This window comes from Anarhichas minor, unplaced genomic scaffold (assembly GCF_050575085.1).
Source record: "Anarhichas minor isolate MPS153535 unplaced genomic scaffold, ASM5057508v1 ptg000028l, whole genome shotgun sequence".
NCBI classification, from domain to species: domain Eukaryota; kingdom Metazoa; phylum Chordata; class Actinopteri; order Perciformes; family Anarhichadidae; genus Anarhichas; species Anarhichas minor.
In genome coordinates, this window is record NW_027466474.1 from 341782 (window position 1) to 591710 (window position 249929).

Sequence of the window (249929 nt, forward strand, 5' to 3'; positions counted from 1 at the left end):
TCAGGGGGTGGTTTTACTGTCGGACACAGATTACAGCAGCGTTTCCTCTCTAATTTCATGCAGCCGCTGTGCTTTGGGTATTTTATGTTGTTTCTGTTCCACATCCTTCCCCGTGTCAGTCACAGTTATCTTTATAATGCAGGCGACGGCAGTGAGAATTTTCCTTTTTTTCTTCAGATGCTTTATCTCAATGAAAACATGATTTGTCATTGTTAGGGCTGTGCCTTCATTTGTTTTAAGGGGAGATTTAAATATATAAAACTGTTTTAGTGTCACTTTTTTTCTTGCAGTGTTGACACCTTGTGAATAATGAGAAATCAAGGCTGCGCAGACCATTACAATAAAGTCCCATGTTTCTGACTGCATGTAAGAAACCTAAAATAAATGGGTAGTTTGCTGTTGTATGAAAATATATTTTACAAAAAATGTCCAGAGATCACTATAACTGTTCACAGAACATTTGGTCTCCTTTCCCTCTCGGAAGAGACAAAAGGCACACTTAAGCAACATGTGTTTTCTTCTACAGGGTCTGTAACACAAACAATAAGAGCTTTGGTAAAAACGGCAAACCAAATGGACACACTTTTATAGTCCCATGAGGTAAACGCTGCTGCAGAGGTCTCTCCTCTTCCCCTTGAAATGAATAACATGCGAGGGGCAGCAGCCCTTTGGCTGTTCTTGTCATGGACGCATTTCCAAAGATACTGAATTTTAGCACACATTTCCAGCACCTTCTATCCCAAAAATATTCTTATCTCCCAAATCCTCCCGTGCTTCTCTCTCTCCGTGTGTAGTGAGAGACTGAGAATAGATACAGAAATAGAGCAAGAGACAGTGAAACAGAGATTGTTCCCTTATATTTACCAGGCTGAAAGTTTGTGTGTGTGTGTGTGTGGGCAGCTCCCGATTTCTCATGGTCAGTGTGTATCTTTTTTTTTTTGGGAAAGTGTGACAAATTTGGTCCCTCGGCTCTGTGATAGAGGCGACCCGGACCTTGCATTATTCATGAGGAGTGAGAGCGCTGATACGGTGTCTGCTACCATAACAAAGCTCCAGAATGTCAAACTGTACGAGCGAACACATTTACCATCTCCTCCCACACTGATGAACAAAGGCATTATGGCGACAACTAATGACAAAAGTAACAGTTTGGATTAAGATTTTGTTCCTCTTTTAGAGAGAGTGGCTTTACAATGAGTTCACTCACCTTATTTTTCTTTTTTCTTTTAAATGAAAAGGACATGATCATTTTTGAGTTTGGGAAGAGCAATTACAGATCAATAAACACAATGTGTTTTAATTATAATTGAAGTATTTTCAAAACTATGAAATATACTGTAAAAGTCATTGAGGTAGTTCAACGGTTGGTTATTATCTGCAGTGAAACAGCGCCCTCTTGTGGTCTGAAAGCACACTTGTTTTTTTGCAAAGCATAATAAAGGCAATTCATCATTTTATTATCTCAATCTGCCTTGTTTTGTTGCCAGGGGTGACTCTTGTCAATTTGAAATATTATTTTTCTTATCCAATGGTATAAGTTGATATTTTTCTTCATTGTGTTTTATTCATAGCATATTAATCTTCGTTTAAGTCATTAGAAATATGAACTTAATCTTAGCAACTACAGTAAAAAAATAAGAAAAATGGGCACAAATGAAAAGTCTTTCTTGCAGGATAAATAACAATAAGAGCATGTATCCCCCAAACACCAATGACAACCAAGGTAATCAATTGTGTTATTATGGGTATGTGGTGCACAGCGAGTTGGATATATTGAATTGTATTATTAAATGAAACCGCTAATGTGAGAAACAAAATGAATCAGGAAAAAAGTGAGTGTTGGGACTTGCGCTAGTTTCAAAGTTCTAGAAGGAGACAACACAAAACAAGTAAATAAAAGCAAGGAGACTTTAATATCTCTTTTTTATTAATTCTGACACACTGCGGTCAGATAGAAAAGTATGAGAGTTACACTTTTCAAGTTGCTTCCATGACTTGTGCAAACACTAGACGGTATCTGGGGAAAAATCCTGAAGGGAAAAAAAGAAAGACATCGAAATGCAGAAGAAATGAATAAGTGCATTTAAACCTATGTGTTGATTCTTTATGCAGTATTTATTGATTCCCAGCTTCATATAAACTGGATGTTGAGGCATAAACATAGTACATTTGAACAAAAATATAACCAATATTTACAATTATTGTATTAAAAATACAAAAACAACTGATACATACTCCACCAATTGTCTTTTTGAAAGACATACAGGTCGTAGTAGTACAAGAAAGAATGAAGAAAAGAAGGTCATCACCAGCTAAATGTACATTTCTCACTGACATCACACATCAAACGGAGTAGCAGTTCTACCTACTACACTTACCTTTACGCTTGTACATTTTTGTGCAACTTTTTGTTTATCGAAATAGGACTCGGCCCGCTAATATGCACATTATCTTCAGAGTTGAATGAAAGTGAATGATGCACCACTGTATTACAAACAAATCATCAACAATCTATCTGCAGCCATTACAAAAAAAAAAAATCACAATAACAAAAAGAAACCCAGGAATTCATTAGTGTATAGTCACAGACCACAGTGGAAAACTCTGCACTCATTCATCTTTTTCTCAGTCTGTAGTTTCCAAGACTGATCAATGTGATCAGTGCGACTCAGTGATAGAAGAAAACAAAAAGGTACTTTTCACAATTGGATTTCTAAATCGTTCTGATTGGCAGCCTCAGGAAAAAAAAAAAAAAAAGTTTTTCTTCATACGTCAACTTCCCCACCGGAGTCAAACAAAAACAAAAAATATATATAAATCTTCAGTCTTCCATTGATGGCAAGATATAGTGGAAAACCGGATGCAGGCGTTCGCGATATGCATACAGCATCCACTGAGCTGATGTCTGTAACAGGTGAGAAGAGTCTCTGAGGATGAATCTGTGAGCACAAACAGCCGAAGGGGAGGAGAGGTGCAGCGTCGCTCTGTGCAGTGCAGACCAAAAGATCTGCGCCGTGGTGGTCACAGCGAGACTGACGATGCGGCCTCGAAGCCACGCGAAAAAAACAGAGAAAAAGCTCGGCTTCATCTTGTACTGAGTCTTAAAATATTTTAAAAAGCGTCTCGGGGGGGGGAGTATCTTGAATAAGGCATTTCACTCCACTATTGCTTGATTCAAGACTTGTGCTCTTGAAACAAGGTTATTCGTGATGGGAACAGCCATGCAAAGAAATGTATGCAATCATGGCATCGTAAGGCGCTTTGGACATTCAAAAAAAGAAATAAAAGAAGCCAAATCTGAATTAGTTTCATCTTGAAGGGGAATACGTGTGTTATAAGACTCTGTACAAGATCATTTGTAAAGGTAGTTAAGAGGTACACTCACGATTTACACGTTGGCAGCTTTTGAAGTAAGCTGATGTTTGTCTGTGATCCCTTCGCACCGAAATAAAAGGGACGAGGCAACTTCTCTAGTGTCAGCGGACGCTCGCTCACTGCTTGTACTTTACCCGACATTAGCTTTAAATTTGGGCAAAAAAAGCCTCGAGGGTTCAATTTTTCTCAACTGCAACTGCAGCTTAGCTTTAGTTAGCTCGTGTACCTCTGATGCACTGCAGAGACCAACACGATGGGAGTCCAACAGGTGTCAGCGGGCGGTCAATCACCTCTGTGCTTTTTGATATCACCTACAGGCCAGTAACAAAATATTAGTCTCCCGTCGTAACAGCAAGCAACAGAATGAAGAAAAGACTTCGATATAACCAGGCGAGCTCCGAGGTGGGATGACAGTAAGATATGGTTCACTCATACCCTGGTATCCAGGCCAAATGTCTGGTAACATCTAGGATTGTGCTGAAAGTGCTATTTTTCAGAAATGAATTGTGTTTTTGAGTGTATGTACTGGTACATAAAATGTACTTTTTGTGTGTGTGTGTGTGTGTGTGTGCATGTAGGTATGTCAGTACACTGTGCATGTTGGTTCTCCCTACCAGGCTCTCCTCCTCGCTTTGATTTGAACCAACACTTGAAAAGCTCTCACATGTGAAACATGAGATAATACTGGATTCAGAGTTCGTAACACTCGACGACAGATGGGTTTGTTTCAGTCCAGGCAGAGAAATGGGCTGACTTGGTTTCTGTCTTTCGGCCCACAGAGTGCAATCAGTCAGAGAACAACAACACAAAAAAAAAAAATAATAATAAAAGAAATGAAATCTAGTGGGAAGTTGAAAATGTAAGAGTCAAGTCGACCGTTATTTCTCTCCGTCTTCAAACGATAGTCTGTTTTGATTTGTTCCGTTTAGTTTTTTTCAGAAAGTAGAAAATGAGAAAGTGCAGATGGAGCTCAACACGTCATGATGCTGTTGGGGGTTTGGGGTTTTTAAATCAGTGGGTGGGGGCCGCTCCCATCTCTAACAGCAACATCTATGTGGTTCTGTGTGTATGTGGCCAGGTCGACCCCCCCCAGCACCAGTTAGGTTTCTGTAGTCTTTTTATCCCCAAAGTGCCAGGCATTTTGTCACTGTCTTTTACCTTCTCTCCATCTCTTCTTCACAGTATTGTTTTGCATGCAGGGTCATTCAACCCCCTATGATGCTTTAAGGCAGGGGAGGGAGACGAGCAGAGGAATCCACCAATCAGGAAGGAGAGCCAAGTGGAGGAGGCAGGCACGTACGTAACTGATGATGAGTCCATTGGTCAGTATCTTTAATCCTGCACACCCCAAAAGCAGGGGGACTTCAAGTTACTGCAAAAGGACGTCCACTGTTGTCCCTCAGACCGCTGACACCTGTTCATCCTCTGTGGAAAGACGAGACAGTGAGAGGTTACATTGAAGGTGGACGTGCAGAGTTCTCGAGACTAAATTCAGAACGAAGCGAAAAGTGTTCAGTGGAAGTTTAAAGCTAAAAAGAGCAAAGCATCAGTGTTTAGTGAGAAGGAAAACCCGCCTGCCAAGTCAAGAACCATGACTCGTGTATACTTTACTGACAAATGTTTTCCTAGAGCATGTTTTGAACGTCCCCTTGTTTCATATAAAGATGCACCATCATCATATATATTTCCCTGGATGTCCACTGGATGCGGAGGAGTTGCATTTCAGGTGTGCAACCCCGTTGTCACAGTTCTGATGTCCATTATAAAGGGCCAGTGTGTAGGATGTGGTGCCATCTAGTGGTGAGGTTGTAGATTGCAACCAACTGAAACTTATAAGTGTGGTAAAAAGCGAAAATTGTGTCTCATCCATGTCAATAGAGCCCCCTAAATGCTACACACTGGCCCTTTAAGTACACTGGATGTATTCCATAGCGGCCAAATTTGCAATATAGTTTTGAGTTAAATGGTAGTTTTGTGGCTGTTTATTTTCTCAGTTTAATTACTGTGGACTACGGCATGTTTAAAAAGTGCTGCTACAAACACACAGAGTCATCCAGAGTCACTGTAGGAGAGTCGGGTGCGTGCTGGTGCAGGAGGATGGAGGTGCATGTTTTCAGGCATTGAGTTTGATTGCATGGGTGAGAGAGGATCTAACAGCACTGTGCCTGCTGGTGGATGCTACTCGACACAGTGGGTGAGACGGTGAGAGAGAAGAGTGGAATGTGTGGTGGCAGAGAAGTGGTGAGTTTCTGGTCCAACCAGGATGACTCATGCATGGTGACATATTGTGGGTTAAAGGTGAGGGTCCCGCTCCAAATGAACAATCCCAGATCATAAATACAAAATGTCTGGATTTCTCTTTTGGATTTGGAACATTGAATTGTAATTTGAAGTGGGACCGAAGGAATGATCAGTCTCAGTCCAAAGTGTGTGTCCCTGTTCACATGCAGGTTCATTGGAGTGGAGGAGGGGGGGGGGGGGGGGGGGGGGCAACCTGATAAATTAGTTTTTACCTGCCTTGGGGAGAGGGGCCCTGCCTGTTAACCACACTCTCATGGTCTGGGAGTCTCAGGTGTATGCTGTGCCACTGGCTTTGGCTTCCTCAGAGCGATTATTTTGGAAGACAAGGACTCACCCTCCTCTTCCTCCTCGGCCTCTTGCTCCTCGGCCGGTGAGCGCGTGCGGTGGAGGCCGCCCGCCCGCTGTTTGGCCGCCTGCTGGGCCTGGTGGGAGTCGGGCGACTGGGTGACCATGCGCGAGCGCTGCAGAGCCGTGGTGTAGTCTGGCGGCCGGCGGCCTGTGTGGCCGGCCACGGTCGTGGGAACAGGCGGGGCCGGGTGCTGCCCTTCAGCGAGGTCGGAGATGGTCAGGGCAGTGTAGCCGGGGGGAGTCGGGGGAGGCTCGCGGTAGCGGCTTTCTTTCCGCGCTGAAGGGACACAAAAGAAGTGAACTATCCATTCGCTGGGAATTCTGCGATTTCATTGTCCGCATTATAAAACCGAAGAATACCAGAAGTACATTTTTATCTTGCTTTTTCATTAAAAAAAAAAAATCACAATATAATTAATGACAACAATTTGCCTGATGCAGGATGTTTTTTGTTTTTTTTAAAAGTACTTCAACATTTTGGGAAATGTTATCTCAATGATAGTCGGATCAGAAGATTGATCCTTCTCAAATGATACTGGAATGAAGCCATTTATCTTAGCATAAAGAATGGAAACTGGTGGAAACAGCAAGTCTGGCTCTGTCCAAAGGTAACAAATCCGCCTACCAACAGGCTCTAAAGCCTACTAATTAACAAGTTATATCTTGTTTGTTTGATCTATACAAAAACTAAAGTGTAATTATGAAATGTTGGGGATTTATGGGCGATTATACGCCTTCATGTTGTTTTTACACTCAGGTTTTTATACAGTTTTTGCTGCCAGATGTCTCTTGCGATAACAACATTTTCCCTTAACAACTATAAATTCACTATATAAACTTCATCAATCATCAAATAACGCAGCAGGACTTTGAGGTGCAGTCACTCACAAAGGATGCCTTTTCCCCCAGTGGTGATGGGAGATGGGGAGGGTCGGCCGAGGTGCTTGGCCTCCTCTGACCCGGTGGATGTGATGCTACTTGTTTCTGGGTCGGCGTTGACGTCCTTCCCTCCTCTCCTCTTGATGGTGCCGGTGTCTCCCTCGGAGTCCTCTCCCCAGTACGCAGCCGAGGATGAGGAGGAGCTGGCCGACGCCCAGCTGCCCCTGGCCTGGGCTGCCCACAGTGCAGCGTGTCCCCCCAATAAGGCCTCCTGTCCGCTGGGCGGGAGCCCCCCGACGCCACCTCCCCCTCCACCAAAAGCCAGAGTCTCCCAGCTGCGCCCCTGCTGCATGGTCTGGATGTTGTCGTGGGAACCAGAGGAGCAGGAAGTCCAGGAGCCGCGGCCGCTGTCTGCAGCATCGAGGGAAACACGATCGCCCTGATCATGAGTCAGCTCCTCTGAACTGGGCGAGGAGAGCACTGTAGGGCAGCCGGTGTAGATGCCCCGACAGTCCTGCATCGATGAATATGACCTATGATCCGACACAAATAAAGGTTTACTCAAGTTTTAAGGTCACATAAATAACGGAGCTTCACTCCAAATTAAACTACTCCGTTTCCTACCCGAGGCTGTACTGGTCGGGGTCAGTGTTGGCTCTTCGCTCCAGCCGCTGTCCCCCGATGTGCGATTCCCCGACTCCCCCAGAGTGACGGAGCCTCCTCTCGTCCTGGGCCATGTCGAAAGAGGAGTTACTGACGAGGCTGGAGCGGGAGGAGATCTCACTGTGACCGGAGTCCGAGTAGGCGTCTCCCATCCTGTTGTAACCTGGAGGAGAGAGGAAGAAATGTTAAACTATCGAGGAAAGGAAGTGTTCAAACCTCAGTCCCATTGCTGTGCTTCTGTTGCAAAAAAGTAAACTTGAATTCAAATCCTTCAAGTCTTGTGGCATAAAAGGTTGACCCGACAAGGATGAGCAAGCTCTTAACACGGCCCCCTACATGCTGACTGGCTCCACACATCAAAATAACTTATGGTTGGTCAACGTCTTTTGACTCTCTTCATAAATCCTCTGTAATTCCCAAATCTTATCTCAGTCAGTGTCTATAAACGAGGCATCGCACACAGACTGCAGGGATAATTGTAGAGTGCCATTTCCAAGTAAGCCAACCAGCTCTTTAGGGATCAGTGCATCGGATTCCTACTGAAACAGCAGTTTGCTTCAGCGCGGCGCTGACGAGTGTGGAAACGTTTAGATAATGAGAGCGAAGGGAGTTGAAATTACACAACAAAGTAAGTTAGAATATAGAGAAACCACTGGTGAAGATTGCTGACACATGTCAGTACATACTTTCTAGTTATAGGCGAATGTCATCGTGGCATTTGCTGAAGCTCAGTTATAGAGTTGAATAGTGGTCGTATCAACATAAATCACCTCAATAAACTCCTCAATCTTGTCCATAATTTTGAGTCTGAAAATAATATTTTTTTAGAAAGCTTTGACTATAAAGATGTGGGGAAAAAAAGATGCCGCTGGTAAGGGAACATAATAATTAAACGCATTAACTCAAATTAAGACACATACAAATACAGTGGGTCTTATTTTGGAGGAGAACTACTCGTACCCAACACGCTCATCTGAAACATAATGCAATGCATGCTGGCAGCCACCAGGTGGCATTTGTGCCACACTGTGAAAGAAGGAAGGAGCCTGAAGATGGTGTGGGAGGGAGGGAGGGAGGATTATTGGCTTACCCTTCTTGGGTGAGCTCTGTGGGGAGGTGGGAGGGGAGGAGAGCTGGGAGGAGGCGTTGGACACAGTGTCCTCTGGCTGCCGGCGGTGCCTTTCGTTCCCCTCCTCTGACAGAGACAGGATCTTCTTCAGAGAATGAGGGGAACTGGTGCCTGTGAACATTTACAAGACGATGAGCAGAATTAGCATGAGGACCACTGCCAAGGGGGCTGGGATGCTAAACTGCTTGTCTGGGATTTTTTCTTTTTGTGATTTTTGCATTTGTTTGTTGTCAGACAGCCTCTAGGTGGCAGCACTGTCATAAAGAAGCTGGCTCTCCTATTGTCTGCAAATAACAGGATGAGGAAGAGAAAAACAGTAATGGTGGCACGTAGAAGGACAAGTGAAGAGGGGCCTATTTCCACTCAATCCCTAACAACACTGTTATACATATTATGTATATCTTATTATTGGGACAATTGTAGCCACTATTATTAAAAATAAGAAGATTTTAGCTTAGATATGACGTGATGTCTCTCACAATAAAAAGTAGAGCAGAAACTCTTGTGGACTGTACAGTTCAGCTGCAGATAAGAAATTGCTGGAGATGCTTTACTAGAAACATTTATACAAATTCCTCAATACAAATACCTTTCTGGAATATACCAATACATAAAAAATGTACCTAAAAATAAGGGTTGTAGGTATACAATTGAATAAAATCTCATTATTCCATCATCTTAATCTTACCAAAAGGTGGCAGATCCTTGACTGGCACTTTCTTTCGGGATGGGTAAAGGGCCACAGCGGGGACCTGGAGGGCCTGGTTTCCTTTGGCCAACTGGCCCCTCTGTTGGCTGGCCGCTCTGGACACGACTGGGGAGGTGTCTGGTCGTTTCCCACCGGAATTCTTGGGCACTGAGTAGGGTGAGAAAGACAAATTGTAGTACGAGCATTCTTATTCACTGCCAAGGAGTCTGTAAGCAAGACTGAGTGGCTTGTTACTCCATTGGTCCCACCCAGTCTGTGTCTGCTGGGATTCTTGAAAACGTGTATGGTGACTCAAGAGAAATACGCAGTTAAACAAAATCAAGAGCGTTTAACGAATGCCTACATCTTTTATTTATTCGTGTGTGTGCTAACTCGTGTCACAAACTCACATGTGCTGATGGAGGGTTCACACTGCATCGAGAGCGTCTGCAGACTCTCCTCGTTCGTTTCCAGGATGAGGTTGGACAGGTACTGTTTGACCTTCCTGGCCATCTGGGCGTCCTCGTAAAGCTTTTTGGCGTTAAGGAAGGAGCTGCGCCGCACCCTCTTCTTGTGCCCGCCTGTCTGCGTGACGTCGAGCACTGCCGCATTGGCACTACCCTGGCTGAGGGACCTGGTTGCGCACATGGACACAGAGAGGAAGGCAGACATGCAGACACGAACGCAGACGAAGACGCACACAAACACAAGGAAAGAATAGAGGAAGAACTTATTAACAGATAGCTTTAGTGTGCGCATGAGCCTTTATCCAAGTATAAATGTACATGTGAAGCTACTGGGCTACACAGGGAGCCTGGAGTTTAAACTTGGACATGCAGAGAGCAGCTTTAGGAATTTATCTCAACTCCAAAAACATTCCAGTCATTCCAGACAGCAGAGGGGGGTGATGGATGATGGCTGTAGTCAAACAACAGGCGAGTAGAAAAGGGCGAGTTCTAACAGTGTAGCACGGTCATAGTTTACATTGCTGTGGCTTGAGTCAGAGCTCGTAGTAGTAGTGGTAGTAAAAGCGGTACTTGCACATGGTCTCAGTCAAACAGTTCACCAAACAGTGTCAATGAGAAGTCATGTTTGTCAGTGGAAAGACATTTATTGACTTTCATTTCCAGTATGGATGGTTGAAAATGTTGATTCCGAGAGACACCGACTATCGAAATATACAATTTGTGTTATGCATGTATGGCTGCTCATTTTGTTCATGTAAGTACTACGTTCGTATGTTGTAATTATGATTTAGCACCTCGTATTCCCGAGATTAAGATCTCATAATTACGAGATACAGATCTTGTAATTGCAAGACGGCTCTTTCATAATTACAACACGCCCGAGTCATAATTATGAGATACAGAATTTCTCACGACCAGAAAACTTTTCTTGACTGAAGTGAATTCAATGTGCTTCCATACGTTCTCCATTGAATGTCCCAGTAAATGTTTTATGCACAATGATCTCCCATTCGACCACAAGAACGTAAACCATGAGGGAAAAAAAACAACTTTGTATCCCGAATATTTGGCTGTTTTGAGGTTTGATATAAAGATAAGTCCTCAAAGAGAGGTAAAACTGAAGCTGCATGCATATTGTTAGGTACATGTCAACATGTCAAAAAAAGGTCACATTTACTAATGTAAAGCTGTAATCCAACAGCAATAATATTCATTTGTTGTATGTTTAGGATATATGTATTAGTCTAATTCACGCTGTCAGCACAACAGCTTTCATGTAAAATAGTCCAGTGTGTTAGCAGAAGTGACCTTTGTTCCATTCAAAGCCCTTTGGTTAGGGGCAGGCAGTGTTAGTCGGAGGATTCAACTCAAACTGGTTAATGGGAACAAGATTTCAGAAAAGAATGAAAAGAAGCACACAAATTGGCGTAAAAAAAGGGCCGAGGTGCAGGGAGGGCAAAAGGTTGTCGGGTCACCGGACTTACCCTAAACTTCTCCATTTCTTCTTCCTAGAGGGTGGGTGCCATGAACAGAGAAGCACGGAGGGCAAAAGGATGGATGAGTAGAGGGAGAAAGAGACAAAGCTTAGGACAGGAAAGACCACCAAGATCACCAAAAGAGAAGCAAATTTCACCCACGTGAAAGTCAGAGAGGAAATCAAATGGTAACACCACTAAGAAGTGACATCATTAGACAAAGACACACTTTCACAGGAGCGCTGTGCACATCTTATGCCAACAATGTGTATAGGGAAACAGTTGCCAGAGGAAACGGTTGCCAGAGGGAACAGCTGCTCGAAAGAAAAGCGTGATGCGGAAATCTTCACTGAATCTATGTGAACCGGCTAACCCCGGCGGACCGGTCCTACAGAGAGAGCAAAAAAGGATCCTTCTTAATCTGAAGTCTGGCGTCTTACCGGGTCCGGAACATGAGGGCCGGGTCCATGTTGACGGAGGCCATGCGGCCAACGTGGCGAATTTCTTTGGCAATCATCCTCAGCTTCTCAAAGTTCACCAGGCCGTCCACTTTAGAGTCATTGCCTGAGGAATAAGGGAAGAAGGAAAGTGAACATAGATGACTCTCACATTACACAGCTGAAAAAACTAACTGGAGGAATAAACACCCGATACTACCCTTCAAAGCCACTACTACGAATGTGGTTCAAATGAAGTGAGGACCATGATCTGACATTTATGTTTGATATACCATATAAAGGTTATTATGGCAGAAGAATGTTACATTTTTCAAGGAAACCGCATGTAAAGTTTGCAGTAACTACAAAAGTCAGCGAACAACAATGCAAGAAATGTATAATAATGACAAAGCTAGCTGGTGATAGCATTAGCTAAATCTACATGTATCCAACTTTATCATGTACAAAATACTATCATATTAGAGGTGGGATGTTTGTAAATCATCATCTACCTTCATGGAGGAAGGTGAGGTCCTTCTTGATGACGGGGAACAGCGGGATGATCGGTGGCTGGAGGTTCTGATTGTTGAGGACATTCCTGTACTTGGCCATATTTCTGGAGGGGTCGAAGAGGTCCTGCAGGTCCCCGAACAGCTTCTCGTACTTGCTGGGTAGCTTCTCCCATGTTCCCCTCAGTCTGGATACTGGAGCCAGGTTCAGACCGCTGTGAGAGGGAGGAGACGTATTAAACATGGGCACGTGAAAACAGTCCCAATGTATGCTTTCTAAACACAATGGCACAATTTGCTACACATATATATCCATTTTCCCCCGTCTCACCTGATGATGGCGAACATGGAGTTAAAGTTCTTGCACTCGCGGCAGTGCAGGGCGATCTTGATGAAGTGCTTGACGGTCTTCATGCGTTTGATCTGGTTGGGCTCCTGCGTCACCTCCGACGCCACCCAGAAGGTCTCGTGGTTGATGGCCTCCTCGAAGCGCTTCAGGCTGGCCGAGCCCGTCTTGGAGCGCAGCTTGTACAGGTCGTCGATGTATTCGGTGGGCTCGATGGCGCAGAAAAGTTCGAAGGCCCGCATGGAGAGCTGAGTGGCAACCTCCACTGTGCTGAGCGGTATCAAAGAGATCTGGCCCTCTCGCAGGAGGTCCTGAGCGTCGTCATCCGAACACAACGTCTCCGTCTCCATGTTGCTCTTTAGGTAGTACCTGAAGAAATGGGAGAATGTGTTTGTTTCACTTAAATGAAGCACAAATGGCGATGCTTTAATCTTTTCTCATAAGAGCATTTACTTATTTACTCTATTTGACATTATGTGCACTCAGCACATCTAATTGAAGATGTAATTACCTGCCGCTCAGTTGAATCCTGTCGGCTAGTTTGGACAGCTGGTCTGGTAACCGCCTCTGCTTGATGACGCCCTCCGGAGTGACGGATACCTCACACAGAGAATAAGCCTCTGGTGCTGCAGTCAGGGCAAACTCCCTGATAGCCTGGGCCACCACCTCCTTAGCCGTTGTGTCCTTCCCGATCATGATGTACCGAGACTGCTGGTCTGCCTTGAAGACTCGTAATACCTGGTCCGACATATCTGGGGATGAACAGAACACATAGTGAGCATTCATGTTTACTTATCGGTTCATGTAAATAAAATGCCAAGGATTTTGTTTCCCACGATTTATAAAGAACCATCTCCACCAAAGCATTTTGTTGTCGTCACCCTCAGAGTTAATTTCCCATCATTCATTAGTTTGATCAGAAACACAACCCCACCAATCATTTGACCCTCCATAATAAAAAATAATAAAATAAATCAATACCCCTTAGCCCTCAGAAAACATAAAGTTCAACAGTCAGTGCAGTGCAATGCTGTTAGCTTTACTTAGCGTTCACAAGCATGAATGCAGATTAATTAACTGAGAGTAAGTTATGTGAACAAACTAAAGTACAGCAGCTGATTAATGTCTGTAAGTCCGACATAGAGGCCGGCAGCATTGACAAAGACGTGACTGTGCCGGGAGAAGCAGGATCACATGAACGAGAACATACTCACTCGGTATGACCGGGACTGGAAGAACACAAACATGTGATGCACAGGAGTTAATGGAGATAGATACCATATTTCTATCATTGGCTAGTTCATTTTGTCATACTGTTGAAGTAGCCATCCCTTCAATATTACTGGTTGTATTCTCCCATTGAGGCCAGTGAGTCTTTACAGCAAAGGATTTTCAGAATGGTGGATCAATAAGATACCTCGATCCGTATGGTGTAAAAAAAAAAAAAACTTATATTCATATTTTAAATACAAGAACATAATCTTTATTGTTAGATTGTATTTGCCAATGATGACGTGAAAAAGCGGAAATAGTAATGATTTGTTACTACAAACTTCCCAGAGTCACATTCTATCCAAACAGCAGCTGAATACGCACCAGGCTGGTTGTTGAAGTCGAGGATGCGGTGGTGAGACTGCAGAAGGTCTGGGTTTGACGACGAGAGGTTTCCGCTGACGGGCAGCGCTGGAACGATCTGTTTGGACTGCTTCATCCCCACGATGCTGTCGTCCTGCGATTGGCCCACGCAAACGTCACTATGGAGACAAGAGGGTAGCGCATGGGAGGGGTGAGACAGCAGTTCTGTCAACAAAAGGCAGGGGGCGATATCGGTGTTGGCAGGAGTTGGAAGCTGTGAACGCCTCTGGGCCATAGACTATAGTCTGCAATAAAGAAACCCACATTGTACACCTAATATTGTGTGATTGGAGCAATGTCAGGCTCACACTTGGGTTGGGGAACAGAAATCTCAATCTGAAAGCTGTGTGCTGCAATGGCAATGGAATATCCAATCTCTATTGTAATAAATTGTAAAATATGCACTGTCCTAATCAACCCCTTTTACAGGTTTTCCCTGCAGTATTTCATAGTATTTCTTTATCAGGAAGGTGATTTTTTAAAATCTTAATCTCGTAGCTACACTGATAAAATAAGATGCATCAAAATCTGTCTGATTCAGCTCAGCAGCTGATTGATTATTTGATTGCATCGTATGTTTGTTTTGGGAAACAATCCGCCCAATCAGTCTCAATCAGACGAGGATGTGTGGATCACTGCTTCCTCTCTGCACACAGCACAAGCTTTATCAAAACTTGTTACAAGGGAAACATAAACTGCACTTGACTCATTTGTCATCACATGTTTCTCTCTCTCTCTCTCATGCTTTCAGCATCCTTTAGATATAAAACAAACACTGACCCGCTATACTTCGGCAAATAAGCAGCTGTGTGCAGTTTACTGGCACCATCAAACATAATAACAGGGTACTAAAATCTGAAATCTAACATTTACCTCTCAGTGCCATTTACAAATGTCAACATGAAAAGCTATCTTGCACCGCCTAACAATAAGGTAGAGTTATTTCCTGATAAAAGTGACAATCCACACGTTATTAGGTCTTATTACTTGTATGGTTTAGGCGGCAGGATGCTGGTGAGTGTCTTGTCGAAGATCTTCTTCAGCTTGTTGCGTCCTCCCACCGAGTTGCTCTTTGCTTTCTTGCTGACCTTCTCCAGGCCCATCACCTGCTCCACGTCCACCGCCAGGTCGGGGATGGAGTAGCGGCTCGCCTTCTTGATGTCTCCGATCTTTGGAAGGTGGGGCGCACCGTTCTTCCTGTCATGCTCCTCCTCGCCATCCACATCGTGGTCATGCTCTGGCCTGGTTAGCAGCTCTTTAAACACTAGGAAAAAAAGGGAAATGTTATTAGTATTATAACCTGGTTCAAATAATCGAGTCTGGCTATGAATTCTGACATGGTTGGTCTGATAAATATGATGAAACTTTACCTAAAAGGTTTGTTTTCACAGTTATGGACAAGTGGGTGTTGTTCTTCAGAATCTCGTTGGCTTTGATGAGCTGGACATTCTCAAAGTTCTGCCCATTGACCTCCAAGATCTGCAGAAAGAAGACAGAAGAAATATATCAGGTGCATTTTTACCCAACAGTCCAAAATACAGAACTCATAACTCTCAAATAAAAATAAACCAAATCTAAAGTTATGCACGTGGATTAAGAGTCTAATTGCTGCACTGGTGAGCAGCAAACGTCAAGTCAAACTGCATGCCTTATTGGATCTGTGCAGTTAAGTGTAGCGCCTTGAACTAATGTAAATGTCACAGGTGATAATCTCAATCATCTGGCATGTTACACATCATGACATTTAGTCCAACACAGTTTGGACACCGACGAGGTCCGTGTCACATTCAAATTGTCTAAACAGCTTGACCTCTGTGTCTGCGCCGGGTATTTGCATTTTAACGCAATCTGCTAACCGACCTTTGCCGCTTCCTCTTTAGTGGAAGAGGAAGTCATCTTTGACTGCAGCGTAAGTACAGGCCATCCTCTGCTGCTGCGAAGCCCAAATGCTGCTGCGAAGCCCAAATGTCTGTTTTGGGATCAGCAGTGATTAGTGAGACGTTGCGTGGAGTTTACTACTTCGGGGCTACCGCTAATGGCTCGATGACAAAACAAATGGGACTAATACTACAGCTCTGAAATGATAGCTCCTGAGTGAATGCTGGTCATAACTGAAGCTGTTAAAAAAATTTGGAAGGTGTGAGTAAGGCTATGAGAGAGTGAATGCTTCCAAGGATGCCAGCTTCTCCGCTTCCTTTTCGGGAAACAGCTGCAGGGGATGTTTGGAGTCAAGAGGGCTTAACTGGCATCCAGACACTCTCGAGATGGTTTCAAGGATTAAAGGACTTTGCTTAAAACCCGGAGGACTGCAGAGTGTGAAAACGGTTGAGAAGTCAAGTTGTGAGAAGAAAGCCAACACAGGGTGCCCGCAGCTACTGGCAAGTTCAATTTAAGACCTTTAATGCTATTAAGAGCAAAATGTAAAACCAATTTCACAACAAGAACGAACTTCCAACAAAAGAAAAAAAGATCAATTGTGCTAGTCTGTGTGACAAAAGCGATTCTTACTCACAGTTGTAGCCTACAGGCAAAAAAAACTTGTATAACTTGAAGGCCATGTGCAGCTGACTTTACAGTTTCCCTCCCTGCAGTTCAAGTTTAACACTTTCTTACACCGGAAGCAATGCGTGCTGTCTGACAAATGAAATGGAAGTCATCTCACCTGATCTCCACGCTTAAGGCCGACTTCTGCTGCCTTGCTCCCAGGCTCCACGGCATCAAGAAAGATGCGGAAACCTTTCTCCTGCCCTCCGAGGAGGCTGAAGGCCAGTGGGGAGTCCCTGGACGGCTTGGTCAGCGTCACCAGCCGCGGCTTGGCTTTAGCAGCACACGCTATGTTTAACAGTCTGAGGTGCCCACACATTTTCTGAAAAAAAAAAAAAAAATGTGAGGAAAGTGCAATAAGTGGCATACACAAAATATATTTTTGCATGAGATTAATCCCTGTGCGGGTTGCTTGACTTACTTCTTTTTCCAGATTGTTTTCAAACTCTTCCAGAAAGTGAGTCATGGCAGTGTCGCCTTCAAAGTCGTTGAAGTGATTGTTTACCCACAGCAAGACTACCCGTGTAACCTGCAGCAATCACATGATCAGCAGGGGTCAACATACAGTTAGCAGGTTGACTAGTAGTGCATGTAGTTGGACATATTTATGGGTTAATAGAAAACGTCTGCTTGGGTGTGTCTGAGTGCATAACTGAGTGTAACTGCAGTATAAAGTCTCTGTTTGAATTAGATACAGAAGTCCTATGTACACCCGTACCTTGTCCCTGAGACTGGGGTCGTGGAACCACTCCAGGAGCTTCTTGCCCACGACCATGGGGCTGGAGAGGAAGGTCCTGTAGGTCAACAGGAAGTCCTCGATGTAGGTGGGATCCACCACTGAGTGTTCCTCCACCAGGTGCATGGTGAGGCGCTCCGGTGTGCCCTGGAGTTCAACATCATGGTGTTACTTGTTTGAAATAACCCTTAATGCAACATGATGGCTTTCAAAGATCGCTTTCAATATGTAGCGGGGATTATTTGTGAATCAAGTCTCTTTTGAGCCCTCGGAATTCTGTTTAGGGGTTTTAGGAAAATGTAAATTGACTTGTCACCTTGATGACGATGTGTCCTTTCCTGGTGCCGGTGCGATCCAGTTCGCGGTGTTCCTTCACCATAACGATCTCGCCTTCCTCCTCGACCTTCTGCATGTTCTTCTCCACCTGGTTGAGGATGCAGCAGTAGTCCTGCTGGGCTATGCACACAAACTGGACAAGACGGAAAGAAAGAATTAGCAGCATTTTGACACAATATATTTATCCAACACGCTCAACAGCGTTGCAGTTATGGTATTTTAACATACATAAGACGTCATATTTCTGTTACTAGATCACCCTAAGTCTCGACCTGTTGGAGAGATCATAGCAGATTGAATATGAAATCAATAAACTAATAACAGCTGATTAGAAATAAACTCTGCATAGCAACTAAACTACCATCCTCACATCGTATATTATGAAAAAACAGCTTTCCCTAATTAGGAGCCAAGTTTTACTCATTGCAGACACTGAGCTCAGCTCTTGACGATTAAAGGAGTAAAACCATTTCAGTGTCTTCACTGTTTAGTACTTTAGTCCCATTAAACACATCATGCTATTAATGTGATCTTGCTCTTTACACGCTCTGGCCTATTCTCTTTCAAAATGGCCGTTTCCCACATTTAATTGGACGCTATCGCCCGAAAGCAACTTAGAACTTACTGTCTGCGTGGACTCGTGGAGTGGGTCACAGAGGATGTTAATATAATAGAATGCTAGGGTTTGAGTCCTGCTTTGACCCACACTGAGATGCAGATGCAATGGACCTGCTAACCCTAACCCAGTGACACTATGCAGGAACATTTCCGACCAAGATCCTACCTGACAGTCGTCCACCTTAGTCTTCATCACGCCCTTCATGTATTCCTTCTCCATGGTTGGTGACACCCCAAAACTGTTCCCCATGCACAGGATCTCTGCCCGGCCCTCAGGGTACGTCACCTCCACCGAACCGTTCAGGATCACCGACCACGAGTCCAGCTGGATCACAAAACACGCGGAAATATAAGTTAAGATGTTGGAAGAAAAGAAACAAAACGTTGTGAAAAAGAAACAACAACAACAATAAAAACTTTTAAAAATCAGATTGAGTTCAGTCTCGTAATATTCCCAACAGCTGGTGTCCCTTAATGAGTCAAAGTTATTTATCAAAAAGAAGCTACAAGGGGACTGCTGCACTAACAGATGGGTTTGTACTGTCCTCAGAGGGATACAGCAACAGGGCATGATTATAAGAGCTGCAAAGCAAAACCAGAATATGAAGATGCAGTACAGTCAAAGTGCTACATGCTTAACTGAAAAGGAAAAATAAAAATCTGATTTCTTATGCTTTTTGAGGAATTACATGAAAATAAGGATGTTTTCAAGAATTTCTGAAAAGCAGAGATTCACATCTTTTACCCCGACAGCAACAATATGCTCATTGAACCCTGAATTATCTGTGACCGGACATTTACTAAAGTGACCGCGCCTTCAAAGCAAGGTCTGCTCTCTATTATTTGAGTGCATCAGAGAGAAAAAAACAACCAAATTGTCTTCATTGAAACCAGAGAGAATAAGTGATTCCTTCTCCAGCTGCCTAAGGGATCTTAGATAAGGCCTGGCAATACAGGTTATTCAGACTTAGTAGAGCAGAAAAAAACATTAAATGGAAGACGAACGATTCACTGGTGTGAAGGGCTGAGACTATGGTTCAGTTCCTCGAGAGACACAGGCAAGATAAGGTCACAAGGCCGGGCTTGTGTATGCATGAATTTGCACCAACACACACCTCCTCTCCATCGTTGAGAACGATGGTGCCGGCGCGTTCGACCACAGCGAAAACCATGACGGCGCAGAGTTCCCTCCTCACTGACATGGTCATGTTGGCAAACGCTGGCAGTTGATGCATGAACTCCAGTAATTGCTCTGTGAGAGAGACAGAGGAGAGACAGCGGAGGAAGTGCAGGAGGTTGAGAAAAAAAAAAGAAAAGAAGCAAAGAAGCAAAACCCGGAGCAGAGAAGGAGGACATGCAGCGCTCTTGGCACGCCTGCGTCGCCCTGGAGGCTGGAGCATCAAAATGGATCATCAACACAGCGAACAGCCAACAGAGGAATCATTATCCGGACAACATAAAGCCAAATATCAATTCCATCGATATGAACCTTTGAGGCGAGCCCAGAATAATTGCTGACACTTCACTCAATGACCTCTGAGTGAGTTTTTGCAGACGCTGAAACTCTGATCAAGTTTAAAAATGACCAATAAACTTTATGACTCATTGAGACGTAACTGAAGATTCAAATAGATAATCAGGCTATTGCTAAATTACCACTTTTTTCTATTGAATCAGAAATAAAAGCCCAAATCACTTGTGTTTTTCAACTGACAAACACAAATATATTCAATTCAGGACAAAGACAAGCGACAAATCAGCACATTCTCAAAGCTGGAACTATCAGACGTTTGCTATTTCTGCTGACTAACGCAATGAATCAATTATTAAAATACCCATGACTCAGGATAATCCACAGATCTCACTGTGGGCACTTTTTTATTGAGACAACTTCTTCAGTACAAAGTCGTCTGAGTGAGAAACTGTCACAGTGAGGTCTGAGGATCATGCAGAGCTACCAGGCATTGGTTGCTGTTGCTTTTTATTTTTCAAATGTTCATTTTCATTGTTTTACACTAAATTATTTTCACCTCCTTTTTACTGGGGTGGTGGCAGAGATTTAAAGCAGGATCTTTTAAAAATAGGGCACACCGAAACTACTGCATGTGCATAGCTAGTAAGTAACAATACATGTTTTGTTATTTCGGCGAATGGCTTTAATATTGGGTGTATTTGACTGGGTGTGTCAGGAAATGCTATACACATATAATCCAGGGTGCAAGACATTCTGCAGCACCCTTCACTGAGGTCCAAAGTGGGAAAATACCCCCCTCCCTCCCCCTCCCCCCTTCTACCAACCAGCCTTCTCCCCTCCTCCTGGCTGGCCAGCAGCAGTCTGGCGGTTCTGGCTGACCTGTGCTTGGCATGGCAACAGCGTCGTGTGTGAAGCTGCAGAAGCACTGAAAGTTTAATGTGCAGGGAGAGGTGAGGCGAGAGGATGTGCCGAAGTGACCTAGAAAAGCCTGCCGGCAGAGGGAGGGGTGTACCGCGGGGGGGGAGGGGTGGCTGGCACTCACTCTCTACATCCAGTGCATCATCCTCCCCCAGTCCACATCTGTAGCTAAGCTCTGAGAGTGTGTACTCGTACTTTTTTTGCCTATCATTATCATTGGAGTTGAGTCATAGCTTTAAGGGATATGATACTGCAAACCTGATGTGGCTTTTGGGAATTACTCGAAAGCCGACATTAATTGTGACCGATTCAAGTAAGAAAGGAAGGCGTGGCTTTTATACCGCACTGAATTCATCTAGAACTGGGACAAGGAGTACTGTCCCAGCCGGGAACAACACTGCTTGTGCTTGTTATGGATATCTTTGAAAAACACACCCTTCTCCAAACTCTGAGGATTGCACAGAAAATATAGATATTTTTAAAGTAAACACTGCGCTGCAATATCACTATTCGCAAGCTGCACAAAGAAACAAACTCTGTTTGACACGGTTTGTTGTGGGGGCTCACCTATGTCATCGTCGGTTCTGTCCATGGGGTCCTTCTCCAGGCAGTCCCGCACGATGTCCCGGCTCATGAGGGGGTCGGACGCTCGCTCGATGTCCTCCTCATCGTCGTCCTCCTCGGAGTCGACGGCGGTCTCTGGCAAGCCGCTCAGGTCCATGTCACTTGGTTCGTTTTCTGTGGCCTGCAAAGAGGAAACAGACGAAGAGATGAGTCAGTTACCTGCGATCAAAGCTCAACAAGGTGTGTGTGTGTGGGGGTGGGGTGGGGGGGGGGGGGGGGGGGGGGTTTGGTTTCTCCATCCAACACCAGAAGCTGGAGAACGACAGCACAAAACGTCAAAGTTCAGATCTGCAGCAAAGTCTTTGAGCGAGACTCTGCACCACCTACCTGAATGCTCATTACAAACAATGCTTTAGATTGTCAGCTAGATGTCTGAAAAGCGGATAAAATGATGGCAGCTGCTGACCAAGCCAGCCAGGGTAAAGAATCAGCATAATATGGATACAGAGGCGCACACACACACACACACACACACTGCTGAAATCATTTTACAGTACAAACATCAGCTGGGACACATTTCCAACCAAAAGCAAAATAGAACAAGAGCCTCTGTGAAACCGTTGTGCAGATCTGACACTTTTAATGAAATGGATTAGAAGTATTCAGTGTCGTATGAGTAAGAAAGGCGTCAACAACACTGCACACCAAACACTCTGCTGTGCATAGTAACAAGCTAATTAACTCCCAACTTTCCTCTCCCCCTCAGCAAACTCCACCGCCTGCCTCGAAGCCAGATCCTGTTCTTTGAAAGCATAAGATGAAATATGTGCGGGGATGAGGAAAATTAAGCGAGATGGGGAGCGAAAGTAATGCAATTACTTGTGCAGGAGCGAGTTCCTCTGCCATCGTCAAAGGAAACATTTCTATAGATGACAGAAGGGCCATATTGCCTGGTTCACGCTCACACAACATGAAACCCTCGCTCGGAATAAACCAAAGCAGTGTGGGAAAAAAAAAAGGACTCCAAAGCATCATCCTGCTACATCACCAGTGTGAAAAACAACCCTTCTTACCGCAACCTGGTGCTCAGCCTCGAGCTTCTTAATGGAAAGAGAAGAAAAAGTTGCCTTCGCAAACTGTCCACAAAGTCCCAGAGCCAGACGCATCTTCACCTCCCAGACTGTCAGTCTGCTTTAAATTTTTCACAAAGCTCAGAGTCCCCGTGCCCAGGTCTCTCACAGAAACCCTATGTCCTTTCCCCTCAAACGCCATGTGCAAAGGGCTCATCAATGATGTATGCCAGTGTCTGAGTGGCCATTTGGGGCGTCACAGGCGCACACGCCCTGGTGGGCGGGGTCGAGGATCTGGTTGTACGAGTGAGGCCTTCACAGATTGAGTCAGGAGCAGTATACAATACAACCGCTGCAGTATATGTTCTCTCAAAACATAACAAATCAATAACATGAGTCAGTGCACTAAAATAACTCTGGTGGTAAAAGTGGCTGTGAAAAACACCGTCTTTACAGAGCACAATAGGGAAGGACTTCTTACATACATTTGAACAGTATTCCCTGAGCACTCTTTGTCCTGAAACCTCAGACAGTTGCATATTCACTGCCCATTTTCTACAGATGGACAGAGGACACGCTAGACAGGTTCACCGCACTTTTTATCTGCAGCAAACAGAATAAATCAGCAGAAGAGAAGTGAGGATGCATATTCCTTCGTAGCTGCCACAGTGACTTGATTCTATTTCACACTTAGACACGTCACATGGACATAACCTGTTAAAACCAGAGAGCCAGCACGCTGCATTTAAATACAGGTTGCCGGTGTGCCTTTGTTTATGTGCAAGGGCTCGTTCCCGTGTCATCCATGCATCAAACATCCATTAATGTGCAGTAAGCATTACAAGTCAGCGGGGCAAGTCAGGTGTTGTTAATATTTCATCAGGGCTATTCTTGGATCAATGCTTTCAAAGTCCTTCTGAAGAACCAATGTCATGATTTATTCAGACACAAAACAGTGCGCCATGTTGCCGGTGACGTGAGAGTGATGTGGAAGCCGTGGTTAAACTGTTCGATGCTTCTCATCAACAAGCTGTGGCCCTTTAATGGTAAAATCTACCCCCATATTTCTTTGTACCATCAACTCCCTGTGGTCTCAGGTGTAAAGAACCAGGCCTCCCCTGACCCATTTATTCAGAAAACACCACCAGTGAAGACCACAAACATGGGCCGTGATCTACTACCACATTATTCATTCTGAAACCTGCAGGGTGCAACGTACGCTAACAAAGTAATCGTGCATGAAACAAACAGTCTGGGGAGTCATGTCAGGTACCGTCGGGCAATAAAGCTGTAATCCTTTACATCATCTTCAATGCTGATGTAGAGCAGAGTGGTCTAAAAGTCTAAAAAGAGCAGAAGCAGTTCAACCCTGAAGACTGGCTGATGAAAGTAAGAGACAAACTATCTCCTTTAGTTAAGTTCTGCTACTAGCAGAAGCCCCAAGCAGTCTTTAGATCAATCAGAGAGGTTAGGAGACGATTAAGTAAAATAAAATTACAATATTTCTTTTTCTTCTTCAGGTCCCTAAAATGTGTTCAAAAACATATTTTCTTAATTTGAAGTAATCACAACCTAAAGACATATTTATGCAACCAGTGAAAAGCGGTCACAAGTAGAAACAAGCTGCATGGTTGTAGTTGATCAGAAGCTGTTGGAGCTTTCTCCAGGTAAGTTAACTATAGTTGAATAAAGCCAAAACTGAGATCTTTTAACTGCTTGTTCGGTTCAACAGTCCAAACCCCCCAAAATATTCAATTCACTTACATAAAAGAGAAAGAAAAACAGCAAATGCTTGGGCATTTTTGATCAACAAAAGGACAAAATAAGTTATTCAGTTACGTGGGACTGTGGAGGAAAGTGTGCAGACAAAAGAGCTCCCGTACTAATCGTCCGAAAGGTAAAACAGATGTAGCACACATGTAAGTAGATCACCACCAGAGAGCTGAGCAGAGAAGTTTGATCACATGTGACGTGAGAGAACGATTTAACGTGTCCGAGTATACATGTGTATATATAGTGCTTAGAGACAGAGCAGCTGTTGCTACAGATAGATTAAAAGATGTTAGAGTTCCAGCAGAGGATTGAGAGCCCGAAGAAAGAAGAAGAGACAGGACAGTGTGTTTCAGAGAGGGAGAGACAGAGCCAGCAGATGGCTGTGAGAGCACGATCACAGACAGGAGAACCTGTTCAACCTGCTCCAGCCAGACACAGCTTGGCCAAACACACACACACACACACGCATCTTTACGATAACACACGCTCACACGCAATTACAAATCTGCATTCAAACAATATGATCTAATGCCTCTTGCACGCACACAAGCCAAGAAGAGGTCCAAACAACACAAATTGATTCTGACTGATGCCCCCTGAGCGCAGTCACAAGCCCACTTACAAACACAAATAGGCTCACAGCAGGTGACGGTACAGGGAGCCAATAGGGTGGGTGCTCTGTGTTAAGAGGATTAGTTGCCGGGTTTGGGGCCCGTCCACAGTCACGAGATTCTGTGTGTGTGTTCTTTTTCAGCTGAATCTTGTTGTATTTACCGCTGGCGGGGGTTAAAGTCGCTGGAGGATATTTAAATTTCCTTTCGTCAGTGTTACTTATTTAGTCGCACTCTGATGAATAAAAAAAGATCTGAGTCTACAGTTGCTCTCTGTAATATTGTAGCTCGTAAAGCTCCTTATCACACGAGGTTGTACGTCACGGCTCCCTGGGAGTTCTGTACTCGTGCTTTGAGGTGATGAGCGGCGGAGCTGGAGTCAGGATGTAGGCTGGCCCACCTGCTCGCAGCCACCCGCCCGCCTGCTCGTCTCCCGTTGAGCAGGGACAGTGTCCTATTAGTGTCTCACGGCCACTCTGTCTGCCAAGCGCTTACATTCACTCCCAAACGTTCTTGTACTGCTTAATGAGAGCAACCCGCGGTCCCGGAGGTGGATTTGTCATTTCACCAAGGAGGGTCTCACCGACTCAATATGAGCTGGGCTTCAGTTCTCTTACTTAATTTATCTGCACAGATTAAGTTAGAAACATTAACTGACAGTTTTCATTATACGATAGACTAGTTAACATGTCGTGTTACTTTAAACTAGAAAGTAAGCTTTCAAAAAACACATCCTAGCGGAAGAACGACAACCCAAGCTAGACCGTGTGAGGTTTAATCTCACATGACCGACCTCACGACCCCGTTCACAGTTAGATAGATAGTTAACTTCATTAATCCCGCAAGGGGACATTTCACGTCCAGCTCACAAACTACCACACCTACTGAACTATCCGGGGGAGTCCAAACTGGGGATCCAGCGCCAACGGGTGGCGTCCTTACCTGATAAATGTCTGACAGGCTGCTGCTTCCAGAGTCGCTGGTGATACTACATCCTGAGTGGCTGGAGGAGACGTGGGTCACCTGTGGGTGCAAGCCGTCGGCCAGGTGAAGTCTGCTGAAGTCTGCGGGGAGCTGCACGTACACACACACACACAACATACACACAGATGGTCAGTATCAGCCAGCTCCGCCCGCCACCATTGGTCACTCGCGCTAACACTCATGCTGGCTGCCAGCCAAGTGGCGACACACTTAACGGCTTGCTGTCCTTCAGGTTGATTGAAGATGTCGCGTAAAGGCTTCTCCACTTGGAAGTTACTGCATTTCTTTCTTTTCCTTTTGTTTGTTTCCTATTTTATCATTTCAAAGTGGACGCACGAGTCGTTTCCATGAAATGAACAGTGGCTGTTGTAGGAAAACATTTTGCATGTGATTTATGTGCAGACTACAAATGATCGCCCACGTTAATGTTAATTGGAAAGTAGCCTAAAACACTCTTCTCTTCATGAATACTACGAGGCTTATCTTTGTCTTTATTCCACAACTGTGATTATACAACGTTAACAGAACAAAACATATTAATTAGTCCCACTGCAAGAGCTCCACTTTACACATAATTTATTATCAAAGCAAAGAGAAAAAGGGAGAAAAAAAGGGAGTTGTTAATTATATCATCCGCCTCCATAGAATCAGTTAAAAACATTTATCGAGTTTAACACACAATATAGTATAATTGTACAAAAAAGTACTCTAGTCCTCACCCTCCTATGTGTCAGTTTAAGAGCACATTGTCCAAGTGAGACAGTTCAACTGACTGCATCTGAGAAGTGCTATAACACTTATGCAGCTGCTGATATCAGCAGTTAGACGTTAGCTGCTCTGGAACTTCTTTATTTTAGCAGAGTTAACCAATAAAAAGTGCTGCATAGTTGAAGGAAATACCCTCATTAAAGCACGCAACTCACATAACCTAAATGAACACCAGCCAGTGATGGGGGGGGGGGGGGAAACCCCTCTGAGTTATTCATAGTGTGTAAAGTAACAGAAAGAAACGCTGTAATTAACCATATTGTAAATGAGCTAACCCACTTCTCTATGGAGATGACCCTGAAATGTAAAATACACGAGGAACGCCCTGCTGACGGTTGAAGACGCGGATGATTAAAACAAACACAGCGGCAGTGTTTGTGGTGTATTTGAAGAGCATGCTGTGCTGTATCTATACGAGGCTATTAGAGCTGTTTTCTGACATTTTATAAACAAAACAATCATCAATAAACTGAGAAAATAATCAGCGCGTTGATCAATCAGTACTGTACTTTGCATCAACGCTTTGCTTTCAATGGTGTCTACAGTTGGAAAACTGATATTGAATCCCTCATTGGGTACAGTAAATCTCTTTAACTAGCTATCTAAAGTCCTTTACTTATTAACATGACGTTGATTTATAAACTGTAAATATATTAGTTTACATAATATATAAAATGTCAGTTTGAATAACATTTTAAATGTGCACAATATATAGTGTTTTCAATGAAACCCATCATATCGGACTAGAGAGCTACAGGGTTAAATATGAATTTAATCAAACTGCGTGAACTGGTTCATGGAGTCTATAGATAAATATTTCATGACCAAATGTTTTATTTACCAACATCTATCTGATACTCAGCAGGGAGACTGCTCCGAGCCGCTTTAAACTCCACTTCTGGCTGCGGCAGATCATCAATATTAATCTTTTACACCTAAAATTCAAATATGGCCGATATAAGCTAGGTTGCTTCATGTGACATCAGAGCTACATCTAAACATCTACAGAGAGAGAGTTTAACAGTGTTTTTACATGCTGGATGATTTCAGATGTTGATAGTAAACAAGATTTGGGATTTTATTTATGCGTTTTTAAATGTTTCTTCTTGACCGTAAAAACTTTTAACCGAGCTTTCATGAAAGGCAAGACTATGAACTTACATTTCAACTTTGCTCCAGTAAATCCTGACTGTGGGTGTGACACTGGACAGACGGTGCAGGCACTAGCCAGGCTTTTAGCTCTTCTTCTCTGATGTGCAAAAGGTAAAATGGTCTCAGAGGAACAGCCTGGGAGTCATCTGCCTGAAAATGCACTTTTGGGCTGTAAACAACAACACTGCCTGGGATAGTTTTTTTTTTAAATCTGCCTCAATGGCAGCAACAATATGAGGCCTCACTTGGAGGACAAATGGAAGAGATTGGACAGAAATGCGTATCGGGAGGTTCATTTGCAAGTAAATGGGTTTGAGCCGTCATCTGCTCTTGAACGTACTCTGAGAAAACGTCACCGCTTCTGAAGCACTCACCGGTTAATTAGTTTTGGAAACACGAGGAAAGTGACAGAATTATCACTGTGGAATATTGGAAACTAGTTTTCGACTAAAGGGCTTCTCAATATTCATGATCTGCTCTGTGGGACAGAGACACACTAAAAATCGAAGAGCTTGGTGGTGTTGTGGCACTGAATTGATTAAGCAGAAGGTGTGGCAAGATCTTTGGAGACCTTTCTGAGCTGTTTGTGAGAGTAAAATGAGAAAATAAGACGTATCCATCCACAAGGCGCCTTTATGTGTCATGTGACAAGAGACAGAGCCAGACAGTGCAGCTCCTGTGGCACCGAGGTGTGATTCGACTACACTGTGTCAAAGATTGCCATCACGTTTAATTATCTGGCTGGCTGCACTAACCAAAGTGGTCGACCGGAGGGCCAAGTCAGTCACAAACCCCCCCCCCCCCCCCCAGACTAATATTTCCCTTCTCCTCGTCTGGTCGACTTCACTCGCAACGCCTCCAGCTGACTTCCACATTGTTATTATTACTGGCTGGGCATTATTGTGTGGTGTGACGAATCCCTTTGTCTGTTTGTAGCTGCAGTGATGAAGCATCATCCCATTTCCTCCTGATGACTTTTCGGGAGCAAAACAGATTATGGAGCAGAATGTCACTCTGATGCAATACAAACCCCAGAAGTGGAGTTATGTTGGAGCTACGACCATGACCATTTATATCTATTACCCGACATCTGTCACAAGAGTGTTGTGGCTTTGAGGCTTCCATTTTTTTCATTCTTGAGTTTAGTGACAATTACAAAAATATAGACCATCACCAACCTTATCGTTTAAGAATATCGAAGAATAGCCTTTAAAAGAAAGAAATACTGTAGATAAAACCACTACTGCCCTATAGGAATCAAATAAAAACTAAATTCCTAAATTATTAACATTTTCTTAACAGTTTTGTTGCGCATTCAATGAATGGAAATTAATTAAATATTCTCAATATTGAGAGTACAGGACCGGTCATGTGGAGTTTGTCGATATGGCCTTCTAACCAGCCACTGGAGTGGTTTATATGTCAATAATAATAATAATATACCCACTGCTTTCCACAACCAGCTAGAAAGGTCCCACCCCCTCCCAACAAGCCCCCCATAAACTACAAGCCCCGCCCCCAGGACAGAGGGAGAGATAAAGGGAAGGCAGGACAGCAGGATAAAGGGAGCGGATAATAAACACTTAATCCATTCTCTCCACTCATTTAGGTCATCTGTCTGTCGGCCAATAAGCCAGCGTCCATTCAGTCTACAAGCATGTGGTCCATTGACCACTTCGGCCCAATGGCATTGCAAGAGACTGGGCCAAGATGGATGCCAGCACAACAATACTGACACACGTCCTCATTACGCTTTTACAATCAGTGGCACGGCAAACAGCAATACATGCACAGTGCGTCGTTAACCCCGATCGATCTGCAGAGTGTGTACGGACACGCTATTATTTAAATCCAACAGTGATCTGCTCACGCAATCAGCCACAGCATGAAATCGTGATTATTCTCCTACCTTAACTCGGCCTCTCTCTGCACTCCTTTGCTCGGAATTCAGTGCCCTCTCGCGAACAAATGAAGTGAGCTCTGCAAAACCACGAGCCGAAAATACGTACAATCAGCGGTCACAGGAGGATTAAGCATCGCTCTAATGCTCGACCCACAACACTCAGCTCTGCCTACATGTGAGCAGATGTGGCGTTCCTTAAATTAAACTGTAGACCTAATGACCTAGATTGCTGGGTGGAAGCGCTGGCCAGATCTCAATCTCTTTAGCGCCTTTACATGCAGGGGGTGAATCTGTGCCACTACACCAGGTGTCCAGTATTGTGGTTGGCCAGGCTCAGAAATACAGCCCCTGTATGCTGCGCAAAGCATTAAGTGGTCTCAAAAAACACCCTCATATTTCTTATGAAAGGAGCTAAATTGAAGTTGTTGGTTTAATAGGCTTAAATTATGGAGCAAAAACACAACAACATGATTTTTCTTTCTGACTTCAAACCGCTAAAAGGCGCCTGAAGCGGCGCTGCGCTCCTTTCAACATTTCACATGTGGTTTTAACTTTGTCTACTTGTTAAGAAATGGAGAGCTGCCAATGTTTTGAAGGCTAAAAGACAGCATGCACATCCCAGAGTTTCCCCTGGCCACTTCTCGCTTTCCTGAGCCTCGCGGATCAAGAGATTAAAACCCTTTCGGCGGGGTGTCCGATTAAATGGGCCCGATATGTTCTCTGGGCTTTCCCCTCCCTAGTTACAGCTCCACCAGTCAGCACCACACGAGACAGCGTTAAGACAAGGGGTGAGGACCACCTACAACGAGGAATACAGTCCAGTCCACTATATTGCTATTACAATCATTATTGTTCCAGGTGTCAATTATTGTAAAAAGTAGGCTTCTCCTGCCATATTACTGCCAGTTGTTAATGAGGTTATAAGGACTATGGGTGACAAAATGTCAAGTAAATTAAAAAAAACACATCATTATCCAGGCCCAGCAAGCCTAAACCATATGGGCCCCATGTCTTTAGCACATAGGCATTATTTCAATGAACTGTTCAAAGATAAGGAGACAGCATTCATGGTCAAGTAATCACCAAAAGATAAAACCATAAACATCCATAAAAAAAGCCATAAATCAACATGAATTGTACCGTGACGGTGTGAGTCAATGTGTGCCTTGTTGCAGTAAAGATAAAATGCAGCTATGAGAGTGGAAATCACAGGTCTCCAGAGGAAAGACAAGCAAACGGGGAATTACACAGAGTGGCAGCCAATGGTCATGAAGCTACGATGGTGATGTCATTACTGTAATAAGATCTGGTGGCTGTTATTGACTCTACCCATGCTGGGTTTCCTGCTGGGCTAAATTAATATTTACACTAGCCTCCATCTATATGCTGAGAACATAAGAAAACTAAAATGTAATGAAGGAGGAGGAGCTAAAGAGAGAAAAGGTAAACAATCTAGAGATCTTCCCAAAGAATGAACACAACACATGTTTACTCCTTTCTACACTGACTTCAGACGACGTAGCCAAACTTACACAAGGAAGACAATCATAAAACAAGCCAAACTCATGTTTCTCTATGTTTCATCTAATTGCCATTTGTGTTAACTTGCTGGCATGTCTGCTCGGTATTTCTAACTTGAGGTGTGTACGTATGCGTTGGGCTTTCATCATGTTTTGGCTGTTGAAACTATTCCATCCTGCCAATAACAATTGCTGAATTAGAATGACATGCTAATTGACAGAACTTGCCATTCCTTGTTAAAAGTCGTAACTTCAAAACAAACATTTGAAGGGTATTTTAAGTGCGCAGAGAGAAGCTACTATACTCACTTGGCCGAGTGCTTTTGTTAGATTCCTGGAAAACCAGTCAATTCAATGTTGAAAGATCTATTTCAATGTGGGTATTACTCAAATGGCACAGCACATCATGAAGACTATAGATTATTACAGTCATACTATACCAAAATACTGAGAGTGCTCATATCAACGTATATCCGGCATCAACATACAATGGGGCACTAAATCACAGAGTTGGAGGAGGGTTGGCTTTGGCTACATATGGCACATAAAACACATCATAGAGGTTATAAAATACATTGCATTGTTTTGTACAAATAAAAATAAAAGAGAAAGAGAGAGAGATATTCTTGGTGTCATGTACGGTTCCCCTGCTGCACAAACTATGAGGAAGGAGGATGAGATATGTCATCAACAATGACACGTCCGTGACTATTAGAGCAATATTAAGGTGATTTTTTTTCTTCCTCGGCATCCGAGCTCTGCGATCCAGGAGCCGTCCATCAGTTTGATTTACAGCCCTGCCTCTGTGTGTCTATGCATGTGTGTGTGGCCCCGACGTGTGAGTGATGCCAGCGGCGCTGACAGCCGATCTATCCGTCTACCGTTCAAGTGCAGATCAGCTCAGGCCTCCGAGTGTCTGCTGGAGCTGCCGGCTGCATCCAGCACCACGGACAGCACCACCAGCTGCAGCGCTAAATGAACCAGGAGGGTCAAACTAGTACTTCAGCTGGTGAGGCAAACAAATAAATAAATAACACTTAGGCTACTACGCCCCAAAATATCAAGTGTATTCTTCTAATCACGTTCTGCTTTGAAGTATCTCTTTTTTTTAGCATCGCGTATGATAACGTTACCAGGGTTTAAGCAGCTCCTATGAGGTTCAGAGGTGGGGTAACTGGATTTAGGGCAGCTTCCTCTCTGCACACATGACATCACCTCGCATCAAACCACTCGGATTTATTTCTTCTTCTTCTTCTTCTTCTCCTCTCCAATGCAAAAGACACCTGGCGTGATTCATTTTATGGGCACATCTTAGGGACCTACAATCAAATATTGTCATGTCAGTGCGTCGTAAAACATAACGAGGGCAGAGACGTCGGTCGTTAAACACGCACACACGTGGATGTGTGTGCGCCTCAAACCAAAGAAAAAAAAATCACTATATCTGTACAGGTATCAATAAGTCTATAATGTGTATTTAAATGATTATTAACGACATATTGACCTGGAAGTTTCACTTCGTATGAACTATTTTATAACCCGTTATTTTACGAGAACGGTCCAGGCCTATAAGATCAACATGGTCCTTAAAATGCAGGGCGCGTGTGTCTGCGCGCGTGAGTGACAGCAAGCACATGGCGGCCGTTTCTAGTACAACACACCGACACACATCGGAGGCTCGACACGGCAACGATCAGCCTTCATGGTGAGCCCGGTTTCTTCTCGTGGAGGCTCGATAGAAATCCGATGCACACCCATTATATGGCCGGTAATCATATCTAGCGGGTCATAAACGAGGGAGAGAGAGAGAGAGAGAGAGAGAGAGAGAGAGAGAGAGAGAGAGAGAGAGAGAGAGAAAGAAGAAATATGGAGAGAAGACGTTGCAACGTTGCACGTCGATATGCTACTTACCGGGGTTTTCTCTTGCTGGCTCGGGACTCCATTGCTCTCTGATGCTGCTAATGGTTTCATAATGAAAAAATGTTCACCGGGCTAAAATCTAACATCCCCGGACCTGCTCTATGCTACAGCACAGACCCCCATCCTCTCTCTCCCCTCCCTTCGGCTGCACCGTCTCTCTGGCAGCAGGCGGCGGCTTGACAGTTTGGGGAGTATCCGCTGTCTCCTGGCCTGATTAGACTCTCCAACAACCAACACCAGCTTCTGCGTTTATTGCAGCCTCCCCGCTGCTTGCCACAGAAATATCTTAAAACCACAGAGGGAGAGGAGGAAGAAGAGAGAGGGGGGGGAATATCCTTTTATCCAAGCGAAGTCGAGCCTCTCGCTCGCTCTCTCTCTCTCCGGTCTCTAGTCGGAGACCAGCAGCGCGCCGATAATAAAGCAGAAAACAGGAAAAAAGAAAAAAAAAAAATATGAGAAAAATGGCTGACAACACTTTCACTCACGTTTGCGCCCTCCGCCTTCCCTCTCTCTCTCCCGCTCCCGAAAGCAAAATCTACACACACACAGAAAAGCACGCGCGCACCCAGACGCCTTTATGCACCATTACATTATTTTGAAGACAGAGACACCTGCAGCCTCCGCCGAGGTACTGTACGTTAAAGCCAGCGGTTTGTTTGTAACGGGAGCAGGGGGATGTGTGTATGTGTGTCATGGGTGGAGGAGGGGAGTGGTGGTGGCGCTGGAGGGGGGTGGGGAGTAAAGACCTCCTCCCTGCCAGACAGTGATGCTGTAACAGCAGCCTTTATGGCTGTGCCCCTGTGGAGGGCTCACAACACCCCAAGATAGAAAGCTGGAGAGAGGGTGGACGAGTAAAATGAAAGTGAGGAGGAGAGATGATGCGAGGCGACACCAAGAACAAAACCGTCGGGTGAGGAGGGAGCCAATGCACGGACGAGAGGTGGGAGGAAGAAAATAGAATTCAAGAAGGTGTATAGATAGGTAGATGGATGGCTGACAGAGGGATGAAGAGAACGGAGGGAGGAGAGGAGCACAGTGCGCGTAATGCCATTATCACGCTCACTTCGGCACAAGAGCCGGTTGGCATAGTAACGGAATGAAGGAAAGCAATTTCCTGGGCAGGGAGACAGAGAGGGAGACAGAGAGAGAGAGACAGATACAGAGACAGAGAGAGAGAGACAGACAGAGACAGAGAGAGAGAGAGACAGACAGAGACAGAGAGACAGAGAGACAGAGAGAGAGAGAGAGAGAGAGTAAAAGAGGCAGACACAGACAGAGGGAGGACAGGAGCATCGTTTCATTGGAAAATAAAGGAGTAAAAGAGCTGAAAGATACATAAAAGTATTCCAAGTGAAACACATGAGGCTGGCAGCGATGATGTCACTGTCACTCAGCTGGAATAGCCATGGCAACTGAGGACCAACCCCCCCCCCCCCCCCCTTCACCCCCTCTAGGGCTTTCAGTTGCTGTGGCGACGGCAGCAGCGAGACAAGGCGAAATGGAGGAAGGAGGGTAGACGAGAGTGTGTGTGTGAGTGTGTGTGTAAAAGAGAAGAGACAGTAGAAGTGGCAATAGACTTCCACTTCACCTTCTCTCAGCTGTAGTACAATGAGCAGCAGCGTCACCGACCAACAAACAACACGCAACCACACCACTGCTTTGTGGGAGCAGGGGGAAAAAATATGTGTGTGTGTGTGTGTGTGTGTGCTCAGGTGGCTGGCCGTGCCTCTAGAGACTCTGGATATTGGATCCATACATATATATGAAGGTCTCCTGACAGACTGAGATATGAGGACGGCACTTTAAATGACTGAAGGACATCACAGGGAACAATGGAGGGGTTTAGAGGCCAACCAAGACAATAAAAATGAGACGTGCTGCAGTTCATATCCACATTGCAAAAAAAAAAAAAAAATATTAATTCAGTTCACAACCAAGACACAAAGGACGTAATATTACCAACCAGAGCTGCCAAAATGTACACATTATAGCACGCTTCATCAAGAAGCGTCGCGCCTTGTTTTCACGCTGTTTTTCTGACATGTTGATGCTGTCGATCATTTCCTGCTGTCTTGTTTTATTGGTGTTATTTTGTTTGAAAAATAAAAGACAGAACAAGTCAATTTATTTTAGTACAATATAACTGTACCAAGCTGCAATACTTTGCTTATTAAGAAACATGAGTGACTAAACCATCATTTTAGCACTGAAACTACTACAACTATGATTGATGAATTGTTGTTATTCATTGAGCAAAAATGCCAACAATGCACTGATCTATGCTGTTGTTCTCTATTTTATTTTATTGTATATGTCTAAGCTTTGGACTGTTGTTTGGACAAAAAAGATAACTTGAGTTCTGGGACTTTGATAGGAAATTTTATAGATTAACTATCTACACTAATCATCAACAAGAGCCATGATGCTGAATGTGAACCAAACCGGGTCAAAATTTTGCACAAAATTGTATCAACTCCCACAAATAACAATATATATAATAAACAGCTAATCCAATAACCAATAAAGCATGTGACTCATTGTTTTTGCTGTACGCAGACCACAGAGGCTGGAGCTGTTTGTTATGCTAGGACAGACAATGCCTAGAAAGCAGCGTACCGCTTGTTGGTTTTGGAGCTGCTCCAGTCAGAGTAACGGGGAGCTGAGTGGGAGGAGGTGAGGGGGGAGGGAAGCTGAAGACCCGGTATGACATCACCTCTCTTGCCCCGAGCCATGATGTAATGTATCACAACAAAAAAAAAAAGCTCAGGTGCTTTGCTGTGCAGCCCGGTCATTAGCATCTCCAACAATCACGGGGGGGGGGGGGGGGGAGATCGTGTCTGGGGAATATCAGACCTTCCTGCCCAACCCCCCCTCCTCTTACAGCGTTCTAGGAACAAACAAGCCCATTAATCATTTTTGTACTGACTAATCACAAGCTACATGTAAAAGGGAGAGAGGCAGCGGAGCATCGATCTTACAGGGTCGTGACAGTGACGTGAAAAACGCCACTTGAGAATAACATTAATGCACTCGTGCTCAATAGCAGTGTGTGCTAAATGCATGAGGCGGAAGAGGGTGGGCGGGGCTTCGTCTACCATTTGTAAACAGTCTGTGAACCCTGGCTACTGCTGTTCAATGCATTTATGGGGTCGGCATTGTGATGGTGTGTTGCCTGCTGATGCGCAGCATTAGAGCCATAAAAACCTCATTACGCTGCTGGATGACAGAGTCACTATCTCCACACACACACACACACACACACGCAAGTGTTTCATCATACATGGCAAAATCTGCCATCTATCTCCTTTCCTTCCTTAATTCAACAGTATCAGGCAGCAGCTCACATTTAAAGCATTCTGCTGATGATTTTCAGTCAATATGACGTACAACCAGCACAAGATAAGATGCTTCTGCATTCAACTCATGACACAGCTGAGATAAAAACAGCCCTTCAGCATGATTTTATTGTTCACTTACAGTGATTAAACTTACAGTCAGATAGATACTCCCAAACAGCACCCTAAAAATAAAAACCATAAACAAGCCAACAAACTCATCTCACATCTGGACCACACCCAAAAGCCTGTGTACTGGAACTTTAATGTGCCTTTAACCCATACACATCTATCTCCAGAGAAAGAGACTAGAGACGGGGTTAAATTATGCACTGGCGGAACTGGAAACATGCTTCTAAAGTAAAAATAACTAAATCATATCTCACCACCAAAAAAAGAGACGTCTTAGATCTCACTTGACTTGCAATGGGTGAGCAGGTCGTTTTGCTTAAGAAAACTCTCACACTCATAGACACACACGGGCTATTATAGGATCAAAGTCAACATACTCTGATTCATTGACCTGTGTCCATCCTTATTGACTGAATTTGTTTGTAAGCCGACAGCAGAGGAAACACAGCGCGCCTGAGTGCCAGCTCTGTGCATTAATCCTTGAAGTCGCTCCCATTACGACGGCTCTAAATAGCATTGTTAGGACGAGAAAGATGATCGAATAAAAGGGACGACGATTTCATAGCTGCGGCAGCCCGAGGGATTATTTCATTTATCAAGCCGTTGTCACCTGCACGCTGCTCTGAAAATAATTTGGCAGAAAGAAAACAGGCAGCCAGACACGTTCAAGAGATTACACATGCAGGCTCACAGAGGTTAAACTTCTGTCATGCCCGCCGCAAAAAAGTGTATAAATCAGAAAAAACAGCAAATGAAAAGAGAAGCTCTTGGAGAATAAGTGGCAAAGTAACATTGTTAGCAAGTGAGTGAGAAGTTGATCAGAAACTAGAGGTTTCCGGTTCAGGTTATAGACTCACTGTGGAAGGTAATGAACTGGAAGTCTAACTGTGGAATAATGTGCGGGGGCGTGAAGGAGTCACCTTTGTGTTTCTTGCCCAATGTTCCCGTTTCTCTCCTTTCCACATCCGAAAGAAATGGAGAGACAGGAAATCTGAGCTAAATGTTAACATCGCCAAAGACAACACTCACATGCTGATGTTTAAGCAGGTACTATTTTCACCTTGTTCTTCACTTCAGCGTGTTAGCAACAACAATTAGCGCTAACATAAAGTGCAGCTGAGGCTGATGGGAATGCCATTAGGTTTAAAGTAATTTGGTCATAAAAGTAAGTATCGGAAAAGCAACGTGTTTTATCTGGTGATGGCCCAGCGTGGACAATGAAGAGAGCATCATTATTAGGATCTATCATGAAGGAGGCATGAATATATGAAGCAGATTTCAATCAATTGGCAAAAAATAACTTGATGATATTCACAAAAAGTTAATGTGTGAAAGGGAATAGTGAAGACTGTGAATATTTCCTTCCACTAAGTCAAGATTTAAAGCTGGTTTTATAGTGTCATTTCATGGAAGGTGCTTCAAGTCGGATAAAAATGCATCTGTGGGCAATAATGACTCTTTTTATATATATATCTGTAAGTTAGACTGCTGTGTCAAACTGAACTAAAAACAGTCATATTCTCGTTTATCTCAACATTAGGAGACAGTGCACCCAACAAAGCAAGACAGTTCTACTAATTCTATTTTCAGACTCATACAAAACAGATTTTAACACTTACTTAACCAAACCAGCAGAATAAGAACCTTATGTATATCTCTTGCAGCATCCAGCGTTGTCTAACATGCTCAACACTGAGCAGCTCAAACTGATCTGCTTATGAGAGATTTTGATCTTATTTACGTGACACAAACATACAAAAAGTACTTTGTTATCCTCGCCACATGCAGGCTCATTACCGTAGAAATAAATGTCATCTGTCAAAGCCTTTTGAAAACACTCGACTTTAAAAAAGGTCTTTTGAATGTCAAAAGTGACATGAAAAGCAAATCAAATGTCAGTAAGCGTGTTTTCTATATCAGCGGCTGAGAAATGAACCGCAGCCAGTTGTAAATGAGAAGCTCGTTTTACTCATTTGCACGAGGCACGATTTCACTGTGTCGTTATCGAGTACGAACACGCCCGAAAATATCTGTTCCATTTCTGTCAAGGTCTGATATTTGGCTATTAATAACTCTAAACACAGATTTAGCTTTTGGTGTCCGTGCTGGAACCGAGACGCTCAATTCAACAAAGAAAGACGCACTACAACTGAAAATAAAAATGTATGTTCATTAGATAATAAAGAAAATACTTGACCTACACGTTTGACAATCGAGTCATCTTTACTGTATTTACAGATTCAACAATATTAAGATCTCGAGCTGAAACAATTAATCAATTTGTTGATGGACAGAAAGTTACGTATGTCAATCATTGATTTGTGGTTTGAGTCATTTTTTAAGCAAAATTCCAGCTGCTCAAATCAGAGTAAAGTGAATATCTTTGGGTTGTGGTCTGTTTGTCAGACAAATCAAACAATTTGGATAATATCAGCTTGGATTTGAGAAACTTTGATTCTACCAAATGATCGATAGATTATTGTGACGGATTAATGAATAAAGAAATAATAGCTGCAGCCCTAAAAATCTCCCCTGAATAACCTTAAACAAAACACACAAAGAAAAAAAACAAATAAATAAAAGTGTACAATGAACCGTTTCTTCTTTCACTGCTGCGGTTGCTACACAATGTCTTTTCACAGCTGAGGCTTTTGTATCTCCGCACAGCTGAAGCAGAGCAGGTTGTCACAAAGGACAGCTCTAAAAATAGGAGCTCGGCTTTTCTGCGGCCGAGAGTGGCAGGTTTGTTCTCTCTGCAACCGCCATTTCTCAGCAGGTCTGAACTGCTCGACACCCTGAGCTCCGATCTTTGCAACCTCTTCCTCGGAACACGGCAGGACTCCGTGATGAACTACCGAGATACGACGTGAACTGGGATTCTATGTTTGCGTGCAGCAGAAATGGTCGATTCATCTTCAAACAGCTGTGTTATGCTCGGGTAAATGTCTTTCAAAGCCATCATAATCAAACACTTAGCACATTAACGGCACCATCAGTACATCATCTCCACATTGAATGCAAGACCCAGCAGAACCGCACCCACACAGCAGGGATGGTAATAATCCAGAGCGCCGAAAGACATTCGATACCATTATCAAGCACATCAGCAGAGAGGCACAGCGTTGGAGAAATGATGCCCCTCAATCAGCCTGATTGTTGCCATTATCTCGGTTTACAGGCCCATAAGCTGTACCAGAGAGATGTTTATCACGTTGTTCTGTCATCAACCGGCGACGCGATGAAGTCCATTCTCAGCTAAGCATGTTCATTCTTCAGATCAAAAACAGGATAATGTGTATGGAAGGAGAGGAGAGGAAAGAGCGGTTTTTTGAATCACGCTTGATTTTAAAAAGAATTCATTTCATGTTGCCGTGGGTGTCGTGGTAACACAATTGCCTTCTCTCTTCGACTTCTTCAGCCTCGAAGCCAGCAAATGGAAGGTATTTATTAAGGGAGTCTACCAGAAGCTACAGATACGACGACAAATGAGAAACAGACGCAGATAAAACCACCAGCAGGAACACAAACACAGACAGCTAGAACACACACACACAGACACACACACGTATAGAAAACACCAAACAACATTGTCAATAGATACGGTACCTGAGGTTTATTGCATTCCTGGGAGCCAGGTTAAAGGAGAAAGCCATGGAAAGAAGCAGAGGAGATGAAAGTTATCAAACATTCCACTTGTCAGTCGAGGATGTGAGGAACAGCAGGTGAAAGCTTCACCGCCTTGTTAAAAAATGCAGCGTTTTGCACCACACAGAGAAAAGTGTCCATGTTAGACAGAAGCCTAAAACGTCCTTTATGCCCAATACCAATAAAACACTTTAATTAATCCCTTCCTATGGCAGACATTCAACTTATTTCAATGTTGAACAAGCATCTTGAAACACGTTTCTTTCATTCTGACAACAATTATTCTGGCAACGCTTTTTCACTGTTCTGGGACTCGGCACATAAATGGGATTCCAAGGTGAAAATTCAACTTTCTCAGTGCTCTTATAGCCAAGGACAGGTAGGGAACATGCAGACACTTGCATTATTATTCTGGCTCGCCCACACATCCCTCCATTGAGCGTGCCTGCAGATTACAGAACAGATCAGTTTAACTTCCGGACCTCCTCATTACCACTGCAGGACATGTTTGACCTCTAAGCAGACAATAAGACTCCATTTATAAAGGTGCTATGTGTAATGGTTTTCAAAATCACTTTAACTTCTCTAAATTAACATTGAAACCTTTGGCACGTCACCTCAAACACACGCCATCGTGGTGCAGGAAGCTCTGAGCCTCCATCTCATTCCTCTACCAGTTAGAACGTTAGTCCACATGAAAAGAATCACATGAAATGATGTTTGATTAAACGATCCTACGAGAGATTCTTCAAATCAATCATCCAAAGAAAACGCAACTTCAAAGTAAGGAAAATATTTGAATGAAAGCTCACACATAGCAAGCAATATTTAGCTGCTTGTGCTCACGCTAGCTTCAAAGGCGGGATGAGCGACCTCAATACAAAATATTATCAAATGAATAGCTCGATACTTTGAGAGATACACTTCTGCGATTGCTTGCCGACGGTTAGAAGAGGCGATCAATACCATGTTCAACTGGAGCCAGCAGCAGGGTAGCTTAGCGTAGCGCAAAGACTGGAATGAGAGGAAAGAGGTAGTCTGGCTCATCCTGCCTTTGAAGCTAGCAAGCAGCTAAATATTGCTTGCTATATGCTATATGTGTAGCCTACATATTGAACAAACTCACATGAGAGTGGTATACAGTTTCTAACTCTTGCCAAATGCTGAAACTATTCTTTTAAAGTGCACCATTTTAAATTGCAAATTACAAGCAAAATAAACCCATTAGCCCTAATAACAGGTAAGTTAAGATAGAGCGGGTGTGAAGTTAATGTTAAGTGAAGATGTGCTATAAACCACATACAGGAGCATACATCTTTGAGGAGACCACCAACATATCCATTCATTTTTCATGATAACGTTGTTGTCTCAGGGTCTCTGATGCAAGCACTAAACTTTTTATATTCAAAAACTCTCAAACATAAATACTTGTCAGAGAAACTGACATCACTCATCCTTATCTGGAATAACTCCACCTCCATATAGACCTGAAGGCAATTAAAAAGTAGTCAGAAGAAGAGTGAGCAATGTCAGTGTCAAGGACACTCCAGCAGAGCGCACGGTTGCTGATGGACGCGTCGGCTGCTGCAGGGATTAAACCTGTGACCTTCTGATTACAGGGCGGCCTCGCTAACCACCAGGCCGCCCGGGTGGAGGAAAAGAGTAAAAGGAGTATTGATTGGCCGACTCCTGCTGCTTTTGTAATTACAGAACAGCTGTTTGGAGCCTTTGACGCCCTACTGGCCACCGAGTAAACCCAGAGGAGGAATACTTCTCATCTGCTCAGAGAGTTTGGGGCGTCTGGGGCCGAGGAGGAGAAGGCAGAGGAGAGGAGAAATGGAGGACAAAGGGTAGAGGAGATATTGGAAATTATCATAATTTGTTGTAGATAAAATCTGGAGTGTAGTGTTCAGTAAACATGAGGCCCCGATAGCGGCCGCATCAACATTTCATTTGAAACCGAGTGACGGCACAAAGACATTAAGTGACTGAGTGAGAGATCAGGGAGAAAATGTGTGTGTGTGTGTGTGTGTGTGTGTGTGTGTACACGACAGACTGAAGAGAGAAGAGCGACAGAAAGAGTGATGCTAGAAATAACTGGTGTCCATTCTGAAGAAGGCACCCGAGTGTTAACCCACTGCTGTGAGCACACAGGAGACATGTGTTGAATCATAAACACTGTCCTCTTTCACTGCTCGGATTTATCCAGGACACATCTGCGGAAACAGAAATGTATTTTCAAACAGCCAAATCCAGATGCAAACCCTTTTAGATGCCTGGGTCTTTGCTTCTAGTGGTGGCAAACTACAAATGTAAGCTCAGAGTGACAGCTGTGTTCCCTTTCAGACATTTTAGATGTGAGCCGTCAGTTAGATCTCTCAAGTGAAATGTGGCACAATATCTCCCATAACAAGAAGAAGAGCCTGAGAAGGTAGCTATGGGGATAAAACTGGACTGCTTATCAGAGACAGGAGGTAAAAAACAAACAAAATAAAAGAGCACTATCTTACATCATACCTTAAATCAAAAGATTTCAATGTTTAAAGGTAGGTGAGGTCTTTGACAATAAATCTGACAGGTGCATTAGAAGTGAAGCCCAAACTGCCATCTTTTACCTTAGAAGTATTGCAAAGGTCAGTCTATTCCTGTCTTTGGAAGAAGCTGAAAAACAAGAGGCCTGCGTTACCTTAATGCACTAGTAAAAAGACAAGGGTTCAGGCACAACTTCTGCATTTGATCGCTGCCAACTTTGAGATCCACACAGGTTTGGTGTTTGATGTAGCTTTGCAGGCGGGTATTAAGAACGGAGACGCCATCTTCCTTCGCCAGAGTTACAAAGATGGCGACAGAAAAATGGTCATAAAGCTGGTAAAAACTAATAGAGTAGTCTACATCATTGATTCACCTCAGACTTCACATCTTTCCATCTCAGAACTACAACAAAAGCGTATGTTGAGGCTCTTCTGACTCTGAATCAGCCTCACAAGGGACCAATAACCTGAGGGTGCATCAGACTATTGGCACAAAAGATTACAAAAACATTTAATTGTGTTGCCCTCTCATGCTGGTTGACTCTCCGTCACTATGTTGTTGGATTGTGAAGCATGTAGAATTGAATTTTCCAAAAATATCAAGACTGATAGATTGTAAACTTAACCAGCCAATTAAACTATCTAACAAATACTATTCTACGCTTTGTCTATCTCAAGTAATAGTAAAACAGATCCAAATGAAACTACTAATTAGCATGAATATTATACTTTAGGCCAGACTTGCATTATGTTTGAACCCCAAATAATCCTCACTTCATACAGATCATAGCGAGTAAGGGCCCGGGGGGGGGGGGGGGGGGTAACTGTGTGTGTGTGTGTGTGTGTGTGTGTCAGCACTCTCAGAGGGAGTTCCACTGCTGGGTTACAATTACATTTATATTTCAGGGTATTACGCTGGCACTCTTTCAGAGCAACTCTCAATGACTGAGCATGTCCAGTTCAGCGTGTTGCTCAGGGACACTCAGCCCACTGCGGGGATCGAACCTGTGCCCTCGGAGTTACAGAACAATCTCTCACAAACGATGAAGGCCGCGCTGCTACTGGCGAGGCATTGGCTATTTCAGGATTCAATGCAACACTGAGGACGGAGGCTGACATTGGCCCGTCACATCTCATCTCATCGCGCTCACAAAAGCAGAACATAGCCGCCAATTAATGAAAGGTTTCAACAATAATGACATAAACTAATCTTTTAAACAGCTAACAATATTGTTTCCTTAATGTCTTTTATCTTCATTGCAGCATTGTTTAAGCAAAGAAAAGCAGCTAGTAGTGTACCTTGTACAATATGTTGCATTTTTATGGAATAAACTAGCCAACAATATAGTTAAAAACGGACTCGAAGACCATTAAAATGCTACTTAAATACATCAGTAATAACAATCAAATATATAGTTATAAAGTTCTGACAGGGGCCGTAATGAGACTTTTAATTTGGACACATTTTGCAGATAGTACGGTCTGCCAGCATCTTCCTGTCAGTAACATGAATTAAGGTCAAATCCAATGTTTGAGATATGGCTTAAAACAACAAGAGCTGAAACAATTGATTGGTTAATCAATCAGCCGAAACTAAACACCCACGTTGATAACGGATCATCAGTTTAAGTCACTCATCAATCACTAATGTGAGGATGTGCCGCTTCTTCTCTCTCTCACTTTCTCAGTCATTTTGTAGCGAAACAATAATCTTTAACAGCATGATCAACAATGAAAAGAATCATCTCGGACCTAAATAAAACAGACTTGTCTACAGTATTTCTCACATTTGAAACCTTCAGATCAGCAGCTCCTCTGATGTTTTCCTACCTCGCCTCACATTCGCCTTCATAGGAGTGACTAAGCTGAATAAAAACCTTGCCTGCCAGAGAGATTTCCTTTCTTCAATCCCAAGTTTCTCCTCGGTGCATTTCTCCCCTCCTAAATACGCCTCGGGGTAGGAGGGAGGAAAATCGGAGCACTGCCTGGCATTCTAAATGCCGGAGATTAGCTTGCTATGTCAGCTTAGCTTCCGCCCAGATTCAGCTTCTCTGTCGCTCTGCTCCCCTCCACCCCTCTGTCAGCAGCAGCAGCAGCAGCAGCGTACTGCACTCTTGTTAAGTTAGCTCCCTTCCCTACTGTACTTCTGAGTGCACTCGACCAGAGCCCATTTGGGACTGCTGGTTGCCATGGCACCCGCTCCATCCTTCCCACAGGAGCGGCGAAGAGTTGAGTGTGTGACGGGAGACGTCGGGCCATGTGAAAGTTCAGTGCGGTCTTTTGAAACAAAAACACAGCGAGTCTAAATTTAGGAAAGCAGGGTGGGGCTGGAGGGACGCTTGGGGGGGGGGGGGGGGGGGGGGGGTTGATGCTTGCCGCATTTTCCCTTTTTTAAGCGTGATTGTTTCACAGTGTTCCAGGAAGAACAGGGTGCACCGACAGAACCCCCGCGGGAACGCCAGGAATGAAGGGAATGCAGTGAAATTGTGCAGAACAGGAAACGCCGTGTGTAAGAACTGCATGCTGGGTATTTGCGTCAGTGTGAAAATGCTTTGCTTCCTATTCCCAGGCAAAGAAAGCACAGAAGGGAGAGGACCTGGTGCAAATGCAACAGGCAGCTAACTCTTCCTCTGCTGGAGTCGAATCCCTTCACATGGTTGGAGTGAATGCTCTTCCACAAAGATGGTGCACTCTGATTGGATGAGGCTTTGCACTGTCAGGGCACCAAACCACACTTCTGCTTTCATTTTTCATCGAAACAATCCCCCCCCAAAAATACAAAGTTTGCCGACGTGTCCGGCCTCTAACATGCTGAAACAGGATGAAATTAGGAGAAGTACTGCATGAGAACGGTTTCATACACACATTAGCACCGGTGGATTTGGAAAACGAATGTCTTTCAACACCAGCCCAACTGTTGAGTATGTAAATGAGGGTTTGTAAGAATAGAACAGCTGCGAGGCTCATGAAAGTAGGCACCATCTGACTCAGAACGTTTTCCTTCTCCCAAACTCTCTTCCTCCTCCATTTCTCTCTCCGTGTGGATCTCATGGCAATCACAAAATCACAAAATACTCCATTCTCATCGGCAACTGTCCTAAAACTGCCTGTCATTTCCAAACCAATCAAGGCTGTGTTGAATCTCAGAATCTCCATAAATGAAACTTGAGATGGTGAGATAATGCAAATCCATTTGTTTCACAGATATCCTTTTTGTAAATGACATCTTCAAAGGGATTTGGAGGGACACAACTTCTTCTAAACAGTGTCCATTTTCCCACGTTAACCTCTGAAACAGGGCTGAAAATGACACCACTGATAGATGTTTTTCACATCTTTCATTGAAATGCTTGACAGTCAACAGAGAGGCACCAGGAGATTGTGCTGTGCGGTTCTTTAAAACAGTGGTTGTCAATCTGTTTTTGCTTGTGACCCCATAATATGAACCAGCAGTACAATTAAAGTGATTCTCCTTTTTAACATGCACTTTAATTTGAATATATTTAGAGGACAGAGAACGTAAAGCTGTGCACTTGTTTGCAACACAAGTTCCCAGGTTGAGAAACACCGTTTTAAAAACGTTCAAACTAAACTACTTTCTTTTCCCCTGGTTCAATGATCAAACACTAATTTCAAAGGTTGAATTCTCCAGGACACACTTTCTGTAAATCCAAAGAACTGTAGGATGATATGCACCTTGAATTTGCTTTGCAATATGCTGACATTTGTATCATTCAAGTGCAGAGACAACTTCAGAACAAGAAATGCATTGGTGGGGAGTGTGCTAAAAACCTGAAAAAAACATCAGAAGTCTTTTCTGACAACAATAAACACCACAAACAAGAAGAGGCAGGTATAGCACAGATAAACTACAGTATAAAGGATGCTCAACGAACTACAACACATTTATTACAGAGAGGGTGTAACGACACACCAAAGCCAGCAGCTACAAACATCACACAAGTGTATAGCAACTTTAATCTATCAAGGACGGGTAAAACAACATTTGAACACTACAGGGAGGAGAGCCCAGCCCTCCCTAAGGAGACATGGGGGCCCTCTCCTCGGGAGACATCAAAACACAAGAACCTACAACCGAGGGAAAGCCGAGGCCAGCAAACAGAGAGAAAAACACAGATGTGGTGTAACAGGGAACAGACATGTTCAGCTACCATCTGAAACAAGACTGCACAACAGGTCCTGAAGAAGGAGCGAGACAGGCAATCAAGAGCAACACGTAGCACACACACAGCGATCCAGCGCAGCGAGGGTGAGCACAAAACTGCAGCGCAGGGTGCAACTCACCGTGTGGTATCCCCGGTCTATGGGCGGCTTCCCGGTGGGGTACGGATCCACGGTGTCGATGATCGTCTGTCTCTCCCCTTTCTGGTTGATCTTCCGAAAGCGGCGACGGGACTGTCTGTGAGAGGCTTGCCGCTGAAAGTACTCCTCATTTTCATCCATATAGTCCACCTGGAAACGATAGTGAGGGAGGGAGACGGAGAGAGGGGGGAGTGACTGTCTTCATCTTCATTCACGCCCAAAAGCACACAAAAAACCCCACCCTCCTATACTCCAGCTCCGATTCCTCCTCCGCCTCCCTGCCTCCCGCCCCTCTCTTTGCGTAAAAATAGAAGTGTGTGTGGGCTGCGCGATGCACACCTACGTCAAAGGGTGCTCACAGCGCAAAAAAAACAAGAGAGACCAAGGGAGAAAGGAGAGCGAGGAGAGGAGATGGAGAGCGGTGGGGCGCAGATTGATTGACAAGACTGATAAACAAGAGATGGCGTCAGACGGAGTAAAAGACAAGCAGATGGAACAGACGCACTCTCGACTCTCTCTCCGCGTCTGTTAAACGTATTAACCACAATGAAATTGCGTGTTAAAACAAGATAAATCATGTTCCCATTTTTAATGAAATTCGAAGGAGAAAAAAAAAAAAAAGACTTTCCAAGTGGAAAATCACACAGGATGCCAGTTCGACATTTGTGCAGTGAAGTCATATTCTACAGTATTTTGGGGTTGCACTCTGTTGCCTGGCGGCTTTGGTTTAATGCTGGAGTGACATATTTAAGTTTCTTTCTTCTTTGGACCCCCTTCCTCGCGCTCACTCGCCACTTTCACTGCAGCTTCACGTTTTCTTAAAGCGCTCAGCTTCTGAGATTACAACACTGATCTCTCTCTCTCTATCCCTCTCTCTCTCTCCCTCTCTCTCTCTGCCGTACCAACTGCTGCCATGACGACGGCGTGTGAGCGAGAGCGTAAGTGTGATCGCGTGTCTAATTGCAAATCTCAAAGAGCAACGTGTGCATGCATGTACGTGTGTGTGTGTGTGTGTGTGGGCATGTACAGTAACTAGCACGTGAGCGGCTTATTTCTTTTCTTTTCATCTGACGTGTTGGTCTCTTTGCTCATGTTTGTAACTGTGTGCATCTCATACTTATGGGGGGGGGGGGGGGGGGGGGGGGTTATCCAAATGTAGCTATATTTCAGCAGCACAAATCCCTCCTCGGTAATTGCAGGGCGGGTTGGCACCCATTATAGAAAAAAAAAAAAAAAGGGGGTAAGGCCAGAAAGTGTCTGCAGCTAGCAGAGCAGAGGGTGTTATTACCGAGGGGGTTGTGAGAAGCTGCTGATACAGGATCAGTTACAAGAAGGCCCCCCCCCCCCCCTCTCATCTACAACAGCACACTCATGGAGACACAGCAACTACAACATGTGATGTGCCGTGGCTGCAGAGCAGTGCCAACCAGTCCTTATTATATACCGGCAAGACGTGGGTTGTGTGTCATGTCTTAAAAAAAAAAAAAAAAAAAAAAAAAGATGCAGGCGGAGGGGAGGATTTGCATGTGCTAGAAATGGTGGAGAGTGAGTGTGTGAGTTTGAGGAACGCGCTAGAAACCAAAATCAAACGTTAACACCTTAGCAGTGGACAAATGGCCGGCAGGCACTCACACTGGTGTTGTGTTTTGGCTTCATATGCCACAGTGTGCACAGTTTTGCTGGCTATTTGAACAGCTTTGTTCACTGCCCCTCAACACTCTGTTGCCTGCAACTGGCAAAGAAAATATGAATTATGTTTTCGAGTCTGTGTTCCTCTTTAAATGTGAATCTGTTTGAGGATGGATTTGTGGAGGTTATGATGATAGGAAATGTACACTTACAACCGTGAAAATAAACTACAAACGCTTTCTTTCTACTTATCTACTTTTGTTCATCTCAATCATTCAGTTGATACAAAAGTCACAACTGAGGAAGGCTTTCTGATTAAAGAGAAAAACATCCAGTCCAGTTTAGATCCAACTCTCCGGGCCTCCTATTCTTTCATATCTCAACCTACAATTGTCTGATGTAGTGTGTCAACAAATGAGCAGACGTGAAGCCGCAGCGAGCATACTGTGCGTACGTTTTCTTGCAGCACTGTAAACGACAGCTGACAACATCGGTTTTGTCTCTCGTACACTGCCGCCATTTAGCACAAACTTATAAGCAAAATAATGCATCTGTTCTGATATCTGCAGGCTTCAGAGAGCTTCTGGTGAACAGATGATTTGAGACGGGAATGATTTGTTCGGAACAACTGCTTTTGTGAGCCAACATTTGATTTGCCATAAAACTGGGTCAGAGCCTCTCCCAGTCGTGGACTCGAGCAACTCCACGCACGCTGGACTCCATTAAAGACAATAAAATACTGGGATGAAATGTCAATAGGAGGCACTTATAACAGATTAGTAGGGACACCGCTGTAAGACGGTTTGGTGATCCACAGGATAGAGTTCACTCTTAACACATCGAGGAACTCCAAAATCAATCAATCATTATCCACGACGCTGACATCAGAGAAAACTGAAGCCCAAAGCACTGCTGGGTTACACTTAAACCAGAATCAGGTTTTATTTTAGATCAGGTGAATGTAATGTTCTTGTTAGCATAGAAAAGAACCAGAGTTTGACACTGTAAACGGTGAAGAGCACAATGGTTTACAAAAACACAAGATAGGTGTTTGGATTTGGGTTATACGTAATTGAAAATTAACATTTGGGTGGGAAAAGCTTCGTCAAAAATAACAAAAATGACATTTAAAAAATAATACCCGTGTGCTAAAAGTCTGATAAAATGGGACTCACCACAATCATCTCTGAGGGTTCCAGGACGATGCACTCACATCCACGCCGCAGGCTGCCTGCTGATCGCTTCCCAAAACTGGACAGAAAAAAAGAAAAGAAGAAATTAATGAAATTATGAGAAAAACAAGAATTTGGACGTCAACATTTACCTAATAAAAGCAAAGCAGTTTATGTTTCCCTGTAAAATCTGTAATGGCATATTAAGTTAAGAGCTTTTACTCCCACACTGACAGCCAAGACGTCTGTGTAGGTCAATCGGTAAGTCTGTGCCCGACATGTTAAATATGCAGTATGGAATTTCTGTATAAAATATTGAACAGAGCAGCATTGAATGGACAAGTTCCTCCTTTCAGCTGGGACCACACCCACCTGAAGGGAAACACCCGCCTCTGGAAAAGTCCACTTTCACGACGTCACAGTTTGTACAGTATGCCTCGGGCCTAATGAGCGGGGGAACCGGGGAGTATTAAAAAAGAAGCAGAGACCAAAATGTCTTAAAGGAGGGCAGCAGCCATGGAAACTTTGAGCAAGAGGAGATCCAACTTGTGGGCTTGATGAAGAATGCAGCCTTTATCCAGCAGCCGACCTCGATGCAAGGACTTCCTTGTTTGTTTACTTTTTTGCATCTTTCGATACAGAACGCGACCTACATCCGGTTGGTTTGCCGATTGTTTTGTAGGATAAACTCAAGTGACTCCAAGAGGACGGAGGGCTGTCGAGTTTGAGCGCCTCGTGCTGTGCAGCGTTGCATTATTCAGATTCACTAGTCGGGATTTTAGACCTGCAGGTTTAACATTTACATGGAGTCAATATGTGTGGATGCTGAAATAATTATAACATACAACATTTTTAAGCATTTGTAAGCAAAAATGCAGAAATATGATTATTTGCTTCTTTTTCTTGTCCTATGATATCTTTTGGACTGTTGGTTGAGCAAAACAAGAAATTTATGGGCGTCTTTTTGAGCCCTGGGATGTTGTGATGGCCACTTTTCACTAGTTTTTGACATTTGAGACTAAACGATGACCGTTTTCGATCAATCCCTAATGCAAATGATCTTAAATTACAGACCTATATCCTCATTTCTTGCAGTAACTCGCTGTTCTTTCTCAATTCCTAAACTGGGTCTGTTGAGGACTTTTCTTCTTGAACTTCAGCATGTAATTGATACAAAGTGAGTAACTGCGGGTGAAGAAAGTTCTTCGCGGTGCTCACGGTGAAGTGAGCAGTGCTGTGTGGCTACCTGTGTTGAGGCTGTGGAGGTGTCAGCTTTCATCAATCCCACCGACAGGTGCAGACCTCAGGCACAGCATGGTCTAAATGCTTTCAGGCCCCGGGCTTGTGGCTACATGTTGTGGGTATGGCTCGGTCAGGCTGGAAAATAAATACCAGCAAACTGCAAAGAGCCGGCGATATTCCACCTGACACTTTGGCAAAGAGCAAATAATGATTTTTGTGGCGTCTTTTATTTTCTAAAAGTCAATTCCGCTTGCTTTGCTTTTCTCTTTCTGCCTCCTTTCACAGTCGAGCCTTTGTTGTGTTTTTTCCTCTTTTGTCAGCCGTCCTGTTGTTTTTCTCTGCCAGGGCTGCAATTTTACTCGACTAACTTGTTTCTTACTTTCTGATGCCTCTTGAACTAGAGTTTGTCATATAAGTCCACATGATTACAGTTAACTTCTGCTGAGAAGCACAAAGTGAAATCAAAGACAACTTGAGTGGCTGGATCGGATGAAGGCAGTGCGGGGGTTAATGCTGATGGTTGCCGTTTGCTTTGCCTGAGCTTCAGTTTAATGCGTTTTAACTCGGCTTGTATCCCCGACATACACAAGCCGGAATTCCACCACAGGGCCAAACAGAGCTACAGTATGGAGAGCTTACTCTGTGTTTTCTCTCACAAGAAGACAAACGTTGTAATTCTTTTGCAACTTATTTCCAGCAAAGATGATTTGTCAGCTGGGCAGCAGCTTCAGAGGAGCGAGTGCTTCTGATCCGGTTTTGCAGACGTTTGGAGTCGGTACCGGCTCTGATCCTGTTGAGCCTCCCTAGGCCGGCTCTACTTTTGGGGAAAGCGAGCGGTGAATCCAGCCATTACGCATCACGAAACACGTTGGGCCACCAGATGTTAAACAACAACAAAAGGGACATGTTCAATCATGTTCCTCCATTACGCTCCCGACATGAGTAATCCAATCCTCCATTTTGCGGGAGGCAAATGCCACTGGCAATGTGAGATATTAGAGAAGGGATTATGGAAGTGGAGAGTGAGAGTGAGGGGGTGGGAGGGTTTTTCAAACACAAACGTGTCTTGTTTGGAAGATTAAAGCCTCCACTGCTCTACGACTAGTCCTAAGCATATATTAGAGTACCAGATCTGCTGTGTGGGTGAATGTATATCAGGCAACAGATAGAATACGTCTAAATGTGTGATTCTCCCAGTGGATGCTTGGTTGGGTTGGGGTTTGGGCATCTTTGCAGCAATCAACACCGTCACACTGCAAAGTTTGACAAATGCAAATATTTTAATTTCTATTAGCTCCACCGACGATGTGTGCACGATCTATTTGCTATTAATAATGCTGCACTGAGGAATTCAGGTCAAGATGACGTGAGGTTTGTGCTTTCTATCCTGGGAATTAAAGTGTGTGCTGACTGACAAACATATAAAACCAGATAAGAAAAAGATAAGAAATGTGCCAGATGGTTGAGCAGCTTTGTAAGTCAGTTATAACAGAGCACAACACTGAGCAAAGATTATCGGCGTCATACTCTCCACACAAATAATGCTGTTATACGTGTTGCGTTCAACAGCACAATTTTGTGCCGTTAAAAAGATCATTATCCTCACTCCACTTCACTTTGTCCCTTCAAGGGGGAATTCACCGTGCAAAGGCCATTACAAATACAACAGACAACACGCGGTGCATGAATACATAAAGATGCAGCACATACAGACAGAAAAGCCCTCATCAAAAAAAGAATCAAGTCAGAAATGTTCAATGAACAACTTTGCACTTTGAGAAACATATTTGTTTGTGCAGCAGATTCATGACGCATTCACGTCATATCGGATCTTCCTTAATTACCAGTTTCTGACTTCCAGGTGGTTATTATGACTGGGAAACTGGGATGTTTCTAAAGAACTTGATGTATTCAAATTGCCACTTTGTAATATGGATGTGCCACAAATCCAAACAAACATGGACGCCTCATGTCAGCCAATGTCTGTTCAAGGTAATAAAACCCACATTAAATGAATATAGTGTCAAATCACAGTATTTTAAAACCCTCACAAGGCAGATCTACAATCACAACAACTATAATCACAACCGTCTTGATCTAAAAGGTAAAAGCTGCACCAACAACAGCACCTGTTGCATGAAGATGACATGCAGATGAAGGTGTTGCGTCACTTACGTCTCAGCCTGTTTCATAATGCTTTATAACCTCTGACGAGAAGATTTGAGCAAAGATTCAATGAAAGTTTTCAAATGAAACCCTGAAGCTCTTGCTCTCCCAGTTCCCCTCCCGTTACACAACAAGCCCGGGCGTCTGGAATGTCATTCCGCATGCATCACCAGCCTTTCACTCTGCGAGCCCGGCAGTCCCACCGCCAAAGCCTCAGATCCATTCTGCCGTCTGACTGAACCGGTGCAATCCCTAATCTGCACCCCTGGTCTGAGCTGGAGGAGGAGGGTGGGGGGGGGGGCTCCTCACTCTGTTAATCCGTTTAACTGAGTAAATGGTGAGAGGGCACAACAGCTTTTTTAACCCAACGGACCCTTTAAAAAGGGACAAAAGATTAAACTGGTTATGCAAGAGTTCAGACCCAGCTCAGAGAAGGAGGGAAGTGGAGGTCAGAGGAGGGAGAGGACGTCTCTGAAGTGACGCTCAATGAAAACAGCATCCAGGCTTGGGGGAGTTTACCAACATCCCCTCTGAGCTGCAGCGGTCCATCAGACCACCTCTCAACCTTGCGAACAGAAACAGAATTCTGCGGAGTGACGGCTGGAGTGACACTTCTGAAATAGACACCGATGCCAAGAATGTGCGAATGGCACGTGACTTTAGCTCTTCCCAAAATACAACACACAAGAAAAGGGCACTGAAGTAGAGTTTTAGAGAGAGAGAGAGAGAGAGCGACTAAGCTAGCTGCCCAAAACCTTTCCAAGATGTATCAATCAATCATCGCTGCATCTATAAACCATTTCCAACACATTCTCCCCACAGCAGGAGCTCTATCTTTGTTTTGGTTTCAAAGTCTTGTGTAACCCCCCCCCCCCCCCCCCCCACCCCCAACCCAAACATGAAGAACACACACCCCTTTTTTTTTTTTTTTCTGGCAGTACTGGCACTGCACACTGACAGATCCAAAATAAAATCAAAGACGTGTTTCACATTCCAGACTTGAAGGTTATACTGCAACCAGCTCGGCGACTAGTCAGATTTTGAAATCACAACAAAAAACGCAGGAGTTTCCGGGCAGAGCTTCCTGTGAGCCATAATACAGGAGTTAAGTGCCGCTGTAAGTCTGGACACTCACCCCCGACTCTGCAAACCGCTCCCAGAGTGACACCACCAGCAGATAAGATAAGAAGATCCCCGCCGTTAGTCCACAGTCGGTCCAACAAGCACGTTCCAAGTCCCGACACTTTGGTGCGACTGCGGCATATCGTACTGCGCACACCCGAGTGTTGCCGTCTGAGAATGGGAGTGCGTGGCTCTGAAAGTGTGTGTGTGCGGATCAGCCTCTGCCCAATGGCTCTGCCCCCTTTCTCTCTCTCTCTCTCTCTCTCGCTCTCTCCCTCTCTCTGTGTAATGTGGTGCGCTGACTACAGCCAGCATTCCAGCATACGACTCACTTCCTGGCACAGAGACACAATAGAGTGACAGGACGGGGTGTGTGTTCATGTCAGAGTGTGTAGGCGTGGACAGCTTCTGATCTCCCCGTTCGGTAAAAGTTACTCATCAACATCCTTTATCATGAATTCTGTAGAATGTAATACTTTTCCAGTTTTGAGTCGACTGAAATTTCTTTATAATAATGACTTAATAATTGTTACTCATTGGTAGAATACATTTTCCAGGAACATTTGTCCCAGCATGCATAGTTAAATGCTCCATAAACTTTATTTTTCTCTACTTTGATGAAAGTTAAATCATGGAAGCTTGTTAGGGGTGTTTTTTTTTACACATGTGACTCAAATCAGTCACATAAGTCATTTATCTGATCAAAATTCAAACCATGATAAAACAAACCTAACCACTATAGCTCTCTAAACACATTACATTTTCCATGACATTTGGTTCTAGCTTGTACCACTTCCCCCCCCCCCCCCGTACTTTTTAACTTCAGCCACAGATTCCGTGCTTATTTTGATCCTAGTCTGGATGTAAAAGCTAACAACACAGCTCAAGATTTAATGAGTAGGCAGCATGGCAGACGAAGGATTAGACTTTAAACTGCTTTACTGGTGAAAAATAAACATAATTGGAAACTAGCAACTCTTGTCAGTATTTAACCCTAACTTAAGAGCTGTTGATTGAACTTAATTTCCTAAGTTTGTCAACAGGGACTTGCAAGAGACAACAGATCAATAGGATGGTCAACATTGGTACAAAAATGCTGCATCCGACTTTTCCCACAAAGCAATTTGGTCGTGTCCATTTATTAAACCTCCTCACCAGGAACTGTAAATACTTACGCCTTTCAAACTTCATGACCCCAATTTATACCACAGGCTTTTTATTCAAAATGGTAAGTGTCCTTAATATGACAGGTTGTGTAAAAATGAGTAGAGTGCCCCTTTAAATTATGATACAGCTCTTGAACAAAGTGATCTATTCAACAGTAGTTCAGTTCAACTTCACAATTTAAGGAGCCGAGTCACTCATAATTTCATGTCAAAACAATCAATGTATATTTGACAGTGTAGCCAGGTATATTGGTCATTATGAGTCACTGCTGGCAACAACCTGACAAAGTTAGTTATAAATGTTTTTCTCTAAAAAAAAAAAAAAAAGAGGAAAACTATTATTATCGCTTGCACAATCAGTTTTGAAATATGTAATTGTAGACACATTTCAACAATCAGAGGGATACGAAAGTCACCACAGGAGCCACCACATTAAATTCAATCCAAGAAGCAAACACATGAAGTTGGCAGTCACAGTTAGTGTCGTTTTCCTCCATGTGAGGAGTAAAAATCACCTTTTAAGCCTACCACTCTCTGTCAACCTCCGCAGAACATAGAGTATATGAGCAACAGTGACGTCTGCGTTTGCGCGGCACACAGAATAAATTATCGCTGGATCAGTTTGTCATCTGCATTCACAGATGAGTCTGCCTGAGCTGCTGCTGGCTGTCAGAAAAATGATTTGATGCCTTACTGACCTTTTCATCAAGCAGTTCACACAAACAAAAGCGACGAGGTTGACGTTGCTCCGCTAACTCGGACCCCGGCTGCTGATGTGCGCTGATTCAGTTAAGAGTTGTGGTTTTTGGTTAGCTAATATGAGGCGGATTATCAGGAAACTGTTCAGTGAATGACCGGAGGTGAAGTCCTGACAGCAGTCAACTGATAGTGATAATAAAGGCAGGCGGCAGCACGGAGGAGGGGAAGTACAAACCAGCGGGGGGTTAACAAAGTGTATATCATGGTGGAAGTTAAAAGTTCCATACAGTGGGACGTGTTTGAAACTGGAACTAAAAATGTTCATTACTCAACATTTGAAAATGAGATCAACACTCATAAATGTTGCTGATTTAAGGGAAAAAAAAGCTGTTAAGACAGCTATTACTTTGCCAAATTATGGTTCTGACCATTGCTGGAAAAAAAAAAAAAAAGTTGTAGAGTTGCAGAAAACAGAGTTGCAGCATCAACACATCTAATTTCAGAAAAATTCGTTTTATAAATAACTTCTAACTTGCTCATACATTTCCAACTTTTCTGAAGAAAAATTCAACCCCCCCCCCCCGCCACCAACAACTGTTAAAGGTTAGTGGATTTTAAATGCGGAAAATCACACTCTTTTACATAAACTTAACCCATAACGCCAAGATCAGACTACACGATGTCAGCCTGATAATGGCCCGGCCGACAGATGTGGGGCATCTGGAAAGAAAACGAATGTCAGGTGCAACAATTGCCCGTGTAGTGTTGTGTGTTTTAGTGGAATACAACTGATGATAAACAGAAATAAGTCTAGCTTATGTCCAAGTGTTTTTTATGCCTCGTCTCACCTAGTTTGACAATTTCTACAACATGTTCCGTGACGCTCCTTCAACTGTAAAACTTACAACTGACTGAGTACAACTGTGCGAAATGGATCGGCAAAAGTCAAGAGCCTTCCTTCAACAATAAGTGATGATGAATGTTTCCAGATTCAGCTCCATTCATAAAACCGGTATTACAAACATAAGCATTTGCTGTTGGTGCTGCCGGTTGGAAGAGTCAATTGCTTGATGTCACCAAAGATGGCGGGCTGCGATTGGTCCGAGTCCAACCAGTAGTCTCCCGTGTCTCTCCGCCAAGTCACTGCGAAAATGAATCACCCTGCGACGGCCTAATCTGACAAAAATCATTACCATGCAGCCCCATTTACTGACTTCTTTTAATTACATGTTTTACACAGCACGTGTTTCTAAACGCTGTAAATCTGCGTCACCCGCTTGCTCAGATTTATTTATTTGGGTTGTATTCGATTTCACGCTGGCCTCTGGGTTAAATAAGGCACAGAGCGTCAGCCTCTTCACACAGTGACTGAGTCATTCCTCTTCCCCCTGGTTCACATCTCACCACAGCGAGGGGAGGGGAGGGGGAGCAAAGAGAGACGGAAGAACCGAGTGACTGAGTGATGGAAGCATATCAGGTTTTCAACCTTGCTGCCAGAGGAGATATGAGCAGCCATTTCTGGGCAAGGTCTGTCTGAAACCCAATTCCACCACATATGTAAAAGCTTCAGGAAGTCCTGCTGGACTCCATTCAGTTCCTTGTGGCACAACCAATTTCCCCTACCAGCCATTTTGCCCCACGCCATTTCTACGCCTTTTTTCACTATGGCCATTAAAAAAATAAAAAATAAAATGAATGACAGAGAATAAATTCTGAAGAAATGCAAACCGAAAGTTTACTGTGTCTGAAATGCTACAACGGTTGAAACATTAAGAGGTTGTTAAAGTGGAAATGCCTGGCTGCGTGAACAACCAGTCATTAGTCATGTGACGTACATGTCACTCATGTGAAAACACTGAAACACATGTTGAAGCGGGAAGTGTGTCACGACGTCGGGTGGCTTCCATTTAAATCGACAGCATTGATTATACTTTCTTCGGCATCGTTAATGGGAAAACAGCAATACGACGCTGTCGTGACAGAATGGGTGATACATCCTCTATTCCTGCTTCATTCGTAAATGTACACTGTGATTCGAGTTGTGAGTGAGTTTCATCGACCCGGAAGTCCTTGAAAACTTCTAAACCACAATGTGTCACTTTGAATGTGTCATTTCAAAAATGTCTTCTTGTCACCCCACTTCATTTCCCCTCCATGAATGATGCTTTTACAGCAGCACCCAGCGCTGTGCTAGAGGCTAAGACTATAATAGAGTGCTCTATCTTTATACAAATGTGCTCATTTATCACGCAATGGAGTCATCAGGTCATAACACTAAGCCGTATTTAAAAATGTGTTTGCTGCATTATTAGGCCTCTAAAACATGTATTACAGTCAAGGTGGAAAGGAACTTACATTAAAAGCTGGAGGGATATGGGATGCAAACTTTGTACGCCCGACCACCCGAAAGATTTTGTAGCGCCATAACTACATCGTGTTACTTCCACCTTTGCTTCCGAGAGAGGACGATCAATACTCTCATGATCACAGGAGGTCAAGAAAATGTCAGACGCTGCCATTGCTCTCATCTGACGTATGAGTGAGTTAATACAGATGGATGTAAACAGGCTACTGACGGATACATCCATGTCTAATGTACATTGGTGCCAGTTTTATCTAGCTGTTGTTCTCAAGACAAACTATTCAGCTTTATATTGGGATTAAAGTGACACTGTGCTCGATGTGCAGTTTGTGTTTAATTCGGTGCAGTTGAAAAAACAAGACATGTCTTGTGCAATGCAGTTGGCATCACTCTAAGAAAAAGTGAGCTAATTATCAACCATATACAGTCTTGTCTCATGCAGCAGAGTGGACCCCTACTCAGGCTTCCTTGCAACATATGCTTAGTAAACATTTTCAGAGGCCTCTTCCCCAGTGACTGCGGTCGGGCATTAACTTTAATCTGCCAATACCTGCAAATCCTCCTCCGGCGTCCCACGTACACACTTTCACCTTGGCAAAACTGGAAAGGTTATATTCAAGAGGGGTGCAGCACATTTTGGCACATTTCCGATCGAGTCTTCCGTTTTAAAATGCTTCCCACGTTCCTGTGAATCCGGAGAATGACCGGAGCCGACCCCCGCAGCACTGCCGGGGACGGCTCCGCGCTGCGATTAAAGCGCCGGCCCAAGTGCTCAGAGTGGCCTGTCTGTAGGTGTGTGTTACGCAAGCCTAATGGATGAAAAGATCATTGTTTTCAGGACGCCCACAGAGCTGGTTCATGTAACAGAACCACTTGCGAAATCGCAGCTTTTTAACATTTGGATCTTGGCTTCAGAGGTGGTGATCAGTGCTGTGAGCCGATGGAATCTGAAGTCCTCTGAGGGTGTTGTAGTTAATTATTACACATAATTGAGGTGGGCTCTGATGACAAACTGGCTTTCTACCACTCGTCTTTCCTCAAAGACTTCAATATTTGTTTCTTGGAACAACCTACCTTATTAGTAAAGAAGGGATGGGATTATATGTCAATCATGAGACATTTAGAGTGACTTCACACTAATTATATTTTCCGTTCAATGTGGCCGACAGTACAAACAAAAAGTGGCTGGCTGCTGCTCAGGATATTATAAAGTCCTGGCTAACACTTGACTTTAAGTTCCCTGGTTAAGTATTAAATGGGTTATATTAGCACACTATGTAGTTATATGCAGCTAAAATTCTACCCAAGTGTTTATTATGTACACTTTTAACAGCAATTACTTGCATTTTGTTTGTTTACTTTCTGGGTTCTAGCTGTGCATGTGAAGCTGAGTTGCTTTAAACAAGTGGAAAGGGAATGTAGTGATGTTTTTACATGTTGGAGCTGAAGTCTTACTTATTTAATTTGTAGAAATCTGCTCATAGAAGAGTTGTTTGTCGAGTGGACTAGATCGAGTGTTTTGCTTATCTACAATTGCAGGTATGTGGATTTATGCGTGCGGCTATTTTTCGGTTGTAACATTTTTCAGAAAGACAGAATTTTATAGCTCTTTTTCTAACATCAATGTGCATTTTATGCCGTCTTCCTTTATTTCCTCTTGTTCGGTACTTATTCTTGGGGACGCACAGAGAGAATTTATGCAAGAGAGAATGCTTCGTTTCTCTAGAATTGCAGAAAAGTTATGCTGATGCCATCTGTGGAGCCTTGCAATAAAATGCAGGACAACAGCCCAGCATCCTTCTCTGAGCTGAGTGAAGGAACTACACACAGTGTATGGGAAGCACTGGAATATCGGGCTTTTTTGGAATACACCAGCAAGAAGTGAAAATTGAAATCATGTGTGCAAATTTTCTGCCCGATATTGAGATGTCAACACAGATAAAATAAATATATAAATGAAACTTTTTGGAAACAAAAGGGAGCTTGCAGTTGGCAGCAGCGGCCACTTTCTCTTCTTCTTACTTAAATAACATAAATTTTTAATGATAGAAAAAGCAATTATCAGATTTAAACTTTCCCTTTTGAGAAATAAACAACAAGCTGGGGTGTCCTTTGTAACCTTAAGTCTGCAAACGATGTTTTAAAAAAAAGCCAATTTGGTGAAAAGAAGACATCCTTATTTACTCCTCTGGATGAGAGTAAGTTGATAAGAGTGAAACTAACTTTTTTTTGAGATAGTATAAATTAAAATAGTTTCTCTCTTGCTCGTCTAGGATTAGCTTTTTATCTCCTGATGTGAATGTTCTAAATAGGTTTCGAAGAGCAGAAGTTGCTCGCATGTTAGTGCCGAGATCAGGCCTTCAAACAGAACCAACATGGCCGCTGATCCTACCTGCTTCTGGGCAGGAACATGGACTCCTTGATGAAGACGGAGCCGGACAACAGGATGTACCAGCAGCTTCCGATGTCGTCAGGGCTGGAAGACAGAAAGAAAAGACACATTGAGCACAAATTATCGCAGAACGCAACGGCCCAAATATAATGACTCTGAATAGTGACTAAGGAGTTGTGTAAAACTGGCGAGATACAAGCCTTTAAGTTTAATTTAAATTGAGCAATTTTAAGGCAATATCTACTCTTTCACTGGTATATATAATTTCAAATAAAAATTTTATAATCCAGTATCTGCTAGCTTGAAAGCTGTGAGTACTAACAATAGCCATGTTCGTTGTTTATGTTCATTATAATAATTTTGGGAGAGGCTTTGGAGGGAGGCCTGAGGTTAGATTCAGCAACGTTTGCAGCTCGTGCTGCTAGCTACACTGTACTGGGTTTTTCATGAGATCATATTTTTGAATCCAACATACTCTTGCTAGTATCTCAAGATTACCAACCCGAGCTTCAATGCTGATATGTTTGCTATTCCGTTTGCTTGATCTACATGGTGACGCACTGGTGCTGCGATTTAATGCCAACAGCAATGTAAGCGTGCTCACTGGGCCAAATCAGATCCCTGCTTTAAAAAAATAAATGTTAAAAAGGACAAAACATGAGACAGAGAGTGTGCTACAGAGAGAGAACTATGAATGAACTGAGGAATCATCACTCATCCTCCCACACAGTTGAGGAAATTGGGCATCGCAGGCGAAGTAAACTCAGACCGACCTCTGGGTGACGTAGCTGGCTGTCAGGTTCTTACAACATGACTGGTAAACAAACAAACACACAGTACACACACGGATACATGCTTCCACCACGCTCGAGGCAATTTAATGTAAATTATGAACATCCAAAGATTCCACTGGGGGAGTTTGCCTGAAGATAAACAACTCACTAAATATGAAATTCAGAAATGAAATGCACCGTCAGTATTAATAAAGCATGCTGGTAATTATAAAGGATGACATTTTTTAGGTTTTTTTTATGCATCAGCTGTTTGTTTTGCTCCTCTACTTTACCTCGTGACGTCCGTGGCTACCAGAGGGATCGCAAAAAGATAATCTCACAAGGCTGAGATACACAGGACCTTGTGCATGCAGGATTATCAAAGAGCCTGCGTACGCCAACCTACCGAGAATGTAAACAAGCGCTATGAACACGGATAATGACGTTAAAGCTTGCTTTTATTCATATGCAACCGGCCAGACGGATCGAAGGCCAAACATAACATATGACCTCTTTATGAGGTCTGCTCACATTTCTGAGAAAACTGCGGTTTTCATTTTTATCTGGATTTTGGTAAAAATAGGATTGTGTGTGTTTTTACTTTCAGCTTGATTCTTAGTTTTTCAGTTCTGCATCAAACATGTCACCTGACAGTGATTGACAGTGAAGAGGAAGTAGAAACCCAGAGAGGGAAGTATTCTCATGACACGCAACACTGATACCATGTTTTTCTAGCGCTGGGAATTTGAGCACTTAAGTTTCGGCATTGGTAGACAAAAATAGGTCAGTAAACTGCTTTCTTTTTGCCCTAATGATCATTAAGAACGAAAGCTGCACTATGCCTGCACAAATTAGGACTATTTAGCTAGATTTTATGATTTACTTTCTCGGTTTGTCTCGGCATCCTGACTATTTTCAAACAAAACAGATATTCAAAGTGTGTGAATTTGACTTACTTTCACAACATTTGTTTCTTCTTTTTATTTATTACTAAAACTGTGAAATAGAACATTGCATGACGAATCAATAAAGTTGTGTTTAATGCATGTCCTATGTAGTATAAAAAAACATATTCACAATTATTAGCATTATTCCATTTTGTGAAATACGTTTACCTGTACGGTGAATATAAAGCTACAGCAAGCAGCCAGTTAGCTTAGCATCAGCCTGGAAACAGCTAGCCTTCACATTAATCATACAGACGTGAGAGTGGTATCAAACTTTGAACATGATAGACAGTTATTTTTGAAAATGTTAAAAAGAAATACACATTTGCTACTTCATTATCAGTCTACATCAGTTCAGGTGTTACTTAAGCATCACCTGAGGGTGTGAAAACCTGTAATTATATTTGCTATGAAAGCACAGCTTCAATTCAAGCCTCCACTCGTCGGTTTGTTAACCAGCTGGCACTTAAATGAAAACGTCACCTCGTCACAGAAAAAGAACGTCAAGCCGAAAGCAAACCTTTGTGCTTGAAGGTGCTCTGGTGTTAATAAGGCAGCAGCCTGTGTGATCATGGCTGAACATTTTCTGCTGGTCTGAGGGAGACTTTTTAATTAAAACCAGAGGGGAAAATAACAAATCAATGACCAGTCAGACGTCAGCAATGTGACTGGTTTTTGCTTACAGAAAGGTAAAGGACGGGTGAACTTATTAAACCCCCGCGCCCACACAGACGCATACATTCACACCCAGCATCAGTGTGCCGACAGAGTTGTTTTCTCTCCTTAATCACTGAGAACAAAGTCTCACCCCTCCTTCTCTCTACACTTTTTCTTGCAGAACTAATGAGGCTGTAGACAGCACACCCTACTGACACAGTGCAAAATCCTCCAACAGCATCTTCTCCTTCTCCCTCTGCCGATCTCCACCTGCCTCCCTCCAGCCTTTCATGGTTCCTCCCGGCATTCGGAGATGACACGAATGAGATGCTCAATTATTAATTGCTGGCACGCAGATGCACGGAGCGAGGGGAGCGCCTCACATCGCTGAGGAGGAGGAGGAAGAGGAGGAGGAGGAGGAGGAGATACAATGCTTAAAAAGTAGGAGATCGGAGACTCTTATGAGCCGCGACAGCTTGACTGAACTGGGTCACGAATACTGGAAGTGATTGTCAAACAGTAAACATGATCCACAAAACCCCCCTTGGGAAGCCTTTAGCAGCGGGGAATCGGGGTTATACGGGTACCGTGGAGGCGGTGGAAGGGGGTAAAATGACGCGATGGGGGGGGATCATAGCGTCGAGACCTTTGTGAAATAAGAATTCAGTTTATGACGAAATCAAGAGTTTTATTCCAGAATGAAATGCCCCTTCTGAAAATGCGGAGGTCAACTTTCCAACGCTATGAATCTCAGCCAGGGGCTAAAATATTACATTGTGCGAACTGTTCTTCTTTAGAATTATCATGATAGGTTATTACCAATGCTATTTTATTTAAATAGTAAAAACAAGGAAATACCATCAAGTTAAGTCAAGGAACAACTGGTGTATTTAAAGAAGATGTGTTGTGACACCTAACTGATTCACTGATGAAGTGTTTTTGTTTATCTCTCTCTCCTGGCAACAGCTTGTTGGACTTGGACTGATGCCGCCTACTGACAAGAGACTAATTATTCTTCCTCTTTTAATCATTTAAATCAAAACATATACAGACTGCGAGGGTGAAATGGGATCTCAGCGTGACATGTGTAGCAGGTAAATTCCTGTTTTCATGGCAACTCTACAACCAAATGTAATTAACCGTTAATGTTTCTATAACAATTTAAAATGAGAAGACATCATACAATTAGTTGATCAAGCTGCTTGGTCACAACTTTAAAGACAAGCAGGCTTGACTTTTAATTTCCTCATAACAAAAAAATAAATAAACGGACTATTAAATGTAAGGCTGCAACTAACAATTACGTTCACTATTAATTAACCTGCCAATTAATCTAACCGTTGCCAACACTATAACAATTGCAATTGTCTTCAAATGTCTCGTTCAAAACAGTCTACTATCTTAGAGGAAACAATTATGGCAATTAATTTTGTGTTGATGGACAAAATAATTATGGAAAACTCTAATTAAATGCTAAACTTACAGTATTCGACTCCAATGCCCGTAGTTTGATGCTCACGACAATATAAGACTCCCGAACAAGCTGATTCCACTAGTCCAACAGAAAATAGCAAAACGCCATTGCACTGCACATCTAAAGGCATTTTCAGTGTAACCACACGGATTAGTGAGGGTCAAAGGTCCGGGGTTACACTGAAAGAGCTGACATGGAAGAGGTTAAAGGCAGACCAGGAGGTACTAACCCTCTCCACCAGCCTCTGTTAAATGTGCCAGGTCAGCCTCCATCTCAGGAGGGCTTTAGCACTATAATCTCTGGATGCTCGCACAACATGGGACGTTTTCATGATATATTGAGAGTGTGTGTGCGTGTGTGTGGACAAGCATGCTTGTAGTGTTTGCACTCCAGCAATCTAGAGCCCCAGGCAGGAAAAACTAGCACTTTTATAACTATTACCCTTATCCTCCGATCATTGCTCCAGGACTGCCAACTGTCAGGGATAGTTAGAGAGAGATTGTGAGTGTGCGGGTCATTAACTGGGGCACTTGTATGAATCAGAGTGCTTTTCTTCAACATTATGGAAGAGAAAAAAACAAAGATGTTGTGTATGTAGCCAGGATTTAGTTCTGTGTAAAAGCTTCTTCTGGATGCCGTCTTCCCTAACTCAAAAGGAGGAATATCCAGAAGAAAAAATGGCTGCCAAACATTGACATTTTGCTCAAGCAAAGGAAGTAATAACTAAAGCAAAGAAAAATTATGTATTTTCCTCGTCTTCAAGGCTGCATAACAGATTGCTATACTGCTATACATTTGGATTTTGGATTGTTGGTTGGACAAAAAAATGGAGTCACCACCTTAGGCTTCTGAAAATTGTGATGAATACCAAAGGATTGTTTTTGATCAGCACAGTTGGTGGGGCCAGAGGTGGGTACAGGCTTAATATTACGGGGGCAGTAGTCCCTCAAGTCTAATTTTGGCACGTTTAGTGAAGCGTAACTTTCATAGACAGCTATTTAAATCACAAATATCCCGCTGTATTTGTGTTTTGAACTCATCCACCGTATCGCCTTTGATTGATCGAGGTTCCCAGTCAGAGCTCGTCCGTTTCCCTACAGGCAGATTCCCTTCACACGCTACGGTGGGCATGAAAATAAAATCAATGAATCAATACACGCTACTGTTGATTCCTTCATTTAGGGAAGACTGAGTCAGTGTGGAGCAATCTACACACGTCTTGCTTACTGGAGACTGCAGTAAAGTCCTGCCGGTGTAGTGAGGAAAAATGACTGTGGGGCGACATTACTTTGTCATTTGGTGAATATCTCGATGGCATCTGTGAGAAGGAAACGCCAGGCTGCAGCACAGGAAAAATGAACTTGCTTGACACGATTATGTAAGAAAACCGCCAATCAGATTTATTGACCTATTAGTCGAAGGTGCCAGAATGGTTCCTGTCCACTTTAACGTCTGAGTGAATCCAACAATTCACCCCTACACATAGGTCAGACACCGTAGTTGTACTATGTAAGGGACAAATACAACTGTACATTTAAGTGTTTAGGTAAACTTTCTGAATAGTCTCCATTCCGGCAATTTATGATTACCGAAACCTGACCAGTAATCGCTGGTTTCAATAGAACCCGGGTTTTTCCTTTAAGGAAATGAACTCTCTTACATATGAGTCAATACGGGCCTTACAATTTCTTTTACTATCACAATTAAATTCCCCATTGACTTTTAGAGCCCTCGTTTCCCAGCAGATTATTGCCGTTGTTATAAATAGACGAGGAACTGAAGACAGGCTGTTAAAAGCTTGTATTTTCACAAGACAAGGTTGATTAGGATCTTGCACAGGAGGAAAGACAATCTCATCTGCTGCTGTTTAACACCCTGCTCTTATCAGGAAGAGCCCTGACAGACTTGTTATAGGTTCACACATGCATGCACGCATACACTTGTACACATAAACAGTTGTGCACAGACGCAACTAGTAACTACGGCACTCGTGCTAATTAAATGAACCAATAAACCGAAAGGACAATAACCTGATGTGTTTTATATGGTTTTGCCTGGAGGTAAACTTAGAAAAGTAGTTTCATTCTACTCTACCGTTATTCCTCTTTTATATAAGACGCACATATGACTGATAAATTGAATTGCTATTATTATTTATTTTGGTCAAATTTTGATTATTAGTGCAGCCCTGATTATGGCGCAGGTCTAGTGAACTCAAGTGCATTCATGCGAGAGACAGCGGTCACAGGTTTATCTGTGGTTGTCTCCGTTAGCAGAGACTCCGGTCTGAAACGCAGATCAATACAATTAACTAATAAACCGCAGAATTGCACAAAATCGACATCACATCATTACCAGATCAAATCAAAGTGTCAGAATAACCACCGTCTGTTCATAAACACACTCTTATTTCATGATTTATATCACTCTCATTCTGGGAGGTAGGTTTAATGATGTTTATATGTAAATAATAGTAAATTAATAAATAAATGAATGCCACAGTCCACCGGAGTCCAACCTGAGCCGTGTCGCTGTGTTGGTCCTAATGAGGTATTAGACTACGTCCACACTAAGCCGTGTAGATACAAAAACAAAAAGTTTAAATAATGTGCGTCCACTTTAGTGTTTTTATTTGCATATTTACATTTTTGAGAGGAATTTTACAAGACCATCCAAGAATGCTCTTTACTAATGATACCACTAAAAATGCAAAGAGACTCTGTGTGTGTGTGTGTGTGTGTGTGTGTGTGTGTGTGTGTGTGTGTGTGTGTGTGTGTGTGCGTGTGTGTATTGGCTGGTGTGGGGGACCTGAGGGAAGCTTGGAGTCTATTATGCGACCACTGCCTAATCTGCATTCCTATTGTTTAATCAGCTCCCACACCACCGATGGGCTTCTAATGAAGTGTTGACTCTTCCCCATCATCCCCCAACACACACACACACACATACATATAGACCTCCATTAAAACACACACACACACACACACACACACACAGGGGATCAGGGGGCAGGAAAGGGACAATCCGTCCTCTGTCGCCCCTCGAGAGGCTGATAAAGTTAATCAACGGTCTTAATTCTCACCGTGGGTGTTCGGACGACGTCGACATGTGACAGCAGTCGTACGCTGCGTGTGCACTCTTCTTACTACAGTTGTTACAGCCTTTCAAAAAAGGGTCCAAACACAATCAGAAGCTGTCAGGAAAATGTCAATACAGCTTTACGATCTTGTTAACCCTCCACAGCACCCGGCGGAAAGGAGGAAGCCCATCAGCGTTACTACTAGTGGCTAGCTAGCATCGAAGGAAATGCTTTTAGGAGCTATAACGGTCTTGATTCAGTACACACTGCCTTATCTTGTTCTTCAGCGGTAGAGTGGTCTGGTGTGACACTGACACACACACCTTCATAAAGGCCTCAACTAACTGCCTCTGTGCTTTATGCTCACCCGGGTCGCTCCGTTGCGTTGCGTTGACCCCGCATGTCTCAACTCATCCATAACTCTGAGTAACGGGCCGAGCTGTGCTTTGATCACACAGAATGTAAATATTGTTACATCGGCTGCCCCCTGTTTTGTTTTTTATTTCATGTGTTCATACACTGGTAGATATGAAAGTATTTGACATCATCAATGTCCATTTACACACAGACAGCCACACCCATGCAGCTCCAGACATCGTGGTACTTACTAGTACAGCACTTCATTGGCCTCATGTCTCTCATAACGCACCATCTCGCACATTATCCTGCAGGGGCAGAGGAGAGAGGGAGGGGAGAGGCAGAAACAGTCATTTTGGTTGGTTAGCAATGTTACAAAACAGGAAAAAAAATGAACAGATCCAGACATTGTTCTAATAAGGGTGTAGCTTCCAATACTAAACCCGACCACAATCAGCCACAACCAGTGACAGGCAGTGAACATCAATATTGTATCTTATCGATATGAATATGTGATGGTTTTATCATCACAATGTAGGTTGATGAGGAGAATAGCATCTTCACATTACCAGCACAGTATGACAGCCTTGTGGCTGCATTGCATGATGGTCTGTTGAAGCGACTGTCTTCTACAATGCATTTCTGTGGTGGTGAGTGAAGTTTGTTATGAAGACGCCTTTAATCCTTTATTGCAATGACACGTACTGCTTTAGTTTCAGATGTTTTAGATCAGCTGTAGCTATGCTGTTAATACCCTTATATGACGTATAATCTGTTTCATGTTCAAATATCATGTTTCTTTATGTTGTCATATTTTCCACTGACTTTCTTTCAGATGTTCCTCATGAAATCTGGTGAGGCTGCTTTATGGTTTCATGGCTCTAAACTGTAGAAACTCAACGGCACTTGTAATGTTTTTAATGAGCCTTTTATTTTGCCATACATCATTCTTCCTTTGTGTTGTATCGTCTTTGATTGGAATGTGTCATGGTGTTGTTGCCAAACATTTTATCATCCTTTTTATTGATTTTATTTATCCTTTCATTGTCCGTTGTTGATGACAGCACTGATGAAAGGCTAAGAGACCATTACTCCATCACCGCACCATGATAGAGTTTATTTTGGGGATTTTAACAATGAACCACAGAGTTACGCGACTATTTATGCCTCTGCTCCCACAAACGAGTGTCATTTATCCAGGTCAGAGGAGCTTACCCTGTGCAGCACTTTCTCTTCCTCAATTAAGCACAGACTCACTTTGTGCTCCCACTGCCCTCATTAGTGAAATGTTGTTTTGTTTTCCTTAGTGTAAGAGTGCTAAACATTAAGGATGTAAAATAATAACAACATGAAAGTACTATCATTATTCAACCAAAGATGTAACCCTCATTCTTTCTCATTCAGTTATTTTTTGAGGGTAAATGATGGTTCACATTTTAAAAATGGCAGATCTCTGATTTTGGAATCAAACCTGTCCCCCCCCCCCACAACATGAAGCGAGAGAAAGAGTCATCCACATCAGGCTTTTCCAACACGCCTCCAGAGGAGACAACTGTGCCACAACTGTACAGACAGGCAGCTATAGTAAACAGAAGCTGATCAAAACACAAAAGGCTTCAAAAAATAGCTGGGGGCGGCCGTCGTGTTGCAAAAAAAAAAACACAATCCCGGCTCTAAACAGAGCTACACGGGGAAAACAACACATTCCTCTCAGACGAAAAGTGGAGAAAAAAAGATCTATAACATAATCCCATAGTTAGTGGGATGGCTGGGAATTGTGTTCTTTTTTTTTTTTTAAGGATGGGAAAATCAAAGTTGGCAGGAGTGGAGGACTTGTCTGTGGGACCACGGGGACATTCCTCAGGATCCGAACGGGGGAGGAGGGAGAGGGGTTACTGTCGGGTGGGAGGCCTCTGAGGGGGGGGGGGGGGGGTCACAGAGTGGAATGTTCCAGCTCGCGGGTCATGTACCGCTACATTGTTCCGTCGCCAGTATAATCCACATGTATGCACACAAGGCATGCTGGGAACAGACTTCTGACATGCAGTGTTTGGAAAGTCTGCGCCAGACAGAAAAGACTGGGAGGCGAACGTGATGACAGCGGAACAGAGCGCCGTGTTCACGTCAGGGAAGTTTTAATCAAATTTCAGATTCTTTTTGTTTTTTTGTTAAGAGAAGCTCGACTTTTTAGTCTCGATCAAAAAAAAAAAAATCTGCTTCAATAGAGACAGCGGCTCAATACGGACGCCATAAATGTGCCTTTTATTGTCTGAATGAAAGTCTAATGTCAGATATGAACTCTGATTCCAACAGAAAGTGAAAACAAAAACAGCTTGAGAGAGAAGTCAGTGCCATGTCTACTTTCACACCTCTGACCTCTGACCTACAAGAAACAATAGATCGTATCACTTAGTTACCTAGAAAAGAGATAAACCCCAACCGGTACTAACTACACATTAATCAAGCTTAAAATACCTTCATACCAATCAGGAAAAAGTACTTTTACACGTGCCAGTCACAGTAAAAGATGGACTGCAAGTCATTGTGCCTTTTTTTAGCAGCAGATTTGCTTTTTAGAGAGTAGAATAATTCCAGCTGTGGTTGGAGGGGCAGAGTGGCAGCTGGATTACAAAACCAGACGAATCTCACCACCATTTGTCCGACGGCTCCGCGTTCATTTTTCCACCCCCAACTACAACCCTTTATGGAGCAGACACTGAGGAGTTGTCGGTGTTCAAATTTGCATTTGAAATTCATGCGATTGGAATATCAAGCTCCGGGTTATGCGCATCGAGTAGCTTGTGCAGACACTGACCTCAGCTGGTGCTCCCGCAGGTTGGACAAGGCCTCCATCCCGTGGAGATACGAGTAGACGATCTCCAGGTCCTGAGGAACAGAGGAGAAGCGTGGTTAGACACAGGAGCTGAGAGCGAGAGCTTTAAAGCTGCTATACAATCAATATTGTCACATGAAAAATGGATGGGTGTGTGTGTGTAACGGTTTTGATTCACTCGAACCACTCTGATCGACCTCTTTCCAGCCGCAGCTGGCAAACGTGTTCACTTGTGAACATAGTGAAGCATTTAGCTGCTGAAGAGCAGATATGTAAATAGGCAACTGTTTGCTAACAATATCAACTATATCAGGTTATCATATACAAATACACAAAGTGGTAAAGCTGAGACATGTGTCATATTTAGTTCACACGTGATTTAAAGATCAATCGTTTCAATCAACTACCTGCTTAACGCTGCTACTCGATCCCAACGAGCAAAACGCGTCGACAAAAATCGCACTCAAAAGGTAGCCGAGTAATGATCACGCCGTCGCTCTGACACTTAAAACTACCGATTATCCATTCAGCGGTGGACAAACTGGCAACCCGCACAACAGAAATCCTTTCACGCAGACAGCGACATTGATTTATGCGTCTGAGCATCGGATTAGAAAGCAATAAAGCACCTCGCAGAGGAAAATAAAATAAAATAAAAGGAACTACGCTGCACAACTATAAACTCCCCATTCAATTACTTCATCAAGTGACCCAGTGAGCGACTCTCGGATTGTTTGGCGTGAATCCAAGTCAGAGGTGAAACAAAGTGGCTCTCTCTGAGCGCTGGCAGCCAGTACAGCGACTCCACTGTCTGCTGGTACCCACTGGCTCTGTGTGTGTGTGTGTTTGTGTGCGTTGTGATGCTGGTTGCAGCTACTGGGATGTCTTTGTCGGTGGCAACTGGAGGTAGAGTGAAGAGACTCTGTGTTCAGATCCCCTCCAGACACAAACGGACGCATGAAATCACACAGAATGGCTACCTTGTCTCTGGGTTGTGTTTCTGACCGCCGCAATCATAAGCTTATTAAAAATGGGATGAAATGTTGACCACAGAAGCTGAATGACACTCTTGTTTGTGCCGGTTTGGTTTCCCAAAGTCTGTGTCAGTCAGTAGAGGAGAAAGTGCCAGAATCACACCAATGTTAGACGCTTTGGTACGTTTAAAGGGTTGGACTACGGTAGAAAGAAAAGAGTTCCTACATGTGACCGCTCACAACAAGGTCTGTGGATCATCTCCAGTAACCGGGTCGTGATTTCAAATGTGTTTTTTTTGGCACTTTATGTGCCATATTCCCACTATATTCAAGAGAAGATAGTCATCTCTACGGACAATATCTACAAAACTAGGCGACTCACAACAAAAAAATGATAAATAGCAAAACAGGTAAGAGGAAAAATATGTAGTTTTGATTTTGGGGTGAACTTTCCCTTTAAAGTTGATTTAAGAAATAGAAAAAAAAAGAAAGAAAAAAAAGATAGAAACTTCTGCAACAAAACAAAATCTTTTTTTCAGTCCAACAACTGCAAGAAAATGCTGATGTGATGTTCAATGTAAGACAACTCGTATATGATATACTGCATGTATAAAATACAAACTGTAGCATCTGACTAAGATCCTGGCGAGTCAAAGTCTGATAAAAATCATCATTAGAAATAGTTTTATAAATATCACACTCTACAAAAGGATGCATGAAACTCAGCTGCACATGACCTTGGATTAACAGAATAAACAACCATTAAGCAAACAAGTAACACGCCCAGAACGTCTGTTTGCTGTTGAAAGTGAATTCAAAAGGTTGAATTCAGAGGTTCCCATTAGAAACAACCGAGTGGAAAAACACTCAGTAGCTGGAATAAGTGCACCATGTAATTACAATAGTCAAACATGTGACGCAGAACTAGACTGGTATCCAAACTGGGTTATGAAACCACTCGCCTGGGTCTCGGTCCCTTGACGTCAGCACAGACTCTTTTTGTTGCTTGGGTTTGTTCTTTATGAAGCGGACCTCGTGGGCTGCCCGTTACATCACAGTGATATCCTCACTAACCAGACCCTGATGTTCAAAGTGTCTGTGGTCAGTGGAACAAGCACCGCACAGGAGCAGCTGTTCAACAGAGCCAATGTTCAGACACACGCTGCCACCTACTGGGGGGCCAGGGAACCGCAGCCTCCAGTCACTGGGCACATTTGGGGATATTGAGCGACAGTAAATGCCAAAGCACGAGATGCTACAATGAAAATGTCAAAATCATTTATAGAACGTTAAGAAACGGATGCAAACTATAGGTCAGCAAGCAATTACTTCAGTATGAAGGTGACCATTTGGGTTAATAGCATGTGTTTTACTTTGACCAAATGATTCATCGACTAATCATCGCACATGAAAGGACAGTTCATTTAGAAGAAGGGCCCCGATTCACAAGTCTTTTTGGGTTCTACATATTTAAGAAACAAGTTGCCTTATTCCTTCTTTAGATTAAAAACGTTGACACAATAAAAGTATCTTGAGGTAGGGATGGGACGGTATAGGATTTTTATAGTGGATCAAGATTTTTTTAAATTGAAAACACAGTAAGCTGATTGTGGAGAATTTGTAGTATTGGGATAATCGTGAAAAAATCATTACATGAGTGACTTGAAAAAGCCGTCTAGCTCTGTATTATGGTGGAGAAGTGAAAAATAGAGCGGACCTACAACAATAATCAGACTCTTCACCAAAAAAAAGTGTTTCCAGTATGTTGTAGTGCCATTTTAAGAGTTTTAAACACATATTGATGATTATTGGGATTTCATAAATTGTAATTGTTTTTGCCAGGGTAATCGTTGAACCTCATTGAAACTTTAAAAACCTAGAACTTAATGTTTAGCTGAGAAGGAAACAACAGTATACATACATTAAGTATATATACATATAAAAAGTGATTACTCGTCTCTCAATCGAGTGGAGAAGATGGAAAGAAACAACTCACAGATGGACTTTGACTGTGGAAAGAAGGAATTCACTTCTTCAGCAGCCAGTATGTAATAATGCAGGCACAAGGTCACCACTAGGAGGCAGTGCTGCAGGTTCCTTTTCTCCTCCACGGTGACGTCACAGTGAACAGCGCCACTCAAACGCAGCCTCACAGGGAGAAACATGCAAAACCAGCAATTGTGGCTTCAGTCTCAAATATTTCAGATTGAGTGTCTGGAAAGAATGCGAAGGACCCCATCTTTCCCCACTCACTCACTCACTCACTGGGCCCTACAGTTTCTGGTCGGGTTTTCTTCTTTTCTTTTTCTGGTCTCCTTTCAGATGGCGCCAAACACAATCACCACAAAGTGCACAGGAGAGGATACGTGATGGTTTTAGGACATGGAGAGGATCAAATCAAAACCGCCACTATTTCAATGAAGGTTTCTGTGCTTTTTCAAGCAATTCATTTGTTTATTTCAAACAATTTAACGCTCAAAAAAACAAAACACCGAACATGGACTTTAATTATTCTCACAGCCGATTTAGATGCTTTTGTTTCTTAGTAGAGAGATCAAAAGCAGAGGGTGTTTGATCTACGCTTTCATCATCACCACATCTTTGGCTGAAGGCAGCAGGCTACCAACAGAATCTCACAGAACAGAAAACAGATCAAGAGCAGTGGGCAGCTGAAACTAGGCCATGCTGATGAAGCTACATTTAGCCAAAACTGCTCATTGTGTGAGCTGAGTAAAGACAAAGCATGTTCATTTAAAAATAAAAACTCCCCGGCTACACCAGCAACACCGGCTAATCCCTCCTCCTTCCTTCTCTGAACTAATCCTTCCAGGAACACAGGTGGCCCCCGCGGAGGGAAAAACATACCAAGATGCTGTTCTGGATAAAACCTCGCAGACACAAGGAATGACATTCCTCGCATGCCAGCTACATGCCGTCAACAGAAGCTCTCTGTAAACTTCCCCATCTTATTCCAGGCATCGCTTTGCACCTTTATTTGTGAGACGGATGGTAGCAGTGCAATGCAGCCAAACCAGTGGAGGCATTTCCTCTCCTGGACACAGATTAAACAATAGCGGGCCTTGTGTTCCCCGCTCGGGGCACGAAATCACACACGTACGACCGGCTAAGGCGTCCTCCATTATGTTTCGGCTCCAAGGGGCAGAGAGTGCATGGCCGGGCCCCGTGCCAGCCTGTTGAGTGGCAAAGCATTCAGTGGGCAGAGGAAGTTGTGATGTTTTTTTTCCCCCGCATTGTGTTCATTGACACTTATAACAGGAGATGTTGCTGCGATTGTGAATACGGTTTCACACGGAAAGATATCCGAGCAAAAAGAAAAGCTCAGTGATCAGAGTCCCTAAGAAAGGATATTGTTTTCCCACATTTGTTAAAATGTTCAAAACTGTGCATGGGACCAGAGATGCTTATGCTTATGGATTAGCCTGGCGTGGATCTAAATAGGGCTGCAAGTAATGACTGCTATTAATTAATATGACTGGTATTTTCCTGATTAATCGGTTAGTCTATGAAATGGAAGAAAAATGTGATAAACATGACATTCACGATTCCTTAGAAGCAAGGCTCTATCTGACTGTCAATCTAAAACGATCAATCATGGACATATATGACCAAAAAAAAAACCTGGAACAAAAAAAAGTGTTTTTAATTTTACTTGACTGATTAATCAACTAAGTGTTGCAGCCCTAAAATAAAGAATGACTATATTGCAGTCTTTTCTGACATGACATGATTTGCAAACCTGTGATTGCAGGAATACCTTGAGTACAGGTTGCTGCCTGACAGCTTTACCTCTAAGATAGGGCTGCAAAAAACAATCAGTTCCATTATGTTCTCATCGTTTGATGGGTTTGTCTATGAAACGTCAGAGTAGTGACGTCTTTATATGATTCGTTTTGCCCGACCAATAGCCAAAAAATGATGTAAAAAAGAAGCAAATTGACAAAACTTTTCACATTTACTGACCTCATTTGCTTGATAAAAGACCTAAAATGACTATTGGATTATAAAGAAGGCAGTTGCGACTGTAATTCAGTATTTGTTTCTATTAATTCAACGTAAATTCAACAGCCCTGGGTGACCCTTAAGTGTGGTTAAGAAGTGCCTCTGCTTTCCTTATCTCTTAACACCACGGTGTCTGTTGGCCAGATAGGAAGCTTTCCTCTGGTCGGGCTCTTTCACTGTCGCACAAATGGTCAATCCTTTTATTCATTTAGCTCTGGCTGAGTGCAGATAGCAGACCTCTGCATGCATCCATCACCCACTGTAGAGACACATCAAAGAGCTGGGCTGCAACCTTTCAAAGACAATGGGACGCTGTGGGGGGGGGGGGGGGGGTTAAATTAAAGTCTCAGGCAGGGAGGTGAAGGACATTACTGATGACCCGAGCAGATTGATGGTCAGATCCCAATATTTCAAGACATCCGTGAGTAGTTTGAATCAACAATCCCGTTTAAACTACAAATCGTAATGACGTAAACTACTGTAAAAAATAAAATAAACTGCCTTTGATAGAGCAGTAACTCGTACAGTAGAAAGGATGATGTGTTATGGTGTGTCTAAGGACTGATGCATCATGAGGTTATGTTTGAATATATTATAGGAATGACCAATTAAGTGTTATAACCCCATAAAACCAGACACACAGAGGCTGTTACAGTAGAGCGCTGCCCTCACCGAGTCACCCAGCAGAGTAAATCAATGATCGTGTCTCCTTCGTTGACAACATTAACATCCCCGGCCGTCTGCAGTCGCGTATAGAAGCCCTGCGCTCATCTGACTACCGTCGAGGAAATCCTTCCATCCGGTGAGCCCGATTACATGTTTGTTACTTTCTGACCCGAGCCGCAAAACATGTCGTAGTTTCACCTGAAAGATCGAGAATCAGTGGTGTTTTAATCTGCATTACAAGGGCACACAACAGAGAGAAGCAGCAAATCCTCACGTTTGAGAAGCTGAAACCAGCAGATACCTGACATCATTGCTTGATAAAACAAAGTGTTTTGCCGACTGACCAATTGTTTCACGTCTAGTTGTCGTCTAAGAGTGAGAGTACAAATTGGTATAAATCAAAATCACAATCACAACCAGTATCAGGCCGATACTGACTCAAATAACTGGATCGGTATCGGTATCAATGGTGCCGATTTATTCAATTAAATTCTATCTTTATATACTATCTACGTTATAGATGTTAGACGTTTTGACCAATTTGTGGCTGCATTAAAAATGTTCACACTTGAAGAATATAATTCCTTTTCATTGTGAAGATTTATTAAGCAAGTTCCTGGTGTAATATATAATATTTGAATAATACAAAACTATTCAGCACAGTTATAACTATTTATTTGTTGCGTGATGTTTTATTAAGTCAGGAAAGCAATGTTTAAGTGAAGCCTGATGTTGCCTCACACGTAAAATAATGATCCCCGTCACTTTCACACAGTGAGGCAGACAGCGTATTAATCAAACACTGGTGTTGGATCGGCACCGCTATCAGGACTGAAATCGTTTGCGTCGGTGCGTCCCTATCAATCTTCAGTCTCTAAAAGAAGTGAAAAACACCATTCATGCATTATTTCTCTCCCTATACACTTGGCCGTCTGCCAACTCTACTGCTATTCACATTAAGCCAACGGCGAGATGAACAGAGGAGGCGAGAGAGGAACCAGCCCGGCCGCCTACTGTGAGGCATATGCATGTCTGTCAGCACTGTCAGGCGACTTGTAAAGAACTCCTCTGACCGAGTATTCACGCCGAGCAACATCTCACTGGCAAATTGTGATCCTTCCTTTTCTGTCCGTGGTGGCGGTCGGAGCAGAGCGGCGGGCCTGCGCTCTGACGTTTGTTGGTGCAAATATAACAAACTGTGGAGCATCAACACGACACACTTTCCATCCCCAGATTAGTTTTGGATCCTTGTGAGCTAAAAACCTAAATGAAAACAGGACGGTGGAACAGGGGAAAGTGCTGATGAAGTGCACAAAACTCTCGACTTGTGAGTGAAAATAATGCAATTAAACATGCAGCACAATAAAACTGCAGTACTGACCATACTGGGAAACAAGCGGCAACCTTCTAGCAGTGGGCTCATTACAGCATCGCTGTCTAAGATGCTTACGACCGTGATCCCCGGCCGGTCTAATCACGGCACTTTGTACGGGGAGGATTTGTTGTCGTTCTGTTTCGGAAAATAGCTGGGAAAAGCACAAATTAATCCCCCGCGACTTGGGAGCGAGGCCGACCTAGTTCTATAACAATTGCTCACTTGTCACTGCGGGGTGAGCTCTTTTCACTGCGTACCTTCACCCTCCGAACTTTACTGTGGCCGCTCCAAGGTTAGAATCAGACAATGAGGATGTGGTTACGGTGACGTAACCATGACTAAAATGTCCAAAGATAATTTCTGTAAAACGTGTGGATTTTCTATATTTACCTTCTCATTCAGTCATTAGCTAAAACAGAGGTCCAATACCTCAGAATTTGACATATTAAAGCAAATCAAATGTATTTCTATTCAATCAAATGTAGCCTCCTGTAATTGGGAAAAAAAGATGTATTCATTAACTCAGTCATTCATTGGTTTTTGTGCAGCCCGACACCAGGCCATGATCCGGAACATTCCTTTTGGACGTTTTGACCTTTTCAAAGGTTTGCCTTTCTACACCAGCGACCCCTCGCTCAGTTATGCGTCGGTTTTCCTGGATCTTGTTACCGAGACAGCGGAGGGGCCCGTCTTGTGTGTCGGGCCGGGGTGAGGCGTGCATTCCTCAGACGACACTGGCTAGATAATGTCACACACACACACACACACGAGGCCTAAAGAGGCCACCTCTGCCGTGCCTGCCACCTCCTGCTGCTCGCTAACCTTTGTGAGGTACGATATAGCATACCAAGTGTGGAGGAGCCATCTGGGTCAACTATTAGGGCCGTGCATCTGGGGGGGCCTGCTGGGACACTAGCAGTCCTAAAATACACTAGGGCTGCAACTAACAGCTATTGATCATCAACTCATCTGCTAATTGTTTGGTCTATAAAAGAAATGTCTATAAAAATGTTCTTCAATATTCCTTATAGAAGTGGAAATATGGAGACATTGGTATTTCAGCAGTTGCCTACAAAAAAAAGATAAAGTTCAAGCTTAAACATGATGACATAAACATGCAATGTGCTTGGCCTGCCACAAAAGTAAGTTATATTTGAAGTCTTTAAATATAAATCACCCCTCGTGGTTTTAAAGATTAAATGAATTTACTTGAAATCAGAGCTGAAATGATTCGTCAATTATTTGATCAGTCGAGAGAAACTTCGTTTTACAAATGTCGATTAAATCGAATAGTTGATGAGTCCACAAAATCCTGTAAGTGTTAGTCATGAAGAAGGTCTGTGGAGGAGGACAGGTCTTGTTTTGGGGTGTTGGCTGGATGAAAAATGACATCTGAAGAGGTCACCTTGGGGTTTAGGAAATCTCAACAATCACTATCTTCTGACACGTCATATGTCAAAAGATTAAACCATAAGGAATATAATTGTCAGTTACAGCCATACTTTACATATGACAGTACATCAAAGCACACTGCCCCTCAGGTCTTCTAGGGGTTCATTAGCTAAACAGCTAAATGTCATTTCCATTACAAAAAAAAAAAAAAAAAGCTAACACAATCCTTCTGTTCTAGATCGTCCACGCTGGACTTTAATGCGGCTTTGCATCAAATGAAATGTCAGTCCCATCAATGTCTGGCTGTCTAATAAAGAGCATATGGCTGAATAACAACGTGAAGTGTGTGTCGGGGCTTAGCGACGAGGGCAGAGCTACGAGGAGGTAAACAGCCTGTAGCCGCGTAACGAGGTAAACAGACCGCTGGGAGTCAGACAGCCCGTGTTGAAGGTTGGAAGGTCACGTTGCTTACAGTGCAGTATCCGCTAATGGCAATATATTGCATTATTTTGTCTGTTCAGCACAAACTGCCGCGGCGTGTCTGTATCCGTGTGCCAAGTGGGACTGAGGAAGACCGCCCCCCCTGAAGCAGACAAAAACAGCAGCGACTGCAGTTTATTCCAAATGTGCACAACACTCATCATCATACACCTCGGGGGGGGGGGGGGGGGGGGGGGGGGGGGGGGCAGCGGTATGATGTGCCACTGTGTGCATGTCTGTCTCTGTTTGTGTTAATATACGTGTGTGTGTGTCTGTGTGTGCATTCCCTTGCCTTTGTTGGTACATTCCCCGTGTTAACAGGGTGGCCCGGCAGCTGTCCTTGAATCTCTATTGACAGAGAGTGTGGGATCTGCCGGGTATTTTTATCCATTAGCCCGTGTGAGAGAGCAGGTGGAGGCTTTGTGGGCTACAACAAGGTCACACGGTGACGAGCGAGCCACTACGCCGCTATCTGCGACCGTCGAGGTCTGAGCGACTGTTTTACAAAGACACAGCGATAGACATGATAGCAAAGGCCTTCACCGGCTCATTTATAAAACACTACATTCATTCCTTTGGGAAAAAAAAAAAAAAAAAAGCTGAAGTTTATCCTTCAAAAGAGTTCAAAAATAAAAAGGATCCAGACAGAATACAACTAGTATCATTAAACCTGTATAAATGTTGCTCGCTGCAATTTAAAGTTGTATATTGATATGATAAAGACAGAGTAAGACATGTTTTGCCACTCCGTTAAAACCATGTGCCACCTGAATGAAGTTGGCACCTACTACACAAAGCTAATTAGCCGTCTAATTAACAGTAAGCCCTTGGTGTTAACTCAACAGGTTAAGCTAGCGGCGCACATGGCCCTCTCTCCTGAATAACGCTGAATTAAGCGCCGCACAAACAATCGCACTTCGACCGCCACCTGTTCAGGAGTGTTTAAGACGAAGATGGGACTCTTCTTTGCCTCATACATCCAGCCATCCTCCACTTTCACTCCTACACCAGTTTGATGGAATTTATCGAGTTAGGATTACACCCCTGAATGGCGGCGAGCGGATGAAGTGCCCCGGTGGAGCCGAAAACAACTTCGCAGTCACAGGCAAAATTTAAAAAGCACTCGGAGAGCCGCTGTTTATTTCCCACCGCGGTCAGGCAGCTGGTGGACACGGTGGCTGGCTGGAACAGGACACAGGGAGCCATGTGAATGAGCTTAGCAGCACCTACTTGAGCCGCCTGCCAGTGAAAAACCCTGAAGAACTAAAATGCACTCGGCCTCTTGAGGCATGCAAATTAGATGCAGCAGTAGCAGCAGATAGTTAGTTTTATTAAGTCTTTTAAAAGAAATATGCAGCAATTCAAGAGGGGCGTTTGTAAGAAAGCTGACAAATTTGTCTCAGCAGTAACTCATATCAAAATGAAGGCTACGGGTTAGCTGACCTCTTCAACCCATCTGCTTTGATCAGTGCAGGCAGCTAACACAGATGTTGGTTTGGAAGTGTGTGTGTGTGTGTGTGTGTCTTTAGTCCAACAGAAAATAGAGTGGTGCATTCAAACCTCCAGCAACCTCTTGGAAAGATAAAGATCATGTTATATAAAGAGTCCGCTTGAGTATCATCGTGGCATGTCAAAATATATCTCACAGTGAAGACTGTGTGGAGGATAACTACTATCTCACTCTGATGGCGGCATGATAGCAAACCAGCACAAGACAAACATCCCTCTCGGGTGAGAAAGTGGAAGAGTTGCTTTAAGTTATGCAGTAAGAGAGGAAATAATTTATGAGGGGAATGAGGAAGGAGCTTCTGGTCAGCAATAAGGAAGAGCTGCATTGTTCGCAGCCCAAGTGCAGAACATTTTATTATTTCGCTTAATAAAGAAGTGCACAAGGTAAGACAAGCTCATTTCTTGCTTTGAGCACGTGTATCCATTACCAATTCAGAATGTGCCGTGTAAGGACACGATGCTGCACCGTCATCCTCGAGGGTGAAAACAAGTCAAGTTGTCCAAAGAGTAAGAATGAACTTTCCTGCATCCATCTGGTGCCATTTTAATATTATCCACATAGCATTAGTCAAGCCACACTGATACAGGATCTCACAGCAATCTAATTAGCACTGAATGATATTTGCCAACTCAGTCACACCCCATAATACCAGAGTGCTGCCACACAGGGCAAGAAGTCAACGCCATCAACAGCATCACAAGAATACATTAAAGATCTCAAATCGTCTTGATTGAGCATGCTGTCGTACTTTTGAATGTTTGGATCTCAAAATTTAGCAGTTCCTCCCAACATTTATTAAGCCGCCACTCATATTTCATGAAGCAGAGCAGGGATGTGACATTTTTTATGACTGATTTTGGCCATTTACAAAAAGATTATTCATTTTGCAGCCGTGTTTCTGTCCAATATTCGCGCTCTTTCAGCTCCGTTTTCGGTATCCACCAACTCCTCTGGGAAAATGTGTCTCTTTAGCTGATAATGCTCCACTATGTTATGGTCTCTAACTGCGTTTGTCTCCGGTTCGGTGCCCAAGCAGTATCAAGCAGATAGTGCAATGTGGGTTTGTTGAGCTCTTTCTCTGAAAACAGCTGCCTGCTGTGAGAGTGTATCAAAACAGTAAAGTTGAGGCCTGGACAGCTGAAACTTGCTATAAAGCTACGCTAAGTAATGGGGAGCTGCAGATTTGGGTGTTAATCCTCTGAAAGTTCATCACAGCGAGTGACCCATTGTCACTGGACACATATTGATTATAGACGTTTAACGTTTGAAATAGTTGCAGCTACCTTGATAAAGTCCTGAGGTTTGTCTTTGGAGTTTATTTTCTTGACATCTTATCTTTCCTCCGTCTGGGCGGAACACAAGTCACGATTTCACACCAAAAGCAGGACCATTATTTGTCCCTGAAGCCGACTCCATACAAGTAAACAGCCTCTTGACGCAGTCTGTGACCACAGCGCTGCACCACGACAACCGCTGCCCTGACCGCAGACTTGTTCAGAGTCAACCACTGTACCCAACGATAAACAGCCTCAGCTCACATACTGCATCTGCGATAGGTCTCTACACCGCTGATAATAACAATAAATCCTGTGTTGGAATCTCAGTTTAGAGAGTGACGCAATGATGCAGCTAGGAAAGATAGTTTATGTGCTTTCCTGTGGTAAGAAGAGTTGCATCAATTGCCAATTATTTAACTTTAAGGAAATTTTTCAGGCAACATGCCAAACATTTGATGTTTTGGTCTTAAATGTGAAAAGTCACTGCTCTTCCTTGTCATTACATTGTAGTAAACGTAATATTTTTGAGGAAAAAGCAATATAAATCTTATATTTTTGTTTTAATGACTACTAATCATCAGATCATCTTGGGTAAAAACCACCACAGTCACTTTGTCCATAAACATACAGCCTTTACCACAACAATGGCTCAATGTGAATTCAACGGTGGACTCTGACCAATACTGGACAGGCACAAAGAGATCTCTCAGCTCTGTCATTGAACCTCATCGTAGCAGGTCCGTACCCGGGAACAAAGCCAACTGTCCGGCCAAATGAAACCCGCTCCAACTCGCTCAAACAAAGGCCTCAAAGAGGTGCCGCGCAATCATCACAAAGTTACGCAACATCGTGTAAAAAAGATCAATTCATGAGAGCTCAAAGCGAAAACAAGGAGCAACGGGTAGGAGTGGACAAAACGGGACGGGGATGTGCTGTAATCTTCCCGGGGAAAGTGGCTTGCTTGGTGTCCTAAATGATCCAAAAAAGCTTGGTTCCAGCTCCCCCCTTTCTTCTGTCCAATTAAGTTGACACAAATAGAAGCCAAAGGCCGGAGGAGGGTAACTAAAAATCCCCCAGAGTTCCACAATGGGAGAAAAACAACACCGATTCCTGACCCCGCCGGGGTTCAATACTTTGACTGCATCTGTTTGACTGTGCAGCCATTAATCTCATTGAAATACTTATGGAATTCAATAATCTTTAAACAAATCTGTGCCGCTTTCTCTCGTGGCCTTCTGCATAAAGTAATCCCGGCATTACAATGCCGCGCTGGCTGCTGGTTGCTAGGGAACAACCGGAGAAACTCTTTCAACACGAGAGCTGCTTTCACACAAGATTTCTCTTTTAGGGTCTCAGGGCCCCAAAAAATCCCTGATCCCCAGAGGGACATTGGAGTTTGAAATCTCAACTTAAATGTCCTGTACAGTTGTTCAGGAGCATGTCTGGTTGATGTCGTTGTGGCAGCACTAAAGGATCCATTTTAATAGCTATCACTTTAAAGCGAAACCCATGTAAGGGAAAGGACATTTTTGAGAATGTTAATAGATGTTATCTCGACTGAATACATTTGCATAATTTGTCATTTCACCATTCATGTAATCATGCATTTAATCAGATGCCCTTTTTAAGTTTTTCCCCTGATAGTGGATGAGATACTTCGGCTGTCTTCTTATTTTCTTACCAAAACACATGGACGTCTCGTTCTTTGTGCACAAGGGCTGAACCAAATAATGGAAAGTTAGCCAACATTGCCGATAACGTTAGATAAGATTACCAACATGTCAATACATGGATACTGCAGTACACATGCAATAAGTACCTGCAGTGCTAAGTGGCACAAAACAAACACTGCCAGATTTAACAGACAAGAGAGACAGCGGCTCAAAAACAATCAACTTAAATCTATATGAGACATAATTTGCCACATGAAAGCATGTGCACGACTGATACTGAATATAAATGTATTACTTATATAAATTTGGCTTATTGTTTGGCACACTAAATCCCTAAATTAGTTTTAAAAAAGCAAGCTTGGCAGTGCCAACGGTCTCGTGTTTGGAGTGTTTCCAAAAGGGTCGGTGGGCTGCAGGACGATCTGCACATGAACAGCGTGTTCCCTGTGAGCTGGGAGCCAGCCAGCGGCTTGTTGGTATGTAGACGACATCGTCATCTATGCTCTTTCATGGTTTTGGCATCACAATGGAGCGGGGTCTGTGTTAGGTGTGACTCCTCACCTTTTTATCTCAAAGGCTGCGATTGTCACACTGTAGACCTTCCATCCAAAAAGGAGACAAGGACAGTGTTGTTTGCAAAAGCAAGTGATGAAAAAACAACCCACTTTGGTTAATGCGAGTGGATGTATCTGGTGAGCTGCCAGTTCAGGTCACAACCGCTACAAGGAGATAGCGGTGCTGCGAGTGCCACTTAAGCATATAGCCAGCTATGCCTGTACATGAAAGTAACGGATAATAACTCAAAGCACAATTTGGAACCTTCCGTTATTGTCCGTTGTTGAAAGGAGTTCAAGGCATCGCAATCCTGAAGGCCTGCAGATTCTGGGAGATGCACTCCTGGTTCTTTTTATGCGTCGGGTATCTGTACCACAGTGGTGCGCCCAGCTCGCCGAGTCTTGAATGGAAGCTTCCTGTTTACACAAGTTGCCTTATGATCCCACCCAAGGCCTTTCACTTCACGCAGACTAAAATAGGCCTCCGCTCCAGACGGATGGGGATTTCAGCCGATATCCTGAGGATGTTTTACAAAAGAAACATGGTCGGACCATTGTGATCTTTTGGGGTTTTCCCTTTCCTTGGCATTACATAAGCTAGTCAGAGTCAGCTAGACTACATAAGCTAGTCAGAGTCAGAGTCTTGTGTTGCATGGATATGGTTTATTTCCTTAGAAATACATGATTACCAAGCTGAGGGCTCTTATGCTTAGCCAGTAAAAAGTTAATTTTTCCCCAATAAAATCCCATATGAGAGCAAGAAAACTTCAAATTCTCCAATGTATGGAATCAATTATTCTGTGATTATTCTGTATCTTTCCTTTTAAAAGTTGTTCGTTCTCTCGCAATTATGAACCTTTTTTCATATGCTGCTCTGTAAAATGAAGATGTTAGACTGTAACTCATGGGTTATTGGGCAATAATAAAAGTCTTTGTTTAGGTCTGCTTGGCATGAGTACAGCTGCAGTGGGTACAATTTAGCTTAAACGGCTATTCCCAGTGCAGCGACAAAATAATTGGTGTGATTTTAAGCGTTTTTGACAAGCAGGAGCTGCTTGTAACAGGGCGTCATTGTGTTGGGTCCGCACCACACTTGCCGGCGGATTCAAAGCAGCAGAGCCTAAAGGCAAGCACGCATGAACGGACCGCATCTTTCCCTCCAATTATAGTCAAATACAGTCTTCATAGCGCCCAATAATAACACAGCCGCAGGCAGTCAGGCCTACGCAGGTGGACAGTGCAACAAAGGCATCACATGAGAAGGCTGTCCCCAGTGTGAGTCACGTACTTCATGTGACTTAATCAAACATTAGGTTCAAGCTTCAAGGATCAGTCATTGTCATTCTGCAACACAGGGTTGCCCAACTAAATGTGGTTGTAGCCGAGCACAGCAAAGTTTAGTCTCCTCTAGGACATGGCCCGACGGAAATGTTCACATGGTAACTGTTGAAATGTGTTTGAACAATCACATTAATCTTTCATATTTGTCAATGCCGTCAAGCTCACTGGTGATATTCCACAAATGATTGAGCGGCAAAACTATTATCTTTCACTACAAATACATACCAAGAACAACAAAACCTACTGAACACTTTTCAAATCACTGAAGCTGCAACAATTTAAAAATGTTGCAAGAAAAGAAATGTGAATTAGCCGCGTTATCAGCTGGTTTGGAGCGAATAAACTTTGACTCTCCCATGAAGCCAATTCAAATGTTAATAAAGTAAGTATGTAGAAAAGTCAACTTATTACCCATTACACTTTATAATTAAGCGTTCTTCACGAAATATAAATTATTGCAAACAATAATATCAAGAATGTGTGAATTTTGGAACTCTAGTCAGTCACAGTGGACTCATTTCCACTCGCGCCACACTGAATATGTAAATGTTATTTTCAAGTGGGAGAAATATCTTTCCGGCATCGGCCATTGTTCTCCGTCCAATCGTGTCTCATCATCTTGACTTCTCACTTCACACATGTGCAGCAGTGTCTTGACTAATCAGCAGAGACGATCGACGCCGCACAACCATTCATTCTCGACACCGAATCGCATTAACAATACGTATGATGCAATGGTGAAAACGCACCCGTGGGGGCTGATGTTTCACAGCAAATAAACTTGCAGGACCATCAGGATTCTGTCATTTTGACTGACGATGCAGGAGCTCCTTTGTTACCGTGATTGATTTTTACCCATTGTGCTGTGTTGAGCAGTTGAAGAGGACTTGAGGTGCTTTTTCCTCAATAACACAGTTAACCACATTACTCAACCACAAAAAAAGCAAATACTGCTATAAGAAGATTGCACACGCATTAATTACCCTCATGTGGCATTACGTAAGCCTATTGTTGATACTTGGCCCTTTCTCCGCACAGGCTACATAACACATAAGGAGATCTGCATGCTAATCGTGGCCAGAATGATTAATGAAAAGGGTTTGCTCTCAGCAGGAAGGGTTCGAGTGCAAAGGAAATATAGGGCCATATGGGAGAACAACTGGCAGTGGAGGGCTGCTTGAGGTCAACCGAGGCAAGTGTCAATTAGCCCGGTCAAGGTCTGAGGCGCCGATGAACCGACGGCATTTAATAAATAATGCTGGGCTGCAACCGTCATCACAGTATGAAGTGGAGAATTACTGCTCGAACGGTGCGAGAAGAGCATACCACAATGTCACCAGAGTGAAATAAACGTCAACTGGGCTGAAAGGGGAAGGTTGCATCACAGCAATAAATGTGTTTCCATAAACTTTTCCCTGAGGTAAAATAAAAATCTGGGCACACAGCAGCTCTCTGGTTTAAGAGTAGGAGAGAGCACTCTGATCATCTCAGACTGGCACCCAAGCGGTCTGGACCTTAATCGGCGGTTCAGTTCAGGCAAGCTAAGATAATTACCCCCTTCTTTCCAAAAAAGCAGGAAGCGGGGAGAAACTGTCACACATTCCAGTGAGAATCAGATTACGTGGAGGCCGTGGGTAATGAACGGACATTTTCCCCGATGGGCGACGGAGGGCCGGAGCTGGAAACGTGACCGGCCGCAGGTTAGACAAACCCCCGGGGACCAATTACAAAGATAAGGTTCCAACAAGACACATATTGTACACCAATCTGCTCCACTGCATGCAGTAAGTGGAACAACAGCATTCCTAATCACTGATTTATAAATGAGGGGAAAACAATGTTATGTGGGGCTATTTTCTCCCCTTTCGCTCTCTTTTTTAAGGCTGTGCAACAAACCGCATGGTCCCACCGGCACAACTCAAGGACTGTCGCTGCAGCAGTCCTCACTTTTTGACAACTACCTCCATTAGCAATGACAGCTGTTTCTGCTCATGCTAGCGTTGTAATGAATCACCTCTTTTAGCTCACGAGGAGAGTAATCACCTGCCTACCACCACCACCACTACAGCTGTTAATAAACCACAGTTAGCATGAGGCATGACCGGCCACATTAGGATCAAAAGGCACGTCCAGAAAAACAGTGTTACGACTCGACATTACAGCTCCACAAAAGAATGTAAAAATAGCCATTAAGTCAAAGACGTCTTTGACTGAAAGAGTCATTACAAAAACGACACTTCTAATCCGCCATCGTGACATACTTTCACTTTACTCACCAGGTGGATTTCCTTTGCATACAGACACAATCGACTGGTGGAAGTGGATTACTGCCATTGCTTCAATCTGAACGGCTTTAAGTGTGGCACTTACCAAATGTATAATTTATAACTTGGTGTAACATAGTACAAGAAAAAAGCAGAAGGGAAATGAAACACAAGACACCTGCCTGAGCTACAATGGTAAACTGATTTGTGAATTGCTGCAAGTACATTAATATCCTAAAAGGATCGTGGGACTGATACGAGTGCAGCAAAAAGACTTGAGTCCTTTCAGTGCAGTGAGGGAGGCCACCAGGACCTCGCTGATGAATATTTGAAAGCTTTAACTTAAGCTTAACTAAGCAGGCGAGCAAACCACCGCAGGCATGCCGGTAATGAAGAGACACATACATAGAGCTTTAATAATGCTTGTGACTTGTTTTCCCGATGAAAAATAACACTTGTAATAGTTAAAAGGGCCGCACGTTAAATTAGGATTAAACATTGCTTTGCCGGCTGCACTACCTAAGCAAAACCCAAGCATTAAAGCATTAAGTTCTCCCTCCATCCTCCCAATTATTAAGGATTGAAAAATAAATTATGTAAAAAGCTGCAAGCATGCGTAGCCCAACTCATACATTAATCTCCAAATTAAAATCTCCAAAAAACAATAGCATTAGAGTTTTGTTTATAAGCAAAACATTGCCCTGATTTTGACCCTGTTGGTGCAACAGCAACCATCTTTAAGTGCCATTGTTACAAACACTGTAAACAAGCATTAGCTGCATGGCGAACCCGTATTCTGGGATTTAGAGAACTCTAATCACACAAATTAATCAGCTCTCCATCTGATCCACTTCATGTCTGAGCAGTTCACCAAGAGGGAGGATTAAACTGCAGATTATTCACGAGATGAGCCGGTACTGCGTGGGACCGGGGCTCAGAGGCAAATTCACTCAAAGAAGTCTGCTAGTTGTTTACATAAACGCATTACGACCATAACGGATTCAAAAAAGAATATGAAAACTAGTGAACTTGTTGCCAAATATGTTTCACTTATGCTATCGGTCTTTTCTATGTAGGCGTCACTTTTTCCAAATGCTGGAATTTCCAAAATCTCACTGAGGAATGAAGCTCTTAATGATAGCCACAGCAAGTAGTAATTCTATAGCAGTCATGTAAATACTGCACGTCAGGAGGAATGGTCTATTCTCCGAGTCTCGGGCTGAGTTATGTAAAGACTGTGGTCGCTCGGTAGCATGAGGTCTGCTGCCTTCTGCTGCCGAGGCCAATGGAATTCCTGGAGCCTCGTTTTTCTTTTCTTTAAAAATACCTAAAGGAATGCGAACATAAGGAACTGAAACATGCAGTTGACCTTATATTGTGTGTGATTCGGTTGCGACAAATGTACAGTGTGACGCTGAAGGCAACATCCTGGTCCATCGGACAAGATAAAGGGCTGGGGGGGGGGGGGGGGGGGGGGGGGGCCATCCGACCCCTGGGCTGCACACCATTGACATTTTCAATCAAATACTCCACTAAGACTTTAAATGGAAGTTGAATTGTCTGCTGTGCATCAATACATGCAATCTGTCAAAACAAAATACTTTGTTTTTTTTTGTTAGGAATAGAAAGGTTCAACACAATAAGTCAAAGCAACCAGCGTATGAATAACATAATCTGGAGTGAGACTGCTGAATAAGCACCTCAGACACCAGCATGGGGTCCCGCGATAAACGTTCAAAAAACTGTTTCACTTGAACTTCCTCTCACCCTCTGTTATTTAGAAAGTAACACTGATATGATTCTGCTGGAGGAGATCATGGATACTTTTGCAAACTCTGCAAAATGAACACTTTTTTTACACATGCACCTCCTGAGGAAGCACTCACTGTAATCACTGTCGGATGAATCTTTGTATTTTTTTATATTTCACCTGACATATCATCTTGAGTTTCTTCTACCACAGGCACGTAATCTAAACCAATACCAAACTTCAGCTGTAAAAGGCGGTTTAGTGACAGTTCTTCGGGTATTTATTTCTCTGGTTTCTCTGATTCTTAAATGGGAATATTTGTTGGTTTCTTTAGCATGATATTAAACTCAATGCCTCCGAGTTTTGAAAGTTGTTTGGACAAAACAAGCAATTTGAGTCTGTCAACTTGGGTTTTGAGAAATTCCAGGAGGCATGTTTCATTATTTTTTGACAATCAAATACCTGGAAGATTCATCAGCTCCTGAATGTATCAGTGGACTCAATGGACCAGCATGCAATGCAGCCACAGATTGCAGCTATACAGATCTCCAGTGCCATGAAAATATAGACAATAATCAAGCCAGGAACATAGTTACAGCCATATAAATAAATCAACAAAATCACACCTGAAGCAGAATCCGGCAAAACACAACGACAAAGAAAAGAGAAAAGTAATGTACTCGACACAATCATCGTATAGAAGCATTGATAGGGAGTATGTGGGGATACACAAACATTAAACATTAAAGAGGTTTGTCTTAGTTTTCTGCTCCACTAGTGTTAAATCAAGCTTCATGGGTGGAAAGTCCACCGTGTGTTTGACTTGATTCAATCTCAGCGGTGCATTTAAACACAAACTGAACTGGATCGGTCTTTTCATTATTCGATTTTAGGGAGTTAAAGTCGGGCACAAATGGCTGCACAAACATCCTGGTGTATTCCAGGAAGGAACAGTTTCTGGAATGCAAATGTGTTGTGGCTTTCATTCCGCCATCATGGCAGACATTTATCTGTACAGTCAGACAGTAAAACAACCATAACCATCTTCCTGCAGTAAAGAGGTGTATGATTCAACTCAACCTTTGCATCAGTAGCTCCCTGTACAGCCATAACCCTGACCAATCAATACATTTAATACAATATCAATAGCTTTCATGGCCCCACAGACCAGTGGGCAATGCTTTGCTTTATTACCATCACAATATATTTATAAAAAAAAGCTGATGTGGAATTAAAAACATGATTTAAACGAGCCAATCAAAAGCCCTGCTGGTCCTGTGTGTGGGTTTCATACGTTGGTGCTTTTGTTTGTTTCTTCCCTTCCTGAAATCACCCCCTGTATTTAAACTGGGAAGAATACGTCACTGTGACCGCGGTGTGTGTGTAACCACATCAGCCTGCACTCAGCCTCCACTTTCAACATGTGACATCACTTTACTTCTACAGGATTCTGCAGAGTGCCAGCAAAACGCCACGGCGAGCAGCGCCTACATTTATCGGATGGATGAGTTTTTAGTTTTTTTTTTAAGAATCTGAAAACCCTGAGTCGCCTGGGAAAATGACACTACTACGAATCCAGTAAACCTGGTAAAGAAGTCCGTCCTAGTTCTTGACCCAGCGACCTTGAAGTTTCTTTTTTTTTTTTTTTAATACATGCTTCTGACGCCCTGACGGAAATAGGAAGGCAGTAGCAAAACAACACCCAGCTTCAGAAAATAAAAAAACAGCTTTGGGGCGGAAAGGCATTCTGTTGTCGGGCCATTGTTCCGGCTTACGGTCAAAAAGCATCCTGACGCTTTCCCTCTTCCTGCTTCTTATGGAGGGACAGGATGCTGAGAGACGGGCAGCTTTGTGCTCAGCAGTCATTTTACAACCTGCAACAACTACTTCCTCTCCATGTTTATAGGTGCACACTTTACATTTGGTAGGGCGATAACGTTTGGCTACAATAGTATTTACGGTATAATAGTTCTGCAGGTGAATATTTGTTTATCTACAGCCAACATTTGGAACAATATGCGATTCATGAATATTGTCGATAGGCCGGTATTCTACTTTCTAATATTTAAAATACTGCAGAATTAAACTATCATATGTGCACAGAGATCAAGCATTTCCCTTTTTTAAATGATAGAGCTGAATGCATTAACCAAGCAGCTCTGTGCCATTTACATGCTACAATGTCTTCGCTGTAATTTAAATGACAGGTCTGTACTGATGTTAAAGTAAATACTGTTTTCCTTTAAGTCATTTAATAAACAAATGTGTCTTCACTAGGTCAGTTATTCTTAACCCTTTTATTTTTGAACCAAGTAATTTTCTGTGATGCCACGGTTCTTCTGCAGACAAAGGATTATTTGTTAGCTTAGCTGGACCATTAAACTCCTTGCTCTTTGCATCCAAGTCGGAGTAATGACCGGCTAACGGCCTAGGAAATTCTGATTTGTTTGCTCACTACAAGTCCCCCAAATGCATTTGTTTTCTCCCTCGTTTCCTCCAGTTCAGCCACTGCAGGCCTGCGTCTGCTCTCCTGTGCTGGAGCAGAATATGTGGAAACGATGCAAAGTAGGCAGCTCGTCCCTCCAGCTATGTGAATGTGAAGCGGGGTCACCGCAGCAGAGGACTGTTGTTTTGTGGTCTTTAGCTTTGCCACCTGGCTAAACAACAGGAGAGTCTACTTGCTGCACATTAAACAGACCAGCTACAGCAGACGTCTATCCGAGCACCACGGAGGGCCAAGAGTGTGTGCAGGTTTTTGTTCCTGTAAGTCGACAGATTTCACTCGTCTTTTTCCTGATTAGGTGGGGCAGTCTTGGGTTTCATAATCTTAAATCCTGCATGACAAACAGTTCAATGGCGAGATAAAGAAATGAATGCTGCATTGAAATATACCGTTCTACTCAGTTCAGCTCAATTCAATGCCTTCATGGTCCACACGAATGACATTAGAAGGAACTTAACAGGGTTCAGCGCTCAGTTTGGACCACTAAAGATTATCCAACTCCCACCTAGTGACCTAACAAACAAACATGTCACTCTCACACACACTACGGCTGCCCTTTGCTTTTGATAATGAACATGCATTCTTGGAACGCAATGAGCAACGCCCATCGCAGGTTATCAGAGGCCAAAGACATACGTTAAAAACAGCTTGTTTTGTCTGACTAACAGTCAAAACTGAACCCGTTTAATTTAAAATGATGTGAAATGTACATCGGTTCTGTTTGGTATATTTTTACTAGACGAGTACATGACATTGTATGTGTCTGGTGGAGTCTGTGGTGTCCTGCTAAACCAACTGCCATATCTTTGATAATTGTAATATTAGTTTTTCGCTCAGAATCTAAATATGGACCCATACTAGCTGAGGCCGGCTCGCTGTCACTGTGCCCTGGTTTGCTCTTTGCTATTGAGAGCCAAACTGCATGTCTTAAAAAAAATACAGTTTTATTCAAAGTAATGTAATAATCCTCCCGGTCAATAAATTAATTCTGGATAGAAATTAGAGATCAATTAGTCATGTCATGTGATCGTAATTCATATCAGCACTGCAAAACTGTGCAGCAGTGCTCTCCTTCCTCTTCCTTCTCGATTATCAGACTGCCTCCTTTTGCTCGCTGACAAACATTCCGGACACTTCCACTTGCAGTCCAAAGGCACGCAAAGGAAACTGACCAAACCAGTGTGAACACTCGCTGTCAAGCGGCCGGTTATTTCACCTGCCATGTGACAAACGGGGCGAGGCAGAGGGGTCAAATCCCGCCGTGGTCAGCCCTGAGCGATAAAGACAGATCCCGCTAACCGTTAGCTAATCCTGACAGAGAGGCCCTGCCAGCGCCATTAGGATAAACCGTGTCAGCCGCCAACCGACACTAGACACTTGAAAAGAACCGCCGGGGAAGGTGCCGCTATAGAACGACTCAATACCGTGAAGATTAATGTCACAAGAGACTTTGTAGTTATTACGTCTTTGGCTTTTCTGATGAACAACCACAGCGAAGAGAAAGGAGTGGACTTCTCTGTGACGCCACTGCAGAATGGCACGGATGCGGTGTTTCTTAAGACTTCTAAATCCTGTTGGCATATCACACTTTTTTGCTTCCGACTGAATCGTTTTCAAGTGTCGTCATTTAGTCTTTGTTCAAACTGTCCTCGTTGGCCTCTCCGGTCATGTTTCATCAAAAGACTTCCTGAATGAAATGTTTGCATACAGACACAGCATGGGTTCATAGCAGAGTGTTGAAGGACCACAGATTTCTTTTTACTGAATCACACATTGTCAAAGCCTTCGCATCTTTTAATGAGACTATATTCCAGCTCACACAGTCCAAGTAATCTCTCCTCACATGTCCGTGTCAGAAGCAGCACTAAGAGCCATGTTGATGTTAATTCTGTCAGGTGGGTTAGAAGAATGAGGCAGCACAGGTGTTATAGACGGCCAGCTTTGAATCACATTCTCACTTGCATATCAACAATAAGGAACACTAAAAAGCTATTTCCAGTTATTAATTAAAGGACCGCATCATCAAAACTACCAGCGATTATTTCCCACTGACAGATTCACCAGTTATATGGGCAATAAAAAGAAAAACATGACAAGAAATACAAGCAATTGTGGATTGATGACTTAGTCAATTGACGGAGAATTGATTTGCAAATGTTTTGATAAAAGATTTATCGGTTAAGACATTCTTTTCACACGCAAATATGACAATTTGCTACACGAAAAAAGAAATACGATTGCTAATAGATTTAAGATTTAGGCAGTTTGAAGACACCACTGGGCTCAGAGGTATTTTGCCAGGGATCTTTTTTTGTTTTTGTTTCATGGACAAAACAATTAAGCAATTCTCAATGATGAAAGTTTCAGGCTTAATATAAACTCCTAATGCTTAGTCCCGTTTTAGATGAGCATTGCTGCTGCTGATGCCAAACCCAAATGATCCTCGTCTTTGTTTCCATAACCATCACGGCATCTGTCACTCAGACACATTACTGCATTAGGAGCCCGCGTGAAGCATGTAAAGGCCATGGGCTCGTACAGTTAACAAGCAGTCGATGACACCATAATCGTTTCCCCGATGTCAGATAGACGGGCAGACGGGTGTGCCACTATCTGTAGCCCAGTGGTGTAAGTGGGGGCCTATCGATTGTCCATTGTGTGAAGCTGAAGCCGCATCCATTTGCAGTGGAAGCCATGGTCCAAATGAAATGATGCCATCTCCGCAGCCAAACCAGGATTTATTGCGTGCATCTGCAAATTCTAACCGCTCATATGTACACATATATGATGCCATGCAAACTCGTGTGTGTGCGCGTGTGTGTGTGAGCCTTTATGTGGCTCAAGTAATAACCACAGACCACAGGATTTGCATGTTCACAAGACATGCAACCCCAGCAGAACTATATTGGTTCAGAAAACACTGAGGTGATATTGTGCACTCACAGCACTGAGCTATAAAAACAAGCCATAACTAATTCATTTTTTAACCACAAAACATTATTAGAAATAAAATCCCAACAGAGACAAAACAACTATAACAATGATAAGCCCAACTAACACTTACATCGTGTCTCAGTCTACCAAATATAATACAAACTGAACCAAATGTTGATGGGAAACGTCTGCTTAGCCTACAACAGCTATAGGCTATTAGCTCGGTTGGGATTAGCCACAGACTGTGCCTCTCACGTGCATATCTTTCTACCATTTATATATGTTTTCTTGTAGTTTTTTTCCCCCAAAATGCAAGTGCGCATCACGTGTAAAAGCAGGACGCACGCACACACACACACACACACACACACACACTGCTGCTGTAGCTCAGTGTTAGACTCCCACCAAGGCTAACTTACAGCTCCTGTTATGTTAAGTAGCCTTGATTATCTCTGCTGATAGAGGGCTTAGCGGGATGTAGCCGTAGCCACACGTTAACACCGGAGCTCAATGGCAACAGTTGCGCACAGACGCACTGCTACTCTGTTACAGGACGTTACAATGTAGAGCATGTTGCAATGTCGTGTTGTAATGTAGCGAGTGGACGGCTAATACCAGCGGGTATCAGCACTCTGCAAACACACATTCAACAAATATAAATTCTTCTGACCTGTTGCGTCCTTTCAGCCGGACTCATCATCACAGCCTGCCGAAAGCTGTTATCCACGTAAGACGCCATTGTTTTGGGAAGACGCCGTCTGCAGGATACTTGAATTCCTTGTCCTAAATAAAATGTTTATAAATATCCAGCGCCACGGATACAAACAAAAGAAGTCCCCCCCCCCCCCCCCTCCCCTCTCCTCTCCCTTTGCTGCCTCGCTGTGTTCTTGTCGCCTGTGGTCCGATGCTAGCGGATAAGCTGGGAGTGCCACGGAGAGGCCACGACCGGAGCCAGACAGCCGAGCAGCCTCCTCGGGGCGGCCGTGTGTCTGTCGCCCAACACCAGTCCCACCGAGAGGAAAAGTTATTTTAAAAGCACGGCTCACTCTCTTCTCTTTAGAGTTATTTTCTTAATGCAAAATAAAAAAGGTCCCTTTATTCAAGCCAACGCTCTTCAAAGCCATTCCTTGTCTCTTCAGCGTTCTGCTAGCGACGCAAAATAAATTACATTACAGGATCCAGCAAACAAACGAAAACAAAGTACGCTAACTGTTATCCCGTCAACAGCAACCTGGCGTCCATCGTGAGAGGTAGACCCGAATACACTCACTGATAACATGCATTATATCAACATCTTAATGGCACTAAAAGTGGGGATAGGTCCGCCGCCGCTGCGCTCTGTTGTATGCCACCATGGTGACTGACACAGCGGAGTAAAGTCGGCCATGGTTAACGGTTACACTTCCTTGAAATGTTTTCAAAATAAACCTCCAGCGTGTTTAACATTAATACAAAGAGATGAAGAAGGACACGGTATATTTAGGGAGGGTCTTTGGAAATTAAATATACACGTCGTTGTATTTTTTCCACAAAAAATGTCATTTTCCTACTACGTAGGCTATCAATAAAATACCTATATCCAAACATGACATAGGCTACATTGTGTTTTTTAAATGCACTAAATGTTGGCTATTTTCAAATTGTGTAGCTGTGCAAAAAATAAAAATATCTAATTAAACCCAAGGACAATGCTAATTATGCAGTAGACTACATGACAAGCATTGAACTGCACCATAGTCTACCATGCGCCACGACGTAACAAAATAATTTGATATCTGTTTTAGTTTATTCCAATATTTAATCAACTGAATATATCTGATTAAGTGACTCTAGTGCTTACATGTTATTTGTTGCTTACAAATAACATGGTATACCATGTTACTGACCATGCATACTAGTATGCATGGTCAGTATTTTACATATTGCTATCTTGTTTTGAAGGGAAAATCATTCCATTTCCTTTCTAACTGTTGTTATCTGGGTTCGGCTTGATGGAGATTTAGTCACAAGGGGTGGCTCATGGGCGAGTCCATTTAGCCCAAAAAAAAAAGAAAAAAGTGTGAATAGGAAGGGGAGTACAATGTGAAATAATGATGCTTTGGGACCACCTAGTGACCTGATGGGGTAATACACATTTAGATGGACACAAACGTGCAGGGTGTGAAAAAAACTAGTTCACCGTAAACCTTATTTATCAGGATAAGATGGAATAATATGAAGAATAACACAAAAAAATTGCAGAGTTAAGTTGATATTAATTCATTATTATATGGCACATTGTCGTGTGAGAGTAGACTTTAAAGCAATAATGAATCCATCAAGCAAACTTCATATTAGGGAAGTTTATTTTTCAATTCAGTTCCCTATGGATGCACAAATATGGAAACCCCCTTTTTTTGGAAAAGCCACTCCGAATTCAGATATTTTGGGCAACAATAATCTTTATTACACAAAAGTGTTAAAATGTAACATAAAATAACTTAAAATAAGAATTATTGATCCCCGAGGGCAAATCCACACATTATAGCAGCTAAGAAATAACAAAACAGATGAACTCTTGCATTAAATGAATATATAAATAATAATCTTAGACTATATAAATTAATAATGATAATATTTATGCATGAACTGTACAGGTCAAACGTTTGGACACACCTTCTCTTTCTCCTCTCTTCTGTTTTTGTTTTATTATTTTCTATGTTGCAGATTAATACTGAAGACATCAACACCATGAAATACCACATGTGGAATTAGTTAGTGAACAAACAAGTGTTAAACACACCAGAATATGTTTTATATTTTATATTCTTCAATGGGACCACTGTTTGTCGCAAAAACCATCAAGCCTTATGATGTGTCTCTCAAGAGGACCGCCCCAGAAAGGGAAACACACCTCCAGGCTATGTGAGCTATTTGACCAAGAAGGAGAGCGATGGATAACCTGGACTCCCACACCAAAAGGAGATGGTTTGGGATTAGTTGGACCGCAGAGTGAAGGAACAAGCAGCCAACAAGTGCTCAGCCAAGAGTGTGCAAAACTTTCATCAAGGCTAAAGGTGGCTAGTTTGAAGAATCTAAAATATAAAACATATTTTTCTTTATTTAAACTTTTTTCCCCTCTTTACGTATTTCCATATGTGTTATAGTGATTTCTTGATGTCTTAATCTACGATGTAAAACAAAAATGATGATGCTAAAGATAATGACAACAACAACAACAATAATAATAATAATAAAGAAATAACTTTGAATTAAAAGAAACATTTTACTGATACGGCTATGAATAATAAGTACAATATACAAAACAATAAAACAATATAAATGTTATGCTGTTGAAGGTTTTACTCTATTTATCACGCACTTGATACGATAGGATTGTTTACCATGCAAATAAAAAATAGATTATTTTACCATCATTGTTTTGGTATTTCTGCCTTCATGTGAATCTGTTTCTTTACCTGGAATAAAGTCATATGTAGCTGACATGCTTCAATAGAGCATCCCGTGTTTTAAGAATGTAACTAGGACACAACCACTGACGTCATGACAAGCAGAGGTTGCATGACAACCGACCATGACCCCATGGACAGAGCAGCCCGCTGGGCTCAAGTTATCACCCATGAGGGCCCATTATATACAAAAATGATGCGTAACAGTGAAGCAGCTGCAGGAGGGACACAGCATGGACAACGGATGATCTTTACAGGTAGGAGAAGCACGGAGAGCATGGACCTCTACTGAGTCATTCAACTGAGTGCAATTTTAGGAAGTACAGTTTGTTCTCTACAATAGGCATGCTTAAGACCCATGTTCAACATTTATATGACGTCTCAGCATTATAGTCTGTGTCCAAGCAAATATAACTGTAATTGGACACACGGTGGCACTACAACCAGATAGTTAAGCCACTGTGTGTGAGCCTGTGTAAAGTATGTTGTTCTGTATGCATTAGGGCATGTAGAAGTGTACTGACACTGCAACAGTTCATGCATTATACAACTTAGAGTGTGATGTGCAAGCATATAGCTGAATCTTTTATTTACAAGGATATTAATATATTCCTTTATGTAATTGTTAATGAAATGTAAAAAGGAACATCGGAGCAAATGCATGTTCTGAAAAACATTGATCCTTTAATACCTCCTAGATAAGACATTCATTTGTAACAAATCACCCTACGCTGAACACTGAATGAATGCACTCTTTAACAAACCCATTAGTTTCCTTTTTCTTTCCTTCTTTGTATTAACTTCTCTCTCCATCTGTGTCTCAGGTTCATTAGGATATTTGTTTACCTTCTTTTCTCACATTTCCACTAATTCTAACAAGGCCCAGATGGAATTGGAGACTACAGGCCGAGATCAAATTATTTCCCCCGGTACATCGGCGCGGGCGCCTCATCACCTGGGGCCACAGGTGACCTCAGCTATTTGTGCCAAGCTGCACCACACGCCCCTCCTCCTCTGCCCAAGCAGAGCTATGTGGGGGAGGTTGGCTGGGGCTGGCAGTACAACCAGCTGTTGAACAGTGGGACGCTGCTCAGCAACATGCAAATTAAGGTACGGCTGAAATCCACCGTGTGCGTCTTATGCAAATGAGATGTAGAAGCTTTATTCCTCAGTTAATGTGCCACAAGGTCACCGTGAGCGTTGACTTTGAGAAATGACTGCTATGATGTGAAATATACAGGAATTACAGGACAAACAGTGGCACATCGTTAATAAATGGACAAATTATCCAATCTGGATCAGATGTACTTATTTAATATTTTGTTTATCAAACATAGTAAGTCACTTTTTGGGTGTTAGTTTCGTTAGATAATCAGTCTGGTGTCAAGACATCATAAATATGGATTTCACATGCTGTCGAGTAGAAAAATGTCACACATTCTGAACCAGAAATGTAAATAAATAAAGTAAAAAGCATTTCAGTGTTAAATCAAACAGTCCTCCTTCTCTGACAGAAAACTGAGGTCCGGACAGCGCTGGAGGACAGAGTGACTCACAGGTTCCAGAGCAACCAGTAAGACCACATTTGTAACCCTCACGTTGGACACGTTGAATCCTTCACAGTCGTATTACGTGTGTGTGTCGAATGGATAAGTGGGAACGTCTCAGGTTTGCACAGTGTTGAGTGACTGCATTGTAGGTTATCTGCTTCCCCATCCATAATGCAGCACTTCCCCTGTTGTAGAAACACACACCGCCTCAAGCCGCAGGTAAGAAATGTGCCAGACAGACACACCACTCACACAGATACTGACCAAAACAAAAAGGTTTATCTTCTACCTTATTAACATTATTCCTAAATACCGCAATATACATTCAACTACATTAGATGTACTCCCTAAACAAGATGTAACAGTACATATGAGATTCCAAATGTCCCTACTATGAGACTTTATACTTAATTAAACAGCACTTTAAGAATCCTAATGCACTAAAACGTTAATGAGAGGAGGTGGATCTGTTCAGCTTAGCTGATCCTGACGAGCTGAGTTTGAGACTTTGTAAAAGGCGACTGTACAAAGGATAAACCCTTTAACTGTCAGTAACTACGAAGACTCCCCTCTGGCACCATCCTCTGGACAAACGTTACAAATGTTGTAACTAGTGGTTAGCATTTAGGAAAAGCAACTACAGATGGTTGAAAACTTAAAGCAAAAACCTATATAAATGAGTGGGGAAACAAAATGAATGCAGATGCCTCCATGGTGGGCACTGAACTGTTTGGGTGGATTATGTAAATGACCCGCTTTAGCCTTCACAGTCACCGGAACCCTTCAGAACACTAATGGGAGACTTTGGAGCAACATTTAAGACTGTGCACTCCACCGCTATCATCCAAAACAGAGACTATTTTTGGGAGAATGGTTTTACATCAAGGGGCTGTAACCAGGATTTGAGAAAGACTGAGGTCATGAGTCCAAATTTCCCAAACAGAACACTAAGAGGTTTTTGATTAGCCACCAAATAAAAACACTTTGGTTGAAATTGTTTTGCCTTTTTTGCCAAAGACAGTCAAATTTGAAGGTATTCATTTGGAAATAAAATGTGGACGTTGCCTGCAAATGTAGAAGGTAAACTCCTCTTTATGTCATTAAGCCGCCAATTGCCCGATATATTAATGGGGACGTGCTTATGTCCTCGATGGGGCTTTAGCTACAACCGTTGTTGCTTCTGTCCAGTTGAGTCCCTGAGACTTGACTAAGTTGTTCTGGTGGTCTTGCGATGGCCCAACAACTTACTTATTTTATGTTAGTTTTTCCTTTAACTTGTGACCTGTGCGTATGTTGGTAATTTTGTTTTCTGGTCGCTCATGAGTATTACAGCCTCATGGGGTCACGAGACACTTTTACTTGCAGGAACTTTTCAAAGTATGTCACAGTCTCAGCTGTCAGTGTCAACAAACAGCCAGCTGTTCTTTAACCTGTGTGACAAAAGCAACAAAATCTAAATACAGAATATAAAATGTACACAGACAAGCATGCAAGAAAGAAGTCTTAGCTGACAAGACAGTGATGCCAGCAGGGAAACAACAGAACCATCGACACAAAACTAAAACTGGAGAGAGACTAAAATATTGTGACAGGCTTTTGCCAAACAGAGAGCAGACAGACAAGCATGCAGAGGCTAGTTAGGAGGACACTTCTGGCTGCATTTGACCCAGGTTTCATGATCAAACAAGGACCTGTATATGTGCAATGAGAGGAGGACATTCTGACAAAGAAAATGTAACATGTGAGTGTGGATTTGTGATTATGGCTGACCTGTTTCCCAGACACTTCTATCCCAATACAATAGCATATAACACAATACAATAGCCTATAACAACAGGCGAACCAGCATTGTTCAAGAGAACAGACATTTTTTAAGGGGCACACACCAGACTTCCATGTTTGTTCTGTATATAAGACCAGGATAATGTTTAAACATACCCAAATCTTTTTTTTAAAATCAGACAAGTAATAAGAGGAGTTACTGCAAACTTAACATGTTAGCAAGTAAGGCTCAGATCTAGTCTGATGGATAGAGGAAGAACACTAAACGAAAATCCACTTTTAAGGAGAACTTGATGACGTCCCACATGATATGCCGACATCGAAAGCTACTTGTTAAAATGCAACGTGCAACACACAACAGATCACCCTCGTGATCACGGAGAAGAATGGACTCAAGGCCACCAGTCCCAGTTTAGACAGCTACTTATCTCTTCTATGTAGCGTCCCTGCTGCAAAAAGAGCCCCATGCATTACAACAGCATATGGGGCCCAGGCTGTTTCACTCTAGCACTAGACCCTGAAAGTATGCAGAGGCATACACTGCTGTTAAACTGCTGACAACAAGCAACTCCAGGCAAACATCAGTCAAAGCAGTAAAGAGGTCCGATAATGTTTGTTTTTAAGGCTGACATTCTGGGAAGTAGCAGCAATGCACATCTGTGTTTTGCTCATTTGAATGATATCTTATCCGAGGGAAGGTCTGAGGATGCGGCATGGGCTCAACCTGAAATCTGAATGGGCCCCCTTGGTACCCCCCCCCCCCCCCCCCCATAGTCAGAATAAGGTGAGAGGTAGTTGGCTTCTTAGGATGGATCACTGAACGGGCCTACTGGACGTAAAGGCCTCTGGACCAGAGCCGCTGTATGTATCGACTGTTAGCATTTGTTGTTGGAAAGACAATCAAACCACGACAAAGAAATTCAAAACAACCACAACGAGCCACAAAATGACCACAGAGAGATACAGAAAACCACCACAAAGAGACAAAAAATGAAGAGGTCACTGTCAAAAATGGTTCAATTCGAGCCCCTTAAATTAGAAAATGATTGTCCTTTTTATCAAAACTGCACATATTTGTAAAACTGTAATAACTTACATTTTTTTTCCTGATTTTAATCACATCCTTTAAAACTAAAAATAATGAGTTTCTTTCAAATAATAGCACTTTGAGAACAAATGAAAATCCATTAGCTCCCAGTTATTCTTATAATAATTTCAGACTAATAACTTTTGGATATGTGTGAGGCATTATTACGACATCAACTAAATGACACGTTGAAAGGTGACTATTTAATATCTGAGAGAACATCAAAGAAATGAAAAATAACACACCCTGTAGTTACACATGTAGGTAATTGATGTCCGAATCCGGCCTCATTCATTTCTTTCACCGCCTCTATTTGTTTCCTCCCAGAAAGAACATGACGGATGACTCACTCCGAGACAACACCAAGTTTCACCGACGCAGTCAGAGCTAACAGCAGATGGCATTCTGCTACCCACGGCGGCTGGATGACCCGACTGTTAACGAGATCTGTCGAGTTTGATTAAACATCTTTTAATCTCTGTAACGTGATGACTTTTCAACACGTCATTTTTCACACCTTTCATCCTGAATGATTCAGGAAAAATTCACATGTTCGTTGTTTTTTTTAAATATCAAGTTTACACTCCGAATGTTTTCTTGCACGATCCTATACCTGTGAAAGTTCATGTTCAGTTCTGTTAGACTTATTGAAATTCACAAGGAGCATATGAGCACATCTGAAAATGTAAACTGGGCGAACAAGAGGTTGTATTGTGTCTTTGTCAAAGTTTTCACAATCTGCTAGAAACAGTGTAACATATCGCTTCAAAAATAACAGCGATAACCAAGTTGTTTTTGTGTGTCAGAGGTCCCTCTCCCCACTCACAGCATCATGGATAAAGACTTTTAATTCCTGTACGAGAAGCGCCTGGTAATCCATCCCCGCAGCTAAAGCAACCATATCCATATATGTCTGGTGTAGATAACAGTACAACATATTTACCACAAGAGACACCACCAATTTCCATGTAAAGGGCAACACAGACATCCATTTCTCGAGGTCAGATGGCAATACCATCTCTAAAATAGGCTGGTCTCAATCTGACACCCGCCTGAGGGCATGTTGTGATTAAATTTCGTCGAGACAGAACATTATTTGCGTTTTTTTAGTCTGAGTCTGAGTCAAGAACATCTCGCCGTCAACAAAGCAACGTCCATTTGGGCCCATCATCGCCTGTTGAACATGTCTATGCAGGACTAGATCAACACAAGAGTTTTTTTCTCCTGTTTTAATCATCAAGGCATGAGGAAGAGGTAATCATTTAAAGTTTACAAGTATTAGAAGAGCATAGACTAAAGAAAGACATTTTATTTTGTGCTTTTCTAGCCTGCTATACCCATCAGATCTGTAGAGTTTGCGGCATGACAAATCTTTAGAATAGCTTTAGAGGAAGAACTTCATCGAGTTTACTTACCACCTGCACCTGGATGTAAACTCATATTGAAAATTAGACTTTCATATCTTTTGACTCATAACGTGTTGTAAAGTACTTTTATTTGTCAAGTATTAGCTGGATTAGCAAAACACGTTTTTTATGCTTGATTATGTAACCCGCTATTACACGACCTAACTGTAATAGAGTAATTCATCGATTTCACACAAAATATTTTTAAATGTGAATTCTATTGAGCATGACCGGAAGTTCTGTGGAAGAGCACAGTCGCACACGAGATTACGCATAAGGGCATAATGCTGTGCAAGGGACATTTTGGGATAAATTATGAATTATGTTTGTTTTCGTCGTTCTAGGTTTGCAAGCCAAACAAACGATTATTCATTGATTTATTTCGTCTCTTCATAACACTTAATGCATTCTCAACCAACATACCAGTTTTATTTTGAAATCTTCCTACCGGAAGTGATTGAGTCCATCCTCAGTTTAACCTGCTCCTGTAGCGACGTTACACCGGCTGGGATTAGCTAACGTTAGGTTAGCCGAAACAAGTGTCTGAAATCCGCCCTGTCCTTAAAATGTCGAACCCAATACCGTCTGACAAGCCTTCAAACCCCGAAAACCCTCGTGTCTTCTTCGATGTAGACATTGGCGGTGAAACAGGTCAGGACATTTTGATTTTAAATGTCAGTTAGCATCAGTTTAACCGTTAACGTTAGCCCCTGTTTAGCTTAGCACAATTCTGGCTCGTAATGGTGACTTTGTACAAAGTGATTAATTCATGCTAGTTAGCTGCTAGAGGAGTTAACGTTGCACCTTACAAATAAAGCCAGTCTGTAACATATCGATGTGAGTATCTCGCTGGTGTAGAACGTGAGCTAACTGCTAGCTTTACTGTTCGATAAACGGTTACAGAGCGCGTGAGAGTGCATTAACCACGTGTGGTTGTGTTGTCTACAATGACTTGTTAGTTTAGTGGACGTTAGCTATCCCCGCGCTTAGCTTTGCTGTTATACCAGTGTAACACAGCGTTTATAACCATTGTAGTTAGTGATAATTAATCATGAGTAGGCAGAAGCTGAACATTAGCTAACAAGTGGCTTATTGATGATTTAACTGTCTGCAGCTAATAACTTGGAAATACAACAAAGACATATTTTACTGTAGCCTGACGAGGCCGATTTTAAATATCTTAATATCCTGCAATACGTTATCTTGTTTTTCTAGTAAATATACCGGTAATGTAACTATAATGATTTGTTCTATATAAACCACTAACTTGCTCCTGACTCTACTGTAGGTTGTCAGTAAAGTTACACTGACTTGACCTTTTTTCTTCTTCTGTCCACAGCTGGCCGGATAGTTCTGGAGCTGTTTGCTGACATCACCCCCAAAACTGCTGAAAACTTCCGGGCGCTCTGCACCGGAGAGAAAGGCACCGGCAAATCCACTGGGAAACCGCTGCACTTCAAAGGATGCCCGTTCCACAGAAGTAAAAAAGCTTCTCCACCGTCTGCATTATAAAGGGACATTTTAGTTTGAAATGACAGACTTGGAAGTTTTAGTACACAAGAAGTGGCTAAAAGGACATCCAATGCAGTGAGCTGTTTGGAGAATATCTAGTTACTTACTTGCTGAACTCACCCAAATAATCTATTTCAGGTGTCAATTAACCAAAATCCATAACAAGTAAAACTGCATACATGGCCACATTTGATAAAGGTTGAGTTGGGGAAAACAAATGACACAAAATGGACGTTTTAACCGACGGGTAGATGCTGAATAATGTAATATTATGTTATTTATTAATGCTTTTATTCAATCATTAGACAGTATAGTATGTAAAATCTTCAGTAACTATTTGAACAGGCTCCGTCTATTTCCTTTTTAAATGAGGAAGCTTCAGTCTGGTTTACCTGTAATGTAATTTGTACATTTTTTCTTTTGCAGTCATCAAGAAGTTTATGATCCAAGGAGGTGACTTCTCCAACCATAATGGCACCGGGGGGGAGAGCATCTATGGGGAGAAGTTTGAGGATGAGAACTTCCACTACAAGGTAAACTACTGAACATCAGAACCCATATTATCTCGGTCCAACGACAGAAGGTCTACACTACTGCCAAGGTTCTCCATCACTGTCGTTATTTCTAGCTATAACAAGGAGACTAAGGCCTTCTGGACTCTTGTTTCTGAAAAACAGAAATAACCGCATATCTCTCTGTTTCCTGTGTTCTGTGTGTTAGCAGTGCCACATTGTGTCTGTTGTTATAATGATGTTCCTTCTCTATGTAGCACGACAAAGTGGGTCTGCTAAGCATGGCCAATGCCGGGCCGAACACCAACGGCTCCCAGTTCTTCATCACCACCGTCCCCACTCCACACTTAGACGGCAAGCATGTCGTCTTTGGACAAGTGTTGAAAGGGTTGGGAATCATGAAGATGCTGGAGGCCATCGACACCAACGAGGACGTCCCTGTAAAGGTAAATAAATAATACATTTACCCGTAATATCACGTGTTTTACCACCATGGTGTTACTTCCAGATGCTCTGTTGTCCTCTTTATTTGATTTGAATGTCTACCTTTGCAGTCATGCCTCATATCAGACTGTGGTGAGCACAAGGACGAGGACAGCTGGAGCGCTGGACCAAGCGATGGGACCGGAGACACCCACCCAGACTTCCCCGAGGACTCCGATGTCGACTTTAAAGATGTGAGTACCGGTGAGGTCTTTGATCCTCAAGGACGCGGGGGAACTTTGTAAGATAGCATCAGATAGCTCTAAGCTGGACAACTCTGGCTTTCTTGTCTCATCCAAAACAGAGAAGATCAATATCGAGATCCACGACGTGTTGAGCATAACAAACACTGGAAACATGGCAACACTGCTACGAAATAAATTCAAGGGCTTGTCACCAAAATGAGGGACGATAGATTTTAGGCATTTTGAGTGTGCTCAGTTTCGATTGTCCCTCAAAGTAAAGTGGTTTAGATCGTCGGACTAATCGCTTTGTTTACAGCCGGTCTGATCCTGTTTGTTGCCTTTTTGCTTTCAGGTTGACAAAGTTCTGTCTGTCGCTGAGGACGTGAAGAATGCTGGAAACAGTCTGTTTAAGAATCAAGACTGGAAAGCTGCAGTCAGCAAATATAGCAAAGCCCTCAGGTAACTGTGTGTGTGTGTGTGTGTGTGTGTGTGTGTGTGTGTGTGTGTGTGTGTGTGTGTGTGTGTGTGTGTGTGTGTGTGTGTGTGTGTGTGTGTGTGTGTTCCAGTGACAATTTGAAAGGCACGTGTTCAGCAACCCTTGCAAAGGAAATCAAATCCTCAGATAATCTACCAACATTTTAGAAATATTCTATAAATAAATACTGAAATGAACTGCTGTGGTGTATGAGCCTCATCCTCAGACATGTAGTTTATTCTCAGGGCAATCTCATAAAAAGCCCAAAACCAAGAAAGCTTTGAACCCAACAGGCAACAAACTGCTCCTGGTCTGTCACCAACAATGAGCGTGAATGTTTTACCCGTGCAGGTACTTGGAGGTGAGTGGAGAGCTGCTGGAGGAGGAGGCGCAGCAGAAGCTGGAGCCCGCGGCGCTCAGCTGCTTCCTCAACACGGCAGCATGTCACCTGAAGATGGAGCTGTGGCAGGATGCTCTGGACAGCTGCAACGAGGTACGTCTGTCAGTGGTGGGGTGGGGGGGTGGGTGGGGTCGGACTATTTATTAAAGCAAATAAGAGAATTTTACGTTACTGGTAGTATACATTATGCCTCGTACTTACAAGTCAATTTCACAGAAATATGATTTATATGCAAATAAAGTGTCGGTTCCTACCTCGTATATATGTTAAATATGAGGATTGCTTAAAAGTAAAGTCACAAATGAATATCTCCAACTGTAATAAGACTATGAGGGAGGACATAATGTGATTTGTGACGTTTCTCTGTCGTGTCTACAGGCTCTAGGGCTGAACCAAGCCAACACTAAGGCCCTGTTCCGGAGGGGCCAGGCCTGGCAGGGGTTAAAGGAGAACGGCAAAGCATTGGTAACATCCACACGCGCACCTCTATATACTGCACAACACAGCCATTCAAAATGTACATCATTGTCTGTATATCTGGTTTTAAACAGTATTGTTAGCACCGACAGATAATGTGCTGTAATAACAGTGCTTATGTATTTATGACCTGGTAGATCTGCTTCACTCACCGAATGCTTTTCTGCACTTTTCAGGTCGATCTGAAGAAAGCTCAGGGAATAGCTCCAGAAGACAAAGGTGGGGAATTTGTCCTGAACATATTCTCTTTGTTCAGCCGTAGAATGCTGCAAATATTTCCCCTTCTGTTTAACATCGCATGCATATTCACATGTATTATTCAAACTTATTATGCGAGCTCATGAAGAGAAATAGTCCACGGCTGCAGGAAGACGTCCTGTTGTCTCCGTTTGTTGTTTCTCCTAATTGAACTTTATTGGGGGAAATGAGTAATTGTGTTCTCTATGAGCAGCATGATACCAAAAAAAAATCATCTACAGACTGATGAAGAATTAAATCTCTAAGGATATAGAACAAAGCACATTAACTTCGTAAACTGACATTCAACACTGCTGTACAGCCAACCTCAGCTACCAGCGGGGCGAATCTGATGGAACCGACCTAAAAGATTATTACAGTTTCTGTCCCAATTTGTTAAAGAACGGACACTTTATCAGAAACTAGTAACTCTTGTATTTAATCACGCTGCAAATCTGGAGCTCTGCATGTTGATAGTGTTGCAGTCCTATATTTGAGTTATTTTAAGCAGCAGTTCATTGGCTGCTCGCTCGGAGATAAGAGCGATCACTGCGCGTCACGCTCTGCCTTCAGGAGGCGGATGTCTGCTAAGTGAAGCAGACGCGTGTTACAAAGCGGTGTTTGAAGTCTGCAAGTGAAACGCAGACACGATCCACTTGTTGAGCTAATTCACAGTGTTTTTCTATCGACAGCGATCAGCAACGAGATGAAGAGGGTTCAGCTGAAGATCCAGGAGGAGAAGGAGAAAGAAAAGAAAATCTATGCCAAAATGTTTGCATGAACGTCTGGCGCGGCGATGCAATGATTCCTTGTTAGTACCGTTGATCAATGTCTGAAGTCATCTCTACGTGTGCCGCTGTCAGCAGGTGAAAACGTACAGCAGGTCATGTGTTCAAGCGGGCACACCTCTCACTGTTTGTGTTGTTTTAAGGGAATAACTGTCGTAAGCTTTGACCTGTCTTTATTCTGACAAGCGCCTTCACTGTAATGAATATTTTGAGTTAGTCTGATGCATGGCTAACTCCACTGCTCCTCGCTCTGGGGCTTTGAAGTAGTTGAGCAAAGCAAAACGTTGTGTGTGTGTGTGTTGTATCGTTTCATTGTAGGGATTTTGATACCGCATACAGTACATCTGTTTTTATTTGTTTTTTTTTACAGAAGTCAATAAAACCAAAAGGATAACCTTCAAGAGTTCTTTATTCATTAATTATTTTATGTACAATGTGTGGATGAAATGCTGTCCAAACATCTGGAATAAATGCTGATATAAACCTTTGTTTGAGAACTGTTCTTTTACAGAAACATTTTGAAGGAAATATATTAACTATTACAGTTGATTAAGTACTTCCTCACAACAAATGGAAGCCACTTTATTTTTAAACTACTTTAAATGCCCTTAATGTGGACTTTAATGAGTAATGCAAACAATGGAACTTGTGACTTCTAGCTTCAGTTTCATATGGTCCTGTATTTAACAAGGGTTTCACTGCTGTGCCTCATTTTAAACTGCCACTGTATAACGTAAGAACACATTTCTATGAATCAATTCCTAATATCTTTGCTTTTTGGAGATTTGATTTGCCATACTCTCAAAAAACACCTAAAGTTTTCTGTACCGCAACCCTGAGTGGTCGACACGTCACAGTTCTCTTTCTAGAGATTAAAAAAAAACTAGATGTTCACATTCCATTGTAGGCCGGCCCGCCGCCGCCTTCGGGCACGACCCAGTTGATGTTCTGGCTCGGGTCCTTGATGTCGCAGGTCTTACAGTGGACACAGTTCTGAGCGTTGATCTGCAACCTCATCCCGTCTCCAGTCTCCAGCGGAACGTACTCGTACACACCTGGGAGGAAACGAAGGCTGTGAAATATTTCTATTAATTTTGATTCACAGTTTGTCTTCTGATCAAAAGTTCAGCAAAAAAGGAGAAATTAAGTGAGAGATCTCATATGTGAGATTTTTTAGCACTGTATTGCCTATTGCAGAGTTGTTTGCATTTTATGTGATATGCTATATATATATATATAATATATATATATTATGTGATATATTGCGATATCAATTTTTTTGAACAAAGGATTATAAACCATTCTTTCTTCAAGATTCTAGTGATTTTATTTTGAAATACTTGCCATTTTCTGCCAGAAATATTATTGAGGAAAAATAACAGCGTTAACCGCAATGCATTTTGCTTTAAAGCTGAGAAGTTGACATGACTAAAGTTGTACAAAAGCTATTAAAAACCATCCGTTGGAGACGTTCTAGAAATGAGGTAAATTAGAACAGGCGTGAGAAACTGTGACCCTCTTCTTTAGACTCTAAAGGTTACATCATCCAACGTTTAGATGATGTAACAGGGTCCAGGGCTAAACTACATGCTGCTTTTTAGACACAGACCTAAAGATTTCTGTTGACTCATGCCAGCCAACAATGCCGAGCCCATAACTAATTATACATTTAAATGTAAACAATGAGTGCTCTCATTAAGACTTAGCTGTGGTCAGCTTTGCTTGGAGTGAAAACACAACCTCCTTGACCATCTGATTGACCTCAAAGCACAAGGTTTGATGAGTGTATTGAAATACCAGAAGACATGCTATAAAGTGAGCTATATTTGTTATCGAGATATGAAATGACCTATATCATAGAGTCTAAAAGATGCATGTGGGTTCAGCTGGACATATTGTAATATTACAGTAGGTACCTGCGGGGCAGAAGCGCTGCTCGGGTCCGTCGTATATGGCCAGGTTCCTGTCCACTGGGACGCTGTCGTTCTTCAGGGTCAGGTGGGCGGGCTGGTCCCCCTCGTGGTTGGTGCCGCTCAGAGCCACAGAAGACAGCAGGTCAAAGCTCAGCTTGCCGTCGGGCTTCGGGTATTCAATGGGCGTGCACTCTTTAGCCGGTTTCAGCTGGTCTGCATCGAGGCCTGACACAGATCGAGCACAGACGATTACGAAATGTTGATTTACTCTGCTGAGATAACGCGACCTCATACTTCACCTAAAGAATAAAAAAAGCACACGAGCATTGTGCTGTGCTGCTGATCTGCAGCTGCACGACTAACCGCATTTAAAGCTCCACTGCTCCACCGTACATGAAATGTTCTTTATACGATCAGCAAAGCTCACCCCACTGAAGTAAAGCCAGGCTCTCTTTGCAATGACAGATTGGAAATCACATTTCAGGATAAAAATAAACCATCTTCCTACGTCATTTTAGACTTTTTTCGCCATCCCATTATTAGATTATTAATCAAGCCAAAAACCTCGTTTCTTCCTCCCCTGTCCTGTTGCTGTCATTATCAACTTTAGCTGAAGTGTTTGAGCCATAATGTAGTTTTTCGTTTATCTAAAACATAAAGTGAATACACACACATGCAGTTCTGACACTGAACACAGGGGGGAGCATAAATGTAGGAAGTGCATTTAGCGAAAATGAAGAGAATGAGACCTGAGCAACAGGAAGTAGTCCTGATATGAAGCACGCAGCCCAGAGCATGACACTGCTTCATTGAAAAAAATATATATAGATATTTCTTAAACTACATTTAAGGTTCGTGTTTTAGGTCAACAACATTGCACGTTAGTTAGTCGCAGTTACCCTGCTTTGTCTACAATCCATCTCCCTTTGTTGCTTCTGTTAGGCTGCACCAATAGAGAGATCAGCTCAATAATAAAACGTAATAATATAATACTTAATAATAATAATAATACTTGAGTCAACAGCAAGCTGCACAATGGTTCTCACCACAGTGTTTGAGCGTCCACGGCTCTTTCCCTCTGAAGATCCAGTAGAAGACTCCGGTGTAGGCCATGCCACCGTACAGGCCAAAGTAATTGTGGAAGGACGGCCGGATGTTTCTCACTGCGCGCAGCTCTTTCCACACCCACGAATCCTTCAGAGTCTCAGCATACTCGGGCGCATGGAGGCCTGGGAGGATGTAAAAAAATAAATAATAATAAATTGAAGGATTGTAATTTCCTTTCTGGTGTCATGTTTACTTTTCTGTACATTTATAGCATTTCACGGGTAAGTGGACTCTCCTCATCAACCAGGACAGTTTGTGCTGAAACACTGCTTCTGCTGTCATTTTTGAGACGCTTTAAATTCGATCCACCTCAAAAAAAACAACCTTTGAGCAGTGGCAGAAGTTTCGGAGACAGATCACTACAAACTATCTGCGCAGCATAATGCGACTAGGAGTGAAAAAAAGTCATTTGGGCTAACGAACCCTTTAAGAACTTAACATTTGTTGGTTTCTATTTTCACAACGCACCATTTGGATTTTAAAAGTCCATTCCTATTTCGTCTTTGTGCTCCAGAGGAACAACAACATGAAGTAAAACCTTCATGAAAAATGATTCAGTGAATAAGTCAGCACAGTGCTACAGAGATGGATCATAGATCATTATGTTTGGATTCTTGACAGTTTGCTAAGGTTGCATTGAAAACTCATATTAAAGAGTGTATTGCCTGACCTTTTACAGCTGGAAAATGTTGCTATGTTATGAGCCGGCCTCATTGCAGTGTTTGCTCTTCTGTAACCTCAGAGTTAATATCATTTCCCCCCCATGAGGTGTTGCATATAGCTAACCTTTACAAGCTGTGAGCCATAAGGGAGTACCTGGAAGGAAACACAAACAGCTACCGGTGCTGCTATCAGGACCGCCTATGGGTCTTAAACTCCGTACCCTTCGTCTCTGAATCCAGGCTCTCTGCTGTGACTTTGGGGAAAATGGCCTCAGCAGCCAGCATGCCGCTCTTCATGGCTGTGTGGGTGCCTTTGATCTTTGGGACGTTCATGAAACCAGGGCTGCATCCTATCAGCAGCCCTCCGGGGAACGTCAGCTTTGGGATGGACTGGAGAGAAGGAGGAGGAGCGAGTTCATGCACATTTATTTTTTTTTTCACATTCATGTTTAATGTGAGAGCAAATATGTCATCAGCGTATCCATCATTTTACTGGATACTATCAGCCACAAAGCAATTAGTGAATGTGCAATCATGAGACTTTATTTATATCCAGTCATCCATTTTCTGCAGAGTGTCCCGGTGGAGGTCGCAGTGGAAGGAGTTTGATGAAGGTAGCCCAGACATCCTCCCCCTAAGCCGGGTGGGATGTATGATCGCTCAAGGCTGTTTGGGGTCAGCTGCTGGCTCGCTTCCCAGTTGGACTCTAGAAATCCTCCACCGGGAGGAAACCATCCTCAACGGACCTTTTCAATGTGGATGAGCAGCGGCTGTGCTTACTCTTATATTCTTATTTACAAATACATGGAAACTTTTTTTATTATTAGTAAAGCTCTAAAACTACCCCAAAACAGACGTTCTATAGTATTACAACATCTCACTGCAATAAGTTGCCTTCATTTAGTATTTCACAATGCAGCCCTCATCCATAGTTCTAATAATGACACTTTGTAAAACGATGGCACCTCAAGTGGTATCGGGTAAACTTTTATTAAGTATGAAACAGTCCATATTACTTGGCTAATTAGTGAAGAAATATTTTTAATTTATCCATATTTGTAATCTAATCTAAAATCTTTGCCCAATAAGAGTGATATTGCATATCTGAAGGATCAGAGGACGTTATCTATCCTCGCCTTAAAACTGTCACGGATCAAATAGTCAGAATAGAATCAGACCGACTGAGGACGCAGCAGAAACCAACACACATTAGTGAACTCAAACTAACCGCTTCTAAGACGCACAAACAAGTGTCTTTGTTGACGGTGTATGTAAGTGAGACACATACCTGAAGCCCTCCCTCGTTCAGCGCCCTGGCTCCATATGCGATCCTGGTGCCTCCCTCCAGCGTGGCAGCTACGAAGGGATGATGCTTCCAGCGCTGGAACTCCCTGAAGGGGCTCAGGTAAGGGTTGCTGTAGTCAAGACCCACCTGGAGCGGAAAAAGCATGGCCAGTTTAATGAGTCATTTAAAAAAAGAAAAGAATAAAGTATAACAAGTAAAAAATAAAGTGGGAAAAGGTAGGGTGTTTGATTATGTTCTGAAGCTACTGTGGCTTAAAATACTTTGAATGTTGTGAGTTTTTCCATATTGTCTTTGTTGCATTTGTGCCATCAATCTAGAACACGCTTTAGGCTCCCGGTGTCGACACTACAAAGTACGGCTTTGTATCCTTAAAGGATATCAGTATCCTTAAAAGTTAACACCTTTAATTAAACCCAAAGACGCGTGCTGCAGCGCTATGCTGTTCATCTCAGCTGAAATTGGGAGACATTTGTGGCTATGTCCTTCCCAAGTCATGGCCTTCCTTTTGCAGTATTTCATTAAACAGATGCTTCAAGGCATTTAAGCAAAGCTTTGTGTTGTTTGTTATTCTACATTTTGCAGCAAATGTATATCGGTTCCAAATATCGGGGATTGGTCTCCTCGATCACTAACACATCCATGTGTGCAGAATGGCAGAGATATGAATAAGAATATTTAAATATATTCCCAGTATACATGTCACAGTGAAATATTGAGTTATGTTTATCTTTCCTCTGCAGGATAAATAATATATCGTGATAATGCAGACTATTTACTTAGAAGCTCAAGCCGCAGTTATTCGCTGCCTGCATGACAATCAGCTGTCACATCTGTTGGTATCGTTAACAGAATGTATACGAAGCCACTCACCACGAAGCCCAACGCCACCAGCGGCTCTCCCTCATTCAGGTGGTACAGGAAGGATCCTCCATACGTGTGTCTGTTCAGGGGCCAGCCCACAGAATGCTCCGCTCTGCCCGGCCTCCACTTCTTCTCATCGACCGCCCACACCTAAAAAAAACATCACCGCAACGACTTTTAACAATCACCTCACGATGGATTTTACTCATTAGGAATCATCAGTCAAACCGGCTTTAGGGGAAATTCAATTTAGGCCACAACCAGAGTGACCAACAGCAGCTTAATGTGAGCAGTCCATGTTATTTACCTCCTTGAGGCCAATGGCGTAGGTCTGCGGTTCACAGTTCTCCCGCAGGTTGAATTGCTTGTAAAGCTGCTTGGCCAAGTGGCCGTGGCAGCCCTCTCCAAACAACGTGACTTTAGCGTGGAGCTCCATTCCTCTCTCAAAAACATCCTGAAGCAAGAGAGGAGCGGTAATAGTAAGAGTTAGGCTAGTAGGATAGCAGGCGGTTATGTAGAGGAAAACAACAATTGGTGTAATCAGACAGAAAGGAAAAACATAAACTTTTATACTTTATTATGCATGTTGCGTCACAACAAGTGCTTGTGCTCCTGTTGGTTTATTTCGCCTTCATAATCTTTCAAAGTGCCGGATGTAGACAAGCTATTTGTGTGCATAGAGTGGTGCAGGAATGGTGTATTTTTTGTAGGCCAGACCCGGACGTCGCACTGGTTCCCCCGACAAAAGGCCGATGGGACTTTTCCATTGGATTCTGGATTATTGCACAAAATAAGATCTCATTTCTGAGTTTTAGGACTCATTCCTGTACCGCTGTATATTGTAAAGAAGGGCCTGTATTTATAATTTTCATTGATGACAAACAAACTACAGCTGGACAGAGTTATGAATTTGTTTTTTCACTGCACAATACCTTCGGTGAGCCATCTTTGCCGATGCCTACGTCATTGGTGGCAATTCCCTTTACACTTCCATCTTCGTGAAACAAAACCTTGACAAAAATAATACAGAAAAAGGATTAAAGCTGTAAACAAATGTTTAATTTGAATGATTGAACAAGCGCAAACAGAGGCACCGATTACTGGATTAGATACTCTTTTACTTAACAATATCCATGTCTACCAATACAGGTAAAACTATTAATCAGCCACTAACAACTGACCCAATGAATTGATTAGGCAGTAAAAAATAAAGAATGTATGTACGTCTATAAATGAGTTTAGCCCAGGATGAAAATGAAATAATTGGCAGTTAAAGTTAGTTTATCGAAAACAATAAAGGTTTTATTTTTAAATCAGGCCAATGGCGAGATACTGACTTAATGGACAAATAATCTACACAATTCTGAGAAAAAGACAAACACTTTAAATAAATGATAAAAAAAATATTTTGCATTGCATGCAAATTGTCATAAAATAAATGTAAAGGCGTTCTCACCTCAGCTGCAGCATAACCAGGGTACAGCTCCACTCCCAGCTCCTCGGCCTGCTCCCCCAGCCAGCGCACAAAGTTCCCCAACCTCACGATGTAGTTACCGTGGTTTCCCATAGGCAGACCTAAAGACGACGAGGAAAAACATCAGTACAAACCCACAAACCACAGTCCTACCAAGCGCTAGGGTTCCCACCTTTTTGTGAAGATACAATTCTTTTGGTAGCAAGTCTCCAAAATGCATTTTTATTGGGAAGAATGTAGCATCGTTCTCTCACTTTTATCTGAGGATACAATATGTCTGCTCACTCCACACATCACTTAACTTCTGTGATGCAGCAGCTTTCTTGTTTTTGTTGCTGTTTTTAAATCCTCTACACTCTCACCGGTTTCTTTTTTCCCCAATGGTAAATAACAGTAATATTTACACAATGCCATTCTGATGTCTTGTATCAACACCACACCCTGTTGACGCGTGTGCCCTCGTCAGAACAATGGTGTGGAATACAAAGAGAGATTTCTTTTGTATTGAAATAGAATAAAACGTCTTTTACCTGGCAAAATGGGGACAGGGATTCTGTGTTTCTCCGTTAAAATGCTGAACACATCTTCAGTCACTGGTGTGTTCAAAGGTGCCTGAGGTAAGAGCACAATGTGTGTTGTTGAGATTTTGACTTCATGTGGATTTGTGTGTATAACTACATGCATGTTCATATGATGAATGTTGATGAATAAATCTACTGTATTTCGGTGTAGAGCTGCAACAATGAATCAATTAATTGATTAGTTGTTAACTATTAAATCAATAAGCAACTTTTTTTTGATGATCGGTTTGAAAAAAAGTCAAAATTAATTTAAATGTCTTAGTTTCTTTACTCCTCTATGAAAATAAAACATTTGTCTCTTTCGAGTTGTGGACAAAACAAATACTTCTGAGGAAATCATCTTGGGCTTTGGGAAACATTGATTGACACTTTTCATCATTTTTTGATATTGTATAGATCAGACAACTTAGTTGCAGCCCTATTCCAGTGTGTAACGTACGTGTAGCAACAACAACATGGAGCCCTGATGTAACCATCTCTTATGGTATAAAGGTAGGACATCTTTACCAATCTATAGACCAAGCTCACAGAGAAATATTGAGTAAGTCACTCACCCCTCGTTCCTTCCAATCAGGAAAGAGTTCGTTGAGGGCACTGGGCTCCAGACAGGCTCCCGACAGGGTGTGTGCTCCAATCTGAGAGGCCTTCTCCACAAGGCACACTCGCAGCTCCTTCTCATGTTCATTGGCTAGCTGCTTCAGACGAATGGCTGCCGAAAGACCGGCAGGGCCCCCACCTACTATCACCACATCTGCCTCGTCGGCAAACCTCTCCATTTCGATGCCTGGGACAGGGCCATAAGAAAGACAATATTGAGGAACGAAAGAGGCACTGATTGAAAGCCTGTGTTGACATGACACAATGCAGATCGAGCTACAAAAAGATCAGTCCTCTCAAGGGCAGCCTAGATCTTAAAAATGGCCAGAAACCATCTTGAGTGTGGGTCCTTGCAGGTAACGTATAATTCTATCTAAAGAGTAACTTTATATAGTGCAGTGTCTTACCTTCCCATCTTGAATCTTTATCCCGAGAATGGATGGTGTAGTGTGTTGTGATGCGGGGTGTTGACACCGAAGAGCATGCCCGTCTGTTTAGCGTTGTGTAGAGCTGAGGGGCAGCATGCTCTATCTGAGCTGTCTTCAATGCCCTGATGCACCTGTGGGCTGCAAGGGAGAGAACAGATTGACAGTCAAGACCAGCTGGAACTGGTGGGCACACTATCTAGACAGTGTGCTCACTGGTTTAGTTTAGCCTGATCTGACAAAACGCAAATAACATACATTGAAATAATGACATAAATACAAGCATTACACGTTTTTGCATGTGCCACAATGCACCAAGGGTGCTTCTAAAAACACAACACCTCAACAAAAGCTATACAAGTACGTAGCTAGTGTAGTGACAATGCCAAGCAGCTGTCATAATAAGTTGCAGCGGTTAGCACCATGCTAGCTAGCTAGAGTTATGTGTGACCACAGCTAAGCTAAATTCAAAGTGCAAGGCTGCGACTAAACATCCTTCTCAGAAAGGAAAACACTTCAACATTCACTATAATTACAACTTAACAACACCAGTACATTTCCCAACACGTGTACATTGTACATGTAGCATAAACCAAGGACAAGGACGTTGTTTAGGTGACCTAACTAACTGTTATATGTTGGTTCAACTTTCACCTACATGTTAGCTTTGATGCTAACATAAACAGGCATGCTATACTGTTTGGCTAATGATAACGCATGCAACTGTAGAAAAGCCTTAAAACAACGCGCACAAATAACAAAAATATATGTTACGACGACTACACTGTCGGTAATAAAGTTAGTAAGGTTAGCTTCATCAAGTCTAGTACATGCAGTGCTTGCAATACGCTATCTAAGGAGCTGACGTACCTTTACTTGAATATCTGCTAGCTGGAAACATAATGTTTCAGCTCGTGTACGCTCACTAGACGCTTCTTCTTTATTCTTAATCAGCCGAAGTGAAGTTGTTGGTGTCCCTACTCCACTGCTCGTGGACAGCTTGTGTAACCCCTGCTGGAAAACAAACGTTGACAAAAGATACCTGACAAAATACGTCTCATAACACAGACGTTGGAGAGCGTCGTTAGCTGCGCGGAGGGGTAACTGCGCAAACGTAGATCTCTAAATTGTCACTGTCGTTCTGTGTTGATGGTACATCTGAGCTGGTAACGTGTAGGAATCGAGTATTTTATTGAGTCGTCTAGTGTGGACGTATAGACTTATGGGGTCCATAGTACCAAAATTATCAATTAAAAATACATTTTAAATACCCTACTATTTACCCGACAAAAGCCATTTATTATGTAATTAACGCGGTTTATGAATTTACTGGAAATTATATTGTTAGTTCTATGTCACAAGTGTTTGGGTGCAACGTTAACTATAAAGAAGGTTTCTGTGCAGGACAATTTAAGGCCGGAAATTCAGATTGACAGACATGCTGTAAGCATCATCATACCCTCCACACATTTCCAGGAATACTACCAAGGCCCTTGGTGTCCTAAAAGTCCTTCTTTGCTCTTTCACTTCTGGCAGGTCTGCATGTTATGGAAGCCCATTTCCGAAAGCAAAAAAAAAAAAAAAAGGTAACTAAACCCCCCCCTCCCCAAAAAAAGATTATTATTATTATTTTTTTTTTCAGGATTTTTTTTTTTGGGGGGGAAAAAGTAAAAAATAAATGCTATATAACGTCTAACATTTACAAAAGTCACCAGTAATAGTTACCTTGTGTATAATTGCATGCCGTTTTCATGGTAAGACTGGCGAGGGGATGAAGGGACCTGTGAGGACATCATCACTGAAGCGCATGCGCACTTCTTTTTTTAAAGTTTTTTCTGCCAGAAAAAAAAAAAAGAAGAAAATCCTGAAAAAAAACAACTTTAATCTTTTTTTGGGGAGGGGGGGGGATGGGCTTCCATCCAAATCCCCCCCCCCCCAAAAAAAAACAAAAAACTTTAATAATCTTTTTTGGCGCAGTTATGTGGTCTCTCCCCCTCTACTTTGTCTCGTAAGCTCAATGCCAGATAATCAAAATATCTGCTAACACTCTAACGCTCCACTGTTCTCTTTCAGCTACTAACTAGTGTTACAGCTATTTTTAGTTTGTGTAATTATTTCAAAAGCATTCAGTATTGATAAGCCCTGACATTACTGGTGTTTTTTATTGGTACTTTTTAATGTTTTGATGTAATTCATTATCACACTGCAGCGAGCATCTCATCTGCCCTCTCTACACACACAGAACTAAGTAATTTACAGAGGAGAGGCAGAGACACTGAAGTGAACCAGGTGAAGGGAAGATTATTGGAGTTAATGACAATAACACATTCGCGAGCCAATACTCTATCAATACATCTGTTCAACAAGCATGGACGTATAAATGGAAGGGAAACCCAATTCAATCGTCTCTGTCCACAGTCTCTCATCTACCGCCGCTTTGTTTAAACAAGCACAGCACGAAAGCTCGGCTAAAAGCTTCTCTTTTTTTTAAACAAACAAGCAAAAACAAACGCTGTCTGTCTGTAGTCTGTTTATCTTAGTTTGTTCTTGTCAACTTCTCAGCTGGCTGAGACAAAGCAGCCAGGTGGACAGAGGACAGAAGGAATGACTGATACCATCTGTGTTCTTCATTACTGATTATTATCATGTATAAACTTGTATGTATGGTATTTATTTTATCGACATTTTAGATTTGTCTCCATTGAGATATTAATTACTTTATATAATGACTTTGATGTTGAAAACATTACTGTTGCTGCTCTAAAAAATATATTTAGTTATATCTAAATTATAAATGACTTCTAATACTTTGCTGAATTTATTTGTTTTAAAAATTCTATATGTTTTGAAAATCAATTATTCAGTCAAAAATAACTGAGTATTGATAAAAGTAGCTCTTTGTAATAATAGAGATGCCTATTCCTTCTAGAAGGCCACCGTAGTTCTCCGACACGCTTGGAAAGGGAGGGGTGAGTGGAGGGGTATGTCGTTTCTTGCAACATACCCTTCTTGCTACTCTAGCCTAAATATGTTAACGAGGCAGCTGTTACACTTACTAATCCACAAAATTGATGTTTCCACCAATATCTATACATTCAAACCGCCACCTACTTCCTGGAGCTATCTGAAGTCTACGTGAATCACGTGACGGTCAAACATTTTGAACTTCCGTTGACGCGACTCTCTCTTTTTATGGCTCCGATATAACCGTATAACGTAGTCATAGCCAACCAACAGTTGGTTTCAGTTGAACAAACTAATAGCACATTTTGATAACTGACATTGTTACATCTTGAATCTGTTGGAACACTTTTTATTACAGCTGTTTCGTGACTGTTGTTTATTTGTTTTGTAACATTACTTACAACTCATTCTTTTAATTCCTGGCAGGACAATGCTAGTCAAGTTATTCTTTTCTTGTATTGTGCGGATTATTATTCTTATTTTTATTTTTTATGATATCTTAAAGTTTTCTGATTTGTAATCTCCATCATTGAATATGTTGTGTTTTATCCAATAGTTCCCAGTTTTCAAAGTTTCTTCCGCTAAAGACCAACTGTGGTTTTAACTTTATTGGAAGTTTTCAATGCAGGACCAATGCAGCAGATTTTCATAGTGGTATCACTTTACTAAAGTAAATGACCTGAATACTTCTTCCACCATTGTGAATTATGTTTTACTATGTCAAAGAAACCTACGAGACACAGACAATGCCAAAGCTACTAAGATAAATAACCAATATAAACCAAATAATAAGTCAACAAGTAGATGTGAGGCATAAATATATTTATTGTCTACGTTTCAAGAAAAACAGAAATACAAAAAAAAAACTACCATTGTAAAGTTTAGACATAAGTCAAGACAACAAATAAAATAATAACACATGTTTAAAAACATTTTCCCCATCAATATTTAATATAAGCCTGCACATATTATCAGTATATTACATTACATTACAGTCATTTAGCAGACGCTTTTATCCAAAGCGACTTACAATTCAGAGTCTATCACATTTCTACACCGTAGGCACAGCTACGGGAGCAATTTTGGGGTTAAGTGTCTTGCTCAAGGACACATCGACATGTGACTAGCGGAGCCGGAGTTCGAACCGCCGACCCTCTGATTGAAAGATGGCCCTGCTATCCACTTAGCCACAATCGCCCCGAATATCCCCGAATATCTACAAAGAAACCGCTGGCTTCCTTGTCTTTTCAGCATGTATGGGAATGTTATGTAAACACAAATGGCACACATAATGTTTCACTAACTATTCATACAGTTACAATGACTGAAAGGATACATTTCCACAGGAATCAGCATTTCATTGAACAAAGTATGTGTACAGTTTATGATCATTTTACAAATGTCTTCACTGTACAGATCATTGTAAAAAGAATGTGAGGTGTGGTGTAGTGGTTAAAAACCCCAGACCAGCTGGGGAACTGTCTTCTGCCCACATTAAGTACATTCTTTGTTTAACATACTGGAAATGGCTCATACATTACATTCAATATGTATATAAAATATTTTTTGGTGGCAGAGGCAACACAGAAAACACTAAAGACCGAATGCAGAATAAAAGAGTAGGCCTTTTATCCCGTCTTAGCAGACTGGATGAAAACATAGAAAGTTACATTGATGTAAAAATGTTCTTTGCTGCAAGAAGTTTGCATGACTTATTATCAATATGAGATCGAGCTATCAGCATGAAATGTATGCTGCTGATGCCAATGCACTTTTGAACAGAGAAAGGCATAACAGGGTCGATTCACCCTCCTGAGTTCTTCAGTAAAACATCTAAGTGACCGATTGTACAAAAAAAGAAAAATCAATGTAATCCATGTAATTCCTGCAATTCTGACAATTGAAAGCCTTTAGCTGCACATTGTTTCTTGTCACACAATGTTCCCATAAGACACCCAAGCTCAGGGCCTTTTTTCAAAGACATGCAGAACTACCATAAACTTGCTGCAAAATTTCATAACAAAATGACAGTTTAATGTTATTATCGTGAGCAGCATAATGAGCTACAAATACTCATACTCGATAGTCATTTTTAGTTCCTCATACGTTGCCTATTTTAGTGTTGCCTGTTGTTGATGTTTGATTCTAAATATTTACAAACATCTTTGGAACATAAACACTCTTTGCTGTGGTGCTTTGCAATACATCTCCCATGTTGTTTTTCGTTTATCAGGATAATGTTGTTCTGTCCATATTATATAAACAAAATAAATACATTCTACTACTGTCTGGCTAGTACAAACACTTACTTTCTGAGCACAGTGTAGTAAACTCCACGAGGAAAACCGGAAGCTGTGCTTAAAAGCCCCGGAAAAAGCTGTTAAATGAATTCGATTTTTATTTTTGGTCAAACTCCTGTTTCCAAAGTGAAGAATGTTTACTTTGTTAGTGTAAAACAGCAACATTTAAAGTGTCTTAACCACAGAGGTACTGTCATATGGTTAATGGGAGTTGTAGTTATTGGATTCAATTCTCTAATCACTGTTAGAAATTAAGTTGGCCAAACTTTATTTCCCAATATAATACTAGATATTCAGCTGAGATGATGGACAGAATACTCAGCTTTCAGAAAGAAGAAAGATGTCCTCTGTGAGAAACTAAACTGATCAATGAAAGCTAGTGGAACAAAAGCCAAACCATAAGTGGGCATGGCTTCAGCTCTGTATTGATGGATATCTTTTGGAAGCCGACATTAGTCTTCATTAGAGGAGCTGCTGTGCCACATAAGGGATTTCTGCACTGACTTCATCCATTGCCGTTATGGCCGCTGCTTGGGCAAGACATGCACACATTGAGATTTCTAATGAGATACTAATGAATATTAATTATTTTTAAACACTACAGAGAAACATGGGCACAAATCAAGGACTGTTTTTAATGAGGTGAATTAACCTGAATCACAATTAATCGGTTTAGTTGACTCTGAAAAGAGTTTGTGTATGTGTGGGTGTTTCTAAGTGTGTTTGGCATTGTTTCCTTGAATCTACTCACAACAATGTATGCTGCTTCTGTAGTTGATTTGTGCATGTGGTAATGTCATTGTTGGTATTTTCCACAGGGGCGAGGTTGGCTATCGTGCCGGTCGCGGCCAGCGGACGGTCCGTGGCGAGGCCGTGGCTGTTCTCCTGCAGGGGCCACATTTCCTGCCAGGTGAGCGACGGATGATGAGGTGGGTGACCGCTGAGCAGAGGCCTCTTCTGCCTGTAGTTAGCCCATACCTGCAGAATGGTCTCTTTGAAAGGCCGTGTGGTCAGAGTGTACAGGATGGGGTTAAGGGCACTGTTGATGGGCAGAATAAATATGACCACCCATGAGCTGATGGTACCTGCCGAGAAAGAAAAGACACAGAGAGGAAGAAGTCAAACAGAGCTGGCATATAGTCCGTTTTAAGAACATTCATTTTAACAGGGTTATGAGTTGGGAGAATACTTCAACAAAAACCCTTTTATCAAATCTATTTATATAATAAATGAGAATGTCTTTTAACCCAACAGGGGACGTAATTAGGAAGCCACAGCTCAGCAGGTTTATATATATAATGGATTCTGCACATAATGGGCCATTTGGGTATACAGTGCAAACAGCACTAAGGTTGTAGTTGAATGCTCTTCATACAGCGATAAATACCTTTTAAAAACACCTTTAAAACTAAGTGGGAATAGCTGCTAGACCAGCTGTACCCCTCATCTCCCTGTAAGCTTGGAAAGTGGCTCTAAAATGCACACAAACAATATATTTTACTCATGCTATTGTGTCATTGCTCCTTATGAAAGCTGAGCGCAATGAAGAACTGCTACAAAACATGTATAATAAATGGAATAAAGATATTGGTATGGTAGATAAAAAAATCAAATCAAATATTACCACAAATTAAAATTTAGGTTTACTTAATTAATTATAACTGAATGACAAGAATATAGTTTAAAATGTGGCACTCAGGCTACATCCACACTAATATGTTTTTGATTTAAAACAAAAACGATCTACGTCCACACAAGTGTGCCAGCACGGTTTTAGAAAGGATTTCCTTCCATACCAACACACCTGAAAAACAAATACCACATGACTATTCACGTACACTGGGCATGCGGGTGCCGTTGTAAACAGGAAGTAGATTAGTTGCTTAGTTACAGAAATTACAACAGAGTATTGTTGTCCACTTGAACAGATAAAAGGTTGGGCTACGCTAGGTTTACGCTTTTCTCTCTCTTTTTTTTACGTTTACCTCGGCGTAAACGTAATAAAAGATATGCATTGTAAAACAGAAACGTAGTAGTGTGGATGTGGCCTCAGAGTGACTCCCTCATATTTGGGGGTTTGAGGGTGATAAGTATGAATAAGTATGAAAATGTGAAATTATGAAATTCCATTTCTTGTCATGATATTATACCCAGACCCTAATTTACTCAATTAAAAAGATAAAATAATTCTTTGTCCATTTTGATGCACATTTTCTGACATAAATCGCCACTCAATTCAATGACACACGGCAAACTTTTCAGAGCCACATTGCTAGCCTACTGAGGGCTTGTATTTGATACTCGAAACGTAAAACCAGTCGAGTATTCCTTTAAATGGTTATAGCACTTCTACTGTACCGGGAATCTCCACCTGCAGCAGTGACAGGATCTTGAGGATGAAAATGGGGATCCAGCAGAGGGAGTCCGTGATGACGATAGAGAAGAACCTTTTGGCGATGGTAACCTCTTTCTTGATGTGGTTGCTGTATTTAGTGGTCTGAGTCCCTGTTCTCTGGATGTTATAGAACATGCTTGCATAGGCTAAGACAATGATGAGGAATGCCACCAAGTTCAGACCTGCAGAGAGATATTTGGTTAATTTCTGGATTGCCATGCAACTGCTGTGGCACATATTTGCATAATTATAGCAAAGCTATGCATATGAATACAAAAATGCTCACTAAATAGTAACTGTGCTTTTACAAATAGCTTCATAGAATGAGTGAATAAATAAAAACAATCAAGTAAACACAAGAACAAAGTTTAAAAGGACAATTGCAAGATCAAATGCCCACCCAGGAAAATGACGATGGAGTAAACATGAGCCCAAAGTGTCTCTGGCTGCTCTGAGTGCAGCGGGAAGCAAACTCCATTAGTCCCGTAGAAGTTGCGAAATAGCCCCTTGCAGACCAGCGGCAGAAGGGCAATAATAAAGCCAAACAGCCATATCCCCAAAAGGATGGTGACAGTTCGTCTCCATCCAGGCGTCAAGTACTGGAAAGGGTAGACGATGCAGATGTATTTCTCCAGAGTGAGGTAAGTGAGGAGAAGGACGGATACCTCAGTGGACAGCATGGCCAAAGAGCCGATGACCTGACACTGGCTGCTGTCCATCCAGGCCTGAGCGTGCCGGTTGTACTCGCCGCGGAACTTCAGATCATACGCACCAATCATGAAGAGGTAGATGCCCATCAGTCCGTCTGCACCTGCAAGGAAGGAGAGTTACAAATTACAGAACAACATATTCAGAGGATTTACTGACTGTAAAGATGTCTGATTTATACGACCCTGCAAGGCTGCATTCAGATCTATGAGAGGTTTAAAGTGTAACTTCACCCCCAGGTCTGAGCCTAATTCCATCCGCTTTAATACATGTTCATTCACCCATTCACACACTGATGGCAGGGGGCTACCACGCAAGGTGCCACCTGCCCTTCAGGATTAACTAACCATTCATATTCACACATGCACCAATGGCACAACCGTCAGGAGCAATTTGGGGTCAAGCGTCTTGGCCAGGGACACATCGACATGGACTACTAGCGGAGCCGGGGATCGATCTTCTGATTGAAGGACGGCCCGCTGTACCAATGAGTCACAGTCGCCCCCAAAACAGTAAAGGCCATGTTGAGTCATTTCCAACTCATGAAATGCCAATTTTAATAACTTTGGTAAGAAATGTCAATATTAACTCCAGCATTGATGTGTTTCATCCAAGTGCAGTCATACCATTTAGTTTACCGCTTAAAAAACATGTTTAAATGTGCAGTACCTATTTGATTAAACCTTGAGCACAATGTCTGCTGAATTTATTTGAACGCAAAATATAAACACCCAGACTTTCTCATACAGCAGCTCTCCTTGAAGCAGTGCTCCTTAAAGGGAACCACAATGCCTTTACTTAGCCGTGACAACAGAAGCAAACCATGTACACATGGATCTTCAAAGGCTTTCGGTCTATGACAGACAGCAGCCACTTCACCGTGTAAATCCATGCACAATAAAAAGGAACCAAGGACAAACCACTACATGCTCACATTAAGCTACACCTTCAATAAAGGGAGAAAAATGACAGCAGCGAGTGCAGAGAGCGTCATGCTTTGATGATAAGAAAGAAAGACAGGTAGAAACAAACTCATTGCATTAGAACTAAAAAACATTTTACATGCTGAATATGTAGAATATAGACTATATATCTATATATATACGTATATAGATATATAGATAAATGTTGACGAGGCAGTAATCATGTGTCCATACTTACACAAACTTATATAGGGCTTTATTCTGTACACCTAGTGTAAAGACTGGGTATGCACATTTCTGCTTTCATGCATATCCTGTTTGCATTAAATCTTCACAGATGTTTTAGCATGAGCCCCAAGCCCTACATTGAGTAAAAAAGTTCATACTCAAAAAACTAAGAACCACATGTTGTTTTATCTTACTCCTATTCTCTATTCTCTCTCTGGCAAAAAGTGTTTCGCTGACAATTTGTCAGAGCTGAAATTGAACTCACAGTTTAAATCCGAGAGGAATTCTCCTCTGCTTCATCAGTCACTACTTGATGTTAAATAATGTGCTTAAATACATTACCCAAAACCCACTTGATAATAGTTCCTTTGATATGGAAACATGCAAATGCTCTTCAAAGAGCATTTTTTAAAATTCCACACAGGTATATCATCATCAAAGACTCCCTGTTTGTTTTTTATCTTAATATTGGTCCTGTGAAAATTGAAGGGACAGCTGAGGTTAAGCTTTGTTGTGCTGGATAATTCAAATTCATAGCTGACACATAACTCCAAATGTCATTCAACGTAATTTGTTCGTAATTTCGTGTTTCTTTCCCCCGTGAAGCCGTTTTTAGAATTGATATTTAAGCATTTACTTATGACATACATTCAGTGTGCTCTTATATGAAATAGGAAGTACATCAAAGTAAAAGACTAAAGTTGACGTCTGGCTGACTCAACTGGGCTCAAAGTCAGCCATCTGTTGATTTACTATTAATTAGAAAAAAAAACAAACGAGTGTTTGGGAAAAAAGGACAGATAAAGAGATGGTAAATAATAATGAGTAATAAATGTGTGAAATGACTCTTGTTCCGGCTCTAAACCACAATCTCGGAGACTCAAACTTTATCTTTGTTTACGACTTCTTCCTTTGCAGACTTGTTCCACTTCTTTAATAACTAGATTAAAAACAACATTCAGACACATCCTGCCTGCACAGGGAGACATAATCCATTGTTGCTAAAAAGAGTGCAAATTTTGCTCGCTTTAATTACCTTCAGCTCTGTTTTTGTCTGGATCTCAGCCACCAGAAATTAGTGCGGTACTGAAAACAGTACACACTGACATTCTATTCAGCAATTTTTTAAAAGGTCAGCGTATTAGGCAAGTGAGTCCCAATATGAGATAATGAATAACAACTGCCGGACTGGCTTGCTTTGATTTACCAGAGCCGTATACGGCATCTCTACGTCACTCCTCCACATTCCAAATATTTCATTATCTTGGCAAACGAGCGAGACAGTGCGAGTGAGTATTATTCAATCAAACTGTTATCCTTGGGCAGTTTCTTTGGTTCAATTTTATGCTCTGAATAATTTCTTAGAATTTGTGAATTTCTTTCATTCAGTGAGGGAAAATATCCCATTGAAGAGATCAAATATTTTTTACATACTCTAATTCATGAGCGGGCCAGTGTGTGTAATATAAACTCAATGTTGATGAAATGCACTGATAAGCACATTGGGAACTCATTTCAAATTTCCCACCAACTTATTTTAAGTTTGTTTACTTCAGAATATTAAAGTATTTTGCATAATTTGTCACTTCTGATGTATCCATAATTACTGACTACAGTCAGGTCAATAAACATATTGCCACAATTTTATGATAATTATAAAAATATGTTTTTGGGCTGCTAATACTACACCCTCTTTCCCCTAGTGACTTATTTGGCTAATACTTGTTATGTATACATTGTAAGTCATGTTTTATGATGGTAAACTAGATAAAAAGCTAGTTTCCACTACATCCCTCCTTTAGATGCAGTGTGACTTACAGCAGAGAGAAATGATGCACATGGCATGGAGTTTGTTCTCTGATCGGATGTACGAGCGCATGCAGATGACGAAGATGTTGCCGAAGCAGGTGGTGGCAGAGACCACCCACACGAAGACCCTCAGCACGATGTTGGCCAGCAGGTCCTCGAAGGACGAGATGCCGTCGGTGTTGGGTTTGCAGCTGCGCACATGAGGAGCGTAGCCGCAGTACTGGAATTTCTTGAAGTAGCTGGGATTGTAGATTAAAGAAAGTGTCAAGTTAAGCAAAAGATAAGGGAGTCTATTTATGTACAAATGCAAGATTTAGTGTCCTTACAGGCTGGTGTGCACTCCACACTCTTTTACAGGGTTTTTCTTTTCATAAATTGAGACAGTTGGAAAGTAAAAACAGAAAAGTTTGGGTGGTTTTAACTGAGGATTTGATTTTGATTAAAACTCAGGGTAGCTGTGGGGCTTGAGAGGCATACTTAATCAAGAAAACAATTTGGACTGAAATTGCTTTATTTCTTTTTCTTTCAAAGCTCTATATGCCCATTGCTTTGAGAAAACCTGAACAGCAACATGTCTTTCTAGAAACATTGTACCAGTTATGACTTGATGGGTGGACTATCCACAGTACCAGCAACAATGTTTCTGTAAAAAGATGTTGCCTTTGAAAAAAGATAAATATCCTTTTTTTTGATGCTGTGAGCACCACACATTAATTTCCCTTCCCTTCCATTGTGTTGGTCCAGAGGCGGAAATCCCAGAGACAAACGCAAATAATCTGCATGGCTGGAAAGCCTGTCGCCTGATTCAGAGAAGAGACATTTTATTTGAGCGAAACAAACTGTATCTTCCTGAAACTTGAACGAAATTCGACAGAATAAAGAGCCTCGAGGAGATTCTGTGATTATATACGAGGCAAGGGAGATTAATTTTCACTCTGTTGCATCCATTCCAGGACCTGCATGGGCTAAGGCTGTTTTACCCACAGAGAAGATGGATTACACTAAACTTGACTTAATCATCTTCCAGTCAGAGGAGAAGCCAGACCGTCTCGATAAGCCTCGCTCTGGACTCAACACTAGAAATACATGTGAAAAGATGAGGATTAACAGTCCCAACATAGAACATGACAATGGCGTACTTACATATGAGTCAAGTATTTGAGAGGTTCAAACATCCTCCGTTGTATGTTTCCAATTTCTACCCCTTCTATGCTCCTTGAGAATATAAAGACATACAAACAGAGACACGCCATAATGTCCTCAAATGCACAACAGGTGTTTTCCTCAAAAGGTTCTCAACCAATACTTTTTCAAGGACTGAAAAGGAAAAAAAATGAAATTGGACAAAATACATTTTCTTTCATTTGTTAATCCAGAATGTGACGCTTGTGTCACAAGAAGAAAGAGTGCATACTATCCGAATGACAGTAAGGAACCATCATGCAGCCAATGCTGTGACCCTAACAAAATGGGACACGGTTGCAAGAATAATTACCTCCTCCCATCCTATCCAGTGCATTTGTATTGTTTGCTGCTCTTCTAAAGGTAAATAGACTGCCTTTATTCAGCCCTTTTGTAATCTTAGCTCCCACCCAAAGTGCTTTACAACACAAGTCAGCCTTTACCCATACAAACACATTCTACACTGTTGGCAGAGACAACCATACAAAGAACATACTGCAGTTATTTTTTAGACATTACACACACTTAGCACATCAGCACATGCATTCATTGAGTGATGTCAGAGAGAGATGTCAGAGCAAGGAACTGCCCATGGACCAGGGAGCACTTGGGGGTTCGGTGCCTTGCTCAAGGGCACCTAGGCAGTGCCCTCGTTTTAAATTAGTTGTCCAGTGTGTAGCAACATATACTTACAATGACTTAAGTTTATGCAACTTGTCAAAGTGGTCAACTTGGAGCTCCACGATGGGATTGTATGATATGTTTCTAGAAGATAAGAAACCCTCAATTAGATAACATGGAAATAAATCCCATTTATTATTGACATCATTTCTGCATGTCAAAATTGTTCATGCACATGCATATCTTGAAGATGTGTCCTTGCATTATTCCTCTTTAACTGGCATCTTAATATCCACCCACCACACTGTTGAGACTCCTACACTTTAAAGTTATCCTTTTGATTTTCACAAGATCTAAACCCAATTTATGTTACTATTTATGTTCTGCATCTCATCTGAAATAGTCATTCATGTATTAACAACCAGTAGATAAATCTCTAGATAGTAGTTGTTATACGTAGTGGCGGAGTCCGTCATTCCTACACTGGATTCAGATTGCATAAGAATGAGGGGTTCACAGGAAAAATGTAGCATGTAATCCAACGCAATTTTATATAAATGAACACTGTTCACTCTCTTTACAATGTCTTAAGTTACTGCTAATGCAAACATAACATCTACTGCTTGGGGGAAACACATGGTGGCTTTTATTGTGAAGCAGCCACAAGTGTTGGTCACCGTGGTCAGTACTAATCTAGGAGAGTTTATTTTGTATTTACTAATCACTTTGAACCTCTATCTGCTCTAAACATACTTCCGATTCTATGGCTAGTCCCTGACAGCAACAAAATAAACTCCTGCTAAATATTCATGGAATAGCAATGCTTGTAAACAGATCTGTACATCATGGTGTAATTGTGTAAGCAGAACTCACAGTTGCAGCAAATCCCCCAGCAAGACAAAAAGATTGGGAGGGATCGCCACCAGTCTGTTGCTGGATAGATCCCTGCACGCCGAGACAAATCCAATCGGTTCGACAAAAACACAGAACAATAAACAGATATTGATTGCTGGGTTTCTGACAGATGTCCACTGATCTTAAAAAAAAATCCAACTTGTGTAACTCTTCCTAAGTACAGGGTGAGGATTCCATAATAGGCACACTAACAACAACACTTCTGCAGTAAATGCTGCTCTATTCTGCTGTGGGTTACATGTTTAAAAGGAGAGTGCTATGGTGACCTGCTGATTCATTGTTGGTTTGGTTTTTTTCATGGGATTTGTTGGCAAAAAGAAAACGTAATATTGTCAAATGATTGGACGGGCTGATCATTGATTGCTGTCGCGATGTAATGAGAATTTCAACAAATGTAACAAAAAATGTTTTTGAAGAAGATTATAAACTCCAACTTTAATAACCTGCTGAATTCATCCTCTGGAGACCATATATAATCCTAACAAATTTAACAACAATTCAACCTGTAGATTTTAGGAAACTTTTTCAAGGGGAAATTTGGGGCTGACACAAAGGTCAGACACTCTGCAAAATAATCATTGGGCACCAAAAATGTATCTACAATCTGCCTAGAAGTGCGTTTTTCACACGTTTTTCTGCAGATAGCACATCTTCAGAATGCTTCACATTTAAATTGCATCGCATCAGCTTCTTTTTGGCACAATTCTGACATTTTGAGATTTCTTTTTCTCTATAGAGTTTGTTTGCACAATGAAACAAAATGAACTTACAATTCTCCAAGCTTTTGTAGGACTGAAAAAGCGTGTTCGTGTATATGGCTGATCCTGTTCTGCTGTAGAACACTGGAGAAAAGCAATAAATTTAAAATTTAAAATACTATTATCATACTTGTTGATCTACCTATTCACATCTAATGACTAACTGTCAGCATTGATTCCATTCATAAGCTTATCACATTTTGAGAAACGGAGAGTGATTTGCAGGCATATCACAACAATTCAGTCAAAATCTTGAAGCAAAAACATTGCCATGGATTGAATTATGTAAATATATACTTACAGAACTGTCAGCATACTGCATGAGCAGAATGAGACATTTCCAATGTTTTCAATTAGATTTCCTTCCAAATCCCTGCAGGAGCATGTTATGAAATGTACACACAGAGCGGAATTATCAGACACATACTGCACACACACACACACACACACACACACACACACACACACACACACACACACGCACACAGATCATTAAATGACATGTCAGCTTTTGATATCTTGACATCCTACTTACAGCCAGTTCAATCTTGGCATTTCCCGACAGATGTCATCCAGCTTTGCCAAAGAGTTGTTCATCATAACCCTGTCAATCAGCGAGACGCAATGTAACAACGTGTAGTGCACTTTTCAAAAGGAGCAACACTCACTCAATCTCAACAGATCAAAAAACCACAATGTTACGTAGATGTTTGGACAAGGAATCACATCAAAGCAAAACGGGAAAATGGTATAGAAGAAAAACTCACAGTAAAACGAGGGAGTTCAGTCCGGAGAATGTCAAGGACGATATTTGATGGATATCGTTATTTTCTAGGATCCTACAACAAATAACAGGATATGTAAGAACAAAATCCACTTTATCAGTATGAATTATTTATCACAAAACTGGACTTCTATGCCTATGGCAAATCAATATTTACAGAAAGTATAATATCCTTATATACTATGCATGCAGCTTTTTATATTCTTTATCTGTCGGTGAAGAATACACATACAACCACTCCAGCTTGTGCAGGTCCTGGAACACCCCCGGCATGAGGACAGATATCTTGTTATAGCTCAGATATCTAAGAGAGGAAAGACGAGTTTGGTTTGGTTATCATGCTGAATAGACTGATAGGAAAACTTGTAACCTTTTGCTTTTATTGCACTTACTGTATATCTATGAAAACACAAATAAAAAGGTCTGCTCACTGTTGTTCCGAGCAAAGTGATGTTTCGAGCAAATGCTCTTCTACAGACTGAGTGATATCAACAGATACGCCGTCTTTAAATGCACACTCTTGTCACATGATAATACTTGTGAACCACACTACCCACACAAAACGCAGTATACTAAGAAAAACACATATAATATATAGGTAAGAACCTCCCAGCTCATAAGAAAAACATCAAGCCAGGCGCTGTCATGCCTATATCTATATGGACAGAATTAAATAGAGGCGCCTCTATATCTAACGTAGGATGTCCCAAAAACATATAGGAACAATAATCTACACTACCAAGCCCACGGATATTGACAGAGGAAAGGAACAACATCTACATCTGGAGTCAGCCAAGTACATGGGAAATCTCACCATCCTACATTTTTTAAGAAGAGCCTCATATCTCACAATTCAACCGGATCAGACGGATTTGCAGTTTTGTTGGGGCTTTTCAGGAAAAATCTGCGGTTTTCCTGGACGGCTTCAGAAAACTAGGCTACGGGGAAGAGGCGGCTACACGGTTCGACAACAAGTCTCAAACTGAATGTCAGAGCAGAGAGAAATCAAAGGAACCTGACTCCAGAATGACCTGCTGTCATTCAGCGCTCACCGGTAGGTAAAGACATTGAGGGTGTTGTAAAGAAACATTGATATGTTTAGATACAGATCCTTCACTGAAAAGGGTTTTAAAATCCCTTCTTGTGTTGTGTAGCACTAGTCCTGATTGGACAGCCTTTGCAGTTTGCTGGTGAGAGCAGACCCCCCATGTAGCCTTACATGGGGGGGGGGGGGGGGGGGTCCTGTCTGTAATACTGAGTATATATAGCATTTCAGTCAGAAAGACTTACACCAAGGAATTGACTTAGCAAATGTTTACACAGGTCGATAGAAAAAAGGGAGCTCTCAGAGAATCCAAGCAGCAGTGAGGATTCTGCTCAGAGAACTATTCTCCCCTAAATAAACACACATGCTAGTTACATCCACAGTAATATAAAACATACTACATAAGGAGGTGGTTGGCGATGCAGCAGCATTGCCATTTGCTGTTTTAGTGTTTTGTACACTTGCACACTACCTAACAAATTAATAGTGAGAAGTGACAGTCTATCATTTTATGACATACTATACCATGACTATTACCACGCCATAAAAAAACCCTTTAAAAAAAGTCTATGGCCTTCCTCAACTTAAGAAATTGTTAGTCGACTAACACACGATTTTGTCTACAGATCTGTAAAACTGAATTACTGCACGAAAAATCATGCAAAAGAACCAATTTAAAACTTGTGTTTTCCAAAGATGTGCTCTTCATTTTTTCGTGTGAAATAACTTCATTCAGCATGAAAAAAAGCAAAAAGAACGACTCATTAGACGACTAAAGGAGGGCCGCCCTAAAAAGTCAAAGTATAGTGTGTCATAAAAATGTTGTTAAACACGTTATATAAGTACCATGTAATAGTACTACTATCAGTACTTTATTACTGAATGGCCTGTGTCAGAAAAATGAAGAAACTTACAGTCTTGTTAGATTATAGAGCCCTCTGAATGCGTCAGGACTCACATCTCGAATTCTGTTGTGCTGGAGATATCTATATAACAAAAGCACAAAACTGTTTGTGAATCATTTGGATTCCAAATGAACAATGAAGAAAAACATTAGATAATCATTGAGCCTGTTGGTTTAATTAAAGACACACATACAATGCTTGACGTTGATTGTTTAAGTTTACACAAAGAAATATTCATAATTGGGGATTCAGCCGAGCTGAGAGAAATTTGTATCTGATACCCGACTGTCATGGTCGAATACCTGGCATCCTCGTTTATAGCACATACTGTGAGTTCAACAAACCACCGCTGAGAGCTGTGTTTTGACTCTTTGTGTATTTCACACACCTGGTGAGTATTTCTGATGTTTATTTATGCACATCTCTGGGAAGTTTTTCAATCCGGTGAAATATTCAGAGCAGTCTGAACAGTCTGAGGGAGCCTAAGGGTTCCTGGCGGAGGATTAGTCTTGTTCTCCTGACGCCACGTGGAGGTGGCACTGTGTGAGGTTGACAAACAACGCAAGCCGGCAATGAATGGGTCCATGCTCGGAAGAGAACAATCACGTCATTCAAAGTTCCCAGCAGTCCTCGTAGCTGTATACACTTATCAGCTTTGTAGTTGTGGAACTCATTTATTTCCATTTTCAGTCAAAGGGCGGTCATCATCTCGGCTCTTTGGTATCAAACAAGGCAGTATATGTTTGGGTGAATTAATGTTGTAGGCTCCCATGCATGCTACAAATACTTATTCATTATATATGGTGCTTCTCAGACCTAGAAAGAAGACTGACTAAAGGACAATAAAGGATAAAATGCAATAAATTAATTACAATTAAAAAAATACATGGTGTGTATTTCTATGCAATCCATAATTCATGGAACACTCACAGTTTTTTTAGGCTCTGGTACTGAGAGAATGTGTTTGCTTTCAGTTTCTGGAGTCGGTTCCTTTGTAGCGACCTGAAGGATAGAAAGAGGCTCAACATCAGAATATCAAATAAGGTTTACACCGCAAACAACGCTGATCACGATTCAGTACTGTTGCATTTGAACAGCTGATCAGCTCCTCCTCTGTCAAGGTTATAATTCTAACATTCAAGTTTGAATTATTCAAATTTCTAATAAATGGGGCTTTTGAGCCTGTGGATCACATTTCCATTAACCTAGTCGCAAAAGACAAGCCCTTGTAAATCCAAAAGTAGCCCCCTTTTATAACACATCATGAAAAACTCACATTCATCAGTGGCTGTACACAGACATTCGGGTATCTTGAGTTTCTTTTAACCCACGAAATGTGTAACTGTAACAACCCGGTCAGTTTTGGGGCTGCCTAGATCCGAAAACGTGTGATTCAACAAGCCCCTTCCATACAGGCTCAGAATATATCTGCCACCATCTGAGCAGCTCCACCCTCGGCTTGAGAACTACCCTTGCAAAGATGCATCATATCATCATTTCTCACAAGCCAATCAGAGAAGACTTGGCTTAAAGAGACAGGCGCTAAAACAGAGCATTTTTTATTAAAATTAAAGCATGTAAACATGTTTTAGCAAAACACAAAATACAAGTATGAACCTGAAAATGAGCATACAGTATGTCCATACTGACTGACAATTAAATAAGTCAGTCAGATATATAATATTTCAAAACTTTAAATATATTCTCACATTTAGATAACACAGCAAAGAAATAAAAACTAAATTACCCAGAGTCATTTACCAGAAAATCTATAAACACGGCAAAATATGGCCTCCTGGTGTTCTTAATACCATTTTATCATCTCAAAGTGATTCAGCTGATGAACCAGTGGATTTATCTGTTGATTCCAAAGCTTTTAACGGATTAAAGGCTGATTAAAGGCTCAACCCTTCACACACTGCCACGTCAAACACTTGGAAGAGGACAGTTTCGGGGCAATGTAGGATTTTCTCACTGTTAACACCGTCTCCTTGGGCTCACCGTTCTCTAACATTGTATCTCTTGGCCAAGGTCCATTTCTGTGGCATCACTTAAAGTACTCGGAGGAGTATTGGTTAACAAACAAAAACACTTATGCTTTCATGGTAAATAACGTAAGAGGCCTTTTTAAAGTCCTTCACCCTTGGCATGCTTTTACTTTGGGAGTGTCTGACATTGTTGTGTCTCCTCCCTGGTGTTGTGATTGTACTACGTGATTCTGTATGACCTGGGTTACACTGTATAAGGCAGAGTGAATGTAAGTTACTTTAACCTTTTGGTATATTTCTGTCCATGCTCACATGCTGTGCCAAAAGCTTCTCTCATCAAGTTACTATATAAGTGGAGATTGACCTTAATAAGTACAAGTTTTCCACTTCCCTTATCAAAACATGTCTGGCCTCATGCAAGAACATTAAAAGTACTCTTATCCTAAATTTCTCGTACTGATTTTTCCGTGAGGTTTGCTCGTTAACCAAACTCTCTAAACTGCACAGACTTGTCATAAATCCCTTGATTCAGCCTGATGAATTTCACTAGTTCATGAGGAAGTGCGCGTTTCAGAGATTTGATCATTAGCATTAGATAGGCAATGATTAGTTGATAAGTTGATTGACAGAAAATTAAACTGCAACTATTTCGATGATCAAGTAGTTGTTTTTCAAAGCAAAAGGACCGAATATTTGCTTTTTCCAGCTTCTCTTTTGATTTCCTCTAATGTGAACTGAATATCTTTGGGGTTCGGACTATTTGTTGGACAAAGCAAGACATTTGAAGACGTCACCTTGAACTGGTGACGTCTTCAAATGTCTTGCTTTGTCCAACAAATAGTCCTACAAAACTGATTTGCTACTAAGACTTGCTGATTTCATAATATGACCTTTGTGCTAGAACAAATCTTTTGTGAAGATGGCGCTGTGTGAAAAGCAATACATGTGTATGTTATCCATGTGTGACAAGCTTATCGTAAATGACCCTGTACCACCACACTGCTTGTGTTTAGCAGTATATATGACAAAGACTCAGAGGCAGACCTTTGAGCAGCCTTGATCCATGTACTCTGTATGTCTTTCAACTCTGTTCCTTCTTGCAAGAATAAATGTCCTGTGATTAATGATTTTTACATCGGCCTCGAGTGAACAGACAGCATTCAAATTGCACTTAGTGACCACTCAGAGCACTTTACAACAACAGACAGCATTCACCCATTCACTAACAACACGGGGAAGGCGGGACCCCCGATTGCCACTGGGTATTTCGCACAATGAGGAAGAGTCAAGTTGCTTGTGAAAGTAACAAATAAACACATAGATTACCAGTCACTGGTGGGAGTCTGAACTCTAGTGCTCTTTTGTTCTAAAACAAAATTCACATGGATAACAAAAGTCTCTTGCTTTGGTCAGCTGCGCTTTAAACTCACAATGAGAGACGGGCTCTTTGACCATTTCTAGGCAGCGAGGTTCAGAGGGGAGAAAAAATGCAAAATAGTATGCCACCCAAATATGCCATAAAGCAAATTATTCCGTGCCAATGACAAAGCAGACACTTTGTAAGAGATAATGAGGACAGGCCAATCTGCCTGGTAATTGCCTTGATATTCCAGGCCACATAAAAACAGCCTAAATTGCCCCATAAAGTCGGAAACAGGCTATTGTACTTCCATCAAACATCGACAAACTCTGTAACAACTACAGGGTTACATGTCCTTGTCTACATGTGAAAAAGTATTTTGTACCATTGTCCCAAATTAATGAAATCTTGAAATATAAACTTCTCCAGATGTAAGAAACCAAGTGTGTGAGGGTGGCTCTCATAAGTCTTTCAAGGACGTACATTACTCATCAGCTGAATGTGAGGGGTTGGCATTAGTCACTATCACCAGCGATTCATCTGTAATTCTGGCTTCAAGTAAATCCGGCTTCTCACATGCTGTGGCAGTCACAGCCAGGGATGGAGGCTTTCTGAGGATGGATTGAGCTTTAAGATACCACAAAAACTCACATCATGGTGACATTCATCGCCACCACTGGGATGTCTTGAAGCTCTGTGCCGTCACAGTCCAGCTCCAGGTCTCGGCACTGGCAGAGCTCAGGAATGGCACCCAGCACTGGAGAAATGGAGGGGAGAGAGATGGGACATCAGAGGACACTTCAATCAACTAGTCATGCACCGTCAAAGTGTCGAGACTTGAGCGGTTTGGCTCAATGCCAACTTTGTCCTGCTGGAAGAAGTCCTGAGATTAAAGTAGCAGAGAAAACAATAAAAGCAGAATTCAGTAAGAGTGACTTGGAGGATAAACACAGGTTGGAAATAGTTGATAAAACAACCAGGTTTCTCAATATTGCATATTGAGTATTCCTGGTTTAAGACAGCTTTGATTATCTTTCATTAAATCCCAGTATGGATATGCAAGATGTGATGAAATGGAGCAGATATGATTATCTAACCAGGCATTCCTGAATCCAATGAATGCAAATTATCTTTGAGGGCACATACGTATTAACCGAATGCTTCACTTTGATAGGCAAACTTATTTTCCTTTGCGGAGATTATTACACATTTGAGACAAGTCATGTTTAGCTCCCCTCCCAGCGAACTGGATGTTTTCAGAGTAACTACTTACTGAGGCCAGTAAATCAAAAAAAAAAGAAGATCTGAATATCCTGAGCGGGTCCACACGAAAGGAAAGGTATTTTTTGATAATTAGATATTTGCTGAATAAAACCATTATTTGCACAACTCTTTGCTCCAGGTATGCTTACTTTCAAATAAACCCAATTTGCCATCTAATAAAACAAAGATAACCGTCTCCTTACAGACAAAGATGAACATGGATCAACAAAGGGGGAACTGCAGAACACATATCTTGTTGATAGTGCTTCAGACTCACTGTGAATGACACTAGACTCTATTGCCCCTCTAAAAGAGAAGATAATAAAACCAAGGAAGTTCGCTCCATGGTGCAAACATCACCACAACTTGAAAGGATATGGCGTTCCACCAATTTGTAAGAATCTCGGGTAGTTTGGTGCTATAGTCTTGAAACATAAACGAAGGCCCTCCGTAATGCCAGAGAAAAATAATAGAGACAAATAGGAACCCCAGGTTTCTCTTCAGCACCGTAGCCAGGCTGACAGACCTCAGTAGTAGTGACTTCATGACCTTCTTTAATGATACGATTATAACTATTACAAACAAGATTAATAATCTCCTGCCCTCAACCAGTACCGATCAATCCTCAACTATAGGAACCTTAGAAACAGCTGTAAACCCTGATATATATTGTGATGGCTTTTCTCCCATCGACGTTGACCAATTGACTTCAACAATTTCTACTTCTAAACCTTCTACTTGTCTCTTAGACCCTATCCCGACTAGGCTGCTTAAAGAAGTTTTACCTTTAGTTAGCACCTCTTTCCTAAACATTATCACAGTCCTTCAAAGTAGCTGTAATTAATTCTTTTTTTGTTGTGTTTTGTTGTTACTTTTTATCTGAAGCTCCATGATGAGAGCATAATGCATCCTGAAGTTCAAGTTGTCGCCAACCGGCCCCCATCCCATCTCCACAAAGGAAACCAACCAAACCAAGTCACTATGACACGCTCCCTCACCGGCTTCCCACCCACAAACTGTATGTGATTAGGCACCCGTGCTGAAGCTCAACAGCAGCTGGTGATAAAAGCCAGGCTGCTGTAGGCTCTTGCGCTGCCCACGAGTTCATTTTATAAGAAAACAATCTGTAACACAGCAGCGATGACAACAAAAAGAAAGGAAAAATAAATCAAGGACAGTTATATCACTGCCAGAGCAGTGACAGGTAAAAGTTATTTTCAGGAGTACCAAATTGACCAATCTTTTAATAATGCAGTTTAGAAACAGAGCAGTACTTACAGCACACATCGGACTTGGTCCCAGTGTTATAGCTGGGCATTCCAAAATAGTTGTCGAAGAGATTGGGCCACCCGTTATTATCTCCTGGAAAAGAATACAAGACAGACAAAGTCAGCGATTACAACCCATCATTTTTCCATCAAAACCAAACATCTTTTTTGAAGTATAATTTGAGGTAGTCCAAATGTCCCTCTCACTCCGTTGTGATTCACAGAATGACCTTCACCTCGCCTACAGCAACACAAAGGCGAGATGAATGTTCTGTTGCTTTATGACGAATGGAGGTATAATGCAGCAGCAAACATTTATTCTGATGTTTATTTGTACAGGGATCGGTATGGAGCATAAACCAATGCCACACACCACAGAGTTTATCTTTCAACTCAAGGTGTGCTACTTCCAGGACGGTACAGAAGCGACTCAGCCTCCACTTCAATCCTTGTGAGACTTTGATGCAGCGTTTGAGGTGGTCCAACCAAACTGCTGTAAAAACCCTTTACCCTGCCCAGGCAGTCTCGTCACACCCAAGTCCAGATTCCAGAGAAGACTCCTCACAAGTGATTTTCCAACTATCCATCAATTTTCTTCAAACCCTGGTGCTTTATGGTGACTTTCAACTTCAGCCAGGAACTAATCCTTAAGTCACTGTGCTGCTGTGTCTCAGGTAACTGTCGTTTCATCTTTATGAGCCAGCCATTTCACAAAGCCTCTGCTATTCTGTCAAATGTATTACTATCGTACATATATGGTGGAAGTTAATGTGTAAGCAACATAAGTTAACTTTGTTGGGGTTAAAAATGAATACACCTGAAAATCTTGCTCTTGCTCAAATTTAAGATAAAGAGGAATTTTCCTTGAGTAATATATCAACCACAGCGATAATAACAATACTCATTAGACCGCTAATCAGACTCTAGTGCAGTGGTTCTCAACTGGTCTGGCTGCGGGACCCACCATCACCCCTTAATGACAAGCCGCGACCCAATTTGGGTATATCTATATTCAAGAAGTAGTAGTAACGTCTCTGTGTAGTAAACAACTGCCAAATCAAATAAAGAAAGTACACATCAATTATATTTGAACAAATATTATTCTCATTTTTCAAATTTAACTGGATGGATTATAAATAATACATAGAAATACATAAATAAATGTTCTTCTCATTTCAAGTAAAATAACGGCTGGATAAAAAAATTAATTACGTAACAAAATTCATTTTAGAAAAATTATTTTCACTGAATTGCCCTGCAGCTTTAAATTCAGTTCATTCAGGGTGAAGTGAAAAAGCCTCGATATTATATTTTTCTCATCTTCCAAAAAGAGAAATTAGTGTTGGAAGAATTCACCAATATGAGTCTGTCCAGTCAGGGTCTAATGACTCTGGTCTCTCTGGACATTTTTCTCTTTTGGAAATCGTCCTATGATTTGACTTTCACAACTCACACCTCAATAGTCCTGCTCTGCTCTCTATATCCTCGTCTCTCCCCCGTGTGTCAGGGTGTGTGTACATCTCACTCAAGTCAGGAAACTTCTCAGAATGCCCATATTTGATTGGCTGAGCTGCATCACGTGATGTGACTCACAACGCATTGGTCGGTGTTTTCCCTGCACCGCTGAACAAGTGCCGTAAATGCTGGAATAATTCCGCTGCATAAAAAATGCCCTTCAAAATAAAATCACAACATTTTTTTTTTTTTTTTGTCAGGCAAAGGCCCGCGACCCACTGAAAACGGGTCCGCGACCCAAAAACAGTTTTTTGCGTATCACTTAACACCACCTCGTTACCGTGAAACATACGTGGTTAGGTCTAGGCAACAAAACCGCAGAGTTAGGTTTCGGAAAAACAACATGATTCGGCTTCAAAAAACTATGTCAACTAAATAAAATACATAAACAACATAACATAAGTACGGAAAGAACAACAAATCCCATCTATGCCCTTACCAGCCCACTATAAACGGTCTCTCTCGCAATTTTTACTGCATCACATGTTGAGAGCGCATCATAGTTACGCATTTATTGCACACTAAATTACCTATTTTCATGCGGCCTGTGATCAAACCCACAGTAGTGAAACCCTGCCCTCTCTCTGTCACTCACTGTGCATTTATGTTTAGCGTTTTACAATTAGGCGACCTGCGAGCAGCAGAACTTTAAAAAGGAGACAGGAGGTCTCTTACAGATTTGGATGTGAAACGCTAATCCCACAAAGCACAGTTGCTTTGAATTATGCACTCTATCTGCGGTGATAAAAAGACATGATAAGCTTCCCATGCATAGCTATGTGTGTGTGTTTGGATAAAGGACAAACCAGTTTCAAACACTGACCGAATTGAGAGATATCAAACTCTGATTGACTTTAATTAACTCTGCTTTTTGGACATTGGTGGGAAACAAAGATAAGGAAGTTTGCATGTTCTAGCTGTGCCTGCATGAGTTTTGCTCATGGTGCTCCAGTTTGTGATAAGCTGTGACCAATTTGCCTCTATATGAAACCAGAAGCCTCAATGAATTCAGAAGTGAGTACGCTATTGATTGACAAGATGGCATGTTAGTCCACCCTTCCTTTTTCCTCCCCTGATGTGCTGGTTTTTCATCTTGTAGGATTTAATAATGTTGTCATGGCTAAATTGGACTCTAGTTCCTGATGTCTTTGAAGCACATCTCCTTTTAAATATGACTTCTTATTTGATCATGTTATGATAGCTCCCTGGACATAGTATTGCCTTTTGTATTGGCAGTAATGACTTGTTATACAGTTTAATTAATGAATGCTATGATGGAAACTGCTATGATAAATGGATCCCTATGCTGCATGAAAAATTGCATTAAAAAGGTTATTTTTATGGATTCGGTTAGTCTTGTTCTGATGGAAGCAGCGTTTGTTTTGTTGACGAAATGATGATTTTCTGATGCAATCCAATGCAGTACAGCGACTGCTTTATATAGAAATCAAACAGTATCACGAGAGACAAAAAGAGAAGTACACACACAAAGTTTCAGACAGCGCAGCACCACAGCAGACATATCATGTGAAAAATGTGTTGAAATATGTTAAAAACTGTTTGCTTTAATAAGTGCACAGAGACAAAAGTATAATACAGTTACAGTAGAGTTTTGTGCATTTAAAGTAGTTAGACTTGTTTTGTTCTTACATAACCTTGTTTGGATGCTAGCAAGACAGAGCTGCTAACGCTAGCCTAAACTGTGATACCAGCCAGGATTGACTTAAACAGAATGGGGAAATACTACACAGTGAACACTCTAGTCATGAATGTGGCCTTCAAAAACAAAGTAACATGGAAACCCACAAACCGTATGTATGGTATGTATTTCGGCAATTATGTGCTAATTGAGCTGAAATGTAATCCTCCTATCGTATGTAGTTAGGTAGATAATGTTTGCAACTTACGTTGGAGCAGGCAAACACCGTTTATCCCATTCGATACACTTTTGCTCATGTGTTTTTGGTGTTGGACCTGCTGTGCTTCGTTACGATTGCTAAGCTACAATTGGACAATCAGTGAGGGGAGGGTTTAAGCCAACTTTCAATTGCATCATAAAAAGACAGAAAGTTTTAATATTTTTTGGGGTGTTTTTTACAATCCATTCCTTAGTCTTCAAAATTGTTTTGTCTGGAAGTAACCTACATTTATGAAAGCCATGCATGGTTAAGACACTTAAGACACCACACACGGGAAATCTAGCTTTTTGCAATTAGTCACTGCCACCCAATGCATTGAAATATTATATTTAGTTTATATCATTTTCAGTCAGCAGTGGAATTAGAGGGGAAGAAAACCATCAATGTAATTCCACGGTTTGATTAACCATGAAAGTGAAATTATCAGACTTTCACTGAGTCACTTTGAACTTTGCCTTCAAAAGGCAGATTCATTTGTGACTCATTATATCATTGTGATGATAGACACAAGTTAAATAGCACAAAACGACTGATGCTCAATGAAACCAATATTTGAAAAATTGATGCCGTCATTGCGGCTCAGAGATCAAATGCCACAGTGATACAAAGGGAGGAGGAGGGGGAGAGACTGTGGGAACATTGTGATGTAGGCTGCACACTATTGGAAGTCAAACTCAAAGAGATAGACATGAAACGCCTGCAAACACACAGACAGGACTTAGAGAAATAATTCATTTCATTTCTTTCTGACAACAACCCCAAACCTTTCCACCATCTGTCAGTGACTTAAACAAGGTGGAGTAAGGCTTCACGCTCCTCCGTGGGCTGGGACACGTTGTTGTGAATGTCCTAAATGAGCCCACTTCAGATCTATCAAAAGAGTACAGAAATAAAGTATGATCTCAAACAACAGGTCTGACCTACATTGCTCCTAGAAGCATCCTAAACAAGATATCAGCACTGTATTATGACCTGGATCCTCTACTTGTTTTCATTCGAAACATCTAATCAGGAACTACCTGGGATGCCAAGTTAATATAATTAGGTAGTTGGTAGGACAGAACATCAGCAGTGCAACTGTATGCGTCAGGGGCTAGGAGTGCTACTACAGAGGATGCACGTAACCATTTCTTATCATGATTGTCCGGTTTTCTAGGATTCAGTGAAGAATTCTGGTTTTCTCAGGGGCAAACAGGTGATACATGCAGCTTTTAGTCACATAAACATGTAAAGTTTGTTTTGGGGCAGAGGGCTATTCTAGCAAATGCTCAATGCTCTGCAGCAGACATGGGCCATACCGAATGTAACTCACAGTGCAGGAGAAAGGAATACCTCCTTTCTGGCAGAGGCGAGTGAGAGCACTTACATCTTTGATAGCCAATGCATTTCCAACCTTATCTTGGAAAAGCCTTACCTTCTCCATGCTCTGTTCTATTACATGCAAATCGCTGCAGGAGAAAGCCTTTATGAATGCTACACTGCAACAAATGGTTGGATGAATCAATTCTCAGGAAACACATCATCCACCTTAAGTCTTTGATGTTCATTTCAATTTCACTGCACAATGGACTTGAAATGGAAAAAGTTGACCCTGTATGGCTTTCCTCATTCTTCAATGAAGGATTAACCTGGATACAGGATTAACCTGTAAAGATCAGTGTCACACCAGCGAACTGCACCACCGGCATTACGGTTTAGCTCAAAAAAGGAATTTAGTTTGGAACAAATAAACAGCGGGTGTTTGCAAAGATTGACTTAAAGAGACCAGGTTTTGCACTTAAGCCCCTTTCACACATTAAGCTTAATCCAGAAATGTTTCTGATTTGATCCATTCCTGGTCATGTTTACAATGGAGTTTATATGACACAAAATGGCAAATTTCATACTGCATAGCATTTGATTGGAGCAGTACAAGAAGAGGTTTGAAAATGGTTAATTGTGCGGGTCCCCATGTGACGGTAATGCACCAAGAAACGCAGCAATTTGCCAACAAGGGCAGGGAAGCTAGTTAACGAATGCATTTTGGTGAGTAACCACAATAAAGCTCCACAGGGCACCTTTATTACTAACATAATTACTTTGGTGAAGAAAGACCTTCAAACAACAGTCCCACTGTTACATTGTGTTTCATTACAGAAATGAGTGAGTGACTTTATCTAATTTTCGTAATGAAACATTCATTATTGATCAATAAGTGCTCTTTTCATTTGGCACTACAATCACAGCTCATATCAAGACTGACTAAGGGCCTCGACATTCTATTAACATGAGCTAATGAGAGGCTGTTTTTGCCTGCAACATTGGCTTTTCGAACAAAAGCCCACTTAATGAAGCAGCTGTGAATTTGAATCAAATATTATGTTGGCCTTTGTGACGTTACAACCCAGGGGGGATGCAACTGTGTGGCTTTAAAATGAAACAAATACATGCTACGGAGACGAAGCAGAGACTTCAACTAATCAACGGCCTCACAACTGTTGGTCATTTTATCGTCAAGCAGCATTTAACTTGTTTAAGAAAGCCTGCTCTTCTGATATGGAAACTTTTTCTGCTCATACCCTTTCGAATTACTTTGACAGTGATTATGTGTTGTGTTTATCTATTATATTACATCTACACAGTGTGGTGATGAGTGGATTGGGGCTCAGTGTATTTCTCATCTTTCTCTGGGAAGGTCTAGTTTGTAGCATCTTGAGGCAACTAGCGGTGAGGTTGCAGATTGTAAACAACTGAAACTTCTCCTGCATGCCAAGCGTGAAGGAGAACTAAGGCTGCGGAAGTGAGAACACGAATGGCCCTTTCTAGTATGTAGATACAAACGGCTCATTCTAAGGTAATGAAAACACAACGATTCTCCTTCTCAGGTGACTAAACACAACAGAAAACGTTCTTAATAATATTATATTGCATTTCTACACTGTTCCTTTAAACCCTGTGTTTGCTGCGATCAAACCTGGAGCCTTTTGGTGATCAGACGTCATCTCTGACCATCGCATCATCCTTTTATGTTTTGTTTTTTTCTTTTCCACAAAAGCTTCCATCGTTGTGACATTGCAGAAGACAACACACCTGTTTTATCCTCCTCACTTTGAGCCTATGTGAAGTATTCTTTGCTCCGTGATTCCCTGAGTAAAAGCAGCATTTCGTCTTTCAGATGTCTGATGTCTGGCTTTGATGTCTTGCAAACTCTGACAGAAGCCAATGTTGATACAGTGTTGAAAAGCCTTTCAAATCCTGAGCCGAAATGGAGATTGAGAGTTTGCTATATATAGTCAGCCATAGCTGGTAATAGTATTGTTTAGTGAAAATGTGAACAAAAAAAATCTTCTGAAGTTTCTGACATCAGTTATAACATTACAAAAACTAGAGACATGATCACAATGCCCTGAAAATTCTGAGCACATTCGAGCTGACATTAAATCTAAATGCCATGTAAACCCACAGGGCCCATACATGCTGCTGTCAGTCAGCATTTGTGTGATTAATTCATGTTTTCTAAAAACGTAATAACTTTTTCAAAAGCAACTTTTATGGGGCCTAGATGGTTATTTACTATGATCATTACTTTGGTTTGGGGCTTGTGCAATATTTCTTGCAGGAACACATATCTCATTATAAAAGAGCACAAACTAACATTAATCATACACGGAAGAGTATTTTAGAAAAGGCACTAGTTAAAGCAAAAACACAAAGGTCTGTAGAAATAAGACGCATTAATCAAAATTAGGATGGTAATATAATTGACCTAACAAGTCCTGTAAGCAGGTTTATACTGAAAGGTAGCCGTGGAATAGAGTTGTTGTTCTGGTAGTTTAAACAAAAGAACAGTAGCTATAGTATTCTGAGAAGTGATGAAAAAAACAACTGCATAATACATTCTGTCCTTCATAGAATATATACAGGTTTTTTTACAAAGTTCTGGCCACACTGAAAGATTTATTGGAAATGTTGCCATATTGCTCAGACAGTTTGTGCCGCTTGCTTCAGTTTATTGAGGGAAAAAGAAAAGCTTATTGTGACAGTCTGCTGTGGTTATTGTGTGCAGGAGAGTGGAATCAAATACAGAAAACAGCCACGCTTGTGGGAGTAGGACAAGCTACTTGGACACATGCTAAAAATATATTTTTGAGTAGTGATGAACCTGTTTTTTTTTCTTCATGTCTCACACCAGTCAAAGGATAACACGGGTGTTATTAACAACACTTATTGACTGTAAAGTAACACCTGATATAGCTTATGCTTCTGGGCAAGGTATTGATTTAATATAGAGCCACAATTTTGTATTCTGGTGATGTAAATCCTTTACCTGAACTTGCTCGGACATGCAGTTCAGTTTACAGTGTGGAGATGGCTAAATGACACTCGCCACACTCTTCATCAATGAAGAGAAAATTCAAACATACCATGTGGAGTATGTATCCTTGAGGCCTTAAAATGTGTTTCATGCATTTCCTTCCTCATGAAATATTTGGAAAGGCTTTTTTAATGTTTAAAACACTTTTCTGCGGACACATCTGTAGATGTGCGAGTAAAAAAATGCTCCTGACACCCTCCACTCTAGACACACACAGGGTTGATGGGAATGATTGAAAAGTCTTTTTTACCGTTTTGAAATATAAAGACTAAAATAAAATACATAAATAAATGAACTGAAGTATTTCATTATTATTGCTTTGATAATAAATTACATACTAACAAATTGCATACAGTATAATTATGTAACCTGCATATCATTGTCACGCATACAGGCTGGACACACAGCCTGCCCTGTACTCCCTGTTCCCCACCAACATGTCCCCAGACCAGACACACCTGGTGGAGATCTGCACTCTACAGAGTCAACTTTTCTAGTTCTAAATTGTGATGCATATTCTAACATCATTATACAAAACAGTGTGGAACAGATTTTTTTTATAGTATGTATTGCTCCAACTAAAATATTGTTGACAGGCTCAGAATAAGTCTATCATCTTGGTATGTTTCAAATCACATGTTCCCAATCATTGTCTTGCTATTTGCGGAAAGCTTACAAGAGACAAACCATCTTAGATGTGCTGCTGTGATGTACAGTACATATGGCTTCCTGTAGAGAGGATTAAATCAGTAAGAATGGCAACCGCTACCTGCTGGGCTTCCAGGGGAACATAGCAAAATTGACATTGTTGAGCAGATGGAGGAAAATGTGTTTGAATACGCCATTTGTTCTCGGTAAAAAAAAATAAAAAGCGGTCTATATCTTGAGTGCAGGCTGGCCTGCTCATAACCAGGCTAACCCTTTTAACATAACGTGAGATATATAATGTGCATGTCTGTAAAGGTTCATGTCTCACTCTGAAGTCTCACAGTATCATGCTTTTAGCAGATCCATTTCAGTTGATATCTCTGAGTTTATGCTTTCCGCCCTCATTGGTTGAGGAATCGGCCCGTGACAGCTTCTTATCTTTTGGGACCAACTGTGCCAGTGCAAGCGGAGCAAGTCGAGGAAGCCAACAAAACTAAAATTGTCTGAGTATGATCACGCCACAGCTCATCTGAAACTGCACATCCGAAGCCCACCAACAAATGGGAGGCAACAGCCGTAGCATGAAAGGGCCAAGTCTAATGGCTTTAATCTCCATTCTGATCCATTTCACTGATTTATCGTGTTTTTGAGATTAGTAAAGGGAAATAGTTTTTTTTTTCTGCAATATGATGGGAAGAAAGTGATTCAAACAAGCTATTAGCTCCACACCTGCACATCAGTCAAGCAAAACTCTGCACTGATGTTCATCAGAATCAGAACCGTTTATTGCCAATGTATGTTTCACATACAAGGAATTTGTCATGGCGGGTTGTGCATAACATTAGACAATAACATTAAACAATCAAGTGCAAGAAATAGAAACATATTAAAATTTACAATATAATATAGAAGAATATAAAATAAAGTGCACAGACAAACAGATAACAGTACTTTAAACAAGTGTAATGTAAGTGTAAGAAACTGTTCGTGTGGCGTGAGGTCTTCCAGATGGAAGGGGCATGAACAGTTTGTGTCCAGGGTGAGTATTGGTGTTGGATAAAAAAAAAAAAAAATGTACTTTTTCCCCTTGTTAACAAACATCTTCAGAGAAAGAGAAAAACACTCAAAGACAACAGGAGATGGAAATTCGTACGATCAGTGGATGAGAGTCTGGAGCTGATCAGCACCAAGATGCTCTCTGCGGGTGTGGATCTTCACCTCCGTCGGTGCAGTGAGAGCCATGCTGACAGAAAGCCAGATAATGAGTTGTTGCTCTGTGTGCAAGATTGTCAGTCTGTGCAGGGCAGAGAGGAAGAACAAGCCAAAGACAGACACATATAGGATGCGCTCTGTGATGCAGTATTTTGCCGTTTCCTGTGCCTGGTACCATCTACAGAAAACATTTTTACTATAGTTTCATGCTATTAATTTCTCCTACACAAAGGCTGAACTCAGGAGAAAACCACCTGTGATGGACACAAGAGTTTAAAAAGGTTATGTCGAGGAATCAAAGAAACGATCTTTACTGAAAATCTGGTCCACAAAGACCTTAAAACTTCTTAAGAGCCAGAAGGGGTCATGTGGAAGAAAACAAGAAACTCTGAGACTATACTTAGGTACATGTACAGCCATTTGCACTAATGGCGTATACTTGAGCGAGACTTTTGATATTCAATGTAATTGCCGCAGGCTGCTCTGAATTAACGAGTTTTGGAAATTCAATTTTGGTTGCTGGAAGCTTGTGCGCATTTCCAGAGCAACATTTTTAATATGAAGGCTTAACATCGTTCTGTTATCAAACTCTGCAGGAGTATCATAGTATCATGTCTGCCAGACATATGGTTTCCTGTAAATAAATGGCTTTTTACAGGAGAAATACACCATACAGCAAAACTAAGTAACCAAAGGAACACACCTGGACTCTGCTACAATAAAAAAAAAAAAAAAAAATAAAACATTTTAAAGTATGTTCTGTTTGTTCACAAAACTGTCTCTTGAACAGAGACATTTCCAGTGGCAATCTAATCCAATTAGTGATCCCTCTGAATTAATTAAACCACTTAAAACCTTTCCCTCTGATCTACTAGTGTGAAACTTTGTTTATACTTTTCATCAAAGCGAGGACATTATCACACTCCCACAGATGCAGGCGCAGACACCTCAACATTATCGCACTCTCTCTCTCACAGACAGACAATTACACCTTCCCTTCAAGTGACGTACTCCACTCCTGACCCGTGTTGCTTTAACGTGCGGTGATGGTTGGCAGAGTTGTAGAGTCACTTTAAGTGTTTGTGAAAGTCTTGACAGCGAAAGGCCAGATGAGGAATATAAGTTGTTGATGATCTGCTTTATATATTTTCCCACTGACGTTATACACACTTTTAAACATTTCCCACACCAACCTGTTTATGGTGCTTAAACCTATACACAGAAATAGGCTATAGCATGTTTTGTTTGCAGTTTTATAAAACATTTCTAATCTCTCTGACTCTTCCTGCATCTGCCCAAACTACAAGGTCAGTTGGCTTTTCAGTTTTTTATCGGTTGGAGGCATGCCAAACAGTACGGTGAATACAGCAGGAACCGAGGTAATCTAAGGACTGTTGTGGGCGAAAAAGCAGACATTACTAAAGGTATGCTTTTAAATGTGCTCCAAACGAGTGTTTTTAATAGATTTAATAATAGGGACGGCTTTTCACGTGAATTAAGTAGATGATTATCTACATTAGTTTTTTTCCCGCTTGTTTTGCAAACTTATAGGTAGTAAGCAAAGATGACTGCGCTCCTGTCAGCAGGGATAACATCTGACTCAGTATCTTGTCGGCCTGATTGGCGATACAGTATCCTTCTGTCAACTTTCTGGCTGATGAAGCAATCATATTGGGAGGCAAGGTATCAGGTTTTAAATCTAAAGAACTATACACACTTCAAGTTTAGCATGCTTTGCTGACATGTCAAACGTTTAATTTATTTCTTGTCAAAAGCTCTTAACATTTGTAATACACTCTGTATAAAATAATATTACACCACCAACATTTATATTCACTCCATTTCCCCTTTTAACCTTCCCCCTAAGGGTAAAACCAGCAATTCCCAAAACTACTCCTGTATTTCTAGTCATTATTTTTCAACCTGAATCTTCTGCCATAACTGTGTGTGCTGGTGCACATCTCTGCAGCAAGATAAACACGCTTCCTCACAATATCGTCATCATTACTTAACATAAAAAAAACAGATAACGTCACGATCACATGTTATGATCACCAGTATCAATTATTTAAACTGTTTGTGAAAAAAATGGTAGTGTGCATCATCTTGGCATGGTGGACATCTATAAATACTGCAATACCCATGAGCCCTGGCTGCTATCTCTGGAGGAGCCAGTCAGAGGCGCAAATCACAGCGGTAGCTAATTAATAACGCTAACGTTGTTAGAGTTGTAAACAAAATGCGCCGCCAATGTTTCTGAATACTGAAATTGACCCAGAAATTAAAAGTGAACTTATTTATGATTCAGATTGTTAAATCAGCTTTCTCAATAGCAACATTTCTAGCTGAAATGTCTTTGAAGCCGAGGAGATCTGCAGATTCAGGTAATAAGTATCTGTATCATATCTGTAAGAGCAGCCTGGTCTCCTACAAATTATGTTCCCACACAACGTTTCAAGGGAAACATATTTTTTTTTTGCTACAGCCAATTGAGCTACAGCGCTCTCATTTCACCCAGTGATTCATTCTTTCTCTCAAACTAAAAAGGTCTAACCTTGTTAATAGTATTATTAATCATATTTTGTCTTGTCTTTATGAACAAAACACGAGCAAACAGCAATGTCCTCAACGAACTTGCTGACATTCAGTGTTATCTGCTGCGGGGAAAGCTTTGATCAGGAAAGCAAGGAGTTTAACTTGGAGAGTGTAACATGGGTTAATATTCATATAGGATGTAACCTGTGGCATATATTCATGCCACAGGTTACATCCATGGATGATAAAAGGACTACATGAACTGTTAGCTTCTGTTCCCTCTCTGCGTGCGAGCGTCATACAGCTTTGTCTGCTGCTGGAGGTAAGAACTTTGTTTAGTCAGACAGACAATACCAAGCTGCACGTCTAATAACAAGTTATTAGCCAGCAATGTACAACTTTTCTTTCTGTTAATATAACAGTGAAATGCTTCCAACGTCAAAAAGACTGCATAGAGGACCAGCCCTTTGCTGGACCGAAGCTGACATCAGATCACAAACCTTCCTGCAGGGGGACTAAATTGAGCCTGGGGAACGGAAGAAAGTCAGAGGAATTTACAACTGTCATTTCTTATAATTTGACAGCTGTTTTATGAGCTGAATTTGTTTCAGCACAGGAGTCATGAATAATTATCTCCTCCTCAAGATAAATTCAGGAAATCAGTCATGCATGAGCCTGTTTTCACAAACTGGGGAACAGCAGAGGTGAGGAAGCCTCAATAACAGGATCCTTTGTAAGTGTTACCTGTTATATTTGGGGTATAAAAGTGTTTATTTTTTTGTTGACAACAACATAATTGACACAATGTCCATTTGAGTCATGCAGCTGCAGTGTTGGTGTACTTACTGAATAAATCCAAAAATGTATTATGTATCTATACTGAATAAGTACAATTCATTAGATGGGCTGTAGGCGAAATGGGGAGATTAAAGAACATCAGAAATAGCAGTCTTTTAGATTGATCTTTACCAACATAACTGAACAGCTTTGAGAACAACTCACCAGCATGTAGAAAAGTACAGCTGCTGCCAATTCCTGGTACTGAGGCATAAGCAATGAAGGTATTCACACTGTGCAAAAAAAACACACTGGATTTCAGAGGTACGAGTGCAACCAGAGTTACTAACAAGACGGAACCACAAGTGAACATCATGCATCGAAAACATGGACCATGATCTTATCATTTATTTGTTTTCACCAGGCCGTAGTGTGCCCTTACAGTACCCAGATGCACGAAGGTTATATTTATACTGCCTGTGCCAGCAAGCAGCGCTGAGCCTATTCAACTATGGGTGCAGGTTGGGTCGGGTAAGCTTTGTGGGTGCAGGCATTAATGGGTTTGCAAAACTGGACCTGCAAAGAACTTTTGGGCAAATTAGCATATTTAAAAACTGATCCATGAGCATGAAGAGGGCCTCTGTTAGGGTTACTCTGTATACACATCAGTAGTTTATCATATATATGTTTTTATGTCTCCTGGGACATGTTGCCTTGTATGGAATAAATATCTTTAGTGGTATTAACTAAACTTAAAGGTTCTCTTTACCATACTCAGAGCATTAATAAAGCAACAAACAACTATTTGTAATATCAAGATATAGAGGAGTAACTTCATCCTGAGCAGAGATCAATGTCGCTTTTTCTCTGTGTGTGTGTTGTACTCTGAGCTTCTTTGTGCTTTCTTTACATAGCCAGTGCATGTTAGTGCATGTGAGCGTGCCCCCCAAAGGTTAGCTCATTACAGCTCATAACGCTGTTGGAAGTGTAGCGCCCACCTTGCTGTTCCCCCTCAGGTTAACACCATTAGCTCTGTCAGCACCGTTAACTGGGAGCCGACTCTCCAACACTGCCGACAGGACTTGCGTCAGTCATGCAAATGCCTTGTTAATACAGACATTTTGATACAATAACACAACAATCTCATAACGGGAACTAAAGGAGAAACAATGCAGCCACATCAAGACAAGCCCCCCACGCTGAGTCTCACTCCCTGGGTTTCCTGCACCCCGACAATCCTGGCATATCATCAGACCCGATTCGATCATATGCTCAATTTCATCCCTCCATCATTAATGCTCAGTCCCTGGTGCTCATTTATCCCCCCCCCCAACCTTACCTGCTGTTCCAACAAACTAACTGGCTTACTTAAAAATGCTATTTTAGCAGAAATAACATACTAACTCTTGTTTTATGCCTACATTCTCTGTGTAACAATAACCACTATAGACAGGGACCAGAATCAATTGATAGAATATAACGGGACTGTTGCTGGCGTGAGTGGTATAGATATATCATTTTAAAACCGTAGTATACTCACTAAATATAATGTGTTACCTTTTAAAAATTTGGACAAGCACGATAAAATACATGTTTGCTTAGTCTTCCAGATCATTCATAATGCTGCTGCTCCTCCTCTGAGATACTTTGTTACACTCCGCTCAGAAATAACAACACGAGTCACAAAGTCAACCCCTCGGGGGGAGAGTAGACCTTCAAAACGCAAGACCTCTCTTGGCATCCCTCTCTTTTATGGCCATTAAACATAGGAAATGTCTCCCGACAGAACTAATGACTACAAATCTACAAATGCATTTTGTAGATTTGCTGTAGGCATGAAGTGAAACAGCACATGGTCATAAACGTTTGTTCTAGAAACAATGAATTACCACAGTTCTCCTCATCTGCTTGATTTCCACAGTCATCGATGCCGTTGCAATGCAGGACCTGAGGGAGGCACATCGTCAGGTTGCCACAGGGGAAATATCCAAGGGGGCACGCCGCCTTCTCCTCTGTGATATTGAGTGCTATAAACAAAGCAGAAAATCCAAGAGTATGATTATGAATGGAGCATTTGTGCCACGGGTCTTTATTAGAGACACATTGAGAGCCCTTGAGAGATATGAGTTAACTTTTCACTGGTTATGAATCAGTGTCAATTTAATACTGATGCCTCTGTATGACCTACATAAGTAAACCTGACCATCAGCGAGAAGATCGGCTATTTCTACATAGTAATTCTTTGGTGCCACCGGGTCAGATTACACGCAAATTCAGATGAAATCATGCCGGTTCACCAGATAGCCCTTCAGATTAGACCCCAGCAAGGCCTCCAGCAGAAACCAGCCCACAGCTGACAGACCCACATCCGGCTTCGCTGCTGCTTTCAACCTGCAGTTGGAAGCTCCGGCAGGAGAAGGAGAGCTCAGTTCCCAGCAGCAGCATCTCCTCCTCCGGCCAGGAGCAGGGCTTTACCTCGCTGCTCCACTGGTCCCTCTGTCAGACCCTGCAGCAGTAAAATAAGACGTGTTCTAAACAGACTCATGAGGAGTTTCTGCATCTCATTAAGGAAGCTTTTGTATCCATTTGTCTAAACCCACATCAAAGGTTTTAGTCACAGAGAGCTGTTCTTTGTACTATTCATGAGTCAATGCTTCTTTTGAAAGGTGCATGATAGGAAATTGGGAGGGTTTTGATTGCCTCTCAACGGCCCTCAACATGGTGAGACGAGGCCCTTCAATGTCAATAAAAGAACATAGAAGCTCAGATAGCAACAGACACAGAGGGAGAGCAACTTCATTCTCTGCTCAGGTAGACATTACTCCACTATATCTTTTCCATAAACAAACAATACAGACTGACATATATTGTGAATGTAAAACATACTTCATATGCCATGAAGCTGGAAGAGGAAATTAATCATTCCCTCATCTCACCCATGTCTTGATTATTAACATTCTTTATTCATGCGCCATAGTGTATCTGCCTCATCGTGCCTGTGGTTCAAAATACAGGACACAGGGCAACAACAAGCCAGTTGCAGATTATACATATTCCAGCTATCTGGCATCTCCGCTCTGGAACCAATTAAGAAGGGAATATAATTTATGATTCACCTCATTATCTACTTGGCACTTGAGTCCATGCTAAAATATTGATTCATCATGTCATTATGTCTCAACAAGACCTCTCACATGTTCTGACCTTTTGTCCGTAATTAGGAACTAAAGGTTACCGACGTCTCAAGCCGCGGTTATGAAGTTGTGGCAGTTCATTGCCAATCTGCAGTCCTGAACAGTCAGGTTGCCAAACGCTATCCATGGTACAGTGATACAAGTTCCCTCGAGTTTTGGTGCTCATACCAAACTTCTTGAGACGCCTAAAGAAAGTACAGTATCTGTTGTGCATTCTTGAGAACGGGTCACACCTTTTAACATCTGTCACAAAACTCAGAATTTATCTGCAAAATAATAAGACTACTCTGATCGCTATACTCTCAGACTATTTGTTCTTATAAAGGATACTATGCTGAATTACAGCACAAGAGATCTTAGCTTTGCTTTAGACATGCATCATATTTACAATGGTGATGTCACAGTTAAGTGCAGAGACTTAACTGTGAAGCTCCCACCTGACAGTAGGCTTACTAATGAACGGCACCACGACAACTCTCTTTCCACGCCAGATGGAAAGCATATTTTAAGAGGTCTATTTTCTGAAACAAAAGGAAAAGAAATCACCATTTCCTGGAGTACACACTTGTTAATTATGAACAAATATGAAATGTGTGGGATTCATGAAGCCTGCCACTACATCAACATGCAAAATGATTTCAGTCTAAGACACTTCATCGCAGCAGATGGCTGTTCTGCTTCACATAATACACAAGCACAAGGAAAGCGTTGATATTTTTATGACTAGGGGAGAAAAGAAGGAAAAACCAACAGCTATGACAAAAATATGTCGTCATTAAAAAATATGTGCAAATACGTAGCCTGCAAGAAATTCAATTCAATGAAATCATATTGTGATTAAAACATATATATATTAAGATATAGTGAAACAGAATTATGTATTATAAATTGATAATATGCCAACTAAAATTTTCAAAGAAAATCTGATTATTTTGCAGCAAAGATCTTAAATAAATGAGAAAACACGCAGCTCTTTTATTTTCTCAAGCATTTAATTGACACAATATATAAAACCATGGGATTATTTCATATAGAATATTTATGTATCGTGTTATCAGAAAACATGCTATATCGTGATAGATATCGTTATTGAGATATAAAATGAGCTATATTGGGATAGAAGGTTTTGGTCATGTCTCCCAGACTTACTGTAGTTAAGGGTGACAGAGGAGACCATAACGATAAGACTAGAAAGGACAAAGGAGGTCTTGGATCACTGTGCAGCAGTTGGCATTTAACTTCCCCCGTTTCTCAGCATGATAAAGAAAATATATCACAAATGAAAAAAAACGTACTACAGGTGCAGTACGGATTATATAAAGGTGTAACATATTCTAATAACGTCTTATGTCGTCTATATTTCTTTAGTGATACTGTGTTATTATGCAGAGTATTCCCATACAGCACAGGTACTGTAGACATTTGCAGCACTGCAGTTCAACCAATATTGTTATAGTTGCATGCAAGGTCAAGACAGAAATATTCAGTCCACCTGAGACAACGCAAGTGTTGTTTACATTTCGAATAAACCGCTGAACTTAAAAGGGTATATTTGCTCTGTTTAAGGGCTCTCACACACCATGCTGACATTTGGCTGACGGTTGCTGTTGGGCCACCGCCTTCATGTTTCAGTTCCTTTACTGTTGGGTCTATGCTGATGACTAGTGCCGACAAAGACACCTGATCAAATGCTTTGCATCTTCAGTTAAAGGTTGCACACAAACACAGGACAGCTAACTGCCAACAAGCATCGAGGCTGTGTGTACGCGCAAGAGGAAATATCAACTCATTTGTATTCATAATCATAAAAAAAAAAAAAAAACATAATTGAAAAAGACAAAAAAAAAATAAAGAAGTACACTTCATTGTTTTCGTGGGAAAACTTTATTTTGCCTTCATTTCACTGAAAAACGGCCATAAATATTCTCAATTTTTTCCACCACTGGTTATCTATCTTGCTTAGAATATGAAGTAAGAAGCCGTTTTGATAAGATGTGTTTGTGGGCACTTCTTCGTATATGTTTACACTCTATGTACGATGTTGTCCTCCTATACTGTACTTTTATTATGCTGGTCATTCTGTACAGATGCCATCTATTGTCTGCATGTCTGTCTGTACAGGATGAAGGTTCCCTCCTCAGTTGCTCTTCATGAGGTTTTCCACACTAAATGGATGGAAACAATGATTCGCTTCAGTGGCCACTCACATAACTCGGTCTCACCGACTGCCTCTGCTACCGACTCAGTAGGCTGAGTCTAACAAACAGAAGCTGAAATGGACCGACTAGAGCCAGCAGTGACAGGTGCATCACAAAAAACCACAGGCTCAACAGCCCCTTATGGCAGGCTGGCTGTGAGTCGGGATCCGAGAGCTTTAGGGCATTGCTCTGTGAGCTTCTGGAGCGTTGCCTATCATCTGTTGACTGCGACAATGTAAAAGATAGAATCTTAATTGTTCGCTGCAGGAGATCAATTTCTCACAAGGTGACGACACACAGTGTGGCCCGTCACGGCTTTCATTCATTGCTTTTTTTTCTCCACAGGTCTTGGGTGCATGGTTCAGGCTAGAATGCAAGCAGTTATGCAGCAGATTCCTGCCTCGACCACCAGAGCCTTACAGTATCATGAGTGCATAAGCAGCATGCACCTCAATGCACAAAGCAAAACTGGTCTGCAGCCAAACAAAATAATGCAATTATCACTTAAGATTAGAGCACATATCTTCAAATTCACCCCAAAGAAAAAAATCTCGTTAATTGTGACTCCATCTTTGCTCAGGATTTGAAACTATATCCTTCATAGCATATCTTATGGAGTTAACTGACGTGCTTTATAAAACCAAATTCACACAGTGGATTGAAGCTCCTATGCTCTGTGAAATAAAAGCATTATTTTGACCTGAACGGCTCTTGGTGAGGAGTTCTGACCCAGCAAATAATTGCAAATAATTGCTGAGCAAATAATGGCTGGGATTACTGTCAATTCTATTTCAGTGTGGGCTTCACACAGACCTGCAACCCTGCCCTTGACAGAGGATGCGCGCAGCACTACTGGACAGCGACTGATGACAGCTCACTTAATTACCTGTTACAGTGTGATGGATGCACTGCTCAGAAATATACTACAGACAAAACGAGAGGCCCTGCACTAACTCACATAAAATACAGAGGGGATAAAAACACAAAGATCTAATTTTGCTCCACATGAACTCCACATTAGTTTAAGAAAACCCAACAAAAAATATATATATATTTATCTCTCAATCTTAAAATAAATCTCTCGTAATCTCAGATATCATTTTAAATCGCTCGGATAACCCGCAAGGCTTCTTTGAAACCAATTGTTCAATACATTGTGAGCAACCAGAGCAGACAGCGCAGATTGTGCGCGTTGGCTTTTTAAAAAGGCAGAGATTGAAGCTTCAACGAGTCCTAAATTCGTCAACAAGAGACGTTGCTGAACTTACCCGACACTCCATAAGCGAGTACCACAGCCACATACACGTGCATGGTCCCTCTTGAAGTTTTTGTGAAGATCAAGAGGTTGTTGTGGTGGTGGTGGTGGTGGAAAAGACGGAGACGCGATGTCCTGAGCTGATCGTCCAAAATTGGGAACCTGCGCGTAAAAATAAAAAAGTTTTCCGTTGCGTGATAAACACGTGCAGATAAGACACAGCGGCTGCAGGAGGAGAACCTGGAGAACCTGTGGCCGCTTCGAAGGTCGACTCGGTCTGCGCCCAGTCCGACTGAGAGGAAGGTCTAATGATTAAGTTGGCATCGTGTGACGCGCGAGAAGCAGTGACAGCACAGGTGCAGCGCGTGGAGGGGTGGGAGTGAGAGAACAGAGAGGGGGAGGAATCTATCTGGGACTCTGCAGAGGAGGGAAATCAAGGCATTAAAGCAGGGGTATTCAATTAAAATTCCAAAAGCTCCATGTTGAGAAAATATCCTCCTGCAAAGGTCCGGAACATTACAATAATATGTAATTTGCACTATTTAGTGTATATATATATATATATTCAAGGAGCCTAGTAGTAGTGACATCTCTGTGTAGTCAACAACTGTCAAATCAAATAAAGAAAGTACACATCAATTATATTTTAACAATTATTATTCTCAGTTTTCAAATTTAACTGGATGGATTATAAATAATACATAGAAATATATAAATAAATGTTCTCTCATTTCAAGTAAAATAAGAGCTCCATATAAATAAAATACACAAAAAATAACTTTTGAAAAACTTGCATCTTAAAAGGAAGTGCTTGATTTAAGAAAAATGAATGAAAATGATTTTGTTCTTCTCTTTTGTTAGACCCATTTCACATCACAACGGTCTCAGACAACTTTATAAGAAACAATCTCTACACATCTTTACATCTTGCCCTCAATTCAGATTGGAGTGGGTATGTTTGCTCAAAAGATTGGTTTGGTCTGGTAGTGGCGTTTCACATTGGCGCTTTATATCTGAACATATGAGACAGAGTGGTTTTATAGCGCCAGCAGGAAGAATGAACAAATAACAGCCCGTCCATTCTTTGTTAAAAGCTCTGTTTTCGCAGTTTACTTTTATCTTTTTACAGCACGCCATGTGAAATTGCTTCTCTGACTCACTTAATTCTAACTCCTGCTCTGCTGATTTGCGTTCATTACATGCCTTTTGTCGGCAGTAAACTCTCAAGGTGCAGTGTGTCAACCCTGCAGACGATATGTAAAAGGGACCTCTCCCCATATTAGAGGACTGATGCATTTAAGAGCATCGTAAACAATTGCTGCAAACCTGCTGTCATGTTTCATTTTTCGAATAGAATAAAACAATCCTGGCATGATTTCCTGAGAGATTTCCCTCCAGTTCTATACAATTTGAATCTTCAAAGTCGTAAGCAGCAGAGAAAGTCCAGAGGATGTTGTCAGTTTATATATGTGTTCAAATAAATGACTTGATCCCAGGCAGGGGCTTTATTCTGACAGGCAGGGTGATCCATGCTTAAAAATCGGATTCCCAGTGTGTATTGGCTCATCGTATCGTTATTTCTGCTAACATACTATCTATCTAGTGTAACCATGGAAAGGTTAAAAATGCTTAAGGGTTTAAAGCCGCATCGATCAATATTTAGTACCACTCTATGGAGCATTTTTGTGTCTTTCAGCTCAGGGCCTGTAACTTGACTGTCATTTCCAGACACAGCAGGCAGGTGCTCTCAACAAAAAAGAACTTAGTGAAGTATCCAAATGGTAGAAGGACTGCATTTATACAGGGCTATTTTTAGCCTTCTTATATAATTATGTTCACGCACCAATCAAGATGTGCAAACGTACTTGACAATTAAAGCGTTTCCTATTCTGATTATGATTATTGTAGCGACCACTCAAAGGTGCCACCTGCTCATCGGGAGTGACAAACAGTCACATGCATACTCACACAAGCAATTTGGGGTTCTGTATCGTGCCCAGGGACACTCTGACATACTGCAGGGGCCAGGAATAGGAATAGAATCTGTTAGGTTCACACCTATATCTCATTTAAACCATTGGCTTGGAATGTAAACAGTAAATGCATGGATGCACTACTGCCTCTCAGGGAATCAGACATAAAATCATTTTTCTTTTTCTAGGGAAATACACGGGCAAATCGGTAATGCCAGGTTGTTACTTTAAATTGGCATGTCTTGATTTATAAATGCAATAGAAATCGTAAAGAATCAATACAATTTGCATACATACATAACATCCCTATAAGTAACACATACGCAATGAACTGGAAAAACAGTTTCACCTCAAATCATAGTAGTCTAAAAACCTTCGGATGTGAATCTATGTTGGACCTTAGTCCAGATATCTGAAAGTTAGGATGAAACATTTCATGAGTTTTTTTCAAGGTTGAAAATAATAAAACACTTGGATTTCAAAACATTACATGTGTTCATTTTTGTTTGTTTTTATAGTCGCTGACAAGCCTCAGACAGTCAGATCATTAGATACAAACAAGCCCTGTGGGTGCTTGGCAATCTACTCTCAGTGAATTACACCCCTGAAGGCATCCTCAAGCACATCTTCAAATCTTGTCTCTGCTCTTGTAAAAGGGGATTGCATGTTTGTTTTGGGGTTTTGCTGCTTTAGTATGCAGAGTTATTTTTGGTGGATGCGTGTTAGAGCTCTGACTTTACAGATTAAAATTGTGGAGGGAGTTTCTCTGAGATTTGAAGATAAATGATTATTTAATATTTCCCGATTCATGTCAGCAGAATTTCACCTCGATTTAAGCCTTTACAAGCATCTTCTTTCTGGCTGAAATGTGTACACCAGACGTAGCAGTGATACATGCATACATTAGTGATACATACTTTAGTTAAACCATACCAGCAATAAGTAAAGGAATACATTAAAGATTAGGGCTGAGTATCAATACAATACATTCTTTTGTGGAATATAGACGTGCTGCAATCCCAATTGTGTTTGATGGAGCTGCTTTTTGTAATGCATGGAAGTCTTTGGGAGGTATATGTTGGGGTGCATGGTGGTCGTATGAAGTAGAATATTTTTACTTTAATAAAAATGCATTCAGACGGGGTTGTTCTGTCCATAGGGGAATCAGAACAGAAATAATCCTATGTGTCATTCTAAAGGGTTACAAACAAGTTATTGATTTTCGATTTTCGATCATCACTTTGCAACATTTGCATTTAGATCAGTATTCAAAAAGTGTTTATGTTTGAAACCCAGCTCCATGAAGAATCTATTTTTCTACACCAGAACTGTAATCCTGACATTGTGCATGGCGGAGGAGTTGGGGAATTAATTTCAGTTTGAATAAATTAAATATGAAAAATGCAAATGATAAAGTTTGTTGGACTTGAACTCATGACCTCAGTATTAATAAAGATACCTTTACTGTTTAAAGGATTGTCTTCTTCCACTCCTTGATTAACATTTGTAGCTCTAAAGGTGGTTTGAAGGTAAAAAAAAGAAAATCTGTTGATAGTGATACATAACATAACATATTATAAAGACACTGAAAACATAGCAGAATAATACCGCAGACTCAGCATCAGCTGAAAAGAGTTCAGACTTTCCAAAGCTAATGCAGTTTTTATGCTGAGCAGGCATATTTAATTTAGTTAGTTGCTTTTTCAGTTTGTTGCATGTATACTGTATATATATGTATATATATATATATATACGTATATTTAATCCTGAGATTGTGCATAGCCATAGACAGAAAATAAGCCTTTATGTGTATATATGTACAGTATATATACACACACACACACCTACACACACAGATGCTGCAGGAGAAAGAGATTGGAGAGGGAGTGATTTTTAAAAGCGAACATGACTGGATCAAGTTGTCTGTTGTAAGTATTGCTAATAAATTGTACATTGTGTTACAGCTTCCTTAAACCCATGAATTAGAAAAATGATTAATAATTGAAAGACATATAGGACAACATTGATGTCGAGTGAAAATTAAAATGTATTTTCAGCAAGTGTTGAGTGAGTGCAGCAGCGTCTGTATGTGTGTGTGTCATCACAAACTTCTGAGTTAACATCAGTATGTTTTCATAGGCACGTCCTCTACAGAGAACATTTTACTAATGACATTTATGCTTCAGAATGCACAGTTCTCGTGTAGTATGTTGCATGTGTCTTGTTTGATCTGCAGCACACTTGTTTCCTGAGTGTGCTGAATATGAATAAAGGTTGAAATAAATAGCTGGAAATGTCATTTTAATCCTCATGCTTTGCTGATGGATTAAATCTATCCAGGAACTCCTTGGAATACAGAAATAGAAAAATAGAAAATGTAAGCCTGAATCCTAAACAATGAAATTCAGCCTTGACAGGGCTCCAGCTGGCTGATTCGATCAACGATAACCTTCTCAGCAAAACAAAAAATAAATAATCACAGGCACTGACTAATACATGCTGAAGTTCAGTCACACTTGTGTTTGATAGATGGTCTTGCATGGATCAATACTGACACTTATGCTACCAACCGTGAGCAGGTGGGTGTCCAGGGATGTAATCTCTGAGTTGTTATGGTGACAGTAATGTATAGAGCTCCAGATGTCTACTCTGTGCGTGCCCTGCAAAAGCGCTTTGTACTTTATATGGAAATTATTCTTAGCAGGATGCATTTAGCACCCTTTGCCTGACTAATGTAAATTGAGGAATGGAAGCATTAGCATGCAAAAACTGGAGAGGCAGATTATTGAACGGGATCAATCTCATGAATTACAAAACCAAATCGGGCCCACTTCATTTGAAACTCCACTCTGTGTTGAACAGCTACAGAAGGCACATCCTAACTACTAGAACAGCATGCTACAATTCAGAGAGAACACACACTTTCTTTTGTGAATATATATTTATATGGTCTTACAATTGTTCTGCCAGTGAGATGGAATTTCCGCTCAGGGTCATCAATAACAAAATAAAAAGAATCCCTCAAACTGAATTGCTGGAGCAAATGGCTCTACAGCGAATCATTCCTGATCCATGGTAGCAAAATAGCTCTATTTATGCAAATGAACTGAACGCATTAGCGTCAGCATGTGACGTTTACATGCAAAATAATGCAAACATTGGCTATATCGCTTCTAAATCATGAGTCTGATTAACCTGTTTGCAAGGCTGCATAAAGGGACAACTCCTCACAATCATTTCTTTTACACAACGGTTGTACTTAATCGGCACAAGTACTGATCCTCTGAAGATAGCTATAGACACCAGGCAATCCGTCTTTTGTACAAAGAACCTTTTATGTATTTTTTTCCATTTCAGACACATCAGAAAATCCATCCTTGAGGTCATGAGCGAATCCTAGATATTGGTGTAGTATTTGTGCAAAAGCCAAGATCGGGATGAAAAGATGAGCAAGGCATAATGCAAACTCAGATTGTTGCTTCTCTGAAACATAGAGACAAGGCCTTTTGTGTGGATCTGTTCTTCAACCAATGCAACTCCCACTACCTACTCTGGTTGTCCCTGGCACAGCAGGACGATCCACCCCTGAGGGTGGACGCATTTGCACACGTGCACATAGGGATGGTCGTGGTTGACGCGTTGTTTATATGGTTCTATTTCTTGGACATGGTCTGTGTCCTTCGTACCGTTTTCCCTTGATTTGCCAGTGCACATCCCTGACTATATATTTTACTTTATGTAGAATTCAGACATTTTGTATAATATTCATAGTGCATAAATGTATTTGAAGTGATCTCATTGCATTTTATTTTGTTAATGTGCATTCTACAGTTCACAGATCATGAAGATCTCATCCAGAGTTCCATTGAGGAGACCACAGTGAGGATACATGTTATTAAAGACCAGGATACCAACGTATAAACCAGAGGACATCTGGACTGTCCTTGAGGGCGAGATGGTATTGCAAGATTTGAATGTGTTATCTTGGTTGAACCAAAACTGGGAAGCAGGAACAAGCAGAGGGTTGCCATGTGAAGTCAAAGGTAATTCACCATTGACTGAAAATGTCAAACCAGCAATCTGATGCTGACATTTGACTTGTCACAGTTGGGGCCAAGTGAAAATAAATAAACAGAGGTTCCTTTTCAATAACTTGTCTCCTCGATCCCTTTCCTTACCTCCACTTCATGTGTCTGCCCATGAGAGACGTGAGCTGAGAAGGCGAGGAAGAGACGTGAGAAAAAAAATAAAATGTAATATATATATATATATATATATATATATATATATATATATATATATATATTACAGCCTTTATGTTTCATTGTGTAAAGCACTACACACATTTGCATGAAAATAACTATACTTTCCAAATTAAGAGTGAATTGTATGATATGATTCAAGTGATATTATATACACACACAAACTCACTCCTGTCTCCCTACGACAACATGAAATACAGCAAATTAGTGCTGAATGCAAGAGCTAACTGTACAGGCCCAATCAATTCAAATCAGCAGCCGTTTGCACTTGTAAACATCCTGTCACAATTAGAGCAGTTGAATTGGGTGCAGCCTGCATGCAACGATAACAACACAAATCATATTAAGGTGAAATGTCATTAAGATATTAAATATTAAGGGCAGAAAGATTGATTGCACATTTGATAATTATAAATAACTATAAGTTATACTAAAGGAACGGATACATTTGTAGAATCCTGCCATGGTTAATTATTTAATATTTCAGCTGTGTGTATCCGGCCTCTTATGTCGCAGGTGCCGAAAATGATACACCGGTGTTTCTTTGCTGTCAGCTCCTCGAGAAGCCTCATCTCCTCTGACCATGCTCCTCGTTTCCTCGAGCTGCATTTCAGGGATTGGAAGATCCTCGATGATGGCGGAGCGTACTGAAAAGTGTGCAATCTCACTTCAGAGCCTGCTTTCTCAGTGTACTGTCAGTCCATGCTATCACAGAATGAATCACAGCTTACAACATGAATTTGAATCTGACCCTGCAGGCTGTTCTTGTATAATGTAGAATGTTGTGGAATTACTGAACAATCAGATTGGATCACCAGATGCATGTGTGCAGTATAGAGGTATCACGTAAAAATACTCACAAATCCATGAAAAACCTTTCCTGATTTGACTCTCTAAAAATAAAGGAAATAGTAGGAAAACAATCTGTATGCAAAAGTGAAAATAATAACTGGGATACACAGTATAAGATGGAAATAGAGTGAGACAATAAGCAAAGAGAAGGAGGTCTGTCCTTTAAATAAGAAAATGAAATGTCTCCCTATGTGCTGTTTCATTAGAAAACTGTGCAATTATTGGTCAGGAAGTGTAGTTCCTGCCACCGATGACACCAGCTAATGTTTTGATGAATATTAAGATAGAGCTGCAGAGTAATGGGGGCATGCTATTGCCATTGGTTCCAGTGTTTAATGTTCTGAAAAGCTCTGGTTGTCTGAATATAATAGACTATCTTATCTGGGACAGCTCTAATCTGTTATAGTTTGTGGGAATCTGAAACTTTGACAAAAGAAGGACCCTGCTGACTGCTGATATATTTGCCTCCAATCTTTTTGACTGATTCTTTAAACACGCAGCAGGGGAAATGGAAAGGTGGTCTTTTGAAGAAAGAAAGACTCAAATCAGTGTGAATGAATGCTGCGACGTTATGCTTCAAATTGTCCGCTTGTACAATTCAATTCATGTGGTGACCCTTTGTGCAGAGACCTTGAGAGAAACAAGTACAGTCTTACAAAGACTGTATTGCTCAGAATGTTTCATAGTTTATATTTAATCCTTTCCCTAGGTTATATAATACATTTGAGGTCACAGAAATAGTAGGAATTTCCGTACAATTGGTACTTTCCGAAATTGTGGCTCTGAACATGGCAGCTAGATAGACAACCAGATGTGAGGGCGTATAAATAGCATGACATTTCTGCATGTCATTATTAGGCAGTTTAGGATTTCAGTGTCATTTAATGCCACGTCATTACTGTTATGCTTAGGCAAAAAAACACCTGAGAGGTTTGGGAAAAACATCAAGGTTGGATATCAAACGTCACTAACTTTAAATATTTTTTCTTGAGGCACCGGTTTTGAACTATGGTCTCGCAGGACAGAAAATAGAATAATGCAGCAGTGCATTAGGCTTAAATCAACATCAGTTCAGCTGTAGGATAATCCTGTATTGCTTGCTTCCTGCCCAACATAAGTGGTCCCTGTCACATTTTTCTCACTTGTTCAGAGCCTGCTCATCAGGACGTGCCTATCCAAATAACTGCGGATCCCACGGGATATAAGGCAGCACACACCGCTCTCTGCCTCCATACTTCATCTTCAGCGAGAGGAGTACAAACATACTGGGGATTTACCGGCTATAGTCATAATAATTATTTGTTGACCTGGACTGGGACACAAGACTTAGGCCCAATCCCAATGTCCCCCCTAAAGTCTTAAACCCTGAACCCTCTGTGACATGACTGACTCACCTTTCAAATGGTCGAGTGTGAGAGGCAGCAAAAGCTTGAAATCATGTAAATACGAATGGGACAGCACCATGACAACATCATCAAGTCTTATGTACAATTGTGGATATTTACTTCATACTTTGTACTCCGATTTGAACGTCTTCCAGGCTTGCCTTACGAGATGAGAGGTAATTGACAAATAATCTATTTACATGTTTTTTTCAAAAGAGCTTCAATAACCAAATTAAATGTTTGATGAATAAATCTATGAGATATAGTCTCTGCTTGCATTCCTCTGTTTTCATGTATATTTATGTACCATGGGTAAATTTAATATGCCAGGCTGAACACCCATGTGCCATCCTCTTTGTTTACCTTTTTTATTCCGACTTCCATGCTTCCACTGGTTACCCTGGCTGCCAAAAATGTCAAAAAATGACCTCCTAAGGTCTATTCCTAACCACTTTTCCTTGAACTCCATGGAAAACATCATGGGGTTAAAGAAAGGTGTGAAGGAGACTTTGTGAGGAGTTAGGAAAAGACAACTATAGTGCTTATACAATCCGACTAGTCACTCACACTACGACACCATGAATTGTACACCTCTGATGCATGCAGGCTTTATAAAGACCTTCTTTTGTGAGAGGCGGCGTCACTTGTTGTATGAAGGAGAGAAACCGGAGCGCCTTCCTTCCTGCTGCTGTCACACTTAAAAATCAACACTGCTTCAGTAGAAACAAGTCACTCGTATATCAATTAAACTGTTCAATATCAATAGTTCCTTTGTGCAATAATGTAGATTCAACAGTTCGGTTATTTTGCCTTTTAACTTTTTTTTAAAATAATCGATCATATTTCGACATTGTTTTTTTACTGATGGTTCTTGTTACTGCTAGTTGCCATCCGACTCCAGGCAAAGCATTGTCATAACGCATCCTGCATCAATGCATCAAAAGAATTGTAACATTATTGCAAATTTGCGTTCACACGTTAACCATAATGAAAAGGCATTCTCAATACTTTATAAAACAAATTAGAAAGTACCTCACAACTTCATGAATAAGCACAGGTGGAAGATGGATATTTTAGCTGTATGTTAGCAAATGCTGCAGAGATGCAGGACATCCTGGAATTGGGAATTGAGGAATATGAGATTTTTGATAGGCACCGGGGCCGTGATCAGCGACCTAATCAGTCGTGAATTCATCTTCATGCAGTGATCTGTAGCATTGCAGAAGATCTTGCAGATTGCATTAACATAATGATGCTCTCTGATTATAAAACGTTCATAGAGGCTAAGACAGAATGTACTCTATAATCAGGACAGCTGGACTTATTTTGTGGAGTAGAAACTGATTGTGGTAAATACCTGCTTTGGTGCTACTTTATTATTTTGGCTATAGACAAAATGTCGTAGCATGAAAGAATAAGAGGATCAAAAAGCAATACATATAAAAAATATATATATGATGAGTTCTATTCTAAAATGAAACATCCACTCGTTGAAGAAACTGCTCTCATGGAACAAATAAAAAGAAACTATATTAAAACCCTGAGATAATGTCAGACAGTACAGCTTGGAAGATGCAGTGCAATTATTTGTGGCTTGCAGATATCAATCATTTAATTATGCTACATCACATTCTGAAATAAACCTAATCGTCACAGTTATTTCATGCAAAAAAACAAAAGGGGATTTATGCAAAGGGCGGATCAAAAGATAAAACAGCCCCAACTTTGCCAACAATTGCCATCTTCACAGTTAAGAGGGGGCATTAACAGTTGCTAAACGGCAGATAATATTGATGAGTTCCTTTCACCTGCTGTTTGAATCATTCTCCAAACCAGCTTGAATAAATCTGATGATAATCAAGATTTATCACAATTGAAATGTTTCCTTCTTCATGTCTGGAAAAAAAACTTGTCACAGTGTAATACCATTTGTGTGTACTCCTCTTCCAACATGCTCCTGCAGGAAAAATGCTTGACAACAAGCATCAAGGTGTGAACCGAGGTGTCTGATCATGTCGTTGCGTCAACAGTCATGACTGTATCAAAGCACTGTATGTGACATCCATTGAACTACAAAGAGGAAAAGATACCATGTACTTGGTGGTTATAATCTACAACAGATCACATGCTGAAACCACTTTTCCATTATTCTTGATAATACCACAACCAGGATACAGAAAAACAGATGACGATGGTGTGTTTTGGTTGATGTTTTACGTGTGGGAATGAATAGCCTGATGTTTCAAGTAAAGCTACAGTTTTTGGTTCTATTGTATTGTGTCTCATTTAATCTGAACAAAATGTTTGTACAGCAAAACTAGACACAGGAACATGTTCTCCCTGCAGACACTCTGAAGAACAGTTAAATCAGTCATACTGTCAATCACCCTTTAACACCAAGATATTCACTGCTGCCGTTATAGGATGTCAGAGGTCGCACGTATCGTATCTCTTCCTGTTATTATAAAAACAATTGAACATACTTAACCACTTTATATTGACAGATGAAGCTGTATAATATGAAAATAAGTATGTAGCATTGAAGGTAATTAGTATGTAGGATGGATTTGGGACACAGCTAATGACTATGAGGATACAGGGCTGGCTTCAGCTTTAAGTTGAGGATGTAAACTTAACACCCACATCAGATAAATACATTTTATACACACTCAATGGCAGAAAATGCAACAAATCATTTTCTCAGTGAGTATATATATCTTCTTCTTAGAAGACCAGCAAAGCTGAGAGTCAGCGCTTGAAAGTCAAGTGTCATTTGAAGTCCATTGTGCTGGAGGAGAGCCACTGCATGTACTGAATGTCCACTGATAAAACCTGAAGAGTGACTTCTGTTTCACACTCAATGAATGTTCTGTTCTGATTGGGTGTTGGTAGGCGGTTAAATGATCCAGGGCATTTGTGCCATTTATGGAACTGTGGTATTAGAACATTTTTCTTGTAGGTTTAAACGTAGTTTGTGGAGCTTGTCCAACATTGCAATATATTGCATTTTCATCTCATGGCATGCTCCAACAGCACCATATCGGAGAGTTTAAAATACCAAGCATGAACACCAGTATTTACTGTTTCAGAGGTAGAATTAAAAGAGGGCATAAATGAAATGTTTAGAAATAAGATCAGCTGGCACATTTTTTTAATTTTGTTTGACTTTTGCCTTGAAATTGTCTTACTTGTGATCTCTGCCTATAAGATCCATATACCGTATTTTCCGCACTATAAGGCGCACTTAAAAGCCTTTAATTTTCTCAAAAAACGACAGTGCGCCTTGTAATCCGGAGCACCTTATATATGGATCAATTGGTTAATTGGTTGATCCATACTGGTTGTACACGGCGCTCTGTCAAAATGTTTCAGTGCGACTGGTAAACTACAAAGCCGCACCGCGGTAAACACCGGTACTGTGCTTACTCCTAGTCCAACACCACTTGTGTGTATAAAGACCCCAAAATGGCACCTTTCAAGAGACACGCTTACGACGCTATTCTATTCTATGCGCTTTATAATCCGGTGCGCCCTATATATAAAAACAGTTCTAAAATAGGCCATTCATTGAAGGTGCGCCTTATAATCCGGTGCGCTTTATAGTGCGGAAAATACGGTACTTTTTATCTTAATTTCACTGTCTACTACTAATGTACATCCATCAAAGGCCAGTCCTTCTGAAGAGGTTTCAGTGTGGGTTGCAATGATAATCAAACATTGCAGCGGTTCGCTTGAGCTGATACAAGATGCTTTGCAATGCAACCGTGTTGGTGTTAACGGTTTTAGAAGAGCATGGTAGCTCAGTTCCAGCGCAAAGAAAGAGAAGAAAACAAGCAAACGGACGCCATAAACCGTTACATCAACGCACACAAAAAGGAAAATGCATGAAAGCGAAAATATGAACGGTGAAAATACACCATATGAACAGATACAAAGGAGCGCACGTTTAGAATCGATGACCTGAGACGGTATTTTGGACGAGTGTTTGTTGTTGAATTCATACAAAATGCTGCTTTGTCCCATCTGGCAGCAGACTTCAAAAGGAGTCAAAAGGAGTCAAAAGGAAACCCCACTAAATGGGTAATTATTGCACCTCAATTGCTTTATAAGGTTCTGTTCTGAGATGATAAAAGGCGTCTCAAAAGATGGCTGACAATACGAGCCTGCATGAGTGGCAAACGGCAGTCAGTGAGGAGACTGTAATGTGTTTGACAAAAGCTGCTGAACAGCCAGTGCAGATAAGAGGGGACAGAGAGGACTGGTGGCATAATATATTGATTTATTTTTGTTTGTTATGCTAAATTCTATACACGGGTTTTCAAAAGAAACTGTGGCATACTGGACAAAAATAGCTGCAATGTTCAGAGTCACAAATTATGTTGGTGATTGCTTTATTTCCCCTATTCAAGATTTTCTGGATATAAAACCAGTATGAATTAGATACAATGGAAGTTAAAAATAGAAATCTTCAATAGTCAACCGAAACTAAATTGAGTGAAATGAAATCCTGATATGAAAAAGAATGTAAAAGCAAGAAAGCAAATCATATCCACATAGTATAGCGGTCAAGTAGTGTCAATGTCCCCTCTATCCACATATTACATTACATTACAGTCATTTAGCAGACGCTTTTATCCAAAGCAACTTACAATTCAGATTTCTAAACCGTAGGCACAGCTACAGGAGCAATTTTTTTTTGGGGTTAAGTGTCTTGCTCAAGGACACATAGACATGCGACTAGCAGAGCCGGAGCCGGGGATTGAACCGCTGACCCTCTGATTGAAAGACGGCCCTGCTATCCACTTAGCCACAGTCGCCCCCATACACACATAGTTTGGGTAACATCAAGGCCGACTGAAAAATACGTATTCAAGAGCAACATAAACAGCTGTATGCTTCACTCATGAAAAGAGCATGGCATTTATCAAGGAGGAAAAAAACGACTTTTTAATTAATTAAAGGGCAACATTGGTAAATCTGACACTTTCATTTTGTATCATGTGTCTGAGCATCTGCAAATTGCATGAGGGTAATCATAATCTTTGTCATTGTTTGTGTATGCATAGCAAATGATATATTCCTCTTTATGATAGCATGAGTCGGAGGGAGATTGGAGGAGGAACAGCGGAAGGAAAAACAATGATGCTATTGTATACTCATGTCTGTGGTACTGCATGTTTAGGTGCTGTGTTGTTTTGCATGCATTGCAATGTTTGCAATTAGGCCGGTTGCATTTTAAACTTCAGTCTGCACTATTTCATGCAGACATGGGTCTAGATTTATTGGAAATGCATTGGTACAACTGCAGAAAACAGATTCCCAATTAGGCCTCAGTGGGGCTAACTTATAAAGTTTGATCTTGAGGCAAAGTAGGAGAAATGTGTCTCTACATCAGTATTTACATGGTCATGTGGTCAATGTCTCATTCCATCGCATATAAAGCTCATGGGAAGGTAAAGGTCAAAGAGAAGTTTTACTCATTGTTTCAGCCTGCTACACTTTCACCCACATTTTGAACATTAAGTGCTTGCTGAGGTGATCGAGTGAAAGAGGAGGACATCCGTATGGGACACAGTGGACACCAGAGTGATATTTTCAGTAATAGATGGCAGTAGAGTGAGGGACAGTGAATGGATATGTCTCTCCTGACAGATGTGTTATTCCTGATCTCATAGTTTTTACACTTTTTTAAATTTAATTTGAATGAACTGTTTATATTTTAGAGAGCATTCTTGAAATGAGTCCTCAGGCTTTAAGAAAACGATCAGTACTCTGAGGTTGTTAAGTCTCTCTGTGATGTTGATGTTCGCTGCATCGTGTTCGTCTGTTTAAGGCTTTCAAATAAATGAAATAAAAGAAAGGAACGCTCCGAGCGGCTGGTGTCATGTCCATCACCCAGCAAAGGCTTACATCTGTTGAACTTTGCGTCTGTCAAAACAGATAAGAGACATTTGTGTTGTCCTCACTGTCAGATAAGGGGAACTGAATTGAAATGAATGCAAACAGACACACTTTCTAACACAAACTGGACCTGGAATACAAGCTATCATTTTGAGCAAATGAGTTCAAGTGCTTTAATTAAAGTGTTTCCCAAACAATAAGGACTTTAAGACTTCACAGCTCAGTTCTGGTGAATAAAAAGGGAGAGGACATCTAAATTTGTCCTCATGAGTGGATCGCTGACTGTATACAATATGGACGTAGCCTCCGTGACGTCACCCATAGGTTTCTGAAGAGCCTTTGTAAAGCTCAAAGTGGGTGGAACCGACCGTCGCCATCCAAGCAGTGACGAAACAGTGTAACTCCAGGCTAATGATGACCTAAACCTTAGCACTCAGTTAGTTGTATTAGAAATAAGATGCATCAAACATGTGTGAGGTATCTCATCATATGTCTACCGTATATATGTTGCCTCCTTCTATTCAATTCAATTTGTATAGCCCAAAATCATAAATTTGCCTCAGAGGGCTTAATCTTACTCCTTTGAGCCTTCAAGGGACTGGTGATTATTTTATGTCCAGAGAGGGTTCAATTTGTTAAAGCTGAAGAGGACAGATCTTCCTCCAACTTGAATCAAAGCATATCCTTTCAAGATTTTCCAGCCATGTGTGTGATTAGCCATAGACAGGCCGTCCATCTCTTTCCCGCTGCCCCCGATCTGCTCCCTCTCCGTCTGTGTCCGCTCAAGATGAGGGGAACCTTGAGGAATGTTTCACCCCCGGGAGTTGAGCTGAATTTGTGGCGGAACGTGCTGTCTATTCGTTGAGGATCAGATTTAAGGACTCAAAATAGTGATGAGAAATGTGTAAAATAAACAGCCACCCGAAGACTGATGTTGGTAGTTGGTTCAAAAGTGGGGATGGTGTTAAGACCTCTTCAATATGGTAATGAGAAGGGTAAGATGAGCACATTAACCTGAGGCAGCACAATATGAGAAGCCTGGAGAGTTGAAAACTGATCTCAACATTCTGTATAAGTCCACAGCTACATCTGAGCAGGTCAAAGAAGTAGAACAATATTCATCCTTACCTGCTCTGGGGATCAGCACACTTCCAGCAGCCCTTTGTTGTCCAGGGAAGTCAAGGGCTCTACTTTCATGTACGTCACTGCTTCTGTCTTTTGAGCAAAGATGTTCAGAAACGTGGGATTGAACTTGTAGTTATCTTCTCATTTAGCCACTTCTTCTGTTTGCCTCTGTGCTACTTCTGTTAGTTCTTCTCTCTTCCCCCAGCCCACAGGTGTGTCTGATGTATCTCCTCAACCTCCTGTCAAGGCCGTCAAGGTGCTGGTTTTTCAAAATACATGTTGTTCTCTCTCACTTTTATGTCACTCTTTGCCCTTTTCTGTAAAGCACCTTGCAAATTCTGTTCTGAACTGAGCTGTACAAATAAAGTTGGTTGCCGGCGTTGGTTTGGTGGTCATCATGGAGATTACGCTCTGTAGTAAAGGCAGTTTTATTTGATGGCGGGGAAAGATTATTTCAAATTTAGCTGTGTCTGTAGTGTTTGTGTGTTTATTCGTTGCCAGATGAGCAAACAGGAAGCAGAAACATGACATATTTGATATAAAAATAAAATAAAGAATAAAACCGGTTCATTTTCGCATTTGTTTTTACTTAATACAATTAAAGTATATTTGGTAAGAAGCATGTTTTTCAGCTTTCTGTTACACTTGTTTTAGAGTAGAATCTCTGAGAAAACATTAAGACAAAATTTACATCTTTTGAATTATAACTTAACTGAACGAGGTCAATTATTTATTTGAAAATGTTATTCTGCTGTTATTAGCAAGTGGTAATATTCAAACTCCTTTTATTGGATACACTTGATGAGTATGTGATATCAATAACATGCAGTAACTGCAAACATTTGCCTCAGGTCCATTTTTGTGTTTACGCCTGCTTCACTGTATTACAGAGGAAATACAGTTACGTAATGTTACATTTCGAGTCTACCACGGGCAAAACGACGAAACACGTTAACAAATGAATACATGAGTCAGAGAACAGCTCTTGGCAACTGCAATATTCAAGGAGGCATCTAAACAGTATTTATTTATGATGATCAATAAATAATTTAGCAGCCTAAACTTTATAATTTGGACATAAAACGCATTCAATATTATTAAACTTTAAATAAACAAAGGGTGGCGCTCTGTGCAGGAATGGAGCCGGGGCTTCGGGGCTCTGAGCGGAGCATTTTATCTGCCTAGTGGGCTTTTAAAGGCTGCAGCTCATCGACTATATATGGACATTGTATATATGGACATTGTATTGTTACTTTACAGGCTGAGAACAATTGATTTCAACATGTCCTTCACTAGAGCTCAGAGAAAAAAAAAAAAGTATAGATTGTCAAAGCAAGACCTCGATTGAGTGTTTCCAAAAGGTCACGACATCTTCGTTCCTCACATTGAAGGGAAAATTGCATTCGAGGTTAATAGTTTGTCATGCGTCAGTGTTTTGATGGACAGAAGCTGTAGTTACTTTCAAAGTACACACAAAGCTTTTCACTGAGGCTGCTCTACAAAATACTCGTTCAGACACAGCAACGTGTTTAAAATGTTAATCACATATGTGAAATCAAACAAAAACAGTGTGTTGGGTGTGGTCGTTGATGGGGAACTTGTTGCACAAGAGGTAATGAAGGGAAAATGGAAATAGAAAAACTCAGAGCAGCATGTGATGTGCCGTTTCTCGCCAACTCCGTCCACACAAGCAAGCAGTTACAGATCCAACAAACGCACAACGAATGGCTTTGCTTTACAGTACTCAAAATTCAAATATTTCATACATTCTGCCTCTTGAAGACACCGACATGAAATTACCCGGGTGAGCTTTAAAGCTAAAATGCATGGGATCTTTTACACTCAACTGAACAAACTAAATATACTGTGACGCTATGGCAACAATGATGGTGGAAAGATGCGAGGAACAAAATAAAATGTAGCAGATGAGACCCATTCAAAGCGCTGCTTTATAACAGCATGAAATCCCCTACATCCACCATCTGCTTTTTCAGCTCCTGCGGTGGCTTTTTTAGATTTGAGTCGAGTTCGTCTCATCCTCACGCAATATGACGTTTTAAAGCTGACAGCTCATCAAGATGAGCAACAAGTGCTCAGCCTCGAGATGGACCAGCTAAAGTGGAGGAGGGCAGGAGTATTAAGAGGACTCGAGGTGAAATCAGAAAATGCATAAAAACATATCCCCACATTTCAAAGTGTCGTGCTGAAGGATGCCCTTGTATACTAGACCAATCTCACACCTAAGTGGATGCTAAGGAAGAGCACCTTTTCAGGAGTACTGAATATTCAATCATTTTGTGTTTGTAACAAACTGTCTCATAGTGCAGAGTGAAAGGACAATAATGAATGCACTGTGGCTGGTGCACAGTGTCACAACATACCTGGAACAACCTGGTCTCCCAGAAATCCCTGAGATGACCATGACCTGTTGGAGTGGTTTCATGCTTGTGTGACTTCCACCGTTACTGCCTAGCCTAACTAATGCACACTGTAATACACCTCCGTAAAGCAGAATTCAACACATATTGTTTTTTGGCACTTAAATCAGCACCTAATGTAGGGATACAGTTATGACTCTAACCTTATTTGTGTCCCATCCTAACAAGGCACTCACACATGCAAAAACACATCTAATAGCATGCTTTAGACAAACGGTGCACTCAGGGAATTGAGGCCACTGTAAGCTTTTACATCACTATCACGGCACTTAATCATTCTGATTACTAAAACTGACTGAAGTTACCATTAGTCATGCAAATATGAGTCTACATGGATTCACAAACTATAACGGCAGCTTTAGACACGATACCCTATCACGAGGGGCCCGATTGTGTCCTATAAAGAGCGGAGTTATTAGAGAAATTAAGGAAGAGAGCGTGAGATGAGGGGAGAGAAATATCACAATTTTAATGAAACCCTGGATACAGTCGCTGTTTCCACAGAGACACCCTCAGTAGCTGATTCAGCAAGAGATTGAAGTCCTGTGATGACATAAAAGAAGGGCTATGGAGGAGAACAAAGCTCTCTGTGGGTAAAATTTACTTTTGGTAATATACTAAAAGGTCTGTTAAATTATGGAAGTCTTTATACAGTGAATACAAGCTTGGAGGTAATACTGGGGCAGGACTTGTGCTCTTTAGATAAGACTCAGTAGAAACATCAGTAGAACAGTAAATTGTTCCTCTTAATTAAACCTTTTTGAAGCTTGCCCACACACTGATGTTATTCACACAGAGCAGAACTAGCCCTGCGTGACATGAGTTTTAGAAATTCACACTTCAAAAACATTTCTACCTCAAACAAGAGGCTGTGGGTGAGACGGCTAACAAATCACAGTTTTGGAGATAGATTCAAAGGGAGGAGAAGAAACGCATGACGGAGGAATGTCAACAAAAATGTTGGCAGTTAAAAATATAAGCCCTAGCCGCCTCATTGAAGTAAAACTGCTTTTAAAACTGCGCTGATATTTTCATGAAGACTGCACATACAGCATGGCCATAAGCCAGTGATGTGAGAACAAATATTTAAAAGAAAACTGACTTAGGTGTCACCACTAGTGCTAAAAAGCTAGAGAGCAGTGCACCAGGTATTTTACACCCCGTTTAAGTCAAGATTTCACGGAATATTAAATTTATTGTTGCGATAACGTCTGTGATTTCTAAAATGTAATTGTTTCACTCTTTGAGTTTTGTGTGATGCATTATAGCAACATGCATTAGCATCTGCCAAATCATCAACAAATGGAAGCCAAAATAAATAGGTAATACCCCTGAAACATTTAAGAAAAGCTCAACTACACTGAAGATCAACACAGTTATGCTTTCTTGATTAGGGAGTTTGAGGAAAATAACTGATTGCACTCATTGAAATATTGCATCATTATAATATTAGGATTCGAGTTAGTGTGAAATAAGTTCATAAAGTATCAAATAAAATGAAGACGGACACATAAAAAAAAAAAAAAAAGATTTTCTTATTACATTGACCAGAGTGAGAACACGCTAACCTTCAATGACCCCAGTTAAATTAAAACATGCAAATATTCACAGTGCATTTGAACACGTCTTGTCTGCCATGTGTTTTGGTTTTCATTCTAAAACATACACAATACTAGAAAAATACACTTAGTAGAGGGCACATCTCCATGAGGTGTGTCTGCAACAACCCCTGTTTTATGTGATTGATTGAATGAATATAACCCACGATTGGCTTATCCCCGGTCAGGACAGTCTTGCCAAAACACATGTGTGGTGGCGGGCGTGGGTGGCTCAGCTGTGGAGGGGACGGAGTGTGGGAGTGGTTCAGGGAACGGTGCCGGGAAGAGACTTAATTAGGCGCAGCTGAAACTGATCCTGATTGTCTCACTCTCAGCTGTATTTAATCAACAGTAGCGACGGAGGCGAGAGGGACAGCTCGGGACGAGCACAGTGAGACACTGGAACGGACAGGACGGGAGAGGACTGCAAACCTCCCGCGGCGTGTGCTCGGAGGCAAGGCAGGAGAGCACACGGCCAAGCTAGTCAGATTCCATGACAATAAAGAACATTTGAAACCGTCATTTAACCGTGTGCTGGCATCCTTGTGCTCACCAGACCCACCGGGTAGCAGGGACTCTGTTACAACACGATATGGAAGCTATATTTAACACAGGCCTACTGCTTCCATCACTATTCAATACACTGATGTGCCGGAACAGTGCCACTTCAAAGTTGTCGACAAATGTAGCCTTTCAGATCAATGAAATCCTTTCATTTTTCAAAACCACTACGTCTAAATCCAACCTTTGGTGGGTTGTAACTTTAATCTGCCTCTGAAGACATATTGCTGATAGGTAGACAGGTTTATATGGAGATTGATGACCATAAAGTTGAACTGAATGACATCTATCCTCAGTATCTCATGCACCCGTCACCGTGATGGACTGATGTCATATGTGAATCTGCACTCGACTTTTAATCCAATACCAAGCATCCATTTGATAGAATGGCAGAGGTCGAAGCGTCATTCCGAAACTGTTTTAAAATGAGCTATAAATTAGGTATCAGACTGTCCATGAAGGTTTATGTTCCTACATGTGCTGTAATAGTGTGCTGAATTCTCACATTAATCTTTAATTTGACAGTGTAACCGATCCATATATAAGATCCTCATTCCTTATTAATGTCATGGTGACAGCTGCTATATCCTCTCTCTTCATCCGATTCATCCGTGTTATTCATACAAACCACAAAGTCTGTATTTCTTTTGACTAGTGGCTATCCTCTGGATTTGTTTGCATGGGGTGCCTACTCAATGCAAACATAAACACGGGAAATGGGGAACACAGCAAGTCTGGTTCTGTCCAACAGTAGTGTAACAAAATCCACCTATACACCTTTAAAACTCAGATTAACTAGTTGGTTGAGTCTTGTTTGTTTAATCTGTACAAAAACAAAGCGTAAAAACAGTACAAGAAGACCAGTAAGTTACTGTGCTGTATATCGTCTCATCCAACTCTCAGCAAGAACACAAATACGCTTATTTCCCAATTCAATGTGTTTTTTAAAATATGTATTTCTTTGGAAAAATAAGTAAAAGTGGTTCAATAACCTCACAGTACAATATGTGCAGCACGGTACCCAAGCTTTTAGTTCTAAAACATCAAAGCCAATACCTTGCCTTGTTTGTACAGAGTTAACAGACCTTTACTGTGCAGTGCCTAATTTAGAAACAGCTAGTCCTTGTTGAGTCATGCGTGCATACACTGCACACTAATTATGTACAAAATTACAATGTCTTAACAAGCTGACAAAACATTGTACTGCCACTGTGTTATCCAAAATGAACATCACTAAAAAGGAAAGATTTATCTCTGTGTTAATCCTGTTTAAGAGGACAACACCATTATGACAGATTTTCTTTTCAACCTAAAGCTCTTCACTATAAAGTCACAAAGCCTCACAAATACTGCTCTAGTTGTAACGGGAGTCGGTTTCAGTTTTATGCCTCACTCTCCAAAGGTGGAACAGAATTTGGCTTTGAATGCACATTGCAAGCGAGGATGATCCGTCCACTATCATGCACGACGACCACGTTTTAGTTACCTGTCCGAACATATATTGATCCTTTTTTTTGTTAAAGAAACCCAACAGGTAATTCCAACTATTATGTCCTCTCTGTACTCTAACAAAATGTTAAAGTGAAGTTAATTTGCCGTTTCATGCTTTCATTTAACTTGAAAATTTTTATTATGCACTAAAACAGCAAGTCAGTAATATTTGAGATTAAAATATGTTTTGCACTGAACAGACTGCTCAGAACCTCTTCATGGGTTTATTTGGATTCTGGATCAACTGGAAAAACAGCTCAGAACTTCCTCTCTTCACTTCACGGCCTTGAGCATCTCGTGTCACCTCACATCATCATGTGTGTGAGTTGGCTGTTACTTTTAATTAGCGTTTAGTTAGCTTAGCCGTGTTTAGAACATGGCTGTCTGCCAAGTTTAACATAGGTGCTGTGTGAAAACAAGCATGGGCTCCAGCTATAATGGATATCAAAATCCAATAGATATGAAAGATTTAAATCAGTTAAAAAAAAGTTAAATTTCAAGTGTCCTGATGCTCTACGAATCCTCCCAGTAAAGATGCCAAGGTAGCACTAAATACTATATTATGCTAAACTGGAAATTTATTAAGACATCTCAACCGTGGTTTAAAAAAAAAAAAAAAAAAAAAAAAAAAAAAAAAAAAAAAAAAGCGTTTTCTTTTTAACTATCAAGCAGAGCTCTCACATCACCAGCAATAAGGACATTTTATGACTTTGCTGCCATGGACAAACAGATCTAAAGTTGATGAAAACTCAAAAACGAGAAAGGACAAACAAAGGAAGAGTGTCTGGGTTCTTCCAGCTAAATGTCACCCTCCGTAAAAACATGTCTAATCCAGGAAATCGTGTCATCTCACATTTGTATGATGTCCGTCTCTCGTCACTGTGACCTGGCTACTGAAGCGTAAATGTCAAAAAATAGTTTACAAAAAGGGCACTTCATCATAAATCCTGGGGGAATCCCATGAGGGCATGGTGCAAAATAGTTCCAGCCTTCCTTCACTATAAAAATCCAGCCATGAGCATTCAAATAATTAGGTTTTTTTTCAAAAGATGTAGGCTACATACTTTAACCTTCCACTGTTATAAAGTTGTGATATTCTAGCCCTATTAACCAGTTTAGCCGATCTAAGCCACAGTTACTCAAAGAAAATAATTATAGTGAAGTATAAAATTGATAGTTTGGCAATTCATTTGAAAACAAAAAAATGGCCCAAAAAGCACCCCGTCAATCTCTACGCACAATTTTATTATTTCCGACACCAATGGTTTGATTTAGTGGCATCTGTTGATTTGATTTGCAAAGAGTAAATTGGGCTGCAAGTGTGCTGATAATGATGTCAGCACTGTGAACTGAAATCAAAGGGGGTAAATTGCTGAATCATGGGTGAAAAATATGTTAATTGCTTAAGAACTTTCACCCCCAATCCAACACAACCTCATCCATGATTGTTGGTTCATGGGTCGACACTGAAAGCTCCCATCATCTGAACTATTTATTGGTCTTAACCGTTGAACAATATCCAGAGCAAACAATGTTTAATCATTTATCTAAGCTGTGTGCATGGCTTTATGCTCCAAGATTGCCACTATGGGGCACCAACATTTGACCTACTGAGTGGCTTTACGTTTGTATTTTCAAATGAAATAAATCCAACCATTGTATTGCATTTACAATTAACCTTGGTTATACAGTCACCAATGCATCTCTTAATGCTGCTGGTCTCCTTTTGTTTTTCAATACTGCGGCCTAGGCTCTTGTTTGCGAAGTTCTTTATTAACATTTTAACTTTCATGCATAGTAACAGCACTGTCTGTATCAAGCATCGGATTAATAACCAGACATTTAGTTATTTTTTTCATTTTATCTTTAATACCGAGTCACTTTTAATTGATTACTTGTGTAACATATAACCTCAGTAACACACCTTCCGCCACCTCCTATGGAATTTAATTAGCCCCATATATCTAATAAGAGAGGACCCTGCTTTCAACTCTGTGCTTTCATCCATGTTCTCTCATATGCGCTAACCAAGTCAATCAAGGGCACACTGCTTTCATGTCACACAAACTCATCTGTATGGGGAGACATGAGTGAGGCCACGAGCTGCGAGAAAACCACTAGTGTTGAAAGAAATACAAGCACTGACAAATTTCTATATGAAGCAATTTATTTTAAAAGGCTTCTTGGTGCAGACAAAATGGAATAATTTAGTTCTGCTGTCCAAAAAGCAAAACAGTAACACACAAACAACCACCATGTCAGTGATGAATAGAAATGTGCAGCATCTTAAGACAGTCCAACCAAACAAAAGATAGCTTTCTGTTCGGCTCAACCACAAGTATACGTGTACATGTATATAATGAAAATATTACAATCACTAGCTGGTTTCACTCGACAATCTTCTGCATTATTAGAGCTTTGAGAGGACGGTCAGCAAGGAGCCGGTCAGCACAACACAGAAGGCAAAGGTGAAGATTAAGCAGTTGACCAAACCCTGAGAGGAAAAACATGAGTTTAAGATGTTTGGTGGCTACTGTGTATTTTTTCAGTGGAATTCAATCATCAAAGCATCTCGTTTGAAATTTCAGCTGGGCGGCAATTTCACCAGTGAACCTTCATTTGGGTGAAGTCATGTTCTCCTTGGTAAACTGCTGCTGCACACTTGCTAAACAAGGCTGGCATTTATTAGAGCTAATTTACAATGAATGACTAGATCATTGGACATGATTAGTGCTGTGGCACTTACCTTAATCTCTCTGAACACCAAGGTTCCCCACAGTGCTGCAACCAGACCATATCCCTACAGAGTAAAGAAACCAAACTAACGGTTTATAGAGAACAAAACAATGATTCATTTTAAGTCAGTTTCAGAACGACTAACATGTTTTCTTCTACACACACAAAAGGTATAGCAATTGGTTAAATAGTTAGTTAATTAATTAAGTTTATTTAATAATGCTGTAGGATCCTAAGATAAGAAATGACTGCATGGTTTGGCAACCAGCATGCACAAAACCGCTATGAAGGAAATCATTGTACTCTCAGCATCCCCTCTTTTCTGAACAAAAACATCTGCCATCAGGGAGAAGACTGCATGCCAAAGAGAAAAAACAGCCTAAACCCATCATTTGTTCCAGCCCCCATCAAGCTGCTGAACTCCGATAAATTGAGCAATACACACACATGCCCTTTTGCACTTTAGTCTGCCCGTGTTGTCAATGTTAGAAGTCTCTTATTTTATGATGGCATTATGTTTTTGTTACGTTTTATATCTAAAGCAACAGATTGTAATGTGCTCAAGACAAATTTCCCTTCGGTGACAAAGTTTATGCATCCATTGCTCTACATGCACATAATTGCTACTGTGCATTATTTGTTAATTAGCATACCATCGTCTACTATATTGCCTTAACATGCATGGACAGATTAATCCCTTTCCATAAGTCTACTTAATGAATATGTTTAATATGCAACAGTATTTGCATTGCGTTCGTGGGGGATTAGAGCAAGACGACAAATCCCCAAAGCTTTTTTAGCAGCAATGTTCATTACACGCAATTACTGAAAGAGTTACTTTGAACGAAAGTACATGCTGAAAACTTTGTTTTCTATCGTCAGGGCTTTCAAGACAGGAAAATGCATTATTGTCACAATAGTATGAGGGAACGCAGGATGGCATTGGTTTTGACTCACCATGGCCCAAGAACAGCAGGTTCATCCTCTCATCAAAGTCTGGCTAGAGTGCAATTAAAATGTTATCTTGCATGGCAGCTAGACTCTTGTGGCATCATATATCACACAAAATCTATCTAGCCAGGCTTCAAATAATGTGTTTGTGTTCGGTAAGTCAGAGCACGGACCAATCAGCATCCTGTGAGGAGCTAAAGGCTGTGTGTGTGTGTGTGTGTCGACATGGAGAGGCAACATATCGATCAAGCAACAGCTCCTAAAGAGGTTCGGGTAGATGCTGCAAAAGCATCAGTTATATCAGAACTGGAGTGTATTTATTGGCACTGAAGGTGTTTCTCGATGGAAAATACATTTTCGCTCTTCTCGCTTCCTTAAGCGTTTGATTAGGTGGTTCAGCCTATTACCTGCCAAGTTTTTTTTCAAAGTACCTTCAGTATCCAATGAGTGTGCTTCTCAGGTGGTTCTTCGTAAACAAACCATCTGGCGACCCAGGTTGATTAAAATTGCCTCCAGATAAAAACTATTGATTGGACCGTTGTCTTTCATTCAGGTAAAAATTTCCCCATGACCAACACCTTTCTCCATGGTATTTATACTGAAAACAAATATATCCACTGTCCCCAGAGGATGAATCTCGATGCTTTTATTTTTGGTCCCGTTGACATTTTGTGCTACACCATTGGGCAAAAAGGCAACAAAACAGTCTAAATACAACATGCAGATAGCCACAGCATTTACTTAGCAGTGATGCTCTTATGGGAAATTAACTTTTTATTACTCTGGACACTCCATAAGCTTTTCTGTAGCAGCACCACCTGGGCAACGTCACAACCAGAGACAGACATCTTAAAATCTCAGATGCATCATGCTTGGCTGAAAACCGCTCAGTTAGATGCAAAGACATGTCTGAACTGACCAATTTATCATGCTGGTCTGCCAAGTTCTGCAGCTAGCCAACTAAGAGTGTCTGATGAATTCAGGCTATAGGGGGATGTTGACATGTTTAACTTAACTAAAACATGAACAATTAGAGTACTTGTACCTAACTAAAGTCAGTAGTTTTTTTCAAATGGAAAATTGGCAGACTGCTCAGTTCAAGTGGTGGCAAATGTACAGTATTTCAATTTCATTCAGCTTTCAGGGCATGTTGCACTTACTGTGTTGACAATAGGAAAGGTAATGACCGGACTCAGGTAGTTATTGGCCAGGAACCAGCTGTACGTGGCCAACGCCCACATCAATCCAGACAATATACCTGGAGAGCAAGAGGAGACAGGAAAGTATACTTGAGAACGATACAACGCACACAGCACAGCTGATAAGCAAGTAGTTCACAATGCAGGTATATTCAAGTAGAAAGACGAATAAGATGAGAAAAGGTGCAAGCAACTAAACGTAGTTAACTGCATGCCAGCTTTTGGGCTGGAATGGACATGTTTATTCACAGTAGCTTTCCCTGAACCAACACATCTAACCATCCCCCGAGTGGATGTGTTTACACATGCAGCTTGGCAAAGAGAGCGGGTATTCTCACTGCATTAGCTCGTATAGATCCGATCCCCAGATTGGGAACCATTAGTATGACTCACTAGAGCACATGCACTCAGGATGCCATCAATACCTACAGGGTGAAATGGCAAAACGCCTGACAGACTGCCATCAGTATTAAACACATTCGATTGCACAGGTGCATCTTGCGAAGTGGTAACTCAGTGTAAATGAGCATTAGTTTTAATAAATATAATGATTCAACAAATGATAGTGTGGAGTACCTGGTAGGATGACTCGGGAGTAGACCCTGGGCCTGTTATTCATGGCAGCACAATAGATGGCAAAGTACACCGTGCTTGCGACAAAAATGCCAGAGCACTGCGCATGAACATAGTCGAGCTCTGTGAAGAAGTTGAAATAAGAATTTGTAGTTTTGTGTTTATTCCTCTAGGTTTGCAATGCAATAAAAAAAAATAAAAAAAAATAAAAAAGCTAAAATCAATTTCCTCTTTGCTTTTAAGAAGTCATTACAGCCAATATCAAAGTTGGAGCTAAAGCTATACAAAAGAGAAGAAATACTTTGTATCGATCCTTGAGCTAACACACATACAATGACTTTAGAGTCTCAGCAAACTAGATATCAAAACTGTTTCGCTGGAGGATCCAGTGTTATTTATAGACCAACAGTGTGATACAGTCTTAAACCTGAGAGCACATTTTAATCTTTGTTCCAGTTTTTATTCAAGTAAGATATATCGATAGCATCTTTAAAAATAAAAAAAATATAAAAAGGTAAAAGTGAGGTCAGTTATCAAACACTTAAAGCCATACCATAGTTACTGGCTCCATGGAACATGCTGTTAGGGCACGATGAATGGCTCTTTATGTAAAGGACGGGTGCAAAGGAGGCCCCGTACAGCAGGCCCGACACAGCAGCAAGCAGGCAGCCTCTAACCAGAGTGACATGATGGATGCATTTTAAAACTCTACTGGACACATTGTTGAATTTCACCATTGCATACCAAATTGATTCATTACATGTGCATGGTAACATATTCAGATGTGCACACCCATTTCATTTTTAGCCAACAATTTAAAAGTGGTCAACAGAGACAGTGTATTTCTTACACTAGTGGCGCTATACTCTCATGCACTTTTAAAGTCTAACACGGTTTGCAGCGTTATTTTTATCCTTCATTTAAGGATTTTTGCTGTTTGATTGCTTCATTTCATCAAGCGCTTACATTTCCTCCTGCTTACTATATCAATTTGCTGTTGCAAGGCAGCAATACATTTCCTAAGTGGGATCAAAGTGATGTCTTCATTATGAAATAGTTGAAGTCATGACTTAAAGAAAGGCTTACTGTACGTTAACTCAAAAAGAAACACTAGCCAAGAGACAAATCATGTTACATTTTAAACCCAAGCAGGCCAGCAGCTGTAGAAACTAAGGCTTCAAATTCTATCCTTGTTCCTTGGGGGAACATTTCTATTGATGACCAAACAAACCCCATGTTTCATAAACCTTCCCTTGTCAATGCTTGTAGCTTGCAAGAACAATAAATGTGCACGCAGCTCACTGACTGCTAATGAGTTGAGCTCACATGAACCGCCTGGTCTTTGGTCCGATGACATCCATCCAGAACGCTGAGGAACTTGATCTCTGCAGAAAATTAAATATGAAGTCATGTTGTCCAATAAAGCAACTGCACCATCAGAACATGCTAAACAACACAATGTCATCAATTTGAAAAACCAAGTGGCAGGAATTGATTGAAGTCAGAAATGACAAAAGAGGTGAGAAATGTAAACTAACATCTAAATCAATGTACTCACTCTTTCGAGAAGTAATGGAATCGATTCAGAGTTGGGATGCAGTTCCACGTCCGTTTTCACACAGAAAAAAATCAGGCCACTGGAACAAACAAATGTCATACATCTGTCCTCTGATGTCCAAAATAGCCATCAAACTGAAATACCATCACCGTTTTATTGCAACTATTAAACTATAGCACTGGCAAGAAGAAGGGAGACTACAGTTTACCTGAGCAGACACAACCCAGCTCCCAAATAATTTAATATCGGCCTGGAAACATCCTGAGCATTCCCAAACCAGCCAAACCTGTGAAAGACAGTCAGCACTCAGTTTATTTGAATATATTGCCAAATTACAGTAACCCTGGGCTGACATCTCCATTACAGGACCCAGCAAATAACTTGTAAAAAGATACATTTATATAGCATACATTTATCTGACTCACCATGAACTGGCCCAGCATATCAACACACTTGAAGAGCCCCAAATTACGCTCCCAAGACCGAGGCCAATTGCTTTAATAACTGGAACAGCTGCTATATTCCCTGTAGATAACACGGGAGAAAAAGTTAGCAACATGCACGTCTTAAAGACCCGTGATGGTCTACAAATGTCTACAATAGAGTCAGCAGGTGCAAAGACATGCAGTGCACAAGGTTCTCGGCATACTTTATGCACATTACAGTTGAACACTGGTTTAGCTAGGTGTACCTAATAAACTGGCGAGTGTAGTATAAGATTGGGACAAATAAGTGTCCTTTAAAGTTTGTCATATCTCACAGGAACAGTATCAACACCATCAGTTTAAGATTCATTTTTAAGATGGTCTACAGCAGATGGAGTGTTTAAGTCCCTTTAAGCAGGTTTTAAGTCAGACCTATCCACACTTGAAGGAGACTTGCTCCAATGAGACCAGTCTGCATTCAACCACATGAAAAACAGCACGTACAATTTGGGTTTGGTGTTCTGCTTTATGAGAAATTACCTGTAGCCCAGATGACACCTCCAAGCATCGCAAAAGGGTGGAATTTGGGCGACTGAAGTATTAAGTCTGCAAACATAGATACAATCCATATCGCTGCACAGTATACCCACTGAAAGAACATACCTGGAACCAGAGCACAGACAAATTATCATAAAGGGTTAGAAAACACCACTTGTGGATTTCACTGGAACAGTCAACAACTTGTTGCATAAATATTTTTCTAAGAAAAGCAAGTGCTGTATGCTTACCATCGCCTGTCTCTATTCTTTTTACAGGAACTAAATTGCTTCCATACAACAGCACAGCAACCACATTGGCAGCAATTCCATAGACCAAATGAGTCATATTGGTTGAGTTGAAGGTGAACTCAAATGTTTCCAAATTGCCAGCTCCAGCATTTTCGCCATGTTTCACACCTGGATCTATTTTCAAGCAAAACAAAACACTCAGTATTGGACAACAGAATAGCCTCAGGCTTCTCCTTCACATACAAATTATAGTTCCCGTACCTTGTTCAGCAGCATGTTCAGTGCTATGACAGCTCATCAGCAATAATGTGGTAACAAATAAAAGCAGAGGTGGGTATTTTGCTTCAAGCATTTTTAAAATAAATATTTGTCTTCCAGGATGTAGCTGGTGCACGGTGTTAATAAACCAGCTAGAGGCCCCGTGTGTCTGCAGTGGGGAGGAGCTACACTCAGCCAGGTGCTGCCAATTATGTAATCACTCAATCCTACACGTCATGCTGCAGTGGATACACGGCAAGCAGGAGGAAATAAAGTCTTGTGAGCTTCATCTCACAGTGCAAATAAATTACAAGTTGTAGTTAAACTCATGTGTATATTTTATTAAATGTGATGAATTGCTGTAAAGTTCAAACAAGCATTACACACAAATATATAAATAAGTGATCTCAATATTAGTGTTTTAGGTTCAGAGTGGTGGAAAGTAACTTAAGTAAATTTACCTAAGTACTGTACCCAACAATGTCGAGGTATTTATACTTTGCTTATTTTCAATTTTCTGCTACTTCATAGTTCTACCCCAGTACATTTCAGATATTATACGCATTATCAACTACAATTTGATTACGTAGTTACTTTGTAGAATCGAATTAATATTACAAAATATGATATATAGATACATAGTACAGGCTAAGCTGCCCAGCACATACAGTATATAAAGTAACATGGCACTTTAAATACATGTTTTAACGCTTAAGTAAAAAATGTAATGCCTGACTTTAAGGTCTAAGTACTTCCTTCACCTCTGCAGGTTTAACGACTAATTTGCCTGACTGAGGAGGACAGCACTCATCTGGACATCAGTAGTATTTATAGGCCACAACACAATAGTTCTATATTTAAAGATGTTGGTATTGGGGTCAGGAAATCCTGTAGCTGCTGCCTACAGCCTGCATCTCCCTTACACCGGAGGAAATGTTTGTTTCCTGCTGTTAACTGTTTCCATTTTCACATTTCTATTCTATTCTATTCTTTTCTATTATGTCCCAAGTTAGTTTGCACCCAGCCAATTAAGAATTAAGGACCAGCAGATGTCGCCTAAAACGCGTGATGCATTATGGACCAAATGTTCTTAGCACTTCAACTTAAATAATGACCTTCACCTCAAAACTCTGTATTTTGATTTAATCAAACAATATGACCATAAAGTCTACGATTCGTGTGACATTTTAGCAACAGCTAGGAGTTTTATTTTTTTTGTTTCAGTAAAAACAATAATTAGGCTATTAAAAAATACAAAACGGCTATGATTTCCCTAATATTCCTATTCATGCTGAAAAAGTTGCGTGGGAGGATTTCCACAATATTAGGGTATATGGCAACGTTATTTGCTACTTTTTATATCTTGAGTACGTTTGCAGAAAATGTAATGAAGTTCGATATAAAAGCCCCTCTGTGCTCATCAGGCTGTATATGTCAGAGGATTAAAGCAATAACTAAAAGAAGACATGAAAAAAACAAAACCTTCGAGTAGTCTTACGTTGGGTTGGAGGGTGGTTTCCCAACCCGTCCATCCCATAAATACGGAGTCGTATTCGTGCACTAGTGGCCACACATCCTTCCTTCCAAAATGAGTTTCGGGAGCTGTGTGCTCCTCCCTAGTTTGAGTTTGGCTCGAAAAAGACAGTCAACCATGATAATAACATAAGTTCTAATGGGGAAGTCTCGCTTTCACTGGCTGTTCTTCCCTTGTCTAAGACTGACCAGCAGCTTTCGGAGGTGCCCTCTTTCAAACAGGAGTTTGATAATTGCGAGCGCATGTGTTGTTTATTTGTTGGTGGTGGGTTCACAAGTCGGATACTCGCAGCAGCACCGGGACAGAAGGATTGAGAGAGAGAAGTACCGGCACACCCGTGGATTGTATAATTTGGATATTACAGACTCTGTGGATTTGCAGACCGGTGCGAGCTTTGTGGTCCCGACACGGTCCAACGTGGTGTACATAACGCTTAAGTCTAAGCGCTTAAAACCAGCACATATTCGGGGTACAATCAGACCAAAACTGAGGAGAAAAGTGAGGAGGAATAAGGATGAGGCTTATTCAGCTTTTACGCAGAATAAACTTGGCACTTTGGAGCGGGACGCTGGCCAAACTAAGCGCGAATTTGCATCCAATACTTCACGGGGAGAAACGAGGGATGTGTATTACAAATCTTTGGAAATAATCCATACGGACGCACAGGCAGACTCTCACATCAGTTCTATACGAATATACAGCCAGACGGCACCGCCGTGGCTCAGCCCACATGACGTGAAAGACATGCGCTTTCTCGCGGATGCCAAAGTTTTGCGCATCAAAGAAGTTTCTCGTAGATACTCTCCATCACTTCTGGTATTTGAGGGCGAGACAAGCGTTTCAACGACCAACCTGCAACACACACAACGGAGCAATGTATGTGGAGGGCAGTGTGGAGTTATCAGCAGCCCCGTGGACACCACTGAGGTCTTTGCCTTTCATCTGGACAGGGTGCTGGGGCTCAATAGGACATTGCCAGCCGTAAGCAGAAGGTTCAGCTTCTTATACGGTATGTTCACAGACACCAGGACAAAATCCCCCATTTGCTGACCGAAACAAAGAAAGATAGAGCAGTAGGGAGGTGGGATGGATATATCTGAGGAAAATAAATGTAATTTCTAACTTGATACGTTTCCTTTGGGGTATTTTGAAGGCAAAGCCATTCAAATGCAGAGTGGTACAGTACAAACCGTTTGAATGTGTTTCAACCCTTGAGTCACTGAATGTCATGCACACATTAAATGAAGGATCCATTAAATCTCTTAAAGCTCTGGAGTCAAGTGTTGAGAGAGATGGGTGCTGAAGATCAAACAGCCATGTGCTTTTGAGCAAGAGACTCTGCACATTGTGTGAGCAGGACTGTTGTCAGGACCACATGAGTCAGGACTATTTCGAGATCAGAGCCAGTCCAGACATATTCAGGAACAAACGCATCAATACACAATATGCACATATTTCCATGGCAGAATACTACTGCAATAAAACAGGTTGTTTTAGGTATAAATTCAAACTTCTACCAGAACTTTGAGAATGGCAGCACACTCTTACAAGGTGTGCATTTAGGAAGTTAGGGGCACAAACACAGCAGGAGACATAGAGCCGCTGTCCACTTTCCTTTCTTCTTCACTCCACCGATATTCCATCTTTGCCTAACATCTGTGTCTGTTTTTACGCCTACAAAGGAAACAAGAAACTTTTCCACTGTGAGTCAGATAACACAACATCCTGTTTCTGGGAGTCTGATTTGTTAGTGATTTCTTCAAACACTGATTTAAATGGACGGTTCACCCCAAAATAAAAATGGTTTCCTCTTACTTGTAGTGCTATGTTTCAGGCTAGATTGTTTTAGAGATACCAGCTGTAGAGATGTCTGCCTTATCTCGTATATAATGGAACTAGATGGCACTCGGCTTGTGTTGCTCAAAGCGCCAATAAAATACATTGTGGTGACAACTCAACAGCAGTGTCTCTTTACAGAAATCATGACCAATCATCACTCAAGATAATCCACAGACCCTGTTGTGAGCAGTTTCATGTAGGAACTATATAACTTGGCAACTGACACAAAATCAGTCCAGATTGATAAATATAGCACGACAGAGGAAATGTTATGTTTTTTTTATTTTGGGGTGCAACTGTTTAAAATGAATGCTTTGCAAAATTAAAGAATAGAAATATTTCTAAATATCCCTAGCGCCATTAATGGTAGTCCAGTTTTGATCTGCTAAAGTAACCAAGGTAAACAATGAGGTCATGCTGTGCAAGTGTGTATATGTTAACCACCGATGAAGTGTGCAGTATCCGTTGCTCAGTAAGCTTTTCCTGGATACAACATTTTTTTTTTAAATAGTCACTGAGACGGAACAGTTGCTGAAACTTGGCCATGTAATCCTTTTATCCCCCCTCTTTAGATGGCCAGCCCTGTCCAGTGGTGTTATGGGACGCATCTCTCTACCCAGAAGGCCGTGCTGCAGGCTGGTCCACCACGAGGTTAACATGGGGGGAGTACCAGAGCTCCCTGAAACAGAGATGTTGGCATAAAAACATCAACCCAAAGCCGGACTCTGGCTGCTCCACAGTTCATCACTATGAGTGGAGTAAACTGGCTCTGTTTGACTTCTTGTTACAGGTAACAGAAGCTGTTTGAAAACCATCATAATGGAAGACTGATTTATAAATTCCACATTTCTCTGAATGTGAACAAAAAGCAGCTTCCCTGTCCTTCTGTTTGCTTTTGTGCAGTTAGAGCCACTCTTTATCGAATTCCAAAAATGCTTCATGAATGACTTTTGCAAACATCCTGTTTTTGGCCAAACAGATGTCTTGTTTCCTGTGTGGAAGGCCCGGCTCTCTGATCAGATTTTGGCATTGGGTACACATCTCCTAAGAATTCTTTAAAATTCATCCCAAGTAACAGAATGAGGAAATGGAAAATATATACTTTTATTCCAATAGTTTGGATACCTTTAGAACTATTAAATCCGCCATTGCGGTCATAGTGCCACAGCTTTCATTATGTATCTGTGTTCTTTATTTGAAGTTCCTCATGAATAGATTCATAAATAAGTAAAGAGAAATTCATATTGTGCAGTTAAGAAAAACAGATTTCATACAGATTGGACACATAACACATATTGTCTAAGACACAAGTGACCTGAATATAATGACGTTATTATATTGGATTTTTCATAATGAATAATAAAACAACCAAACTTGCCCAGGTGACAAAAAACATCTTTGAATACAGAAGCTAATGTTGAACTCTTCTGTGTGTTGAGAAAACCCTTCTTCACAAAAAAAAACATCTATGAATATTTCTGAAGTTAGGGCCTCAATAGATAACTTAACTTCTGTTTATGATTGTCTTGGTGATGATTTTAATCTCTTTAGACTTTAGAGGTTATCCTTCCATAAATAAGGCAACGTCATCAAATCCTCCTTTTCATATTTTATGTGATATGACAGTTTTTGTATAAATTTACGAAATATAACCAGAGTTGCCATCAACAGTCCGCTGTGCTGTCCTGTCACTCTAATTGATGTCAATATCTAATCAAATAAACAGCGTTCATACCAAAGATGCACTACAAAAACCATCCTGCTGGATGCGTTTAGTTTTTCTCTGTAAGACAATTGCATTTATTTGATCCCCTAACAAAATCATGATGTTGTCCGTAAGATAATGTAAAAGGGATCCAGTCAATATTGCAAAATAAGTCATCCAACACTTAAAAAAAGAGAAAAACTCCATGAATACCAATGTGAAAACTCATAAATCAATCACAACTGTGATTGATTTATTGATTTATTTAACCTTCTCTTTCAGATTCACAACCGTCTGGATCCGAGCTGCTGTGGATTCAGGCCCAGGCAGGAGGACGTGTGTGTGAAACACAACGCTGAATGTGGGGACCAAAACCACATACAGCTGGCAAACATCATCCACAGGGGCCACGACCCCAGACACCTGGTCTTTACCAACAACAAGGGGTTCTTCGACCGCAATGAGGACAACCTGGACTTCAGGCTCCTGGAAGGAATCAAAGAGTAAGTTTGGATGACAAAAACATTAATTATGTGATAAATACTGCATATAGGAAATAGATTACGTTTCACTCATATTTAGTTTGCTGTGTGTGCTTCAAACATCAACAACTGACATGTGGAAAAGCAATGTATATTTCCTCAAACAATGGGCCTCATTCATGACAGTTTGTACACACAAATGTCATCAAAATATGGACTTTTGTCAGATTCATCAATGTTTTCCTTTTTACAAAATATAAGGCTATGTGTTAAATGATTGAAACTGTCCACTGCAAGGATTTTGTCGGAGCACAAGTGATTGTTGTCTTTCTTGGGATGTTTTTAGTAAGTTTTTACAACATGGTTGAAAAAAAAAAGCTGAAAAAACTCATTTTCATATCTGACAGGAGTGTGTTGAGTCTCTGCAAGGCTTCTGGAGCAACTTTGAAATTAATATTTTGCACACAATATTCTGCAAACACATGCATGAAGCAGTTTTTTACAAACAAAAACTTTTTCTAATCCCGCTTTGATCATTTAAACCTCATATTATTGCAAAAAATATTTAGATCTGGCTCAATAAAGTAAATATTTCCTTTGGATTTGAATCTCTGGGGCGTAATAATGTTCTTTCTGTTCATCCCCCACCAGTCTGTGTGGATCTGTGATTGAAAACCACACTGCCAAAACGTTGCTTTCTTTTCATCCATCTTTTGATCGATGAATCACTGTGATACCGTGATACCAGTGGGGGGACAGAAGAGAGACTTTTGTTTGGCAAGTTTTGTTTGTGTGTCTCCCCAAACATGGATCCTTGTGATCCACATCAAATATGTAGCTTCTATTCTGCCAAATGGGATATAAAGGCAACGTAAGTCTAAGCTGCTATTAGATGACTTCACGCTGCAAGATGACAGGACGTCATTCGATGATCGATCTTTTTTTTTTATCTCATGTTGAATTCTTTGTAGATCTGAGATGGTTTTATCCTTTTGATTTTTATCAAAGTTTGACATTTTATTCCATATACAACATGCAGTATCACAGTTTCTTGGAAGTTCAGAGCAGCTTGAAAACATAAACATAGTCAGCAACCACTTAGCAATCTCTCCATGGCTCTTCTCCAGTCATCTTCAAAGTCTTGGCCATGTACCCCCCCTCTCTCTCTCTGATGTGGTTTTTCATTTTTGATATACAAACATTTCTCTGAGGCAAAACGCCTCTGCAGGGAATAATGAAATCCATTCAAAATTTAGCGAGGCAAGGCACAAACCTGTCTCTGATTCAAGCAGCAAATACACTTTAGTTCACTAACAACCATCTACCAGCCTAAGTACATAGGATAGCAGTCAGCTCCAAGCCAGTGCGGCACAGCTTCACATGATATATATGTGTATATGTACATTGTTTTCTATCTCTGCTGATATTTCATGTATATGAGTGGAGCCTTTACCCACTTTAAAATGTCACACAAAATACCATGCTTACTAACTTTAATGCTGTCACTTTAATGTAGTTGTACGAACGTCCTCAGAGACAACTAATGCTGATCTGATTGAGTATTTTATTTTTTGGAAGTTGCTGCATAGCTGTGCACCTATGCCCTTGTTGTTCTATTCCTACAGCTTGTGTTGTTTGCTGCACTCTTGCCTGAGGGTTCATACCTACCATGTTCAGCATGTTGGTACACCCATAATAACAGGGTAGCTTTGCACATTGAGAATGGATCAAATTATTTCTACTCCCAGCCAAGAGCAGCTCTTCCTCTGAGACATGTGCCTGAAACTAAAACTCCAATTTGATTATACTTGCCCTTCCTGACTCACTCTCTGTCTCCCCAGGCTGCCAGAGCAGGCGGTGTTGGTGCTGAAGAACAAGAGGCTGAGGGAGAAGCTCCTCCAGTCTCTGTTCCTGGACCAGACATACTGGGAGAGCCAGGGCGGCCGACAGGGCATCGACAAGCTCATCGATGTAATTGAGAGGCGGGCGAAGGTCCTCCTCACCTACGTCAACGCTCACGGGATCAAAATCATCACAATGAATGTGTGATGAGAGTCAAGTGACCTCAATAATGCGACACAGATAAAGTAGAATAACGCCTTGATCTCTGTGACTTAATGTCCTTTTACAAGACACTGGAGCTTAATCCACTTACATTTTCTAAGTGGCTCTGATGTCATCATGTAATGTCATTTGCAAGTTCTTTAATATGAACTATCACAAGAAAATGTGAGCATAATGGTGTCAAGTGAAACTGGTCCTAATCGTCACGACCATATCATTTTACCGTGAAATATTGAAAAAATTAACAAGATTAATGAATAATTAGAGAGTTCTTTCTCTAATTATTCGTAAAGTAACAATTATCACATCGCTAATGAAGGACTTATTATAAATGGCACGACCCTTTTAAAATAGCACTGTGGTGGTGTTAATAACTGTGTGATAGAAAGCTTCTTTTGCGTAATGGAAACCAGTCATTTGCATCAGAGCCTGAGAGACGCTATAATTTAACTCATCAAGGTGAAATAATTCTTTCGGCCATCATCGTGTACAGAATATGCTGCAGTTATAACGTTGCTCCTCCTGAGGCCTCGCATTAAGTGTAATTTGCTTTGTGTATGACTGGAATGCACTCAATGATACTGGAATGCACTCCTCAAGTGTGGTGCAGGAGTAAGTTGTGGATAAAGGCTCTTAATGTAGCTAAGAAGCCACAACCCAGATCCACTTGGCTAGATTGGGACGACACATTCGCTGACTTTCCATTCTAATGAATTCTTATTTAATCTTGTGTACAGTCTAATGAAGTTTTCAACATTTTCAAGATATTATTATGGAAACAGCTTTGCATTGTGTCTGTACTTTATAAACTGATGAACTTTAAGATGAGAAGTCAGATGGTGTTATTCTGTTTTATACGCACTCTTTATTTTCAATTTAACGCCTTAAGCTGTAACCATTTTCACTGTATTTATTTATTTTTTACTTTCTTCTTAAATTGTTGACGATGTTTGAGCATCAGAAGGAGGTCAATAAAAGCATTTATTTGGCAAATATTTAAGCTTTGATTAATAATGTCTTAGTTCGAAGGAAATGAGCACAATTTTCAGTCATTGATTACAAATTTTGGCTTGTATTGAATTTTGGCTCGAGAAATGACAGCACGTCATTTGTAAATCCCTACTTTACTGTGATTGTATGAAACTTTTGCTGCTTAAATTGTCCTCAATGACATAAAAAACTAGTTAAAGTAGAGACAATCTTTAAAAAATGCATGAGCACAGACATTTTTTTTTCTCACGTCAAAGCATGTACAGAAATAGTCTGTGTCTCTGACATCTGAGCCAGAGCATGGGTTCTACTTTTCATGCTGTCGTAAACAGCGTGCTCTCGAGAGTTTTGTGGGTTATTTTCTCGTGTCCTTGCCGGGCATTCACTCGGCTGTTTTTTTAACCCCTCTGCACCCGCATTAGTGTGTCAGGGTAGTCCTTGCCTCTGTGTGTTTGTGTTAGAAAACCCTCCCCAGTTCCCAGAGTGCTCTGCAGCAGAACTTACTTACATATTCTCACACGATAACACACACGGACAAAAGGTGACTTTTGTTTTTTGACTGTTATGACACAATATATGTAAAGACACACACCACAGACACATAGGCAAGCATTATGACCTGGACCTTTCCTGACAGCCCCCCTATGTCCCCCCACACTGTCCCACTCAGTGAAAATAGAGCAGTGTAGTGTTCTGTAGGTCAAGTGCTGCACTCCAAACTGACATACAATCATTTAAAAGCAGCTACTTAGTCGGTCAACTTGGACACACTCAGCCAAGGGTTAGTTTGCACTTAATGATAAATGTTATTCTACCATATTGCCAATGAATAAAGTGAAATTCCTCTCTGCAGCGTTATTGAATACTAGCAGAAAGATGCACTGCAGGTATTGATGGGAAAAAGCAACAACACTCATCCCAAAGAAATCCAGCAATCAAAATCCATGAAAGCCCTTTCCACACTGTTGGAGAGAGGCAACTGACATGATGTTCAAACTACTGCCAAGATGGCAGAGCAACAAGAGTTGCACGTGTGAGCTTGTCTCACGTGATGTATGGTGTTAACAGCTATCTGGGTAGCTGAATGAAAATGTCCCGGTAAAGTCTTAATTTGCATAATTTGCTAAAGTGGTGAAAGTATACACCAAAGTAACATGGGATTTACAATGCCAAAATATTTTCATACTAGGTTTCTGACTTTCTCGAGCATGTCTCTGATAAGCATCTTTTTGTTGGATGCTGTCGCAGATGACAGCCCAAAGACAGCGAGCTTTTCCAACCTGTATTTTCGCTTTTCTTCTTGTTTTGATGCGTCAAGGACTCTTCTGAAAGTCAGCAAAGATAATTTGGACCCAACGTGGGGGTGTAACCCCCAGCCAATAAGCAGAGTGTGCAGCCTGTACCAATTCCCAGGTCTAACTCCGCCGCCTTGTCCCGTCCCTCGGCGTACTGAGGCTCAAAGAGAGCCGACAAGCCACAGCAAGATAAAGCGTGCCTTGGGCTGCATCCATTCACAATTTGGCACCTTCTCGCAGATTTGTGATTAGGTTAAGGTCCCTTTAGCAAAACATAGAAACTGCATTTGATCCTGAACAAACAAATGCTTTAGGTAAATCTATAGTGAAAGTTGAAAATGAAAAAATAAAAAGTATTACTCTGAAGTTAAGGGAAAATACAATGTTTGCAAATCATATGTCTTCAGGCAGGCCACTTCAACTTAAATACCTTTAAAGGCACAGGGCTTTGAACTTCAGTTTCCATGTTTTGTTAAGCGGGTTTTGGCTTGAGCACTGTGGAATAAGATGGTACATTGGATTATCTTATCAGTTCTCAAGAAACTTCACAAGGTTTGGCTTTAGGTAAGGTTTGTGAAATGTATAGAACTACTCTTTCTTTTTTCTCCGTGGCAGGCCTGATATTTTCATCCTAGTTGACACGGATAATGAGCCTTTTGCCTTTACAGTGTGTCCGCTTTTCTTCTTCTCCTTGTTCACATTTTTGCTCTTCTTGTTTCCAAGGGAGTAAAGAAATTGAGAAGATTTGGTCTTTTAGGCAGTGGATGAGAATAATTTGGGACAGTCCTTCTCAGCTGTTCCCAGCTGGCTGCTGCCTGGTCAGGCTCCAAACAGCCTCCGAACAGAGGAGCTCTTTATTCTTGTAACCTCAGCTGAGCGCTGATAATCACTCTGGTTTACCATGATGTCACTTTTCCCACTCCCTGCCCTTCAGAGTTTGCAAGTGACCTTCAATGAACTGTGATTAAAAAGTAAGCAAACCATGTGCCTGCTGGCTATATTGGTCAGAGCAACTTTTTTATTATGACATTTATTCAATAATGCTTTGACTTTGTATTCTATCTTTTGTGTTCTACTTGTAGCTTCACAAAGTACTTCACATATTATCAACATCAGGGAATGTTTTGCAAACATCTCTGATCCAGAGAACATTTAACAGAATGTCAGCAGGACTTGTTCAGGACCGTTTTCAGGTAGCTGGTCACTATCTTGTTCCGACAAAAACCAAAGTGCAAAAACAACTATTTGTGGTTTAATGTGGGGCTATGTGCCTGGCTAGCTATTTTCCCCATGCTAAGCTAAGCTAACATACTGCTGACTATATCAACAGACGGATATGAGAGAGGAATCAACCTTCTCATCTAACGTTCAGCAAGAAAACAAAAATAGATATTTTCCAAAATGTCAAACTACTCCTTTAAAATGTGTCACCTGTGTAAACACATACAAGCAACATTAGAATCATCTTTCTTAAAAAGAAAAAAAAAATCTCTGATAATACCTGTTTGCTTTGACATTTTGCTTTATTTTTTGTTAGACACTTACGGGTCTCTCTGTTTTCTAAAAGGCCTTCCTAATTCTTGGACCATGGAGTCTTTGAAGCACCTGGAACATTACACTGCCACGAGTCTCTCGGAGTGTTTCAACAACACAGCGCCTGGGTGGTCACTGTCAGAACACTGCAGAGGTGGATTACATGGGAAGACATAGAACCAAAATGAGTATCTTTTGTCCTGCCACATTGCCTCTAACACTGCTGGAGCAAGTTGTCTTTGCGCTGATAAGGACTTTAGAGGAGATATTGAAAGAATGTCAACACATCACACAAACTCATGTCAAAGCTTGCTTGTTTCACTAAATAACCACATCATTCTTAGTTTGAAGATTTATGGAATCAGGGCACATGGTGAGTGATGTCTTTTTTGATGACTTTCGCAACACGGAGAGACATTTATTTTGCAGGCCTGGCGTGCTACCAGGATTTTGTAATCGTATCCCCTCTCTGTGAAAGGGAGCAAGTTTTTAGGGGATTTAAATCAGCTGTCCTGACTTAAAGATTCTTACTCCTCGGGTTTCAATCATCTGTCAGTTGAAAAGACACCTCCTCTTTGTGCTCTATTTGCTCTGTTTTTTTTTTTTTTACTGTATTCTCAAAGCAAATTTCCAATTCAGGGCAGAGTATTTGTTTGTTTCACCTTTAGTGACTATTTCTTTGTAGAATTCTGATAAGTGAAAAATGTAATCCTCCTGGGGCAGCTTTTGTGTTTCTGGTCAGCTGATTCTTTAGAAATAAAGAGTAAATATGCTGAATCATCCCACCAACAGTTTGCTTAAATCTACAGCTGCAGCTCACAGCCTGTTGAAGTAGAAGGCTCTCTGCCAGGTAAGAATGCAGCCGAGTGAAACAGTCTTGCCAGAGGCGATGTAAGGACACTTTATGATCTTTAAAAGTCGATTTAATGAAAGCAGTGGGTCGAGATTAACTTCACCCGAGCACTGACACTCGGATACCATTTGGAGGATTTGGATTTTTAAACAGCTTGAAAGTTATTATGTGGAATTTGATTTATGTGAAGAGGTGAAGGTTAATAGCTTGGCTCAACTGTGACAGACCAAGATGAAGGAGAGTGAGGAACTTCCCTTATTGCTGTAAGCTGCATGCTTGATTGCATCGAAGCACATCCAGCTCAATATTTGTACTTGGTACCATATTTGGGCTGTGGACGAGAGACGCCGTGGTAGAGACGACCGGAGGATGCCTTCTGGTTATAAGGCAGCTCCTCCAAAAACTCCTCTACCCTGCTTTTATTTAGCAACTGCCACAAGAACGTTTAGCGGAGTAATTTTCCTGTCAACATCTAACGCTGATGACAGCTCATTTTTACTGCACCAATTCCTCAATACAGTCAGTTTACTCCATTCAGTTGCAGCTGAGACGGAAGCAGTTTCATGGTTTCATTATAAAAAAAATGGATGTTGTCACCGTGACTTCACGCATAGGTTTCTGAAAAGCTGCTGTGAAGCTAAACGTGGGTGGTGCCAGCCGTCGCCATCTTGTCAGTGAAGAAACAGCCTAACTCCTGGCTAATCCAAAAATGGGCAAAAAGGTGGATCGTTGGTGGGGCTGAGGCTGACCCCGATGATGTGGCAGAGGAGACACTTTTGGAGCCAGCCTCAAGTAACCATTTGATGAACTGCTGTTTTTGGTACTTTTGCGTTGGCCTCATTTCTCAGGACCGGAGGTTGCCTCTTAGTGGTAGCTCGACGAAGTACACATTTATTGACATTTGTTTTTTAAACTCAGGGCTCCTCTACAAGATAAAGCCTCATTGGGGATCAAATAGACGTTGACTTATAACGTGCTGTATTGGTACAATATTAAAAGACAAATTGCATTAATGAAATTATCACAAACTAATTGACATATCGGTGGCAATCTAGCCTTAAAGTACAGAAAGTAAACTTCGTGAATAAATATATGATTTGTAGTTGCTATGAGACATGCAATTTAACATTTAAATTTAATTTAACATAATTCATTCCCAAATTCCACACACATTCAGTATTCCCTCTAAATAATGCTCTCTGAACTAACCCAGACACACTTGGTGATAGGATGACTAAAACTCATATTGATGAAATTCTTCTGTGGTTCACTACTCTTCATGTCAAGGTAGTAGACCCCATCTTCTGTAGTCTCTGCCGATGGCTTTACAGGTAGTGGTGAGAGAAGAACCTTAGTTGATTCATCAACTGGCGCTAGATTAAAGGGATGAGAGCTCAAGCTGAAAAGCGGGGTGAGGCATCTCCATGGACTGGCATCTCAAACATCTGCTCCCGGAGATATACGGGGCAATCAAACAGTTGTGGGCTGAATATGTCACATTCTATATTTAGAGATCTTGTGAAGAGAGAGGTGTGGCATGTGGAGCATGCAGCAGACTCTGAATGAGACCATTCGGGATGAGCGCCGAAATGATTTAAGACCTTAACTGCCAATGAGTCACATGACCGGAAAATGTTTTTCTTCTATTTTTAGGAACCTGATTAAGAAAGAAACATAACGAGGTAAAACCGTAATCACTTGTTGATGATAAACTGTTTTTCCGGTGCATATTAAATGAATTTGAATGACTCCATGTGCAGGATGATGATTGCCGTTATAAAGCTGCAATACTTCCTTTGCTCTTCTTGGCAGCATTTCGTGAGCATGTGATAATATCTGCAACTGGCAGACAAAGCCTTCATCTCAAACCAAAATTACTGGTCGTGAGATTCGAGTGAACTACCACTTTTCAGGTTTCAACAGTAGGTCAGACATGTTTAGAGTGATTATGTGCTTATGGGCACCCAGTACAAAATCAGAGCATATGAGCCAATCCCTTTTGGTTGGAATAAAAACCTGGTGTAAGAATAGAAAAATGCTAAATGTTGCCACACTTAACACTCTACATGTGCCAAAGAGCTTCTGAACATGTGCTGTTGGGTCTTTAGCTTGAATCGAGTCCCGTTTTGGACTGTGCAGACTCAGCTGGTGCCTTTCCCCACTTACCAATTATCCATTACTCATAGTGGAAAACATCTCATCTAACAAATGAGGACCCAGAGGAGGGGAAAAAAGGCAAGAAACAACCATTAAGAGGTAAACTGGTCCAACACAAGCCACTTTGTCACACTGACAGTATATTCCGCTATTTAACTGACACAAGCATGTGCAGTAACTGACTGAAGGTGTGAACAGCCTAAAGAGAGAGACGCCAAACATTCCTCACCTACCCCATTCCTGACTCGTCTATCCGAGGTCAAAACTGTCCCAGCAGCAGTACTTTGAACTTGGCTGGGCGTCAATCATGAGCTATAGAAAGATCTGAAGTCATAGAGGAGGCATTTACAGTATATTCTACACCAGGGATGGGAAGTAAAGGCGTACCCTAGAGGCAGGGGAGTAAAGACCACAGCAGGGAACATCATGGAATACATTCTCCCCTCTGGCTTTTCACATATATACCTGCTGACTCCGGCCGTCCATTGCATGTGACTGCCCATCCTGCTTCCAAATTGTGCAATAATACACAGCAGGCGTCTGTGATGTGATGTTCATCGATCTGCTCAGTTATTGCACTGGGAATTGCCTCTTTATACATTTATTGTGCTTACTACTGTCTTTTTTTCTTAGTAAGTATTACTTCAGCAAACATATACATCATATCATGTGCAGAAAACCTTTTGTTTTTTTCCCTGTACATTTTGAATCCCCTCAATCTGTCAGTGTTTTGGACAGTGAAAGTACATGTTTTCATAAACCTGTGATAAGCTAATAAAACAAGTTAAGAAACAGACATTTATTTTACAGACACACATTTACATATACAGTACTGTTAGGTCCGACTGCCGTTGATTTATTATTCAAAAGAATCTTCACACACGAACCTCCAAGACAACAGCTATAAAGCTAGTCCTGCTATGCCAGTCTTTACGGTGAAGATGCTATTCTGGCTGCATAGATGAGAAGCTGTGTGCATCCAATGAACACGGGGATACCGTGGCTTTGGTCAGAGCAGGACTCTCAAGGTCATACAATCTAAACTTGCCACACTATTAGTTTTGCAAACAACAATGACTCGACTGTTTTCAAAGGAAATGAGGAATGTGATGACTGATAACAGTTTGTGCTGGAGATACAAAGAATGTTATTATGGAAAGAAAGGGACAGAGTTCAGACTTTATCTCTCACCCTGTTTGGGCTGTTTTCTAAGAAAGGAATCAAGACTGGTCTGAGAGGAAGAAATTAAACATTATTATTACTCTCTGGGTCACTGTGACTTTGAGACCTCCAACTGAACGAAAGCTGTTGCTCCTCTGGTAAAATGACTGCACTGCTTATTATCAGATTAAAGCAAGCTGTTATATAAATCCAGTGGGTGGAACACTTTATTCAAAATTAGATTTTTCTGTTCGATTCAAAGAACTCAAATCACTTTCAGTGAAATGCTAATGATACATATTTTAAGATTGAATGTTCGTATCAAAAGATATTTTTTTCAAACTTTCCGCCACATCTTTAATTTAAATAGCACTCATGAACAATGACAATAAAAGAGCATTATGCATACATGAAAATAGTGATAATCTGGGTCTACCAACCTGGAGCTGGCAATATGAATGTCTCTTTCAGACTCTTTGGAAAACATTATTTTTATTTTTCCAGGAAGCACATGTGCTTCGTGAAGCAGAGGAATAGTTTTGGAAATTTGATGGAATCAATTTCCACCATGATGTTTGGCTTCCTATTTAAATCTTCCGCTTCACATGAATCTTCTGATGAGGTTTCACCACTTCAGCCTGTGTGAAGAAGTAAGAGGAAAAAATGTCTCACCACTGTGGCAACTCTCCAAACAAAATCTTCCATGGTGAATGTTACCCATTCCTGCAGGAATCCAAACAGGAACAGCCTGACCCGGGCTGGGCAGGCACACAGAGCGGGCCAGACAGGAAATGACTGAGACCGGCCTCGGGGTGCGGCTCGGTCAATCAAGTGGGTCGAGCGGTGCCCAGTCTCCGGTCAAACTGGCATCACGAGCCAAGAAAATGTTGAACAGGAAGATTCAAAAGTGTTGACTCATACACAGCGGCCGACTGAAACTTACCGTCTGTCTTCTGAGTTGATGTTTGATTACCTGTATGCCTTCAGTTGCTTGCCAAGTCAGTAATTAGTTTCTCTCAGCTCTATATTGGTTGCCTTTCAGTTTCAGTATTGATTATAAAATTCTTTCTTCTTGTCTCTCATGCTTTAGTGTCTGGCCCGGAACGGCCTCTCAGGCCCTGTGACACCAGACTTTTAGTTGATCCAAAGTGCAGGACTGAAACCTTCGATGAATCAGCTTTTAGCTGTTATGCTCTGAGCCGCTGGAACAGTTTCTCTGAAGTGTTTAAATCTTTAAACGTCAACCTAAAACCTAACTATTCAGCCTGACCTTTGATTACAAATGGTTTATAAAAATTTTTATTTTTATTTTATTCACTTTTCTTAACATTTAAGTTGAAAAATGTGTTCTATTTTATTGTAATTTTTTGTTTTATAATTATTCAAATGTTATCTTTGCTTTTATTTTACTATGCTTACTGTTATTATGGCTATTCATTTCATGTCATTTCAATTTTATCATTTTGTTTTTTCACAAATTGAACTGCTGAAATGCTGTTGTCTTTTCTGATGTTTTCACGGTCCACACTAGCTCAAGCTTATTTTCGGTTTATCAGTCATCTGTCAAGCACTTTGGACTGCAATAACCCGTACAAAAGGTGCTGTACAAATAACGTTTGATTAAATCATTGACTGATTTAATGAGTCTATGATGAATGCTTTATGCACATCAGATGTCAGTGAAGGTAACAATACCAAAGTGGTTCAACACATAAACAGGAGGCTGGGTTGATTGACAAGTTAGTACCAAGTGCAGATTTGGCACAACGGCATCAGCAGAGTGACATAGTAAGAACTGTCAGTGTATATACACCTGAATGCATATGATTAGTTGTTACTACAGTAAACTGATAGTCGATCAGCTGATGTATCAATGAGTAACTGATGCCAAATGGAACCGCTGATGCAGCTCAGTAGTGATAAGTAAAACAGACGTGTAAAAATAATACACCTGGCAACCACTGCAAACCAGATTGTATGTATGTACATGTAATGCATTGTTTGATATAACTGAAAGTAGAATTGTCAATTCATGAATGGCAATGTTGTTCTATACCGAACAGTCTTCTACAGTGTGAGCGCACTTACAAACACAGGACAACAGTACCACCTAGAGAGCATTTCAAACAGATAATCTATCCAAAACCACATCACAGATCTGGCCACACACACTACTGTTTGACTGCCTGAAGCCTCAGTAGAGGTTTTCCATCTTCAAACCAGTAGTTCCTGTTTGTTTTGCTTCTTTTCATTGCATTTACAGCTGCAGATAAAGATATCCTCTCCAACACTGATAGTTGTGGAGCTTAATACATCCTCAAGCCACGTTAAATATATCAACATGTGCCTCTGATGCTGCTGCATACCACAGTCCGTTGACACTAAATGAGCTCGTTGTTGGTATGTGGCAGAGTGAACAGGAGTCCTTGATGAAGCTGAACCAGCTCACTGTAGCTGCTTCGGCAGCAGCACTGGAATTCTGAGATGTTGGGATATTTTAAAAATGCTACTCTGCCGCCCTCTAGTGGCTCCTTTATAGAAGCACCGTGAAGAAAATGAGCTGTTTTGAGACGGAACAAAATTAAGCAAATTGGTTCATCCAGATTCAATAGAAATAGATGGATGTGAGAATGTAAGTACTCTTTAATATGTAGAAATGTGCCGTGCCTGTGGTATGATGTGCAAATAAAGAGCTTTTATTTATTTACACAGGTCTGTAGGGGCCTATTAGAGTGTGTATATTGAGTTCCTGGGTGATGGTTTTGAGACTGTTCTCATCAGATGACAAACATAATTGTTAATTTGTTCAAATGCTTGAAGGTGCAATATGTGGGATTCTTATGAAGTCTGATCTGAGCTTCTTTCTGCTTTGGTGACGTAGCCGGGCTGTCCGTGCATGATTCTAGTGCATATGAGCGTGCCCAGCTGGCTCAGTCATGGCTGCCGCCTTACACTTCCCTGCATCTTACTGCGGTTACAGCTGATAACTCCGCCCTGATTGATGGCGTCATCACGGAAGCGTAGCCCCCACCCTCTGGGTCCTCTTCTGGTAAACATTGTCAGCTCAGCACTGTGGCCGTAGTTTGCACTGTTTGCGTTGTTAGCACTGTTAACTACAAACAGCACCTTTAAGGCTTTATCTAGATTTTCTGACCTCTTATATTTGTTTGAATAATGACTGTTGTCTTTTAGAAGTAAAGGCAAAGGTCCCACTGCAAAAAATCTAATGTAAGATGTTGGGGTTGATGGTCGGATGTAACGTGTCTGACTTTGACTCAGAGATTGTAAAATGAATCCTGTCTCCAACAGCTAACTTTCATTTATTTTAACTATGACCACAAAACATCCCTTACCAAAACAAAATGAGTTTTTGTGCCCTAAAATAAATCTGGGATGTGACCAAACATTTTTTAGTGATATGAGTTATTTTGGAAGGAAATGGCAAATGCCTATTTTGTTCAAAGGGACCTTTAAGGATTTCCATTTAAAGTCCAGTACCACAAAGAAATCCCATTTGAAAAATGCACTTGCCTGAAATACATCAGAAGTGTCACCAATTCTGTCTCTGCAGCCGAAAAACAAAACAAAACAAAATGATATCCAAGAAAATAGCCATCGGGCTACACATGCTTGTATCTCACTGTGGTAAAATCAATCTCCACAACCCAACATTGATAGCTGGTCGAGGCTTTTATTCAAAATGTCCCGATGATTTCAAACGAGTATAGCTGGAACTAGGGAGCAAACACAGTCTCAAATGCTTGCAGTGCAATCTTCTACCTGCACAGCTAAACAGGATCACAAGGACACTGTGTAATGAAAAATGCATCATTCACACCCACAGAGTGTCTTCTCTCTTGTCTCTCTGTTCATGCAGTTTTCTGACATGAAGCCTCCTCCTTTGGGAGATGAGAAACTAGAAATACGTCGACCTCCTTGTGTCAAACCCCTCCCGCCTCACAGGGTGAAGCTCTCTGGTGGGCCCAGCTGACAGTGACAAACTGACAATGGCTGAACACTCCACTTCACATCTCTAACCTTTTTCTGAAAATGCACGGCGGAGAGAGAGGGCAGAGGTTGACTGAGAAGAAGAACTTTCAGCCCTCCAAAGACCTTTTTCATGAAGACTTATGGGTTAACACCACGGACATGTCACAGGTACAGAACAGCGTTGGTGCTCAAGGACAAATGCTTGAACAGGGCTCACTAGGCTCCACAGCTGTCCAACAAAATGAAGATTGAGACTAAAGTTGATTTGATAGTTAAAATGTACAATGCCCAAAAAAAATCCTGGCGGCTGGGCTGGCAATGTTGGTCAGTCTGTGTGCCGGTTGGTTGCTCGACTACTGAAATATCATAACAGCTTTAAAGCGTTCTCTTTTCCTCTAGCGTCATCATCAGATCAACATCTGACTCAAATACTTTGGTTCACGACCAAATACCTGCAAAACAAATGCCATCAGCCTCAGTAGTAAAATGTCAGCATGCTGAATTAAGATGTCGAACACAGTAAACGATATAGTACCTGCTACACCAGCATGGTCGCATTATGGTTCACATTAGCATGCTGACGTTAGCGTTTACCTCAACGCACCGCCGTTCCTAACTAGGCGACAGACTCACAGAGTTGCCAACATGGTCGATAGTATTTACAAAGCAGCATATAAAGTTTAAGTTGTATTGGACACTTAAAAAGTGTACAGTATATATGTGTTTTGATTGATGTTTGCTGTGTGTGCGTCCCTGTTTAGAAATGCCAGTTTGTTTTCCGAATGAATTCCACTCAAAATCGTTGACGTCTTTCTCCTTGCAGTTCGTTTTGGACTTTTTAGACCTTGTACATGTTTTCAAGTCGGCTATGGTAAATCTGACAGTAAAGTCTCTTTATCTGACTTTGGGGATGTCAGGTACTTTTCTTTTAACGGCATGAGTTCAAGATAGGTGTGAGATAATGAGACGGGACACCAGTTGGCAGGCTGCTGTCACCACTTTACACAGATGGTTTGACATAAATGCCTCATTCCAGGAACAGCAGGAAAATGCTAAATATGCACCCATGAATAGCAGTTTTGATCTCGAGAAATTAATTGCTTGGTGTCTGGCTTGAGATGTGTCAAAATGACCCGCTTGCCGATTTAAACAGCACACAAGCATGTTTATGTATGTGGCCCAAAGGACAGTTTGTCATTGTGCAGACGCTGGAGGACGGGATGATACCACTACAGTTACTTCCAACCTGCAGCTAACATGTCCCAATGCTTTAGTGTTTTCCTCAGCTCTGATGTTCTATGATACCATTTGAAAAAGCGGCAGAAAAGCGGCAGATGGAAATGCTTGTTTAATTTCGCAATCACACTTAAATCTGAACCATTTGGGTACATACTCCATCTGATATTTAGGCATAAATCATTGTTAGAAGTTTCATAAAGTACATAAATATTGTATCATTCTTATGAGCTTATTTTGGTGGCAAACAGGGCACACTGGTGCCACGATGGAAGACACCATTAACCGACAGTCTTGTCTTCGCACAATGTAGAAGATTTGGAGCTTGCAATGGGAATGTGTGAATATACTTCAAACAGGAGGGCAATGTCCATTTAACACAATTCTTGTTGTGAAGTGTGATTTCTTTTTTTCCTTTTGAGCGCTGCTGTATTTCATGTGACATCTCAAGAAAACACTGAATAACAGTGGAATTATGGAACTACAGATTTCGAGGACTCCAAGAGAAACGGGTCCAGGGGGAACTGGGACTGTCTGTAATTTAGCTTGTCTATCAAAGCGCTTTCATCACCTCCCTCTCACCAGCATCCTGCCTCTCCGCTGAGGGTAGAAGCTGGCACTGATGAATGAGATGAAATAACATTTGGACAGTACAAAGTCGGCAGCAGGGCCTCCCCTGGAGAGAATATTAACAGAGCTGGATAGACTGAGAAAGAAAGAGAGAGGAAGAAAAGGAATGAATTGTGATGCTATGTTAATCTTTCAGAGGACAAAGAATAAAATACAAAGTGAGAGTGACCAAGATGGTCTTACTCATAATGAAGTTTTGTAATCTCTTTTAAAACTTTTCTCTTTCTTGATGGGGACGCTATTAAAAACATGTCTTAGATTTCAATATTTCACTCTAAATGATCATATGGGTTCAACGATGAAGAACAAAGAAAAACAAATACAGAGAACAAAGAACACAGAGAAAATCAAAGAAAGAAAGACGAAGACACAAGATGTAAAGACACAAATATAGCCAGAGATAAGGAAGGCAGCAGAGAGAAAGAGAGAGATGTCACCTCTTTGGGGATTGAACTTGACACAGGGCAGGGCTGAATCCTTGGATTTCTGGGGGGAACATCCATCATGCACCAGTCAGAATGAGATTGCGTCCTCCCACCTACAGCACAGCAAACATGATATCATGTTTCATTTACATGCTACACATCTTCTGACATTCATCGCACCCAGCATACCCGTATGGTGGGTATGTTGTTTTCATTTCTGTAATATCTAATGTCTCTCTCTCAATAAATGAACAGCAATCTTTTGTCATCTTCCATGAAGAATAATTTGAGTTGTGTAAAAGATCACACCACAATCCACCCTCACCTTATATCACTTCCTTATATTACTGGATCCGTTAGAACCACTTTAAAGGAAACAAAACAAAAAGATAAAACAGCTACGTTACAAGATAGGTTTGGCGTAATATTTAACTTCTTTTAAAAATGATATGCAAAGACCAAGACCAATTCTACAAGCAAGTATATAACCCGTGTAGCCAAAGCCTGAGCCTATTCCAGTGATTTGTGTTTGTGAGTACTTGTCCAGGTGTTTATAGTTCTGTCTGTCTGTCTGTGGACAGATAACGTCGAGGCGAAAGCGCATCAACCTTGTAAGATGCAGTCACAACACTTTACAGGTGTGTAGTTGAGATCGAAATGAACGCCGATTTGAAGATGGGTTGTGGTTCGAGCAAGGGCGCAGGAATTAGGGGGTAGGAAGTGAGGAAGGGGCCAATGGACCCCCCTCTGGCCCGATTTTGGCGTTGCGGCTGGTGCCTGCCAAAACGTTTTTTGGTCATCAATTTCATCTTGTTTTGATTCACTCTTTTGTGGTACATTTCTGTTTTCAGTTTTTATTATCATTAATTTGACCTAAAAGATCAAATTAAGGTTTGATCATCGTATTAACACAGACACACACATCTAGGGTGAACTACGGTCAAACAACGTATCAGATTGCTTTGAATCAATACAATATTCAGTTTCCTCTGCACACCACCAATAACAGACAGCACATGCGTCATTAGGTTATTATACATATTTGTAACATTTGATAACAGGAAATGCTTTACAGCTTAGAGAAATGGATTTACGTCGTTATTTATTTTTGCTCCTGTGTTCATGTCATAAACATCAAAGCGTAACACCCCCACGCTTTATTGTTCCATCTGCAATTTTATTGATGCTCCATTACTGCATCACATCATCAGTTAAATGTTGGGGAAAAAAAGAAAAGGATGCAGATATAATGAGTCATCGGCCAAATATGTACTGCTGAGGAACAGTTTGTGCTGCATGAAGCACAGCGTGTCAAGCACCAGCTGTTAATGCATTAGATATCACCCACTCAAGATGCCTATATATAAAGTGTGTGAAAAGAGCTGATGAAAAAGAAGAGAAGGCTGAAGGGCAGGTGGACAGACCGACGATCTGAGATAAAAAAAAAGGGAGGAAATAATATGTTTGGGGGAACAAGGAGGTGGGTGGAGATCGGAGAGTGAGCAGACAAAGACAGACAGGAAGAGGATGAGAGGAGCAATACAAACAAAGAGACAATTTCAAAGATGAAGCAAATTCAAAGGGGAATATGTAAAACAAAATTCTGCTAAATACTGTCATTAGGAAACAGCAAGACGCACCAGAAATATTTAGTTACTCTTCCCTCTATAACTGACAAACTTGAGTCCACCAGGTGGTGCTGTTGCACTTCAATCTCAGTCAGTGAGGAAACAGTCTTGAACTTATGTGAGGAGGAGGAGGAGGAGGAGGAGGAGGAGAGTTCACGCAGCAATGTTTAAAAGATTTACACAGGCAGTGAATCTGGAAAAAATACATGTGAGAGTGGAGGTTACATAGGACACGGCTGCAATTAAAACCAGACAGCCTCCAGCTGAAGACAGCAATAGATCTGAATCAACAGGTCACAGGGACAATCTATTAGCATGGACAAGTGCTGACAAAGCAGTGGATGCACCAAGAAGAACGTAATAAAGAGTGATTGCATTTTGTGAATTTAGGATGGCACTGTAATTGCATGCAGTAGTCCAGAATGACACTAAACGTGCACTGAAATAGATTTCCAAAAACACAATTCTCCCAAGAAAGGGTGATAGAAGGATGCCACATGATAATGTGATATTAAAAAGCTGCAGATTTCATGAAAGTTTAATTTGTCGAACAGAACAACTCGCCTGATTTGACAAGTTTACCCAGATTACTAATTAATTACACAGACGAGAAGTACCGCCACTCCCAGAACAGGAACTGTGGTAAGTCAAAACTAAAAATCAATTTGTTTACAAGCCAGAGTCTAATACAGTATATCTATCATCAATGATTAACGGACTGAAAATGAATCCTTGAATTCAAAATAACAGGGATTGTAGGAGACACATAAATCTTCTCCTTCACAAGTCCAGGAAAAAGCCAAGCCTGTAAATGACATAATGTGCTTCTAAGTCGTGCTTCTCGCTAAATGTCATCCTTACAGAATGTCAAAAGAACATAGTCCTCAAACAGTAAAGTGTATACCCTCTAATCATGGCAAAAATGTGTAGACGGAATGCTTTTTGTGAGGCAATAAAATGTGTCCATTTTTATGATAAGTGATTTTCTTTTCTCATTTCCCTGGCCACAGTATTCCCAATGCAGCTACAGTGTATTTTCTTCACCTCTATTCTATATCAGCTACAAGAAATGCTGATGGCTTTGGTGCCAGTCCCCGAGAATCTAATGTGAAAAAAAGCTTGTATTCAGATTAATCATTTGCACTGACATTTGACAGTCATACAGGAAATAGCCTATCAGAGAACAATATTTCGCCACCATCAGTTTGTGCTCTCAAACTGCAACTCTTGCTCGTATTTCTTCCCTCTCCGCCTACTCATGAATTCTACAGCTGGTAGAACATAAGTCTGTTCCAGTGATGAGAAAGGGACAGATGCATGTCGCAGTTCTGAAAAAATGAGAACTTAAATAACGTAGCCCTCTGATGAAAATGTAACGCATTGTACCTCGACGCATGCCTTCTTTGTTATAATGGATTATGACACAGTCCATTGATGGTGGAAATAATTCTGCTCATCTTCAAGATTGCAGACATTTTGAATCTGTGTTGTGGTTGTAATCCAAGACAATTTCCATCTGAGTGTTTTTTCTGGATTTTCGCATCTGCACCACACAGTTAAAGTGTTATAAATCACCTCTACTGGCAGGGAATGTGTTATTGCATGACACAGATAATTAAAAAAGGGTATCAGCTGAAATGACCAGATGAATTATTTCAATACTGTGCATCCCTAATTTATACTATTTCATGCTGTGCTACCACTTAATGCTGATTATAATGCTACATGCTGCGCAAACTAATTAATTCAGCCCAAGATGATCTAAGGGTAGAAGAAAAAAAACAACCTATGTGCTCTACATCACAGAATGAACATCAAAAGTGCCTGGCTGGCTACCTGCGGACTCACACAGAGAGGTGGAGAGGCCGCTACACAACCACAGCAGCCACGCTGAGCCCTCCCCTGGTGCACACACAAACACAGCAAAGCCTACACACAAGACAAGGAAGAACACACACTCTCCTCCTGGATTCTGACAGCTGTACTTGCTGCCATTCCCTAATATTACCCCTGCTGGGTACTTGGAGACCAGCAACCACCCATCTCCCACGGCTCAGGATGAAGACACGGGCAGGTGAATCAAGGTGCAGAGGGAGTACAGAGTCGTGGTCTCCAGGGACAGTGAGCTGATACAATAGACTCCTCCTGTCACTCTCCTGCTTCTACACACACACACACACACACACACACACACACGCACACACTCACTACCTGGAGGTCAGTAAGTGGACTTGCTGAGAAATGGTTGCCTTACCCAAGCATGATGTTGATTAAATTAACTCCCACTGTTACACACTCCCTCCTACAAGACATGTCACTCCCACTGGAGAGGGAATTAGACCAGAGAGAGAGAGAGAGAGAGAGAGAGAGAAATGTGAAACTGAAAGTGACAAGAGAGACAGAGATAGAGACAAAGGAAAGCTTAATCATTTTAAGGATAAGCTGTTTGAGCCACATTCTCTGCAGCTTCAGAGAGCTGACCCACTCTCCCTTCAAAGACAGTCAGTGGAACCGACCAATCAGTACAAAGTAATTTGACATTTTTGAAGGAAGTTGTTGCATCAAATCTGTTTCTAAAAGTGGTTTCAATACAGATGCAGCTAAATATTGAAGTTGCTGCAGAAAACATTGGCAGCTGGCAACTCTAGAGGTTTGAAAAATCTCAGCTTCAATATTCAGAAACACCCAACATCAGTCAAATGTGCCCAGGTCGCTCATGTTCACCAGCTCAGCTCGTCTGTGATGTTTCTTCACCGAAAGGGATAAAAGAGGTAAAAGATCTAACGGAGTTGAGTTGAGGCTTCTCTGGATGGGACGCTCTGATCGCTGCTGTTTAGAAGACAGTTTTCTCCTGTGTTAATGTGACCTTCATTGTAGGGAACAGTCTGCACTTGATGAATTAAAGTTTTAATTGGAAGGGATGCGACACAGTTTTTCCATTGCAGAGCTACTTTGTAATTCACACAGGGTGGTTATCATTTCTCAAAGAAACATTTTACGGGCCAATTATTGTTACTGTACACATAACTCAAACTTGTAGAGTCTCAGCGATGTTAAGTATGTATCAAAAGCTGAACATTGTCCTTTGTCCAAATCAATCAATGGTGGTGATGGTACTGCTCTGCCAAGGCTTTCTGAGTGAATCCTCTATAGTTAAAAGTGATGCTTGTTCATTTAACAAGTCCCTTTTTTACAGGAGGCCTTTAATGCAATGCCATTAGGCTCCACCACCCACGCTGCACATTGTAAATAGTAAATGTCCCTGCTCGTTTGCTCTTCTGTTGTGAATCGGGGCTTCATCATCCTTTAAAATATGTCTCCCTACAACAAAGGCTGCCTTCATCATAACCTTCAATGACTCCTCACTTCTTTGTCTTTTCTTGAACCTTCTGGAGCCTTGACACCACATTGCTCGCCTTTGTTTTGTTTAATACTTCAAAAACAAAAGGAATATCTGAAGTTGAATCTGTCTACATCACAGGCACTTTTATTTTTCATACACGTTTATGAGAAACTGTTGACTCAGGATAGTATTTTTTTAATGTATATTCCATATGCCAATGCTTCACTTTGATTTGCTGCCAAGTTGCTGGCGCCGTTAGGAAGTTTACCTGTTGCCCATGATTCGACTTCATTGGAGATAACAGACATCCTGTAACTAAGTACAAAATTATAATAATCATGGCATGACAGTTTAAAGCCAATAACATATTAAAGTCCCAGCGCTAACTTTATGGCAGCTGGTGTGGCAGAAGTTCTATTGCATTCCACCTGCCATGGAGTGACGCCAAGTCAAAGATCAGATTTCCACTGTGCCCCGGCACTTCCATGAGAGAATGAGATTCAATTAACGCTTAATATCGGCCTACTGCGATACTCCTAGCAGGTGTGCACAGCAGATGAGTGCTTGAGCTTCTTAATGTATCACACACACACACACACACACACACACTCATAGACACATTTATCCAAAATTCAAAGTAATGGATTTCAAAATCAAAGTTTGTTGGTGCAAACTAATGGCTTCTGAGAAAAAGAATGCTCGCTAAATGATTGTCACGCCTCTTTGGGTAACGCTTGAACCAAAGCCAGTTGTATACAAAGATGAACATTTCTGACAGTTTTTGTGTTTCTGGGAGTTGTTTGGAGTCACAAAGGTCTTATCTTCGTCTCTCTTTTAAATGCTACAATAGGAGACAGTGGCACATTACGAGTGGAACGCATGGCCGCATACTCTGCCCGGATGGAACAACTTTAAATGTCAGTTTGGATCAGCACCTTTGTGCCCTTTTTGTTGAATGGCAACAAGACACACTGTGGGGCATTGTGTTGTATACAAAGATACAGAAATGCTGTGTCCTGACCAGCGTAGATTTAACAGATAAATTTAGACCGTACTGTCCCCCAAGCTGAAATTCCTCTCCACAGCACCGAACATGTCACACAATAATACATACAACAGCACAAAGAAGATTCAATGACAGACAACAGCACACGCTCGGGTCTGTTCAGAGAGGCCTGTTGTTTACGGTAATGGCAGCGATGGCTGCAGGGGTCAGGCTTTTCCCAAAGCGAGCCCTTCTGCACCTCGGTGTTCGACCAGATCGGGGTGATTGAGCGCAATGGCCTCATTCAGTGTGTGAAATACAATCGATTGAAACTTGAGACTACGTTAAAGGCTCAACGATGTCACTTGTGATTTCCAAACATCTTTCAAAAGCTTATTGTATGTTATATTGACGTTGTATATACCATGTTTGACTGGAGAAGTTTCGATACTAGTTGGTACTGGGTTATTTCAATTTAACGTTAAAGGCTATCAAGTACCAAAAACCCAGTCCTAGCAAAGATGTTGAAGGAAGCAGCACAATATTTATGAAACAAGCAAAAACATGTCAAGAAGAAAAACTTCTATTCAAGGAACAAAAAAAAATGAAACACTTCAAACCTGCAGCCTTAATGCAAGCTCCAACCTTCTACTTTAATACAAAAACCTCTTTTAATCAGCTAATCTCATTGAAATCCAGATCACTTTCGTGAGAAAGACCTGAGCACAGCGGAGAGAAAGAAAAATAAACAAAGCCAGAACTAAAGTTAACAATTTAAAATCAGCCTGTGGGACATTCTAGTATTTTAAATCCTCTGTAATTAATACCATTTATATCATCTGAAGTAGTGAAAGGCAGTATTTCCAAGTTCAGGATTTACCCAAGAGGGGACTAAAGTTAAACATGGCCGAGATAGCAGTGACTTTAGAGAAGACGAGTAATATACAGAGGTAGTTTTTGTAGAAGACCTTCATAAACACTCTCTTCTTGTTGTTAGCGAGGACCAGCTCACTTTTTCAAAGAGTACACGGTGATGAGTATGATACATGGATTATTATTCTGTAATGAAACACAAACTACAAGGACGAGCTGCATTTAAGTTATTTTATGGTAGCAGACAAAGAGAACAGAGGACATCTCCACAGTCAAGCACAGACACGACATTTTACCATCTCAGCCACTCCTGGAACCTACCATCTGCCCAGGTAAGCACATGACAAACCAGACATGCTTTAACACACACACACACACACACCGGCAGAGTCAAATACACAAATATTATGTTTCTTCTTTTTTCCAGAACACAAAATCTGGACAGTCATTGTCAGCACAAATAGCCAAAACATAAAACAGGCGTTTTCCTTCAGGTACCATGCTAGAAACATCCTCCCCCTTCCAAAATGTAATTTCTATTCATTGCTTCCTCCTTCAGGAACACAATGAACGTGAGCTGAAACCACACAGGAAGATCAGCAAGGGCTAATTCTGCCTCTGTATCGGACAACTCCATTAACCATAATCCCCTTTGCCGCTCCTGAGGCGAACGCAACACACAGCTGCTATTGAGGAGGAATTAGGCTTCACGTTGAGGATTTACAGCCTGATGTCATGAGGGGACACACAGTTGTTGGTGCATTTTGAAAGAGATGGAGAGGAATGTGGAAGATATTAATGAAGCTGGACGTTGAAATGATTCATGAATGAAAAATGTGACTGAGCTCCTCCGTGACATGAAGACTTTGCCAGATGTATTCTTAATGCCCAAATTCTGAACTTGTACATTGAGCCGTGTACATTTAGGCCCACTCATCCAGGTTCTTGAAGAGTTTAAGATGAACATGGAAAGTTATGCATGGAAGCAGAATGTCAGCTTAATATTCTAAAAGGTAGCCTACTTTGAAGGCTGGGAAGATTTCAGAACAGGTTTGAATATTAAGAGAAAACGTAACAGTTATTTTTTTGCTCAGATCTAAAACATGTCAAAGGATGTTTTTCATCTCTATCCCTCAAGATTTTGTTCCTAGAAAATAATGTTAATCTTCAACCGAGGCAGAACATCTGTTCTTGAGTAAACACAGGTCAAAGGGGACGTCATCATAATCATGTATTAAATCCACAGTGTAGCTATTGGTCTCAGAGGAAAACATGCAGTGAACTCTTTTTCTTTTAAACAAACACGTACCAAAAACAATTGTCTTTTAACTTGTAAGTGCCATGAAACAACTCAGAAGATACATATGTTTAATTTGAGGTTTAATAGTTATAAAAATGCACAAAATCCTTCAGGAAAATTAGATCTCTGTCTTTCTTAAACATCAAGTAAGATTAAGAGCAACGATTGTATGATAAATCCTGTTTCTACAGCTTCATATTCTCTGCACCACAGGTGGCAGCTGCAGGTTGTGGTTTAGCCTGAAGCAGGCATCTGTTCCTCAGTCCAACTGAGCCAATTCACAAAGCGAAGAGACAATTCATCTTCTGGTGATTCATCATTATGTCTCCGTAACAACCGTAGTATTTATGTAACAATGTCAATGTAGAATGTTCAATACAAAACAGGCTTTTATAATTCGATGCCTGACTATATTTCTGAGAAACTGGGACATCTCGCCTATATTTAACTTTACCGTTCTTTTTTTTTTTCTACAAATGGGTTCATCTGCTGGATCCTTGCCAGAAGCTTTCTCTACAAAAGGCGTCCAGTCTGCCTACTTACTCCAAAAATGAACGTAGAGAAACAATCCACATGGGTTTCATGATGTGAATGTTACCATATCAAAGCACTAAATCATATGGATGTACTATTTAAATAACTGACTTCACTGTTAAAAATGTATTACAAATAAAATCTTTCAGGAATTGTGTAACTCTGGCAATCACATTAGAGTCTGGTCATATGTTTCATGTTTACCTTTTTGAAGCGGACAGAAAAACAACTTTGCAGTTATATATCATTTGCGCCCACATTACACACCCAGCATAGCAGCAATAGCATTTATTTAGAGCAGAGTTTTTACTTATCTGTAAAATTCAAAACACATTCAAGAATTACAGAATATCCACCTGTTCTTATTCCCAACTCTTCACAAACTGACGTTACTTAGTCTCCGTTACGTAGGCGATGACGATAACCTCTCTACGTGACGTACTTGCTTTGCTCTGTCTGTCAAAGGACGTATCACTTTGTTTTAAAAGGTGCATATAAATAAAGTTTTTATAATAACTTAAAATAAGCCAACGTTGTGTATTGGTTTCACACTGGACATGAGCAACTGTCTCCTGGGTGAAAGTCCCATTGTTGCTTTTTATACTACGTCAGTTGCTCTGAGCAACTAATATTGCTATGATTGGGTTTACATTGTATTAAAACGTAAAACGTCAGACACCCTGGGAATGAGACTGGGCGGAGAATATAAACGTGTATTTTTTATTGTAACTTATTTTCTTCATCTTGCTCGTTTCTTGCATTTGTTTACTTCCAACATTAAGAGGGATTTGCTTTGTTGAGAGAGTATGTTTGAATTTATTTATTTATTGTGAGCTTCGGGTTTTACACAAAGAGAGCAATAGTGATAACAATATATCAACAGTGGAGTCAGAGGTTTTCTTTATGGCTGCATTGTGTTCTGGTATATTGAGGCGACTGTCAGTGGGGAAATTAATATCTCACTTTCTTCATGATGGATTTCTCCCTGTACTATTGTATGTTGGAACAAAGTATCGCCCGTCTTTGTCTGCAAGAAAGTGACATTTAAACTCTGAAAATGATTGATGTCATTTTTGATGCCTTTTTTATCATCATTATAAAGCTTATGCTTTGTTCCAGTCTAAATAGCTATTTATACATCAATCCACATGTCAAACATTTTGTTACTACACTTTACAGAAGCATATCAGAACAATATCACGGACAAGATACATGCAAGGAGACTCCAATTGTGCAGTTGCTGCCAAAGCTCCACAATGAGTTTGACGAGGGGAAACCCACTGCTACTCGTTAAAGTGGGCCTGCTGAAAGGCCTCATTGTCGACTCCAAGGCTCCAAGGCTGCATTGATTTGTGATAGCAACCACCCAAAGCCCAGTCCGCCCCGACATCCACCGTGTTTGATTAACAACTTTATGTCCCGGTGAGTCGAAAGCTGATTAAACATTTTCACCTGAGGCTCAGGGGGGGGGGGGGGTAATTGGAGTTTCACCTTAGTTTCTTCCACTGTGGACATACTGGAGATAGAAGTGAATACAATATGCCATTACTGTTCTCTGCCAAATCAAACATACCTAACCAGTTTGATTTGGGATAAAAAAAAAAACGTAGGTAAATGTTTACCCACTCAGTACAGGTAATTTTGAGAAACTGAGACCGCAAGGTGGGTCTCGGTCCGTTGTCAAGCGATGTTTGTTTGTAGTGTGAAAGCAAATGAAACAACCACAGTAATCCATAAAAGAAGACATGCGATTTTAGCATGATTTCAAAAGCTAAACTAATAAATCCATACGCTGATCGTGAAGTATGTTGAGGAAGCAATCTTATAATTGATCTGTATGATATGGAAGAGTATTAGGGCCAGGCAGAAAGGGAAAGAAATAGCATAGTGTAAATACCATTTTGATAATACATTTTAAATGTTGAGAATAAGTCGAATAACCAACTAGAGAATGAAGACAAATGTCAAGAATAAATGTAGGACTTCTGAGAATAAATCACACAACCATCGTCAGCACTTATACTGAAATTTTGATTTTATATACATCAGGGTGGGTATTTCTGCCTGCTCAATTGATCAGAAGCTATTAAAGCTGCTGTGTTTGTGTCCGACTCCGTGTACTTTGTCAGTTTTTTAAGTCCATTAAAAAGTGTGCAATAGTGATCCCACAGTAATGAGCTCATAACCATTACTGCACAAGTATCCTCCTGTAGTCGTGTATCTACCTGTTAGTTATTGTTCATAACATGCCTACGATTTGCAGTCTTATAGCCTAAGACTAATAATTCTTACAGAATTATCAGTTATTTCTTTGTGAGCTCTCTGTGACATCAGAAGCATTACAAGTGCTGCATTAATGTCTTTAATCTTCATACACTTCTTATGAAATAGTTCCCAAAAATACCTTCTTTGCCCTCATTATGCCATGTGGCAAATCTTTAACTTTGCAGTTGAAAGTGTAATTGAAATTCTGTTTTTTGAACAAAAAGAATAATGAACTTGAAGTTTCTTCTCAGATTTTACTTAGTATTTAGTTTCTGTTCCACAGTTTCAAACAGAAGATGGCCGTGATGCGTCTATAATGCTTGTTAGATGTGTTAGAATGCTGATTGAACTGGAAACGCTCCTGCTGGGCTGTATATTGATGCACACAGTGACCCCAAAAAAATGGCCACACAAAGGCTGAACTAATCCTAAGCCTCTCCATTTATCTGCCAGTATTGGCTGAGATGACATTGTACCTTTTACAGCAGGGTGACAAAAGCAGGGTGACACCTTGTTTCACAGGTCACAGATCTGACCAGCGTCCACTGTTTCTAAAAGGTCCTGACAAAAAACATTTTCGGATTCTTTCTCTGGGCAATGGGATCCAACAATAACACACAATTTTCTGCAGGAGTTAGAGCCGTTTTTCTTATTTCACATAATCGATTTCTATATTTGTGCCTTTGTCGTGGCTTTTCTCACTGGTTTGATGTTAGTGGGACAGAATATGATTGGAAAAAGGTGATTTTAATCACATTTTCATCACATTTAAATACAAATATGACAGTTTGCTCACGTTGCCTGCACTCCCATAGTCAAACCACAACTATGTGATCAAGCAGATTATCGGAGTTTTAAACTTTAAATAAATGGTTTTTATAGAGCGTTTTTTAAAACCACTTTTTCACTGGCTTTAAAGCTTATTTTAAGCTATTTACTTATTTTATAAATCAAATCTCCCTATACAGTAGTTTTTATTGTTATTGGCAGGGTCCGTCATTCCACTGCTGGATTCAAATTGCCTTCACACGCACAAAGGATTTACAGGAAATGATGCATTACTGTTTTTAATCTGATCTCATTAATGTGAGCCTCAGTGTTCACTGTTAACTTTCAGCTGCAGACCAAACATCCTACTGCTGCAGCCTCCCATTAAAAGCATTCAACCAGTCAGACAGAGGACATCGGAAAAGCATCTACGAAACAAGACAATAGTCGTTTTTAAGCATTTTTCATCAGTTTTAAATGTTTCAGGAGTTCGAGAGACATGGTTAGCTGTTATACGAATGGCTGCATGCTGCACACCTCCAGCATCTTAGCAAGGTTACACACTCCTTTTACTGTACCCATCTGTTGGGTGGAAAACAACTGTCTTTGTGTGGTTGCATTGTAAACAGATATTCCTGCTCCTCTGTTGTATTTGTGATAAAGTTGCTGCTCAACAAGTGTATCAAAAATTTGAAAATGAATATTCAATTGGGAAAAAAAGCAATATGCCTCGTGCATACTGACTGCATCACATGACGGAAGTCATTTTCATTAGTTGAAAATGAAATGTAACGTTAGGTAAAGCTGATCGAGGAATAATTCAACAACAACCGTAATGAAGGCATAGAACTCGGCGGCAGAGAGCGACACTGTGTCCTTGCAGCCAGTGCTTCGTTACGTCATGTAAACAAACCACCTATCAGCTGTGTGCTCCAGATCAGACTGGAGATGTAACTTTTTAAAAGACGAGGGAGTTGACACTTGCTATCTCCGACGTTTGTACTTTTTAAAAAGAAATGACACATTTTATTTTGGGATGTTTACTGGAAATTACATATAATATAGCAAATAGCAAGTAGTTAACGTTCATGCGATATCCCTCAAGCCTCCTGCCATCTTATTAAGATTTTTCTACTTATACTTCTCATTTCAACTGCACAAGTCAGCCGTTCCTCTTCCATTGCAGGCTTTCAAAGCTAATGGCAAGAATAAATAGAAACAGAGCGTCCAACAAAAGTCCAGATCAAATCGGCCCGCTGCACAGTGCTGCCTTTCTTGCAATTATTTAAAACGGTGTCATTGACATAATGCACAGATCCAAATATTCTGTTTGTTTTTAAGGACAAATACATAGACGTTTTCTGGCGGTTTTCTGGCCAATTTTGACAGCCCTAATAACCAGGTAGCACAACCAGGACTAAAGTGACGATTATAATCTAAATGTTTTGCAAACACGTCTTTGAACACACCAACTAAAAACTGTCTTTGGGTTGGATTCAGTTTTGCTTGTGTGCACTGCATCAGTGCTGATGCCTTTCTAAATGTGTGATTTCCAACCTGAGGCCAGGGGTCAAATCATCATTTTGGAGGTGTTGGGATATTTTTTGGATATGAAAAAAAAAATATATATATATAAATACAAATGGTGCGTTTTGTTAATGAGCTCAGTGAAATGGTGATAAACTCCCCTGGCCATCTCACCTCTGCTCCCATTTCAGTCAATGTCAACCCCCTCCTCTGGCACATCTGCTCCAGGACCTCTCGTCTCACCCTGTAATATCCACCGCTGATGTGCCTGGCTAGAGCAGATGGCGTGTATACACTCACAAACACACACACACATATAGACATGGATGCACACACACACGCACTTTGTACACACAGGCCCTTGTTTGTTTTCTCTTTTAAAAGGGGTGGAAGTCAGCTGAGATGGAGCTAGAGGATGGCGAACTGGACAAACAGTGTTGCGGGGTGAGATTAATCAGTACACAGTGTTGGGCTGCAGGTTACACAGGGGTATGAGGCCATTTTGAATGCCTGATTAGATTTGATGTGCGAAGTGATGGCTTTGCTTGGCCGTCCTGTTCCATTAGAAGTCAGGCTCACAAGGCAGCAACAACAGTTCAAGGACATTGGTAAATGCAACGCTTGCAATACGGGAAACTGAGGAGATGGATGGATGATTTGTCTGTGCGGGTGTTGCAGTGAAGTGATGACCAAGCAAAGGTGCATCATGCAGGCTTGTCTGTCAGATTAGCAGTTTTGATTTTAATTGGACACAACATATAGCTCACTTCCTGTTTCTGGATGTTTGCTGCCAACTTCTTTCATGCATTATAGTCAAAACTCTCACTGAAATGACCGCACTGTATTTGATGGTCTTGATCTAAAAAAAAAATGTATGTAAGAAATACATGGCTCATTGAAACAACAGCTGTATCTTTGGCTTGGTGGTGCTAGAGGTTTTTTTTGGGAAATGTGTCCACACTCCGGACTCGATAAATACCGACGTTTGATGAACATTTGTTTGGTGAACATTTTGAAGAGATATCGACAAACAAGTACAAATTTGATTAATTTGTTATTTTGCTCAAAATGAATCACATGCTTGTCACTGTATCCTATTGCATCAATAAGAAAACAACACATCTTTAAAATAATACTGAGCATAGCTTGTGGCTGGTCCACCACAGTAAAGACATACTGCAACCACTCATTTTGACAAAAAAGAGTTGTCTGCGTTGACACTTAAGAGCAAGAAACATATGCAACGCAACGAGGCTCCTTCATGGCCAGGGAGGTAAGTGACTGAATGGGGCTGCTGCTGGTGGTGCTTGCAGATGGAGAGTGGGTGGAGAGAGATTTATTGTGAAGCGACGGAGTGGGTGAGATGGTCGGAAGGGGTCTGTCGCACAAAGCGCAGACGCACAACTTTGCTGCTACAGGGAGCAGGTGTGCGGAAGCAATGCATTAATGTTGAATGGAGAAACAGATGCTGAAATATACATCACAGCATGATTGCTATCGATTTAGTGTGTGTGTGTGTGTGTGTGTGTGTGAATCATATGTGTACTCCATGTTGCTGTTTTAATGGGCACGAGGACATCTGTCTGTAATGTAATGTGAATATTGTAACTTCAGTAAAGTAGTCTGAAACACTTTGCAATCAAGCTTATTGTTACAATAATTACACAATAATTATTTTTGCTTCTTTTTTTCCGCTACATGCATGTTTTCTAGTTTGTGGTGAAAAGCTATATAACACCTGTAGTGACAATGTACATTCCTTAACATGAACACGGGCACTATAGAGATGTTCAATGTTGTTCAATAGGATCTCGACTCTGCTCATAATCATAAAAAAGAGGGAGACGCAGTCTCTTTGGTCCTGAATTGCCTTTTAAGTTTGTTAGAAGCAGCTTCACCTGTTGTTGATGAACTGTTGTTGATGAACTTAGTCTTGATTGAATGTTCACATGCTGCTGCTCACATTCTTACTACCGGGAATTTATTTGGCCAAATGGATGAATCGTGATATCAGAATCTTCATCAATACTTGATACATCTTTTAAACCTACACAGACTGGTTTGGGCCATCTTCTGCTATATTATGAACCATCCAGACCTCTCTGGGACATGTCTGCTTTCTGTCCCCAGAGACCCCAGAGTCAAAAATAATCATGTAGAAGCAGCGCTCAGTTTTTAAGCATCATATATCTGACGATACTCCCAGAAAAGTCTGAGACCTTTTGATTCAGGGCTGAAGACTTTTCTGTTTGCTGCTGCTTTTTAAAGAATCATTTCTTAAACTGCACTTTAACTTTTATTCTTGCACTTTATACCTATCTTATTCTATGTTAGCATGTTTTTGTTTCTCTTGTTTTTTTTATGTATGATTATAATCAAATATAAATGTTCTTTTAGAATGTGTTTCCTTTGCATTTTGTCTTTTGATGTTTTATTTTTGATGTTTTATGTAAACCATTGTTGCAGAAATGTGGTATATAAAATAACTTGCCTTGCCTTAGGGTGCACTGCTTTCTTCATTGGCTCCGATCAATGATACAGGATGTACTGTAAACCATGAAGTGCCAGGTTTTATCCCCAAAGATGCAGATTGGACAGAGTCGCTCCTACTCTTTGAAGTCATAGCTAGTTAGTTAATTGACATATATTTTATAGTAATAATAAAAATATTTTAGTCCAATATTTTCAGGTAAGTATAAGTTATACTCTCTTGTCTTTGCCTATTTATAGTAGATAAGGATCATATAAGATAAAGACATCTAAATCATCAGCCTTTTTGCAGAATATTTCAAAATGAGCTAACTTTATTTGTCAGAATACACAAATGTGCAGTTGCTCTCGATTCAAATGGCATGCTACAGATAAAACCCCTTCACGGTTACTCTTGTCCAATTACCCGAGCAGCTTTATGCTCCGTGACATGCAGAGTACAGTCGGCGAAGGAACCCCAGACAGCTGGAAGCGTCTAAACATACTTTCATGTTTTGAAGCAAATCTGAGCGAACAGCATTATAACAGCTAACAGCAGAGACATCTGGCTTCTCTGAGTCTCTGTTACTTTCTGTGTTGCTCTCTTTGTCTTCATCTGCCTCCCCATCACCTTACATGGCATTCATTAATGATTAATATAAATGTAAACTGTATGCCCTTCTCTACCTGTCTCATCAGGTGCTTTGATTTAGAAATTCTTAAAAGTTGTCCAGCTTTGTACATGATGATATAAAATGGTCATAATGGATGTGACTTTGTCTCAAACCTTTTACCATCTCCACCTTGACAAGTAGCTAATGACAAGCGCCACACAACTTGCTAGTGTAATGAAGTACTCAAAGTCCCGTGCCACACTCTCACACTCTTTCTCTTTCACCATATTGTTCCATCTTTCTTTGAACACCTTCTTTCTCTGTGCTTGTTTCATTGTCCATTATCCCTTTTTCCCAGTGCTTCCCTATATAATTTATTTTTTCCCCGAAGAGTTTATAGACGCCTGGATGCACCCAAAACCCCGGGCAGGCAAAGCAGCTCGACCGTGGAGCTGCTCGGCGGAGGCAAGAAACTGCAAAGCTGCAATAATAACGTCCCCCTGAATATTTTAGACACAATTTATTTTTAATCCGCCGGCTGGAAATCAGAGTGATTCAGTCCCATATTGTGGCCCCTGTGGGTGTTTTGTTGCTCATGCTTTTTTAATGACCACACTTCTGTCCATCCAGAGGGAAGGGGCGAGCTGGGAATCAGTATAGAGTCATATCTCTCTCAAGGTAAAGGACATGAAAAGTCAGCTGGGAGTTTGATTACAAGATGAGATTCCTCCATTTGAAAAAAAGAGCCACCTGTACCTCTAAAATGAGTGATGAAAAAAATGTAATCAATTGTTATCCATTGTAATCCAAAAAAAGGTCACATTTTACAGTAGTACAGTAGATACCATATAAGGCTTTGTTTGACAAAATAGCAACATTTGGAATATATTTCCTTTTTGATAAAGCATGACAGCATCTGTTTTTTTCTCAGTTATTAGCGCATATTAAAATTGCCTTGAGTGGTTGAAGCTGCACATATACTCCAAAATCTGTTGCAGATTACATCACAATACATCAGTTCGGGAGTGTGACGGTGGCCTCGAGGTCTAAGATGGATCCAATGTAATGACATCATCCTGGGTTTGAGTCCAACCAGGGACATGTTGTCTCTTCTCTCTTATATTTAAAGTATAAGGGAGTGAAAATCAACAATTGTTAAGTAATGCCCATATGCATGAAGGTATATCAGTTGTGCTGAACTAGCAGGTCGGTCTCTCTCTCTCTCTCTCTCTCTCTCTCTCTGTGCATCCTTCATTGCTGAGCTTCACAAAGCACCCTCATTGTATTCGTTAAAATTTAATTGAGTAAAGTACAAGTGCTTTTCTCCGTCTATGCGTGGCTGTTTTTGGCATGTGACTCATGCCTCATTTAAGCCTCATTTTGATTGGCACCTGGAGTCGCAGTTTCCGAACACATTTTATTATATTTCCTGTGTTAAGGACCGAGCGAAGAGTTTCATAAGGGCCATTATCAAAGATTGTATTACTAAATTAGGGTCGTCGGGACTTACTTCCTTCACCGGAGCAGCTCTGATGCTTTCCCAAGGGAAATGAAGAAATATGCAATAGACGGATTGACAAAAGAGACCATTGAAGCACAGCTTGAGGATGGAAATACATTTTCCATTCAGCCACTGAGATCATCTGACAGTAATGTGTATTCATATTATTGCAATGCGCATACAGGAGCCTACGAACTGTACTACACACACAATGATAGTAAGAACAGGGAACATCATAGTTGAAGTTATAAAAGCAAATCTTCATCAACCTGCGCTTTTGACACAGTGAAACTTTAAATACTATCCACAAACTGGATAATTACGAACTTTCCATAACTAAACTAAATTCGATTCACTCATACTAAAATGGCCAACAACAGTGTGTGCAGAAAAACAATACATTATCACCCTTAAAAACCTGCACCATGGGAGTGCTATACACCCATGAGAACAACGCATTAGATAAACTAAAGGAAATGGAACATGCTGCCAAAGGACTTAATGACTTCTTTCTCACTCTAAATGTCGGAAAAGACTGTAACTTTGTACTTTTCCAACAGATAAAAGCTTAGAGGCTGTCCTGACATATGTGGTAATGGGCAAAGAACTGAAAATGTGGAAGAATTTAGGTACTTGGGTGTAGCGCTAGATTTAAAAAAAACATGTTAAAAGCTGGGTAACACATACAAATTAAACTCCGGAATATAGACATACAAGGAACTTCCTTACAGTTGAGGCATCAAAAATCGAACTAAATCATTCTTTAACAATTGTCATACTGTGTGACTAGTAGGTCTCAGGCAGGGAAAACAGCCTTACGACCAACTGAACAATTAAATAAAAAATGCTCTTACAATTCATGCAAACCTAGCTACCTTATTAATGTCTTAATCTTGTGTGCAATTTTGTGTGTTTGGGGTTGAGCGGGGGATGAGGCCATTTGTGTGCCTTTTGGATGTCTAATCTTGTTGTAATGTTTAATTACTTTCATTACTTTATATACCTACCTATGAGCGGAAAATAGCAATTTGCTACAACCTGGTAAATTACACCTCACCTTATATTATATATAACGTTAATGTTCTTTCTTCAAATAAGAAACACAACATAACAATGAATCCAACACGCTCCGTATCACATACAAACACAGTAAAAAATCTGGATAAACTTTAATTGACCCTCACTGATGGTTGGAGTTGGGGTCCTTAACGATACCAATGTTCTTATTATAACCTAATTCTGTGGCAGAAGTCAGCAGGCATTTCCAGAGTACATGAACAGACATATCAAGGGTGGTTGTGTAGTTGCCCTCTGGGATATCGTGTGACATGATGTACTTTTAATGCAATTATTTGAATTAATTCTGCAGAGTGCAGCTACATCTTGCTGACATTGACGTCACACTCAGTACAACAAAACAAATTGGTATGAAACAATGTGTAAGTTACTATGGATTACTGCTCTCGTTGGTTGGTCATACAGTTTTGTAGTCTTGTATTCAAGCAAGGCTTACAAGCAACTATTTTCATGTTGTCAGAACTAATGACTGGATTTATTGCGTATCAAGCTGTTGTCATCTGAAGAAAACACTACACGATAGTCATTATAATATTATTTCTTACCTTTATATTTATTTTGATTTGGAAAAAAAAGCAAAAGTCGTATTATATTTGTTCGTACATTACCCCCCTTCTGATGTGTGAACCTGCCTATATAACCTCAGGGCTATATAGGCAGACTGTTCACAGACCATCCCCCATTCACTCCAGCAGTATCTTTTTAGTGTGCCATATCCTGTATGTACACTACTCCAGCTTTCCATTGACTACTGGCATATGTTGATTCTGGAAAGCACCGTTTACGGGACTCATGTAGTAATTGCACTAAGAGCAGCTGTTCGCAGGAAGTTGTTCAGCTGACACTCTTATCCAGAGTGACCCCAAATTAAGTGCACCAATGCTTTTCCTATGTCACACACAATGCAAGCGATCAGATAATGCAAGGGTTGGATGGAGATACTATTTTAGAATCAGCAACAATGAAAAATAAAAGGCAGGAATAAATGATCAAAAGTGTTTATTTTTTCATCAGACCAGACAAGACCTAATAATATATAATAATATACTGCAAAACCCAAACCCCTCTTTTTTAATTTTCAAATTGAAAAAACATTTTTTTGATATTTATTTTTTTATTTGCTTCGTAATTCCCAACACTCATATCTTAACATTGTTATAGCTCCACTATACCGTTGTTCCAATAATGGAAATGAGAGTTGCTATGGGCATTATTCCAGAGGTCTAGACAGGCCAACTGTAATAATCATAGATGCATTTGAATTGGAAGTTACTGTCAAAGACGACAGTATTCAATTCTGAAAATGAATATCCTTTAATATTGGAAAACCAGAATGTATCTTCAATTACCAGTACCCTCCTTACTTCTCAAACATGAAGACACGTATAGGCCCTGAGTTTGGAATTACAAATCTCAATATTCCTAAAAACAGGAAGAAAAATGTGCTAGCGGCAACCCTGATAGATGGGTTTCAGAATTGAGTGTATATAATGTTCCTGTCTTTATCTGCTGGACCAAATATGTTTTAAACCACTTTATCAAGTCAGTGTATTGAGGTACCTTACACACATTTCAAGGGACTTCGTGTTTTATTGCCAATTCTGTGGAAAACATATTTGCAGCGGGAGAATGATTCTGTTCTTATGGGCTAAATTATTAACACGCAACTACAATGGGTATTTTTAGTTTGGACCACACGTTACAATATTAATACCATTAACCATACCTGCCCATCATCTCCGAATCTGTGGACCTTTAATTGAATACAGGAACATTGCAGCATTAAGCAAATTTTCCAACAATGCGACAAAAACTCTAACTGTGCTGTGAGGATGACAAAGGAGTCTTACAATGCTACGCCACAGCATGGGAACGTATTCTTTCATATCACTGACAAAGATTATTAATCCCAGAGATGAAGTTATTTATTATTGGAAAATATTATAGTTAATGTAATTATGTCATTATAATAGCATAATATATTTGTTTTATATTTAATTTTCTAAAGCTTAGACATTATGAATTTACTCATTAATTTACCACTTGCTGAGCAGCACTTCAAAACTATCAAATGAGAGATATTCCCTCGCACAGTTTTTTTAATCCCTTGTGATGAAAAGAAGAATGAAAAACATGTCTTGCAGTTTGTCAATTTTACCAATTAAATAATGCATTAGAGTGATTCCCATCTGAAGTGTGAGAAGTGTTGTGCCATTTGTCTCTTTTTGAACCTCGGTATGGGTTTCAATGGGGTTCCATGTGACGGCCTAAATGCCGTGGTCAATCTTTGTCCATTCAACTGTATTAAGGTAGGTGATTTCAGAGTATATCATGAATCTATGGCAGGAGGGGAAATAACACAAACCAAATGATGAGTTGTTGATGCTGGGTTTTATTATTCAGAGACAGCAGGAAGACGACAGAGAGATATTTGCTGCCAGATGTAAGATGTTATGGAAAACAATTATTGGAGATTGATGTTTTGGTTGTGGGTTAGCTGATGCTTGGATAGTTTGTGGTCACCCCTAAAAACTTAGGCTAGATCAGGAATAAAGCGGTGGGTTGGGGTCGGCGTGGGTTTCCATTTAGAAACAGATAACTGCTGAGGAGCACCTGTCGTCACAATCTGTCCACCTCCACACTGTAGCTCTGCAAGTCTGCACAGACAGCGGCTGCTTCAAAACTGTGGTTGTGGTATTCGGTTGAAATGTTTGATGTCGATCCGTATCTCTGCTTCTGTGTCTCATTACAACTGCAGCTCCTTCTCACACAAACATCTCACTCTCCGTCTTTCTCTTTGAAGCATCTATTCTATATCTTCTCATGTAGCACAACACAGCTATGTTTATGTCTCACTCTTTCTTAATAATCAATGGATGACACTCTAACGAAGGACACTCGTATGTGCCATTTTCAAAGACAGGGCTGGTCGCATTGTACGAGGTCATCCATCCCCCCTTTTTATCCACCTCTGTTATCCTGTGCATGTGTGTCATTCCGCATTGTCTTTGAAAAATGTTGATGGATGAAGTTTATCTGGAGTGATGAGCGTAAACATAATATCGATGGGCGTGGCCCCTGGGTCTCCTGGTTAATAGGTTCTGACACCTTGGCATGGGCTTGATAGATCAGGGGCCAAATAGACGAAGGCTGCAGGCATGGGGAGCCTTATTACAGCCTGACAGAGGAGAGAAGCTGCTGAGATCCATCACCCTCTGGGGAACTGTGCGCATGTGTGTGTTTGTAGATTTGGAGAGGGTGGTGTGTGAGGGGGACATCACTGGCAAACGGAAATCTACTGAGTGCCAGGCTTCACATAAGGTGGGGCTGTCTTGCCGTCTGGACTACCTTGAATATATGTGTGGGTGTTTGTATGTCTGTCACGAAGAAGATTCAAAGTTTAACCCTCAGGGACGCAGTTTATAGGTATTTCAATGTTATCTGTGTGGACTGGAGATGAATGTGTTGCAAACCAGCAAGTGAAAGATGTGATAAAATTGAACAGCATTTCCAATCAGGCCTGGTTGCCACTCTGGTTATCTAAATAAATAAAGAATTAAATCAGGATGAAATTAGTAAACAATCGAGAATCTCTAATGAACCAAGTTCCTTCACATTTGTCCCAGACTACCGAGGAAAAAAACGTTTGACAAGTTTTGGTGTTATCCTTGATCATCAGAGCGAAATGGTCCAAAGTAGCTGTTTTTCTTTCATTATTTCAGTCACAAATTGCTCTAAAGAAATAATTTATTATTTAGAAATAATTAGTATTTTTAGCTGAGACTACATCTAGACCTCAAATATCATGAATGACAACACTCAGAAAAGATTGGTCTTGTACAGCTTTTATACAGTCACATCGTTCAATACAGTACTGGCAAAATGCACAGAGTAGTACACAAGTGTGACACACTTTTGTCTGATGAGATTACATCCTTGCTTGCTGATGTGGATATATGTAACCATGGTTACCAAATGATCTTGCATACTCATGCAGATTGCCTATTGAGATTGCTTCAGATTAACAGATGAATTAAAATGTAGTTTAGCATTTCAATTCATGCCGAAAAGACAGCATATTTCAGTAAATCCTGTTAGTATAGTCTGCCATCAATATACGCCATCAATGAATCACACCTGATTGGAACAGGTAGACTCTCACGCTTCAGTTGTTTGGACGGCTCCAGAGTTCATTTGACAGCCCAAATGAAGCAGACTAAACAGGCACACCCACCAGAGTGTCTTCCAACAGAGCCAAAGAAGTCTGGTGTGAAAGCACCGTACGGCTGTTCCTCAGGCCAACATTGTTCATTTAAAGGAGCTGCCAAAACAAGTCCTCTATATATACTCTTGTGCTCTATACGTCCACTCATGTGACCAAAGACACAGTGACTATGAATGAAGAAAGTGATTCAAATCAGCTATATACACCTTTACTACTGGGATTTGCCTCACTACTTGGCACTGATCACGCTGAACAGGATCACAGATCAACAATTGAAAATGTATTCAGCCTCTCTTCCACATTTTGCGAATATGTGCCAGGGTTCTACTACTGCTGGTGGTTACCAAAAATTACAAAAGCTAGTGGGTAACAAAGACATGTGCTTGTGTACTTGCATGCAAGTACCCCCTGTAGTCTCAGATAAGGAAACCATGCAACACCTAAGCGGGATATTCCCCCTGGCTTCCCAAACAGTGATGGTGCCAAAACCTGGCACTGCCGACAGACCTCCTACATCAGCTGTTGAGTTGCACCTTGTCCAATAGGCCTTATGTACGAAGTTGTTTACCAACATGTTTGGTTGTATTTAATTTCCTTGTCAGTATATATAAGAAAAATAAAATATTGTATTGCACTGCTGTTGCTGCATTTGGTGTTAGTTCTCATGTTGGTACTGGACAGTATTGCATGTGTAGCTCCTGCTAATAGAAGATAATGGGGAAAGCCTTGACAGCCCCATCCAGGAAACTTAGAGCTATTACTTGTTCCTCGTGGATGGGTATCATCCTGCTCAACAGCGGCGTGCAAAATCCTGTCCCAATCCGTCCCCATCCATGGGTATTTTCCACCCACCCACAAACCATTTCCTCACGTCCTGTGTTGTCAGGGGAAGATAGTTGTATCCACCTGCATTACACCCCTCTCACCAAAGTCTATGCTGACAGGTGAGAATAAGTGGTTCCCCAGGATTTGGCAGCGAGAAGCACGATAATACACTCTAACTGGCTATGACTATGTCAGGTGAAAAGTGAATGAATCCAAAATGGGAAAAAAAAAATCCAGCCTGATAGAGTGAAGATATTGCACCTGAATTGTCTCAAAAACATACAAAATAGGGTCTGGACAAAATGGACATAGTCAAAAATCTTTCTGATGTTGCATGAAATACACCCAGTATTCAGTAAGGGAATACCATTTCTTCTTATAGTAAATCTGTAATTTGTTTCAAACAGAAAAGCAAAGGAGCCATGGACTCCGATCACTGAGAAATTATCGTCATCTTTAACTTCCATTTCTTATTAGCGTCTCATCACGCTAAACACCAAATGCCTTATTATACAAATTTCCTGCCGAGTTCCACTGGGTACAGTAGGAACCGTTATTCCAGTTGGAAAACTCCAGGTAGTTAGTACCAGTATGTTGCTGGAGGGGTTATCCCAGAGGGAATGTTTTTCATCTTATGACAAGCAATTTATGAGTTTTTAGTCTAAAGAGCTTTGAGAACCCATCTCCAGTCTTTTAATGGATGTTGTTTGTCCTGTCTCCTTTCTTGTGCCCAGCTGCGTCTTTAGGTGTGGAGCCGTGATTTAATGGTTGGATCTGTGGCCATCAACTTTAAATATTCTGTTTTTTTCATTACTGCCATCTAAGTTTGTTACTTATCGGTGCCACCATGTTGGTATAGTTAAGTGAATTACTGAATGCAGAATTTTCTGCAACTGTGTCGTTCCCATTTTTCAATCTTTGACTCATTTACCCAAGCCGAGTCCAATTAATTGAACACAATATCTAAGAAAGTGAAGAGACAAAAATGATTCTCAGTGGTGGAACATAGCAAAATTATATAAGGATTTCATCAAAGCACTTCATCAGAGAGTATCCAACTGGTGGTATGGTCTCTGAAAATACTTCAGGGTTGCATGCCGGCTTCCCCCCTGAATGAATTAGATCCTCTTGAAGGAAAATCAATGGGCCTCCTCCTGAGGAGGTGTTTATGAGAGTGAAAACATAGATTGAATCCTGGTGAGGAGACTGTATAACTGGTCATCCATCCATGGAAACAGTGTCAATCCACCCTCCCCTCCCCCGCCCAAGTGTTGGCCTTCTGTTCTACCCTCTACCTTGGCTCTCATAGCCAAACCAGCCCTTATGTCAATAGCTCCCCTGGGACTGTTACATGCTTCCACTTGGGCTCATGGAAAATGTAAAAAGGAATGAAATAAAGAAAACAATGTTAAATGATATTAACTGTATTTGATGGATCTGAAAATCATGAAAAAAAACCCTCCTGTGTTGGGGTATAGAAACTGCTCCACAAAAGAGGACCAGTTTGCTTCCTAGCTTGGAGAGCTTTTATTCTCTCTTCAGTGACTCTTTATCTACTGAAATTATGTACGAAAAAAAACGCACAAAGTTATCTGCAAGGGGTAAACTCACCAACTACAGTAGTTTATTAACTAGCCATGTTAGTAGTCACTACACCACAAAGCTCCTAGAACCACATATTTTGAGAAGAAGCATAGATACATTTCACTCTACCACTTTCTGGTGACAGAGCCCTACTTCTAACCTTCTAACTACCATGCCAACACATTCTCACTCCCAACTCCTCAACTGAGGCTTGTGCTGCGTTCCATTTGAAATGGGGAGTTGAAAGTATCCACTCGAAAATGTCAACTGTTACGCCACCTTAAGTCAGATTTCCGTCTCAGAAAGTCTGAGAAACCCCAACGCCATCCTCAAAACCCAAGATGGCTGCTCCGTGCATCAACATTAAAAAAACCATAGTAATGTGCTCCTATCAACTGTTATTGCCAACAATGGCTAACCTGGCCAGAGAACATACCACATACATTTTACGACTTGTTGTACTGGAACGCCGTCAAATTAGGTGTGACCAGCTAAAACTCCCGATTTCCAATGTGGGTGGGTTTACATTGCAGTTAGTTGAAAGCCTGATGCATCCAACCTGTTGTCATCCCAACCCGACAAATTCAAACACTTTGTCACGTGTCAGCTCGTCCAACTATGAAATTCAAAACACGTAACATGGTGAATTCAACCAAAACACTTGGAGTTTAGGAGGGAAAGTGAAAGTGAAACTTAACGTTGTGAACACAGAGAGACCACGTTGTTGGTTTCACGGGACACAAACAGCTGTCTCTTGGACGAAAGTCTGCTTTTTAGTTTTTTTTTATTCATCCCCCTCACTCCCCCTCACCCTTATTCTCACACACACTCAGCTGCCAATCAAGAGCAGTATGAGCCTCCGCTCATGCATAGCTGAAAAGCAGTTTGCTCATGTGAATAGCACTGCAATCTACATAGGTTACATAAATCAAGGCAAGCCAGTGTGATGAAAGATTTAATCTCGGTGGTCTTCAGTGGACATGGAAGCTCCATCTTCCCAGACGAGAGGTCCATTTCCTCTAACGTCCGTGACAATGCCAGCTACATCGGCAACCTAGACATTCGGAGTCGGATGGTGTCTGTCTGAGAGTGGAATATTCCTTTGATAACCAAATGAGTCCCATTTCTAAAAAGTCACTGAAGCTAACGCCTCAGATCTCTGGTTACCATTTCATTTATTAAAATTGAAAGTAAGATTTATGATTTTTTTTACAGGAGAAACCATGACATGAACGCAGCATCAGAAAAAACGAGTCTATACAATAAAACCAAAGATCTGAATTCAAATCACAGGTCATTATCAATAGAACTCAGTGTTTTTTAATAAAGGTGGACTGGAAACAGCAAGGGACTGAGTTTTACAGCTCAAGACTTTTTTGCACAGATGGCAACTCACTTAGACACACCCCATACAGCTGCTGCATAATTTGTCCTTCGTCAGATGAGCTGCAATGTTGTTTACCAATTTCCTATCACTGTCATCATTATTTTTAAGCTTCCTTCATATATCATTTATAGTGGATCGACCCATGGTGGCATTTTGCTGAATTAGGATTCTGTTGTGAAATGTGCAATTTGATGTTTCCATGCCTCCTGTATTGAATAATCAGAAATATTTATTATAAACCTTGGCATGAACCTCACTAATTGTGAAAAACATGTGCATGCTTCCTTAAAAATATGCTGAAAATGGATTTTCATCTATTACATCTTAAAGGAATGTTCATTTTTTTGGTCATTATTGAATGACGAGGATGAGGTTTGACCTACAATGACATCAGAAATTTAGAAAACAAGAGTGTTTACTCTGTGCAGTGTAATGCTACAGTTCAGGCCCAAGATTGCATACTTCCATGTTTGTCGAAGAAGAAGAAGAAGAAGGGTTTGAGAATATTTTGTTGAAACCAAAATAAACATTGCCGTTTTTCAACCAGCCTATAGCGGTGCAAATAGATGCAAAGAAACAATGTTTGCCGAATGAGCAGGGAGCTCCTGGTCCTGGTAACATGGAAAGAAGCCGCCATGTTCACATACCACCCACACTGCAACAATACAAAACCGATTGAAATCTACAAAGTGTCTTTTTAAGGATAAACATGCATATTAAACATCTAACATCTACTAACACCTCACTCGTCTAAAAGCCAAGGACCATTAGTTGCTTTATGGAGAAGTTTTATTTTGCCGTGACTTTTCAATTTGGCAAATATTCATGAGGAAAACAGATTGTATGATTTGTGTGATTTCCCTTCAGCTTTTGTTCTGTACATTCATGATTTGTCAATGTTCCATGAAGCTCAAGAAAAATCTAAAATATCCTGGTGTACAGACAATCAAAAGCTGAAGCAGGTATTCAAAACAATTTGCTTGAAAAAAACTATTCAAATTGTTTTTCTTCAAGCTCTTTTTTTAGTATTGTAGTATTTTAGTATGAATCTGTGTCCTGTGAGCTCATGCTGGCTGTATATATATATATATATTTATTGATTCATTCAATGTTTTCCCCGGGGTTGGGTAAAATGGAAAGAAACCGTACATCCAGAGTGCATATCCATACAGTACATTTCTCTAATCTGTTGGAATGATCCATTTTCTTGAGAGCACACATCTAACGATGGCCTCTCTCTGTACATCCTCGTATGTCCTATGACGTTATGAGACAGACCATTAGTTTATTGCTCAGTCAGCAATGGCAAGCTAGTGAGTGGGAACAATGCGAAAAATTGTAAGAGGACAGGGAAAAATTATCCACCGATAAATTGTGATCGTTTATTGTTTAAATTACTCTCAGTCTAGGAAAACGGAAATGAAGATAGATCTGTGTTTGGCTTTGTCTTGGGACACACATGCAGACCTCTGATTGACTGCAGCACATATATTACTTAACCTGTCACACCGCAGAGGAAACCCATAAATTACACAAATGTGATCAAAGTGCAAATCTTCAGTTTGCTTCCTCTTGAATGTCACTGCCATTAGACACAGCTGCCGCATCTGCTAAGTTGCATCTGTGACATTTGCAGAAGAAATGCCACCTCGAAGCAGCTCGCACACCTTCGACGTGCTGGAAGCGATAGAAAAACAACAGCACAACAGCTTTCCGTGGTCCATTACCATGATAATGTTTTCGACCTCGTTCAACAGAGAAGCTCTCGGTTCATTTTGAACGGCCGCTCACTGTCACTCTATCCCCCGAATCACACATGATCACAGACCCGCTGTACAGATAAAACCTAACGGCTGTTTGTTTTATCCTCAAGGGTGACTTTAAATGGTGGTATGCATGGAGGAGCAGACCCCCCCCCCCCGCCTCACACGCCAACGTGCAGCTACAGAGATGACAGGCTGTACTGGAACATGAGAAACCCAGCTAACACTGTTGCCATGACAACCCAGCCAGAGGATAACTGTTTTACAGCATACAACGCCGCCCACCACCGTGGCTGCTCGCAGGAATATGTTGCTCGTCTTTGCTCTGTGTGGCACCGAGATGTGAGATGCTTTTGGTAGTAACTCGGGGTTTCTAATCACCGACTGGGGTGATTAGTAGAAGGAGTAAATTCTTCAACCCATTAGAGCTATATGGACAAATGAGCGGAGCAAAACACTGATGAACCATTCCGCTGTTTGCTGTGCATAACTCAAGCAGAAATTAATTGAAAATGTCACATCTGCATTGAAAATGTCATTGGTTTTAAAAGAGGTGTACCCCAACTCTTAACATTATATTTGTTCTTTAGTTTACCATTTAAAGAACATGGCTATGGTTTAAGATGTCAATATTTTATGAGAGACATTGTCATCTACCGCAACAATAGAAATATAAAAATAATTTCTTCTTTATAAAAGGCTTAAGGGACAGCTCACCCCAAAATCTGTTGTAGATTATCGTTGTGTTGGAGATATCGGTTGTAGAAATGTCTGCCAAAAGAAAAACACATTTGAAAAACTCAACAGTATTGTTTTTTCCATCAAATCATTACGAGAGGAACTATTTTCTTTCAACCATAGTTCCTACATAACAAGGTCTGTGGATTATCTTCTGTAACCGGGTCATGATTTCTGGAAAGAGCACTACAGGTAAGTTTTTTTTTTAATTCTTCCTCTTTTTTGTCTTATTATATTATCAGTTGTGATAGTATTGATGTAATTATGAGTCTAAATGAAAGTTGACTTTTTTTTTCTCCTGTATCGCAGCACAGATTTCATGGTTTTCGTATCATCCTTCTTCTGGTCAAAACACTAATTAATGTGCATATTCTCCTTGACAACAAGATAATTGATTCGCTAGCATGAGGAGACATTTTGGGTTAACTGACTCCAAGGGCTAATCAATTATCATCCATCTCAGTTAATAATCTACAAATTAAGAAATTGCTAATGCATGAGTACAACACACCAACAGAAGTTATTTTGCTCAATTCCGCAGTCATATTTTCTCATGGCATGAGAATGAAATAATAATTTAAACATTTATTCTGACAAGATCTTAATTTGAGAAAAAAATAATTATTGCACATCTCCAGCTTCTTCTCATGGGATACAATGTATTCTATTGATCCCTAAAATGAAACAAGATTCCAATTAATTATGTTAAACAATTATTTGTGACATATTCATCAAAAATAATTAAATCAAAGCAAACACTGGGCAATGCATTTTGTAATCGTGCTTTGTTGTAACCAACACATTACTGTTGGGGGTTTGCAAGCACAAACAAATCCCTGTCCATGGCCTTCTGAATCATTGTGATGTAAATTAATCTGATCCTGAATTAGCATTCCTGTTTTACCCGCTCAGGTTCTAAGAGGTCTGTTCACTGCCGTCCTCTGCCTTTCATCCCCTATGAAACTAATCCTGAACTGCTGTAGTAGATGGCGTTGAGTTGTTGTTGTTACAGATGTTTTGAAATTGAAAAATTGTTGAGCCCTGTCATATCGAATGTTCCATGCTCCATTGGCTTCGTAAAAACCATGACAACTTGACGTAGATTGTCACCTTGATTGTATTCTGGTGACATTTAGGTGAGGCGTCACCTTCATTAAGCTTAGCTGGTAGACGGACTACTAAGCTGCGAGACAAACCACAAATGTCACTGGAAATGTGGATCAATATGAAAATAAATGACACCAGATCTATTTCTCACAACTTATTCTTTATTTTTAACGAGATATAAAAATGACATTCTTTCAATTTGCTGTGAGTTGATTAAATTTGTAATCACTTCTGGATGCATGAAGCTCTTTCATCTTAAATCTGCGCCATCATTGCTGTGTGAGCATTTCTGTGCCATTGCTACATTTTAATGAGGCCACGGCAGGACGTCAGGCCTTAGTTAATAAACCTTAAGATGAAGCATTGCCCTGGCTGTGCTATTGATGTCTCCTATACGAGGTGGCAGATTCAGGCCATTCCCTGTGTACCTTCTGTCATCATTAGCTTCGGCCCAGGGAGGATCCTATCAGAGCAACCATGGACAACCAGCAATGTGGGAATCACAGGAGAAAGAGAGAGAGAGAGAGACAGAGCTCATGCATCTCAGGCTGATTGCTCACATGGGTGAAGATTCATTTTGGTTAACCATCCCTCCCTGTCATGATTGGCTGAACTAATGGCCCATGAGCACACTTGATTGCACAAAGGTGGTGAGACTGATTGGTGGAATGATAGCGTCGCTCATGGGGAATGTAACTTCAATAAGTCATTTCCACATAGAAGAAAAAACAAAATAGTATCAAAGGTTGATTGACTTTCGAAAGTCAGGCATCAACAAGATGTTTCTAATATTTGCAGAACTCGTTGGTAATAAGACAAGTTCAAAAGCAATAAATGGCAAAAAACCTCAGGCTGCAGCTACTCTCATAGAGAACATGTTTGAACAATGTAGCTATGGGACAGTACTAACCTTTATAAAGTCATTGGTCTAAGTAAAGGCTAAAACTACAAAAAGCTGGACATATTAAGGTTATGCAAATCTATTTATTTTGGTTGAAAGTCAAACAGCATTATGGTGCTTGAATAAGACAGAAACTTGGAACATGGAAATACAGGAAAAGATTGTCTGAAACCGAAATAATACAATCTGCTTGTGTTTGTATTCAACTTTAAAAAGCATATATTATTCAGTTTTATAGGCAAAATACTTTTTTGTGAGAGTAGGACTTTCTTTCAAACTAGATATATCTAATTTCGCTACTCAATCCTTAAAGGAATGAGGATCAAGAAGACATAAAACAGGAAGGCTTAATTCTTCAACACCTTTAAGCTGTGCAGGGACAGTAACTCTCACACACTTCATCTTCCAAATTCTAAGACTTTTCTCATTTAATTTCATCTCATGAGATGGTTTCATATTCAAGCTAATCATCTTCTCGCCTTTTTCTTGTTCGCAAAAAACTCCCAAGGGCCAATAGAATTATGTTGATCTTTAGCTGTAGCTTAAATGTAGACAGATCTAACTTGAATCTCTAAAAATACTGTATCTGTTTTCATGCCCATATGTTGTGAAACATGGCTGCTGGCAACGTGCAGTTGGTTTGAACTTTTATCATAAAATGTCTTGCATATCATAACCCTGGCCAAAGACTCTATAAATCCTAATTATATCTAAGACGTGGTATAAGGTTATAGCATCAATGTCCTCACTGCTCATAAGCTTTGGCAGACATCAATTTCAGAGGGTCACATAGCTTGTCAAAGGTCTTTAATGCAAAAAACAAACAAGTAAGCAGGTTTTATCGCAAATGCATATCAACATTAGCAATCGCAAAAGGACTGTTGAAGTTAAGACCAGATGGTTTTGTTGTTTTTTGGCAACTTTATTTGTAACATTAGTCGGCCACCGTGACAAATTCAATGCTGAACAATCCAAGTAAAGCCGCATCCACAAGGGTCGTGAGTATCGGCAAGGCAAAAATGACGTCACACCAACAGACACGGCCCTTCGCATGCGTTCCGTCCATCAGGACCAGCTCATATCATAGCAGTCTCTTGGATACTTCCGGGTCATTTCACTCAATTAGGAACCTTCCTAAGCTAAAAAGTGTTTTAGCTGGGAGTCATGGCTTCCATCACATTTGACTGAACAGACATGGAGCAGGTTTCCTGTGACAGCAACAGAAATTGCATGCCATACTTGGGCAGCAGGAATTATACATACTTGCATTCTCTATGGAATTGTAAAGAGGAAGTGGGACTTATTTTGGGCAGCCAGGGTTAAGTCTGGTTCATTAAAGACAGTAATGCCATGGGTGAGGAACGTTCATGGCTTGGATGGAGATACAGTACAACCCTCAAGGTTGAGTCCTCGGTTCAAAAGAAGAGCTACTGCCTTTAAAAAAATGAGTCAAAGTGTACAAGCCTGTCTGCATAAAAGGATGACTACTAAGAGAACAGTTGGTAAGAGAGTTCATGTGGACAAACATGATTCATGATTTTAATATGATGTAATTAACTTCAAGGTGTGATGGAAAATGGATACAAAGAACTGGAGAGGGACATGTGGAGAAAAGAGAGATTATCTTTTTGGAGCAGAGGGGAGTCAACCATCTGCATGGAGATATGCGACATGCATTACCACTCAGCAGAAGGAGGGTGGACTAAATAAGGCACCTCATCACTCTGCTTTAAACTGCTTTAAATCCATGAAAGGAGATGTATTCTCCTCCATGGATTGTAAAGTTCTACAAAGGCTTTGTCTTGAGTTACCGTGCTGCTGTTAATGGACAGAATTCGGTATTTACAAAAAAAGAGTAAAATAAATATTAATTTATTGTGTTTTTACACAAATGACATGGCTTGAAATGTCACAAGAGCTGGAAAATATTGACATTGACCTTTTGAAATACTATAAAGTAGTGTTCCTTGTTTTTTTATATTTTGATATAATGACATTACTTTGGGTAGAAAACTGTTTCAATATAAATTAACAAAACAACATTAATTGTTAACTATTGTACAAATTAGGGCTGTGCTTACCTACACAGGTGTTTTCAGTTCTCTTGTTTGACCCATGGGTAATTGGTGGTCCTTGTATCGAGGGCCGTTGATGTTCAAAGTCACCATTTGGGACTGCTTAAATTGCAAACTGTTGGAAGCCCATTAAGCCCCTTCACATGAGTAGTCTAACTCAGGTGTTTTCATTCATGCCAGGATTTGAAATGACAAATCCCTTCACAGGATTTTATCAAGGAGGCAAAATAAATACGTGCAAATGACACACATCCAGATCAACTGTCGCTAACTTTGACCCACAGATTCATGCCATTGAAAAAATGGAATGTCACTTTGTGGAGTGGCTGCCGCCTTAGCTCACATAGTTTGGTGATGTCACATAACTCCCATGCTTCACACAGCCTCAACCTGAGCAGAGGGCTAATCAGCCAGAGAAATTGGAAACATGTGGGTGTAACAGGAGTCAATCAAGCACATCTGCACACAATCCCGAGGAGAGGTCTAATCAGGGAAAATAACTGACACATTTGTGATTGCACCGTGGTTTTGTGTGTACTAAACCAATTTACATCAGCCAAATAATGCTCAGTTTTTTGGTTTTTTAACTCCACAGCCAGTTGGCAACTTAATTCATAATGGCTTCAAGAAATGTAGTATTCCATCAAAAAATAATAATCTTTAACTTTACTTTTTGGATGGACTTTCACTTAAGGGTCACCTTTTCCGTGAACAATAGAAAATATGACGGCATCATTGAACTGTACTGACATCTATTGGCATAATGATTAAAGTAATTATTAATCATATAAATGAGTTTAATAAACTGATAAAGTCTTCTACTGTTATGACTCTGGCACTCGTTGCTCAAATTGTCTAAAAGACAGACAGAACTAACCATTGTTTGTATTTAAATAAGTTTACTAATCATGTTCCATCTCATTTAAGACATTTAATTGCCAGCAAAAACAGTACAACACTTGATCTGTAAGGCCTTCGTCAGGATTAACAGCAACTCATCCATGAATAAATGACACACACAGAGATAACAAGAGATCAGCCACTTTTATTTAGAAAGAGTCCCAAAAAATAAACAAGTTAGCACACATTCCATATACAAAATGTCAGTGAAAATAGCCTGAATATGCGATGGAATTGATAAGCGACTACGGTATATGTTTCTATTGTCGATTACAAAAACAACAGTGATAATAATAATACAGTTTACCTCCCTGTGTGCTGCAGTGGAGGACTCTTCATAGGTCAGTTTCAGAAAAGAAGATCAAATCAAAAGTGTCTTATAATTAGAGGGGTTTTTCCATATAAGTTTTCTAAGTAAGACTGAAAAAAAGAATCCTGAATTTTCTGAATAAGTACCCAAATTTAGTATTTAATGGAAGCAGAGTAGCTTTGAGGCCACAATGAAAAGGGGCTATACTTTTTCATATTCAACCTTTTTATATAAAATATATGTATATATGTATATATATTGTATATATGTCTAACATTGTATTTCCAATTTCAAACAATTAACCTCACAACTTCAACATTGAAATGAAAACGCATGTTTGGCAGTAATGAAATAAACGTATGTAGTATTTGCGGCAACAACATGCAACTGGTGCTACTTTGTCAGATCAATGCAAAATACATGGAGACTGGAAAACAAAGCGTAAAGGCTATTGTATTAGCACTGTCATTGCCACCAACTGTACATCTAGTTACAAAAGTTACAGAATGTATCATTTACATTCACTGAGATGACAGTGATTGATTATAATAAGACTATATTCATGTCTACTGGCACTAGAATTTGGCACTCTTACTTATTTGGCATTTTAAACCACCACTTAAACCATGTGAATGTCGATGCCTCTTTTTGATGTCACTTCAAAATGTGATGCGATAATACCAGACCACACTATTTTTCTTTTCGTTTTGCATTGATGGCGTGTAAACAGTTCAATTTGCTCTTCAAACTAAAACGAGCCTGGTACTCGTCAGAAAAAAACACAAACGAAAGCACTGAAGCAAACAAAGAGACAAAAGTAGAAAGCAAAACCGCTGCACCAACTCCAACAACAAAAACAGAGAAGGATTGATTCCAAATGTCAAGCATTGACATATATTTCATATCAACACCAAATGTTAAAGAATAAAATATACAGGAAAGTTTAGAGTAGGAATTAATTACATGATTTTAACATCTCAGCCCCATATGCAATGTATTTGGCTTTAAAAATATGGAACTAGAAGCTGTTTAGTATTTTTTTTTCTGTCTTAATACTCACACATCAAGATGTTTATAT

General features: G+C 41.1%; 6 protein-coding genes across 8 annotated transcripts; 2 read left to right on the forward strand and 4 right to left on the reverse strand.

Moving 5' to 3' along the window:
- Window positions 1–1906: 1906 nt before the first annotated feature.
- rapgef2b (Rap guanine nucleotide exchange factor 2b) lies at window positions 1907–97238 on the reverse strand. 2 transcript variants are annotated; one of them, XM_076103254.1, is made up of 29 exons: window positions 96563–97238; window positions 71162–71232; window positions 68598–68654; window positions 61060–61143; window positions 49914–49989; window positions 47092–47259; window positions 25839–25970; window positions 21446–21623; window positions 19602–19738; window positions 18653–18811; window positions 17849–18001; window positions 17515–17679; window positions 17218–17325; window positions 16915–17118; window positions 15623–15731; window positions 15240–15516; window positions 14214–14371; window positions 13129–13369; window positions 12603–12986; window positions 12275–12486; window positions 11766–11889; window positions 11335–11358; window positions 9794–10017; window positions 9384–9551; window positions 8657–8806; window positions 7528–7729; window positions 6913–7436; window positions 5889–6301; window positions 1907–4800 (listed from the first exon to the last, which is right to left on the reverse strand). In XM_076103254.1, exons 1-28 carry the CDS (start codon window positions 96629–96631, stop codon window positions 5928–5930), a joined length of 4932 nt encoding a protein of 1643 aa, XP_075959369.1. In that variant the 5' UTR covers window positions 96632–97238; the 3' UTR covers window positions 1907–4800; window positions 5889–5927. The 2 variants fall into 2 exon arrangements, with proteins under 2 accessions (XP_075959369.1, XP_075959368.1); XM_076103253.1 differs by lacking the exon at window positions 11335–11358 and having other exon boundaries at window positions 6011–6301; window positions 16915–17325.
- An 8412-nt stretch (window positions 97239–105650) lies between these two features.
- On the forward strand, window positions 105651–110723 carry ppid (peptidylprolyl isomerase D). Its single transcript, XM_076102966.1, has 10 exons — window positions 105651–105817; window positions 106506–106646; window positions 107105–107211; window positions 107448–107636; window positions 107745–107867; window positions 108211–108317; window positions 108685–108826; window positions 109112–109198; window positions 109387–109429; window positions 110140–110723. Exons 1-10 carry the CDS (start codon window positions 105733–105735, stop codon window positions 110226–110228), a joined length of 1113 nt encoding a protein of 370 aa, XP_075959081.1. The 5' UTR covers window positions 105651–105732; the 3' UTR covers window positions 110229–110723.
- etfdh (electron transfer flavoprotein dehydrogenase) lies at window positions 110627–120259 on the reverse strand. The gene is made up of 13 exons (XM_076102965.1): window positions 120032–120259; window positions 119144–119302; window positions 118694–118923; window positions 118089–118170; window positions 117541–117659; window positions 117017–117094; window positions 116392–116538; window positions 116094–116234; window positions 115206–115349; window positions 114139–114307; window positions 113195–113377; window positions 112152–112373; window positions 110627–111290 (listed from the first exon to the last, which is right to left on the reverse strand). Exons 1-13 carry the CDS (start codon window positions 120060–120062, stop codon window positions 111127–111129), a joined length of 1869 nt encoding a protein of 622 aa, XP_075959080.1. The 5' UTR covers window positions 120063–120259; the 3' UTR covers window positions 110627–111126.
- Window positions 120260–122932: 2673 nt separating this feature from the next.
- On the reverse strand, window positions 122933–162455 carry rxfp1 (relaxin family peptide receptor 1). Of its 2 annotated transcripts, XM_076103466.1 has the most exons (18): window positions 162198–162455; window positions 157427–157564; window positions 142588–142671; window positions 140698–140803; window positions 137629–137700; window positions 136708–136779; window positions 134981–135052; window positions 134732–134803; window positions 134500–134568; window positions 134266–134337; window positions 133977–134048; window positions 133165–133236; window positions 132364–132435; window positions 131632–131703; window positions 130498–130727; window positions 127221–127631; window positions 126784–127002; window positions 122933–125510 (listed from the first exon to the last, which is right to left on the reverse strand). In XM_076103466.1, the coding sequence occupies exons 1-18, from the start codon at window positions 162238–162240 to the stop codon at window positions 125173–125175; spliced, it is 2286 nt and encodes a 761-aa protein (XP_075959581.1). In that variant the 5' UTR covers window positions 162241–162455; the 3' UTR covers window positions 122933–125172. The 2 variants fall into 2 exon arrangements, with proteins under 2 accessions (XP_075959581.1, XP_075959580.1); XM_076103465.1 differs by lacking the exons at window positions 140698–140803; window positions 142588–142671; window positions 157427–157564; window positions 162198–162455 and adding an exon at window positions 137975–138116.
- Window positions 162456–186180: 23725 nt separating this feature from the next.
- tmem144b (transmembrane protein 144b) lies at window positions 186181–192352 on the reverse strand. The gene is made up of 12 exons (XM_076102811.1): window positions 192262–192352; window positions 192001–192168; window positions 191753–191875; window positions 191213–191312; window positions 190996–191073; window positions 190788–190866; window positions 190556–190614; window positions 189783–189901; window positions 189233–189352; window positions 188618–188715; window positions 186517–186570; window positions 186181–186264 (listed from the first exon to the last, which is right to left on the reverse strand). The coding sequence occupies exons 1-12, from the start codon at window positions 192350–192352 to the stop codon at window positions 186181–186183; spliced, it is 1173 nt and encodes a 390-aa protein (XP_075958926.1).
- Window positions 192353–193930: 1578 nt separating this feature from the next.
- Window positions 193931–200737, forward strand: gask1b (golgi associated kinase 1B). Its single transcript, XM_076103951.1, has 4 exons — window positions 193931–194801; window positions 196204–196421; window positions 197619–197839; window positions 199660–200737. Exons 1-4 carry the CDS (start codon window positions 193931–193933, stop codon window positions 199865–199867), a joined length of 1518 nt encoding a protein of 505 aa, XP_075960066.1. The 3' UTR covers window positions 199868–200737.
- The last annotated feature ends 49192 nt before the right edge of the window (window positions 200738–249929 follow it).

What these genes read in the sequence shown, in the direction of transcription:
- gask1b (XM_076103951.1), top strand. Translation starts at nt 193,931, where the DNA reads ATGGGGAAGTCTCGCTTTCACTGGCTGTTCTTCCCTTGTCTAAGACTG. An exon ending in TGTTTGACTTCTTGTTACAG is followed by an intron (nt 196,422 to 197,618) that starts GTAACAGAAGCT and finishes CTTCTCTTTCAG; the next exon opens with ATTCACAACCGTCTGGATCC. An exon ending in CTCCTGGAAGGAATCAAAGA is followed by an intron (nt 197,840 to 199,659) that starts GTAAGTTTGGAT and finishes CTGTCTCCCCAG; the next exon opens with GCTGCCAGAGCAGGCGGTGT.
- tmem144b (XM_076102811.1), bottom strand. Translation starts at nt 192,352, where the DNA reads ATGCTTGAAGCAAAATACCCACCTCTGCTTTTATTTGTTACCACATTA. An exon ending in AAGAATAGAGACAGGCGATG is followed by an intron (nt 191,876 to 192,000) that starts GTAAGCATACAG and finishes CTCTGGTTCCAG; the next exon opens with GTATGTTCTTTCAGTGGGTA. An exon ending in ATATGCTGGGCCAGTTCATG is followed by an intron (nt 191,074 to 191,212) that starts GTGAGTCAGATA and finishes TGTCTTTCACAG; the next exon opens with GTTTGGCTGGTTTGGGAATG.
- etfdh (XM_076102965.1), bottom strand. Translation starts at nt 120,062, where the DNA reads ATGTTTCCAGCTAGCAGATATTCAAGTAAAG. An exon ending in GCAAAGATGGCTCACCGAAG is followed by an intron (nt 116,539 to 117,016) that starts GTATTGTGCAGT and finishes CTCTTGCTTCAG; the next exon opens with GATGTTTTTGAGAGAGGAAT. An exon ending in GTGGACGCTCAAACACTGTG is followed by an intron (nt 112,374 to 113,194) that starts GTGAGAACCATT and finishes GATCTGTGTCAG; the next exon opens with GCCTCGATGCAGACCAGCTG.
- rapgef2b (XM_076103253.1), bottom strand. Translation starts at nt 96,631, where the DNA reads ATGGCGTCTTACGTGGATAACAGCTTTCGGCAGGCTGTGATGATGAGT. An exon ending in CCTCACCTTCCTCCATGAAG is followed by an intron (nt 11,890 to 12,274) that starts GTAGATGATGAT and finishes CTTATTCCTCAG; the next exon opens with GCAATGACTCTAAAGTGGAC. An exon ending in GGCCGAGGAGGAAGAGGAGG is followed by an intron (nt 4,801 to 6,010) that starts GTGAGTCCTTGT and finishes GTCTTTCCACAG; the next exon opens with AGGATGAACAGGTGTCAGCG.
- rxfp1 (XM_076103466.1), bottom strand. Translation starts at nt 162,240, where the DNA reads ATGCACGTGTATGTGGCTGTGGTACTCGCTTATGGAGTGTCGG. An exon ending in CTGAACTCCCTCGTTTTACT is followed by an intron (nt 134,569 to 134,731) that starts GTGAGTTTTTCT and finishes GCTGATTGACAG; the next exon opens with GGTTATGATGAACAACTCTT. An exon ending in CTCAAATACTTGACTCATAT is followed by an intron (nt 130,728 to 131,631) that starts GTAAGTACGCCA and finishes CTACAATCCCAG; the next exon opens with CTACTTCAAGAAATTCCAGT.
- ppid (XM_076102966.1), top strand. Translation starts at nt 105,733, where the DNA reads ATGTCGAACCCAATACCGTCTGACAAGCCTTCAAACCCCGAAAACCCT. An exon ending in CCGATGTCGACTTTAAAGAT is followed by an intron (nt 107,868 to 108,210) that starts GTGAGTACCGGT and finishes TTTTGCTTTCAG; the next exon opens with GTTGACAAAGTTCTGTCTGT. An exon ending in AGGAGAACGGCAAAGCATTG is followed by an intron (nt 109,199 to 109,386) that starts GTAACATCCACA and finishes TGCACTTTTCAG; the next exon opens with GTCGATCTGAAGAAAGCTCA.